Below are 202,643 nucleotides of genomic sequence, written 5' to 3'. Positions count from 1 at the left end.
GTAGTCCCAGCTACTTGGGAGGCTGAGGCAGGAGAATGGCATGAACCTGGGAGGCAGAGCTTGCAGTGAGCTGAGATCATGCCATTGCACTCCATCCTGGGCAACAGAGCGAGACTCTGTCTCAAAAAAAAAAAAAAAAAAAAATATATATATATATACACACACACACACACACACACACACTCGGGCACAGTGGCTCACACCTATACTCCCAGCACTTTGAGAGGCCGAGGCAGGTGGATCACCTGAGGTCAGGAGTTTGAGACCAGCCTGGCTAACATAGTGAAACCCCTTCTCTACTAAAAATACAAAAATTAGCCAGGTGTGGTGGCAGAAGCCTGTAATCCCAGCTACTCGGGAGGCTGAGACAGGAGAATTGTTTGAACCCAGGAGGCGGAGGTTTCAGTGAGCCGAGATCGCGCCATTGCACTCCAGCTGAGGGGCAAGAGTGAAACTCCGTCTCAAAATAATAATTATAATAATAATTATAATAATAATAATAACAATAATAATAATCTTATTGAGTTCTCAGAAAGGATAGACAATAACCTGGGAGTTGTACATGCTATTGCGAAAGGACCAAATTCATTGTCATGCCCGGGCTGTACAGGCTTGAAAGGAGTGGGGAAGGGCTGATGCACATGAGAGCTCTGATGAGAGAGTTCAGGCAAGGACAGAGTACAGGTGGCATTGATCTTACGCAGAGGACATTTTCTCAGGTCACTTTAATTCCTTTATGAGATGACAAAGGACACCTGCCAATCTGAACTGTGGAAATCTGAACTAAAAGATCAGCCTCCCCTCAAAGACTGATAGTTGTGTTTATAATAATGGCAAAGAAGAGTTGAAAGTACCAGAAGCCGGGCAAGCCTGAGGTTGCATTTTTCAAAGGTCAGCTAAGGATTATGCTCCACACCCAAAAGATGGAGCCACGAAAGCCATGAATCCTGTGCTTGGGGGACTATTGAGTGAAGAGTTAGGTGCCTTGGCAACCAGACGTCAGGCCCTTCCCATCATCTAATACCAGCTACTTTTATCTAATACCATTATCTAATACCAGTCACTTTTTCTTCTCTATCAGTCAGTTCTTTGTTAATGTCCTAGCAGCCTTGTGGCTGCACTCATCTAAATTAAAACATCTGGAGTTCTTAAACCTCCTGATCTGATATCCTTCTAGATGACCTACTGGACTTCAAATTGCTCTACCTAATGGCAGCTAGTTCCTGTATAAGTATCAATTCATGACCCAAAGCCCAGATGGGTGGAGATACCTACGGACATTTGACTATCATGTTCCTCAAGATAATCTATGGAGAAAATGATTCAGATATGGTCCTGCTGCCCTTGAAAGGATCACAGTATACATGCACCACTGTTAATTTTAGAAGGTTAGGTACAGTTGTCATGTTTCATTATCAGAAATGCACTATTTTGTTTTTTCAATATACTTCTAGGTCACTGAAGAGGATTAACCCAATAGTTTCTCTATCTAGCTCTCACTGAAAAATTTTCCATCATCCTGTTTCGTAAATTGATAGTCATTAATTTTCCCCCAATAGATGGCTGTTCGTAGAAGTGACCTAGCTAAAATTCTGTTGTAAAAGAGTGAAACGAGGTTGTTTTGTTTATGAGCCCCTACGTGTACATCTCTGGGCTCAATCTGATGACCTTTTTTCTTTAGCCAAATAGAATGTTCTATCCTTTAGCCCCACAGCTAAGAGAGGTGGGGATAGGTGTAATGCCACTGCTGGCAAGTGAGGGGTTTTTAATAGTAAAACCCAATGGAGAATAGAAAAATAGTCAAAACTAGACTTTTAAAAATATATCAACGTGGTTTCCTCAGTTGTGGGGTTTTGTCTGCTAGTTTTTTGCAAAGCAGAAATCTATGAGAATCATAATCAAAATGCAGTTGTATCTTGTGAAGCCATATGAAACTCTTCAGGAGAACAAGAAAAAGCCCATCAGTGGGAGATGCTAGGACCATCAGCTGAGCCAGGCAGAGGATGACTAAGCATGTAATGTTCAGAGGCTACTTGGGGGGAAAGGGAGAAAAAAAACGGTGTAATGCAAGGCCTCAAAGAATTAAAAAGAAAACTACATTAAATCCAACAATCCTACTTGGAAACTACCCAAAGGAAAAGAAGTAATTATATCAAAAAGACACCTATACTCACCTTTTATCACAGCACTATTCATAAGAGTACAGCTATGGAATCAAAGTAGGTGTCCATCAATGAATGATTGCATAAAGGAAATGTGATATATGTACTCAATGGAATATTATTCAGCCATAAAAAGAATGGAATTATGAATTTTGCAGCAAAATGAATGGACCTGGAGGCCATTAAGTGAAACAACTCAGAAACAAAAAGTCAAATACTGCATGTTCTCACTTACAAGTGGGAGCTAAATAATGCATTCACATGGACATAGAATGTGGAATAATCACTGGAGACGCAGAAGGGTGGGAGGGTGGAAGAGGGGTGAGGGATAAGACATTACTTAATGGGTAGAATGTACACTATTTGGGTGATGGATACACTAAAAGCCTGAACATCACCACTATGCAACGTAGCCACATAACGAAACTGCATTTGTCCTTCTTAAATTTATACAAATATAACTGTAAAAAAAAGAACATCAGAGCTAAAGGAGTCAGAAAGAAAGAGTGGCTAGAAATATAATTATGAATCCAAGATAGGAGAGCCCAAGTATGGGGAAGCCAGGACAGCAACTGCCAGACAAATGGGAAAAAACAACAACAACAACAACAACAAAAAATGGGAAGTGAATGTCCAATTGGCTTTAGTCAAGACTCTAGGGTCAGAGAAAAACTATTCCCAAGAAGGGCCCAGATCAGAAGCCAGAAAGCAAATAGATGAGGATGGTCCGTGGGTATATGTCGGGGGCCTGAGAGCCACCAAATATATCTGCCCATGGATGTGCCCTATAGTGTTTTCTCAAAGGCAGAAAAACTTAATGTATTTCTGTTTCCATGGAATGGCCCCAGAAAGATTCAATGAGTATTTACATTTGCTTGTTTGCTGAGTCAATTCTAGGTTATAGCCAGATAGGCAGCATGTCGGGGAGACTAAGGCAGATGGGGTGGAGAGGGCAGTCCCCAGACTTGTCAGAATGGGAAAGTGGGAGTGTGGGATAAGTCCAAATTTAGCATGTTGTCCTAATATACTTAACCACCAACAAATATTGAAAAATACTCAGCTGGGCGCAGTGGCTCACACCTGTAATCCCAGGACTTTGGCAGGCCAAGACGGGCAGATCACCTGAGGTCAGGAGTTCGAGACAAGCCTGGCCTACATGGTGAAACCTCGTCTCTACTAAAAATACAAAAATTAGTTGGGTGTGGTGGTGGGTGCCTGTAGTCCCAGCTACTAGGGAGGCTGAGGCAGGAGGATTGCTTGAACTGGTAGGTGGAGGTTGCTGTGAGCTGAGATCACACCGCTGTACTCCAGCTTGGGCTACAGAGGGAGACTCCCTCTCAAAAAAAAAAAAAAAAAAAAAAAAAAAAAAAAAAAATACTCTCCATCCATAAAGTGTTGTGGTTTTCAAAATGACCCTTTCCCTTGCAGGAAGCTAATGATATGTCTGCGAAAATGCCAATGTAAGCTTCTTAAGTATTTCAAATGTTGTAGAAAGCATTAGGTATTGCTTTCTATTATGTACATGTATATTCCTAAATATGAAACTTTTTTTTGCCTTGAACTCCTGGGCTGAAGCAATTCCTCCGCTTCAGCCTCCTGAGTAGCTGGGACTACAGGTGCACGCGGCTGTGCCTGGCTAATTTTTAAGGTTTGTTTTAGAGATGAGATCTCACACTATTGCCCAGACTGCTGAATGGGAAACTCACTTATAAAGAGACCAAATGGTTTAGTGCTGTCTTCATATGAAAAAAAAAGAGAGACACCAAATGGTCCAGGCTGGGGAAAGGGTATGAGGACTTGGTGCTGGACAAGTCCAGTGGAAATTATTCCTGGGCACAACTGAAAAGAGCAAAGAAGGACTTTCAGGAGCCTTTAGGGACAGATAAGTTGTATCCAGAACATTGCAGGGACTAGGATCAGAGCAGGAGCAAGGACAGGGAGGGTAGATACATGGAGTTGGATCAGACCTTAGAAATTGCCTAGTGAGGTCAGGCCCTGTGGTTCATGCCTGTAATCCCAGCACTTTGGGAGGTTGAGGCGGGCGGATCACGAGGTCAAGAGATCGAAACCATCCTGGCCAAAATGGTGAAACCCCATCTCTACTAAAAATACAAAAATTAGCTGGGTGTGGTGGCACGTGCCTGTAGTCCCAGCTACTCAGGAGGCTGAGGCAGGAGAATCGCTTGAACCCGGGAGGCAGAGGTTGCAGTGAGCTGAGATCATGCCATTGCACTCCAGCCTGGGTGACAGAGCCAGACTCTGTCTCAAAAACAAAAAAGATAGAAAGAAAGAAAAGAAATTGCCTAGTGACTAGATTCTAGTTCACACTGCTTCTTTGTACAGAAGGCAAGACCAGGATTAATTCAGACAAAAGAAAACAAACCACTTAAGAGATGGAGCTTCCTGTGTGCGGTGGCTCACACCTGTAATCCCAGTATTTTGGGAGGCCAAGGTGGGTGGATCACTTGAGGTCAGGAGTTCGAGACCAGACTGGCCAATATGGCAAAACCCCATCTCTACTAAAAATACAAAAATTAGCCAGGCGTGATGGCACATGCCTGTAATCCCAGCTACTCGGGAGGCTGAGGCACGAGAATGGCTTGCACAAGCAAGATGGAAGTTACAGTTAGCTGAGATCGTGCCACTGCACTCCAGTCTGGGCAACAGTGCTAGACTCTGTCTCAAAAAAAAAAAAAACCAAGAGATGAAACTGGCCAGGCGTGGTGGCTCACACCTGTAATCCCAGCACTTTGAGAGACCAAGGCAGGAGGATCCCTTGAGGACAGGAGTTCAGGACCAGCTGGGCAACATAGCGAGACTTTGTCTCTACAAAAAAATACAAAAATTAGCTGGGCATGATGGTGCATGCCTGTGGTCTCAGCTACTCAGGAGGCTGAGGTGAGAGGATCGCTTGAGCCTGGGAGGTTGAGGCTGCAGTGAGCCATGATTGTGCTGGGTGACAGAGTGAGACCCTGTCTCAAAATAAATAAATGAAGTCTTTATCGATTTGAGATCAACGCTGAAGTGTTTACAGATGAAACAACATGATGTCTAGGATTTGCTTTAAAATACTACAGAAAGTGTCAAGACCATACAATGGGGGAAAGAAGCATCTCTTTCCCCACCAAATGGTGCTGGGACAACTGGAAAACCACATGCAAAATAATAAAGTTGGATCCCTATCTCACTCCACATACAAAAATTAATTGAAAATGGATCAATGATCTAAATATAATAGCTGAGGCTGAGTGTGGTGGCCCACGCCTGTAATCCCAGCACTTTGGGAGGCCAAGACAGGTGGATCACTTGAGGTCAGGAGTTTGAGACTAGCCTGTCCAACATGGTGAAATCTCTACCAAAAATACAAAAAATTATTTAGGTGTGGTGGCAGGCACCTGTGTTTCCAGCTACTCAGGAGGCTGAGGGAGGAGAATCAATTGAACCTGGGAGGCAGAGGTTGCAGTGGGCCGAGATCACGCCACTGCACTCCAGCCTGGGTGACAGACCAAGACTCTGTCTCAAAAAATAAATAAATAAAATAAAAATAAATAAACAAACAAATATATGATCTGAAGTGATAAAACTCTTAGAGGAAAACATAGAGATATATCTTTATGACCTCAGATTTGGCAATTAATTATTAAATTTGACTCCAAAAGCATAAGCACCAAAAGAAAAAAAATAGATAAATTGGACTTCATCAAAATTTAAAACTTTTGTACATCAAAGGACATTATAAAGAAAGTGAGACGTCAACCTGCAGAATGGGAAACATAATTCTGATAAGAGTCTAGTATTCAGAATATGTAAAGAACTCTTACAATTCAATAAGAAAAGGGCCAATCATCCAATTTAAAAATGGGTAGAGCAGCTATTCAGGAGGCTGAGGTGGAAGAATCATTTGAGTCTGGTAGGTTGAGGCCGCAGTAAACTATGATCGTGCCCTTGTACTCCAGCCTGGGTGACAGAGTGAGACCCTCTCTCAAAAAAAGAAAAGAAAAGAAAGGCCAGGTGTGGTGGCTCACGCCTGTAATCCCAGCACTTTGGGAGGCTGAGGCGGGTGGATCACGAGTTCAAGAGATGGAGACCATCCTGGCCAACATGGTGAAACCCTGTCTCTACTACAAATACAAAACTTAGCTGGGCGTGGTGGTGCGTGCCTGTAGTCCCAGCTACTCAGTAGGCTGAGGCAGGCGAATCCCTTGAACCTGGGAGGCAGAGATTGCAGTGGGCTGAGATCGCGCCAATGCACTCCAGCCTCGTGACAGACTGGGACTCTGTTTCAAAGAAAACAAAACAAAACAAAAACATAGGTAGAGGAATTGAACAGGCATTTCTCCAGAGGAGATATACAAGTGACGAATAGACACATGAAAAAATGCTAGGCTGGGCGCAGTGGCTCATGCCTGTAATCCCAGCACTTTGGGAAGTTGAGGTGGACAGATCACTTGAGGCAAGGAGCTCGAGGCCAGCCTGGCCAACATGGCAAAATCCCATCTCTGCTAAAAATACAAAAATTAGCCTGGTGTGGTGGCATGCGCCTGTAGTCCCAGCTACTCGGGAGCCTGAGGAAGGAGAATCGCTTGAACCCGGGAGGTGGAGGTTGCAGTGAGCTGAGATGGGGTCACTGCACTCCAGCCTGGGTGACAGAGCTTCACTTTATCTCAAAAAAAAAAAAAAAAAAAACTCAGTATCTTTAGTAATTAGGTAAATGGAAATCAAAACCATGAGATACCACTTCACACCCACTAGGATGGCTATAATACACACACACACACACGCACACACAGAAAGAGAGAGAAACACAGAGAGAAAATAACAAGTGTTGGTCACATGTACAGAAATGGGAACCCTTGTATATTGTTGGTGGGAATGTGAAATGGTGCAGCTGCTGTGGAATAGAGTTTGGCAGTTCCTCAGACAGTTAAGTATAGAATTACCATATGATTTAGCAACTTCACTGCTAGGCATATTTCCAAGAGAAATGAAAACATATGTCTGCACAGAAACTTGTACGCAAATGTTTATAGCAGGATTATTCATAATAGTCAAAAGGTGGAAACAGCCCAAATGTCCATCAATGGATGAGTGGATAAATTGTGGTTCATCTATATTTTGAAATATTATTCAGCCATAAATTGGAATGCATGACTGATACATGCTACAACTTGAATGAACCTCTAAAAAATGCTAAATGAAAAAAGCCAGAGACAAAAAGTCACATACTGTGTGATTCCTTTCTTATAAAATGCCCAGAATAGGCAAATTTATAGAGACAGAAAGCATATCAGTGGTTGCCGGGGGTCAGGGAGAGGGGGAAATAAAGAGGAATTACTTAATAGGTACAGGATATTCTTCTGGGGTGATACAAACACTTGAAACCAGAGAGAGGTAGTGGTTGCACTGCATTTTCAATACACGAAATGCCACTGAACTGTGCACTTTTAAATGGTGAACTGTGTGTTATGCAAATTCCAGCTCAATTTAAAAACTACAATACCAGCCTGGACAACATATGGAGACCCCCTTCTCCACAAAAAATAATTTAAAAAGAATTAGATAGGTAAGGTGGTGAGTGCCTGTAGTCCCAGCTATTTGGGAGGCTGAGGTGGGAGGATCACTTGAGCCCAGGAGGTAGAGGCTGCGGTGAGCTATGATCGCATCACTGTACTTCAGCCTGGGTGACAGAGTGAGATCATGTCTCAAAAAAAGAAAGAATAAAAAGACTGTGCAGGGTGTGGCTCAAGCCTATAATCCTGGCACCTTGGGTGGCCAAGATGGGAAGATCACTCAAGCCCAGGAGTTCGAGACCAGCCTGGGCAACATAGGGAGACCCCTGTCTCTCCAAAAAAAAAAAAAAAAAAAAAAAAAAAAAAAAATTAGATAGGTGTAGGCTGGGTGCGGAGGCTCAATCCTGTAATCCCAGCACTTTGGGAGGCTGAGGCAGGTAGATCACCTGAGGTCAGGAGTTTGAGACCAGCCTGGCCAACATGGTGCAACTCCGTCTCTACTAAAAATACAAAAAATTAGCCAGGCATGGTGGTGGTCACCTGTAATCCCAGCTACTCAGTAGGTAGAGGCAGGAATCGCTTGAACCCTGGAGGCGGAGATTGCAGTGAGCCAAAATCGCGCCATTGCACTCCAGCCTGGGCAACAAAAGTGAAACTCTGTCTCAAAAAAAAAAAAAAATTAGATGGGTGCAGTGGCACGTGCCTATAGTTCCAGCTACCTGGGAGGCTGAGGTGGGAGGATTGCTTGAGCCTGGAAGGTTGAGGGTGCAATGAGCCATGATTATGCCACTGCATTCCAGCCTGGGTGACAGAGCAAGACCCGGTTAAAAAAAAAAAAAAAAAAAAGGTGGGGTGGTGGTAGATGAAACAACGTTAGCAAAAAGCTAATAATTGCGGAAGCTGAATGATGGGTGCATGAGAATTAATTATGCCATTCTTTCTGCTTTTGTGTATGTTGTATGTTAAAATTTCCATAATTAAGAGTAAAGAGAGAAGTTGTGCTTGTAAAACTGTAGCAATATGATATATATTGTCTGTTTCCAGAAATTTCCTTACACTAAAAGTCCAAAGGTTAATCAATGCCCCAATAAATTGCCCATGTGTGCTGCTTTGGAGCGGATAAAGACAGGGGAGGGGAAAGACTGCCAAGAAGCCAGAGTGTGTTGGGAATGATGAAGTCTAAGGGAATACATTTCTATAGTTATTATGTGATTATCTGCCTTTTAAAATGGTGTGCCATGGCCAAAGACTACTGAAAGTCTATAAAAGATCACCAGGAGAATGAAAACATAATAGAAAATCAATGCAACCCTGGTGGTACATGTGTTTAGTACATAATTTGAATAATGTCACGGAAACTGCCATAACTGGGGAGGACAATGTATCTCAGTATGATGTTGTGTTGGTAAGTGTTGCCACATAGAACAATTCTGGAGATGCCAATCACATCATAGACTATGTGAAAGGCACTCCCCTGGAGATGTATAAAGATGTGTAGAGGCCGGGAGCGGTGAGATGTGTAGAGGCCGGGAGCGGTGGCTCATGCCTGTAATCCCAGCGCTTTGGGAGGCTGAGGTGGGTGGGTCGCTTGAGGTCAGGAGTTTGAGACCAGCCTGGCCAACATGGTGAAAACCCATCTCTATTAAAAATACCAAAAATTAGCCAGGCATAGTGGCGGGCGCCTGTAATCCCAGCTACTCCAGAGACTGAGGCAGGAGAATTGCTTGAACCCAGGAGGCGGAGGTTGCGGTGAGCCGAGATAATGCCATTGCACTCCAGCCTGGGCAACAAGAGTGAAACTCTATTTCAAAAAAAAAAAAAAAAAATTGTGTAGAGACAGTCTGTTGAACCCTATACAAGGGGCCCTGTGCTATATAAACTCATTATTTTCATTCCCCAGAGATGTCTGGTTGAAAGAAGAGTTATAAGTCAGGTGTGGTGGTGTGCACCTGTAGCCCCAGCTACTTGTGAGGCTGAGGTGGGAGGAATGCTTGAGCATAGGAGTTGGAGGCTGCAGTGAGCTATGATCACACCACTGCCCTCTAGCCTGGGTGACAGAGTGAGACTCTAGAGACTCTATCTCCAAAAAAATACATTAGAAATTTTTTTTTCTTTTCTTCTTTTTTTTTGGTAGAGACAGAGTCTCGCTCTGTTGCCCAGGCTGGAGTGCAGTGGCAGGATCTCGGCTCACTGCAAGCTCCACCTCCCGGTTCAAGCGATTCTCCTGCCTCAGCCTCCTGAGTGTCTGGGACTACAGGCACCTGCCACCACACCCAGCTAATTTTTTGTATTTTTAGTAGAGACGGGGTTTCACCGTGTTAGCCAGGATGGTCTCGATCTCCTGACCTCATGATTCACCCGCCTTGGCCTCCCAAAGTACTGGGATTATAGGTGTGAGCCAGCGTGCCCAGCCAAAAAAAATTTTCAAGAAAAGTTATAAACAAAAACCACTATTATGGGGCTCAAACTGTGTCTGAAACTAACAAAACAGCGTCAGAATAATTTCAGAAAATGTAAACGATGAGAGCCTTTGATTTCTAAAAACTCAGGAAGTGAGGTATCTAAAATGAAATAATAATGATTTCTGAAACAGCCAAATTAAAGAGTGCCTAAATATTGTAAAACAGGGGATTTGTGTTCCTCTCTTTGCTCCAATGAATGAATCTATTCAAAATGGTTTACTCATTTTAAGCTGCAATTAAAACAAAATATAGTGGGGTAGTGGTAACATGAATATATACATATATATGTGTGAATATACATACACACATATATATATACATATATAAAATGAATGTGTGTTATCTTTTACAATTAAAGCGCAATAAAGTTGAATGTGTATGTGTGTATATATGTGTTTATATATGCGTATGTGGTGTGTATATATATTGTATATTTCTTGTCAATGAGACCTCAATTTTTGGACCTCTTCTCTAGCCACTCTTCTCACTCCCTTGATGATCTCATCCAGTGTTTATGGCTTTATATAACATCTGTACCAGCATGGTCCAATGGAAATACAATGTGAGCCATATATATAATTTTAAATATTTTACTAGCCACATTCAACAAGTAAAAAGGAACACATGAAATCAATTTTAATAATGTATTTTATTTAATCCAGTGTAGCCAAAAATATCATTTCAACATGTGATCAATATTAAAAAATTATTAATAAAATATTTCACTGTTTTTTTCTGTATTGTCTTTGACATCCAGTGAATATTTTACACTCATAGCATGTCTCATTTCAGACTAGCCACATTTCAGGTGCCCAATAGTCACATGTGACTGGTGGCTACTGTATCAGATAGCAAGTATGCACATTTACTTTTCCAACCTAGATCTCTCCCCTGAACTGCAGACTCATTCATCCAACTGTCTGCTCAACATCCCTACCTGCATTTATTATAGGCATCTAAAATTTAGTATGTCCAGGGCCAGGCGTGGTGGCTCACGCCTGTAATCCCAGCACTCTGGGAGGCTGAGGTGGCCAGATCACTTGAGGGCAGGAGTTTGAGACCAGCCTGGGCAACATGGCAAAACCCCATCTCTACTAAAAATACAAAAACAATTAGCCGGGCATGGTGGCCCGTGCCTGTAATCCCAGCTACTCCAGAGGCTGAGGCACGAGAATAGCTTGAACCAGGGAGGCAGAGGTTGCAGTGAGCTGAGATCGCTCCACTGTACTCCAGCCTGGGTGACGAAGTGAGACTCTGTCTCAAACATATATATGTATGTGTGATATTTATAATATATACATATTTTATATATATGTGTGTGTGTGTGTGTGTGTGTGTGTGTGTATAGTATGTCCAAAATGAAGCTACCCATCTTCCCCCAAGAAACCTTTCAGAGGCTTACACATCTCAATTAATGGCAACTCCAATTTTCAGGTTGCTCAGGCCCAAAACCTTGGAGCCATCCGACTCCTCCTTCTCTCACATCCTGCATCCAATCCTTCAGCACATCCTGGTGGCCCTACCTTCAAAATATAAGACCACTTCTCACCACTTCCATTAATACCCTGGTCCAAAGCACTATCATCTCTTACTAAGATGATGGATCCTCTCTTACTAAGAATGTACTGGCCTCCTAAATGGTCTCCTTGCTTACACCCTTGGCCCCTTCAGTGTTTAAAACACAGCAGCCAGAGTGATTCTGTTAAAATGGAAGTCAGATCACAGCAGTCTGCTCTGAACTCTCCTCTGGCTCCTCATTTCACTCCGCAAAAGCCGAAGTCCTTACAATGATTCCACACCCTCACCTCCGGTGACCTCTCCACTCCCATCTCTATTCTCCCCTCGCTCACTCACATCAGGTATACCAGCCTCCTTGCTCCTTCTCAAACATGCCAGGCATGCTTCAGCCCCAAGGCATTTGCACTTGCTGTCCCCTCTGTCTGGAATGCCGTTACCCTAGACAGAAGAGTGGTTATCTTTCTCCCCTCCTTCCAGCCTTTGCTCAAATGTCACCTTTTCAGTGAGGCCTTCCCTTTACATCCTATTTAAAATTGTAGCCCACCCCCCAGACTACCTATTTTTCTTTCTTCCCCGTTTTGTTTTCGCTCCATAGCACTTACTACATATATATATATATATATATTTTTTTTTTTTTTTTTTTTTTTTAATTTTTGAGATGGCGTTCTGCTCTCGTTGCCCAGGCTGGAGTGCATAGGTGCCATCTCGGCTCACTGCAACCTCCGCCTCGCAGGTTCAAGCGATTCTCCTGCCTCAGCCTCCCAAGTAGCTGGGATTATAGGCATAAGCCACCATGCCCCACTAATTTTGTATTTTTAGTAGAGGTGGGGTTTCTCCATGTTGGTCAGGTTGGTCTCGAACTCCCGACCTCAGGAGATCCACCCATCTCGGCCTCCCAAATTGCTGGGATTACAGGTGTGAGCCACAGCGCCCTTATAATTTACGGGGAGAGACAAACACTAGTGTTTATAAGCTCTGTAAATTATAAGCTCTGTATGAGCAAAGCTTTCTGTGTGTTTTGTTCATCACTATATATCCACAACACTTAGAACAGTGTTTGGCATATAGTAGGCACTCAGTAAATATTTGTTGAATGGCTACATTATATAACATTTTCATTCAGGACAATTGTTCATAATATTAAGAAAGTATGTAATGAAAAGACATAAACACTGCTCCCATGTTTCAACATTGCTTCATGTATGCCACATTTTATAACAAAACATAAAAATACAAGGTATCTGAACTTTATATTTGTTCTCGATAAAATAAAAATATTTCGATCGTTGTAATGTTATAGGTATTTTGATATCTTATGAAATTTTTCAAGCATGTGAATCAAATTGTAACAGTTTTTTGTGGCAATTAGTTCACTAGTAAAACATTTTCATTGTTTGTCTACTTTCTATGTATGTATGCATGTATGTATGTATGTATTTTATTTTTTTGAGATGGAGTCTACCTCTGTTGCACAGGCTGGAGTGCAATGGCGCGATCTCAGCTCACTGCAAACTCTGCGTCCCGGGTTCAAGCGATTCTCCTGCCTCAGCCACCCGAGTAGCTGGGACTACAGATGCCTGCCACCACGCCCATCTAAATTTTGTATTTTCAGTAGAGATGGGGTTTCACTATGTTGGCCAGGCTGGTTTCGAGCTCCTGACCTCAGGTGATTCACCCGCCTCAGCATCTCAGAGTGCTGGGATTACAGACATGAGTCACCATGCTGGGCTATTTATTTATTTAAGAGATGTGGTGGCAGGGGGGGGGCCTCCCTATGTTGCCCAGGCTGGTCTTGAACTCCTAGGCTCAAGCAATCCACCACCTTGGCCTCCCAAAGTGGTGGGGATACAGGCATGAGCCATTGCACCCAGCCCTGCCCTGGTTGTCTACTTTCATTCAAATGAGCATTATATCTTGAGTTCCTGGTGGAACTCCAGTCACATACGATAATTTTAAGAGTTCCTTGGTCAAATACATGTGGGAAATGCTCCTTAGTGTATTATTCTGTGGAAACTATTTCATCTTCTCAGTTCTTTACTTCTTTTCTGGACTTCCTCCAGCTCAGTGACCTCACGTCATCATTTGCTCTTTCCCTGACTTGTGCATGCAACAAAAAAGATCTCCACCTCGAGGGCTTTGCCATTGCATTGCTTTTACACTAGTAGTTAGGGAGCAATTTTTAATGTTTCCCTCTTAAAGGTTTGTTTTTTTTGTTTGTTTGTTTTTTTGCATCTTATCCTTAAGGGCTATTAACTTTGGTTCCATCATTCTCTTGAAATGGCTGAAAATGTCTCCAGAGCGGGTATATTTTTGACTTCTTTCCCTCTCACAGTACTCTAGGCGAGAAGCTTTCTGAGATTTTCATTTTCCACACTCATGAATGGTGGTCCATTTAAAAACTCTGTGGTGGAGATCATCCTAAATGCTTAGTTCTTTCCTGGTGCCCTCTTCACACAAGGTAAAACTGTACACAGGCATAATATACATATCTATCATTAAGTATACATCATATTTGTGCATATATATATTTGCTCACTGTGACAGATTTTGAAGTTTATTAATTAGTGTTTGTGAATGAATAAAATATGTTCCATTATGCTTTTTTTTTTTTTTTTTGAGACAGGGTCTCACTCTGTTGTCCAAGCTGGAGTGCAGTGGGGTGATCTCAGCTCACTGCGACCTCAACCTCCCAAGCTCAAGCCATCTTCCCACAACCTCCTGAGTAGCTGGGACTATAGCTGCATGCCACCATGCCCAGCTTTTTTTTTTTTTAATTTCGTAGTGATGGGGTTTCAACATGTTGTTCAGGCTGGTCTTGAACTTCTGGGTTGAAGTGATCTGCCTGCCTCAACCTCCTAAGATGTTGGGATTACAGGTGAAAGCCACGGCACCCAGCCTAAATATACATTTCATACACACATGCATGTGTGCAAATGTGCATGCATGTATGCGTATACACATACATACATGTACATTCACATATGAAGTCAGTGTCTGTACTTCCCATTGCTGGTTTTTATACTCTTACTACCTGTATATTTATTCATAAATACTGTACAGTAGCTCCTTTCCCTTTCATTGTTCATCTTGTAAAATGAATATTCTACCACTGCTTCCCCTCCTTTTGCTACTCACTTGATCCTTTGCTGCCTGCCACTTGGCCTCTCATAACTGCTTGACAAAAATCTTCTCATCTGAAGTCAGAAGCATTGGATCATGCCTGTAATCCTAGCACTTTGGAAGACTGAGGTTGGAGGATTGCTTGAGCCCAAGAATTAGAGACCAGCCCTGGCAACAGAGCAAGACCATGTGTCTACAAAAAATAATTTTAAGAAAATTATAAAAATTGAAAAAAAATTAGCTGGGAGTGTGCACCAGTAATCCCAGCTATTCAGGAGGCTGAGGTGAAAGGATCCTTTGAGCCCAAGAGGTTGAGGCTACAGTGAGCTATAATGGAGGCACTGCACTCCAGCCTTGGTGACAGAGTGAGACCCCGTCTCTAAACAACAGCAAAAAATCTTCTCATCTGAAAGTCATCACCATACTCAGTAACCTTTCCTTGGTCCTCATTACCTGACTTCTTCATTGTTCCTCCTCCTCTCCTTCTTGGATCTCTTTTGAGATGGAGTCTCATCTGGCCTCCCCAGTTCAAGCGATTCTCCTGCCTCAGCCTCCTGATTACAGGTGTGCACTGTCATCCCCAGCTAATTTTATTTTTTGTATGGGGGTTCACCATGTTGGCCAAGCTGGTCTTGAACTCCTGACCTCAAATGATCTGCCCGCCTCAGCCTCCAAAATTGCTGGGATTACAGGCGTGAGCCACTGCGCCCAGCCCTTCTTGGATCTCTTAATGAAATACTCTTTAATGTTGAAGGGGCTGGCCCCTGTGAAGAGGTGAAAGGGTGGGACTCAGGGCTAATGTCCTGCTTCACCACTCCCTCTTGACAGGCCTGTTTTCTCTCCCGACCCCCAGCTTCACACAGCCTCATGTACATTTCCAGAGGGATGTTCTGCCGTTTCCTTCAGCTTCACTTGTCTGAAGTATAACTCATCATCTTCCACAAAGCCAGTTTCCGTAGCTTCTCTTTTTCTGTCACTAATGTCAGCACCAGACATAAAACCTGAGTCATCTTTGACTCCTTTCTTGACTTCACACCTACGTTCTATCCATCACCTAGTTGTGTTGATTTTTTTAATGTTTTGAACTTTTGAAATATTTCAAAAACACAGAAAACTACAGAGAATAAACGATTTCATCACTGCTTAGATTTGACAAATCTTTATATTTTGTCATATGGACTTCAGAGTTTTTCAAGAAATAAAACAATACATTTGAAGTCCCTCTACACCTTTACTCAATCCTGTGAAGGGGTGGCCTGCCCCTCCACACTTGTGGGTGTTTCTCGTTAGGTGGAAACGAAAGACTTGAGAAAAGAAATAAAACACAGAGACAAAGTGTAGAGAAAGAAAAGCGGGGCCCAGAGGACCGGCGCTCAGCTTTCAGAGGACCCACGCCGGCACCGGCCTCTGAGTTCCCTTAGTATTTATTGAGAATTATCTTAGTCATTAAAAGGATAAGGGAGTGGCTGGACAATAGGATCATTGTAGGGAGGAAATCAGCAGTAAGACATATGAACAAAAAATCCTTGTAACATGAATAAGTTTAAAGGAAAATGCTGTGCCTTGAGATGTATATGCGACATCTCCATAAACCTTTTAGCAGTATTGCTCCAGCAAGTCCCACCTTATTCCTAAAGGCGGTTTCTCCTCACTCAGTAAACAAGGCACACAATGGGTATTACCCAGAGATGTTCCATTGCCCAGGGAGGGGCAGGAGACAAATGTTTTTCTCTTTCTTGAGATTTAAGAGAATGGTGATGACCTTTAACCATAAGCAGCCTTTAGGCACTTGTTTAACAAAACACATTCTGCACCGCCCCAAATCCTTTTAACCTTAAGTCACCACAGCACATGTCTCTTGCAAGGACAAGGTTGGGGGTAGGCTCACAGATTAACAGCATCTCAAATACAGAACTAAATGGAGTCTTTTTTGTCTACTTCCTTCTATATAGACATGGTAACAAGCTGATCTCTCGTTCTTTTCCCCACAATCCTGTCCTCTACTCCTTTAGAAGTTATCACTACCTAAAGTCTATGTACCCCAAAAGCAATGTTGTATACTTTTCCTACATATGCATTTATCCATAAATAATATATAGGCCAGGCACAGTGGCTCATGCCTGTAATCACAGCACTCTGGGAGGCCAAGGTGGGAGGTTCACTTGAGCCCGGGAGTTTGAGACCAGCCTAGGCAACATGGTGAGGCCCTATCTCTATAAAACATTAAAAAATCAGTAAGGCATGGTGGCATACACCTGTAGTCCCAGCTACTTGGGAGGCTGAGGTGGCAAGATCACTTGACCCCAGGAATCAAGGCTGCTGTGAGCTACGATCATGCCACTGCACTCCAGCCTGGGTGGCAGAGTGAGACCCTGTCTCAAAAACAAGAATTATCAACAACAACAACAATATTTTATTATAATAAAAGATTTATTTTAGAGAAAATCAAAATTATGGGAGAAATCATTCTTATTTTTTCATCTAGTTGTCTACATCTATGTAGATGTAGGTCATCTTGTTCCCAAAGATGTAATCCCATCATCATTTGAGTCACATGAATGTCAGGTATAGTTCTCAGGAGTAAACAGAGATGTGTGTGTGTGTGTGTGTGTGTGTGTGTGTGTTTAAGAGATGGGGTCATGGCCGGGCGTGGTGGCTCAAGCCTGTAATCCCAGCACTTTGGGAGGCCGAGGCGGGCAGATCACGAGGTCAGGATATCGAGACCATCCTGGCTAACATGGTGAAACCCCGTCTCTACTAAAAATACAAAAACTAGCCGGGCGAGGTGGCGGGCGCCTGTAGTCCCAGCTACTTGGGAGGCTGAGGCAGGAGAATGGCGTAAACCCGGGAGGCAGAGCTTGCAGTGAGCTGAGATCCGGCTACTGCACTCCAGCCTGGGTGACAGAGCGAGACTCCGTCTCAAAAAAAAAAAAAAAAAAAAAAGATGGGGTCTCACTCTGTTTCCCAGGCGGGAGTGCAGTGACAGGATCATAGTGTGTCCAGAGTTGGTTCCTTCTGCTGGGTTCTTGGTCTTGCTGACTTCAAGAATAAAGCCACGGACCTTCATAGTGAGTGTTACAGCTCTTAAAGGTGGCACGGACCCAAAAAGTGAGCAGCAGCAAGATTTAGAGCAAAAGAACAAAGCTTCCACAGCATGGAAGTGAACCTGAGTAGGTTGCTGCTGCTGGCTGGGGTGGCCAGCTTTTATTCCCTTATTTGTCCATTTTACAGAGCGCTGATTGGCCCATTTTACAGAGTGCTGATTGGTGCATTTACTATCCTTTAGCTAGACACAGAGCACTGATTGGTGCATTTTTACAGAGTGCTGATTGGTGCATTTATAATCCTTTAGCTAGACACAGAGAGCTGATTGGTGCACTTACAATCCTTTAGCTAGACGCAGAGTGCTGATTGGTGTGTTTTTACACAGTGCTGATTGGTGCATTTACAATCCTTTAGCTAGACACAGAGTGCTGATTGGTGCATTTACAATCCTCTAGCTAGACACAGAGGGCTGACTGGTGCGTTGTTACAGAGTGCTGATTGGTGCATTTACAATCCTCTAGCTGGACACAGAGAATTGCTGATTGGTGTGTTTTTACAGAGTGCTGATTGGTGCATTTACAATCCTTTAGCTAGACACAGAGTGCTGATTGGTGCATTTACAATCCTCTAGCTAGACAGAGAGTGCTGACTGGTGTGTTGGTACAGAGTGCTGATTGGTGCATTACAATCCTCTAGCTAGACACAGAGCGCTGATTGGTGTGTTTTTACAGAGTGCTGATTGGTGCGTTTACAATCCTTTAGCTAGACACAGAGCACTGATTGGTGCATTTGCAATCCTTTAGCTAGACACAGAGCGCTGATTGGTGCGTTTTTACAGAGTGCTAATTAATGCATTTACAATCCTCTAGCTAGACACAGAGTGCTGATTGGTGCATTTTCACAGGGTGCTGATTGGTGCATTTACAATCCTTTAGCTAGACACAGAGCGCTTATTAGTGCATTTTTGCAGAGTGCCGATTGGTGTGTTTCCAATCCTCTAGCTAGACAGAAAAGTTCTCCAAGTCCCCACTCGACCCAAGAAGTCCAGCTGGCTTCATCTCTCAATAGCTCATACTCCTGAGCTCAAGCTACCCTCCCACCTCAGCCTCTCAAGAAGCTGGGAATACAGGCATGTGCCACTGAGCCTGGCTAAGAGAGAGCTTCTGAATGTCTTCGCTTATGAATCTAAATGTATAAAGTAAGTAAATATTATGGAGTCCAAATGTGATTTATGTTACTATTGGTAAGGTCATAGGAATATGCTAAAAGAAGGAATTGTAAGGGCTCAGTACTATTAGGTAATGAAAGAGAGAAGCTCACTACATTGACAAGTGTTTTGAAAAAGATACCCCTTGGTTTGTTCAATAAACCCTACTAGGATAATTTGTTAGCTAACGATTAGGAAAAGGCCTATTTAATCATTACCCAACCTCCATGCACATTAAAAAGTAAAATAAAGGCCGGGCGTGGTGGCTCATGCTTGCAATCCCAGCACTTTGGGAGGTCGAGGTGGGTGGATCATGAGGTCAGCATTTCAAGACCAGCCTGGCCAACATAATGAAACTCTGTCTCTACTAAAAATACAAAAAATTAGCCGGGCATGGTGGTACATGGCTGTAATCGCAGCTACTTGGGAGGCTGAGGCAGGAGAATTTTTGAACCCAGTAGGTGGAGGTTGCAGTGAGCCAAGATCACTCCACTGCACTCCGGCTTGGGCAACAGAGTAAGACTTCGTCTAAAAAAAAAAAAAGTAAAATAAAAATATCAATCATACATAGAAAACTGAAACAAACATTTATCCGATCTCTAGGTAAAATTGTTCTAAACGTGGGGGGAAAAGCAAGAAACTTGATCATACAAAACCTTTGTGTGGCTGGGCACGGTGACTCATGCCTGTAATTTCAGCACTTTGGGAGGCTGAAGCAGGAGGGCTGATTGAGACCAGGAGTTTGAGACCAGCCTGGGCAACAGAGTGAGATGCTCCATCTTTATTCAAAATATTTTTTAAAAATAGGCCGGGCATGGTGGTTCATGCCTGTAATCCCAGCACTTTGGGAGGCTGAGGCAAACGGATCACCTGAGCTCAGGAACTCAAGACCAGCCTGGCCAGGAGGTCATACACACACACACACACACACACACACACACACATATATATAATGTAAATATATATATTTAAAAGTAAAATAAAACTTCTGTAAAAAAAGGATCATGAATTAAAAGATAGACAATAAACTGTGTAAAAGGATAATATATTTATTGTAAGGGGGCTAATGCTGTCTTTGATAATTAAAACAGAAAGACTCCAATAGACCAATGTATATCACATGAAAGATCTCTTCACCAAAAGGGAGAGAAAAATAATGAAGATTGGAAAAACTGTTCCATCTCCCTAAAAATCAAAGAAAGGTAAATGAAAATAAATATCACTATCAGTTATTGCCTATCAAATTAGCAAATATTTTTTCTTTTTGAGACAGAGTCTCTCTCTGTCACCCAGGCTTGAGTGCAATGGCACAACCTCAACTCACTGCAGCCTTTGCCTCCTAGGTTCAGGTGATTCTCCTGGCTCAGCCTCTCGAGTAGCTGAGACTATACGTGCCTGCCACAACACCCAGCTAATTTTTGTATTGGGATTTCACCACGTTGCCCAGGCTGGTCTCGAACTCCTGGCCTCAAGTGATCTGCCTGTCTCAGCCTTCCAAAATGCTGGGATTACATGCGTGAGCCACCACACCCGGCCAGCAAACGTTTTAAAGACTACTAGTGAATTAGAAACTTCTGTTCATTTTTGGTGCTTCATTTAGCTAAAGCAATACGATAGCGTAGTGGATGTTTGAAATATTCCTGCACAGCTGACCATAATCTTTTGAATAGCATTTCAATTAGGGTTGCCAGATTTAGCAAATAGGAACATGGATGCTTGGTTAAGTCTGAATTTCAAATAAACAAGAAATAATTTTTTACTATACGTCCCATAAATGTTTGGGATACACTTATATTAAAAATTATTACTTATCTGAAATTAAGATTTAACCAGATATCCTGTATTTTATCTGGCAAACTTATTTCCTATATTTGTGGAAATTCCAAGTTTATAATGCTCATATCGAATTCTTAGTGTCCTTTTCAGCTAGCCTGCGAGCATGTGGTCTCGGCTTTGCTTTCAGGAAACTTATATTAGGCAGTGATGATGATGATTAAACCAGGCTCTGCATGGAGCTTCCTTTTGTGCTGACAGAGGTAATGAAAGGAGGGAGTCATCTATTTTGGGTGCTGGCAGCAGTGCCAGTGGGTTTTTTTTAGAGTGGGGTTCAGGGCTACCACATATGTATAAGTCTAGGGAGTGCTATTTACATATCTGCCACCCAGGCCAGAGTGCAGTGGCGCGATCTCGGCTCACTGCAACCTCTGCCTCCTGGGTTAAAGCAATTCTCCTAGGCCGGGCGCGGTGGCTCAAGCCTGTAATCCCAGCACTTTGGGAGGCCGAGACGGGTGGATCACGAGGTCAGGAGATCGAGACCATCCTGGCTAACACGGTGAAACCCCGTCTCTACTAAAAAAAAAATACAAAAAACTAGCCGGGCGAGGTGGCGGGCGTCTGTAGTCCCAGCTACTCGGGAGGCTGAGGCAGGAGAATGGCGTAAACCCGGGAGGCGGAGCTTGCAGTGAGCTGAGATCCGGCCACTGCACTCCAGCCCGGGCAACAGAGCAAGACTCCGTCTCAAAAAAAAAAAAAAAGCAATTCTCCTGCCTCAGTCTCCTGAGTAGCTGGGATTACAGGTGCCTGCCACCATGCCTGGCTAATTTTTTGTGTTTTTAGTAGAGACGGGGTTTCACCACGTTGGCCAGGCTAGTCTCGAACTCTTGACCTCAGGTGATCTGCCAGCCTCAGCCTCACAAAGTGCTGGGATTACAGGCTATAGTATCTTTTCCATCAGCTTATTCTGTGGTCTGATTTGGGGTATTTCTGGCAGCTTAGCCTTGATTATCCAGTCCCTCCAACAATTCTGTGAAAGACTCAATATCCTTTAGTAAACAACTTCTCTGCTCAGTCTCTCAGAGTCAGCTTCTGTTATTTGTGACTAAAAACCCTAATAGACAGTTGTATCAAGAGTCTTAAAAATATGCAAATCGGCTGGGCGCAGTGGCTCCCAACACTTTAGGAGGCCAAGGCCGGTGGATTGCTTGAGCCCAGGAGTTTGAGATTGGCCTGGGCAACATACTGAGACCCTGTCTCTACAAAAAAAAAAAATTTTTAAAGAAAATTAGCTAGGTATGGTGGTGTGAATCTATAGTCCCAGCTACTCTGGAGGCTGAGGAAGGAGGATCACTTGAGCCTGGGAGGCAGAGGTTGTAATGAGCCGAGATCATGCTACTACACTCTAGTCTGGGTGACAGAGCAAGATCCTGTCTCTAAAAAAAATGTGCAAATCCTTTGAGTCTTCAGTCTTAGAGATTTACCTAAGTGTGCACTCTATAGTGCAAAATTTTGTACACAAAGATGTTCATCCAGGTGTTACTTATTTTCTGAGATGGAGTCTTGCTCTGTCACCCAGACTGGAGTGCAGTGGCACAATCTCGGCTCAGTGCAGCCTACGCCTCCCGGGTTCAGACGATTCTCCTGCTTCAGCCTCCCGAGTAGCTGAGATTACAGACACATGCCACCATGCCCAGCTAATTTTTGTATTTTTAGTAGAGACAGGGTTTCACCATGTTGGCCAGGCTGGTCTTGAACTCCTGACCTCAAGTGATCCACCCACCTCGGCCTCCCAAAGTAATAGGATTATAGGTGTGAGCCACGGCACCTGGCCCAGGTGTTATTTATTTATTGATTGATTTTTGAAATGGAGTCTTACCCTGTCACCCAGGCTGGAGTGCAGTTATACAATCTCGGCTCACTGACCTCTACCTCCCGGGTTCAAGCAAGTCTCCTGCCTCAGCCTTCTGTGTAGCTGGGATTATAGTTGCATGTCACCATGCCCAGCTATTTTTTGTGTTTTTAGTAGAGACGGGTTTTTGTCTTGTTGGCCAGGCTGGTTTCAAACTCCTGACCTCAGTTGATCTGCCCACCTTGGCCTCCCAAAGTGCTGGGATTATAGATGTGAGCCACCTCACCTGGCCGGTGTTATTAATAGAAGACTGAAAAACTGGAAATAATTTAAACCTCTAACATTAAGAGAATGGCTGAGTAAATTATGATACAGCTAGATATCAGGAAACTGAATAGTCTTTAAACAGAATCATTAGAGAAGCATTTAAGGATATGGGAAATGCTGTAATATTAAAAGTGGCAATACCAAGATAAAAATTTACTTGTGTCAGCCAGGTGTCGTGGCTCACACCTGTAATCCCAGCACTTTCAGAGGCCGAGGTGGGAGGATTGCTTGAGGCCAAAAGTTTGAGACCAGCCTGGGCAACGTGGAGAAATCCAGTCTTCACCAAATACAAAAATAAGCTGGGTGTGGTGACAAGTGCCTGTGGTTCCAGCTACTCAGGAGACTGAGGTAGGAGGATTGCTTGAGCCCAGGAGGTTGAGGCTGCAGCGAGCCCTGATGATGCTACTGCCCTCCAACCTGGGTGACAGAGTGAGGACTTGCCCCCACCAAAAAAAAAAAATTATATATATGGTACAATCGCTATTATCCTGAAAAAAAAAAAAAAAAAAAAAAAAAGCAGAAAAAAAGCTGGAAGAAAATATACCAAAAAGGGATTTGGGTCACCAGCTTATTTTTTTTCCTGCCTTTTTATACTTTTAAATTTGTTATACAATGAGTAAAAATTACTCTTGTAGTCAGAAAAAGAAGCCTCTTCTCTAATCCTATTGGATGACCTATACTCCACTGGCCAATATTTCTATTGCGCAAACAGGCTAGGTGATTTATGTAGGGGTGGGGATTCCAGAAGCATAAGGTTTTAGAGTGATCACCCAAGTTAGGCTACAGGGGCAGAAGAGCAAAAGAGTTTCTAGAGAAATACTGAAATCCCCTTGGGGCAATCTCATTCTCATTGATTCCATTTTGGTTTTCACTTACAAAAGAGCCCCTTGATTCCCTTCTGACATCACCTTTGGAAATCTTTCCTGTATAAGGTGGCAAAATCTAGCCAGGCTGATTTAAATATTATAATACGGTTAACAGCTTCAGCACAATGATAAAAAGGTCTGTTTCTCAAACAGAGGTAAGTAAACCTGGGGAAGAGAACAGGCTGGGAAAGGGGGTCGTGTGTAAAGCAACAAGGTGCATCTTCCTGGAGTTTCCATTTTACTAGACAATGAGTAATTTTGTTATTATTATTATTATTATTTTTGAGACAGAGTATCGCTCTGTTCCCCAGGCTGGAGTGCAGTGGTGTGATCTTAGCTCACTGCAACCTTCACCTCCTGGGCTTAAGCGATTCACCCACCTTAGCCTCCCGAGTAGCTGGGATTACAGGCGCGTGCCACCACACTCAGCTAATTTTTGTATTTTTAGTAGAGATGGGGTTTCACTATGCTGGCCAGGATGGTCTCGAATTCCTGACCTTAAGTGATACACCCATCTTGGCCTCCCAAAGTGCTAGGGTTACAGGCATGAGCCACCTTGCCCGGCCGACAATGAGTCATTTTAAATAGTATTTTTATATTAAAACGCATTTGGGTATGTTATGGAGCAGGAAGCAAACTTTGCATGGATTTTTGGAATAATACCTGTGAGTTCAACAAAATTGTGTGCTTACCGCATTCATACATTTGTGCTTTGGGACACTTCTGTGGACAGATGTGGGAAGTGCAGAAGGGCATCCCTCTGCTTCTTTGTTAGGTAGGCATTTGATTCCTCCCAGTATCTGGATGATTGGGTTCTTCATAGAATATCTCTTTCCAATTGCTCAGGGGACCCCAGGGGGGTTAACTGAGAATAAGATCCGTTTTATTTAACAACTCAAGATTTATTCACCATGACTAAGTAAATGGGCAGTAATAATTTCTTTTTTCCTCTCAAAGCTCATGTAATCCATTTTTCTCCTTTGCCTACTTGGTTTGTGTCCTGGAGTTTTTGTGCAAGACTGGATGATGTATTTCTATTCAACCTTATCTGATGATACCAGAATCAAGTGTCATTAGGGAGATCTTTCTTATCAAGGCTTTCCAGATACCGTCTATGACTTTAGAGTCACACCTAAATTCTAGCGTGTAGGTTCCTCTTCCCGAATCTCTTAAAAAACTTTTGTCCTTTTGTAATATTTTGTTCCAAACCCTAGTGTGACCTCTGTTCTCCAAAGTGATTGCAGGACATTTCCGTTTCCTTGTTTTTTTTTTTTTTTTTTTTTTTTTTTTCCAGGCTGGAGTGCAGTGGCGCGATCTTGGCTCAGTGCAACCTCTGCCTCCCAGGTTCAAACGATTCTCCTGATTGCAGGACATTTTTGACAAAACTGTGAAATTCTCTGAGATTCTCAAAAGAGAGATGAGTCATGTAATACTCTAACAGAAACAGGGATCCATTTATTCATCCATGATTTCAACAACATTTATTGAGTGCCTGCTACATACTAGGCACCATCCTAGATGCGGGGGATTCAATGATGAGCAAAACCTGACACTATCCCAGCCCTCAGGGAGCTCATATCCAGTACAAGAGATAGGTCTTAAATAAGTTAGCCACAAATGCATGAATAATTGTAATCAGAATAACGGAAACAGGACTTCACAGCCACCTCAACTCTACTCTGGTGTATGGACAAGAGTGTCTAGAATATTGGATTATTATTCTCAGTTCTTCCTTCTCCCTAGGGAATTATCCATCTGCACTCTCTGTTATGCAGCTTCGTAGTACATCCCACCCAGTAGAGTTGGTGGAGTATATTTCCCCATTCCAGGAATTTGGGGCTTGGCCACGTATCCTATTTTGATCAATGGGCCAAAGTGGTAGCGTACCAGTTCTGAGCAGAGGCTTTAAGAAGCATCTTGTATTCCTGCTATCCACTAAAAGACAAGCATGCCACAGGTACCTACTTCCTTTCTGGCATGGGTCCTGAAATGAGAGATGGCATGGGTCCTGAAATGGAGCAGACCTGAACCTGAGCCTAAGAAACCAGGCTGGCCAGGCGCAGTGGCTCATGCCTGTAATCCCAGCGCTTTGGGAGGCCAAGGCAGGCAGATTGCTTGAACCCAGAAGTTTGAGACCAGCCTGGGCAACATGGTGAAATCTTGTCTCTACAAAAAAGCAAAATATTAGCCAGGCGTGCTGGTGTGCGCCTTTAGTCCCGGCTACTCAGGAAGCTGAGGTGGGAGCATCACTTGGGAGGCCGAGGCTGCAGTGAGCTGAGATCGCACCACTGCACTGCAGCCTGGGCCATAGAGTGAGATCCTGTCTCAAAAAATAAAATTGAAGAAAAGAAAAGAAGAGGGCTGGACGCAGTGGCTCACCCCTGTAATCCCAGCACTTTGGGAGACCGAGGCAGGTGGATCACCTGAGGGCAGGAGTTCAAGACCAGCCTGTCCAACTTAGCAAAACCGCATCTCTGGTAAAAATACACAAGATTAGCCCAGTGTGGTGGCAGGCGCCTGTAATCCCAGCTACTCGGGAGGCTGAGGCAGGAGAATCACTTGAACCCTGGAGGCGGAGGTTGCAGTGAGCTGAGTTTGCACCACTGCACTCCAGCCTGAGCAACAGAGGGAGACTCCGTCTCAAAAAACAAACAAAACAAACAAACAAACAAAAACAGTACGAAGAACCCCATATACTCTCTTTACTCAGATTCAGCTATTATTACCATTATGGCTCATTTGAGCATGCTCTCTCTCTCTGTATCCATCTATTTGAGAGTAAGTTTCATGATTTATGACCCCTAAAGACTTAAGTCGCCCAGGCTGGTGTGCAGTGGTGCAAACATGGCTCACTGCAGCTTCGACCTCCTGAACTCAAGCGATCCTCCTGCCTGTATATTTTGAAGACTAGCAATATTATTTTACATAACCACAGTACAGTTAACTTCAATTTTAATATTGATATAATAATTTTTTCTTATCTACTGTCCATATTTCCATTTTATCAGTTGATCCAATAATGTCCTTTATAGCATCATCTCCCCTCTCCAAGATCCAATCTAGGATCTGATATGCATTATTTGTCATGTTGCTTTAATCTCCTTAAATCTGGACACATTTCTACAGTCTTTGTCTTTTTGTTGTTGTTTTTTGAAATGGGGTCTTAGCTGGAGTGCAGTGCTGCAATCATGGCTCACTGCAACTTCGACCACCCAGGTTCAACTGATCCTCCTGCCTCAACATTGTGAGTAGCTGGGACCACGGGTGCGCACCACCATGCCTGGCTAATTTTTAAATTATTTGTAGAAGTCTCGCTATGTTGCCCAGGGTGGTCTCAAACTCCTGGGCTCAAGTAATCCTCCCATCTTGGCCTCCCAAAGTGCTGGGAGTACAGCTATGAGCCATCATGCCCAGGCTTTGTCTTTTTTAAAATTATTTTTAGGCCGGGCGCGGTGGCTCAAGCCTGTAATCCCAGCACTTTGGGAGGCCGAGATGGGTGGATCACGAGGTCAGGAGATCGAGACCATCCTGGCTAACATGGTGAAACCCCGTCTCTACTAAAAAATACAAAAAACTAGCCGGGCGAGGTGGTGGGCGCCTGTAGTCCCAGCTACTCGGGAGGCTGAGGCAGGAGAATGGCGTAAACCCGGGAGGCGGAGCTTGCAGTGAGCTGAGATCTGGCCACTGCACTCCAGCCCGGGCAACAGAGCGAGACTCCGTCTCAAAAAAAAAAAAAAATTATTTTTAATATTATTATTATCATTATTGTAGAGTAGGAATCCTGCTATGTTGTCCAGGCTGCTCCTGAACTCCGGGCCTCAAGTGATCCTCTTGCTTCAGCCTCCCAAAGGGCTAGAATTACAGGCATAAGGCACTCCACCAGGACAGCTTTGTCTTTTATAACATCACTGTTTTTTAAGAATATAGGCCAGGCACAGTGACTCACGCCTGTAATCCCAGCACTTTGGGAGGCCGAGGTGGGCAGATCACCTGAGGTCAGGAGTTCAAGACCAGCCTGGTTAACATGACAAAGCCCCGTCTCTACTAAAAATACAAAAATTAGCTGGGTGCGGTGGCAGGTGCCTGTAATCCCAGCTACTCAGGAGGCTGAGGCAGGAGAATCACTTGAACCCAGGAGGCAGAGGTTGCAAGATGGCACCATTGCACTTCAGCCTAGGTGACAGAGTGAGACTCCATCTAAAAAAAAGAGAGAGAGAAAGAGAGATAGAATATAGTCCTCTTTTTTTTTTTTTTTTTTTTTTTTTTAATAGTGTTTCTTATTTGGAGTTTCTTTGGTGTTTCCTCCTGATTAGATTCAGGTGATGCATTCTCAGCTAGACTACTACACAAATGTTTCTGGGTCTTTCTCAGGGTGTCAAACCAAAGGCACATGTTATCCATCTGTCCCACTGGTGATACTAATTTTGATCACTTGGTCAAGGTGATGTCCAGTTTCTTGACTGTATAGTTATTCCTTTTGCTATGCAATTAACAAGAAGTCAGTGGGGTAATACCTTTTTTTTTTGAGACAGAGTTTCACTCTTGTTGCCCAGGCTGGAGCGCAATGGCGTGATCTCAGCTCATTGCAACCCCTGCCTCCCCGGTTGAAGTGATACTCCTGCCTCAGCCTCCTGAGTAGCTGGGATTACAGGCACCCGCCACCACGCCTGGCTAATTTTTGTATTTAGTAGAGACAGGGTTTCGCCATGTTGACCAGGCTGGTCTTGAACTCCTGACCTCAGTTGATCCACCCGCCTCGGCCTCCTAAAGTGCTGGGATTACAGGCGTGAGCCACCATGCCTGGCCAGTGGGGTAATACTTTAAGAACATGCAAATAGCCTACTTCTCATCTAAATCCATTGATGACTCTTGTCTGAACCAATATTTACTATGATGGTTGCAAAATATTGATTTTCCAACTCTAGCACTTCTTCCACATTCACAATTGAATTCTACTGTAAAGTTCTCTCCCTTCTTCATTTTATTTATTTAGCTATTTTTTAATCTATTATTGGTATGAACTTATATCTTTACTATTTTTTAACTTGTCCTAATTCATTACTGTATTTAATTATTTTGAATCTCAATTTTCCCAGATTTGGCCCATGGTCCCTTCAAGGTGGTACCTGTCCTTGTGACATACCACCATCGTTTATTTTGAGCACTTCCTTAACTTCTGGCATAAAAGTATGCTCCAGGCTCACCTTGTGCTTACCTTGCCCAGCCCTGGAATCAGCCATTCTCTAACAAGCTCTAGTACACTAAGATCTTTCGACTCCAGCTTACAGCTTTATCACAACACAGTAGGTCAGTCCTGAAAACACCAAGGCTACGTTTGTGGGATCTTAATGAAAAGCTGTCTTTCAGGTATAGGATATTTTCTGGGAAGTAATGGGAAACAAAATTGGTCAGAAAGTTGGCCAGAGAGCTAGAATTTTCTGTGGCAAGCAAATCGGAATCAGTGAAGGTTCCTGATCAGAATTCTTGACTGGAAATTCCAGTACAAAGAATGAGAAAGGGGTGTGCTCGAAGATTGATTTAGTAGAGACTGGATTTATTAGTTGGGGACATACAGTCTGGAGGAGGCAAGTATATACAGTTGTCCCTCAGTATCCAAAGGGAATTGTTTCTCGGACCCTCATGGGCACCAAAATTCGTGGATGCTCATGTCTCGTTTATAAAATGGGGTAGTATTTGTATAACCTACGTACATCTTCCTGTATATGTATTTTTTTCCGAGGCACAGTCTCATTCTATTACCCAAGCTGGAGTGCAGTGGAATGATCTCAGCTCACTGCAACCTCTACCTTCCAGGTTCAAGCACTTCTCCTCCCTCAGCCTTTTGAGTAGCTGGGATCACAGGCGCGTACCACCACGCCCGACTAATTTTTGTATTTTTAGTGGAGACAGGGTTTCAACAAGTTGGCCAGGCTGGTCTCAAAGTCCTGGCTTCAAGTGATCTGCCCACCTTGGCCTCCCAGAGTGCTGGGATTACAGGCATGAGCCACCGGGCCCGGCCTTCCTGTATACTTTAAATCATCACTAGATTACTTATAATACCTAATACAATGTAAATGCTATGTAGATATACTCTATTGTTAAATATTTGTATTACTTTTTATTATTTATTGTCATTTTTTCATTTTATTTTAGAATATTTTTGATCTGAAGTTGGTTTAATCCATGGATGCAGAACCTGAGGATATGGATAGTCAACCGTGCTTGATTTCCTTATATTAATTAAAAAGAAAATTTTGTAAAACACCTCTCTCATAATTCCTTTGTATAACATAGGAGCATAACAGCTAAGACAAATGAAACCAACTGAAATCCCAGTTTTATTCTTGTCCATGTAATATCAATTTCTTCTGCCAACATTATTTTTTGTTTTTTGCCGGCAAAGAATACAAATAGCTGGTTTGAGCTTCATCTCCTTTCCCTGGCCACCCTCTAGTGGAGGTGAAATGAAATTATACAATGGCCTACACACAACAAGCCTAGAGGGAAAAAGAAACAGCTACAGGTAAATTAGGTGGTGAAATCACCACAGTTAGAGTTGGAGGGATTGAAATATCTTTGTGTCCAATCCCTTATTTTGCAGATAGGGAAACTGAGGCCCAGGGAGGGGGATGCTATTTGCCCAAAGTCATAAAGCTAATGGCAGAGCCAGAACACACTCTACTCCCTGATATGCAGCATCATTTTAAAGAAAATTTTAAAAAACTTTTCTATTAAAAAGTCCATTTTAATTCATAAGAATTGACTTAATTTTTGTAATATTTTTTCACCTTATATATATTTTATATATAAACATATTTACATATATAATATATATATTTTTCAGAACTTTACTTTCAGGAATGGGATGGACAGTTAGTAGTTATTTCAAAATATCATACATCTCACTTCATTCCCAATTATTTTCAAAATTTTTGAAAGAAAAAGTGATCAACAAAAAACTGTCATCCAAAGAAATGGAAGTTGAAGGGGATAGACTTGATCCAAGTGATGGTTCTGTGACTTCAAATGAATTTTTATGCAGTTCTGAATGTGGGACAGGGTTATAAGAAATAATTGCTTAACGCAGTGGTCCCTAACCTTTTTGGCACCAGGCACCAGTTTTGTGGAAGACAATTCTTCCATGGATGGTAGGGTGGGGTGGGGAATGATTTTGGGATGAAATTGTTCCACCTCAGATCATCAGGCATTAGATTCTCATAAGGAGTGTGCAACCTAGGTCCCTCAAATGCACAGTTCGCAATAGGGTTAATGCCCCTATGAGAACCTAATTCCACTGTTGATCTGACAGGAGGTAGCGCTCAGGCGGTAAAATGCTCACCAGCCTGCTGCTCACCTCCTGCTGTGCGGTCGGTTCCTAATGGGCCATGGACATTACCAGTCCGTGGCCCAGCAGTTGGGGAGCCCCAGCTTAAGGTCTACAATACACAGGCCCCCTAGGTGTAAATTCAGAAGTTACTATCCTAAGTAGTGTACACCAGTTTAAATAAAAGACCTGAAATGTCTTTTTACCTGCTGATGGAGCGGGGAGGATTTTGGTACCTTTTTTTTTTTTTTTTTATTGTGAGACAGAGTCTCACTCTGTCGCCCAGGCTTGAGTGCAGTGGCACAATCTCGGCTCACTGCAAGCTCCGCCTCCCAGGTTTACGCCATTCTCTTGCCTCAGCCTCCCAAGTAGCTGGGACTACAGGCACCCGCCACCACGCCCAGCTAATTTTTTTTGTATATTTTTAGTGGAGACGGGGTTTCACCATGTTAGCCAGGATAGTCTCGATCTCCTGACCTCGTGATCCTCCCGCCTTGGCCTCCCAAACTGCTGGGATTACAGGCGTGAGTCACCATGCCGGGCTGGCCGGTACCTTTTTAATGAATAATGATGACCTTCCAAATGATGTACTGCATTGTTGTTAGTGTATCTGACAGCTGTCTTTTCTTGTTGATTTGCAATTTGGTTTAGCAATATAAGCTGTCATATTGCTTTATGAGGTTTGTATTTAATAACAGCACTAGCAATTTCCAGTTGTGCCCCACTCAATCCTTTTCATACTCAAGATTTTATCCTCAAACTAATCCTGGGAAGGAATTGTCCTCCAACTTCTACCACTCTGGTCCAGGACACTATCATTTCTTGCCTGGATTACTGCCCATTTTCCTAGCTGCTTGCTCAGCCTCTGGTCTTACCCATTCTTGACACCCTCTGCCCACCCCACTCTTCACATGAGAGCAGCCCATTGCTCTCAGAACAACGCGTGAAGGCTGAGTGTGGTGGCTCACACCTGTAATAATCCCTGCACTTTGGGAGGCCAAGGCGGGCAGATCGCCGGAGGTCAGGAGTTCGAGACCAGCCTGGCCAACATGGTGAAATTCCGTCTCTACTAAAAATACAAAAATTAGCCGGGTGTGGTGGCGGGAGTCTGTAATCCCAGCTACACAGGAGGCTGAGGCAGGAGAATCGCTTGAACCTGGGAGGCGGAGGTTGCAGTGAGCCGAGATTGTGCCACTGCATTCCAGCCTAGGTGACAGAATGAGACTCCTTCTCAAAAAAAAAAAAAAAAAAAAAAAAAAAGGAGAACAATGCGTGAAAGCTCAAAGGACCCAGACCCAGCTTACCTTATGCCAGTCCTCCTCGTCCTTCATATTCTACCCCAGTGGTCTTCAACGTTTGTTGCTCAACATAATTCCTGACATGTTTTAAAACTGACATCTAAACTTTTACATCATAAATTAAAATACTGGAGAGAATGCAATTGTGGCATTTTGTAAATATTTTAGAAGAAATCTTACATTACTTTTGGAATCTTACTGCCCTAGGAGTTTTCTTTTTAAAAATAACAACTTCATTAAGATATATCTATCATACCATAGGGCTCATATCATATCAATTTGACAGCATAATTCCTCTAAAAAACATGAAGACAAGCTCCTTAACATAAAAAACATGAAGACAAGCTCCTTAACAGTTGAAGGCTATACATCATTCCCTTTTCTTTTTGAACATATAAGTCCATTCCTCTTCCTCCACAGATTTTTATTCTAATATTTTGTATTCTGAAAGTGTTTATATAGATCATCTTGTCATACTTCCTTGCAGCAAATAATCAGATACACGTTAAACTTGAAATAATTTTTTTTTTTTTTTTTTTGAGACGGAGTCTCCCTCTGTCGCCCGGGCTGGAGTGCAGTGGCCGGATCTCAGCTCACTGCAAGCTCCGCCTCCCGGGTTTACGCCATTCTCCTGCCTCAGCCTCCCGAGTAGCTGGGACTACAGGCGCCCGCCACCTCACCCGGCTAGTTTTTTGTATTTTTTAGTAGAGACGGGGTTTCACCATGTTAGCCAGGATGGTCTCGATCTTCTGACCTCGTGATCCGCCCGTCTCGGCCTCCCAAAGCGCTGGGATTACAGGCTTGAGCCACCGCGCCCGGCCTGAAATAATTTTTAATTTTGTCACCACAATGCTCTAAAATGTTAACACTTTTCTTCTGAATTAAAATAGCTTTACAGATTATTTATTTATAAGTTATATTACTAGACAATCAACATAAATGTAACCTTTTTTTTTTTTTTTTTTTTTGAGACGGAGTCTTGCTCTGCCTCCCAGGCTGGAGTGCAGTGGCCGGCTCTCAGGTCACTGCAAGCTCCGCCTCCCGGGTTCACGCCATTCTCCTGTCTCAGCCTCCCGAGTAGCTGGGACTACAGGTGCCCGCCTCGTCGCCCGGCTAGTTTTTGTATTTTTTAGTAGAGACGGGGTTTCACCGTATTAGCCAGGATGGTCTCGATCTCCTGACCTCGTGATCCGCCCGTCTCGGCCTCCCAAAGTGCTGGGATTACAGGCTTGAGCCACCGCGCCCGGCCGTAACTTTTTTTTTGAGATGGAGTCACGCTCTGTTGCCCAGGCTGGAGTGCAGTGACGTGATCTCAGCTCACCGCAACCTCTGCCTCGCAGGTTCAAGTGATCTCCTGCTTTAGCCTCCCAAGTAGCTGGGATTACAGGTGCATATCACCACACCTGGCTAATTTTTGTATTCTTAGTAGAGACAGGGTTTCACCATGTTGGCCAGGCTGGTCTCAAACTGCTGACCTTAAGTGGTCTGCCTGCCTTAGCCTCCCAAAGTGCTGGGATTACAGGCATGAGCCACTGTACCTGGCCACAACAATTTTAATCAGTAATTATTAAGCATGAGAAGTATATTTTTATTGGAAACACAGCTCTAAAGTGTATGGGGCCATTTTTAGTTCATGTTTCTGTGGATTACTCTTACTGCTGGAAGACAGGGTTCAACATCAACTTTGTTCCTATTTTTGTTTTCTTTTATAGATATAAGCATTGAGGAACCTCATTCACAAATTTAAATAGATGAGAATGGAATATTTTTATAGCAATGCCACCCATTTCTTTGAACCCTTTCCAAGTTACATATAAAAAAGTATTCTATGATCAAAGTTATTTTTAATGATTAGCTGGCAATTAGGTCCTCCTTCAATGTTACTGAAAGCAATGAATTAGAAACCACTTGACTGGGAAAAAGACATGCGATCCCATTATCAGAGTATCACTAATTTTCTCAGCACCAACACCAATATGTTGGATTGTCCTTCTATTTATATCTCTGGAGGTTCTCACACCCCGTGGCCATGCTCCATACTAACTTTTGGGATGTGCGAGAAGTATGGTTTTCTTTTTTGAAGGTAGAGATTGGCAATCATGAAAGGGGAGGTGGGAAAGATTCTGCAGGTTGCCACTTCCTCAGGCAGATGGATTTTGGGAATCTGAGTACATATGAAAGTGAATGATCTGGAAATTGATTCCTTTAAAACTATCTGTGCCTACATATGCCTTGGAAAATCTTCATACACCCTCAGGGGTAGGTATACTTACTTATCTTTAACTACAGCTGCTTCAACCCAGGAGTTCTTGAATTTTAGTGCTCATCAGACTTGCTTGGTGTGTTTCTAAATATGCAAATTCCAGATCAGGCTCCCAGACATTCTGATTCCGGAGGTCTGGGGTGGGGCCCGAGACTTTTTTTTTTTGAGACGTAGCCGTGCTCTGTCGCCCACGCTGGAGTGCAGTGGTGTGGTCTTGGCTTACTGCAACCTCCACCCCACGGATTCAAGTGATTCTCCTGCCTCAGTCTCCTGAGTAGCAGGGACTACAGGCACGTGCCACCACGTCCAGCTAATTTTTTGTATTTTTAGTAAAGACGGGATTTTTTTTTTTTTTTTTTTTTTTTGAGACGGAGTCTCACTCTGTCACCCAGGCTGGAGTGCAGTGGCGCAATCTCCGCTCACTGCAACCTCCGCCTCCCGGGTTCACATCATTCTCCTGCCTCAGCCTCCTGAGTAGCTGGGACTACAGGTGCCCACCACCACGCCCGGCTAATTTTTTGTATTTTTAGTAGAGACAGGGTTTCACCGTGTTACTCAGGATGGTCTCAATCTCCTGACCTCATGATCCGCCCACCTCAGCCTCTCAAAGTGCTGGGATTACAGGCGTGACTCTAGGGCAAGCCTCTGAATGAGGAGGCTAAACTGCCTACTTGGTTCTGTGTGGCCACACAGGCCCCAGGGGAATGAACACAATAATAGCTCTTCCTGATTGTTGATTACTGGCCAAATCCATTCCTAAACAATGCCTCCCCTAACACTTCTCCTTCCTCACCTGATACATGGCAGGTTCTCTAAGCTTGCTCACGTGGGTGCTATGATGAGTCCACAGGCCAAAGGAGGGATGTGTCTTTTTCAATAATGTTTTCAGGTAATGGTGAGAGGTGATCAACAAAATTTGCAAGCCATTTGTTAAACACAGCCATAATTAAAATCAGTATTACAATGAAGTTATAATAAAGATACAGGTAAAAATCACTAAAAAGTCATCACTTCCTGATTATCATACTATGTTGTACTACCATTTATGATCTTGAGATTTATTGTTATCTTTATGGTGCAAATACTATGTAACAGTGCTACAGTGCACCATGTTAGGTGATGTCACATTGTTAGCTTAAAAATTGGCCACTGTGGGAGTATTTATACCATGGAAATTAGCAAATATTACAAATTTGTTTTTTTTTTTTTTTTTGGAGGGTGGACTGTGAAACATTTACTAGTACACCACTGGCTGTAGGCCTTGGGCAATTCATGTCCCTACTGTCTGTCTCTTGGCCTTTACCTGAATGAGTTAGCTGCTTAAACTTCTATTCCTAGCTCAGGGATTCTTAGTTGTTGAAAACAGATTCCTGCATCCCTTCTCCAACAGACTGTGATTCAGTGCACGTTAAACTAATTCCCAGGTGCTTCTGAGGAAGACATGGCAGACCACAATTTTAGAAGTCCCCATGGGGTTGAAAGGAGACGACCCGGAAAGAGGAAAAACGAAATATCCTGCTCTTGACATTAGTGCACAAGAGTGAAAGCTTTCATAGAATTGCTTATAAGCTTAAAATAACTCCTTTCCCTAATGAAGATGCACGGAAGTTTGGCTGACTCAATGATTTATCTAACCGTTTATTCCAGTGAATGACTATGTTAAGGCAAAAACTGACCCAAGGAAGTCAGTTTCCAACATCTCTTCAATTATTCTTTTACATATTGTTGTATGCACTGCAGTAGACTCAATTCAGATCAAATATTTGTTGAACATTACTTACAAGGACCTGTGATTGACTTTCATACATATTCTATAGGTGAAATCAACCATAATAATCAATAAAGTGGAATGATTCTCTTCTGTATCTGCTTCAACTTCATCCCCTGTGGGTTTTGAGGCTTCCCACCACCTTCCACTCTCATTGCCACCTGTGTCTGTCCCAGCTGCTGCTGCCTCTCCAGTTGCCTCGCCACCATACCACTTCACCATTCCTGCTCTTGCCACACACACAGCTTCATTATGACCAAGTGTGCCTTTCTTTTTTGCCTCATGCAAAACTCACTCTAGAGAAGACTGTCCTAATTAAGGACTCTGACTTAACAAGGGTAGGTTCAATTTAAGTTCACTTTGGCCATACTTAAAATAGTTGAGTTCCCCCCCCCACCAGAGACAGAGTCTCACTCTGTCGCTCAGGCTGGAGTGCAGTGGCACCATCTCGGCGCGCTGCAACCTCCAGAGGACTCCTGGGTTCAAGCAATTCTCCTGCCTCAGCCTCCTGAGCAGCTGGGATTGCAGGCGCATGCCACCATGCCCAGCTGATTTTTGTATTTTTAGTAGAGACAGGTTTCACCATGTTGGACCATGGCCAACAGCCAGACTGGTCTCGAACTCATGACTTCAGGTGATCCACCTGCCTCAGCCTCCCAAAGTGCTGGGATTACAGGTGTAAGCCACAGTGTCCAGCCAATAGTTGAGTTTTACTAATGTTCAACAGGCTTAGAAAACAGATTCAGTTCTAGTTTGCACTGCTTCACTTTGTTTTGTAAACAACTTAGGTTAGTTTAATGGTTCACTAAAAACTTAATATTTGAAATCTGCTCAGAGGTTCAATAGAATAGTATAATTCTTTGTTGCTTCTTGGTCCCTTTTCTGTTTGGTTCTGGTCCTAAGAGAAGCAAAGCACTGACATCTGTTGCAATGTTCTTCCCTCTCTCCAAGTAGGGATGGTGAAAATCTAAGGCATTTCTCCTAGCAATTTTAAATTATGCTTTTGGTCCTCTTATCCAAATAATACACACTGCAATATTTTAAATGTTGGGTACCATCTAGAGGAGACGGTGTATACTGATCCAGTTGATGAACATATTTTGAGAAAAAAAAAAATCAGGAAAAATGCTTCTCAATATACCGATCTTGTAATTAGATACTGTAGTAGAACTCAAGTCACTGATTGTGCCATTCTGATGCCACAGAAGATCACAAGTTATAATGTCAGCAGGGATTTGGATAAATGAATGAGAAAGTGAGGAAATCCTCAGCTGCACTGTTTCTGAAGGACTGCCGGCAAGCACATGGACCATCAGTTAGAAATCTTAGTCCAAAGACTTCATTTTAATAGACTTGCAGAGAACTACTTATATTTCCTGAAGTCACAAGGCCACCACAACCAGGATTACAAATTGGGGTTCCCAATTTCTATGCAGGAACTTCTTGTAATTCATACATTGTTTATTCTTTTTTTCTTTTATTTTTTTTTTGAGACAGGGTCTCTGTTGCTCAGGCTAGAGCACAGTGGCGTGAACATGGCTCACTGCAGCCTTGACCCCCTGGGCTCAAGTCATTCTCCTGCTTCAGCCTCCCAATTCGCTGGGACCACAGGCATGCATCACCATGTCTGGTTATTATTATTATTTTTTTTTGTAGAGACGGAGTCTCACCATGTTGCCCAGGCTGGTGCTTACTGTTAAGAGTTCATGCTTTGTACTTTCATTTTAAGGACCTACCACCTTCGATCAATAATTGGAAATTCTGACAAGATATATATTTCTCTATCTCCTATTGTTATTCACAGTAATAAATAACAGGTACAACCTGAATGTTTGATGGATTGCTTAAATTGTGCCCATATGATGGACACTACCTCAGCCAGGTATAAGAACGTATCCTCGATGTGATGTAATGAAAAGAGCAATTCACTTCCTGAAAGTCCACAACCCCAGCTGAATCATAAGAAAAACATTAGACAAACCCAACGTGAGGTACATTCAACAAAATACTTGACCAGTACTCTTCAAAACTATCAGGGTCATCAAAAGCATGGAAAGTCTGAGAAGTTGTCATAGCTAAGAGGGGTCTGAGGACACATGATGACCAAATATGGGTAAAAACTAGTGAAATCTTTTTTGGTTCCATATGAACTTTAAAGCAGTTTTTTCCAATTCTGTGAAGAAACTCATTGGTAGCTTGATGGGGATGGCATTGAATCTATAAATAACCTTGGGCACTATGGCCATTTTCACGATATTGATTCTTCCTATCCATGAGCATGGTATGTTCTTCCATTTGTTTGTGTCCTCTTTTATTTCACTGAGCAGTGGTTTGTAGTTCTCCTTGAAGAGGTCCTTTTCATCCCTTGTAAGTTGGATTCCTAGGTATTTTATTCTCTTTGAAGCAATTGTGAATGGAAGTTCATTCATGATTTGGCTGTCTGTTACTGGTGTATAAGAATGCTTGTGATTTTTGCACATTAATTTTGTATCCTGAGACTTTGCTGAAGTTGCTTATCAGCTTAAGGAGATTTTGGGCTGAGACGATGGGGTTTTCTAAATATACAATCATGTCATCTGCAAACAGGGACAATTTGACTTCTTCTTTTCCTAACTGAACACCCTTGATTTCTTTCTCTTGCCTGATTGCCCTAGCCAGAACTTCCAACACTATGTTGAATAGGAGTGGTGAGAGAGGGCATCCCTGTCTTGTGCCAGTTTTCAAAGGGAATTTTTCCAGTTTTTGCCCATTCAGTATGATATTAGCTGTGGGTTTGTCATAAATAGCTCTTATTATTTTGAGGTACGTTCCATCAGTACCGAATTTATTGAGTGTTTTTAGCATGAAGGGCTGTTGAATTTTGTCAAAAGCCTTTTCTGCATCTATTGAGATAATCATGTGGTTCTTGTCTTTGGTTCTGTTTATATGCTGGATTACGTTTATTGATTTGCGTTTTTTTTTTTTTGAGGCGGAGTCTCGCTCTGTTGCCCGGGCTGGAGTGCAGTGGCCGGATCTCAGCTCACTGCAAGCTCCACCTCCCGGGTTTACGCCATTCTCCTGCCTCAGCCTCCCGAGTAGCTGGGACTACAGGCGCCCGCCACCTCGCCCGGCTAGTTTTTGTATTTTTAGTAGAGACGGGGTTTCACCATGTTAGCCAGGATGGTCTCGATCTCCTGACCTCGTGATCCGCCCGTCTTGGCCTCCCAAAGTGCTGGGATTACAGGCTTGAGCCACCGCGCCCGGCCGATTTGCGAATGTTGAACCAGCCTTGCATCCCAGGGATGAAGCCCACTTGATCATGGTGGATAAGCTTTTTGATGTGCTGCTGAATCCGGTTTGCCAGTATTTTATTGAGGATTTTTGCATCGATGTTCATCAGGGATATTGGTCTAAAATTCTCTTTTTTTTGTTGTTTCTCTGCCAGGCTTTGGTATCAGGATGATGTTGGCCTCATAAAATGAGTTCGGGAGGATTCCCTCTTTTTCTATTGATTGGAATAGTTTCAGAAGGAATCGTACCAGCTCCTCCTTGTACCTCTGGTAGAATTCAGCTGTGAATCCATCTGGTCCTGGACTTTTTTTGGTGGGTAGGCTATTGATTATTGCCTCAATTTCAGAGCCTGCTATTGGTCTATTCAGGGATTCAACTTCTTCCTGGTTTAGTGTTGGGAGAGTGTAAGTGTCCAGGAAATTATCCATTTCTTCTAGATTTTCTAGTTGATTTGCATAGAGGTGTTTATAGTATTCTCTGATGGTAGTTTGTATTTCTGTGGGGTCGGTGGTGATACCCCCTTTATCATTTTTTATTGAGAAAATTTTTGCAATCTACTCATCTGACAAAGGGCTAATATCCAGAATCTACAAAGAACTCAAACAAACATACAAGAAAAAAACAAACAACCCCATCAAAAAGTGGGCAAAGAATATGAACAGACATTTCTCAAAAGAAGACATCCATACAGCCAACAGACACATGAAAAAATGCTCATCATCACTCACCATCAGAGAAATGCAAATCAAAACCACAATGAGATACCATCTCACACCAGTTAGAATGGCAATCATTAAAAAGTCAGGAAACAACAGGTGTTGGAGAGGATGTGGAGAAATAGGAACACTTTTACACTGTTGGTGGGACTGTAAACTAGTTCATCCATTATGGAAAACAGTATGGCAATTCCTCAAGGATCTAGAACTAGATGTAGCATATGACCCAGCCATCCCATTACTGGGTATATACCCAAAGGATTATAAATTTTTCTACTACAAAGACACATGCACACGTATGTTTATTGCGGCACTATTCACAATAGCAAAGACTTGGAATCAACCCAAATGTCCATCTGTGACAGACTGGATTAAGAAAATGTGGCACATATACACCATGGAATACTATGCAGCCATAAAAAAGGATGAGTTTGCGTCCTTTGTAGGGACATGGATGCAGCTGGAAACCATCATTCTTAGCAAACTATCACAAGAAGAGAAAACCAAACACCGCATGTTCTCACTCATAGGTGGGAACTGAACAATGAGATCACTTGGACTCGGGAAGGGGAACATCACAAACTGGGGCCTATCATGGGGAAGGGGGAGGGGGGAGGGATTGCATTGGGAGTTATACTTGATATAAATGATGAATTGATGGGTGCTGACGAGTTGATGGGTGCAGCACACCAACATGGCACAAGTATACATATGTAACAAACCTGCACGTTATGCACATGTACCCTAGAACTTAAAGTATAAAAAAAAAAAAAAAAAAAAAAAAAAAAAAACTAGTGAAATCTGATTCAAAGTGTGGAGTTAATAATAATATACCAATATTGGTTCTTTGATTGAAAAATATAACATGATATCATAAGAAAAATAAGGGAATATAACTACTTGTTTCAAAAGTTAAGTTTATTCACTTTAATAGACTACTGGTTGCTCTAAGATTATATGATAGTGCTCGGCCTATGTTTTTAGCATTAAAATGTTTTCTCTTTTATTGGGGATAGTAGATGATGTCTGTTAAAAATGTTAAAAAATGTCGGTGCCCTATGTCAATCCCTAAAATTCTGTGTGTCCATGAAATCCCTATGTCTAGAAAGTGTTTCTTGCTGGGTGCAGTGGCTAACGCCTGTAATCAATCCCAGCACTTTGGGAGACTGAGGCAGGTGGATCACCTGGGGTCGGGAGTTCCAGACTAGCCTGACCAACATGGAGAAACCCCACCTCTACTAAAAATACAAAATTAGCCGGGCGTGGTGGCGCATACCTGTAATCCCAGCTACTCGGGAGGCTGAGGCAGGAGAATCACTTGAACCCGGGAGGCAGAGGTTGTGGTGAGCCAAGATCACGCCATTACATCCTAGCCTGGGCAACAAGAGCGAAACTCCATCTCAAAAAGAAAACGTTTCCATATATCGTATTATCTTTTTTTTTGGTCTGGGAGAGTACATATTGTATTTTTTTTTTTTTTTTTTTGGTCTGGGAGAGTACTCAGGGATTTGTGAGAGGCAGTAAGAAATGTACATCTGTTGAGTTTACCTACTGGTTAGGCACCAAGCTTTACACATACATGATTTCTTAGCAAATCTTTGCACTTTAAGTTAGGTATTCCCATATTACAGATAAGGAAGTAGTAGTAATGTAGGATAAATAACTTGCCCAAGGAATGTGCTAACGGGAAGGAAGCAAATCCAAGTTTACCTGACTCTAGAACCTGTGCTTTTTTTTTTTTATAATATCATATCATTTATTATAGAGAATATCTAATGCTCATTTTAAAGAGAAATAGTGTTCAACTTTTTTGTATATATTTTGATGCTACCTTTTCAAATTCAGTGTATTCATATAGCAATAACAAGTGTCAGTATTATGCTTTTTTTTTTTTTGAGACAGAGTTTCGCTCTTGTTGCCCAGGCTGGAGCGCAATAGCGCGATCTTGATTCACCGCAACCTCCGCCTCCTGGGTCCAAGCGATTGTCCTGCCTCAGCCTCCCGAGTAGCTGGGATTACAGCTGCTCGCCACCACGCCCAGCTAATTTTTTGTATTCTTAGTAGAGACGGGGTTTCACCATGCTGCAGCTAGGCTGGTCCTGAACTCCTGACCTCAGGTGATCTACCTGCCTCGGCCTCCCAAAGTGCTAGGATTATAGGCATGAGCCACCATGTCCAGCTAGCATTATGCTTTTAAGCTTGCAACCCAACTCATTTTATCTTTTTGGTCAAGTAACCATATAAAACCTATCAGGAGATAGTCATATAATAATACCCTGATTATATGCAGTTAAAACAATCAACACCACAGCCGACTACAAGTTCTCAGGCAGAAGTTAGTGAAAGCCAAGCTGCCTCAAAGAGCTGAAGACATCAAGTTTAAAAAAGAAACACTGGATCAATCACAATGCCACCCAGACCTTGAGACTAAAGAAACTGTGCCTGGTTTTTAGAAAGCCAATAGCGTAACAATTCAGTAAGGGAGAGTACAAGAGAGTGAGGGGGCCAAAGTAACCAAAGAGAGATGAGGAGAGGGGAGGGGGAAAGGGAGAGAGAGAGAGCACAGTACTGGCAAGAAGAAAGCAACAAACAATATGTAATTGACTAGAAAGCCTAGAACACTCTAAGACCATGCTAATCAACGAGGATATGTCCGTGGCTCCCCAACTTCTCACTTACATGCTGAAAACAAATGCAGTAAAGAACATATAAGCATACAGATGAATTATTAGCAGTGTTCAATTTAAAGCTAGAATTAAAACAATTTTAAAGGTATGTAACTAATGCATTATAATTTAGGGATCTAAAAGCTGGTCTTCTGTTGCTAAAATTTAAATGATTAAAACAAGAGTTTATTATTCTTGCATTCCTTGATTTACTGAAGTCAATTAAAAATAAAGCCATGTTTAAACAAGTGTTGGAGACCAACTTTTAATAATACATATTTAATTTCAGAAACATATGCTAACCATCAACAACATGATCAGGGTTTCATTGCCCCAGATGTTATTTCATTGGTACATTATATTGATATTTACAAAGGCTTTCAAATTCAACAACACAAAACAAAACAGCTTAATTTTTAAAAACTACAATGCTTTAAAAAAATGTAAACAGTTTCATTTTTACATTATTGTAAAAAAGAAGACTCACTCCTTAATGTGGCTTAATTTTTTTTTAAGTGAGCAAAGCCTGGTGCTCATGGATAAAGAATGAAAATAATTTTTTACATAGAAACATTGTGCTCCAGTGTGGCAAAGAAAAAAAAATTATATGTACATATATAAAGAAAAGAATCTTAAGCCCACAATTTAGACCACAAAAAAATCTTGTCCCCAAATTGAGAAATTTATAAAAACCATTTACACATGGTTATTGACCTATTGGAAACCTATATAACATTTTCAAAACAATAACTCAGTCAAAAGATACCACTTTTCTTAAAAATGAAATCTTGTGCAAAAAAAATTGTTTAAGCTAGAAACAAGACTATCCCCCCTAGTAAGAGGCCAAAAGAGCCACTGAAATAATTTAACTCTGTTAGATTTAATGCATGTAACCAAAAGGCACATACATGTGATTAATATATTAATATATTTTCATGCAGAAACTTGTGCATGTTCATAATTATACAACGAAAACACAAACATAACAAAACAATAAAGCCTAATGTTTGGCAATGTTATTCTAGTCATATTCCTTTCTACTCTATCGGCCTGGGGTTTCCTAGATCATTAACACTGCCTCTCAAAAAATATATTATATTTGAACAACTTTCAATAAAAATTTAAAAAGTATGTTAGCTTGGAACACTATATTTTTTCAGTTCTGATACATATAGAAACTTATTGATATGTTTATTTTAAATGCCATTTCAAATTAAGATACATTTTTTCTTTTATTAACGAACACTTTGATTGCTCCAGTGAAGTCAGCAGAGAGAAGAACTTCTGTGTTATCTGTCTTCATAATACCTTAAAAGCATAAAAAATAGTTTTAAGTTGATTTTTAAAGGAATATGAAGCCTGCTGCCACAATTATCACATGCCCATGACCCTCCACCTTCGGGGGAGAATATCATCTTCCAACCTTTTCAGTCTCCTTTTCTGGCTGGCTCCTGTCATTTTTTCATTCTGCTGAATCTCTCCTCTGCTCTGAGACTCACTTCCACTTACCTTGTCTTGGTTGGTCTTTCCCTGGCTTGAGGATATTACAGTCTCCTGGGGCCTGGATGCTTGGACTTATTCCTAGGCAGCCCAGGCATCTAAGTCATCTAATGCTTCATTGCATGGCAAGAAGCTAGTGTGTCATTCAGCCCCAGGACTGCAGTGCTGGCAGAATGGGATCAGCTGGGCAAGTCTGTTGCTAACAGGGGTGTCTAGCGAGGTTGCCAGTAAGGTTTATTGTATAGCAGACACACTGAAAGTGCCATGAAATGAAGTACACACGTTTGCTGTGTGAATGCTGACAGCACCTTTTGCCATATGGTCCTTACTGAAAAGCTATGTAACTATGCTGAATGGCATAAATGCTTACCTCTTACATTTGCCAGTTGCATACAAGCATTTAAGAAAAAAATTCAGTGTTAACTAACTCTATTATACATAGGTGAAAATTGAGATTTTGAGATTTAAAAAAGAAGAAAATAATCCAAGCTTTAATTGGAAAGTTGTGGACAGGATGAGTCACACAAAATGGTTTCACTTAGATGTGCTAAAAAACATATCCTAAGTCTTTGAACATTCCTTTACCACCCTTTTGACATATCTCATAGCAGTACTGTGCAGTGGTAGTAGCAGCAGCAGCAAAGGACTTAGGAATATGAGAAAGGATAGAGAAGAATTCACCATACATATAAAATGCTTTGTAAGACACAGTAATAATGAAAATAATAGTAATGAAAATGATAACAATAATGCCTACTACATGCGAGGCATTTTGCTAACCACTTTTACACATACAAGTATATATATATATTTAGATAGAGCCTCACTCTGTTGTGCAGGCAGGAATGCAGTGGCACCATTGTAGCTCACTTGTAACCTTACACTCCTGGGCTCAAGGGATCCTTCCACCTCAGCCTCCCTACAGGCATGTGCCACTGTGCCTGGCTAATTATTTAATTTTTTGTGGAAACAGGGTCTTGCTATGTTGTCCAGGCTGGTTTCAAACTCCTGGCCTCAAGTGATCCTCCCGCCCTGGCCTCCCAAAATGTTGGGGTTACAGTCATGAGCCACCATGCCCAGCCTATACATGTCATATCTAATTCTTATTGAAACCCTATAAACTAGGTTATCATGATTATTTTACGCATAAGGAAAATTGAGGCTCAAATTGCCAAACACGTCAGGAACAAAGAGAGAGGGCAATTGGATATATTTTGTGATCCTCCATTTCGGGTTTAAGAGAGTTTATTCTTAGACTACACCTACATGGGTACAAAATGACAAACACAAATCTGAGTACAACCCACTAAAATTTGTGCCTCTTAAAAAAGGACCCAGTTAAGTGAACCTTGTTAATGTGGTACATTTTTGAGAAGTTAAAAAAAAACAACCTGTACCTTTTGCTTTTCCTCAAATTGTTTTAAAAGCTAGAATTTCCTGTGGAATATGCAGGGGAAGTATATAGAATGTAAAAAGGTAGTACTGGGGAAAAAAGAAAAGGAAAAAAAAAAAAAGGCCAGGTGTGATGTCTCATGCCTGTAATCCCAGCACTTGGGCCAAAGTAGAAGGACTAACCTTTTTGAGGCTAGAAGTTTGAGACCAGCCTGCGAAACATAAGGAAAACTCATTTCTACCAAAAAGCAAAAAAAAAAAAAAATTAGCCAGGTATGTATGGTAGTACGTGCAGTACTAGCTACTCGGGACGCTGAGGCAGGAAGATTGCTTGAGCACAGAATTCAAGGTTGCAGTGAGCTATGACTGTACCAGCACACTCCAGCCAGGGAAACAGAGTGATACCATGTCATTCATAAGTAAAAAAAAAAAAAAAAAAAAAAGAAAAAACGTAAATGACTTAAGTTAGAAGAGAGAAGCTGGATTTGATTCTGAGAAGGAAAGAAAAAGAAAACAGAAAACAGTTAAACAGGCATTTAGTAAAGGTTTAATCATTCTAACTTGGTTTATTTTTGTATCTTGTACTGAAAGAAATGCTAGACTCAAGTTCATCTTTGTTATCAAAATTTTTCTTCACAGACAGAAGGAACAGTGTGTAGTGAGTGGAGTAGATAGTGCAAATAATAGTACAAAAATTACTTGAGATTAAACTATTGATAACTTTTTAGCATTCAAATACTTTAGAAGCACTCTTTGTACATTGTATCTATTCCTGTGGCTTTATGACCCATTTGTAATCTGTAGCATGAGACAATACAGTCAAACTATTATGCAATCAATTTAAAAATTAAAAAAAATTATATATATATATTTTTTGAGTTGGGTGTCCTTCTATGTTGTCTGGGCTGGTCTCGAGCTCCTGAGTTCAAACAATCCTCCTGCCTCAGCCTCCCAAGTACCCGGGATTACAGGTACACACCACAACGCCTGGCACAATTATTTTTTTTTTAGACAGAGTCTTGCTGTGTCACCCGGACTGGAGTGCAGTGGTGCGATCTCCACCCACTGAAACCTCCACCTTCCCGAGTTCAAGCACTTCTCCTGCCTCAGCCTCCCGGGATTACAGGCATGCACCACCATACCTGGCTACGTTTTGTATTTTTAGTGGAGACAGGGTTTCAACATGTTGGCCAGGCTGGTCTTGAACTCCTGACCTCAAGCAATCTGCTCACCTTGGTCTTCCAAAGTGCTAGGATTACAGGTGTGAGCCACCACACTCAGCCACAACTGGTTTTAATAATACAAACTTGTTTTCACTAATAATTGATCCAAATCTGCATGGTCTTACCATACTCTTAAGGACGAGCAGGACTAGTTACAGATTTTTTTTTTTTTTTTTGAGATGGAATCTCACTCTGTTGCTAGGCAGGAGTGCAGTGGTGCGATCTCAGCTCACTGCAACCTCCGCCTCCCTGGTTCAAGCGATTCTCCTGCCTCAGCCTCCTGAGTAGCTGGGACTACAGGTGCGCACCACCATGCCCAGCTAATTTTTGCAGTTTAGTAGAGATGGGGTTTCACTATGTTGGCTAGGATGATCTCGAACTCTTGACCTCATGATCTGCCCGCCTTGGTCTCCCAAAGTGCTGGGATTACAGGCGTGAGCCACCACACCTGGCCCAGATTTTTATATAACTGATTGGCACTCGATATTACTTGTTGACAGTTTGTTCTCCCTTCCTAATATGAGCACTTTATATAACTGGAATTAATACTCATTCTCAAAGCATATATGCTACAAATGGCAAGAAATTACAAACTTGTAAATAGCTATCTATCTCAAGAAGCTGTTAACTTGTGGCAACTAGAAAAATTAGCTCTGCTTCATTTGGGTTTAATTCATTCAGTCGGCAAATGTTCATTAAGCGCCTACTATATGAAGGTAAGCACTGTGTGAGACACTGGCAATACAGCAATAAATAAGACATGAAAAGTCTCTGTCTTCTAGAGATTACAGACTAGTAGGAGAGAGACAGATAATAAAGAAGTTTTATATTTGTATATATTGTTTGCACTTCTCTAAAGAGAATGGTTTACCTATAGTTATGAACATCTAAATTTCTCTTTTTTTTTGAGATGGAGTCTCGCTCTGTCACCCAGGCTGGAGTGCAGTGGCGCAATCTCAGCTCACTGCAACCTCCGCCTCCCGGGTTCATGCCATTCTCCTGCCTCAGCCTCCCGAGTAGCTGGGATTACAGGCGACTGCCACCACATCCGGCTAATTTTTGTATTTTTAGTAGAGATGGGGTTTCACCGTGTTAGCCAGGATGGTCTCGATCTCCTGACCTCGTGATCTGCCCGCCTTGGCCTTCCAAAGTGCTGGGATTACAGGCGTGAGCCACTGCACCTGGCCCAAATTTCTCATTTTTAATTCTCAGGTGAATTTAAAACAGGTAAAACTTTGAGGAAATATATTACTGAAAAGTTCAGAAATGAGTATCTGACAACCATTAAGTTGCAAACAAGAAATATTCTTTGGTGGCTCACGCCTGTAATCCCAGTGCTTTGGGAGGCTGAGGTGGGTGGATTGCTTGAGCCTAGAAGTTTGAGACCAGCCTGGGCAACATGGTGAAATTCCATTTCTATAAAAGTTCAAAACATTAGCCTGGCGTGGTGGCGGGCGCCTGTAGTCCCAGCTACTCAGGAGGCTGAGGCAGGAGAATGGCGTGAACCCAGGAGGCGGAGCTTGCAGTGAGACAAGATCGCACTACTGCACTCCAGCCTGGCCGACAGAGTGAGACTCCGTCTCAAAAAAAAAAAAGAAAAAATTAGCTGGGCATGGTGGTGTAGGCCTGTAGTCCCAGCTACTCAGGAGGCTGAGGTGGAAGGATCACCTGAGTCCAGGGTGGTTGAGGCTGCAGTGAGCTGTGACTGCATCATTGCACTCCAGCTTGGGTGACAGAGCAAGACTCTGTCTTAAGAAAAAAGAAAAAAGAAATATTCTTTATACTAGTGAAAACCTCATTATACTCATATGAGACAAATGAGGTTACTAAATGCTGACTAGAAAAAAATATAGGACAAATAAAGATTTACCAGAATGTGTGAGATCCAAAAAGTCAGCATCTTCACTTTTCTCGTTCCCTTCTGAGTTTTCAGATTGCACATCCAAAGATAACATCAAACTTGGGTTTGGTGCAAAGATGGCTGATGTAACAACTGCATTGTGGGCTGCAGAAAAAATTTACTTCAGGATAACTGACAAATTGGATACCAAGACAAACACGATAGTGTATGTTATATGCCAAATATCCTTAAAAACTAACACAGAAGTAACTAAGAGTGATTTAAAACCCAAAAATTTTTCTAAGAAAAATTACATATAAGTTCTGAAATTCCCTGACTTCTCAAATTTTAGACCAAAGTTCTTCCTTAGTATAGATAAAACAAGTAAAGTCAAATGCAAAGCAGTTTATCATTGTCAAACTGCCTCTCTTAAAATAATGCCTACATGAATTTACTTCTTCTTTTTTTTTTAGACGGAGTCTCAGTCTATCACCCAGGCTGGAGTGCAGTGGCGCGATCTCGGATCACTGCAATCTTCGCCTCCTGGGTTCCAGCGATTCTACTGCCTCAGCCTCCCGAGTAGCTGGGACTACAGGTGTGTGCCACCACGCCCAGCTACTTTTTTTTTGTATTTTTAGTAGAGACAGGGTTTCACCGTGTTAGCCAGGATGGTCTCGATCTCCTGACCTCGTGATACGCCAGTCTCGGCCTCCCAAAGTGCTCACAGGCGGGAGCCACTGTGCCCGGCCATGAATTTACTTCTAGCACATATCCACTTTAACTTGATTCTCTTATAAGACACACAAAAGTAAGTATTTACTTACCTTTAATACCTTCCCAGAAGTCATTACGATCTCTCCTGACTGAAGTAAACTTGCTTAGGTCATGGTAAGTACTCCAGATATAAACATACTTATCTTCTGAACCACTAACGAGGTAAGTAAAATCATGGCTGAATTTGGGGAAGAAAGGAAAAGCAAATAAAATGTGTGTGTGTATATGTTTAACGGTTTCCTTTATCAGTGCTTCCTACTTTGTGATACCTAAAATAACACCTGAAGGAGCTTGTTGAATATGTAGACTCACAGTCTCACTCTAGATGTTCTAAATGTGTAGGTGTGATGTAGTGGCCTGGCACTTGTATTTGCATCAAAGCTCTAAGTAACTGTGACGTTAATCCACGTTGGGAGGAATGATGATTTAAGGTGTGAAAGACAGGAGCAGAATACTTTACCAATTGAGTTAATTACTGTATAATTCAAGAAAAAAGAACTGGTAAGAAAAGGACTGAAAGAAGTGGGCTAGAAGGAAGAAAAGGTAGCTAACCTTCAGGAGAGTGTCCAGAACCCAAATTAGAAATTTAAATAATAACGATACGTAAAGTTTTGAATACAAGACACTGTGCTGTGGGGTGTTAAAATGCTTTCTTAAGAGTCCTAAAAGGTTCCTTCCTTTCCTAAAAGGTTCAAGGCAATGGGGTGAGGATGGGGGTGGTGGGATGAGCCATAAGCCCCTTCTTAAAAGCGTAAACAAAGGTACAAAAGCAAAAACTCTAGAGATGAGAGTCTTCTAATCCCAGCTCTACAACTATGACTTTAGGCCAATCACTTAACTTTCTGAGTCTTGGTTTCTTCATCTGCAGAATAGGGGCAATTCGAATTCTATATACTAGATAGGTGGACAAGGTAAGTATCGCATGATAAAATACTAGTTGCAAAAGTGAAAAGAACCCCATTAAACATAAGGCATAGACCAATGGAAAAATGGAAGTAGGGGAGAAATGTTCTGATCTCTTTTGGGAATATCTCATCGCCAATTTACCTGAAACTTGCTTTGATCTGGCTGCTGCTATTGACGTAACCCTTATACTTCATGGACAGTGACAAATCTCTCAAATCATATAGTCTGATTCTGGAGTCATTTGAGGTTACCAATATCTAAAAGCAGATCAAATGAAAAGTTAAAAATATCATGTTTTAGTACAAGCTAAGTTACAACCCAAAAAGGGTGTTACACACATACAAACAAATATACCTCAAAACCAGAAGAAAAGTGGTATTCCACAAGAAAGAGAATACATTTTTTTGCCAAGATATTAAGAACTTTCAAGAATCTACATATAGTATGGAGAAAGATGGTTTTGAATACTGTAGTACCTTATTTTCTCCAGGTAAAGGCTCAATGCCAGTAATTTTTCTTCCGACCTTGTTGCGCCCTCTAGTAGATCGTACATGTATTTGCGTATGGTATTTCAAATGCTAAAAATAAATCATACATTTAACATATTAGGATTAGGAGCATGTGTGGTGGCTTGTATCTGTAATTCTAGCTACTCCGGAGGCTGAGGCAGGAGGATTGCTTGAGCCCAAGAGTTCGAGGCTGTAGTGAGCAATAATAATTGTACCACTATGCTCTAACTTGGGTGACAGAGTGAGACTTTGTCTCTATAAAAAAATTCTTTTTGCTTAGGCATGGTGGCTCATGCCTGTAATCCCAGCACATTGGGAGGCTGAGGCAGGTGAATCACTTGAAGTCAGGAGTTAGAGACCAGCCTGGCCAACATGGTAAAATCCCATCTCTACCAAAAAATACAAAAATTAGCCGAGTGTGGTGGCACGTGCCTGTAGTCCCAGCTACTCAGGAGGCTGAGGCACAAGAATCACTTGAATTCAGGAGGCGGAGGTTGTAGTGAGCCGAGATCACTCCACTGCACTCCATCCTGGGCAACAGAGTGAGACTCCATCTCAAAAATTTTTTTTTTAAAAATTAGAATGAGAAGACATCTTAAAAGTCATCTGCATCTGTTCCAACTCTTAAGACAGACATGGTATTATTTGTCCCTATTTAGAGAAAATGCAGTTAAAGCCCAGAGGGGATAAACAACTTGTCCAAAACCATGAAAGTGTTTACTAAGTATACAATTATATAATTTACAAAAAAACAATCATTTACCTCTGTATCATAGAAAATACATCTGCCATCATATGTCCCAATCACTGCATATTTGCCATTCTGACAGAAGTTTGCAGCTGTGATCAATTTCGTCTGACCATCTACTTCATTCCACAAAGCCACTTTTTTGTCAGGTATGTTCCAAAGGCGGAGCTTTCCATCCAAAGACCCACTTAGAAAATACCTGTCATCCTAAAAAGGTGGCAAAAGAGAAAGCTTTCATTTTACCACATCAAGAAAAAACTCATTAGCAAATCAAATCAGTAAGTCTATTAGAACAGTTTAAAAATGTAGATTTCAGGGCCGGGCGCAGTGGCTCACACCTGTAGTCCTAGCACTTTGGGAGGCCAAGGCAGTGGATCACAAGGTCAAGAGATCGACACTATTCTGGCCAACATGGTAAAACCCTGTCTCTAGTAAAAATATAAAAATTAGCTGGGCATGGTGGCGTGCGGCTGTAGTCCCAGCTACTCGGAAGGCTGAAGCGGGAGAATCGCTTGAACCCGGTAGGCGGAGGTTGCAGTGAGCCAAGATCGCACCACTGTACTCCAGCCTGGCGACAGAGTAAGACTCCGTCTCAAAAAAAAAAAAAAAAGATTTCATTAAAAAATTTTTATTCTTTAAGCAAGCATTATTTTATACACTGAAAGCAGTAACAACAATTAGAAACCTCACTATTCACTTTGAGAAATAAAATTCTAATTATCATATCCTTAAACTGCCCTTTTGCAAGATATAGATGTTAATAGATAACGTGTTTGAGTGTGTATTGAATGGAAGAAGGTTCTGTGGTCAAGTAAGTTTGAGAAATTCTGGGTTACAGAAAGTTAAATTCGATTCTCAGTTAACCTGCATTTTGAATTTCCAAAGAGAGGATAAAACAGGTAGCATTTTTCAACATATTTAACCACAGACTTTTTTTGGGGGGGCGTGTTTAGGGGAGATGCTAGACCTTTCAGGAACATGCTATGAGAAACACTATCCTATATCATACCTTCCTCTGGGACACATGTAACACTTGGATAAAAGTAACATCAGTTAGTGGCCCCCCAAACCAGTCAATTTTGGAACCCTAGCACCATGTCAACAGAGAATTACTTCATTATTCAAATTCTGCTCTCAGATCAGGGATTCTCAACCTGCAGCAATTTGACCCCAAAGGGGACATCTAGCATTATCTGGAGACATTTTGGTTGTCGAAACTGGTGGGAGGATCAGGATGCTACCAGTATCTAGTGGGGAGAGGCCAGGGATGCTGCTAATATCCTATAATGCACAGCCTTCTCTCCCCCGTGTAACAAAGAATATCAACAGTACTAGGCTTGAGAAACCTGCTTTAAACTAAATCAGTCCTACCACTAAGCTGGTTTTGTTTTTGGCAACGTAAGAATTTTTCTTTCTTTCTTTATTTTTATTTTTTGGTGATGGGGTCTCAGTTTGTTGCCCAGGCTGGAGTACAGACGTTCGATCACGGCTTACTGCAACCTCGATCTCCTGGGCTCAAGTGATCCTCTCACCTCAGCCTCCCAAGTAGTTGGGATCACAGAAGCACACCACCGTACCTGGCTAACTTTAAAATTTTTTATAAAAATGGGGTCTCCCTATGTTGCCCAGGCTGGTCTCGAACTCCTGGCCTCAAGTGATCCTCCTGCCTCAAACTCCCAAAGTGCTGGGATTATAGGAGGGAGCCACCATACCCAGCCAAGATGATTCTTCTTCTTTTTTTCTTTTTCTTCCCCACCCCCCCGCCCCCGCCCTAAGGGGTTCTGTTCCTTGCCAAAAATTATTATTCTTATCCATCTCTGAAACCTGTCAAAGACAATCTACAAATGATGGACATCTTCATGGCTATGGTATAGTAGGCTCACTCAATGTGTACCAGTAGAAGAGCTGAATAAGTAAAAACTTAGTAATTGTCACATACGTACATCTATGTGTGTGTATCTCCATTTTGTTATTCTTTTTTTTTTTTTTCTGAGATGGAATCTCACTCTGTCACCCAGGCTAGGGTACAGTGGCACAATCTTGGTTCACTGCAACCTCCACCTCCCGGGCTCAAGCAATTCTCCTGCCTCAGCTTCCTGAGTAGCTGGGATTATAGGCATGCACCACGACGGCCGGCTAATTTTTGCATTTTTATTAGAGATGGGTTTTCACCATGTTGGCCAGGCTGGTCTTGAACTCCTGACCTCAGGTGATCCACCCACCTTGGCCTCCCAAAGTGCTGGGATTACAGACATGAGCCACCAAGCCCGGCCCATTTTGCTATTTCTTTTCTAACTCTGCTACCTTTCTCCCTTTAACATTATAATAAAAGTCATATTTCCTAAAAAAAAAAAAACAAAAAAACAAAAAAACCCAAGTCATCACTACCCTATTCTTTCCTAGCCCCTTAAAAACACTCCAGGTCAGTACGATTTTTAGAAATAGGGCTTTATAGTTTCCAAAATAAAACCAAATAAAAGCACTATAAAAAAATCATTGGCTGGGCCAGGCACAGTAGCTCACGTCTGTAATTCCAGCACTTTGTGAGGCCAAGGCAGGCAGATCACTTGAGGTCAGGAGTTAGAGACCAGCCTGGCCAACATGGTGAAACTCCATCTCTACTAAAAATACGAAAATTAGCTGGATGTGGTGGTACATGTCTGTAATCCCAGCTACTTGGGAGGCTGAGGCAGAATTGCTTGAACCTGGGAGGTGGAGGTTGCAGTGAGCCGAGATTGTGCCACTGCACTCCAGCCTGGAGACTGTCTCAAAAAAAAAAAAAATTCATGGCTGAACAGAAAGTTTAATAAATAATAAAATACCACATGGAAAACAATCGGATGGGTGCAGTGGGTCATGCTTTTAATCCCAGCACTTTGGGAGGCTGAGATGGGCAGATCACTTTGAGCCCAGGAGTCTGAGACCAGCCTGGGCAACATGGCAATACCCTGTCTCTACTAAAAATACAAAAATTAGCCAGGAATAGTGCAGGCACAGTGGTGCATGCCTGTAGTCCCAGCTACCTGGGGAGCTGAGGCAGGAGAATCACCTGAGCCAGGGAAGTTGAGGCTGCAGTAAGCCGAGACTGCACTACTGCACTACAGCCTGGGTGACAAAGTGAGATCCTGTCTCAAAAACAAAAACCAAAAAACAAAAAACAAAAAAAAAAAAAAAAAAAGAAAGAAAAGAAAAGAAAAAGAATGAGAAAGAAAACAATCACAACTAAGTATCTCTTTCCAATCTGATACTTTATAGCTAAAATAGAGTTGTGGAAAGATTCATGCATGGAAAGATTTTGCTCACAGTTGCTGATGGGGTAAATCTATCCTTTTGTTGTGTGTATAGGGGACAGGGGTGGGGGTGTTATTCAGAAAGAAGACTCTAATGACTTGATCATCAAAACTGGTAAGAATTAACATAGTTTTTCTGTTTGTGATAGAGGTGGAGTCTCACTGTGTTGCCCAGGCTGGTCTTGAACTCCTAGCCTCAAGCCATCCTCCCACTTAGCCTCCCAAAGTGCTGGGATTATAGGCGTGAGCCACCAAAATTCTTAATCAGGTCTTTTTTTTTTTTTTTTTTTTTTTGAGACAGTCTCGCTCTATTGCCCAGGCTGGTGCAATCTCGGCTCACTGCAGCCTCTGCCTCCTGGGTTCAAGTGATTCTCCTGCCTCAGCCTCCCGAGTAGCTGGGACTACAGGCACCTGCCACCACACCTGTTTAATGTTTGTATTTTTAGTAGAAACAATGTTTCACCATGTTGGCCAGGTTGGTCTCGATCTGTTGACCTCATGATCTGCCTGCCCTGGCATCCCAAAGTGCTGGGATTATAGGCATGAGCCACTGTGCCTGGCCCTTAACCAAGTCTTCAAGGGTTTGGAATTATCACTGCTTATGTTATAAGCCTGCTCAGGAAAGGAAAGTATATTGAAAACAAGTCAGTCTTCTCCTTAATTTGGGGGAGATGAAGAAATGTGAATATGATTAAAATGTTACATTAAAAAGATAATGGGTGTTAAACATATAAAGATGAGGATACCACTGGAAATGTAATTATAACACCAACGTAGGTAAGGGAAACTTGTTGCTAGGGTCAGATCGAGTCCTCTGCTTAACTGAGCTAGTGCAGTCAGCACCGACATGTGATTTCCCTTTTGCTTACAGTTGTAAAAATCTGTAACTAATTTAGCCTTAAGCATTTGGTGGCCCTATCCTCTAGGGGCATACAATAGGTCTGCAATTCCATGATAGCAGATTTTTCTCATTTGGCTGAAATCATATGAAATACTTTCTTTCTGGGGGAGAGATATAAAAGGATTTTCTATACTGAAAAGGAATAACGAAGGGACATCAAGACTAACAATACAAATTCAGTATATCTTATAATGAATTTTCATCTTTGCCTCTTTCAGTCTTTTTCTCTGTCTCTTCCCTCCCCAATCTCACTATTTCTGCCTAGGTACTTCCCTTTCTCATTTATCCATCTGCTGTCTCTTCTTCCTCCATCTCCAATATCTCTCATCTTTAATAGGATAGTTTATTTCATTTATTTATACCTTGCATGTCTTAATAAAGATTTGAGATATAACATCCCCAGTTTTTCTAATGCAGATCAGCAGAATATTTCCTTTCTCATTTCTAAAGCAAAATGAAACACAAAATTAAATTGCTCATAACTATGTAGCTGTTAATAACTTTTTTCCTGTAGTCCAATTGCCCTCCAGAGAAACCAGGTTCTCTCACCTTCCTTAGAGGTTAACAAAAACATGTATAAATAGTTACTTACTCTTGGATGAAAAGCTATGGCAGTGACAAAATCTATATGTTGAAAACAGCAAAGGCATTCTCTTCGAGAAATGTGCCATAATCTGACTGTTTTATCCATTGAAGAAGAAAGAAGAAAGTAGTTCTACGGAGAAAATGACATTGACTATGTTATCACTATAAGAAAAAGAACTCTATTTATACAATAAAAGTGAACTTTTGGTTTTTGTATTCCAACAGTTTTGTTATTGTTAAATGCAGCATTGGAAAGAACAAAAGATTATCAAATTCACTTGGAAGATCCTATTTTCCCCTAAACAGTTAAATACCATATTTCATTGATTCTAAAACTTTTTGACATTACCTGTTCTGAAATTCGGATGAATCTTATCAATGTCTAAAGAAATCTGCCAGGCACCAGCAGAGAACTAACGTGTGCCTTGGTTGTTATCACCTGCACATATGGGAACTTAGCTATCCGTATAAGGTATTTATTCATTTTATTGTCACTTCAGTTATTTTCACACTGATAACACTGGTGAATTTTAACTCACATAGATCTCTGTCATTTAAAATGTCTTCAAAAAGATTACCCTATAATGCAGCATGGAAATGAAAAGTTATTGTGCACCTGTCATACTCTAGGCAAGAAAATTAGAGAACAAAAATTGTCAAATCTTTCAGAATAGACCACAAAATGTTCAAGGCTAGAAGATGGTAGTGTAACTGACTTAGGCACTGTGATGGCCCCATCGCCCAGGAACCAAACATGTGTGTCAAAAGCTTTCAGCTGGCAGAAGCTCATTAATTCCTAAACATAATCTATTTAAGGAGGAGAACTATGAGTTATACTGAATGAGAAAACTCAAATGACACCTTTGTATTTTTTGGTGTGCCTAAAGGTGCTAAACAAATCAAGGCAATGATGACATTTATCGCATACTTCTATGTGTTAAGCATTGTTCTTTGCATAATATAGCAACACTATGAGGTAGGTACATTGTGGTATACCTGTTTTCAAATAGATGGTATACTTTATGATTAAAAGTAAAGAATTAAAAAACAGAATTTGGAAGATTTACAATAATCTTTGAAATATCTAACAATAATCATTTTTATTTTCAAGATCCACTCAGTTCCAGAAAAGTTTTGAAGAGTACATGTAGTTTGCATTATAATTTCCTGTTGATTAATAACAACTGTATAAAAACTTAACCTATGGCACACCATGAACCTATGTTCATTAAAACTGACTTTATTTGGCTGGGCACAGTGGCCCATGTCTGTAATCCCAGCACTTTGGGAGGCTGAGGCAGGTGGATCATTTGAGGTCAGGAGTTTGAGATCAGCCTGGCCACCATGGTGAAACCCCGTCTCTACTAAAAACACAAAAAAATTAGCTGGGCGTGGTGGCCCATGCCTGTAATCCCAGCTACTCGGGGAGGCTGAGGCCAGAGAATCACTTGAACCTGGGAGATGGATGTTGCAGTGAGCTGAGATCATGTCACTGCACTCCAGCCTTGGGACAGAGCAATATTCCGTCTCAAAAAATCACAAAGCAAAACAAAACAAAAAAACCCCAAAAAACAGAAACTGACTGTATTCAATTCCTGCAATAGTTCTTTGCTTTGAGCATATGAAAGAGGTATGAAGACATCCCTAAAATATTAAGTGAAGGTGCTGAAGACATGTTAAGATTTCTTCCAAATAAGTATTCTTTGAGAAAGCCTTGTTCTTTTATAAGTATTTAATAAGTACTTCTTATTAAATAAATGAAATTAAATAACTTTCTTAAACTAAGCACTGATCTTGGAAGTCAGATAAATTAGATTAAAATCTAAGTTCTACCCATAACTAATTTTGTGATTTTAGATAGGTCACAGGGGCTCAATCTCTTCATCGAGACAAAATCAGATTGTCCACCTCACGGGGTTGTTATTGTAAGAATTAACAGGGTAATTCTTGTTACCGGCACAAAATACATCTTCAACAAATAGAAAACTCACTATAAGCACTGTGATAGACATTAAAGAGAAACAATATCTGGTTTGAGTTGGTGTTAATATCTGGTTCCTACCCTGGAGAGGCTTAGAATCTTGTTGCAGAAATTTTGTTGCTTTCCTCTGGATGGAGGTGGGGTGGAGGGATTGGGGTATGAGGATAGACCTTTAGGAACCATTCCTGTATGGGGCAGCACCTCACTGAAATAATTCATCTAGACTAGTGCTTCTCAGACTATTTCTGGTGAAGAACTGTTTTTGTTTTTTAAATTTCCAGTGAGTTGTGGACTGAAACTATTTTAAAACACAGAAAACATTTACTAGAAAAATGAAATAAAAATAAAAGGCATATAAAATATAAGCCCCATTTTGTATTATTATACAAAATAGAAGCCCAGGTTTTAAAAGACTAAACAGGTACAAACTTAATGTGAAAACTGCCATAAACACTTCTAAATAGTTTACTCTTGGTTCCTGCACTTAGCTCTTCACAGACTGATATTCCATATTCATATCGTCAGGGTCCAGGAAGACCAGGTGGTTTATAGGCTAGCACCAGTCCTTAAAAATGCACATTACTCACTTGAGACAATTAGGTAGCTGGATAGATACTAAATCATATTACTGCTGCCTCCTAAGAGATAGAATGGAAATAAAGTATAAAACGGAAAGAAAGTATAAAAAATTTATGATTTTTTAAATCTTTCAATGTGTCCAACATTTGTTATTTTTGTCATCCTGTTTCCTTGTAGGGATTAGCTATTGTGACACTGGAATGGGCAAGAGAGTAATGATCCACAGTCATGGGGTTTGAACCTAAACTCCCGTAACTCCCTAGCTATACGCCTTTAGGCATGTTCTTTAACACGTATGACCCTTGTTTTTTTAAATCCTTGATAAGGAAACGTCAACAATCTCATAAGGTTGTTTTGAGGGTATGAACAGAGCACATGTAAAGTACTTAACTTTTGTCTGTGTCCCCAGTGGCTAAAATGCTACTTGGCAGATAGTGATGATGATGATGATGATGACTGCTAATATTAATTGGGCATTATTATGTTCTAGGCAAGCGTTTTATATTTACTAACTCAGTTAATCATCACTGCTAATATTAATTGAGCATTTATTATGTTCTAGGCAAGTGTTTTATATTTACTAGCTCAGTTAATCTTTCCCTATTATAACCCTATGAGGGTTTTTCAAAAATATATTTTATATTTTTTATATTATATATTTTTATATTTTTATTATGTCTATTTTGCAGATGAGGCATGGTGAGGTTAAATAACTTGCCCAAGGTCACACAACATAAAGGGCAGACTAGGAAGAATATATACCTTGGGGGTCTGGCTCCAGAGGTCATTTCTTAACCAGGTGGTAAAATGATCAACGGATGTGTTTTGAGTGAATGAAAAGTACTTGGTACATAGCAGGTATAGTTGCATAGGTTCTCAATTTTTTTTAAACTATTAAATATTTCCTCCATGAAGCAAACAAGGGAACAGTCAGTGAGATAGGAAGTGAATCTAGAACATACAGTGCTCCAAAATCAAGTAGTTCAAGAAAGATCAATAGCATCAAATCATCAAATGCCAGAGAAAGGTTAAGGAGAATGAGTTCAAAGAAAAGGTAATAATTCTGGTAAGAAGGTGGTTATAACAGTTAATTTTATGTATCAACTTAGCTAGTACTAAATTATTTAATTATTAAGCTAGTACTCAATTATTTAATCAAACACCAATCTAGTTGTTGCTGTGAAGGTATTCTGTACATGTAATTAATCCATACTCAGTTGATTTTAAGTAAAGGAGATCACCTTTGACTATGTGGGTGGGCCTCATCCAATCAGTTGAGGTTTCCCAGAGAAGAAATTCTGCTTTAAGACTATAGTATCAGCTCCTTATACACAGAATTAATATATGATTCAAATAAGAATTTCTTACTTTAGACCATGAAAGATCAAGGAGATCAGCAGTATGCCCTTTATATTTGCAAAATGGCCGTTGCCGAAAGGGTGCGTTTTTATCATCAGGGTCTTCATCAGTTCCACTGCATACCTATTCGGATATAAAGATAAACTCTGAAACTGCAATGTAAAATTAGTTTCACATTCTTCCCACCCCATCTGGTGAGGGCCATTCTACTGCCTCAGCTTCCCAAGTAGCTGAGATAACAGGTACATGCCACCACGCCTGGCTAATTTTTTATATTTTTGGTAGACACAGGGTTTCACCATGTTGGCCAGGCTGGTCTTGAACTCCTGACCTCAGGTGATCCACCCGCCTCGGCCTCCCAAAGTGCTGGGATTACAGGAGTGAGCCACCGCACCCGGCCTAAACTTTTTAAATTATAAAGTAATACATGATCAGCGTAGACAATTCGGAAAACAAAAAACAGAAAAATTAAAATCACCCCAAACCTGCTAACATTTTGTCTCTCTCTTCAACTTTTCATTTTTAAAAAATGTATTTGAAATCATATTAAACATGAAATTTACCAACCTTCCCATTATATCATGAGCATTTTCTGTATTTCATGCTTTGAAAACATTTAGTAGTTGCATAATATGGATGCATCACGATTAATCATTCTTCCTTTGTTGGTCACTTAGACATTTCCAACTTTTCTGCTAGTAAAAACAGTAATTTGGCCAGGCGTGGTGGCTCATGCCTGGGATAATCCCACCACTTTGGGAGGCTGAGGCAGCCAGATCACCTGAGGTCAGGAGTTGGAGACCAGCCTGGCCAACATGGCGAAACTCCATCTCCACTAAAAATACAAAAATTAGCCGGGCGTGGTGTGCACCTGTAATCCCAGCTACTAGGGAGGCTGAGGCAGGAGAATCACTAGAACCCGAGCCAGACTCCATCTCAAAAACAAAAAACAAACAAACAAATAAAACCCAGCAATTCAATGAATGCCCTGGAACATGAATCTTTATCCATATTTGACTATTTCCTTATTATTATTATTATTATCATTATTATTATTATTTTGAGACTGAGTCTTGCTCTGTTGCCCAGGCTGGAGTGCAGTGGCACGATCTTGGCTCATTGCAACCTCCGCCTCCTGGGTTCAAGCAATCCTCCTGCCTCAGCCTCCCAAGAATCTGGGATTATAGGCACACAGCACCTCGTCTGTCTAATTTTTGTATTTTTAGTAGAGACAGGGTTTCACTGTGTTGGCCAGGCTGGTCTTGAACTCCTGATCTCAAGTGATCCACCTGCCTCAGCCTCCCAAAGTGCTGGGATTACAGGCGTGAGCCAGTGCTCCTGGCCTATTTCTTTATCCTTATATTAGGGTTATTACTGGGTCAAAAAGTTCAAACCTGAAACTTACAGTCTCTGTTTATTTTTTTAATGTTTTGAATTAAAAAATAATACTTCTTATTTCAAGTTCCAGGATACATGTGCGAATGTGCAGGTTTGTTACATAGGTAAACATGTGCCAGGGTCGTTTGCTGCACCTATCAACCCATCATCTAGGTATTAAGCCTCACATGCATTGGCTATTTTTCCTGATGCTCTCCCTCCCCCCATCCCCCTGACAGGCCCCAGTGTGTGTTGTTCCCCTCCCTGTGTCCATGTGTCCTCACTGTTCAGCTCCTACTTATAAGTGATAATGTGTGGCGTTTGGTTTTCTGTTCCTGCATTAGTTCGTTGAGGATAATGGCTTCCATTTACATCCATGTCCCTGCAAAGGACATGCTCTCATTCCTCTGTAAGGCTGCATAGTATTCCATGGTGTATATATACCACATTTTCTTTATCCGGTCTATCATTGATAGGCATTTTTGTTGATTCAATATCTTTGCTATATGGAATACTGCTGCAATGAACATATGCCTGCATGTATCTTTATAACAGAATGATTTCTATTCCTTTGAGTATATACCCAGTAATGGGATTGCTGGGTCAAATGGTATTTCTGGTTCTAGGTCTTTAAGGAATTGCCACCCTGTCCTCCACAATGGTTGAACTAATTTACATTCCCCTCTTTCGTTTGCTTTAATAAAAGTAGGTAAGCATAAAATAAAACTTTAGTAAAACAGAGTATAAAGAATCAAAAGATGTAAAACCCTATCACTCAGAGATAAAGAATATTATTAATAATTTATCGTATTTCCTTAAAGTCTTTTATCTATGAATATTTATAGGGCCAGGCACGGTAGTTTGTCCCTGTAATCCCAGTGCTTTGGGAGGCTGAGGCAGGAGCATTGCTTGAGGCCAGGAGTTTGAGACCAGCCTGGACAACATAGTGAGACTGTCTCTACAAAAATAATAATTTTTTTTTTTGAGATGGAGTCTTGCTCTGTCACTCAGGCTGGAGTGCAGTGGTACAATCTTGGCTCTCTGCAACCTCTGCCTCCTGGGTTCAAGCAATTCTCATGCCTCAGTCTCCTAAGCAGCTGAGATTACAGGTGGCTGTCACCACACCTGGCTACTTTTTATATTTTTAGTAGAGACGGGGTTTCACGATGTTGGCCAGGCTGGTCTTGAACTCCTGATCTCAAGTGATCCACCCACCTCGACTTCCGAAGTGCTAGGATTACAAGTGTAAGCCACCGTGCCTAGCCCAAAAATTATTTTTTAATAAAAAAAATAGGCCAGGCACGGTGGCTTACGCCTGTAATCCTGGCACTTTGGGAGGCCGAGGTGGGTGGATCACGAAGTCAGGAGAGGGAGACCATCCTGGCTAACATGGTGAAACCCCGTCTCTACTAAAAATACAAAAAAATTAGCTGGGCGTGGTGGTGGGCGTCTCTACTCAGGAGGCTGAGGCGGGAGAATGACCTGAACCCGTGAGGCGGAGCTTGCAGTGAGCCGAGATCGCGCCACTGCATGTCAGCCTGGGTGACAAAGGAAGACTCCATCTCAAGAAAAGAAAAAAAAAAAAGGGCCGGGCGCGGTGGCTCAAGCCTGTAATCCCAGCACTTTGGGAGGCCGAGACGGGCGGATCACGAAGTCGGGAGATCAAGACCATCCTGGCTAACACGGTGAAACCCCGTCTCTACTAAAAAAATACAAAAATCTAGCCGGGCGAGGTGGCGGGCGCCTGTAGTCCCAGCTACTCAGGAGGCTAAGGCAGGAGAATGGCGTAAACCCGGGAGGCAGAGCTTGCAGTGAGCTGAGATCCGGCCACTGCACTCCAGCCTGGGCGATAGGGCCAGACTCCGTCTCAAAAAAAAAAAAAAAAAAAAAAAAAGCTTCCTGCCCTCCTGGAGCTTACTTCATGGTGGAGAGGATGTACTGAGATGGCTCGAGCAGTTTCTGTCAATAATATGAACTAATGAGTTAGTTACAGATGTCTGCCCATTTTGCCAGGCGTGGTGGCTTATGCCTATAATTCCAGCACTTGGGAGGCCGAGGCGGGCGGATCATGAGGCCAGGAGATCGAGAGCATCCTGGCTAACAAGGTGAAATCCTGTCTCTACTAAAAAATACAAAAAATTAGCCGAGCATGGTGGTAGGTGCCTGTAGTCCCAGCTACTCAGGAGGCTGAAGCAGGAGAATGGCGTGAACCCGGGAGGTGGAGCTTGTAGCGCCACTGCACTCCAGCCTGGGGGACAGAGAGAGACCCCGTCTCAAAAAAAAAAAAAAAAAAAAAAAAGCCAGGCATGGTGGTGCTTGCCTATATATAGCACAAGCTACCCAGGAGACTGAGGTGGGAGGTGGGAGGTGGGAGGATTGCTTGCACCTAGAAGTTTGAGGTCACAATGTGCTATGACGGTACCACAGCACTCCAGCATGGGTGACAGGGAGATTCTTATCCCTTAAAAAATATATGTATATTTATAGGAGCTTTTTAGCCAAAATTGTGATAATATTGTACCCAATTTTACATTCTGCTTTTTTCACTTTATGTTTTATTGTGACCATTTTTTTTTTTTTTTTGAGACGGAGTCTCGCTCTGTCGCCCAGGCTGGAGTGCAGTGGCCGGATCTCAGCTCACTGCAAGCTCCGCCTCCCGGGTTCACGCCATTCTCCTGCCTCAGCCTCCCGAGTAGCTGGGACTACAGGCGCCCGCCAGGTCGCCCGGCTAGTTTTTTGTATTTTTAGTAGAGACGGGGTTTCACCATGTTAGCCAGGATGGTCTTGATCTCCTGACCTCGTGATCCGCCCGTCTCGGCCTCCCAAAGTGCTGGGATTACAGGCTTGAGCCACCGCGCCCGTCCTGTGACCATTTTTAACATCATTAAATAGTCTTTGAAAACAATTTAAGGACTGCATGTATTTTACTGCATGGGTTATACCAGTTTTTACTGTTAGAAATTTACAGTTAGTTTCAACTGTTAGAAATTAAAGTTGTTGCCGGGTGTGGTGGCTCACGCCTGTAATCCCAGCACTTTGGGAGGCCGAGGCAGGTGGACCACCTGAGGTTGGGAGTTCAAGATCAGCCTGACCAACATGGAAAAACCCCGTCTCTACTAAAAATACAAAATTAGCTGGGGTGGTGGCGCATGCCTGTAATCCCAGCTACTCAGGAGGCTGAGGCAGGAGAATCGCTTGAACCCGGGAGGCGGAGGTTGCGGTGAGCTGAGATTGTGCCATTGCACTCCAGCCTGGGCAAAAAGAGCAAAACTCTGTCTCAAGAAAGAAAGAAATTAAACTTGTTCAAATTTTAGCTATTATGAGATGAGAATCTTTTTATTTATCTTTCAGAATATCTAATAATTTTTTGGTTTCTTTTTGTTTTTTGTTCCATTTTTTGGTATTTATTTTTTCTTGATTATTCCTTTATGATAAATTATTAAAGGTAGAATTACCAAGTAAAATGTTATATACATATATTTTTCTAGTTTTCTTTCTTTCTTTTTTTTTTGAGATAGGGTCTTGTTCTGTCGCCCAGGCTAGTGTGCAGTGGCATGGCTTCGGCTCACTGTAACCTCCGCCTCCTGGACTCCAGCGATCCTTTCACCCCAGCCTCCTGAGTAGCTGGGACCACAGGCATGTGCCACCACACTCAGCTAATTTTTTGTGTTTGTTTGTAGAGACAGGGTCTCTCTTTGTTGCATGGGCTAGTCTTGAACTCCTGGGCTCAAGTGATCCTCCTGCCTTGGCCTCTCAAAGTGCTGGGATTACAGGCATGAGCCACCATGCCCGGCCACTGTCTATTTTTTATTATGGGCATTTTAAATACATACAAAAGTAGACGGAAGAGTATAATGAACTCCATATAATATAATGAACCCCATGCATCCATCACCTGCTTTGATAATTATCAAAATTTTACCTACTTTATCAATCTTCCCATTTTTGTTTAGTTTTGCGGCAGCATTGAAAGCAAGATCTAGACACTAATAATTTTATCAGTAGACACTTCTATACATACCTCCAACTGATAACCCTTCTTTTAAATATGATTACCATGCCATTCTCAGGCCTAAAAAATACCATTTATATCATCTAGTATCTAATCCATACTCAAATTTTCTAATTATCTAAAGATTTTCTTTTTGAGACAGTCTCGCTCTGTTGCCCAGGCTGGAGTGCAGTGGCGCCATCTCAGCTCACTGCAACCTCCGCCTCCCGGGTTCAAGTGATTCTCCTGCCTCAGCCTCTGGAGTAGCTGGGTCTACAGGCACACGCCACCACTCCCAGCTAATTTTTTTGTATTTTTAGTAGAGACGGGGTTTCACCATGTTGGCCAGGCTGGTCTCTAACTCCTGACCTGAGGTGATCCATCTGCCTCGGCCTCCCAAAGTGCTGGGATTACAGGCGTGGGCCACCACGCCTGGCCTATCTAAAGATATTATAAAGTTGGGTTGCTATGGAAAATTATAAGGCTTTTGACACTCATTAGCATATACAGTATGTAGCAGATATATTGTATTGCTTATTTGGAATACCAGAATGAACAAGACATTTCTTTTTTTTTTTTTTTTTTTTGAGACGGAGTCTTGCTCTGCCACCCAGGCTGGAGTGCAGTGGCCGGATCTCAGCTCACTGCAAGCTCCGCCTCCCGGGTTTACACCATTCTCCTGCCTCAGCCTCCCGAGTAGCTGGGACTACAGGCGCCCGCCTCGTCGCCCGGCTAGTTTTTTGTATTTTTAAGTAGAGACAGGGTTTCACCATATTAGCCAGGATGGTCTTGATCTCCTGACCTCGTGATCCGCCCGTCTCGGCCTCCCAAAGTGCTGGGATTACAGGCTTGAGCCACCGCGCCCGGCCCCTGAACAAGACATTTCTTAACTTTTTTTTTTTTTTGAGATGGAATCTTGCTCCGTTGTCTAGGTTGGAGTGCAGTGGCACGATCTTGGCTCACTGCAACCTCCACCTCCCAGGTTCAAGTGGTTCTCCTGTCTCAGCCTCCCGAGGAGCTGGGAATACAGGTGCCTGCCACCACATCCGGCTAATTTTTGTATTTTTAGTAGAGACGGGGTTTCACCTTGTTGGTCAGGCTGGTCTCGAACTCCTGACCTCAGGTGATCTGCCCACCTTGGCCTCCCAAAGTGCTGGAATTACAGCCATAAGCCACCATGCCTGGCCCTCATCTTCTTATAGTTTTTTCTCAGTATAGAAGTCAGAATGATCCTTTTAAAATACATCAGATTATGTCAGTCTCTGTTTGAAAACCCACTAATTCCCATCTTACTCAGAGCAAAAGCCAAAGTCCTTGCAATGGCCTGTATGTTCTGATCCCCACATCCACACCCCTATGTTTTCCTTTTCTATTTTCCTCTCCTTCTCACTCACTGGCTCCAGCTGCCCAGGCCTTGCTGCTGTTTCTTGAGCACACCAGAACTCCTGCCTTATAGCAGCTTCACTTGCTGCTCTCTGTACTTGGAATGATCTTATCATATGATCATTTTCTTACCTCCTTCGTATTTAGCTTGAACAACAACTTTTCAGTGAAGCTTTGCTCACCGACCTTATTTACTCCCTGACATCCCACTTTGTCTGTTTTACTTTTCTTCACAATACTGATTACCTTTGGAGATACACATGTAAAAAAACCCCATGAAATTGGACTCTTATATTACACCATATACAAAAATAAACTCAAAATGTATTAAATACTTAAATGTAAGGCCTGAAGCTGTAAAACTCCTGAAGAAAACAGGAAAAAAGCTTCTTGACATTGGCCTTGGCAATGATTTCTTGGATATGACACCACAAGCACCAGCAACAAAAAAGTAAAAATAGACAAAGGGGACTGTATCAAACTAAAAAGCTTCTGCACAATAAAAGAAACAACCAACAACATGAAAAGGCAACTTACAGAATGGGAAAAAATATTTGCAAACCATATCTAATGAATGGTTAATATCTAAAATATATAAAAAACTCCTACAACTGAATGTCAAAAACCCCAAAATTCAAACAACCCAATTTTTAAAATAGGCAAAGGACCTAAATAGACATTTCTCCAAAGAAGACATACAAATGGCCAATGAGTATATGAAAAAGTGTTCAACATCACCAATTAATCAGGTGATTTGACTTCCAAATCAAAACCACAATGATATATCACCTCACACCTATTAGGATGACCATTATATATATATAAAAAAAGATAACAAGTACTAGTGAAGATGTGGATAAAATGGAACCCTGCACACTGTTGATGGGAATGTAAACTGGTGCACCTACTATGAAAACCAGTATGAAAGTTCCTGAAAAAATTTAAAATAGAACTACCATATGATCCTGCAATTCCACTTCTGGGTATATATTTAAAGTAAATAAAATCAGTATGTCAGAGAGGTATCTGAACTCCCATGTTCACTGCAGCATTATTCACAATAGCCTAGACATGGAAACAACCTAAATGTTCATTGACAGATGAATGGATAAAGAAAATGTGGCACATACACACAACAGAATACTATTCAGTCATAAAAAGAAAATCCTGGCATTTGTGATAACATGAATGAAACTGGAAGACATTATGCTAAGTGAAATTAAGCCAGATACTTTTTGGACAAATACTACATAATGCCACTTATATGATGAACCTAGAAACGAAACATCAAACTCATAGAAGCAGAGTAGAACAGTGATTGCGAGGCCCTGGGGCTGGGGAAACAGGTGGTATTAGTCAAAGGGTACAAAGTTTCACTTTCAGAATGATAAGTTCGAGAGATCTATTATATAGCACAGTGCCTACAGTTCACAATACTGTATCGTATACTTAATAAATAAGAGGATGAGAATAAACTTTTATAGGTGATGCTTGGGTTATGGCACAGATTGTGGTGATGGTTTCATGCTTATATACTTATCTCCAAACTCATTAAGTTCTATATAATAAATATATACACCTTTTCGTATACCAATAATACCTGAATAAAGTGGTTTAAAAAATTAACTTATAGCCTGGTGCAGTGGCTCACGCCTGTAATCCCAACCCTTTAGGAGGCCAAGGCGGATGGATCACCTGAGGTCAGGAGTTTGAGACCAGCCTGACCAACATGGTGAAACCCCGTCTCTACTAAATACAAAAAATTAGCTGGGAGTGGTGGTGTGTGCCTGTAATCCCAGCTACTTGGGAGGCTGAGGCAGGAGAATCGCTTGAACCCAGGAGGCAGAGGTTGCAGTGAGCCAAGATTGTGCCACTGCACTCCAGTCCAGGCAACAAGAGTGTAACTGTGCTCAAAAAAACAAACAAACAAAAAACCTTATAAAATTTACTTATTTTAATTTTCTGTCTTCTTTCACTAGAATGCATGCTCCATTCTATTTTTGTCTCTTGTTCACAGATATTTTTGTCTCTTTTGTTCACTTACTATATCTCTAGCTCCTAGAACAGTGATTAATAAAAATAGTAGGCACTTAATAAACATCTGTAGACTGAGTGAAGACATAGTCCCAGACCTCAAGATGTCAACTACTGGAGCATAATGGTTAAAAACATAAGCTCTAGAGACAGAGCAGGGTTCTAATTCTGATGCTATGACTGTGTGAAATTGTTGAGTTACTTAACAGCTCTAAATCTTCATTTATAAAGTGAGGTTATGAATAGTACCAAGACAAATCTGTATCAAATGCTGCATACCTACATTTCACAAAAATTCTCTCTCACTCCCTTATAGTTAACTTTCTTTACCCAAGTTCTAGATTCTAACGATATACTCTCAGAATTTTTTTTTTTTTTTTGAGACAGAGTTTTGCTCTTGTCACCCACGCTGGAGTGCAATGGCATGATCTTGGCTCGCTGCAACTTTCGCCTCCCGGGTTCAAGCGATTCTCCTGCCCCAGTCTCCTGAGTAGCTGGGATTATAGGCACATACCACCATGCCCAGCTAATTTTTGCATTTTTAGTAGAGACGGGGTTTCACCATGTTGGCCAAGCTGGTCTTGAACACTTGACCCCAGGTGATCCGCCTACCTCAGCCTCTCAAAGTGCTAGGATTACAGGCATGAGCCACTGTGCCTGGCCCAAAAAAATTTATTTGAGACAGGGTCTTGCTCTGTTGCCCAGGCTGGACTGCAGTGGTGATCACAGCTCACTGTAACCTCAAACTCCTGAGCTCAGGTGATCCTCCTGCCTCAGCCTCTCAAGTAGCTGGGACTACAGGTACATGCCACCACGCTTGGCCTTTTTTTTTTTTTTTTTTTTTTTTAATGGAGACATAGTCTTGTTACGTTACCCAGGCTAGTCTCAAACTCCTGGACTCAAGCGATCCTCCTGCCTGGGCCTCCCAAAGTGCTGGGATTATAAGCATGAGCCACTGCACCTGGCCTATTCTCAAAAATTTTAAGCAGCAGTTAAATACTGTAACACCTATGCTAATGTTCCCCTAATCATGCACATTAAACATAAATTTGCAAGAAAAACATTAGTTTCTAGGTAAATAGCATACTTGCAGCTTCTAGTATCAAAAAGAAATTTTATACTTATTAAAATGGATACAGTATATTCATATTTGCAGTCTGATGCAATTATCAATTCTTAGAAACCATGAGGTCTAACAGTCTCTGCAAAAGCCAACTGTTAAAAAAATCCCTACTTTATAAATCTCTAAGATAATGGAGTATATTAAACATGTACCTCTTCCTGACTTTCTTACATTTGTTGAGCTAATTTTGAAAATCAACAGAAACAGAAAATAGCCAGAATTCTAGGCTTGGCATTACCAATGCATAGGTGAGCGATCTTGGGTATATCCCTCTGTATGTTCAACAGTACAATACTTTTATATATTATATTTCACACAGATGCTAAGACAAAAGACCGAAAAAGTACTTCAAAAGAGATGAAAAAGATATCACCATCATAAGAAAAAAAAGAATACACACATCAGGAACATAAACTCCACTGTGTTTACTGTGCCTCACTGCGGCTAGCACTAGGTTAAAAGATAATTCCTGGTGTCAAACTCTAATGGCATGTGAAATAGAAGCCTCTTTTAAATGTCCCCAAATAAAATGACAGAAGGGAAACAAACCTCAAATGATCTCTTTCCAAAAACAATGGATATAAATGTTATTTCTCATGTAAAAAGGCTTTGTATTCAATAAAATTTGAGTTACTAAGGTTTGTTTGGGGTTAGATGGATGTACTTAAGGATCTATAAGTAGGATTGCTGAAATAAGCACAAAAAAGATACTACAGATAGTCTCTATTTTTAATAGTAATCAATGCCTGGAAACTGTATGGTAAATTAAACTAATAAAAGCAAGTCTTTTTCCCTAAAGCAAAGCAGTTAAAATTATCACTGCCACATTAGTCAGTGAGGCTTTATGGAGGAAGTGGGCCATGAAGAATGGGCATGCTTTGAATAGAAAGGCGATCAAGGCATCCAAATAAGGGGAACAATAGGAATAAAGGTCCACAGGCAGGAATTCAACATGATTACAGGCCTACTACAGTCAGGAACAGAATTAGATTCCAAGGATATTAAAATCTGTGAAGTACAGTTCTTTGCCTTCAATCAGCCCAGAGCCTACCCAGGGAGACTAATAAGAAAGATGTGGTAATATCGGTATAAAAGTACCTATGATGTACTATTAGAATACAAATGAAGAACAATTTTACCTGCTGGATTCAGGGAAAATAATAAGATATTTGAGCTGAATCTTGAAGGATAAGTAGGGCTTTGCCCTGTGAAGGAAAGAGAGGGCATCTGTGGCAAAGCAAACAGCAGGGACAGAGACATGAAGGTGAAAGTGTTTAGTGTACAGACCTGTATCAGGCATGGCTGGTAGGATGCACAGGCACTAGGGAATTGGAACTGAGTCAAAAGTTAAGATTAGGCAATATAGGGAAGAATCTTATTGTGAAGGTGATAAAGGGCCGTCCAAAGATTTTAAACCACAAAGCCGGGCGTGGTGTCTCACGCCTGTAATCCCAGCACTTTGGGGGGCCGAGGTAGGAGGATCACTTGAGGTCAGGAGTTTAAGACCAGCCTGGCCAACATGGTGAAACCCTATCTCTACTAAAAACACAAAAATTAGCTGGGTGTGGTGGTGAGTGCCTGTAATCCCAGTTACTTGGGAGGCTGAGGCAGGAGAACCCCTTGAACCCGGGAGGCGGAGGTTGCAAGTGAGCCGAGATCATGCCACTGCACTCCAGCCTTGGCAACAGAGCGAGACTCTGTCTCAAAAAAAAGAAAAAAAGAAAAAAAAAAAATTAAAACCACAAAATGGCACAGTTAATCTGTTTCAAAAAACCTGGCTGGCTGGTGGCAGTGTAGAAAATGAATTGGGTAGAGACCAGAGGCAGAAAAAACAATTAGGAGACTATGGCAAGCATTTAAACGAGTGTTAAAGACCTAGATGATATGTGTGACAATTAGGGATGAGGGGGTAAGTTCCACAGGTATTTGTGAGTGGGGGTAGAGTGGCTAGGAATTTGTTACTAATTTGATATGTGGGTAAGGAAGAAAAAGTAATGGAGTATTTTTTATTGAGTTGAAAAGGTAACTTGTAGATGTTGATGCCACTAAATAAGGTTCAGAAGTGAGGAGAAGCAGGTTTGTGGGTGAATGATGAAAATATTTCAATGAATGATCATAAAGATGACAGATTTGTTTAAAGTAGCAATAATTATATTAAGTTTAAATGGTATAAATGTACCAATTAAAAAACAGAAACTGGCAAAGTGGGTAAAAAAACATGATCTAACTATATGCTATCTATAAGAAACATTTTAAACATAATGGGATGCCATCATGGCAGACAGGAGGCAGGACTAGATTGCAGCTCCTACTCAGATGGACAGAGCAGCATGCAGAGGCTCACACCATGAATTTTAGCTGCAGATCAACTGCAAGAAAGAACCAGGAATCCCAAGAGAACCCACAGACCCTCTGAAGGAAGCAGAATGCTCCTGCAGGACCCAGGAGACACCCTGAATACTGTGAGTGCCCAAACTGCATAACTGGGAAAGGGAGATCCTCCTCTCCCGAACACACACCCCCACTGGGGAAACTGAAGGGCTGTTTGCAGAAGTTTCTGACCTTACCTGGAGCTGAGTCAATTTAGAGAGCCCAGCGAAATACAGAAATAGAGGAAGCAGCAGGAAAGCCCTGGGAGCTCGCCGGGTCTTCAAGCAGGCCATTCCTGCCTGGCACCACAGGGTTCCTTCGGGAGGGCACCAGAGGAGCAGGGAGGGGAAACACTATAGGGAGAAGGAAGTCTCCAGCTGAACTCTGTAACAATTTGAACTGGCAAGAAGCCTCCTGACCAGAAGGGGGAGGGCACAAATCTGGTGTGCAGACTCCATAGGTGGGGGAAGAACCAAGCCCTTTTCTTTCACAGCTGGGAGGAGGGTAGCCTGGGGCAAGTTCTCAGGCCGGATCCCATACTGCCTGGAAACAGACTTGGGGCTGTTGAGGAAGCATGCTGGGAGTAAGACTTGCCCTTCGGTTTGCGTGGGGGCTGGGTGAGGCCTGTGACTGCCAGCTTTCCCCCACTTCCCTGACAACCTGCATGACTCAGCAGAGGCAGCCATAATCCTCCTAGGTACGCAACTTCATTGACCTGGGAACATCACATCCATCCCCCACAGCAGCCTCAGCAAAACCCAACCAAGGAGATTCTGAGCTCAGATACACCTAGCCCTGTCCCCACCTGATGGGCCTTCCTTATCCACCCTGGTAGCTGAAGACAAAGGGCATATACTCTTGAGAGTTCTAGGACCCCACCCACCGCCATTTCCACTCCATACTACCATAGCTTGATGCTCTTTGGAAAGCGCCACCTCCCAGCAGGAGGCCAACCAGCACAAAAATAGAACATCAAACCACCAAAGCTAAGAACCCTCACAGAGTCCATTTCACCCCCCTGCCACTTTCACCAGTACAGGTGCTGGTGTCCATGGCTGAGAGACCCATAGACAGTAAACATCACAGGACTCTCTGCAGACAACCTCCAGTACCAGCTCAGAGCTGTGTAGACTTGCTGGGTGGCTAGACCCAGAAGAGACATAACAATAACTGCAGCTCGGCTCACAGGAAGCCACATCCATAGGAAAAGGGGGAGAGTACTACATCAAGGGAACACCTTGTGGGACAAAAGAATGTGAACAACAGCCTTCAGCCCTAGACTCTGACAGAGCCTACCCAAATGAGAAGGAACCAGAAAACCAACTCTGGTAATATGACAAAACAAGGCTCTTTAACACCCCCCAAAAAATGACACTAGTTCATCAGCAATGGATCCAAACCAATAAGAAATCCCTGATTTACCTGAAAAAGAATTCAGGAGGTTAGTTATTAAGTTAATCAGAGAGGCACCAGAGAAAGGCATAGCCCAATGCAGGGAAATCCAAAAAACGATACAAGAAGTGAAGGGAGAAATATTCAAGGAAATGGATAGCATAAAGAAAAAAACAGTAAGAACTTCAGGAAACACTGTATACACTTATAGAAATGCAAAATGCTCTGGAAAGTTTCAGCAATAGAATTGAACAAGTAGAAGAAAGGAATTCAGAGCTCGAAGACAAGGTCTTCAAATTAACACAATACAACAAAGACAGAAAAAAGAGTAAGAGAATATGAACAAAGCCTCTATGAGGTCTGGGATTATGTTAAACAACCAAACCTAAGAATAATTGATGTTTCTGAGGAAGAAGAGATGTCTGAAAGTTTGAAAAACATATTTGGGGGAATAATCAAGGAAAATTTCCCCGGCCTTGCTTGAGACGTAGACATTCAAATACAAGAAGCACAAAGAACACCTGGGAAATTCATCACAAAATGATCATCGCCTAGGCACATTGTCATCAGGTTATCTAAAGTTAAGACAAAGGAAAGAATCTTAAGAGCTGTGAGACAAAAGCACCAGGTAATGTATAAAGGAAAACCTATCAGATTAACAGCAGATTTCTCAGCAGAAACCCTACAATCTAGAAGGGATTGGGGCCCTGTCTTCAGCCTCCTCAGACAAAACAATTATCACCTAAGAATTCTGTATCCAGTAAAACTAAGTATCATATGTGAAGGAAAGATACAGTCGTTTTCAGACAAACAAATGCTGAGAGAATTTGCCACTACCAAACCACCACTAAAAGAACTGCTAAAAGGAGCTCTAAATCTTGAAACAAATCCTGGAAACACATCAAAACAGAACCTCTTTAAAACGTAAATCACACAGAACCTATAAAACAAAAATGTAAGTTAAAAAGCGAAAACAAAACAAAACAAAAAAACAAGGTGCACAGGAAACAAATAATACTATGGGGTATCTCACATCTCAATACTAACATTGAATGTAAGTGGCCTAAATGCTCCACTTAAAAGATACAGAGACGCAGAATGGATAAGAACTCACCAACCATCTGCTGTCTTCAGGAGACATAAGGACTCAAATAAACTTAAAGTAAAGGGGTGGTAAAAGGCGTTTCATGCAAATGGACACCAAAAATGAGCAAGGGTAGCTATTCTTATATCAGACAAAACAAACTTTAAAGCAACAGCATTTAAAAGAGACAAAGAGGGACATGATATAACAGTAAAAGGCCTTGTCCAACAGGAAAATATCACAATCCTAAACATTTATGCACCTAAGACTGGAGCTCCCAAATTTATAAACCAATTACTAACAGACCTAAGAAATGAGATAGACAGCAACACAATAATAGTGGGGGAATTCAGTACTCCACTGACAGCACTAGACAGGTCATCAAGGCAGAAAGTCAACAAAGAAACAGTGAATTTCAACTATACCTTGGAACAAATGGACTTAACAGATATATATACAGAACGTTCCATCCAACTGCAGAATACACATTCTATTCAACAGCACCTGGAACTTTCTCCAAGACAGACCATATGACAGGCCATAAAACGAGCCTCAATAAATTTAAGAAAACTGAAATTATATCAAGCACTCAGACTACAGTGGAATACAACTGGAAATCAACTCTGAAAGGAACCTTCGAAACCATGCAAATACACGGAAATAAAATAACCTGCTCCTGAATGACCACTGGGTCAAAAATGAAATCAAGATGGAAATTTAAAAATTCTTTGAACTGAATGACAATAATGAAACAACCTATCAAAACCTTTGGGATACAGCAAAGGTGGTGCTAAGAGGAAAGTTCATTGCCCTATAAATGCTTACATCAAAAAGACTCAAAGAGCACAAACTGACATTCTAAGGTCACACCTCAAGGAACTAGAGAAACAAGAACAAACCAAACCCAAAGCCAGCAGAAGAAAGGAAATTACCAAGATCAGAGCAGAATTAAATGAAATTGAAACAAACAAACAAAAAATACAAAAGATAAATGAAACACAAAGCGTGTTCTTTGAAAAAATAAATAAAATTGACAGACTGTTAGCAAGATTAACCAAGAAAATAAGAGAGAAAATACAAATAACCTCATTAAGAAGAGAAACAGGAGATATTACAAGTGACATCACTGAAATACAAAAGATCATTCAAGGCTACTATGAACACCTTTATGCACATAAACTAGAAAACCTAGAAGAGATGGATAAATTCCTGAAAAAACACAACCCTCCCAGCTTAAATTAGGAAGAATTAGATACCCTGAACAGACCAATAACAAGCAGCGAGATTGAAATGGTAATTTAAAAATTATCAACAAAAAAAAAGTCCAGGACTGGCCGGGCGCAGTGGCTCACGCCTGTAATCCCAGCACTTTGGGAGGCCAAGGCAGGCAGATCACCTGAGGCCAGGAATTCAAGACTAGCATGGCCAACATGTTGAAACTGCATCTCTACTAAAAATACAAAAATTAGCCGGACATGGGGGTGTGTGCCTGTAATCCCAGCTACCAGGAAGGCTGAGGCAGGAGAACAGCTGGAACCCAGGAGGCAGAGGCTGCAGTGAGCCGAGATCGCGCCACTGCACTCCAGCCTGAGCGACAGAATGAGACTCCATCTCAAAAAAAGTCCAGGACCAGATGGATTCACAGCAGAATTCTACCAGACATTCAAAGAATTGGTAACAATTATTTTGACACTATTCCACAAGATAGAAAAAGAGGGAATCCTCCCTAATTCATTCTATGAAGCCAGCATCACCCACTAATACCAAAACCAGGAAAGGACACAACCAAAAAAGAAAACTACAGACCAATATGCCTGATGAACAAAGATGCTAAAATCCTTAACAACACACTAGCTAACCAAAACCAACAACATACTGAAAAGATAATCCACCAAGATCAAGTGGGTTTCACAGCAGGGATGCAGGGATGGTTTAACATATGCAAGTCAATAAATGTGATACACCACATAAACAGAATTAAAAACAAAAATCACATGATCATCTCAATAGACGCAGAAAAAGCATTCAACAAAATCCAGCATCCTTTATGATTAAAACTCTCAGCAAAATCAGCATACAGGGAGGGGACACACCTCAGTGTAATAAAAGCCATCTATGACAAACCCACAGCCAACATAATACTGAATGGGGAAAAATTGAAAGCATTCCCTCTGAGAACTGGAACAAGACAAGGATGCCCACTCTTACCACTCCTCCTTAACATAGTGTTGGAAGTCCTAGCCAGAGCAATCAGACAAGAGAAAGAAATACAGGGCATCCAAATCGGTAAAGAGAAAGTCAAACTGTCACTGTTTGCTGACAATGATAGTTTACCTCGAAAACCCTAAAGACTCCTCCAGAAAGCTCCTAGAACTGATAAAAGAATTCAGCAAAGTTTCCAGATACAAGATTAATGTACACAATTCAGTAGTACACACCAACAGCAACCAAACGAAAAATCAAATCAAGAACTCAATCACTTTTACAATAGCCGCAAAAACAAACAAACAAACAAACAAACAAACAAACAAACAAAAAACAACAAAAAACGAATATACCTGACCAAGGAGGTGAAAGACATCTACAAGGAAAACTACAAAATGCTGCTAAAAGAAATCATAGATGACACAAACAAATGGAAGCACATCCCATGCTCATGGATGGGTAGAGTCAATATTGTGAAAATGACCCTACTTCAGAAAGCAATCTACAAATTCAATGCAATCCCCATCAAAATACCACCATCATTCTTCACAGAATTAGAAAAAACAATTCTAAAATTCATATGGAACCAAAAAAGAGCCCACATAGCCAAAGCAAGACTAAGCAAAATAACAAATATGGAGGTGTCACACTTCCTGATTTCAAACTATAATATAAGGCCATAGTCACCAAGACAGCATGGTACTGGTATAAACATAGGCACATAGACCAATGGAAAACAATAGAGAACCCAGAAATAAACCCAAATACTTACAGCCAACTGATCTTTGACAAAGGAAACAAAAAAATAAAAAGTGGGGAAAGGACACCCTTTTCAATAAATGGTGCTGGGATAATTGGCTAGCCACTAGCCACATGTATGATAATGAAACTGGATCCTCATCTCTCACCTTATACAAAAATCAACTCAAGAGGGATTAAGGACTCAAATCTAAGACCTGAAAGCATAAAAATTCTAGAAGATAACATTGGAAAAACCCTTCTAGACATTGGCTTAGGCAAGGATTTCATGACCAAGAACCCAAAAGGAAATGCAATAAAAATAAATAGTTGGGACTTAATTAAACTAAAGAGCTTTTGGATAGCAAAAGGAACAGTCAACAGAGTAAACAGACAACCCACAGAGTGGGAGAAAATCTTCATAATCTATACATCCAACTAAGGACTAACTAATAACTAGAATCAACAACAAACTCAAACAAATCAGTAAGAAAAAAACAGTCCATCAAAAAGTGGGCTACAGACATAAATAGACAATTCTCAAAAAAATATATACAAATGGCCAACAAACATATGAAAAAATGCTCAATATCACTAATAATCAGGGAAATGCAAATCAAAACCACAAAAACCACAATGTGATACCACCTTACTCCTGCAAGAATGACCATAATAAAAAATCAAAAACAGATGTTGGTGCGGATGCAGTGGTCAGGGAACACTTCTACACTGCTTGTGGGAATGTAAACTAGTACAGCCACTATGGAAAACAGTGTGGAGATTCCTTAAAGAATTAAAAGTAGAACTACCATTTGATCCATCAATCCCACTATTGGGTATCTACCCAGAAGAAAAGAAGTCATTATTAGAAAAAAGATACTTGCACACACACCTTTATAGCAGCACAATTCGCAACTGCAAAAACATCGAACCAACCCAAATGCCCATCAATCAACAAGCGGATAAAGAAACTGGTATATATACACGATGGAATACTACTCAGGCAAAAAAAAAGGAATGAATTAACAGAATTTGCAGCAACCTGGATTAGACTGGAGACTATTATTCTAAGAGAAGTAACTCAGGAATGGAAAACCAAACATCGTATGTTCTCACTGATATGTGGGAGCTAAACTATTAGGACGCAAAGAGGTAAGAATGATACAACGGACTTTGGGGACTTGGGAGGAAGAGTGGGAGGGGGTGAGGAATAAAAGACTACAAATAGGTGCAGCGTATACTGCTTGGGTGATGGGTGCACCAAAATCACTAAAGAACTTATGTAACCAAATACCACCTGTATCCCAATAACTTATGGAAAAATTAAAATTAAAAAAATATTTCTATGAATGACCATTACCATCTAGCTAACTACTCAAGCCAGATACCTGTGATTTATCCTAGGCTACTCACTTTTACTACCCCAGCTAGTCAGTCACCAAGTCCTACAAATTAGACTTATTTTACGTCTCTCAATTCAGCTTATCTTTACAGTTTCTAGATCTACTGCTATCATAATCATCATAATTGGAAGTAACCATTTCTCTGGGTTAACAGCCTCTTACATGGTCTCCCTGTCTCTAACCTGAAGCCCCCACCTAGTCTATCCTTCACATTACTACCAGAATACTCTTTCTAAAACAAAAATCTGAACATGGTAATTATGCCTGAGTGAAATCCTTCAAAGCCCCACCCTGCTCCCAGTAGTTTGCAGGATAAAATTCCAATGTCTTCGTTTAACATAGAAAGTCATTAAAAATCCCACTCCTGCCTACCTCTCCCACCAATCTCACACATGCACCTTTCCCAGCCATGTGTAATTCCTTGTAGTACCTTTAACATACTAGCCTCCATGCCTTTGCACTTGCTATTCCCTGTGTCTGATATGCTCCTTCCTTTCTTCTCTCATACAGCTAAATCCTAGCTCAAATAACAAGCTTCCAGGAAACTATTCCTAACACTGTGATTTATAAGGCTAACCTATTCTTGTGTAGTACCTTCTGTAGAATATCATCATCTAATACTGTAATTGTGAGTTTACCTATTTCACTAGTCCACAAGATCCCTGAGGACAGAGAGTAAGTCTCATTTGATTTTATAGCATGTAGCAGTGTCTGCCACATATGGCAGGCACTCAGAAGACATTTGTCGAAGGAGCTTAGTTTTGGACCTATTAGTTGATGTGGTTGAATTACATGTAGGTGGAGAGATCCTATATATTGCTATGTGAAAAGACAGCAAGCACAATAATGTTCTTGTTTAAAAATCATAAAGTTACTGAAAGTAAACAAAGAATTACAGATCTAAAGCCAGTTCAGAACTAGAAGAAGTGCATAAATATGTCTATTGAAAATGGCCAAGAACAGACCCTGATAAACAGTAAATGTAAGGAGGTGGAAGAAGAAACAGTGGTAGTATAAAAGAATAAGGGAAAACAGAACTATGGAAAGCCAGGAGAAGGGGAAAAGGTAGTGTCAAATATTGGAGCCAATGAAATCTCAGGAAAATACTGTTGAGCAGGTAGACATTTTAGGTTCTCTTGTTTATATCACCCTTACCTAATGCAATACACAAAAAGCACAGGTGACAACTTAGTACAATATTGTATATTCTGCTTTTTTAGGTTTAAAATTGGTTATATTTAACCTTCCAGCTCTAAAACCAAATGAAAATCATTAAGATGCCTTATCTGAAACTGTTATAAAGTGTTTATTAAACCAAGAAGATTAGAAAATTAAAATACTTAAATATCTTTTTTCTTTCCTTAATTATCTCTTATTTGGGTATCTATTATCATTATTTAAAAAATATCTAACATGGATTTGAGGGGAGGGGCTTTTGTATTATTTAAGTTTACATTAGTGGTATAGTACCCTGAGGAATAGTATTCACTGTCTGGCAACCTTTAAACATCAAAAATTTTCATTTGCTAATTGCTTCTAATTGAAGAAACTCCTGTTTCTAATGATACATCTTAATTTTAATTAAATGTCTTCATGCAACTGTAATTTCTGATACATAAAAATACTTTATGGTAAACAAATTAAATCATACCATTTCACATAGTAACCATAAAACAATAAGCATACCCCTGTATCTGTATCCGATTTTGATGAACTTAGACTTTCCTGGGAGGGTGATGGAGACACACGTCCTAAAAACAGCATAATAATTATAAAAAAGGGATGTATGTATACACACAGACCCACCAAAATACAACATTCAGAAGTAATGACACAGCAATGTCTAATAGTTAGAGAATATAGTATTCTAGAAAAACACTAACAATTGAGGCATAACCCCATAAGAGCCAAAATATTTCTTTTAATCATTTTTACATAAAAACTTCATAAAATGGCTTAACCATTTCCCTACTTTAGTAAACAAAATACCATTAAATCCTCAGTATTCAAATAGAACACATTCTTATTAATCATGATAAGCAGCAAGAGAAACAATAAAGGAGCAGAAAGGGTCAGGGCTGCAGTTAGTCTCAAGGGCCACTGAAAATAGTCTTTTTGCTTACGGCAGGGCAGTAAAAGAAATGACAAACAGCGAGGACTAGAAAAACTCACCATATAGTAAACACAGTTTAATTTCTTGTCAAATTATTGTCATCTTCAACTAAGTATTGAAACATAATGCAAGCAATACTCACAGGATGTACTCAAGTATATGAGGCCTAGCTTGCCAGTTTAGTGAATCTCCCTAGACTTCTATGTTCCTCAAATTGGTGCTTTGACTATTCACTCTCACCCACGGCCACCTTTTTTCTCCTTCCTCCTATGCTTTACTTCTTGTTTGCAGCCTTACTTGATGGCAGGGAGGGTGTGGAAAAAACTTATTACACAGTTAAATAGTTATTAGAGAAGAATCCCATAAACTTAAAGCCCAAATTTACATCAACTCTACATACTTTCCTGATAACATCATGATACATAAATATCTGTACATAGTTGAAATCAGTGTGTACATAATGTTCTGAGGCTTCTCTTTTCAACTTTTTTTTCATATATCCCTTGATGTATTGACAATTCACATTCATTTTCCATGACTCTTTCCTTAATCTTTTTTACTTACTGGATATATATATATATATATATATATATATATATATGATTTTCATTCTTTTTCTAGTTAATTAGCAATTCTATTTTAACCTAGGATAGAACTGAAGGTTGCCAGAGGAAACCAAATAACATGTTCTCAATAACTACACCTGGAAAGGGATAAATCAAAAGCTTTGTGGCAGCTCTTTTCATTGGGTTTAGAGACTTTTTACCACTGATGTCTGTCTTACTTTCAAGTTTTTGGCTATTATCATAAATAGTGGTTGCTGCAAATGACTGCCAGAAAAGTAGGGCATCAGTATACCTAAAATGTAAAGACTTCAGGTTTCTGTAGATTTTTAAATACATGAAAAATACCTTCAGTATTGTATTTCATTCGCATATTGTTGAAATAGTCAAAAGCATTTTTTAAAGCCCATATTCTCACTACATTGTCTTGTCCAGCTGAGGCAAGTAATCGGCCACAGTGAGAAAATTTCATGGTCCAAACAGCTCCCTATGAAAACAAAAGAAGGTTCAAAATTAATACTTTACAACTTTAGAGACTTTACTTTTGGCCGGGCACGGTGGCTCACATCTGTAATCTCAGCACTTTGGGAGGCTGAGGCAGGTGGATCACCTAAGGTCAGGAGTTCGAGACCATTCTGGCCAACATGGTAAAACCCCATCTCTACTAAAAATACAAAAATTAGCTAGGCATGGTGGTGGGCGCCTATAATCCCAGACACTTGGGAGGCTGAGGCAGGAGGATCACTTGAACCTGGGAGGTGAAGGGTGCAGTGAGCCGAGACCGTGCCATTGCACTCCAGCCTGGGCAACAAAAACGCAACTCTATCTAAAAATGATAATAAATAAAATAAAATTTAGAGACGAGACTTTAAAGCCAAAGTTTAAAATTATGCCAAATAATGTATACTAAGATAATCCTCACATTGCTAACACTATTTAAGTCCAAAAGTTCAATGGTGCTTTAATACCACAAAAGTAGACTTTCAGAAGAAAGATAGGGTAAGATAGTTGTGGTGTTCCATAATCTAAACTAATAACTTCAAGAACTCAAACCCTGTTCACATATTAACAGAAATGGGAGTTCTAAAGTGGTCAGAAATCTTCATTGGAAAAGCACAAATCCTAGTTGGGGATCTCAGTCCCCTAGCTGAACGTAAAGACGGGTGGCAGAGCCCTCAGCATAGCACTAACAACTAAGCAGGACTAAGGAAGACTAAAGCCCACCTTGGCAGTGACCCTCATGGCACCAGGCACTTAGAAGTATTACAGTTTTGGAATGGGCTGGGCATGGTGGCACGTGCTTGCAATCCCAGCACTTTGGGAGGTCCAGGTGGGTGGATCACTTGAGTTCAGGAGTTCGAGACTAGCCTGGGCAACATGGTGAAACCCCATCTCTACAAAAACCACAAAAAATTAGCCAGGCATGGTGGTGCGCACCTGTGGTCCCAGCTACTCAGGAGGCTGAGGAGGGAGGACTGCTTGAGCTCAGGAGGCAGAGGCTGCAGTGAGCAGAGATCCCGCCCCGGCACTCCAGCCGGGTGACAGAGCAAGACTGCCACAAAAAGGAAAAAAAAAAAGGTAGTAGTATTAGAATGGTGCATCCTACTTTTCTCTCTAGAAGCAAGGTTTCAAAGTATATGGCCAAAATCTCTAGACACTAAAAACAGTAGGAAAGTATGTGTGTGTGGTGGGGGTAGAGGAGAAGCGAGAAAGAACACGAACCTCTTAAGTTGGAAACACCAAGAAATACTTATTACAAGAAATACTATTACTTATTACAAGAAATACTATTATATACACATTCAGATGTATCAAAAAGATTATGCCACAGCCCATTTATTGAAATAACCATTCACTTCTACAAAATTCAAGTGTATTAAAAATGAGTCATTTGGAGCCTACTACAATGAGATTTTATTTAAAACAGGAAATAGCGAGTCAATACAGTACTAGGAAATTTATCAATTTCCTTAAGGAAAATACTAAAATCAACTCAAACATTTTATCTGTAGATTGTAAGCATCAAAATTTAAATTCGAATTTGGTTGCCATCCAATATATTTATGATTGCTTCCTTCCAGTTAAGCCAACTTTTAGACTTAAAATGTAAACAGATTCCCTAATCAAGGGATCAAGGGCACAACATTATTTATTCAGTTCTAAATTTTGTCACTGCCTTCCCTGTGTTCCTAGCATTTTCAGGGGTTAACTGCAATATAGTTTGTGCAATTGCATCTACACTGGTACTTTTGAACTCTAAAGGAGCACTTGAACTTTTACCTCTCTCCTTGTTTTAGCTGAGTATCTCACTTCACAACATATATTGAGCTTCTGATATATTTTGTAAATTATTTAAAATATGGTTGGGAACATTTTAAACATTTTTCAAAGTTACAGACCACCCTCTAATTTAACTGCTTTGAAGTTTGGTGCCTTTGCATAGGTTTCTTAGTGATACAGGCTGAGAGTTTACTTATTCAATAACTCATTTTTTTTCTTTTTCTTTTCTTTTTTTTTTTCGAGACGGAGTCTTTTACTCTATAGCCCAGGCTGCAGTGCAGTGGCATGATCTCGACTCACGACAACCTCTGCCTCCCGGATTCAAGCAATTCTCCTGCCTCAGCCTCCCAAGTAGCTGGGATTACAGGCACCCACCACCATGCTCGGCTAATTTTTATATTTTTCATAGAGACAGGGTTTCGTCATATTGGTCAGGCTGTCTCAAACTCCTGAACTCAAGTGATCCAACTGTCTTGGCCTCCCAAAGTGCTGGGATTACAGGCGTGAGCCACCACACCTGGCCGATAAGTCACTTCTAGAATACTTCAGAGATAGACTCTGCATTACCTATTCATTACATCATGTTAACATTACTTCACCGTTCTTGAGTCAGGCTAGCAAAGTTACATACATAGAGATAGTTTTGTAGAAGCCAAAGTATTTCTCTTAACAAAAACAGTATCAATCCTAAAAAATGAAAAAGTTGCTTACCATATGTTCACCACTAAGATCTTGCACCACTTTGATCTGATCAAAATCATAAGGTCCTTTGAAACCGTGTGCTGCTTTGAATTTAACTGGTCTTGTGTAGGGCATTCCTTCATCATCACTTGATGAAGGATCATCTTGATCAGTATGAAACACTGAACAGAAAAGCAATAGAAATCACTACTAGCTAATATAGATATTGCTACTATCATAGTTTCATATTTCCTGCATACCAAGAAAATTCATTAAATGGAAGAGCAAAATTTATTTATTATGTAACATACTGGTTAAAAACATGGAGTCTAACGCCAGACTGCCAGGTTCAAATCCAGCTCTGTCATTTATTATCTGTGTGACCACAGGCAAGTTACTCAACTTTGGATGCCTCTTAGTTTTCTCATCTATCAAATGGGGATATGACGGTACTTACCTCATAGGGTTTCTATGGGATTAAATGAATTAATACAGGTAAAAGTGCTTAGTACAGTCCCAGGCACTGAATAAGTACTATGTAAGTTTCATTAAATAAAACAAATGAGTACAATAATGACAAAGGCATAGGAGGTCAAGATATTTGCAAATTTAGAAAATTTACCTAATTAAAAAAAATTTATTTATTTATTTTTATACAGACGGGGGTCTCACTATGTTGCCCAAGCTGGTCTCCAACTCCTGAGCTTAAGTGATCCTCCTGCCTTAGCCTTCCAAAGTGTTGGGATTACAGATATGAGCCACCATACCCAGACCTACCTAATTTTGAAAATACAGTTATTCCCCAGTATCCATGGCAAGACCTGCTATGGGTATCAAAATCTGCGAATGCTCAAATCCCTTAACATAAAATGGCACGGTATTTGCATATAACCTATGCACATCCTTTCATGTACTTTCTTTCTTTTTTAAAGACAGGGCTTCAGGCTGGAGTGCAGTGGTGCGATCATAGGTCACTGCAGCCCTGAACTCTTGGGCTCAAGCAATCCTATTCCTCAGCCTTCTGAGTAGCTGGGACTGTAGGCACACTTCACTACACCAAGCTAATTTTTATTTTTTAGTAGAGACAGGGTCTCACTATGTTTGACCAGGCTAGTCTCAAACTCCTGGCCTCAAGCAGTTCTCCTGTCTTGGCCTCTCAAAGTACTGGGATTATAGGCATGAGCCACCAGGCCTCGCCCTACTGTATACTTTAATCTCTAGATTACTTATAATATTTACTGTAACATAAATGCTATATAAACAGTTGTTATATTATTTTTTCTATTGTTTTATTTTTTATGTTTTATTGTATATTTTTTATTTTAAAAATAAAAAATATTTAAAATTTTTTTATATTTTATTTTAATAAATTTTTATTTATTTATTATTTATTTATTTATTTATTTCGTATTGTTATTTTTTGTTTTTTAATATTTTTCTATCTGTGTTTGCTTGAATCCCTCCATGTGGAACCCATGGATACGGAGAACTGACAGTATTTGTAAAAACCAAATAGTTGGCCAACCGCAGTGGCTCACACTTGTAATCCCAGAGCTTTGAGAGGCTGAGGTGAGCAGATCACCTGAGGTCATGAGTTCAAGACCAGCTTGGGCAATATGGTAAAACTCTGTCCCTACTAAAAATACAAAAATTAGCCAGGTGTGGTGGCAGGTGCCAGTAATCCCAGCTACTCAAGAGGCTGAGGCAGGAGAATTGCTTGAACCCAGGAGGCAGAGGTTGAAGTGAGCCAAGATTGTGCCACTGTACTCCAGCCTGGGTGACACAGCGAGACTACATCTCCAAAAAAAAAAAAAAAAAAAGAAAAGAAAAAAATAGCATTGGCCGGGCGTGGTGGCTCATGCCTGTAATTCCAGCACGTTGGGAGGTAGAAGTGGGCGGATCACCTGAGGTCAGGAGTTTGAAACCAGCCTGGTCAACATGGCGAAACCCCGTCTCTGCTAAAAATACAAAAATCAGCCAGGTGTGGTGGTGTGTGCCTATAATCCCAGCTACTTGGTAAGCTGAGGCAGGAAAATGGCTTAAACCCAGGAGACAGAGGTTGCAGTGAGCCAAGATCATGCCATTCCACTCCAATCTGGGTGACAGAGCAAGACTGTTTCAAAAAAAAAAAAACTCAAAACCAAATAGCCTTAAAAAACTAACTTATGACTGGGCGCAGTGGCTCACGCCTGTAATCCCAACATTTTGGGAAGCCAAGGTGGGCAGATCATGAGGTCATGAGATGGAGACCATCCTGGCTAACACGGTGAAACCCCGTCTCTACTAAAAACACAAAAAATTAGCCGGGCATGGTGGCGGGCACCTGTAGTCCCAGCTACTCGGGAGGCTGAGGCAGGAGAATGGTGTGAACCTGGGAGGTAGAGCTTGCAGTGAGCTGAGATCACGCCACTGCGCTCCAGCCTGGGCAAAAGAGTGAGACTCCATCTCAAAAAAAAAACAAAAAACAAAAAACAAAACTAATTTATAACTGATTATTTAACACTCAACCCTTTCAGATTGTCAAAGTCACAAAATATGTATAAATTCATTTTTCTTCAAACTCATAAAATTAAGTGAGAGAGTACCTTATTTATTGAAATACTAAGATGTCAGCTATAAAGGTTTACTATTTTAAATAGAATGCTTCTTATAACTACAGGCTAAATTTAGACGATTACAAATTAATTGAATGTTCAGTTGAAATGTTCTGTTTTAACTCACCTTCATCTCTAACACTTTTAACTTTATTTATAGCACGTTCACCATATTCCTCAGCAAGGTGCTTTGCTCTCTTTACTGATTTTCCAAGAAACTTCTTTAGTTGAGTCCTTAACAAAAATGAAAAAAGTATCAACTCAGTTAACTGTAAAAGTTCAACAATTTGCAGACAAATGTATTAGCTGTGACTGATAAAGTACACTACTTTGAAATAACCTTTTTTTAAACATAAATAATAGGTGTTTGAGTTCCAAATGCCTTATTCTATGGAATAAACATATTCAAGTCAATATGGCAAAGGAAACATACACTCTTTCCCCCAATTTACCATATTCATATATTCTAGAGCTTTGGTTTTCAGTGGTGAATAAAATTGATTGGCAGAGGTAGTGTGGAGAGGGGAGTGTTTAAAGTGTAGGTACCTGGGCTCCATCCCCAGATAATCCAATTTACAGAGTCTGGGGGTGAGGCCATGAATCAGAGGTGAGAACTGCTTTGAGAAGACTGTTGTAGCGAGCTATTCTTAAAAACACATTTTACCAATAAAGAGTAAAGAGATATTTCCTTACAAAATAGAATGCTTTGGTAGCTGAAGATGGTCTCTTTCAGTTTGGGTAACTGTATGTAATAAAATTAGGCTGAGCTTTCCTGGTAGGTATTCCCAAACATGAGGTAATGTAAGTATGCATCTCAAGCTTCCATAAATAGAACTTATTTATTGCATTTTCAATTAGCTAAGTCTCAGGTTTCATATATTAAGATTATAAAAAGCAGAGCACAGTACATGATGATATTTAAAACCAAAAGAAATATGAATCAGGAGTAAATTTTTACTGATTCATGGGAGCTCATGAGGGACAGTATTTTTAAAAGTTGTTAAGTTATATACACAGAGAAGTTCAATGTAACACTGTTTAGAATAGTCAAAAAGTGGAAATAAACTAAATTTTCTGTCAATCGAGGAATAGATAAATAAGTGCTGGTAGGAAATACAATAAAATGAATGAGCAAACCTCAGCTTTTTAAATGTGCCAAGCTCTTATAGTAACCTTAGGGGCTTTGCATGTGTGGTTATTTCTGCCTGGAACACCTCTCCCTTGGCTAATTCCCACTCACTTTTTAGGTCTCAGATCAAACAGCTCTCTCAAAATGGTCTTTTTAACTTTAGACGGAGTTTTTGTTATATAGTCTCTGCTTATCCAAAGTTTCACTTTACATGGTTTCGGTTACCCCAGTCAACCATGGTCCAAAAATATTAAATGGAAAATCCCAGAAATAAAACAATTTGTAAGTTTTAAATTGTGTGCCATTCTGAGTAGTAGCATGATGAAATCTCACACCATCCTGCTCCATCCTACCTGGGATGTGAATCATCCCTGTGTCCAGTGTTTCCACGCTGTAGACGATACCCACTTATTACTTAGCAGCCTTCCTGGTTATCAGATCGAAAAAACATAGTAGCAAAGTCTGGTACTATCTGTGATTTCAGGTATCCACTGGGGATCTTGGAACATATACCCCATGGATAAGAGGGAACTACTGCAATACTTCCATAGGACCTGGAGCTTTACTTTTATAGCAATCACTACAAATGTATCTAGATTTATCTGTGCAATTATATGTTTAATGCCTATTTCTCCCATTTAACAGAAGTTCTATGAAGGCAGAGACCACGAATGTCTTTTTCTTTCAAATTTTTTAAATTGAGACAGAGTCTTGCTCTGCTGCCCAGGCTACAGTGCAGTGGTACGATTTCGGCTCACTACAGCCTTGACCTCCCAGGTTCAATGGACCCATCTGCCTCTGCCTCCTGGGTTGCTGGGACTACAGGTGCATACCACCATGCCTGGCTAATTTTTGTATTTTTTATAGAGACGGGGTCTTACCGTGTTGCCCAGGCTGGTCTTGAACTCCTGGACTCAAATGATCGACCCGCCTCGGCCTCCCTAAGTGCTAGGATAACAAGCATGAGCCATTGCACCCATCCTGAATGTCTTTTTTTTTTTTTTTTTTTTGAGACAGAATTTCACTCTTGTTGCCCAGGCTGGAGTGCAATGGTATGATCTCAGCTCACTGCAATCTCTGCCTCCTGGGTTTAAGCAATTCTCCTGCCACGGCCTCCTGAGTAGCTAGGCTTACAGGTGCCCACCACCACACCCAGCTATTTTTTTGTATTTTTAGTAGAGACTGGCTTTCACCACGTTGGCCAGGCTAGTCTCGAACTTCTGACCTCAAGTGATCCACCCACCTCGGCCTCCCAAAGTTCTGGATTACAGGCGTGAGCCACCATGCCCGGCCTCTTAATGTCTTAACTGTTATATCCCAAGCACTTAACTCTCATATCTGGCTCTCAGAAAGACTGCAATATATATATTATTAGTGCTGATATAAAGAGATGTCTATGATATATCTGATTTTCTTAATAAAACAAAACAAAACAGCAAGTTGACAAATTATAGACATAGAGTAGTAGCCCTGGTTTTATGAGAAACAAAAAATTCTATGGAGAATACACTATGCTATTAAAACTGATTTCTGGGTCTGAGATTATCAGAAACTTTCATTTTCTATTTTACATATTTCTGTATTTCTTTTGATAACCAGAAAACACAGATGATAAACCATTTTTAAAACCATTATAAGGCCTCTGCTACCTATAACTCTGAAGCTGTATTTTCTGGATAAGTTTACTACCACTTTAAAAGCCAAGAAAACAGACATTTTAATTTTTTCAGATGAGAATAGTTCTAAAATATCTACTTTTATGCCTTCTTAAATGGCACTTTATGTTCCCTAAATTTCATTCCTTGATGGATAAGATCATTGCTACCATCATTTTGGTTCTTTAATACATTCAGAGCCTTTCTAATGCATTGCAGGTGGGCCATACTATTGGTTCCCCACTCAGCCTTCAAGGCAACAGGGCAGGGCCGAGGGAAGCCTGGGCCAATCTTCTCTGGCCATCAGCTACCTTATCAGCTTACCCCAGCATTCAGTGCAAATACTATTATGTTCTTTGTGTGTCATGGCATGAGAAAAGGTTGAAAAGCACTGTGATATGATGATTGTGCTATATTATGAGTTCTTTTTTTGTTGGGGGGGGGCGGCAAGGTCTTGCTCTGTCACCCAGGCTAAAGTGCAGTGGTGTGATCATGGCTCACTGCAGCCTCCACCCCTCAGGCTCAAGCAATTCTCCCATCTCAGCCTCCTGAGTAGCTGAGACCACATGTGTGTGCCACCATGTCCGGCTAATTTTAAAAATTTTTTTGTAAAGAGTGAGCCCACCTATGTTGCTCAGGCTGCTCTCAAACTCCTGGGCTCAAGTGATCCTCCTACTGTGGTGTCCCACAATGCTGGGATTATAGGCATGAGCCACGGTACCCACCTATATTATGAGTTATTTTATCATTTTTCTGATTATCTGATGTTCTTATGTGTCAACTTACCTGTTGTCACAGTTCGATGCTTCTATTTTGCAGTAAGCTCAGACACTTGACCAGAGTTTTTAAAAAATGATGTAAGAAATAAGCATAATGGCTTTGAATAAACTTGAGGAACTTTTCTCTTAGAAAAATAATGAGCTTTAGTGCATGGACTATGTGACATCTCTTCTGGATGTTTATCTGTCTCTGAATAATTGTAGTAATTCCTTATTCTCAGGTTCCTGATAACTGCAACTACTAGATGGCCAAGTTCCAAATATCTAAGGTGCTACCATATGCCTGCATTTTAGGTACATGTTTCCTAAAAATTCTTTATTTGATACACACTAGGAAAATGCTTTATTTGATACACACTAGGAAAAGGACTCAAGTGAATTCCCTTTGGACCTTAGAGTTAATTATTATCAATTTAGAGACTTGTGTATAATCTTTTTTTTTTTTTTATTTTTTTATTTTTTTGAGACGGAGTCTTGCTCTGTCGCCCAGGCTGGAGTGCAGTGGCCAGATCTCGGCTCACTGCAAGCTCCGCCTCCCGGGTTTACGCCATTCTCCTGCCTCAGCCTCCCGAATAGCTGGGACTACAGGCGCCTGCCACCTCACCCGGCTAGTTTTTTGTATTTTTTAGTAGAGACGGGGTTTCACCGGGTTAGCCAGGATGGTCTCGATCTCCTGACCTCATGATCCGCCCGTCTCGGCCTCCCTAAAGTGCTGGGATTACAGGCTTGAGCCACCGCGCCCGGCCGAGACTTGTGTATAATCAAACAAAATGTATAGGCCCACCATTGATCTAGAAGTTTGTAGGGGAAACAGAAGGATGGCATAATCAGAATCCTTTTGCAACATACGCTTTGATTGTTTAATGTGTATTTGTCTGAAAACAGTTTAACTGAAAACAGTTTAAGACAATATATTGTAAAGGGAAAAAGTAAGTTATAGACTACAGGTATTCCCAAAATTGAGAAAAGAAAGAAAATTGCTATAGACTGTAGTAGTCAGGAAGAATCTCATTACAGTTGGGTTTTGAAAGACAAATAGGACTGCAGAGATGAAGAGAGAGGGAAAAGACAACTTCAAGGACAACCATGTTCTTCTACAAACACTTCTGGTACCTACCTACCAGTAGAAAAACACAGGTATGGTGCAACACTTACTGGTCATTTTCTGTATGTCAGATGCTTTATTATTATTACCAGCAAGGGACAGGGAGGAGTGGTGGTGGGTAGACATAAAAACAATATGGAGTACAATTTAAAATAGTATGGTAGTTCTCATTTTTTTTTAAATAAAAACTTGAAATGAAGAAAAGGGATGTACTGTAACTCACGTTTTCTGTTTTAACCTTCCACCATCAGTATCTGTTGGCTGAGACTGTAACTTCTCTTCATCATCTGACTGTGCCGCGTCATTACTGTAAGAAGGGGAAGTTGTTTTAAAATAAACCATTTCTTCTATTCTTCTTAAAAATCCCTGTTTATACTTACTATATAACCAGTTAGTCAGAATAAGAAAAACTATGCTAATAAGCTTTACATATATTTATTTATTTATTTAATTAGGAGATGGAGTCTCGCTTTGTCGCTCAGGCTGGGGTGCAGTGGCACAATCTTGGCTCACTGCAATCTCTGCCTCCCCGGTTCAAGTAATTCTCCTGCCTCAACCTCCTGAGTACTTGGGACTATATGTGCACACTGCCATGTCTGGCTAATTTTTTTTATTTTGGTAGAGACGGTTTCACCATGTTGCCCAGGCTGGTGTCAAACTCCTGAGCTCAGGCAATCCGCCTGCCTTGGTCTCTTAAAGTGCTAGAATTACAGGTGTGAGCCACCGTGCTCAGCCCATATAATTTAATTTAAATGATGGACCTGACAACTTACAGGCTTCAGAAACTGAAGAAAAGAATCTTTAAGCAAGGTGCAATGTATAACATATAAATGAATACAATTTAGCAATTTATGAAAAACCTATTACAAACAAGGCTTTTTGCTTGGCAAAATGTGCTGTAGTGAAATAATAAAGTAACTTGTAGGTATCTTCCTCCCTACTCATTAAGTACATCCTGCATTACATTTAATAAAATAGCTCCTGCTTTTACAGAAATGATTCCTTAGATCTACATACATCTCATAGTAAAGTCACTCATCTCACTTTAAAGCCATTTTCTGATCCTACAAAAACAGTACAAATATTTAAACCATTTTATGATCCTTAAAGCAAAGTTTCAGAAGACTAAGTGTTCATTCTACATAGTTTTTTAGCCTCAACTTTTTTTTTTTTTTTTTTTTTTTGAGACGGAGTCTCGCTCTGTCGCCCAGGCTGGAGTGCAGTGGCCGGATCTCAGCTCACTGCAAGCTCCGCCTCCCGGGTTCACGCCATTCTCCTGCCTCAGCCTCCCGAGTAGCTGGGACTACAGGCACCCGCCAGGTCGCCCGGCTAGTTTTTTGTATTTTTAGTAGAGACGGGGTTTCACCATGTTAGCCAGGATGGTCTTGATCTCCTGACCTCGTGATCCGCCCGTCTCGGCCTCCCAAAGTGCTGGGATTACAGGCTTGAGCCACCGCGCCCGGCCTAGCCTCAACTTTTTTTGGTTATTTTTATTTATTTATTTTTGTGGAGATGAGGTCTCACTATGTTGCCCAGGCCTCTCTAACTCCTGAATTCAAGTGCTGCCTCAGCCTCCCAAAGTGCTGGGATTACAGGCATGTAATCCCTCACTGTTTTTATATTGTCCCAAGTATAATTTAAATCATTAAAAAAGAGAAACTAAGTGCTATGGGATTTAATATTTATACTATTCCCCCAAGTAACTGTACAGTCATAATGAAGAGCAAAGTTAAAGAATACCTACCTTATCTAACTCTATTTTAATTCCAGAATAAAGAAAAACACTGAATGAAACCAAATTAGGGATTGTCATAGTTTATTAACAGAGAAATCTTAACAACTCTGAAATACTATTAATGACAAATAACAACGTTAGGCCACACCTTACATATTCTTTTGTCCTTCTCATGATGTGTAGAGTGAGAGGATTAATGCCTGTTGGTAGTTTCTCTTCTGCAAGACTCAAAGGTATTTCTTCTCCAGTATCCAGGTTCTTAATCATTACACTGGCTAAAATTTCCTGAGGTTAAAAAAAACAATCACACCAAGATGTCCTGCAATTTAATTATCTTTTTGAGCCTACAAAATCCCCAAAATTTAAGCTAAAGGCTTTTTAGATACATTCAATACTGCACACAATAATTTCTAACATTTTTATTGAGATACAATTCATATGCCACAAAATGCACTCATTTAAAGCATATAATTCAATGTTTTTTAGTATATTCACAGAGTTGTACAACTATCGCCACTAAGTCAGAATATTTTCTGCACCCCAAAAGGAAATTCCCTACCCATTAGCAGTCACACCTCATTTCCCTTTCTTCCTAGCCCCTGGCAAATACTAATCTACTTTCTGTTTCTATAGATTTGCCTATTCTGGACATTTCATATAAATCAAATCCTGTAATATATGGCCTTTTACATCTGGTTTCTTTAACTTAACATGATGTTTTCAAGGTTTATCCATGTTGTAGCATGTATCAGTACTTTATTGCTTCATTCCTTTTAATTGCTAAAAAATACAACATGGTATAAATATACCACATTTTATTTATCCATCCAATCAGTGATGAACATTTGGGTTGTTTCCAGTTTTTGGCTGTTATGAATAAGGATGCTGTGAATATTTGTGTATATTTTTTGTGTGAACATATGTTTTCTTTTTTTTTTTTTTTTTTTTTTTTTTTGGAGACGGAGTCTCGCTCTGCCCCCAGGCTGCAGTGCAGTGACGCGATCTCGGCTCACTGCAAGCTCCGCCTCCCGGGTTCACGCTATTCTCCTGCCTCAGCCTCCCGAGTAGCTGGGACTACAGGCGCGCGCCGCTACGCCCGGCTAATTTTTTTGTATTTTTAGTAGAGATGGGGTTTCACTGTGTTAGCCAGGATGGTCTCGATCTCCTGACCTCGTGATCCGCCCGTCTCGGCCTCCCAAAGTGCTGGGATTACAGGCGTGAGCCACCGCGCCCGGCGAACATATGTTTTCGTTTCTCATTGGTATATACAAAGGAATGGAACTGCTAGGTCATGGTAACACTATGTTTAACATTTTGAGGAACTGCCAAACTGTCTTCCAAAGTGCAATATTTTAAAAAATGTATTGTTTTAAAGAAACATAAACTAAGATTTCGCTGTAAAATTTAATTCTGAATAAGTTGGCTAATAGGTGCATACTAAGTTTTAATGGTAAGAAACCATTAAAATAATAAAATTTATGTTGGTATAACATGTATTTATAATATCAAGTTCTTTTATTATTATTATTATTTAAATTTCTTTTTCTTGCGATCGAGTCTTGCTCTGTCGCCCAGGCTGGAGTGCAGTGGTGCGATCTCGGCTCACTGCAACCTCTGCCTCCTGGGTTCAAGTGATTCTCCTGCCTCAGCCTCTGGGTAACTGGGATTACAGATGCGCACCACCATGCCTGTCTAATTTTTGTATTTTTAGTAGAGACGGGGTTTTGCCATGTTGGCCAGGCTGGGTCTCGAACTCCTGACCTCAAGTGACCCACCCGCCTTGGCCTCCCAAAGTGCTGCAATTACAGGAGTGAGCCACCACACCTGGCCTCAATATCAAGTTCTTTTAAAGCCCACTTTCTATAAAATATAAACCTTGCTTTCAATATATTTATTCCACTATGCAATTGAGTGAAAGGGCAAGTTTAAATCAGAGATGCAACATCCAGCATATCAACAAAACAAAGACAATCTTCAATTTTCAGTTTTTCCTCTGTATTTTTTTTTTTTTTTTTTTTTTTGCGTAACAGCAATAAACTTAAAAAAAATTAAATTGTGGTAACTACACATAACATAAAATTTACAATTTTAACCATTTTTAAATGTACAGTTCTGGATCATTAAGTACATTCACATTGTTATGCACCCATCATTACCATCCATCTTCAGAAGGTTTTCATCTTCCCATTATGTTTTTTGTACTTTATGTTTTAAGAACAAGAACAAAAAAATCTATTTCTACCTCATCAGTAAGCTCTCTCCCAGAGTTGGATCTAGGTCTCTGAGGGCCCATCACTTCACCTGCTACAGTCTGCTCATCAGGTGCTTTTCCATTTTCCTGGAAATATAATTTTATAAACAGAAATTAGACTGAATCAATTTCTATAAATTTTCAATTATTACCACAATAATTCTAAAGAATTTCATAATTCAAGTAATGGAGTCTGCTGAAAATCTAAATGGAACATTACATTTCAGTCCTTCGTTTTTCCCAGCATGCTGAAAAACATTAGGAACCAAAACTATTGCTGCTCATGAAATAATGTCTTAGTATTCTTGAAAAAAATTAAATGTTCTATTTGAACCTAGCCAAAAAGCATTTCTCTACTAAGACTGCTATTAATCTGGACTGTATGTGGCTACCTCAAAGGTAGGGGTCAGAAAACTTCTCTCTATAAAGAGCCATATTATAAATATTTAAGGGATTTTTGTTCATATAGAGTCTCTGTTGCATATTCTTCTTCTTAAACAACCTTTAAAAATGTAAAGAACATTCTTAGCTTGGGGATCCTACCAAAGCAGGCCACTGCTGACCCCTGCTCTAAGGCTATAACAAGACTATAGTGTCATATGTTGTAGTCTGGTAGCCTGGCCCACCATAGCTACCATGTAAGTAACTCTGAGTCCCAGAATCTGGCTGTGGTAAAATTAACATTATCAAGTCTTTTGTGTAGCCCAGTTCCTAGCATATAAAGTTTTTTTATGATTAGGAAAAGGAAATTACAAAAAAAAGTCTTCAATTCTGACCAATACAGGACAAATATAGACTATAGTTGGTGTTTATTAGCACCAACAATATTACAAATAGTAGCATCGTCGTTTTTCAAATACCTATTACCTGCTAGCATCTGTCGTTTTTTGAATACTTATTACCTGCTAGATACTTGGCATATTTTAGCTCATTTCAAACCCTCAAGGAAGGATTTTTCCTCCATTTTATTGATGGGGCATCTGAGATCCAGATGCTAAACAGCTTGGTAGGCTCACCCAGTTAGTGTGTAGCAGAGCTGATCAAGGGAAGTAAGGGGGTCAGGTTTGGAGGACAAAGAAATATTTGGCCTGCAGAATATAGAAGGCTCCATAATCAGCAAACCAGCCAGTTGTAGGGAGCTGATAAAGTCTATATGAAATAGAACACTAATTCACCAACCTGGGCAGTAACTATTTTATCTCCACTGGTAGCACTTGCCAAATCAAGAGAAGGCTGAGAATCCTTGACTGTACTCTGTGAAGCCATGCTTGTAGTTAGGAGAGAATCAGACGTAATATTCTCTTTGGGAACTGCAATGATAATAATAACAATAACAACCCTTTTTGTTTGATTCTTATAACAACCCTGTGAGGAAAGTGGTTTGATTACTCTCTCATTTCCTATACAGGGAAACCATGGTTCAAACAAGTTATTTAATTTCCTCAAGACTATACAGCTCATACAAAAAAAAAAGATGCAGGACTTGAATTCAGACTTTAGGTCTCCAAATCCCATGTTTTTTTCACATGCCACTCTCTCTCAGATGGCAACAGATTCGAAAGTTTGAAGTCTGCTGAAGTGTTCAATTATAGTAAAGTAACTTTCACCAATGTAAACATTTTTACATTTTGTCTATTACTAAAGAAATAATTTTAATAACTTGGTTGCCAGTGAGTTTTTTTATAAAGTGAAATAAAAGCAGAAAGGTAAACAGTTTCAACTCCAAAATTTCACCACAAAGGGTTATTGCGCTCTCTCTTTTTTTGAGACAAGATTTCACTCTGATCACCCAGGCTGGAGTGCAATGGCATGACCCTGGCTCACTGCAGTCTCTGCCTCCCAGGCCCAAGCAATTCTCCTGCCTCAGCCTCCCAAGTAGCTGGGATTACAGGTGCATGCCACCATGGCCAGCTAATTTTTGTATTATTTTTGTTGTTGTTCAGATGGGGTTTCGCCATATTGCCCAGGCTGGTCTTGAACTGAGCTCAAGCGATCTGCCCGCCTCGGCCTCCCAAAGTGCTGGTATTACAGGTGTGAGCCACTGTGCCCAACCAACAGAGTGATTTCTCAATTAATACTTGCCATCTAGATCAGGAGTTTTCAAAGTCTCAAATTCCAATTCGCTTTTCCTTTTTCTTGGTGGTGGAGCAGGTCGAGATGGAGGTGGGGGTCTAGGAGGTGGGAAATTAGTTGGAGGAGGTGGGCGTGCTGGAACAGGCTTCTTTGTACTAGCCACTATATCAGGCTCTGGAGTAAGGTGTCTCGGGGGTTTGGCAGGGGCCACTTCTTCCACAGCAGCAAAATCTTTAGTAGATAAGGAGTCTGAGGACACAGGCCCTAGAACATCACTTCCTTTGACTTCCACTGCTTCCTTGTTCAATACTTCTGCTTCAGTTTCAAGCACATTAAGCTGCTCAGTTGAACTTGTTTGAGTTAACTTTGTGGTTTCATCTACTGGTTTCTCACAGGTTTCATCAGAAGGAAAGCATTTTTTAAATTCTAATTCAGTCTCTTCAAATGTATTCTGACTCTCTGCCTTTTGGGATTCTTCCTGCAGTACTTGATCTATGGCTAACAGTCCGGGTATATTGCTCAGATCTGTTCTAGCCACAACAGGACTGGCAGTAGCTTGATCAGAGAGTTCTTTTCCTTTGGAATCCAAAGAGTCATCTTCAAGCTGTAGTACTTTCTGACTCTCCTCAATAATACTTTCAATAATCTGATGAAAGGGTTAAAAGTAGTTTTTTAAAATGAAGCTATTTATAAGAACATAATAACAGCTAATCATTTACACAGTACTTAGTAAGTGCCAGGCAATGTTCTTAATACTTTACATATTTTAATCTTTACGACAACCTTAAGAGATTCTACTTCTACTGTCACCCTTTTATAAATGAGGGAACAAATCAAATGATTTGTCCAAGGTCACAAAGCTAGTAAGTGATGAAGCAGGTATAAACCCAGGGAGTTTGATTCCAGCATCTATACTCTTAACCCTCATAATAGGGAATTTGTGTTAACACTTAGGTACAAAAGGTCAAATAACCCTATAAAATCAAGTTCAATCCTAAACTTACACTAAGACTCAATATCCTGATTCATTTACATATTTATGCCAAACTTGTTGTAATATCAGCCTACTGGTTTGAGCCCACTTAACAAAACCATGATAATCCAAATCCCCAGGAGAAGAATTCAAGTTGTTTAGCTCTGAACTCAAGCTTATGACCCCAAAACCAGCAGATGCAGGGAGATTAACATTCTTAAACAGACTACACCTAAACTCTACTATTTGGACTGATGGCAGAACCATGGAAAGAGTTCACCTTGTCTTTTCCTTTCCTTTCTTTCTTTTTCTTTTTTGAAATGGAGTCTCACTCTGTCACCCAGGCTGGAGTGCAGTGGCATGATCTCGGCTCACTGCAACCTCCGCTTCCCAGGTTCAAGCAATTCTCCTGCCTCAGCCTCCCTAGAAGCTGAGATTACAGGTGTGTGCCCCACGCTGGGCTAATTGTTGTATTTTTAGTAGAGACAGGGTTTCACCATGTTGGCCAGGCTGGTCTTGAACTCCTGACCTCATGAGACCCACCTGCCTCGGCCTCCCGATTACAGGCATGAGTCACTGCACCCGGGCCCCTTTGTTTCTTATATGTAGCTTAAAATGTAAACAGGCTTTCTATTATCTTCTACCAACATTTAGAAGAAAAGAAAATATATTTTCTCCCCAGTCCTGTCATTACTAACATTAAATCTCCCAGATCAGTTATCCCACCACCATGCCCAACCATGAACAACTTCTGCTTTCTCAATTCCTTGGCTTCAAAAGTTAATGGAATGTATCACAGAACCATCCTAATCTGGTTTACTACAATTTCATGCTAACTTGAACTGGATATTACTGCTGCTCAGTAATATTCATCCCAGATTTCTTAGCATGTTCTATATGTTAGTTTTTCTCAATCTTCAAATTGTTAACCTTAGAAATTACCTTGCTTTCACCAGAACTAACCAGAGTCCAACCAATTTGTCAATTAGGTGGTTACTGAGTGCGGAGAACCTCAATGATAACAGTGATAACAGAAGTCATATTCCAGTGGATTTGAGAATGAATAAGAGGTGAAGACATAGAGACATTAGCATGGTCTGAGTTTTCAAAAAGCTTAGCTATAAATGCAAAAAGATTTCAATAAAGTGTTCCAGCACTTTTATAACCTGAAGGGAAGGAACCACTGGAAAAGAAGATAACAGAGCAATGTTCTGGAAAAGAAAGGAATGAAGGCCTACTGTGTATTAGACCTAGTATATAAATTCCCATTTAATTGCCATATAGACCTTTGGGTTAGGTAGCTGGATTACCTCCCTCCTAGAAAAGCAGGACTCTGAGGTAAAGGCTTTAAGAAATTTGCCAGTCCCACAATTAGTAAGCTACAAAGCCAAAACTGAAATCCAGATCTTTCTTAAACATCCAGTGATCTTTGCATTATACCACACTACTTTGGACAGAAAACAAGATACTAAATTCATCAGTGATGGATGACATGAAAAAGAGGTAAGAAATGACAATAAATATGTAGGTAAAAGAAGTGAAAGATGATACAAAGGAATGGATTCAGGCTTTTTAGCCTCTAATATTTACGTGGAGTAGGAAACAAGGTTACCTCCTGAAAATGAGGGGGATGTGAGTGGGTACAGTGAGCATGAGGTGAGTATAAAGGTTTGAAATAATCACTACGCATAATGGAAATGTCTGTGTCACAAGAGGGGTCAAAATGAGGTTGAAAACCTTGTCTTCCCCAATCCCTTATCTGAGAATAATCTCTCCCTCCTCTGCACTTCTATTACTATTCTTACTGTTCAGTAATAGTATGAACTATAATACAAATACAGAGCTGTATATGGGCTAGCTCTATTTATTTTCTCTATACCAGATAATTAGTACCTGGAGAGCAAGGTCCGTGTTTTCTGCCTCTTGATATGCCTCATGACACCTTCTTACGGTGCCTAGCCCTGGCATTTCTTTTTATTTTTTGAGATGGAGTCTCGCTCTGTCGCCTGGGCTGGAGTGCAGTGGCCGGATCTCGGCTCACTGCAAGCTCTGCCTCCCAGGTTCCCGCCATTCTCCTGCCTCAGCCTCCCGAGTAGCTGGGACTACAGGCGCCCGCATCTCGCCCGGCTAGTTTTTTGTATTTTTTAGTAGAGACGGGGTTTCACCGTGTTCGCCAGGATGGTCTCGATCTCCTGACCTCGTGATCCACCCGTCTCGGCCTCCCAAAGTGCTGGGATTACAGGCTTGAGCCACCGCACCCGGCCGCCCTGGCATTTCTTTTCTGGATTTTAGGAAATAGTGAAAAGAGAAAGACTAAGAGAACAGTGAGAACCAAGACATACACAGAGATGATTACGCTAAAGCATTGTTTGCTTCAAAAAGCTCACTGTGGCCAGGCACGGTGGTTTAAGCTTGTAAACCCAGCACTTTGGGAGGCTGAGGTGGGCGGATCACCTGAGGTCAGGAGTTTGAAACCAGCCTGGCCAATATGGTGAAACCCCGTCACTACTAAAAATACAAAATAAATAAATAAATAAATAAATATTAAAAATTAGCCTGGCATGGTGGTGTGTGGCTGTAATCCCAGCTACTCGGGAGGCTGAGGCAGAAGAATTGCTTGAACCCAGGAGGTGGAGGTTGCAGTGAGCTGAGATCACACCACTGCACTCCAACCTGGGCAACAGAGCGAGACTCAAGTCTCAAAAAAAAAATAAAAAGCAGTTTAGTATGACATAAGGCATTTCTATAACCTGGCCCTAACTTTGCTCTCTAGGCTCATCCTCAAAAGTTCTGCACATTCCCCACCTCCATGCCTTCAGTAATGCCTTTTCTCTCCTATCTTAGCCTGTCCAAATGTTTTTTTTTTGAGATGGAGCAGGATAACTGATCTGGGAGCAGGATAACATTTAATGTTAGTAATGACAGGACTGGGGAGAAAATATATTTTATTTTCTTCTAAATGTTGGTAGAAGATAATAGAAAGCCTATTTATATTTTAAGCTACATATAAGAAACAAAGGGGCCCGGGTGCAGTGACTCATGCCTGTAATCGGGAGGCCGAGGCGGGTGGATCTCATGAGGTCAGGAGTTCAAGACCAGCCTGGCCAACATGGTGAAACCCTGTCTCTACTAAAAATACAACAATTAGCCCAGCGTGGGGCACACACCTGTAATCTCAGCTTCTAGGGAGGCTGAGGCAGGAGAATTACTTGAACTTGGGAGGCGGAGGTTGCAGTGAGCCGAGATCATGCCACTGCACTCCAGCCTGGGTGACAGAGTGAGACTCCATTTCAAAAAAGAAAAAGAAAGAAAGGAAGGGAAAAGACAAGGTGAACTCTTCCCATGGTTCTGCCATCAGTCCAAATAGTAGAGTTTAGGTGTAGTCTGTTTAAGAATGTTAATCTCCCTGCATCTGCTGGTTTTTGGGTCATAAGCTTGAGTTCAGAGCTAAACAACTTGAATTAATCTTCTAAACTCTCCTTAAAATCATCTTTTTCCCCATTAACTATAGATAGTTATGCATTTGTAATTTATCCTAAGAAAAACATTCTTTAAAAAGATAAGAAAAGCAATAGTGGAAAAAACAGGAATATTTTAAGTTTCAACAATAAAAATGGCTGGATACATTGTAATCCATTTACTTGATGGAAACTGATGCATCTGAGTACAGAAATAATATAGAAGTATGAGGAAAATCTAAAAATGGTAAGAGTAAAAGACAGAATATAAAATTCTACCTATACTACAATTAGGCAGAAAAAATGTATGCTAATGGGTGAGAACCAGAAGGATATGCTGAAAAATCAAGACACCTGCGTGTTATAGTATAGAATTGTAGGCAATTTCCTTTTTTAAAAAAAATGGTTCAATTCCTGTCATGTACACTGCTATGCAATCCACCATTTGTCCCAAAAGGGAACATTTTTCCTTTAAAGAAAAAAGTATGGCCGGGCGCGGTGGCTCAAGCCTGTAATCCCAGCACTTTGGGAGGCCGAGACGGGCGGATCATGAGGTCAGGAGATCGAGACCATCCTGGCTAATACGATGAAACCCCGTCTCTACTAAAAAATACAAAAAACTAGCCGGGCGACGAGGCGGGCGCCTGTAGTCCCAGCTACTCGGGAGGCTGAGACAGGAGAATGGCGTGAACCCGGGAGGCGGAGCTTGCAGTGAGCTGAGAGCCGGCCACTGCACTCCAGCCTGGGCGGCAGAGCAAGACTCCGTCTCAAAAAAAAAAAAAAAAAAAAAAAAAAAAAAAAAAAAAAAAAAAAGTATGATCAATATTAAAATATGTGGTCCAGCTGGGCACAGTGTTGCACACCTATAATCCCAGCACTTTGGGAGGCTGAGGTGGGTGGATTGCGTGAGCTCAGAATTTCGAGACCAGCCTGGGTAACATGGCAAAACCTTGTCTCTACAAAATATACAAAAATTATCCAGGCGTGGTGACACACACCTGTGGTCCCAGCTACTCGAAAGGCTGAGATGGGAGGATCACTTGAGCCCAGGAGGTGGAGGCTACAGTGAGCCATGATCGTGCCACTGCACTCTAGCTTGGGCGACAGAACAAAAAAAGAAACAAACAAATAAACAAAACAAAAAACAAACAAAAAAACCCCAAAAAATGTAGTCCATTAAATTTCTAAATTCCATAAGGATAGAAGAGTGGTTTTCCCTTAGGGGTTATTTTGTTCCATACCCCTTTCCAGACATCCGAAGATATATTTGGTTGTCATAATTGGGAATTGGGGATGCTACTGGCATCTAGGAAATAGAAGTTAGGGATACTGCTAAAACATCTTACAATGCACACAACAGGCCCTCCCCTACCCTCTATTAGCCCAAAATGTCGAGTGCCACTACTGGAGAAACTCTGGGGTGAAGAATGTGTCATTTTGTTAGCCTCTGGAAACCCACTGGCTAGAAGATTGCCTAGGGCACAGAAAACACTTAAAACTTGTATAAATGAATAAAAACACACCATCCTGCCTTTCTCTTTGAGTTTTATGCTGATACTGTGAACTGCACATTTTCAAAAGATTGATCTTGTGCCCAGTCTCTTCTAGTAAACCAACCTTTGAAGCTTCACAGCATCAGTTTTTTAAAAGGTTATCAAAGGTACTATCAGAGTAAGGACTTCTCATAACTTCTGATTACTAAAGACATCAGAACGTTGCTGCACTGAGCTTTTCAATACCTGTAACTCCTGGTAGTAACCTCAAGAATAGTTAGGACTTATTCTGATAAAAATACAAGAATAAAAAATAAAAGCATTTTATAAAATACTGTTTCAAGGATAAATTACCAATTAGAATATGAAAAGGACTTCTAAAAAGACTGAAATGTCTTCAACCACAAATGTGACAGATTCATGAAACATTTACTGAACATCAATCATGTACACAGCACTGTCCTAAAAGAATATAAAAACTGTTTGAAATATACCACATAAATATGATGTCTGTTATAAACTAATATTGACATTGTATCTTTCCAACCTTTTTAGACACATCTTGTTTCAATTCTTGTACAGGGGACTCATTTCCAACTTTGCATGCAGTGTTCTCTGTTTCCTGTTTGAAAAAGAAAAGAAATAGAGACCAAATGATGATATATTTTTTAAAAAATTTGCTTTAAAGGGATACAAATGAGAAAATGTAGCATTAATAAATCAAAGGTCCTTAAAGGGCTTCAAAGGTCCTTAAAGGGCTTAGATTTCTTCTTCTTCTTCTTCTTCTTTTTTTTTTTTTGAGACAGAGCTTCACTCTGTCGCCCAGGCTGGAGTGCAGTGGCACAATCTTGGCTCACTGCAACCTCTGCTTCCCAGGTTCAAATGATTCTCCTGCCTTAGCCTCCCAAGTAGCTGGGATTATAGGCGCGTGCCACCACACTTGGCTAATTCTTGTATTTTTAGTAGAGACAGAGTTTCACCTTGTTGGCCAGGCTGGTCTCGAACTCCTAACCTCATGTGATCTACCCGCCTCAGTCTCCCAAAGTGCTGGGATTACAGGTGTGCGCCACTGTGCCCGGCCTAAAGGGCTTAGATTTCCCAATACTGATAGATGCCCAGAAATTTTATGCCATGGGACAATGTAATTTGCATAAGAAAGTTACCCATCAGCAATATTCTATCATTCTGCAATAGGATTTACCTTTAAATGTGAAAACTTGCTCAACTTTTTAACATTAAAAAACTGTAATGGAAGATAAGAACTTCTAAGTACTTTTATAGCTAAAAAGGATTAAGGATTTAAGCAAGGGGTTGAATAAAAATTGTTATTTTTCCCAAAGCATTGCTCCATAAATATGCACAAATACAAAAGTATATAACACAGAAAACCACATTCAGGGAATAGTTTTCTTAAAATTCTACATGCTTTAGATAAAAGAAATAAAGACTTAACCAGAAGTTAAACGAAGCCCCTAAGTATGAAAAAAGATGAAAAACATTAAACCCACCAAAAATACATATATATCTACGTATACATTTATATACACATACGTACATATATATATATATTTGGGAGGTTAGAAATGGATACTGCATTTCTGCTGGAAAAAATTAGGGTAAAATAAGACAATCATATATTTGCAAATCTCAATACAATACTCCTCTCAATCTTAAGTTGTCTATTTACAGAAGTACAGCAATTTGAATGCTACTCTTGATACTGAGGAAAAAAATCATAATTATTTGTGTACATCACAGAGTTTGTTAGAGGAAGGTCACTATAACCATTTTAGATAAGGGACTCAAGGCACACTAATTATTTAGGTGGCACTTATACACGTATCAGGATATGATCACAATAGGCTCAATAATAAAATTACTCCAGAGATTATTAAAATGTTAAAGATTAAACGTGCCAGTGAAATTTCTGTAGGACCTGCAATATCTTCGAGCATTGAATTCCTCCCCCAGAATTTGGGGAATACTACCAATGTTACACAGATTCTTCTAGAAAAAAATTGTTTCATGGACTCTTAAGTGTTAGATAAAATCCAAACAGTACGAAGGCCCATGAAGGCCTAAACATGACATAGCCTCTGCCTACATTTTTGATATCCTCTACAGTCCTCATCTCCTTCTCATACCACTCCCTCACAATTACACTCTGGCCAATAGGATGGTTCCTTGCCATTAGGGTCACAGCTCAAGTGCTATTTTATCAGAAAATACTTCCCTGACCATCTCAAAATAGCCTTATCTGACCCCTTAACTTTCTATCACATTATCCTATTTTTCCTTTTTTTTAAAAAAAAAAAAAAATCTTTACTTTCAGGGGTACATGTGCAGATTTGTTACACAGGTAAACTTGTGTCACACGGTTTTGTTGTACAGATTATTTCATCACCCAGGTATTAAGCCTAATACCCATTGGTCATTTTTCCTGATCCCCTCCCACCTCCCACCCTTCACCCTCTGATAGGCCCCAACATGTGTTGTTCCCCTCTATGTGTTCATGTGTCCACATCATTTAGCTCCCACTTATAAGTGAGAACAGGCAGTATTTGGTTTTCTGTTCCTGCGTTAGTTTGCTAAGGATGATGGCCTCCAGCTTCATCCATGTCCCTGCAAAGGACATGATCTCATTCTTTTTTATGGCTGCATAGTATTCCATGGTGTATATGTACCACATTTTCTTTACCCAGTCCATCATTGATGGGCATTTAGGTTGATTCCATGTCTTTGCTATTGTGAATAGTGCTGCAATGAACATTTGTGTGCATGTGTCTTTATAATAGAATGATGTATATTCCTTTGGGTATATACCCAGTAATTGGATTGAAGAGAGGATATCAAACTATCCCTTTTGGCAGACAACATGATCTTGTATCTAGATAACCCATAGTCTCAGCCCAAAAGATTCTTAAGCTGATAAACAACTTCAACAAAGTCTCAGGATACAAAATCAATGTGCAAAAATCACTAGCATTACTATACACTAATAACAGTCAAGCCGAGAGCCAAATCAGGAATAAACTCCCACCATTCACAATAGCCACAAAAAGAATAAAATACCTAGGAATACAGCTAACTAGGGAGGTGAAAGAACTACAAACCACTGCTCAAAGAAACCAGAGATGACACAAACAAATGGAAAAACATTCCACGCTCATGGACAGGTAGAATCGATATCGTTAAAATGGCTACACTGCCCGAGGCAATTTATAGATTTAATGCCATTACTATTAAACCACCATTGAGATTCTTCACAGAACTAGAAAATTTTATTTTAAAATTCATAGGGAACCAAAAAAGAGCCTGAATAGCCAAGGCAAATCCTAAGCAAAAAGAACAAAGCTCGAGGCATCACGCTACCCGACTTCAAACTATGCTACAGGGCTACAGTTACCAAACAGCATCGTACTGGTACAAAAACAGATACAAAGACCAGTAGAACAGAATAGAGAATACAGAAATAAGACTGCAAATCTACAACTATCTGATCTTTGACAAACCTGATGAAAACAAAGAATGGGGAAAGGCTTCCCTATTCAATAAATGGTGCTGGGAAAACATCATCCTATTTTCCTTCACTGCACTTCTCATTCAAAATGACCTTATTTACTTGCTTAGTTTTTGTCTCTTCCCCGTCCCACTAAAATGTAAGTTCCATGAGAGCATGGACCTTGTTTGTTCTATCTACAGTTTGTTCAGTACCTAAAACTGTGTCCGACACTAAATAATCATTTGCTGAATAAATGTTGAATGATGCATGCTCTGTTTTTTCTTCAGTTAATACATACATCTTAAGTTTACATAGGCTTTAATTGGATCCTGGTTTTATGCGAAAGAAGGCCAGGCACGGGCTGAGACCTGGAGTTTGAGACCAGCCTGGGCAACATAGTGAGACTTCGCCTTTAAAAAAAAATAATAATTAGCCAAGCATGGTGGTATGTGCCTGCAGTCCCAGCTACTCTGGAGGTTGTTGTGGGAGGATTACTTGAGCCTAGGAACCTGAGGCTGCAGTGAGCTATGATAATGCCACTGCATTCCAGCCTGGGCAAGAGAGTGAGACCCTGTCTCTAAAAAAAAAAAAAAAAAAAAAAAGAAAAGAAAAAGAAAAAGAGAAAGAAAAAAAAATCTACTAACCAAGACCAACTGGTAAGATAACCTTGACAAGGTGGAGAGAGAATACTTGGATGCTGATCACTATTAAGAGAATACTTGGTCCAGCCTGGGACAGAGCAAGACTCTGTCTCAAAAAAAAAAAAAAAAAAAAAAAAAAAGAAAGAAAGAAATACTTGGAAGCTGATCACCATTAAGAATAGTTGATGCTCTCAGCAGAACAGGGTCCACAGGAAAAAATAAAAAATAAATAACAGTTGATGCAAAATAACCTTCAACTGTCCCACTATTTTTATCCAATTATTTTCTAATAACTGTTTATCAGTAGGAAAATCAGAAGCATTGTACAACATAATTCTGTGGATATTTTCCCTAAATTAAGCTACATAAAATTACACATTAATAATCTTTGGACCTCAATTTGATTAACTGATTGATTTTTAGAGGCAGGGTCTCGCAGTTGCCCAGGCTAGAATGCAGTGATCCTCCCACCTTAGCATCCCAAAGTGTTGGGATTACAGGCGTGAGTCACTGCACTCGGCCTATGTGTCACTGCACTCGGCCTAATTTGTTTCAATTATTTACTTAAAAAGATTAACATTCCTACACTAGCCAAAACTGCCAAGCAGTGATTAGACCTCTATTTTATTTGGCTTTAACAAAACTCTCTTGGAGTCTGAACTTTTAAAAGATAGTAACTCCTAAGGTACTCTGCTGTTTTAAGTCACAAGTTTCAAGGAGCGACATGGCACCTACCAGAGGGCCTGATCTCCAGAGAAGACTTCTTAATAAAATCAGACTTAGGATATATAGTCAACTATGATTCTCTCTCAGTGATGTATAAGGTCCAGGTCCTTCTAACACCTTGATCAGGCTTTTGGGACAAAGGAATGCAAGCCAAGCATGTGTCCATAGACAACCAACGCCAACTTAGCTATACTTGAGACAGTACATTACCTACTTCTGGTGATGTTCTGACTCATTATTAAATGCAGTACTTACTAAATCCCAGCTTCCTTACTATTAGGCAATTTCTCTAACTCCTATCTATCACAGTATCAAAAATTTGCTTCCTTAAAAGGTATGGTAGCTTATTCAATTTTCAGCAATTCACATCACAGTTACCTCCATCTATGTTGGATATTATAGAGCTGTCTATAACCCCCCTGCAGTATTTGGTTATAAGATTTCAGCTTTTTAATTTTAATAAGCACACCCAACAAACTATTCGTATGAAAGTGATCTACACTCACAGAAATCTTATTACCTACTAAAGAACATTAAGCTAAAAACATTAATTATAGAAAAATTCAGGTAACTTGCAATTTTTAGTAGTAAGGGAAGGGAAGCTACTAAAGTGAAATTTGTTTTAAAAAGAAAAACTTAGAAATGTGACTTTCACTCTTTTTTTGCTGAGAAAATTGTTTTAAAAAGTAATCCTTAAATCACTGTCATAGCCATACATCCATTCCTTTCAATGCTGTTCCCTTTATCAGAGTCTCATGTCTTGACATTTTCACTGCCTGACAGCTTTCTTTGCACCTAAGTCTTTTTCCTCCAAACTTTCTTCTACCCTTCCACCAGTTTTCTTAATTCCCCAGCCAAACAAAACAAACAAAACAACAACAACAAAAAACCTTGGGCAGCACAGATGTAAGACATATAAAAATTGACTTTTTAAATATCCCACTTTAGGCCTGGCACAGTGACCCATTCATGTAATCCCAATGCTTTGGGAGGCCAAGGAGGCCAGTCTGGACAACCTAGCAGGACCCTGTCTCTAAAAAATAAAAATAAAATAAAATAGCTGGGTGTGGGGTTTGAGTCTGTAGTCCTAACTACTTGGGAATCTCAGGTGGGAGGAGTCACTGAGACCAGGAGTTCAAGGTTATAGTGAGCTGTGATTGTGCCACTGCATTCTAGCCTGGGTGACAGAGTGAGACCTTCAAAAACCAAAAATATCCTGGTCGGGTCCAGTGGCTCACGCCTATAATCCCAGCACTTTGGGATGTCGAGATGGGCAGATCACTTGAGGTCATTTGAGACCAGTGTGGCCAACATGGCGAAATCCCGTCTCTACCAAAAATACAAAAATTGGCTGGGCGTGGTGGCTGGCACCTATAATCCCAGCTACTCGGGAGGCTGAGGCAGGAGAACTGCTTGAACCCAGGAGGCAGAGGTTGCAGTGAGCCAAGACTCCATCACTGTACTCCAGCCTGGGTGACAGAGTGAGACTCCATCAAAAAAAAAAAAAAGAAAGAAAAAAGAAAGAAAAGAAAGAAATCCAAAAATATCCTGCTTCAAAACTTTAAAGACCAGAGTTCTTTTCTAAATTTTTTTTTTAACTTGAGACAGAGTCTCACTCTATCACCCAGGGTGGAGTACAGTGGTGCAATCTTGACTCACTGCAACCTCAGCCTCTCAGGTCCAAGTGATTCTCCTGCCTCAGTCTCCCAAGTAGCTGGGATTACAGGCGTGTGGCACCATGCGTGGCTAATTTTTGTATTTTTAGTAAAGATGGAGTTTCACTATGTTGGCCAGGTGGTCTCTAACTCCTGACCTCAGGTGATCTGCCCGTCTCAGCCTCCCAAAGTGCTGGGATTACAAGCGTGAGCCTCTGCGCCCGGCCTCTTTTCTAAATTACAATTTAATTTTTCATTGACACATTATATGATACATATTTACAGGGTACAATGTGATGTTTTAATGCATGTATACATAGTATTATGATCAAATCAGGTAAACTGACATTCAAGGCTCATCACAATCTGGCCTCAATTTACTTTTCCAATACTCTACTGCTAAAACTTTTACACTGGTCACACTAGTCTTTCAATGCTCCCAGTAAATCCCATGCTTTTGCATATTAATTAGTCCCTACTATTTCCTAACTACAATGCTTTCCCAATTTTTCTCTATCTACCTATGCAAACCTCTCCCAATTTTCAAAGCTCAGCGAAAGTTCTATTTCCTCCCTGAAACTTTTCTCTGCTATTCCAGGTAACAGTGCTCTCACCGTCAACTCTATCTACCTCTCGTTCCTCCAAACCCCTTGTGGCAGTTAACACATCTATTCTATTTTACAAACATCAAGACCTCATAAATTGCCCTTTTGTATAAATGTCTCTTCCATCAGACTGTAAAATCACCAACAATCAGAACTATATCAAGCCTTCTTTTATATTATGGTATTAATAAATGTATTGTTATTCATAATATGCACTCAATAGCCTCAGTACATGTTTATCATAGAATACTACTTGGCAATAAAAAGAAACCATTGATATAGACAACAACTTGGATGGATTGTGACCCTTTCAACCAATCCCATAAGGTTACATAGTATACAATTCCATTTATGGAACATTCCTCAAGTGACAAAATTATAGAGATGGAAACAGATTTAGGGACGATATGGGGAAGGTGGTGGATGTGGTTACAAAGGGGTAGTACAAGGGAGATTTTTGTGATGATGAAATAGTTCTGCATCTTCATTGTGCTGGTTATACAAACATACACATATCATAAATTGGCGCAGAACTATACACTCACATTGCACTAATGTTAAATTCCTCATTTTAAAATTGTACTATAATTAAGCTATAACCACTGGCGAAATGGTGAAGAATATACAGGACCTTTCTGCATTATCTTTAAAGCTTCCTGTGAATCTATAATTATTTCAAAATAAAAAGTTAAAAAAGTGAATATCCAACTTCATATTTATTTACTAAATATGTATACTTGTTATCTAATTTCATTCAAGTTAAGGACAATCTATAATTACTGGGTTAAAGTAAATTCTCCAAATCTATTTGTTATAATATAAAAATATCTTAGAGCTAAATGGCTTTTAAGACCTACAAGCAAAAACAGTAATTGCCTCTGGATATGAAGTTTGAGAGGTGGGGAAAGCTACATTTTCAACCATATACCTTTTGTCCTGAGTAAATTTCAACCCTACACGTTATTACTTTTAAAGACTGTTTTTATTAAATATTAAGTAAATACAAAATAATTTTAACATAAGAAAAGAGTTATGATATAACCTTTCTTAAGCACTCAATTTAAGAAAAAGAACATTATTATTAGTTTTCAAGTCTCTTGTGTATCCTTCTCCATTTCCATTACAATGTCTCCCCCTCAGAGAATGACCAATACCCTAAATATTGTATTTCTCATTCCCTGGTAATTTTTCACAGTTTTACCATGTTTTTATATCTAAACAATCTATTCTCTAAACAATATATTCTTTAGTTTGGCACGCTTTTGAACTTAATATAAATGGAATGTTACTATATATGCTTTTCTATAAGTAGCTACCCCCCACTCAACACTCTAGTGCTGAAATTCATCCATGTCATTGTATATAACTAATTCATTCATTTCTACTACTGTAGAATATTTCATATAAATATATAATAACTTATCAAAGAGACTGGTATCCAATGTGTATAAATAGAAGGTCAGTATACTGGAACTGAAAAAAATACAGCATGTTTGAGATTACACATACATATAAATACACATACACAAATATACATAAAAAATATATACTCTATCTGATATAAATAATTCTGTTTCATGATATCTTATACTTAAAATGGCTCTGAGTGGCATAATATCTCAATACCAAACTCCTCTGCCTGAATATAAGCTGGGATTGATTTTTATGTATAGTGATGGTACATGGGACCACAAGAAGTATACATGTATTTCAGTTACTGTACATTTTTTGTCACACAGTATTAATTTTTTGCTTTTTTGTGAGGTGGAGTCTCGCTCTGTTGCCCAGACTGGAGTGCAGTGGCATGATCTCAGCTCACTGCAGCCTCCATCTCCTGGGTTCAAGCAATTCTCCTGCCTCAGTCTCCCAAGTAGCTGGGACTACAGGTCTGCGCCACCACACCTGGATAATTTTTGCATTTGTTTTTTTAGTAGAGACCCAGTTTCACCATGTTGGCCAGGCTAGTGTCAAACTCCTGACCTCAACTGATCTGCCCACCTCAGCCTCCCAATGTGTTGAGATTACAGGTGTGAACCACCATGCCTGGCTGAGTATTACTTTTTCAACACACACACACACACACACACACACACACACACACACACACACACACACTCTCTCTCTCTCTCTCTCTCTCTCTCACACGTTCTTTTATTCTAGACATCATAAAACAAGTAAAAATTAGTAGAAATCTAAAAAATACTTACAGTTCCTTCCTTACAGCATAATATTTAGTTAGGTATTTCTTTTTTTTTTTTTTTTTTTTTTTTTTTTGAGACGGAGTCTTGCTCTGCCGCCCAGGCTGGAGTGCAGTGGCCGGCTCTCAGCTCACTGCAAGCTCCGCCTCCCGGGTTCACGCCATTCTCCTGTCTCAGCCTCCCGAGTAGCTGGGACTACAGGCGCCCGCCTCGTCGCCCGGCTAGTTTTTTGTATTTTTTAGTAGAGACGGGGTTTCACCGTATTAGACAGGATGGTCTCGATCTCCTGACCTCATGATCCGCCCGTCTCGGCCTCCCAAAGTGCTGGGATTACAGGCTTGAGCCACCGTGCCCGGCCTAGTTAGGTATTTCTAGAGTACCTATTTATACCAAGTAGGACATAATGACAATATTACTGAACAAAAAATAAGTAAAAAAAAAGCAAAAGCAAGAAAATGAAGAATTACATAAAAACACAAATAAAAAGTATACAATTTCTAAAAACATAACTTTCAGAAAGCACAACTTACCTTGAATGTTGAAAGCCCAACTTTTCCTGGAGACCTGTTCAGAAATAAAAGTAAGGAGGTGTTGAATAGAGGAGATGAGAAGAGAAATACTTCTATACACTTATTACAGACAAGTCCACATTTAAAAAGTGTATATATATTTTGTGACTGAAAAGTCTTATGTGCATACAGAAAATGTGGAAAACAAAAAGTGGAGAAGAGGCTGGGCGCGGTGGCTCATGCTTGTAATCCCAGCACTTTGGGAGGCTGAGCCGGGCGGATCACCTGAGGTCAGGAGTTCAAGATCAGCCTGAATATGGCAAAACCCCACCTCCACAAAAAATACAAAAATTAGCCGGGCGTGGTACGTGCCTATAATTCCAGCTACTTGGGAGGCTGAGGCAGGAGAATCACTTGAACCGGGAGGTGGAGGTTTCAGTGAGCCGAGATCATGCCACTGCACCCCAGTCCTGGTGACAGAGCGAGACTCCATCTCAAAAAGAAAAAGAAAAAAAAAGTGGAGAAGACCAGTCTGGTCAACAGAATGAGACCCTTTCTCTACAAATAATTTAAAAATTATCCAGGTGTGGTGGCTACTGCCTGTAGACCCAGCTACCTGGGAGGCTGAGGCACAAGGACTGCTGTAGCCCAGGAGTTCAAGAATGCAGTGAGCCATGATTGTGCCACTGCACTCCAGCTTGGGGGAAAGAGCAAGATCCCATCTCTTAAAAAAAAAAAAAAAAAGAGAAGAAAATTACCGTGATTCATACATAATCTTATCACCTAGAGATTTGAGTATCTTTTGTCTTCATATGTATATACAGTTGTATATGACATAACACTACAACAAATACCTTTATAGATGAAAATTTGTGCACCTCCATAATACATTTCCTTAAAATAAGTTTATCTAGCAGTGGGATTAGAGGTCAGAAGTATACAAACTTTCCAGAAATTTGAGAAACTTTCAAACTGCCAACCGTAACAGTTGTACCTGTTTACACTCCTACTGCTCTATGAATGCCTATTTCTTAATACCCTCGCCAAAAATGAATGTTATTTTAAACTTTTTTTTACCAAGTTGACAGGGAAAAGTATATCTCATTGGTGTTTTAATGTGTACTTTGATTTCTAGTGTGGATGAAAATTTTCATATGTATTAGACATTCATATCGCTTTTGAAGAGAGATACCCATTTTTGTTCTCAGTTTTTACTTTTTCTTTTTTTTTAAAGACGGAGTCTTGCTGTTGCCCAGACTAGAGTGCAGTGGTGTGATCTTGGCTCATTGCAGCCTCGACTTCCAGGTCTCAAGCGATCCTCCAGGCTCAGTTTCCTGAGTAGCTGGGACTACAGGCATGTGCCACCACACCCAGCTAATATTTTGTATTTTTTTTTGTAGAGACATGTCTCACTATGTTGCCCAGGCTGGTCTTGAACTCTTGGGCTCAAGCAATCTTCTCATTTCAGTCTCTCAAAGTACTGAGATTACAGGAACGAACCACTGTGTACCGCTCTCTGCTCATTTTTCTACTGGAGCAAGACTGTTCTTAAACAGACTTCTCTGGATGTAATATATATTTTTTTGAGACAGGGTCACTCTGTTACTCAGGCTTGAGTGCAGTGACACCATCACGGCTCACTGCAGCCTCAACCTCCTGGGCTCAAGCAATCCTCCCACCTCAGCCTCCCAAGTACTGGGACTACAGGCATGTGCCACCATGCCCAGCTGATTTCTCCACTTTTGTATAGAGACGGGGTTTGCCATATTGCTCAGGGTGGTCTCCAACTCCTGGGCTCAAGCAATCCACCCGCCTCCGCCTCCCAAATTGCTGAGATTACAGGAGGGAGCCACCATGCCCAGCCTGGATGTAATAATTTTTAAAAGTAACTTTTCACCATTTCACCCCTTCCCCCACATTATCTTTTTGAATAGGAACAGTCTGATATCTGCTTCAAAGCATAAGGCTACTTAGTTATACCTTGGGGTTATGCAATAAGAAAGTTTTAAATAATTAATATGCCATTCCTAATTTTTTTTGGTAAAATCTAATGATTACATGATGCAAATTTGAATTGAAAGGCACCTTCAAGATGATCTAATCACACAGCCTCTTTTTACAGATCAAGAAACTGAGATTCCAAGAGATTAAGTGACTTTTCCTGAAAGTCATATTTTGTAGCACAAGCAAGAGAAGCAATGAGTCCTACTAACATGTTTTATATGCCAAATTGGGTAATGACATTTGGTAGAGGAATCCTTGACCTCTAATAAAAACTTAGTTTGTTAAAAAAATTACTTTTGAGTAACAAAAATTTAATCCCTTTATTCAACAAACATTTACGGGCTAGGTGCAGTGGCTCATACCTGTAATCCCAGCACTTTGGGAGGCCAAGGCGGGAGAATCGCTTGATCTCAGGAGTTTGAGACCAGCCTAGACAATATAGTGACACCCCATCTCTACAAAATAAAAATAAACCAGTCAGGCATGGGGTTGCACACCTGTAGTCTTAGCTACTTGGGAGGCTGATATAGGAGGATCACTTGAGCCTAGGAGCCATGAGCCATGATTGTGCTACTGCACTCTAGCCTGGGTGAGAGAGAGACCTTGTCTCAAAACAAAAAACAAAACCAGACACCCAAAGCTGACATTTATGAATTACCTACTATGTACCAAGACTAGCGATACAAAGATAAATGAGATACAATTCTAGTTTGGGGGAGGGGGTTAAATTTGTTTAGAAAACAAAAAAAGTAGTTGTCATAAAATAGCACCCATTTAATTACAATGTCTGGTCAATATAAATATGTGTTAACAAAGAACAATTTTCAGAAATGAAAACATATATTGCTAATTATTTGGGTCCCCTGACAAACTTACACTGTGATGTATCAAAATCCTGTTTATCTAGAGTTGATTAGTTAGGACTGAAGCTAATCCATACTCAAAAAAAGAAAGAAGATTCCACACAAATCGATGTCTTAAATAACACAAGTGCAATCAAAACAACAACAATTAAAAAGCAAAAATGAAAAACCGGTTTTTTGTTTTTTTTTTTAAGATGGGGTCTCACTTTGTTGCCCAGGCTGGTCTTGAATTCCTAGCTTCAAGCGATCCTCCCACCTCAGCCTCCCAAAGTGCTGGGATAACAGGGGTGAGCTACTGCACCTAGCCTGAAAAACCTTTAAGGGGCACAGATTTCCATGTGGTACAAATTCAGAATGCCAATCACCTGCAACAAAGGCATAAAGGCAAGAAGGGTAAGATATTTTAAAATTAAGCCCCACATGAGGTAGAGAAGGGAAGAAACTTGGCCTTTCCAGCAACCCTCACACCTTGAGATATCTGAACAGGTTTTTTAGCTGTCTGTCAAAAAAACAAAACAAAACAAAACAGGAAGCCACATTTATTTCTTGTGTGTCACTGGTTTCAAAAACAGTACTCTCTGGCTGTTGATTCAAAGGATCAAAGTTACTGGTTAATTACTGACACACATGGAAATACTCTAGATTGGTTCTGGTAGGGCTTTACATATAACTGTGTACAAACTATACAGAGTTATTTATTATTTCCTTTTGAGAGACAAGGAGACAGTAAAATATAGACTTTTGAGCAGATGAACCTTGCTTCAATATTGTTTCTACTATTTATCCTATGTGTGATCAAATCATTTCTCCAAGCCTTGATCTCATCCTCTGCAAAAGGGGGTAAAACCATCTATTTCATAGAACTGCTATGAGGATGAAGTGAGTGAGTACATGGGGCACACATGATAGTGTAGTCTCTTCAGCAGCTCTGAAATGCTCCAAGTTTCTCAAAGGCACTTTGGCAGTCTGTCAGTAGTGGGGAGCCTGAGACCAATTTCTGGAATACAGCAAAGGTCCCTCACAGCCTGTCAAGTTCTAGCACATTTAACAACAGGGAACATGAAAAAGCCATATCATATTGAGCTGGTGATTAAAATGGGATCCTGCTTGCAACTGGGTGACATCACTAAATAAAAAACTAGTAACAAAAGACACTCATGTTTGAGGTATATTTTAAATGTTACAAAGTTGTTAAGACCTTGGTAGGTAGGAACATTTCAAACTACTACAATTTCAAGTCTATTAAGCCTAAAACTGTCTTTAACAGGGTAGTCTGTAAGTGTAGAATTCTTTTGTGACAAATTTCTAAATCCATTTATAAAACATTAATGCCTAGTAAAAAGTGAAGGCATATTTATAACTTGTAAAGTTGGCTAAAATGATTTGTATCATGTGCCAGGGTGAAAAAAAACCAATTCATTTCACCCTAAGAAGCAATAAAAAACATTAGTATTACCACACAAAACTTCCCTAATAGGGGCCTTGTAAAAATAATAAAGCACTGCATATTCTCACTCATAAGTGGGAGTTGAACAATGAGAACATATGGGCATAGGGAGGGGAACATCACACACTGGGGCCTGTCGGGGGGTGGGGGGCAAGGGGAGGGATAGCATTAGGAGAAATACCTAATGTAGGTGATGGAGTGATGGATGCAGCAAACCACCATGGCACATGTATATCTACGTAACAAACCTGCACGTTCTGCACATGTATCCCAGAACTTAAAGTATAATGAAAAAATAATAATAATAAAACAATGGCCATCATTTATTAAGCATTTGCCAAAAACTGTAACACTTGATGTGTTTTAGCTTCTTTGGTCCTCACAGTCCTCCTATTAGGTGGTTATATTACTTTCTCTATTTTACAGAACAAAAAACTGGCTTAAGTCAGATTAGGTCATTTACATTGTACAGCTAGTAAACAGTAGGGCCAGAATTTGACCCTAGGTAGCCTGACTCCACAGCCCATTCTCTCAACCACTTCACAATATTGCCTCCTCTCTGGGTAAGGACTTAGAAGAAGATAATTACGAAAACACTGTAACTGGAGCTGTGTATGAGCACCAAAGTAAAGGCAATTAGTGCTGCTTCTTGAATTGAACTAAACTGATTAAGTCAAAGGCTCTGAATCCTGACCTGCCTTTAACAACTACAATTAACACCTAGTTGCCTTGGCACTGTTAGGGAATGAAATAATGAAATGTTCCACATGTAAAATTTCCAGAGAGATGAAGCTTTTGAGTGCCAAATTTTTGATAATATAACTATTTTTGAATTTAAAATCTCAAAAGCAGCTTGTAAATAAGTACATGAGTAGGTTAAACCTTATAGTTTCAGTACTCTTTCCCTGAAAATATCTTCTTAAACAAAGGATATACAATTTTCCTTCTTAATTATCACACTCAAATACTACACTATATATTTTGATACACTTTAGGGATGCTAAAGTGCAGATTTATTTGCCTTCAAGGACTCTAGGTTACCATGCCTGGAATGTCTGTGTTTTATAGTTTTATATTTCCTTCCTCACTTTAAGTGGTAACTTCTTTTGTTGTTGTTGTTGTTTTGTTTTTTGAGACGGAGTTTTGCTCTTGTTGCCCAGGCTGGAGTGCAGCAGCATGATCTGGGCTCATTGCAACCCCCGGCCTCCCAGGTTCAAGCTATTCTTCTGCCTCAGACTCCCAGGTAGCTGGGATTACGGGTACCCACCTCCACGCCCCGGTCAGTTTTGTATTTTTAGTAGAGACAGGGTTTCACCACATTGGCCAGGATAGTCTCAAACTCCTGACCTCAGACGATCCGCCTTCCTCAGCCTCTCCACCCACCACCGCACCCAGCCGATAAACAGTTGCTTATTACAGTCAGCCATGCGCCTGCATTTAAAAGCTTTCTTCCCAACATCCTTCTCACTTATGCTTCTAATCTGCATTGAGCTGGGAAATCAGATTTCCTTAATATGAAATTGTATGGTGAAGGGAGAATCTAGGGATCCTAAGGGTCTCCCCATGAGACTTTATGTACATAACCTTATTTTGTGTGGCACTTTTTTTTTAATTGAACTGTTCAGAGGCTTTTAAAATGGTTACTTGTTTTCAGCTGTATCTTGAGAACTGTCATTACCACAGAAGTGGCCACCAGATAAGTGAGGTGTTATTAATCTTCAGTATCCTTAGACAACTCAATAATTCTCTGTAAATAAGTCTCTAATGTCAAAGTAGAGACAATAACAGTAGACTATTTCAGTGTTTATGTGACTAAAGAAAACAACTATTCATGTTCAAGTTTGGGGATGGGAGGGAGAAATGGGGAACTAGATGTCAAGAAAATTAAGTTCTACTCTTAGCTCTCCCATTAACTAGCAGAAATATCTTAAGCAAGGGATTTTAGAGTTCCTATAATTTCAGGGAATTTTGTCTTAAGACCCTTCATTAGTTTGAGAGTGAAGATATAATTTGTACCATGATTAATGATCTAAATATTATATCCTCTAATTTCCCTTAAAGTTGAAATATATTATATCAAACATGGATATAATCTGACATGCATGTACATACCCAGAAATGCTACATCTAGTTAACTAGAAAAATATTTTTTTCTCCAGTGATAGTAGGGAGCTAAAAAAAAGAAATAAAAAAAGGAAAATCGAAAAATATTTCTTCAAAATATTCTGTAGATACTAAATGGGGTAAATTAGATTTATCCTTTTTACATATTAAGGTAATTTTTCCCAGAGAAAGTTCAAATATCTACATAAAATAACATTATTAAACCACACATACATGGAAAATTTTTCAGAAAACTCTGAAGTTACATGCAGACATATTTGAGTACTGGTGGTATGTACCACTTTAAAGAAAACCTGACAAACCAAAATGAGAGCTTCAAAAGTTCACTTTTCCGGGCCGGGCGCGGTGGCTCAAGCCTGTAATCCCAGCACTTTGGGAGGCCGAGACGGGCGGATCACGAGGTCAGGAGATCGAGACCATCCTGGCTAACACAGTGAAACCCCGTCTCTACTAAAAAATACAAAAAACTAGCCGGGCGAGGTGGTGGGCGCCTGTAGTCCCAGCTACTCGGAAGGCTGAGGCAGGAGAATGGCGTAAACCCGGGAGGCGGACCTTGCAGTGAGCTGAGATCCGGCCACTGCACTCCAGCCTGGGCGACAGAGTGAGACTCCGTCTCAAAAAAAAAAAAAAAAAAAAAGTTCACTTTTCCTTTCCAAAGCTTTCATCATAGGGCACCTTTAAATCAAATATTTCTGATGCATTTACTATCTGATCAATAAATATTTAAAAAATAAATATGCTTCTTACAAAGTTGAACAAAAATATAACTTTCAAGGGCTAGGCTTCCTTGCTCACCTAACAGCAGACACAAAACAAAACTCAAACTTCCAACATATTAATACTAATTACAAATATGGTAAATCTTTAAATCAACCAAATTAATAAATTCTTCACTTTACATACTGATCTTTTTTTGTGGTGAGAACATTCAAATTTTACTCTCTCAGCAATTTTGAAACATAATTATTATAGTCATCATGCTGTGCAATAGTTCTCCAGAACTTATTCCTCCTAACTAAAACTTTGTACCCTTTGACCAATATTTTCCCATTCCCCAGCTGCTCCCTACTCCCCCAACCCCTGGGAACCACCATTCTACTCTCTGCTTCTATGAGTTCATCATTTCTACATTCCACATATAAGTGAGATTATACAGTAGCAGTCTTCCTATGCCTGGTTTATTTCACTTAACATAATGTCTTCTAGGTTTATCCATATTGCCACATATGACACGATTCCGTTCTTATGCTGGCCATTTGTCTGTATGTCTTCCTTTGAGAAATGTCTGTCCAGGTCCTCTGCCCATTTTTAAATTGGGTTGTTTTCTGGCTACTGAGTCGTCTGAATTCCTTACATTCTGTGGGTATTAATCCCTTAACAGATGTATGGTGTGTTAGTCCATTTGCATTGCTATAAATAAATACCTAAGGCTGAGTAACTTTAAAAAAAAAAAAAAAAGAGGTTTAGGCCGGGCACAGTGGCTCATGCCTGTAATTCCAGCACTTTGGGAGGCTGGGGCAGGTGGATCACGAGGTCAGGAGATCTAGACCATCCTGGCCAATATGGTGAAAACTCGTCTCTACTAAAAATACAAAAATTAGCTGGGTATGGTGCTGCATGCCTGTAATCCCAGCTACTCGGGGAGGCTGAGGCAGGAGAATCCCTTGAACCAGGAAGTTGGAGGTTTTAGTGAGCCGAGATTGCGCCCCCGCACTCCAGCCTGGCGACAGAGCGAGACTCCGTCTAAAAAAAAAAAAAAGGTTTATTATTTTAACTCATGGTTTTGCAGGCTGTACAAGAAGAGTGGTACCAGCATCTGCTCCTGGTGAGGGCCTCAGGAAGCTTCCAATCACGGTATGCAAAGGGGTGCATCACATAGCAAGACAGGAAGAAAGTGGGGGAGGAGATGCTACACACTTTTAAACAACCAGATCTTGCGTGAACTCAGGCCAAGAAGTCATTCATTGTGAGGACAGCACCAAGACATTCATGAGGGATCTGCCCCATGACTGAAACACCTCCCACCAGGCCCACCTCCAATACTGAAGGTCACATTTCAACATGAGAATTGGAGGGGACAAAACATCTAAACCATATCATATGCTTTGCAAATATTTTCTCCCAATCTGTAGGTTGTCTTTTCACTGTTGTTTCCTTTGCTGTGCAATTTTACCAGACCAATTTTATAGTCTGACACAATCTCATTTGTGTATTTTTGCTTTTGTTGCCTATGCTTTTGGGGTTAAATCCAAAAAATCATTGCCTAATGTCAAAAACAGCAAATTTTTGATTTTGCAACATAGTTTCTGAAATTGAAGACAGTGTCTATCAATGCAGGAATTGAATTTAAACATAAAAAGCAACATCTGAAACAGCTTCAAAAGAAATTCTGATTCAAATAAGTACTGATATTCTACTAAAAAACCTACATGGCTTACAGATCAAATACTAAAATTATTTAGTGTATCTTCCACTTAGGTTTTGAATATAAAGATAATTTTAAGATTAGTACTTCAGCAACTTTCAATATAAATAGAACATTTTAATGTGTTATATCCTGTTTTCTATTAGAAAGTTATTTTCGGCTGGGCGCAGTGGCTCACGCCTGTAATCCCAGCACTTTGGGAGGCCGAGGTGGGCATATCATGAGGTCAGATCGAGACCATCCTGGCTAACACAGTGAAACACCGTCTCCACTAAAAATACAAAAAATTAGCCACGCGTGGTGGTGGGTGCCCATGGTCCCAGCTACTCGGGAGGCTGAGGCAGGAGAATGGCGTGAACCTGGGAGGCAGAGCTTGCAGTGAGCCGAGATCGCACCACTGCACTCCAGCCTGGGCGACAGAACAAGACTCTGCCTCAAAAAAAAAAAAAAAAAAAAAGAAAGAAAATTATTTTCATACACTAGGTAACATTTAGTTTATATTAACAAAGCTCATGTCTGAATACGAAATAGTTTATTACATGCTTTCTCCAGTCCCTCTTCATTTAGCATTTTAATTATAGAAATTTTTTTGGCCAGGCATGGTGGCTCATGCCTGTAATCCCAGCACTTCGGGAGGCCGAGGCGGGCGGATCGTCTGAGGTCAGGAGTTTGAGACCAGCCTGGCCAATGTGGCAAAATCCCATCTCTACCAAAAATATCAAAAAAATTAGCCAGGTGTGGTGGTGCACACCTGTAGTCCCAGCATACTCAGGGGGTTGAGGCAGGAGAATCACTTGAACCGGGAGGCAGAGGTTGCAATGAGCTGAGATCACGCCACTGCATTAAAGCCTGGGCAACAGAGCAAGACTCCATCTCAAAAAAAAAAAAAAAATAGATATATTATATATATATAAAGTCACTATTTCAAAAAATGTACATGACTTCAAAACACTGTTCTGGTGATTTTATAAAACGGTATAGGAATTAGTTTTCTTTAATAAACTCTGACCTGATTGAGTGATAACCTTCAGATACCTGAAGCAAAATTTCATAATAAGGTCATTATTCCCAATGACAGGAGCCTAGTCATTGATAAGATGACAATAACTACAACTTAACCAAGAGTTGCCCACTGATTTTTCCATGGGAAGCAAAATGTCAAATTCTTTATAAACTCTGACATAATAGTACTGCATTCAATACAACTGAAGCAAAAAGTACAAGTATGCAAACAAAGGGAACATTTTAGTAACCCTCTTAGATGGCTACACTTTGGAACTTGCTAAACCTGACTCCCTAATTTAGTATGTTGAGAATGGTATCCATGTACTTTATAGAAATAAATACCAATTTGACAGAAAATATATAACAGTAGTCTATTTTTAAAAAGATTTCGATACAATATAACAACTGTGGTTTTTCTATCACAGTTATTCAAAGTGAGCATATTACCTACTGATGTTACCTAGTGTTAAAGACATTCACAGTAATCCTTTTTAAAATCCTAAAAGGATTTAAAAAAAATCAGTCAGAAGGCAAGAGTACTTTTTTTTTTAGTATCTGAAGGAAACTTAAGTATCATTTAGACCAACTGTCTCATTTTACATGTGAGGGAAATGATGCCATGGGTTAAATTAATCCATTAATTCAACATTTACTGATTGTTTCCATGTACCAGGCATGGTCCCAGGTATTGGGTATAAAGTAGTGAACAAAACAGACATGGTCCCTGCCATCTTAGAACTTATGCTAAGACCTAGTGAAGACTAGGACCCAAGTTTCTTTGCTGGTTCTAATAACCCATGCAGCCTCTCTACACTAGTAAGTCTAATGTCCCTTATGGTTTCACATAGGTAGGTAGCCAGTCAAGTGAAACTGTGGCCCTTTAGTAAGGCCTTAATTTATCTAGAAGTACCACCACAAATTTCTCAGGGAAAGTCTGGGGGTCCCAGAGACTGAAAGGACAACATGACATCAATCTGAAAGTACAAGAGCTATAATTTTACACAATAAAACAAAAGAGCGGAAACAGGAGACCTGAGTTTTAGTCCCAAATCTGCCAGTAAAAATCTATGTGACAATAAATATTTAGGGGGAGTTTTTCCAACATTTATGTATGGCTATTTCAAATATATACAAAATTGAGAGAATAATATTATAAACCCAAATGTACAACACGTTGATCATGTTCAACAATGATCAATATCAGTACTCCTCTTCCACCCCTCAGCCAGATTATTTTGAAGCAAATCCCAGAAACCATTTCATTTTTAACCATAAATATTTCAGTATGCATCTAAAAAGGACAAAGATTTCTTTTTAAAACATAACCACAACACTATTATAAAATTTAACAATTCCTTATTATATACAATATATTATATTAAGAGATTACATATTATATATAACACACTGTTATATAACATTCAGACTTCCCAGATTGCCCAAATTTTTTTACATTTGGTTTATGTCAATCAAATAAGATCTGTATATTACAATCAGTTGATATGTCTCTTTCAATAAATCAGCAGGTTCCCCTTCAATCTCTCTTATTTCTTGCAATTCATGTGTTAAAGAAAGTAGGTTGCTCATCCTGTAGAATTCCCATGTCTGAATTTTGCTGATTACATCTCCATGGTGACATGTCAGAAGAAATATATTTTTTTAAAACATGCAGGAGAGATTGGAAGGATGGAATGGGCACATATCCAAGAAAAATTGCAAAAACCTGTAAGAACATTATCAGAAAGGCTGGCACTCAGAATGTGCTAAGATTTAAAAAAATACTGGAGACAAAGATTTTCTTTAATTTATACTCAGAACAAGCACAACAAATATAAAGTGCAGGTCTACTTATATATGGATAAGTATACATTATTATAATGTAAAAGGCTATCTCAACTTTTTTATTCTATTAAGATTACTGATAGTCAAACCAGAAAGGGAAAAACAAATTGTAGAATGAGGAAACTGAATCCCAAAGCATTCAAGGAAATAAAAGTACCTAACTATTAATATTATAGGTGACTTCCATTCTACTCTCCCAAATTATGTCCGAGTGTATCTGAGAATTTACAGAGCTCAATTTCCATCTAAAATCTTTGAAGAATCAGGGGAATGGAAGGGGATGATATAAAGAAAACACTAATAGTCAACTCTGTAAAGCAGGTAGATGCCTAGATGCCACCAACTACAGACAGATTGATTTGATGTCAATTCCAAACAAATTTCTTAAGCACTGTTTAATTGTTTAAGGGCCCTATGCAAGGGGAAAAGATACTCATTAAGAGTCAGCAAGCATTCACGGAAGCCAATCATGCAAGATTAACCTAATTTCCTTTTCCGATAGGGTTACCAGCCTAGAATAAAAGGGAATATTGTATATACACAAAAATCTGGTTTTAAGCACTAAATTTTCTACCCTACCTGATGTTCTTACTAATGTCTTGGATGAGGACACTGACGGCATATCTACTAAATTTACAGATAACACAAAGTTGGGAGAGACAGGTAATATACTGGCTGACAGGACCCCAAAATACTTCCTTTTTTTTTTTTTTTTTGGAGACAGGGTCTTGCTCTGCTGCCCAGGCTGGAGTGCAGTGGCACGATCATGGTTCACTGCAGCCTCGACCTCCCAGGCTCAAGCAGTCCTTCTGCCTCAGCCTCCCAAAGTGCTGGGATTACAGGTATGAGCCACTGCAACCGGCAACCAAAATATTTCAATGGGCTAGAACAATGGGTCAAATCTTAACAGTATGAAATGTAGTAGGGATAAATGTAAAATGCATGATGGGAGACACATGGCTTAACAGCAAATCATGTGAAAACACTTAGGTATTTTGGTTGATTGCTCAGACAAAGACTGTGATATGGCTGCCAAAACTACTATGTTTTTAGGCTGAATTATCAAAACTATCATGTCCAGAGCAAGGGGAATGGTAAATTCTATTCTACTTCTTACTGATAAAAGCACACTTAGGAACATCATATACTTTTTGAGAGTCATTTTAAAAGGACCACTGATGAAATAGAACATATTCAAAAGAGAAATCAATTTGGTGAATGTTCTAGAAACTGAGTGGAATGATATAAAGAACTAAGGATGGCTAACCAGAAGAAGATAAGGAAGAAAAGTAGTTGTTTTCAAATGTTTGAAGCATCATGCAGCAGAACTAGGACTAAGGGTAGAAATTACAAAGAGATAGGCTTTTGTTCAACCTAACAATCTCAGTACCAACTTGAGTTTACAAAAAGCAAAGAGCTGCCTCCTTGATAAAGTATTAAAACAGAAACTCAATGATGTCTCAATAGGGATATTGCAGAAGGCTGGAACAGACAATCTCTGTGGTCTTGTTTCTATTTCTAAAGTCACAATCTCTTTAAACCTCAGTTTCCACACCTGTAAAATGAAGGAGTTGTATTAGTTGAGCCTTTAGGTCCCTTCATTCAGTCAACAAATCCTTATTGGTTATCTACCATGTGCCAGGCACTTTCGGGCACTGAAACATAAAGGGTGAGAAAGATCCAGCCCTTGCCCACAGAAAGGTCATAATCTGATAAGCTGAGGAAAATATAACAGATAATTTCAATATAAGGTAACAATTGCAATGAGAGACACAAGCACATGATAACCTTGAAATACAGAGGAGGGGCACCTAAGTGTGTATGTAAGTGGGGGAAGAGGACATATTTGGATAGGCTTTCTGGAATAGACCCTCCAGCTATTTCTACAAGACAAAATTATGTAAGACTATAGAAGTTCTTTAAAACACTAAATAAATTTACACTAAACACTAACCAGCTTATTGCTCTCAACTGGCACTTGCTAAAGATGAATTTTTCTGCTTACTGATGGATATTGTAGACTGCTGTAATAATTTTTACAAAGGAGGAGTTAGAAATCTAACTTTTAAAAATTAATAAAAAAAAAACCAGATTTCTGATTTTTTGTTCTAGGAATCCTAAAGTTTATGCCTAGCTCATTTGAATTAATCACTTAATGCATGCTCTAGCTGGTGTTTTTCTTTCCTTTAATTTGGTGTATAATATATCTGAACAATCAGTAATCTTTCCAAGTAAAGACAAAAACTGAAGATTCACCACTGTAGATATCAAATAATAAAAAATGAAATTTTCACAAACCAAAGAGTTTAATTATGTTAGATGTATTACAGCAGACAAGTAATCATTCTAGAATCTATTAATTGCTCGATATGATCTTTAGCCAACTGGTAAAATTTCAGAATGCCTTTTGACCTTACTTTTTGGATTTTGGATTTATCTCAGAAAGTATATACAGTTAAATGTTGCACATAGGCTAATTTTCTTATTGAAGTCTCTGTTTTAACTTATCTTTTAAAATGTTATTCTGTATTTGATATGTGCAATGTGTACATGTAATTATGAAGCATAAAAAAATACATCTTGTCACTCACCACATTAACTGAGAATTAGCATTAATACCAGTGCAGCTACTATGTGCTTTATTCCATCTGACTGCTGCTCCCTTAGAGGTAACCACCACCCCAGATTTCACTTATTGTTCCCTTAATTTTTTGTTTTCAAAAATAGTTTCATCATACATGCATGCATCCCTAAACAATATATTGTTACATTTTTCTATTTTTTTCTTTTTTCCCTTTTTTTTTGAGATGGAGTTTCACTCTTATTGCCTAGGCTGGAGTACAATGGCGTGATCTTGGCTCACTGCAACCTCCACCTCCCGGGTTCAAGCGATTCTCACGCCTCAGCCTCCCAAACAGCTGGGATTGCAGGTGCCTGCCACCACGCCCGGCTAACTTTTGTATTTTTTAGTGGAGATGGGGTTTCGCCATGTTGACCAGACTGGTCTTGAACTCCTGACTTCAGGTGATCTGCCTGCCTCTCTGCCTCCGAAAGTGCTGGGATTATAGGTGTGAGCCACATTTTATTATTTTTGAGCTTTGAGCACTGATGCATTTTCAAAAAAAAAAAAAAAAGTGTTGGACACTAAAATAAACACCATTGCACCAAAAAAAAAAAACCTTAGTATTCCCATGACAGTAAAGGTTACTCTTGTCATCGCATGGTGTATTTAAATCTCACAACTGTGCCTATATCTACTAGTCTCCTCCCTCTTCCCCACCTAGGGTTGCCAGATTTAGCAATTAAAAATATAGGATGCCCAGTTCAATTCCAATTTCAGATAAACAATGAACACATTTTTCGTATGTTTATCTGAAACTGGAATTGAACTGAGTGTCTTGTACTTTATCCAGCAACTCTACCCCACCCCCAAGTGAATTAGGTGGATAATTAATCCTACATTCTGTTAGTGTGTGATAAAGGGACAAAGCAGGAAGAATTGCATGGCTAATGCCATTGTATAAATATTCATCTGATTTTTTAATAGTGTTCACTGAATGGGGAAAAAATTTGCACGTGTCTATTCAGTCAGAGCTCTTCCAGACTGTGCATGCACTGAATAGGCTTAAATGCAAATACTGTATGTATGGTATTATGTACATTTATCAAAAATGCTCAGCAAAAAGCAGGAAGGTGTATAAACAGCTTCATTATGTTTGGCTTAGATTGCCCCCCAAAACCAAGATGGCTACTGTAACACATTGACAAAATCTCTAGATACGTGAATTGACTTATAATCACTGAAACTGTTCTCAGTCAACATGTTCAAAATGAGGTCAATCTGTATATGTCAAATAACCATCAACAGCCAACTTTCTAGATAAATATCAATTAAAATTATTTTGTCATTAAAAAGGGATTGTTATTACATATACAAAGTCACTTTAGAACAGTCTCCTCACTTTACAAAAAGGGTAGTAGAAATATTTCAGTTATATTATTTCTATATCAATCTAAAATCTGATGAGTCTTCTGTAACATGAAGTAGAATTTGCTTCTCAATTCTGTCAATGCATAATCTCACAATTTTCCCACAACCGAAGCACTAATAGCTCCTAGATTTGAATGGCAATCAATACAAGTATGTATTAAGAACCCATATAGATTAGATTCCCCAAACAAAGCTACTTGCACTGTCTTGCCTGGCTTACTGCAAAACTCATATTTTGAAAACAGCTACTGACATGGCCGACTATAGTAGGAATCTAACTTGGTTTTTCATAGCTTCTGCAAGTGGTTTTTCTCCGGGCAATTACTGGTTTTTCTCCAGGCAATTATAGGAACACCTTTTCCAATTCTAAACTCAGATCTTCAGCCCTCATGTGGTATGGCCTTAAAGTAACCCGGACTCAAAATAATGGTGTAAGTGCTTAGGCGTAGTTTTTTTTTTTTTTTTTTTTTTTTTTTTGAGACAAGGTCTCTGTTGCCCAGACTGTAGTGCAGTGTGGCATGATCTCAGGTCATTGCAACCTTCACCTCTCAGGCTCAAGTGATCCTCCCACCTCAGCCTCCAGAGTAGCTGGGACTACAGGTGTGCACCACCACATATGGCTTATTTTTATTATTATTTCTTTTTTTGAAGAGACAGGGTTTCGCCACATTGCCCAGGCTGTTCTTGAACTCTTGGGCTCAAGAAATCTGTTTGCCTTGGCCTCCCTGCCTGACTCGGGATTACATGCATGAGCCATTGTGCCCAGCCAAGTTGGCTTTTTAAAAATAACTTTAAATTTCTGTGGTTTCAAAGAGCCAGAGACCATAAACCATCCTACAGTTAGTTTCTCACTCATCAGCTATAGACAGATTCTTCTGCCTCTTGGGCTTGGTGTTTTTCTATTCCCTACCTGAAGATTATCTAAAAACAAACACACAAACCATTCTGCGAATAGGAAGGAATCAGTGTGTAGACTAAACCTACATTTGCCACCTGCTTCATATTCAACTAAACAACCAGGAACTCAAAGAACGACCTCCTAAAGTACAAAAAGGAAATATGAGAGCAATCTCACACTTAACCATTATTTTCAGACTTTTCATTATACTCAATGAAAAGAATATACCAGAACAACTGAACATACAGAAAAAAATTGACTAACAAGGTCTCTTTTTCTTTTCCTGTCAGTAAGGAGACTCACTTTTTTTTTCAGGCCCTGAGGAAAAAAAGGTGGTTGGCTCTGCAGAAGCCTTTTTGTCAGGTTGCAAAATTCCTAACAGACTCCTAAAGAGGTAAAAAGGAGCAATGACATGGAAGGAGGGAGTATAAAGTGAGTCAGCTAGAATAAAGCTGGTTGCTTGGGAAACACTTTTCTTACATGAAAGTGACTACAAAAGGTTCACCAGGAAATTACCCTAGAGCTTGATTTTGTTTTTACCCCCCTCTATCCTTTGTTATAAGGGAAACACAAAAGTAAGATGAGCTTAAGCAGTGCACCAAGGAACTGAATCAAGCAGAGCAAAGAATAGCTTGCCTGTACAAAGAAGGTGCTAGGATTCTAAGGTCCTTGAGGTGAACAGGGTATGAGCATAGATAAGGACTTAGCCAGTCATTAAAGTAAGCAACTAATTAAAGAGTTTTGATTTCTAAAGCCCAGCAAGTTGAAACAGTAAGATTTGACAGCAAACTAAGATCAACACTGAAGTGCTAAGTCTAAACAGGGAATCGGGTATCTGGTGCTCAGAAAACATTTAACAAGAACTCTTTCTTGGGCCCACTGAGGCCAGGCAGAAAAATAATGACAACAAAAAATGAAGCAAAAAACAAAAATAAAAACAAAACTAACCCTAGGTTGAACGAAAAATTAAAAACACTTCAAGTTTAGAGAACAAGAGACTGTTCTGCTTTGTTCTTAAATCTTGCTCTAAGTGCACAGCTTTTAAATTTTGGTATTTAATACTGTACGCTGGAGTTGAAATGTATATAAGCACCTTCAACCTAAAGACAGTACTACTCAAACTGAAGAAATGGCATCTAAGAGAAAAATCATCTGCTGGCTTTTCAAACCCAAATCATTTGTAACAGTACCACTCTCATTCTCACAGTCCTATTTTAAGTTGACTACTAATATTTTAAGTTGACTATTACCAAAAGTGATAATCCCAACTAAACCTGAAAAGTCTAAAAACAGCAGTAAAAAAATAAGTGCTAGGCAATCATAAATTAGTCTGATTTTCCTAGTACATCCCAAAATGTCATGTAACTAGGCAGTAGAAAATAGAAATCACTCGAATTTCCTTGGATACAAAGCAATACTGGTTTATTGACAACATTCACAAAAAGCTGAGAATATAGTTATGACAATTATCTAATAGAAAATTAACTGAATCTTCAAGATGTGAATTGTTACTTTTATTACCTTTTGAAAGGACATTTAAATTTTAAATACTATGAAAGCGTAGAATATATCTAAAATTAACTAATAATTATTTTATCAATGATATTAATAGAAATAGATAGAAAATTTGGCACAATGGCCCTATGTTTTTTGAAAGGTTTTGTGGCAATATTTGTAAATGATCTTTAATGAAATCAAAGGAAACTCTGTTGTGAAATATACATCTGTTCACATACAAGGTAATTACAAAACTTCAAGTGGACCTTTTCACAACTATATCTTATCTAAAATGACAACCTGATTTTTCAAAAATGATATATGTAGGGCAGATTTATGCCATATTCCTAAAGGAACAGCTTGATAATGTATTTACTGACATAAAGAGAAAACCATTTTCCTGGGCCTACTCAAGAATTCCAAACTAAAAACATTCTATTCTGCACATTCACAACCATTCAATAAATACCTACATTAAAACAATAACACCAAGGTAAGGCAGTTATATCACAATGTCCCAATTTGTTAAAGTAGGTTAGAATAAATCTATTAATGACTTAAAGTAATTTCCAGTAAAATCGAGACAGAAACAGATAACTAAATTTATGCCTGCCTAGAAAAATCAATATCTAATTCAATCATGCTAGATCACTGTTACTTTTGAAAAAGTAAACAAGATGTTGGGCTACAGGCTGTATTATAGAAGCTTTATCAAGTTAAAGTGCTAAGATTTTTTTTGTTTTGTTTTGAGACGGAGTCTCACTCTGTCTCACAGGCTGGAGTGCAGTGGTGTGATCTTGGCTCACTGCAACCTCTGTCTCCCGGGTTCAAGGGATTCTCCTGCATCAGTCTACCGAATAGCTGGAGGAGCTCCTCTGTGCCACCATCCCCAGCTTTTTGTATTTTTAGTAGAGACAGAATTTCACCATGTTGGCCAGGCTGATCTGGAATTCCTGACCTCAAGTGATCCACCTGCCTCGGTCTCCCAAAGTGCTGGGATTACAGGCATGATACACCATGAATGGCCATATTAATATGATTTTGTAAGTTACTAAAACATTAAATGGAGTACTAATCTGTGTGGTGTGGTGGTTTTTTCTTTTTTGCTTGTTTGTTTTAGATGGAGTCTTGCTCTGCAGCCAGGCTGGAGTGCAGTGGCGTGATCGCGGCTCACTGCAATCTCCACCTCCCGGGTTCAAGCGATTCCCCTGCCTCAGCCTCCCAAATAGCTAGGACTACAGGCATGCACCATTATGCCCAGCTAATTTTTAAAAACTTTTTGTAGAGATGAGGTCTTGCTACATTGCCCAGGCTGGTCTCAAACTCCTGGCTTCAAGTGATCCCTCCACCTCAGCCTCTCATGGCACTGGGATTACAGCCATGAGCTTCTGTACCTGGCCAATCCTTATTTTGAGCAAAACAGGTAAACATATTTATAATTTAAAACTATTTTAGTTATACGAATTCTGAGGTTTTTAAGAGTTAAAAAAGTACGTCAAATAAATATAAAAAAAGAAAGACATATGGCTTTTAAAAAATAAAGACCCATACAACTACTCAGTCTTTACTGTTCTCTTCCTGTTTATTCAAAGGCTACAAAAGCAAGATAACACTTCCTATTAGTTTTCTGAACAGCTTTCTCAAATTAAAATGAATTAATCTAAAGTCCATTCTTTCTATAACCTATAGACATCATTGTTGTTAAAAGCTTGCTTATTTGGTAGCTGCTGATGATTAAGATACTTTTAAGTCATTTTAGCTAGTTTCTGACTACAGGTGTTCACCCCCATGCCCAGCTAATTTTTTGTATTTTTAGGTTTCACCATGTTGGCTACAATGGTCTTGATCTCCTGACCTCATGATCTGCCCGCCTTGGCCTCCCAAAGTGCTGGGATTACAGGCATGAGCCACCGTGCCTGGCTGTGTGTGTTTTAAGAGTCAGGGTCTCACTCTGTTGCCCAGGCTGGAATGCAGTGGCACGATTATGGCTCACTATAGCCTTGAATTCTTGGGCTCAAGTAACCCCCCTCTACGCCCACCTAGCTGGGACTACAGGCAAATACCACCATGCCTGGTTAAGTTAAAAAAAAAAAAATGTTAGAGACAGGGTCTCACTATGTTGGCCAGTGTGGTCTCAAGTATCTGGCCTCAAGGAGTCTTCCTGCCTCAGCCTCCTGGGTAGCTGGGATTACACGCATGAGCCACCACACCTGGTGGGGTACTTATTTTAAAAAGTAAATGCCAGTAACCTCTAAATAAAAATTAGCATTCTAAAGCACCTGTCATGAGCCCCCCTTTTTAAAAATTTAAATTGATAAATTCTGTTAGTGAACTGATTACACAGACTTCAAGATTTCTTGTTTTTCTTCTTCTGAGTTCACTGCTCATCACCAAAAATGAGCAGAGGAACAAAACTCAAACCAAACTATTTATTTTTTAAAATTAAAGAAAATCTACTGTTATTATCTTTGATAAAAGTTTTGATGGGAAAGAAAGTTGTAAACTAATGACAGAACTGAGACTGTCGTGTAACTGGTAGCTTTTAATTATTCATGTTTTCCTGCAATACCATGAATAACAGAAACTCAAATATATTTCAGTAAAATTTGCTATTAAGTACTTTATTTTCTAAATTTAATTTCTATGCTTTATATACTTGAATTTCTACTTCTATATTCTTTTTCTAATGAAATATATATCAGGCCAGGTGCAGTGGCTCATGCCTGTAATCCCAGCACTTTGGGAGGCCGAGGAGGGAGGATCACGAGGTCATCCCGGCCAACATGGTGAAACACCGTCTCTACTAAAAATACAAAAATTAGCTGGGCATGGTGGCACACCAGCTACTCGGGAGGCTGAGGCAGGAGAATCACTTGAATCCGGGAGGCGGAGTGCCACTGCACTCCTCCAGCCTGGCAACAGAGCGAGACTCTGTCTCAAAAAAAAAAAAAAAAAAAAAAAAAAAAAGAAATATATATCAATTACTTGATATATATATTCTACAAAAATCTTCAATTATCTAGAATGCTTACCTACAGAACACACTATGTAGGTCAAGTTTAAGACCTTTACTATTTATTATTAAAAATTATTCAATCTTATTTATATCTTAAATAGTAATTACTAATCATTTAATTTTTTTGTAATTACCCAGCTATTAGGAATACATTTTTCCCATTAGTTTGAAAGCCAATAGAGGCTTGATTAGGTAGAAAATGTTAATAACTACACTCTTTGTGACTACTACAAAACACATTTGAGGGGAAAGGGAAAAAGAAACATTTGTGTTTCTAGTTAGAGGCTTGTGGCCAAAAAATGAATCAGTTATACTAAAATAAAAACAAAACACAATACAGTACTGTGGCCTAACTAAGCAACTGACAACAATCTATAAAACAATTATAGTTTAAAAAAAAAAATCTGGGATTAGGACTTTTTGACATGGCACAGAAACCCAAATCAGCAATGGCTCACATCCTGAGGGGGTTTCCCTTAGGAACAAAGAACATAACCCTTTGAAATGCAGTGAACAGTGCCTGGGATTCCAGCTCTTTCAGAAGCAAAGTCATTTTCTGACCTGGCTACCATACCGTAATCAATTATGTCAAAGCTTAAAATGAAGGGCATAAAAATACTGCTTTTTATTGTTTGAAACAGTAACTTTTTAAAAGAACTTTGAAAACAAATGCCCACCGTTAGTTAGCATTATGGCGTTATCGTTCTTTGGATGTAACATGCAGCACTATAATATTTCTTTCTTACTGTGAACACATTCATTCCTGAAAAAAAGTTGGTAACAAGGAACTGATAGGAATGCAGGATAACTGGCAACACTTCCCAAGGTTTCACTTGTTTACATTTAATATTTACTGGGTATAGGATGTCCCCAAGTTATGAAGATCCTATACATCCAAAGCACTCTCCTTGCCTCAGCTCCCTTACCTACCTCCTCTTATAGGAACTGGTACCTGTGTGTGGTTAGGGGTGACTGTAGATTGGAGAGAACCAGGAAGTTCAAAAGCAGAAGAAGTTGTGAAGAGCAGTAGATACTGCAGAGCATGCTTACTCACCACCCCAACTAAACCTTGTGTGCGCTAGTACACATAACTGTGGACTATGCTGGGAAATAAGGCAAAGGTTAAAAGTCAACAGCTAAGGGCTATGATCTGGGACATAATAGGCACAGTAACGTGCACTTAAAGGAAAAAGAACTGATCTCAATCATTAACCTTAACCCTTAAGCCAAGCTAATAAAGATAAAATACCGATTGCAAAATACAGACAAACCTACTTGCTTTCACTCACAAAGCTACTAGTTTTATCAAGCTACCTGTTCATTTTGCTCACCTATCTTTCACTAATCCAAAGACTAAGCCCCACCTGTAACACTAAACAATCTTTATCAACTTGTCCACCCATATCCAATGTAACCAGTTTTCCCTTACTCCTTCCAAAAGTTTCCCACCCTTTATATTTCTTCCATCACTGCCCTTCTCAGTTTTAAGGGACAAGAAGTAGTTATACTAGGAAATTTCTGTACTAATGACAATGAGTAAGCCAGGAAAGAAAAAGCTGGCAGTGAAAGGGGTAGAGTTGGGGCTGAGTGAAATGTTCAATCCACCTGCCATTTTAGTTTGGCATGGATAGGTAATATATTTTAAAAGACAGATTTTAAAAAAAATTCAATTGTTAACAGCACTGCTAATAACCAGAAAGATGATTCCCTCAGTCTTCCAATTTCGATGAATACTTTCAGGCACAGAATTAAGAGGACTGTGGATATTAAGTTCATCCACAGCTATTCTTACCAGTTCAAGAACAATGTCAGAAAGAATACTCCCACCTCTTCTCTTGAGCTTGCTTAGTAATCAGGATGCTTGCTTCTGAGACAGTGAGTTTGCATATAGCGCTACATACTATTTATAGGTTCTCTAGAAAGTTTGATTTGTGGTTCATAAGAATGCCCACGATTCAATGAGTTTTGTACTGGAATAGTCTATTACAATTAGTAGCGGCCAAGTAGGTTTTATACAGATATAGATAGCTTGTTACAGCTTTGGCTTGTTCTATATAGGATACCTATTAGAAAATACCATTCAATGTATACCTATGTAACAAAACTGCACGTTCTGCACATGTACCCCAGAACTTAAAGTATAATAATTAAAAAAAAAAACCATTCAAGTTTTCCCTTAGAAGTTTCAAAAAATCTTATATTTCATCCTCAGAGTTTTTGAAAAACTGACTCCTCCTTTGAAAAAGTTTAAAGATCAGGACTCTGGAGAAAGTGAAACCGCTCTAAAGTCTATTTGTACAATTAAAGATTTCCTTGAAGCATTATCATAATTTATAGTTTTATTGTTTTTGCTTTTATTTTAAAGAGACAGTCTGGCTCTGTTGCCCAGGCCAGAGTACAGTAGCGTGATCGTAGCTCACTGCAACCTTGACCTCTCGGGCTCAAGCAATCCTCCTGCCTCAATCTCCCAAACAGCTAGGACTACAGCCATGCACCATCATGCCCTACTACAACTTTTAAAAACTTTGTAGAGATGAGGTCTTGCTACATTGCCCAGGCTGGTCTCAAACTCCTGGCTTCAAGTGATCCCTCCACCTCAGCCTTTCATGGCACTGGGATTACAGCCATGAGCTTCTGTACCTGGCCAATCCTTATTTTGAGCAGAACAGGTAAACATATTTATAATTTAAAACTATTTTAGTTACATCAATTCTGAGGCTTTTAAGAGTTAAAAAAGTATGTCAAATAAACATTTAAAAAATGAAAGACATATGGCTTTTAAAAAATAAAGACCCATACAACTATTCAGTCTTTACTGTTCTCTTCCTGTTTATTCAAGGGCTACAAAAGCAAGATAACACTTCCTATTAGTTTTCTAAACAGCTTTCTCAAATTAAAATGAATTAATCTAAAGGCTAAACATTCTTTCTACAACCTACAGAAATCATTTTTGTTAAAAGCTGGGTTATTTGGTAGCTGCTAATGATCAAGATGCTTTTAAGTCATTTTAGCTAGTTTGTGATGATACTGAGTCTAAAATCACATTTGCAAATATATTTCGTAAATGGTCACCCTCGATCTGGAAATCAATTCTACCTGTTATTATAAAGGGATGGCTACTGGATGCAGTGATACAATGCATTCAATCTTCAGGGCAATGACTAACACTGGATTGAGAAAATTAGTATGAGGAAATTGCTGCCTAAACATGTTTTTGTTAAACTGTATATGTTGAAAATGTTTAAAAAGGTTTGGAGACAAAAAGGTTTTGTGGACTTAAAAAACAACTGACTCTGATGGAATGCCAAATTGTGAACTGCCAGACAGTTGCCGCTGGTAATAGAACTCTAAGACCTGAAGTGCTCTGGCAGAACCTGATTATATGGTAATCCTAGTATCTGAGAGAAGGCAAAAGAGCTAGAAGAATAACTGATAGACTGGTTGCTATAGTAACCAAGATAAATTTGTATACTGACTGAGGAAAAACACTGGGGTTGCCATCAGGTATGAGGCCCACATTATGTTGTAGGTGCTTTTTCCTCGGTTTTGAATCATGAGATGACAGACTAACACAAAGACTGCTGAGTTTGAAATAAGAGAATAGAAAGAGTTTCACTCTGAAGAGTAGCTGGTTAGCTGAATAATATCCAACAGTGAGAGGGGAACAGACCTTGTGAAAGTTTGTAGATACTAGCCTATGGATAGAAATGAGAAACATAGGTTATTTATCAATTCAAGCTAAGTATCAGTAGGACATCATAAAGTACCTACAATTTTTGTTACTTTAACTTTGATTTGAGGTATTTCTTATAGGTTATTAATCTCTTAGAGAAGGGGTTATTTAATTCATGCTGTGAACATGTTTATCAAAATGATGGGATTTGTCGTATCTCAGTTATCCATGCCCCAGGAAGCAGCACTGTAACTTGGTCTCTATACCTACTGCTGGGGCTACCTTTACCTCCTCCACCTCCATCACCACAACCTGCATGATCTCTTTATACTCCCTTCCTTCACCTCTAATACTACCCCAGGAAGTAACTACCAAAATTGCAGAGTATGAGGAAGAAACAAACAGCCTCTTAAAGGTGCTTCCCTGGCAAATTCACCTGATTTTGTCAAAGTCTTAACAATGAACTGAAGAGTACAAACACATGTGTTTGGTAATGTAAAGGTTATACAGTAAGTCTAAAATACCAGTAATTAGAAATTATTTTCTGTTTAAGACCACCACTGTACTTCACATCCTAAAACTATTTAGGTTTTTAATATTTTTTAAAATCAAAGGCCAGGTGCAGTGGTGCATACCTGTAATCTCAGCACTTTGGGAGGTCGAGGCTGGGTCAATCAGTTGAGCCCAGGAGTTCGAGACTAGCCTGGGCAACATGGTGAAACCCCATCTCTTAAAAAAAAAAAAAAAAAAAAAAATATATATATATATATATATATATATAAATTAGCCAGGCGTGGTGGTGCACATCTGTGGTCCCAGCTACTTGGGAGGTTGAGGTGGGAGGATCACCTGAGCCTGGGGAGGTTGAGGCTGCAGTAAGCTGAGATTGCACCATTGCACTCTAGCCTGGGTGACAGAGTGAGACCCTGTCTCAAAAAGCAAAAAAAGAAAACAAATTTTATCTGTCCTGTCTTATGAAGTAGATTATCACAAGAAGAGAATAAAGTTTTCAATTTACAGGAGTTCATACGTGAGCCCCCAAATTGCCATGCCACTATGACTTGAGCCCCCAAATTGCCATGCCACTATGGACTATCCTACCCCCATGAGCTATCAATTGACAGTTGGAAGTCACTAAATATAACTTGTTTATTTATTTATTTATTTATTTATTTTTTTGAGACGGAGTCTTGCTCTGTTGCCCAGGCTGGAGTGCAGCGGCACAACCACGGCTCACTGCAACCTCCGCCTCCCGGGTTCAAGCGATTCTCCTGAATCAGCCTCCCAAGTAGCTGGGTGTGTGCTACCATGCTCAGCTAATTTTTGTCTTTTTAGTAGAGATGGGGTTTGACCACGTTGGCCAGGCTGGTCTCGAACTCCTAACCTAAGGTGATCCATCTACTTCAGCCTCCCAAAGTGCTGAGATTACAGGCGTGAAAAATGGTGCCTGGCCGTATGTCACTAAACTTAGAACTTGAATTTACTAATTAATATGTAGAGGGTTTATTTTTTTCTCACTTCAATATGATGTTACATGAGTGTGATAAAACAGCATTGGTAAATATATTTCTATCACTTCACAAAACCTTCAGTAATCAAATTTGTGATCAAATGTCAACTCCTCAACAAACAGCCATTTTTAAGGAAATTTTCCTAAAATAATAAATATTGCACAGATATTTTTTAAATTAAAATTTGTATCAATTTTCAATTCAGAGAGAAATGTTTCTGACACCTAAGTAAAGTGAGAAGCTGAGTTTTCAACAAAGGCAGCTACACACCTTTTTGCTTTTCAGACCTAACAATTATTCTGGACAGTTTGGTCTCAGTTCCCATGACTTAACATTTTATCATTATTCCAACCTGAATGTGATAGACTGCAGTTAATACTAACTAAACGCCTAAGAATAAAATAATACAAATAATCACTGTTCTTAGACAAGCTATTTTGCCATTGTTTTTCACCCTGGCTTGGAGAAAACTAGTGGGCAAAACTTAGGATTCTACAACAGTTCAAGGCCTCTGATAGGCAAGGTATGAAGAAACAGTCAAGTAAATCATCTTAAGAGCCCAGTTAATAGGGTAAGTGCCAGAAACCTCTGGCAGGAATACCCAGCAATACTTCCCCTCCATCCACAGACATGGTAGCATGGTATAAGTGAGGTATCAAGAGACCTGGGCGCTAGTTCCAAGTCTGCCCTTATTAGCAATGTGTCACTTCCCCTCTCAGATCTAAATTTCACTTTCAGTTAAAAGGGAAGGCTGGGCTAAAATGATCTCCAGTCCCTTCCTACTCTAAAAATGTTATGATTCTATCCTTCTTCCAAGGCCTCAAAAATATTTTGGCTGCCACTAAAAAAAAAAAGAGTGCTGAAAATGTTACATTTATTTTTACAACATGTTCTCAGTGCCAGCCTCTAGTATGTGTAAGTATAAACCACATGAGCTAGCAGGGGCATTCATCTCATATATAATTTACCCAGTGAATACTTAATTTCAAATTTATGGGTCTCGAACTATGTACCAAACACCATTAAGTTAAACTAAAAGGTTAAAAAAAATCACGGAAAGATTTACCAAGAATAAAAGCTTATCAATACAAGCACACTATTAAACCTCAATATAAAGACATTTAGAGTTGGAAGGGTTCTCAAGAGTGTAATCCCCTCAGTTTAAAGACGAGGAAATAAATGACTCACAGTCCAGGGCTCTTTTCTAGTATACCACACAGTTCCTCCTCTCTTTCCTGCTCTATCAAAAGACAGCCTGGTAGCAGAAAGAACGCCAGACAGTCAAACTGATCAGGTTCTAGACCTAGCTCCACCATTAATTTGCTGTGGCAGCTTTTACAAGTTCCTTTCTCTCTCTAGGTTTCAGTTTTCACAACATTTTACACGAAGGAGTTTAACTAGATAGATGTCCCTTCTAGCTGCAATAGAGTATGATCTTGCAAAATTCCTATGACAAAACGAAAACACACTTTGCTGAAAGAAAGTGGAATTTCTTGCCAAGAGAACAAAAAAGTTTGGGCTGCTGGTTTTAAAGATGTATCAGTTAAATTCAGCAACTTGGTCCTAAAGCATTTTACTCCAGAATCTACCAGGGGAGGATCTCTCTCCACCTCTCTGTCCCTGCTCTCACTGCCCTCCACAGAAAAAAAAAAAAAAAAAGAAGAGCTGGTTTCAAATCCCAGTTCTGCCACTTAAAAGCTCTCTCCTAGGACAATTCACTTAACCGTCTCTGAGTCTAAGGTTCCTAGGCCAGGCGCAGCTCACGTCTGTAATCCCAGTACTGTGGGAGGCTGAGGTGGGCAGATCATGAAGTCAGGAGTTTAAGACCAGCCTGAACAACATGGTGAAACCCTGTCTCTACTAAAAATTAGCTGGGCGTGGTGGCACACACCTGTAATCCCAGCTACTCAGGAGGCTGAGGCAGGAGAATCTCTTGAACCCAGGAAGTGAAGGTTGCAGTGAGCAGAGATCACGCCACTGCACTCCAGCCTGGGTGACAGAGTGAGACTCGGTCTCAGAAAAAAAAAAAAAAGTTCCTCATACATAAAAATGAAGGTAAAAATGAAGATAAAAATGAGAAAACCTGCCCCTGGTGAGATGGCTCATGCCTGATAGTAATCCCAGCACCGTGGAAGGCTGAGGTGGGAGGACTGCTTGAAGCCAGGAGTTTGAGACCAGCCTGGGCAACATAGCAAGACCCCATCTCTAAAAAAGCCTTTAGCTGAGCAGGGTGGTATGCACCTGTGGGAAGATAACTTGAGCTTAGGAGTTTGAGGCAGCAGTGAGCCATGATCTTGCCACCTCTCCATCCTGGGCAACAGAGTGAGACCCTGTCTTGAAAAAGAAAAAAAAAAAAAAAAAAAGAAAGAGAAAGAAAAAAGAAAATAATAAAGAAACCCTGACCTAAAATATCAATAAAAAAGCATTATAAATATGGTATATATTGCAAAGCTGGGCAAGTGAAGATGATCTGCCACTGTGGAAAAGTAGGCTATATTGGAATTAAAAGTCTCTAAAAAAACTGGGCTGATTCTTATTAAATTTGCTTTCAAAGAGTAGATTAATAAAGCCGAAGACATCATTGGAAGGAAAATGCAAGACATAAATTAATTTTAGGAAACAGCCTGTGTATTAGGAATGTGCTAATTAACAAAACACGAGATAAGTCTCCACTGCCTATTCAGTTTACTACAATTTGTTGACATAGTCTGTGTACTCCCAAACACACAACAGCAAGGAACATTTCTGAAGTGCCCAAATTCCGTCTATTAACCTTAGAAATTGTATAGTTTGCCACTCCAGATCATATCAAGGAACAGAACATATTTCTGATGACCAGTATCTAGTAACGCAATCTGTCTCCACAAATCAAGATTTCTCACTACATTTCCAGGTTATAAATTGCCCACCCATATCTCCTCATAGTGTCTTATGCAAATGATACAACCATTAACAAAGGATAGAGGAAAATGTAAATGATGCTAACCTTTTTCTACCCTCTCAGTGCTGCCAGTTCTTTTCAGATGCAATTCTCCAGATTAGTCTATTCTCTTTCCAATCCTCTAATACAGAAAGGAGCCCTGAAATCCACAAACTGACCCTGTAGTTTTATCCATAGAGCTCAACACACTTAGTAATTGGGCAGGTTAAAGTTAAAATTAGAAAGCTGAGTTCCAAGAAACTTTTTTAGTCTTCACCTAATATCAGAGGATCAAAGTGCTTGAGAAGCTATATTATCTCATGAGGGAAGAAGTGACTCTATCAATTCTGTCAAAATGACTCATCCGGTTTAGATAAGTAAAATAGCTCCAAGTTCTATATATCTCCCAAAGTAAGCTCTGTGTAAAGTTAACAAATATGCCAATGCCAAGAAAGGAAGGAGACGAGCACGAACACTTTGAATGCTTTCTCTGTGCCCAGGTACTGGACTAGACAGTTTACACAGGTCCTGATATAACTTGCGTCCTTTGAAATTAAACTTACTCAATGGAAAGAAACAATATCCACAGAGTAGTTCTAAACTGATCATCTCATAAACTGATGATTTCCCTCCCCCACCCCAATACACACACACAAAAGTACCAAAGGACTTGGTCTCTCATTTAATCTGAATTGTCAGTTCATTACTGTGAAGGGAAAACCACACACAAAAAAAATTAAATTTCACGGAAATCCAATACATTTCAAAACCCAAATGTATTTCCTATCATCTACACTTAGCTCTAAACTTGTCTCAGATATTGAACTTGAAGGAGATTCGGTGCCATCTCAAGATTGGCCATTGCCACCCCAAAATCCCACAACAGTGACATGAAGGTTGTTGGAAAGACACATATCTGAAATCTACCAAAGTACATTGCTTTCTGATTTTATTACTGTAACTTTTTGGTGTATATTGTGTATAAACACACATTAGTTTTTAGAATGACTTCTAGCATGCATGGCTAACTATACTTGCATCACAGTGGGTATTTCTCCCACGGAGTAAGTATGAGAATTGAAGGCAGTGAACTTCTGGAACCATATTAGTCCTTTATACTAACATACAAATTTTACCAATCCTCAAGCTCTTACAGCATGAAAATATATTTCACTGCCTCTACTTCCACGTACATTCATAGGGGAGTTCGGCGAAATCGCTTTAAAGCACTACTCCAACTTTGAAAAGTGGAGAAGTGGGTAAGTAAATACAAGTCCTAGTCAAGAGAGCATTCCAACTACTGTACTTCCTATTCAGAATCACCCATATTAATCACCACTAAAACATAGTGCAGAATTAGATAAAGAACACAAAGCTGGGGCTCTCCTTCCAATCACCAGATTACTCAGCACTTGTTTGTCCCTCTGCAGTCAGTTGTGCACATTTCTTCTGTCTGGCCATCCTTTTAGACCGCATTCTTCCTAATAGGGACCGTGTATTCGATTTCCTTTAACTCATGACAAGGTGTTATTTTAATAAAACACTGTTGATCTAGAGTACATTCGCTAGAGGACTTTCTTAAGCAAATACCCAACCTTCCCCCCGGCTCATTTTCGCTGTGTGCAAGAAAAAGAGGACGGCAAATAGGGGAGAGTTACAGCCACCTCTGAAGTGAATAGGTAAGTTAGCGGTAAACGGGAGAATAAAAACCTACAAGTTACATTTCTCCTGTTACTGCTCCTTTAATCTACGGTCCCCGAGGCCAAAACCGATGTTTGAAAGGTAAGCTCAGAACCCCACAGATACAAATCTCCGACTCTCAGGCACGTAAGCTGTTGCCCCTCACAGCAAGCTGGATCAGAAGAGAAACGGGCTCCGAGAGAGACCCTGGGACCGTTCAGTAGGGAAACGGCCGGGAGGCTGCCCGAGGTGGGTGACTCCCCCTTCTCCGCGTCACCCCACCATAAGAAGCCCCAGGTCTGGGTTCTGAAGCGCTCCAGTGAGACGGAGAGGAACAGCGGTGGCGGACACAGCGGGACCTGGGAGGGGTGTAGGGGGAAGGCACAGGAGATGCGGGGGCCTGGGATGCCCGGCTTCCTGGCCACAGCTGCAGTTACTTACCCCACGGGGTAGCCGCCCCCTAGGTGCACATCTTCAGGGGCATCATAGAATTCCTCGGTGTCGCTTTCCGACGCCATTTATAGGACACACCCGCGGGTGAGGGGGCCGGCGCCGCCTGGAGGAAGGGTGACTCTTGTCTCCTCCTCGTCGACCTCCACCCGGGCGAGACTGGGGAAGTGGGTCCCGGGCGAGGCTGAGGGAGCAGACGATCTGAAGAGAGGAGACTGTTAAGGAAAGGTGGCTGCCCTCAGTTGCCGGGCTTCGGGAATGACCGGCAAAGCGGCCGCCTGAAGAGGCGGCGGTGGGTCCACGGACTGTTGCTGCCACCGCTCCCAGTGATAGGTGTATAAGGAGCGCAAAAGAGGCGGTGGCTCTTCGCAGTGGGGGAGGAAGGGCGCGCCGGCGACAGCGGCTCCAGTTTCTCCCGCAGCAGCAATTTACAGCAGCTGGAAGAGCTAGTTGCCCGCAAAATACCGACGCGCACCTACCCTCGCGAGATTTCGGGAGGGGCGGTAACACGTGGGCGGGGCGAAGAGGTGGCGGGGGCGGTTCCAGAGAGGCAGCGCTCTGATTACTTCTGCCCGGGAAGCCTATCAAAACGGCGCAAGCGCGTTGAGGGCGTTCGGTGAGGACCGGAAGTAGCCGAGAAGGGAGGGGTTGAGCCTCCCGAAGGGAGGAGTCTAGCAGCTTGGTGCCCGGGCTTTGAGAGCGCGCGCCCGACGTAGGTGGGGTCAGTCAGAACGCCTTACTCCCTAATTCAGTTCCAAAGAGACGAATTTTGAAAGGAATGATTTTGGGTCGGTCTTCTTCTTGTAAAGAAATGCTCTCGGGAAACGTTGGTGTGGACATTTTGGCGTATATTTACGATGTCTTACTATCCAAGCCCGGAATGTCCCACCCTAGGGCGTCGGCAGGTCCACCACCTCTGGCGTTACTAGAATAACTCGCCCTTATTGACTACGAGATCTTTAATTGAGATCCCTAGATACGATCCTGCCTGCCAGAGGGTGGGGTCCTTGAGATATACCCGGGGAGTGTGCCAATTCCATGGAGTAATGATGGATTTATTGCTGGAGCTGAGCCAGTATAAGGCCTCCGGTTACTTTTTCTCCGCACATGTCTGTCGCTGCCGACACAATGTGAGAGAAGTTCTTACTGCCTAAGATGTGCGTCAGCTAAATGGTAAATATTTATTGAGCAGATATCATTGCAAGCCTACGAGCTAATGGCTTAATTCTGATCCTCAACTGCCCAGCGTCCGGTGATAAAAATAGAAAGGTACTTTTTAAAAAACCGAAATGTTCTTAAACCACGGGTCATTGACCATCAAGGTGATAACATTGACTTTCAATATGATCACACAGCATATTTGTTTCTCCAGCTGACGTCATGATAGGCATTTTGAGCTGTTCGAGCAGCCTCAATTACTACTCAAGAAAAGGCTGGATTGGAGCCAAGGGTATGGCCTCAGAGAGGCTGGAAAGGGGCTCTAGACTTTGTCAAGCAATCAGGGCAAGGTCTGCTGTGGTCTGGTGGACTTCGGTAAAAACCAAATGTCATATACTGTATATTCTATAATACCCCAGGGAGTTTAGGGAAAACACTGCATGATCAAATATATTAATATTTTTGCAGCAAGATACATGATTGTTCGTACGGGATAAATAAATACAAGTAAATAACCTCATTCAGTTTGAGTCAGACGCTTCTGCCAAATAAGTTTAGGATAGACTTATTTGACTGTCAAATAAATTACTTATAAAACCCCAGAAACTTGGTTTCCAGAGCTTTTGGGGCTTCAGAATTGGAGACAAGGGATTTGTGGATCCTTGTGAGGGTATGACTTGTCAAACCTAAAAATTATTAGGTTTTATGTGTCTTAAACATGTTATTTAACTTCCTAGATATAAAAATGTAACTCAAAGTACTAACTTTTAAAAACGTTTTGCTAAGATAGGTTTTTTTGTTTTCTTTTTGGATTATGGAAATATGCAAGATATAAGGTAGGGAAAGATATATTTATGGAAAGATGTAACTACCTGAATGTATTCCCTTCCTAGTTATCTGATAGTGAATTTATTTATGGCTTCCAAAAAAAAAGTTAGTTTTCTCTATATGATAGAGGTGTTAGTTCCAGGCGCCGTGGCTCACGCTCGTAATCCCTGCACTTTGGGAGGCCAAGGCAGGCAGATTTCTTGAGCTCAAGAGTTTCAGACCAGCCTGGGCAACATGGTGAAACCCCGTCTCTACAAAAACTTCAAAATTTAGCTGGGTGTGCTGGCATGTGCCTGTGGTCCCAACTACTGTGGAGGCTGAGGTGGGAGAATCGCTTGAGCCCAGGAGGTTGAGGCTGCAGTGAGCTGAGAACACCACTGCACTCCAGACTGGGCAGCAGAGCCACACCCTGTCTCACACACACACAAAAAATTCCGTGTATGAAAACCAGTCACTCAGTTCAGTAAACATACACAATTTGGTGTCATGCGGTGTTCTAGATGCTAAGGACAATTCATAGATTAAAAAGACAGCTAGATCCGGCACGGTGGCTCACACCTGTAATCCCAGCACTTTGGGAGGCCGAGATTCGTGGACATGCGCGGATCACTTGAGGTCAGGAGTTTGAGACCAGCCTGGCCAACCTGGCAAAATCCTGTCTCTACTAAAAATACAAAAGTTAGCCAGACATGGTGGCACTTGCCTGTTGTCCCAGCTACTCAGGAGGCTGAGGTAGGAGAATCGCTTGAACCCGGGAGGCGGAGGTTGCAGTGAGCTGAGCTTGCGCCACTGCATTCCAGCCTGGGCGACAGAGCGAGACCCTGTCTCAAAAACAACAGCAATAGTAACAAAGACAAAACAGAAAAAGACAACTTAAGTTTCTACCTACAAGGAGCTAATAATCTAGCAGTGGAGACAAATATGGAGTCCTAGTTTGGTGCTTTTTTTTTTTTTTTTCAATATACCGTATCTTGGACCTTTTAAGCTGCCTTAAACATTATACTTAGAAAAAGGTAAAATGAATAGGAATGATAAACTGGTAACATTTTTAGAGCTTTTAAAGTTGTCTGTTTAAATGCTTTTATCAATTGCATGAGAAAGCCAATTGCTAGAATGAATTGCTGGAAACGTTAAAACACATATAAATACTGCCCATCATCACTTTTAAAAATGTAAGAGATGTGTTTATTTCGCCTGAAATATCAGTTCTTGAGTTTTAAAGCAGCAGATTTTAAGTATCATCCAAGGCAGTGGTTTTGAAGCTTTTCTCTGTATTAGAAAGGGAACCTTAATCAAACTTAATTTTATGCAAAAGTCCATATAGTAAACAAAATAAAAACTGCTGTATTTGAAACAGGGTTTCAAAGTTGAGGTCCCTGTCTGTTTGACCTTCCTTGAATCTCCGGAGACTGTCCTAAGGCCCAATAAAAAAAAAAAGAACAAATGAAAAACTATTGGTCCAAAGCAGAGGTTGGCAAATTATAGTCCACTGGACAAATCTGTCCCACTCTCTGTTTTTGTAAATAGCATATTGTTGGAACATAGCCAGGACTATTTGTTTGTGTATTACATATGGCCGCTATCATGGCAGAGTTGAGTAGCTGGGACAGAGACTGTGTGACCCACAAAGCCTAAAATATTTACTATCAGGCCTTTTTTACAGAAAAATTTGCAGATCCTTGGTCCGTAAGATACTATTTTCTAGGATACCTCAGAACTAAAAATACCCTCAAATTAAATGGTTTCAGCAGATCATATGATGCTGCAAAATCATATGTGTAGATAAGAATAAAACCTTTCCTCCCTAGCTCATTCCCAATGACTATTAAAATTTCATAGATCTAAGGGTAAGGTGGGTTTAAGGAAAATTTTAATGCTTAACTAAATTGCTTATCTGCATAGCAAGTACTCTACTCTCCAAAGACTAGATGCCACAGCCACTGTATGGAACAACTTATCTGTGAGATGTTCATTCTCTCCACTTGGCAAGAATAATACAAACTGGCAATATCCTTGAGGCCAATTTTGCCTCAACCCCAAGGGTAACGGGTCACTCAGAACATCAGTGTTCCAAGTACATCCTAATGCATGTAGCCTTTTGTTACAAACAAGAGCTAAAGTGATAACTCAGGAAAAAATATTTTTTTATTTACAGTGTTAGGTGATATGAGAAATAATGTTGACAGGAAAGGATTTAATATTACTCACTATGTTGCCCAGGCTGGTCTTGAACTCCTAGCCTCAAGTGATCCTCTTGCCTTGGCCTCCCGAAGTGTTGGGATTACAGGCATGAGCCACTGTACCTGGTCTACAACCTGCAACCCTTCTGATACCTACTTCCACAAGCAAATTTCAGGTCTTTTTCAAAATAAAGTGCCATCTTTATTGTAGCATTTATGTATTTCCTAATCATTTTACATGTGTAAAACTGTACTGCCATTTTTATTAGGTTCATATCTTTTTGTGTATATATCACTGATGAAATTTTTGAATGTTGTGCCCCTACCCCATTTTCCCCATAAGCCTTGTGGTTTTTATTGAGCAATTTTGCATAGCAGAGTGATTTTTAGGAATGCCCATGCCCCTTTATAGCAGAACTGACTGTAGTCCAGATGTGGTAGCTTCAGGCATGGCTGGATCCAGGGCCCAAGATATATCAATATGCTCTCTCTTTCTGTCCATCTGCTTCTTCTTGTGCTTTGGCTTCAATTTTCCTACTGCAAACAACTTCCTTCTTGTAGTTAGTGAAGATGGCTACAAGGAACTTTAGCTTATAATGTCTAAATAACTCTCAGTCCCAAAGGAAGTGAGACTTTCTCTGTCAGTGTTTATATATTACATCTCAGAGAGGATGTTAATTGGTCTTAGAAGGCCCATCTAGCTAGGAGCATACAGAACTCTCATTTGTTCAGGCCTGGGTCAGCTGATTCCTTGCCACTCACCAAATCAGGAGAGACTACTGTGGTTATCTTCCTTGCTAGGACTGCATAGAATATTCAGTGGATGTGCTTTCAAGGAAAGGATACTAGCAAAACACACAAGCAAAAGGATACTAGCAGACAGTAGCAGCATGTTTATATAAGTTATTAAGGGGTAAGTCTCTATATACATTGACATGAAAAGAGCTCATAAAGTGTTAAATGAAAACAGATGTTACAGAATACTGTGTATAGAATAATCCCATTCATGTCAGTCATTTATGCACATGTGTATACCTCTGTGTATGGAGAATTCTGGAAAAATATTCACAAAGGATTTACAGCGAGCATCTTTTGTTGCTGACTAAAATAATAATAATAATAAGAGGTTTGTGCCTTATTTGTGCCTTTGTGTAATGATTTTCTACAACGAATATGTATTACTTTTTTTAAATAAGAGGGAATTATTAAAAGAAAACATATAACCTATCATATACAAGGTAGATTTACATACAAAATTAAGATCTAAAATTCATTTCCAACATAGTGCATAACTATGAGTCCTGGGCCTAATGTAGGTAAAACAGTTTCTGGAACACTTCAATAAATACCACCAAGAAGCTGAACTTTGAAAAATACCCACAAAGCAAATCTTGAAATGCAATTAGTCTACCAGTAGAAAGTCGTATTTTCTGCACTGCAAGCCTGACACATAAAGAGAATAAGTAATGGCAATTTCTAAAGCAACTAGAAATGGTGAATCTGTGAAACAGATGTGGAGCTTTTTGGAGCAAGGTTGGAGGTATACTTCTAACAATATGGACTAAGCATAATTTTGTTTTTCAAAACATTAAGTATATATGGCGTGATCTAAAGAGAAATGAATAAGGACATAATGAACTTTATCCTTCAAAAAATTATTCTGGGTCACAAACTTGAGAAGATGTCTTTTGTCCACCACCCATGGCATCTTTATTTTTTTTAAATGCTTGAAACTCAATCTAACAGCAAATATTTATATAGAAATATCAATCACCAGGCTAATATACACATACACACACACTCAACAGTAACAACTAGAATTTTCTGATGCTATGGACAGTTTGTGTTCTCTCAAAATTCATTCATATGTTGAAATCTAATCCCCAATGTGATGGTATCTGGAAGTGGGAAGGAACTTTAAAGGTCATTAGTTCAAGCCTCATATCTCATAGATGAATTCCTTCTACAAACTTCACCAATAAATGGTCATTCAAGGACATGGAATTTAGTATTTATCCAATCAATTTTTTGGTAACCTCTAATGTTAGCAGATTTCTTCATTTCGTTTGGCCCAAATCTACATTTCTGTAATTTTCATCCACTGGTTATGATTCCGGTTACTAAGTCCATACAAAAACCTTTCATCTTTTCAAACATGGTTATCAATTCTCTGTAGTATGTTTATCTTGGGAATATATACTGATACGTTTACCTGAATGTGTTCAGAGACAGATAAATGGGAATTTTGACTACACAATTAAGGTGGTGCATTAAATAAATATGCAATAATATGTGTAGATACTGTACATGTCCACTATATGTGTACAGTTTCTGTTTAATGGTATCTTCTCTATGTGTAGCTAGTAATAATTTTTTTTGTTGTTTCTTTTGTTATTGTTTTTTTTTGAGACGGAGTTTCGCTCTTGTTGCCCAGGCTGGAGTGCAATGGTGCGATCTTGGCTCACCACAACCTCCACTGCCCGGGTTCAAGCAATTCTCCTGCCTCAGCCTCCAGAGTAGCTGGGATTACAGGCATGCGCCACCACGCCTGGCTAATTTTTGTATTATTAGTAGAGACGGGGTTTCACCATGTTGGCCAGGCTGGTCTCAAACTCCTGACCTCGTGATCTGCCCACCTCAGCCTCCCAAAGTGCTGGGATTACAGGCGTGAGCCACCATGCCCGGCCAATTATATGTTACATAACAATAGTTCTTCATACTTTCTAAGACACTTTCATCTATTATTTAGTGATAATATAATCACTATCATTAAATTAGTGCTTACTAGGTAACAGGCACCACATTAAGTACTCTGCATATATTATTTCACTTAATTCATACACTATATGAAGAAGATGCTACTATTATCCTCATTTTACAGGTAGGGAAATTCAGGTTTGGAAGAGTTAAGTAATTTGCCCTGTGTTTCACAGCTAGTTTTTAGTGGTCAGGATTTGAGCCCAAGGCCTGCTGAATTCAGAGCCTGAACTCTTAAGTACTTTAAGGGTAGGAAAGATCATATTATCACCTTTACTTTACAAATGTGAAAACTGAGATGTTGAAAGTGGTGACACGCCTCAGGTTACACTTTGATTTGATTTGATTGTTTTATTTTTTCATTACCTTTTCAGAGTTTGGAGTTTTATTAGCCTGCAACAAATGAAGCATGTTAATGAGTGAAGTATCTAAAATAATAATATTGCAACAAGTAAAAAAGCAATTGTTTGATTTTTTTTTCATTTTTTATGGTATGCTTTATCTAACTGGGTACATCTCAACATTGGGGGGTTGTGGTAGGCACTATTCTAGGATGGCCCCCAGGATTCTCAGCCCCTGGTGTACACACATCTTCCAGTTATTCAGTCCCAAACTAATCTAGACGCTGTTGTGAAGAGATTTGTCAGATGTGATTCAAGTTCCAAATCAGTTGACTTTAAGATTAGGTAGATTAGGCTGGGCATGGTGGCTCACGCCTGTAATCCCAGCACTTTGGGAGGCTGAGGCAGGTGGATCATGAGGTCAGGAGTTCGAGACCAGCCTGACCAACATGGTGAAACCCTGTCTCTACTAAAAATACAAAAATTAGCCGGGCATCGTGGCGCATGCCTGTAATCCCAGCTACTGAGGAGGCGGAGGCAGGAGAATTGCTTGAACATGGGAGGCAGAGGTTGCAGTGAGCCGAGATCGCACTCCAACCTGGGTGACAGAGTGAGACTCTGTCTCAAAAAAAGAAAGAAAAAAAAAAGATTAGGCAGATTATATAGGTGGATGTGGCCTAATTACATGAGTTCTTTAGAAGCAGAGAGATTTTTTTTCTGGCTGATGGGGAAGAGGAAGTCAGAAAAATGCACTCTGGCTGGCCTAGATGAAAACAAACATCTATACTGTGCACTGCCTATGAGGGCCATGCGGTGTGGATTGTGGGTGACCTCTAAGAGCTGAGAGTGAACCTCCAGCTAATAGTCAGCAAGGAAATGGGAACCTCAGTCCTGTGGCTGCAGGGAACTGAAGTCTGCCAACAGCCAGCAGGAGCTTGGGAGAGGACCCCAAGATCCAGATGTGAATGCAGCCTGGCTGACACCTTGGTTTCAGCCTTGTGAGACCCTGAGCAGAAAGCCCAGTCACACTGTCCTCAGATGTCTGGCTTGCAGAACTGTGAGCTAATAAACTGGCATTGTTTTAAGCCACTAACCTTGTGGTAATTTGTTATGAAGCAATAGAAAACTACTACAGGGATAAATATCCTTATCCTCTCTCCTGGTTAAGAACCACAGATCTAGGTAGGTCATGATAAAAGCTCGTGTAAATACATCAACATGGACTGTTTGCTTTCTGAAGTCCTTGAGTGCCCTTAGGAATAAATGTAACACTGGAGTGAACATTATGGTGTGTTTCTCTTAAGAGAAAAACACCAAATTCCAAAAAAATAATCTAACATGCATTTAAGATATGAAAGAAATGTTTAGCATCATATACACTACACATACACTGTACCCCAAATCCAACCCCATTTACAAAATGTTCCCAGAACCCCAGCAATCCTCCTACACATGTGATGTTAGGGACTACCTGATCCCTGCTTCTGTGGTCTTTCCCATTGGGTGAATCTGCTTGACTTTAGAACTTGCGCTCAGTTCCAATGTCAATCTTTATTTTTTTCATTCCAAATACTTTTAGATTTTAAGGTATAATTGACAAATAAAAATTGTATATATTTATGGTATACAATCTGATGTTTTAAATATATATACACACATTGTGAAATGATTAAATCAAGGTAATTAACACATCTATTACCTCACGTATGTATCACTATTTTGTGGTGAGAACATTAAAATCTACTTTTAGCAATTTTCTTTTTTCATACCTTAGACTTTCAAATGATGTACTTGTGTGTGTGTGTGTGTGTGTGTGTGTGATTATGCCGAACACTTGCTGAACTCTTTCAGACTGAAAACTCACACCCTTCAAATCAGGCAAATTCTCCATTATTTGTTTGCTAATTTTCTGCTACTTATTTTTTCTCTGTTCTCTTTTCTGTAACTTATATTAGGCATGGGTCTCATTTTCCATGTTTATTTTCACTTTTTCTTTTTTTAACTTTAAGCTCAGGGGTACAAGTGTGGGTTTGTTACATAGGTAAACTTGTGTCATAGGGGTTTGTTGTACAGATTTTTTCATCATCCAGGTATTAAGCCTAGTACCCACTAGTTGTTTTTCCTGATCCTCTCCTTCCTCCAAACCTTCTCCCTCCAATAGGTCCCAGTGTGTGTTGTTCACCTTTGTGTCCATGTGTCCTCATCATTTAGCTCCCACTTATAAGTGAGAACATGCGGTATTTGGTTTTCTGTTCCTTAGTTTGCTAAGGATAATGGCCTCCAACTCCATCTGTGTCCTTGCAAAGGACATGATCTCATTAATTTTTTATGGCTGCAAGCAATTTTCAAGTATATAATACATTATTATTAACCATAATCTCCATGCTGTGCAATAGATCTCCAGAACTTATTTCTCTTGTCTAACTAAAACTTTTTATCTTTTGACCAGTATCTTCCCATTTCCTGGCTGTGGCCCCTTACTCCCCCTAGGCCCTGGCAACCGCCACTCTACTCTTTGTCTCTATGAGTTTGACATTTTTAGATTTCACATGTAAGTGATATCATGCAGTAGTCGCTTTCTGTGCCTGACTTATTTAACTTAGCATAATGTACTCCAGGTTCATCTGTGTTGTCACAAATGACTCTATTTCCTTCTTTTTAAAGGCTGAATAGTATTCCTCAGCTTTAATCTTACTAGTGATCTTCCAGTGTCATTGTCTGGTGTCACTATGGTTGCATGATCATTAATCACTTCTTCAACAGAATTAACAACAGATTAAGGGCTCACTATATGCCAGGTATTGTACTACATATTGGGTTAACAGTGGTATGGCCCAGTCCTTGACTGAGCTTTTCATCTCCATTGTCTAAGCCTGGAACCTGACACATGATCCATATCATCTGGGGATGGGGCTCCCATTAGTCGTTGGCCAGTCCCTGAAAAACGAAATCCCTAACTTTTCACTTACGGTTTTTTGCCTATGTTCCTCACCTTTGAAGCCAAATCTTCAGCATATCAGCCTGCTGTGACTATAGTCTTCCTCTGTTTCCTGGCCAGTACTAAGTCTGGACTTGAAACCTAGCTTGCCCTGCTGAATTTTTTGCCTCCTTCTGTCATCCTGTCCACCTTTACACACTGCCCACCTAAGTCACAGTGGCTGGCTGGTATGGTTGGGAATATCTATTCCTTTTGACCTGCCATATACCTCTTCAAGTTGGGAAATAGTAGACATAATTTTAGTTTTTCAAATTTTCTGACAAGGTTTTATACCCAAAATGGTCATTTTTTGAAGAGTAAACAACTTGTTGTGGCCAGGTGTGGTGATTCATGCCTGTAATCCCAGTACTTTGGGAGGCCAAGGCAGGCAGATCACTTGAGTTCGAGACCAGCCTGGCCAATATGCTGAAACTCTGTCTCTACTAAAAATACAAAAATTAGCCAGGCATGGTGGCATACACCTCTAGTTCCAGCTTCTAGCTACTTGGGAGGCTGAGGCAGGAGAATCACTTGAACTCGGGAGGTAATGGTTGCAGTGAGCCGAGATCACACCACTGTACTCCAGCCTGGGCAACAGAGCGAGACTCCATCTGAAAACACAACACAACAAAACAAAACAAAAGAGCAGACAAGTTGTTTAAAAATGAACCATGGATCTGGCCTCAGTCTTGGGCAAAAGTCTGAAAGTCATGACCTAAGAAGAGGGATGGGGGTAAAAGGAGAATAATAATTTAGTCTGTACCTATGATCTAGCTTGTATTTTACAAGTTATCTCATTTTGTGTCCAGAATTGGTGGGTTCTTGGTCTCACTGACTTCAAGAATGAAGCCACGGACCCTCGCGGTGAGTGTTACAGTTCTTAAAGATGGTGTGTCCGGAGTTTGTTCCTTCTGACGTTCGGACGTGTTCGGAGTTTCTTCCTTCTGGTGGGTTCGTAGTCTCACTGGCTTCAGAAGTGAAGCTGCAGACCTTTGCGGTGAGTGTTACAACTCTTAAGGCGGGGCGTCTGGAGTTGTTCATTCCTCCCGGTGGGTTTGTGGTCTCGCTGGCCTCAGGAGTGAAGCTGCAGACCTTCGCGGTGAGTGTTACAGCTCTTAAAGGCAGTGCGTGTGGAGGTTGTTCCTTCTTCCTAGTAGGTTCGTGGTCTTGCTGGCTTCAGGAGTGAAGCTGCAGACCTTTGCAGTGAATGTTACAGCTCATAAAGGCGGCATGGACCCAAAGAGTGAGCAGCAGCAAGATTTATTACAAAGAGCAAAAGAACAAAGCTTCCGCCGTGCAGACGGGGACCCAAGCCAGTTGCCACTGGCTGGCTCTGGCAGCCTACTTTTGTTCCCTTATCTGAGCCCACCCACATCCTGCTGATTGGTTCATTTTGCGGAGAGCTGATTGGTCCGTTTTGACAGAGTGCTGATTGGTGCATTTATAATCCCTGAGCTAGACACAGAGTGCTGATTGGTGTATTTACAAACCCAGAGCTAGACACAGAGTACTGATTGGTGCATTTGCAATCCATAGTTAGCTAGACATAAACGTTATCCAAGTCCCCACTAGACTCAGGAGCTCAGCTGGCTTCACCTAGTGGATCCCTTGCCAGGGCCCTGGGTGGAACTGCCTGCCAGTCCCATGCCATGCACCTGCACCCCTCAGCCTCTGGGCAGTTGATGGGACCGGGCGTCGCGGAGCAGAGAGCAGCACTCATCAGGAAGGCTCAGGCCGCCTGGGAGCCTACCTCGGCGTGCGTGGGGGCGGGGTTGGGGGGGTTGGGGCATGGCAGACTGCAGGTCCCCAGCCCTGCTCCATGGGGAGGCGGCTGAGGCCTGGCAAGAACTCGAGCGCAGTGCTGACCAGCCGGCACTGCTGGGGAACCCAGGGCACTCACCCTCTGCAGCTGCTGGCCCAGGTGCTAAGCCTGGCACTGCCCAGGGCCAGCAGTCCCGGCCTGCTGCTCTGAGTGAGGGGCCCACTGAGCCCACACCTCCGCCCGCACCTGCACCGGCTGGAACTCGCGCTGGCCTGTGAGCGCCGTGCCAAGCTCCGGTTCCCACCCACGCCTCTCCCTCCACATCTCCCCGCAAGCAGAGGGAGCCAGCTCCAGCCTTGGCCAGCCCAGAGAGGGGCTCCCACAGTGCAGCGGTGAGCCGAAGCGCTCCCAGTGTGGACCCCAAGGCCGAGGAGGCGCGGAGAATGAGGGCTGCTAGCACATTGTCACCTCTCAATTTAATTCTCAAACCTTTCTCCACTGTATTTTTATTTTCATTGTGTAGGTAGGAATCTAAAGCACAGTGGCAGGGTCAGAATTTGACTTGCATGAGTCCTGAGCCTTAAGTGCATGCTTTTCATGGTATTCCACACCAAATGCACACCTTTATCTCTATTTTTCCTTTTGGAAATTGCAGAATGGCTGAGCTAGGAGTTAGAATTAACAGAGCTCACCTACTGGATGCTGCTTCTGATTCTGAAAAAAAGTCTACATTGACCATACATAATTTCAGTCCTAGTATTTTGAAACAACCCATGAGGCTTATTCAAGCAACTAAACTCATTATCCCTTGCTCTTTTAAAGGCTGACATCATGACTGGGTACCTTGACTGTGGTCAGTCCAGGATTCTCATGTGAGCTAATGAAGGGTTGGCATTAGCCTAATTAATTCAGTAGACAGAGTGAAGATGCTGATTAAATGTGGCCTAAATCTGAAGATTTGTATATTTCACTAATTTTGGAGAACTGTCAGCCATTAACTGTTCGATATTGCCTTTCTCCTATTCTGCTTAATATTTTCTTCTAGAGCTCACATTAGATGCACAGTGCTCCTTCTTATTATATCCCCTATATGCTTTAACCTGTCTTTTGTATTTTTATATTTATTTATTTATTTATTTTGAGACGGAGTCTTGCTCTGTCTCCCAGGCTGGAGTGTAGTGATGTGAACTCGGCTCACTGCAAGCTCGGCCTCCCAGCTTCACGCCATTCTCCTGCCTCAGCCTCCCCAGCAGCTGGGACTACAGGCGCCTGCCACCACGCCTGGCTATTTTTTTTTTTTTGTATTTTTAGTAGAGACGGGGTTTCAACGTGTTAGCCAGGATGGTCTCGATCTCCTGACCTCGTGATCCACCCGCCTTGGCCTCCCAAAGTGCTGGGATTACAGGCGTGAGCCACCGCGCCTGGCCATTTTGTATTTTTAAAATGTGTGCTATGATCTTCATTTGTGAACATACATTCACTGGAACTTTCTCTTTGGAAATTCTTTGAGGCCTAGGTTTAAAGTGTATTCGTCCAGAGAAGAGTTGCACTTAACCCTGCTAGTAACGGGAATACTATCAATCCAAAGTGATTTTAGGCCTGATTTCCAGTGTGAAATGTCTTGATCATACAGATAATGTGGAATTTGAACCTAGACCTACCTGAGTACAAGTATGGGGTTATGAAGCTTTCAAGGACTTTCTTTTTTCCCCTCATTTTTTTTCCTGTACTTCACAGAGCTAAAACTGAGGCAGGCCCATACCTCTACCATCTGCCTCTGAGTGGTCGTTTTACCCCCTGTTCATACATTACCATTTGGGGGTCTGACTTTAACCAGAGAAGAAAGGGGATGGTGTGTGTCTGATCCAATTTATAATCTTGCTTGGGCCCTGGGAGTTGTCTCCTTTGCCCCATGCACTTGCGTGATCCATTAAAACTACTTTCTAGGGGCTAGGCATGGTGGCTCACGCCCGTAATCCCAGCACTTTGGGAGGCCGAGGCAGGTGGATCACCTGAGGTCAGGAGTTCGAGACCAGCCTGGCCAACATCGTGAAACCTCGTCTCTACTAAAAATACAAAAATTAGCCAGGCATGGTGGGGCATGCCTATAATTCCAGCTACTCGGGAGGCAGAGACAAGAGAATTGCTTGAACCTGGGAGGCGGAGGTTGCAGTGAGCCAAGATCACACCACTGCACTCCAGCCTGGGTGACAGAGTGAGTGAGACTCCATCTCAAAAAAATAAAAAACCAAAAAAAAAAAAAAAAAAAAAAAAAAACCAAAGAACAAACATACAAAAAAACCCTGCTCTCTAGGGTTGCTAGGAACCAGTAGCTATCCAAAGGGAAATGCAGATTCATAGCTTCCTTTTCCTTCTGGATTAATCGTAGCATATCTTTACTGGCTCTTATTCTCGCTATCTCAACTATCAGTCATGCATTTAAAAGGATATATTCTGTCTATCCATCTATCTACCATCTATAATTTATCATCATTTTAAGATGTGCTATACTGGGTGGTATTTCTTTGGCTATCTCTTCTGCCATATAACCTCAGTTAAATTCTATTCTACAGAAAGATGGGGATTTGGATAGGTTGGATTAAGTTCTGATGGAGTTGTTGTGGAGGCAGTCTTTTAGGCAGAAAGTAAAACTGTATACAAGTTCTGCTTTTGGGGCTGTATTGATTAGGCTATTACACAGTTGTTGCAGTGGATATGTTGTTATAGTGTTGTATTAGTCCGTTCTTACACTGCTACAAAGAAATATCCGAGACTGGGTAATTTATAAAGAAAAGAAGTTTAATTGGCTCACAATTCCACAGGCTGTACAGGAAACATGCTGGCCAGCAGCTTCTGGGGAGGCTTCAGGAAACTTATCATGATGGTGGAAGGTGAAGGGACAGCCAGCACTTCACATGGTTGGAGCAAGAGGAAGAGCGAGAGTGGGGGGAGATGCTACACACTTTTAAATAACCAGATCTCTTGAGCACTCTATCATGAGAATAGCACTAGGAGGGCAGTGCTAAACCGTTCATGAGAAACCACCCCCGTGATCCTATCACCTCCCACCAGGCGACACTTCCAGGACTGAGGATAACATTTCAACATGAGATTTGAGTGGGGACACAGATCCAAACTGTATCAAGTATCTTTGAAAATAATGGTATTTGAAGTCCTGGATCAGATGGTGTGCCATAGCTACTTCTACTAGCAGCAAGTCCTTGAAGAGGCCAGTTACTTTCTGGGCTGGATAACTGCAGAAAGTGGATCAAACGCTGTTTGGGTAAAAGGTGAGAGTTCATTTTTTCCCAAGAGAGTGTGAGGCTATCTAGTCTGCCCAGGAAGGATAGAGTTTCAATCCATTTGAAACTGAGCTACTTTATGATTGAGGATCCATAACTTTTGTCTAAAAAGGAGTCTGAATCTATGAATTGTGTTGTCTTAAATAAATAAATACATACATACATTTTTAAAAGGGGTCATTGATTTCCGGTGCTCCCCCAGGAGTAAGGGTTGGGATGGTAGTGGAGGAATGTTCATGGTTTTATTCAGGAAGTGTTGTGTTATGGACCTGTGTAGTGAAGGAAATGGGAGAATTTGTTTTCAGCTTAGACTCCAAACCAGGAGTGGCTTTTCAAAAAAAAAAAAAAAAAAAAAAAGCAGAAGGGATTTAAAATGCACCTCCCATTGTCTCACCTTGAAGAATGCTGATTTTAAAAATGATAGAATACAACAGCTTCAGAGAACGCAGATTGCTGGCTAGACCAGGGATTCTCGACCCCCATCCCCCATCCACAAACTTGGGTCTTGACAAAATCTCATGTATCCTGAGCAGAAAGCACATGTCACTTGAAAAATTTCCTCAGATGATTTTCATATATCCCCTTCCCTTCCAGCCAACCCCCACTTTTGGGACTGTTGGGTTAGACATTGCCTGAAAGTATTGCAAATTCCTATTAACTAGTACAACAGGTAGCCAGCCATTTGCAGAGCACATCAGAAGAAAATAAAGGTTAGCATAGGAATAAATTAATTTTTGATACTTAGAGCAAGTGCATGGGATTCCTAGTAAGCACCCTGAAGCAAGAATTGGTTCTCCCACATCAGTCAGCATTGGGATGACTACTTGGGAGACATAGGGAATGATTCCCAGAATCTGAAAGGAAAATGTATGCGGAGTCTGCTTCTGAGAAAAGAGGATCTGGAGATTGATATCAAAACCCACCACAGACCCTTATAGTTTGCTTTATTAAAATATATGTAGTAAGTAAACAAATAATGTGTATCTGTGTGTGTGCATGAACAAGTATATAGTTCTTGTTGTTAGAGTTCACTTTCCGTTACTCTCTCTCTTTCTCTCTCTCTCTCTCTCTGAGACGAAGTCTTGCTCTGTCGCCCAGCCTGGAGCACAGTGGCGCAATCTCGGCTCACTGCAACCTCTGCATCCTGGATTGAAGCAATTATCCTGCCTCAGCCTCCCCGGTAGCTGGGACTACAGTCGCGTGCCACCATGCCCAGCCAGTTTCAGCTACTCTTAACAGATATCTCTGCTGTCTTCATAAAGTCTCAAGTTAAAGAACTTTCCATACATCACACACTGTTATGGGTGCATTGCCTGCTGACCACAGTCAAGATCGTGATGCCTAAAGTGAACAAAGCTACATAAGCAGCATCTCTTATTGCAGTGGTTTTCAAACTATACACTCAACTGGAGAGCCTGTTAGAATACAGATTCTGGGACTTCACTCCCGATCTATTGAATTCTGATCTCTGGGAGATCCCCAAAATCAGCATTTATTTATTTATTTATTTAGAGACGGAGTCTTGCTCTGTTGCCCAGGATGGAGTGCAGTGGCACGATCTCGGCTCACTGCAAGCTCTGCCTCCCGGGTTCATGCCATTCTCCTGCCTCGGCCTCCCGAGTAGCTGGGACTACAGGCGCCCGCCACCACGCCCGGATAATTTTTTGTATTTTTAGTGGAGATGGGGTTTCACCATGTTAGCCAGGATGGTCTCGATCTCCTGACCTTGTGATCCACCTGCCTGGGCATCCCAAAGTGCTGGGATTACAGGTGTGAGCCACTGCGCCCGGCCAAAATCAGCATTTTAAGAAGCTTCCCCAAAATGACTGTGATGCAGGTGGTCCTTAGGTAACCCTTTAAACAATGTTTATTTGAGGGAGCAATGCATTATATTTTCGTGTTGTGAAGACTTGTCATTTCATTGTCAGGTTGAGGATTCCAGCCATAAATACTCGGAGACATCTATGGACAAATGCCTTCCTTCCTCCAAGTGACTGTGAAATTTGGAGAGGAGAGTTCAGAAAATGGGAGTGTTAAACTATGAACGTAAGAATCTTAAGTATCTGTAAATGCTTGTGGCAATTAGTGGTGGTGGGCATGCTTTTGAAGATGTGTATTGTTAATTTTTGAATGGGAGGAAAGTATAAACTGGAAGAAGGTAAGCACATGCAGCCCAACGTGGTAGGTGAGTGATTTGTAGGTGTAGACTTGTAAAAAACAAATCCAAGGCCGGGCGCTGCGGCTCATGCCTGTAATCCCAGCACTTTGGGAGACTGTGGCAGGTGGATCACCTGAGGTTAGGAGTTCGAGACCAACCTGGCCAACATGGGGAAACTTCATCTCTACTAAAAATAGGTGGTCGTGGTGGCACAAGCCTGTAATCCCAGCTACTCGGGAGGCTGAGGCAAGAGAATTGCTTGAACCTGGGAGGCAGATGTTGCAGTGAGCTGAGATCACGCCACTGCACTCCAGCCTGGGTGACAGACTGAGACTCTGTCAAAAAAAAAAAAAAAAAATCAAACCCCAAATTCAAGAGTGTTTTTGGGAAAAAGAGACAAAAAACATGTGAGATGATCAGTGTCAGTGTCAGGAAGAAACTTATGAGAGCTGGGTACAGAATATATGATGGTGGCTGCAAAGTGCAGGATCCAGGGACAGTTGCAGACTATTCAGTATGTTATAACCCTGTGGACAGCGATCAGGAATAGTGTGGAAGCAGAGCCTCTGTCACAAGCAGGGAGGAGGAGATAGGGAGAAACAGGACATCCTAGGAGCAGCCAGAGGGAAACTAGTCAAGTGGGTGATGAGAGGTAGTCAGGAAGTTAGTGCTCTTTCAATCAGAAGCCAAAAATACTGTGTCTGTTGAAGACCAGATAACAAAAGACTTTGCCTCTTGAGAGACCAAAAAGGAAGTAAAAGCCTGTATTGTAATCTGGAACTGAAAATTGGAAGTAGGGAAGATTAATTTGAAAAACTAAGACTTCAAATTCAGGGTCTAGTGACTATATAGAGGGAGTGTTAACAGTGAATATTGGAAGGACTTTGTTAGTAGTCTCACCTGTGCAAAGTTAAGCACTCATTTGCCATCACTACAAGTACAAGTAGCTCTTCCCCAAATTCTCCTTTCATGGCTTTCAGTTTAGTTGCGTTCTGGAATAGACTGAGGGAGCGAGTCGGAGTCAGCTATAGGGTGTCCAGGTCCATTTCACTGCATCTGCAACCCTAATCAAGCTTTCAGTTTAGGAACAAAGATGTTCACACCTTAAGTACTGAAAATAGGAAGAATGTTTGTCATTTTTATCCCAAGGAGTCCTCCTCAGACTATGGTTGAGGCAACATCTAGCTACCTTGTGTCTGTACCTTAAGACTATGTTGCTACATAAAAGTTTGTTGATATGTATTTCAACTACATTTTTTTTTTTTTTTTGAGACGGAGTCTCACTCTGTTGCCCAGGCTGGAACGCAGTGGCGCGATTTCGGCTCACTGCAACCTCTGCTTCCCAGGCTCAAGCAATTCTCCTGCCTCAGCCTCCCGAGTAGCTGGGACTACAGGCGTGTGCCAGCACGCCTGGCTACTTTTTTTGTATTTTTAGTAGAGACGGGGTTCACCATGTTGGCTAGGCTGGTCTTGAACTCCTGACCTCAGGTGGTCCACTCGCCTCGGCCACCCAAAATGCTGGGATTACAAGCATGAGCCACCACACCTGGCTTACTTTTGAACCCTGGCTTTCTTGAACTGAATACAGGTGAACAAAGCACTTTCTTGCTGCCAGCTCATGGCCCTAGAAAATATTCAGGTCCCTGTTCTTTTGGAAAGAGGTAATGGTCCTGGCCCACATATACACTATATGCGTCTAGGTAAATGAGTTGAAAGGAGTTGAGAGGGCCCTTTAACAGGACACCCCTGCCAAAGCAGGGTACAGGTTTGAAGAATACATGTCCTAGACCCAACTCAGGTTAGGTCTTCACATTTCCCCATTGTCAAAGACCTCCAAACTATGGTTAGGCACTCCTACCTAGAATAAAGGCTCGAGTTTTCTAGTGTCTTTTTTTTGTTGTGAAATGACAACAACAGGTGTCCTCTATTTCCATGGCCTCCTAACTATCTGTCTTGTAATTCCAGAAATATCTTCAAGTTTTTTGAGCTGGGCTGGCTGAACTGTCCCCAGGACTTTTTAGCTAAGCAGCTGTTGATAAGAATGTGATGGTGTAATGAAGCCATCTAGGGAAACTGCTCTTGGGATAAATTGTCCTTGGTGCCAGGATTGAGTTCTATCTAAAAAAGAAAATTTTAGGCGGCTTCATTGCACTCTGAGTCTGTTACTAGGCCCTGGAAGGTTGCTGCATGCCAATAGTAAATTTATCCCCAGGAAGTAGGACTAACTGAAATTATAAATAGCTTCTGAATAGATTTATTAATTCACTTATAATGGTTTTATAATAAATTATTACAGGAAGTTAGAATTATTATGGGTATATTTCTGAGCAGGTTGAGGTTGACGTCAGTGAGAAAAACCATGTTCTTTTACTCTATTGATAACAATATTTAGTCTAAATCAGCAAGACAGTTCTTATACTCTTATAAGGTAATGCTACATTATATTTTACAAAAGCGAATTATATATGTTTATGATACAACAAGAATATTAGTGGAAATTTGTGCTTTTATATTACTGGTAGAATTTATGCACTCATTCATGTATTCTCAACAGGAACTGGGATTGCAAAATTGAATATGACATGGTTTCCCTCAAACACCTTATAGTCTGGAAGGGAGCACAGATATGCTAAAAACTAGCTGAAATGCAGTATAGTGTTAAAGATATATGGTGACTGTGGTTCTCAACTTGGGATGCACATCAGAATCACCCAGAGGGCTTTTAAAAATACTGATGCCCAGGCAGCACCAAAGTGACTTTCTTTTTTGACACAGAGTCTCGCTCTGTCACCCAGGCTAGAGTGCAGTGGCGCCATCTCGGCTCACTGCAAGCTCTGCCTCCCAGGTTCACACCATTCTCCTGCCTCAGCCTCCCGAGTAGCTGGGACTACAGGCTCCCGCCACCACGCCCGGCTAATTTTTTTTTTTTTTTTTTTTTGCATTTTTAATAGAGACAGGGTTTCACTGTGTTAGCCAGGATGGTCTTGATCTCCTGACCTTGTGATCTGCCTGCCTCGGCCTCCCGAAGTGCTGGGATTACAGGCGTGAGCCACGGTGCCCGGCCTTCAACGTGACTATTTTTGCCTGGAAAGAGAAGGAAACCTCTTAGCTGAATCTTGAATGCTGAGTAGCTCACCAGACTAAAAAGAGGAGGAAGGGCATTATAGGCAGAGGAAATAGCACTTGCGAATGCGTAGATGGAGGAACTGGAAGTTCAGAAGTGTCAGATTTTGGCATGCGAGAGAAGGGGCTGTGAAAGATGTGTTTGGAGAAGTAGGCAGGAGCCAGATCTTAAAAGGCCCTGAAGAGACATTTGTACTTTTTGTATTTTTTATGGAGCCAGTGAAGGGTTTTAAGCAGTGAACTGCCATAATCGTGATCAAATTTTAAATTTAGTTTAATTTAATTTTATCTTTAGTTTCATGGCATGATCAACTTTTTGGTTTTATTTGTTTATTTGTTTATCTGAGACACAGTCTCATTCTGTCGCCAAGGCTGGAGTGCAGTGTCACTATGTCGGCTCACTGCAACCTCCGCCTCCCGGGTTCAAGTGATTCTCCTGCCTCAGCCTCTGGAATAGCTTGGATTACAGGCACACACCACCATTCCTGGCTAATTTTTGTATTTTAGTAGAGATGGGGTTTCACCATGTTGGCAAGGCTGGTCTCGAACTCCTGAGCTCGGGTGATCCACCTGCCTCAGCCTCCCAAAGTGCTGGGATTACAGGTGTGAGCCATTATACACGGCCAACTTTTTGGTTTTAAAATCTCACTCTGGTGACAGTATTAAGGAAGGAGTAGATGACCCCATACTGAGTCAGACAGACTCAGGAGGTTATTACAATAATCCAGGTGAAAAGTGCTGGGGGTCTGGACTTAGGCCATGGCAATAGGGATAAAGTGGAAGAAATGGATGTGAGAAATACTTGGGAAGTAAAATCAGCTTGAAGCACGGAGGGAGGAAGCACATGGGGAAAAGAGGCACGGGAATGTGGAGTTTGTCATTTAAGTGACTGGAAGAATAAAAACATGGACAGAAATAGAACTCAGAAAGGGAAGTCAGTTTTGGGAGGCTTGTGTTTGATTTTTGTGTTTGGTTAAATGCGAGTGATGGACAATCAGGAAGACATCACTAGGATGCACTTGAATATACAGCACTGTAGATTTAAATGAGGGACAGAGCTGGATATGGGAAATTTAGATTTATACTCATCAAAGTGATAGGAACTGAGGGGGGGGAAATGAATTCTTAGCAAATTTGAAAACTTTCTTTTCTTGCACTTTTGCTTACCTTACCTGACAGCCCTCTAGTGATAACAAGTACACACTACATTTCTTAAAAGTGCCCTGTCTCAGTTAATGTCATCATGAAATGGATATTCAAGACCCTGGATTTGGTAAAAATATTAATGTATTAATAATTTCAGTATTAGCGAGTGGTGGTACATCTATGCACCAAGGGTTCCAGCTTGAGCCTAGAGTTATTATTCGTTGTAATTCAAGAAGAGTCAAGAGGACTTAACATTGCTCTACCAGGAATCTATCTATATGAGGAATCAGAGTCCCCTGTGACAGATTTTATTCTTAACCAGTGGTTGTCAACCTTGGCTACACATCAGAATCACCTGGAGAGCTTTAAAGAATCCTGACGCCCAGGATGCATCCCATAGCAATTAATGAGAATCTCTTAGGGTGGGACCAGGTAAGGCATTAATATTTATTAAATTTCCTCGGGTAATTCTATGTGCAGCCAAGCTTGACATTGACAAAACACTGGCAGTATTGGTGATTGTATTAGTCAGGGTTCTCTAGAGGGACAGGACTAATAGGATAGATGTTTATATGAAAGGGAGTTTATTAAGGAGTATTGACTCACACGATCACAAGGTGAAGTCCCACAATAGGCTGTCTGCAAGCTGAAGAGCAAGGAAGCCAGTCCAACTCCCAAAATCTCACAAGTTTTCGACAGTGTGGCAGCCCTCGGTCTGTGGTCGAAGGCCCGAGAGCCTCTGGAAATCACTGGTGTAAGTCTAAGAGTCCAAAAGCTGAAGAACTTGGAGTCTGATGTTCTAGGGTAGGAATCATCTAGCACAGGAGAAAGATGAAGACTGGAAGACTCAGCCAGTCTGGTCCTTCCATGTTCTTCTGCCTGCTTTTATTCTAGCTGCACTGGAAGCTGATTAGATTGTGGCCATCCAGATTGAGGGTGGGTCTGCCTTTCCTAGTCCACCGACTCAAATGTTAATCTCCTTTGGCAACACCGTCACAGACACACCCAGGAACAACACTTTGCGTCCTTCAATCCACTTAAGTTGACACTCAGTATTAACCATCACAGTGATGATGACCCCTTCATTAACAAAATTTTATTGAGAACCTATGCTATCCACCAGGCACATAGGTGCTGAGGATAGAGGGAAAACAGGATAAACAAGATTCTTGCTTTCTTGGATCATAGATTCTAGTGGGTCTGTTGATAGACATGGACAAATAAACAAAAACAAGGTCAGCCAGTGTTAAGTGCTGTGCAGAACTTGAAATAGAATGATGTAGTAGAATGAGTGGGTGCCTCTGTGGATTGGTAAGTCAGGGAAAGTTACTCTCTGCAGAGGTAACATTTGAGTTAAGATATGAATGACAAGAAGGAGTCAACCATATGAAGAACAGGGTGAGGAAATTTCTAGGCAAAGAAACATCAAATACAACAACCCCAAGACAGAAGAAAGCTTGGCATGTCTGAGGAATAGAAAGGAGGCCAGTGTGGCTGGACCAAATTGATTGAGGAGAGAATGGCACAAGATGAGATTCTAGATGTAGTCAGGGCAGATCATATACAACCAAGGAAATCATGATAAGGAGTCTAAATTTTAATATAAGTATGATGGAGAGTCACTGAATTGTTTTGAGCAGGGAAATGTTAAGACCATGTATATATATATATATATATAAATATAACATATATATTTAACATATATACATAATCTATATATATATAAAATGAGACCTAGACATATCCATACACACATACACACACACACACACATCCATGTGTCTAGGTAACACATATATATGTATAAAACCTATATATGACATATATATGTGTGTGTTACCTAGACACGGGTGTGTGTGTATATGTATGTGTGTGTGTTTGTGTATATATATATATATATATATGTCTAGGTCTTACAATTTCCCTGCTCAATATATATATATATATATATATATGTATGTGTATATATATAGAGAGATAGGGTCTCACTCTGTCACCTGGTCTGAAGTGCAGTGGTGCAACCATGGCTCACTGCAGCCTTGACCTCCCAGGCTCAAGCAATCCTCCCACCTCAGCCTCCCAATTAGCTGAGACTACAGACATGTACCACCATGCTCAGCTAATTTTTGTATTTTTTGTAGAGACAGGGTTTCACCATGTTGCCCAGACTGGTCTTGAACTTCCGAGCTTGAGAAACCTGCCCACCTCGGTCTCCCAAAGTGATGGGACTACAGGTGTGAGGCACCGCGCCAGGCCCTAATTTATATTTTAAAGGATCATTCATACTACTATTGTGGAAAATGTATTGGATTACTGCAATAGTAAAAACAAGGAGATCAATTAATAGAATAATTGCAGTAGCTCAAATAAGATATGGTGGTGGCTTGAGCCAAGGAGGTAATAGTGGACTTGGAAAGAAGTTGGCATATTTGAGATATATTTTGGAGGTCGAATCCATAGGACTTTTAGATAAATTGGATGTGGGGGTGAGGGAAAAGAGGTACCAAGATGATGGTGATGGTGGCAGCAGTATTGTAGTGGCATTGTTGAGGGGAGTAGCTCTGATGGCAATAGTATCCTCGGTAACTTTGACAAACAGCATTGGTGCCTTTAGCTCAGACATCAGCCCATGAAACCTTTGTGGGCATTGTTGACATACTAGCTGCTTTTGGTGATGACAAGAACAGGAGACATCATTATTGGAAGAAAATGGCAGGCACCACATGGCAGCCAAACTGACTCATTTATAGAACACATGTAAGATAGCCTCTAATAACTTATTTATATAAATAGTTGGGAAAAACATAAGAATGGTTATTTATAACTTCTGCAGAGCAGATCAGAGAAGAGTCAGAGATACATAATTTTGTCATTATGATTGTGATCCCATATTACCCATAGGCTACTTTGACAAAAGTAATCTAGGTTACTCATAAAAGAGGTCCCAATCAAATGTATATACTAAATTGTACATTGTCAAATACATGTTTTGGTAAAAATTCCTCCCCAACTATGCAAATATGAACATTTTTATATTAAAATTACACAAGAAATCTTCAGATACATGCTGATAAAGATTCAAACAATATAGAAGTTAATTATAATGTTCATTAATTTTTTGAGACAAGATCTTACTCTGTCACCCAGGCTGGAGTGCAGTGGTGTGATCTCTGCTCCCTACAGCCTCGACCTCCTGGGCTGAAGTGATCCTCCCACCTCAGCCTCCCGAGTAGCTGAGACTACAGGCACACACCCTACGTCCAGCTGATTTGTCATATTTTCTGCAGAGTCAGGGTATCACCATGTTGCCCAGGCTGGTCTCAAACTCCTGAGCTCAAGAGATCCATCCGTCTCAGCCTCACAAAGTGTTGGGATTACAGGCATGAGCCACTGTGTCGAGTGTCAGAAGAAAATTGATGGTCTTCCTCCAGTCACATTCCCCAACAAGAGATAACCATAATGAGTAGCAAAGTGAGTTTCCTTCAAAATATTTTTCTTTTATATACATATATATGTATACATACAAATGCACATATATTTATATAGATATTTTTTCATAAAAGCATACTATAAGTATTAATCTGCATGTTGCTTTTTAAAAATGTAACAATAAACCAGAGGCATCTTTCCATGTCTGTGCATCTTCTTTTCTTCTCTTCCATCTTCCCTCTTCCCTTCCCTTCCCTTCCCTTCCCTTCCCTTCCCTTCCCTTCCCTTCCCTTCCCTTCCCTTCCCTCCCCTCCCCTCCACTCCCCTCCCCTCCCTTCCCCTCCCTTCCCCTTCCCTTTTTTCTTTTCTTTTTGAGATGGGGACCATGTTGCCCAGGCTGGAGTGCAGTGGTGCTATCATGGCTCACTGCTGCCTGGACTTCCCACACTCAAATGATCCTCCCACCTCAGCCTCTGGAGTAGCTTGGATTACAGGCATGCATGCCTGGCTAATTTAAGAATTTTTTTTTTTGGTAGAGATTGGGTCTCGCTATGTTGCCTAGGCTGGTCTCAACCTCCTGGACTCAAGTGATCCTCCGGTCTTGGCTTCCCAAAGTGATGGGATTACAGGCATGAGCCACTACACCCATCCCATCTTCTTTTTTAAACAAATGCATAAATTCCATTGTGTGAATATCTTGCAATACATTTAACCAGTTGATGGGCATTCAGTTTTATTTTTCACCTATACTTTGTGCACCTGTCTGAGTGCGTCTGAAGGCTATCATTCTAGCAGGGAAAATTTCAACCTGAATTCCAGCAGGTTGAAAATGCTAGATTTTGTTAGATATAAAACCAGATTGTCCTTCAAGAAGAAGGTACCCAATTACACTCCTGCCAGTAGTGTGTGAGAGACCCTGTTTCTTTACACCCTCACCAACCCTAGATTTTATTGATCCTTTTTATGTTTGCCAACAAGATGGGTGAAAATTGGCATTTCATTATTGTTTAATTTATTTTCTCTAATTATTATTAGTAAATATTAGTAAATATTGATAGTGAGATTGAACATTTTAAAATATATTTACTGTTTGCATATTTTTTCTGTGAATTGTCTGTTGATATTCTTTACTTATTTTTCTCATGGTTTTTTTGTCTTTTTCTCATTGCTTTATAGGGTCTTGTCAGATATTTAAAGTATTAATCCTTTTCTCACACAATATAAAATCTTCCTTCCTGCTCTGTTACTTGTCTTTTAACTTTGTTTAGGCTGGGTGTGGTGGCTTATGCCTGTAATCCCAGCACTTTGGGAGGCCAAGGTAAAAGGATTGCTTGAAGCCAGGATTTCAAGACTAGCCTGGGCAACATAGTGAGACCCTGTCTCTACAAAAGTTTAAAAAATTAGCTGGGCATGGTGGCACATACTACTTGGGAAACTGAGGTGCAGGTATGGATCATTTGAGCCCAGGAATTCGAGGCTTCAGTGAGCTATGATAGAGCCACTGCACTCCAGCCTGGGTGACAAAGTGAGACCCTGTATCTAAAAACCCCCAAACTTTGTTTTGATTATCTTTTGTTGTACAGATGTTTTTAATTTTTATGTTATCAAATCTGTCAATTTTTGGATTGTGAATTTGGAGTCTTGCTAAGGAAGTTCCTCCCAAATGAAGATTATATAAAAATATTCTACTGTGTTTTAATACATAATTTTTCATTTTTTAATTTTTTAAATTTTATTATTTTTAGCTATTAACTTTATCTCACATAAAAATAACATAAGCTTAATAATAAAGTAAACACCTACGTATCCACCATCCAGCTTAAGAAATAGGACATTTTCAATGTCTTAGAAGGCCCCTCTGAGCTCCTCCTCAATTACTTCTCCCTCCCTCACCAACAGAGGCAGTGTCTTGCCTTTTGTTTTAAACATTTCTTTGTGTTTTTTCTTTATATATTAACCATATACATATATTATATTGTTTCATTTTGAAAAAAATGAGTCTCAAGCACTAAACTTGCTGTGTTAGGAAAGGGCAGTATTGTCACTATTAAATAAAAAATCCCAGAGGAAGAGTCTCTGGGGCACAGCTTGTCTTCTGCTTCCCTGAGAGTTTATGATAATTCCTTCTAAGGAAATTAGTGGGCAACGTCGTGAGAGCTGCCGCGTCACACAGTGGAGTGCTGGAGCTGACTGATGGTTTCAGAAAACCGATATTATATTAGCAGCTTGAAATTGCCCGTATATATAGCAGGGGGTGGGGTGAGGTTGGGATTGGAGATGGGGAAATGTTGGTCAAAGGACACAAAATTTCAGTTAGACAGGAGGAATAAATTTGAGAGATCTGTTATACAACATGGTGACTATAGTTAATAACAATGTATTATATATTTGAAAATTGCTGAGAGTACATTGTAAGTATTCTCACCACAAAAATGATAAGCGTGTGAGATAATGCACGTGTTAATTAGCTAAATTTAGTCACTCCACAATGTGTACATATTTCAAAACATCATGTACGTCATAAATATATACTACCTTTGTCAATTAAAAAATAAATTTAACAAATTGCCCACAATGGAAATGTTTATGTCATTAAAATTGACAAACTGTAAAATAAGGGCTTTTCTTTTCTTTCTATTGATTGACTGATTGATTGAAACAGAATCCCATTCTGTCATCCAGGCTGGAGTGCAGTGGCGTGATCTTGGCTCACTGCAACTTCCACCTCCTGAGTTCAAGTGATTCTCGTGCCTCAGCCTCCCAAGTAGTTGGGATTGCAGATGTGCGCCACCAGGCCTGACTAAGTTTTGTATTTTTAGTAGACACAGGGTTTCACCATATTGCCCAGGCTGGTCTCAAACTCCTGAGCTCAAGCAATCCTCCTGCCTCAGGCTCCCAAAATTCTGAGATTACAGGTGTGAGCCACTGCACCCTGTCAGAGCTTTTTCTTTTAATTAAAAAATACTTTTGGATAGCCAGCTAACCAGATACCACTTGGCTTGAGAAACATATGGTTCACAATGGTCAGGATGTTTGGCAAGGCTACAGTGTAGACCAGATTTTGAACATCCTGCAGAAATATGACTGGAGGGAATGGGCTACTCCATGTATTTTAAACTCACCATAGTCAACCTCCAGCTCTTAAGAATAGTTCAAAGCCTAACACTTGAGTGAGGTGAAATTAGAATCCTCAGCTGATCCAGGCATCAGGGGTTATATGAGATCTTGCCTGTTTGAAATATCTTTAATCTATCCTGTCACTTGATTAGTAGTTAGACTAGGTATTTTAATTCTGAAATAATTTTTCTTCAGAATTTTGAAGGCTTTACTCTAGAATCTTTGAGATTTCAGGGTTACATTGAGAAGTGGTTAAGTTATGGTGATTGCATGGTTTAGGTTATGGCAATGGAAGTGAGCAGCTGAGGTAGCTTGGAGGAAAACATCATTGGATGGGAGGAGGTCAAGGAACTAATTGACTAGTGGGTTTTATCGATCATCCATGTGAATGTCAAAGTCACCAAAAATAATGACAGCAGTAGTGGTAGAGAACAAGATAGCAGGACTGTTGGCAAAGCCATAGATGACTGAGGGCTAGATGACAACAGCCAACAGTGTGGAGCTGGTGAGTTTTAAGAAATAATGAATTAGATATGGCTGTGAGGACAATGGGCACTTTTCCTCCAACTCTAGTTTGTGTGACTTATGTGGAAGAGAACAGCCTCCACTCGAGAAGGCTTCAGGGAAAACAGTGTCCTCAGGGACATGTGAAGTTTTGGTTATAACAAAAAGGTGAAGGGAAGATTTAAGGAAGAGGCTAAGGATAGAGCAAAGTTTAATTTGGTACAAACTGAGTTCCAGAAGACATAAAATAATTTGGGAGGGTAAAGAAAGGGAGATATTGGTTTATCATAGAAGATGAAGAATGTGGTATGAGAATTAAGATTTAAATTATGATAGATGAGAGGTTTGGATGTCTGGTGTGACTGAAGAAAATATGATATGTGTCTTAGTCTGTTCAGGTGGCTATAAGAAAATGCCATTGACTGGATGGCTTAAACATTAGATATCTATTTCTCACAGTCCTGGAGGCTGGGAAGTCCAAGATCACAGTGCTAGCAGATTCAGCTCTTAGTGAGGGCTCTCTTCCTGACTTGCAGATCACATCCTTCTTGATGTATCCTTACATGATGGGGGGAGAGAGAGAGAGAGAGCGAGCGAGCAAGCTCTCTGATGTAGCTCCTTATAAGGACACGAATCCTATCATGAGGGTCCCACCCTCATGGTCTCATCTAAACCCAGTTACGTGCCAAAGGCCCCACTTTCAAATACCATCACATTGGAGATTAGGGTTTCAATGTATGAATTTGGCAGGAAACACATTCAGTCCATAGCAATATGAATGGCACACTATGGAACTGGGGGATGATTGGGTCTATACATTTAAAATTGTTATAGATACTTGGCCTGGCATGGTGGCTCATGCCTGTAATCTCAGCACGCTGGGAAGCCAAGGTGGGCGGATCACCTGAGGTCAAGAGTTTGAGACCAGCCTGGCCAACACAGTAAAACCCTGTCTCTACTGAAAATAAAAAAAATTAGCCAGGTGTGGCAGTGCGTGTGTGTAGTCCCAGCTACTCAGGAGACTGAGGCAGGAAAATTGCCAGAACCTGGGAGGCTGAGGTTGCAATGAGCTGAGATGGGGCCACTGCACTGCAGCCTGGGTGACAGAGCAAGACTCTGTTCCCCCAACCAAAAAAAAAAAAAAAAAAAAAAAAAGGCTAGTTATGGTTAAATAAATGATTAACATTTTAATAGACCTTAATAGTAGAGCTTTAATGTAGCGCTTTAATAGTCAATAATAATTTGCCTTTGTAAAGTTTGAAGCAATTTACAATCACTCTCACCGACAGAGTTTAAAGCAGTCCATTTCTCTATAACCTCATCAAGAGCACTGGTTATTAATTAATGTTTAATCATTCTTATTTTTGCCAACCTGATAGTAAAAAGAAATGATCTCATTGTTTCTACTTGTATTTTTTACTACTAGCAAGGCTGAGTATTTTTAAATGTTTTATTAAAAATTTGTACTTATCTTTGAATTGCCTGTTTGCCTATTTTTTCCTTTGGATTCTCTTTTCCTATTGATTTGAAAGAACTCTATTTTTTATGTATATTAAATCCTTTAATTTGCTAAAATATTTTCTCTCCGATTTTTTTTTTTTTTTTTTAGTTTTAAAAAACTCTTGATTTTTGTCTATGCTGTCATTTGTTGTACAACTTTAGATTTCTATGCAGTGAGAGCTATTGCTTTTTTCACTTTGTAGCCTGGAGGTGTTGTGAGTTGCTTAGAAAGCTTTTCCTACCTCAATATTGTCACATGAGTCTTCTGTATTCTATGCTCCTGTATTTTTTTTTACACGTAGATCTTCAATCCATCTGGAATTCATTTTTGTATATGGTATATCTTAATTTTTCCAAATGAATAAAAAACTGTTCTAACCCCATTTACTGAATAATATTTTTTTCTCTCAGATATAAAACTTCACTATTATCACATATAAACCCCCCAGATAAACATAGATATGTTCTGGATTGTTTTCATTGTTGTTGCTTTATGTAAGTTTTGCTTTCTGGCAGAGCAAGTCCAATCTCATTATTTTTTTTTTTCAAAAAAGGTTTTGGAATATACTCTTATGGATGAATTTTAGAATTAATTTTTCATATTTCCAAAAATGTTCTTTAGGTTTTTGATTAAAATTATGTTAGATTTACACGTTAATTTTGGAAGAATTGTTTTATTTAGGCTATTGCATCATCCCATCCAGGAACTTGGTATGCTCTTCCATTTTTAAAAATACTCTTTTATGTGCTTTAGTGAAGTTCTATGGCTTTCCTGATGTAGATTTTACACATTTCTCTAAGTGTTTTGTAGTTTTATTATCACAAATAGATTTTTTTTTTTTTTTTTTTTTGAGACGGAGTCTTGCTCTGTCGCCCAGGCTGGAGTGCGGTGGCGCCATCTCGACTCACTGCAAGCTCTGCCTCCCCGGTTTACGCCATTCTCCTGCCTCAGCCGCCTGAGTAGCTGGGACCACCTCGCCCGGCTAGTTTTTTTTTTTTTTTTTTTTTGTATTTTTAGTAGAGACGGGGTTTCCCCGTGTTAGTCAGGATGGTCTCGATCTCCTGACCTCGTGATCCGCCCGCCTGGGCCTCCCAAAGTGCTGAGATTACAGGCATGAGCCACCGCACCCAGCCCACAAATAGTTTTTTATTGCATTTTCTGATTAGTTATCATTATAGTGAAAGAAATATATTTTTGCGTATTCATCTTGACTCCTGTGATTTTAATAGTTTTTATTTTATACTTTTCACTTTTCCAGTTAGATAGACTATGATATTATCAGCAAATACATATTCTCTTCCTTTCCAATATTTAGCACTCAGTCTTTTTTTCTTTTTATTATTTTTATTTAGACCAATGTGGTGAAAGTGGGTATTTTTTTTTTTCTTGTCTCTTAGTCTTGATAGCTCCAACCATAGATGACTTCTAAGTCATAGATGACTTAAATGTAGGCTGGATGTTTCCTGGAACCTTGAACTCAGCAGTAAACTCCTGATTGCCCACACCTGCCCAAACTTGCGCCTAGTACTCATTTCTTTATTTCTGCTATTCAGACTCAAATGACTCAATTATTCTGGTTATTCAAGTTCAAAACCTTAAGTCATCCTTGATTTTCTGTCTTCTTTCCTTGCTCATACTACCTTCATTCAGAAATTCTTCTTGATTTGGTCTCTGTCCCAGTGTTATGACACATATCTCCTCCATTCTATTCTTACTGTCATCCCTTTCAATCTAATTTGACAAACTATTATTTAGGGCCTTTTATATGTCAGGTACAGTATAGAGAGATACAAATGTAAATAATCAAAGTGCCTACTCTTGAGGAGTTCACAAGTAGTAGGGTGATGGTTCTTAAATTTAACTATACTCCAATGTAATGGGTGCTACAATAATTATATGTATAATGAACTATGGTAGCACAGAGGAGGAAGTAATTGGTTCTGTTTCTGTTGAGTTAGAAAGGTTGACATTTGAGCTGAAGCTTTAAAGTCAAGTATTTTTTTCAGGTAGAAATGGAGTGGGAGAAGAGGCATTTCTGGTAGAGCAAACAGTGTAAATATATGTCTTACACATTCATTCAGCAAGCATTTACTGAATGCCTACTGTGTGTCAAGCATTGTACTGGATGTGGGGCTTTAAGAAGTTCCTAATCTTGTGGGCATTGCCTATAGTAATCCGAAAGACACAGTCCCTAAAATCTAAATTCCTAAAATGTCAAATCTCTGACATCTGATGGAATCCCCAAACCACAACCACAGATTTGGAATTAGGTGCAATCAAGGCTTCTAAAAGTGAATTTTAAGGTGTTACCAATAAAGTTTATTTTTTCTATTCTGCCCAATGCATTTGGCAGAAAATTAAGATGAGTGGATTGGCCATGCAGTACAGCAACAACAAAAACTCCAGTTTAAAAATGTACAATTTGTCAGTTGGGCCTCATGGCTCACACCTGTAATCCCAGCACTTTGGGAGGCTGAGGTGGGTGGATCACGAGGTCAGGAGTTCAAGACCAGCTTGGCCAACATGGTGAAACCCTGTCTCTACTAAAAATACAAAAATTAGCCGGGCATGGTGGTGCATGCCTGTAGTCCCAGCTACTCGGGAGGCTGAGGCAGGAGAATTGCTTGAACCTGGGAGGCAGAGGTTGCAGTGAGCCGAGATTGTGCCACTGCACACCAGCTTGGGCAACAGGGTGAGACTCTGTCTCAAATATATATATATGTCTCATTTGTCTGCATTGGCATTCCTGCCAGCTGATGAAATTCTGGAGCCTTCAATGAAGGCCACATTTGCCTGAAGAAGCAGCGAAGTTACCGACTGATTCAAAAATAATTATGTACATAGTAGATAAGAAGACATGCAACAGTGTTGTTTCCACCAATAAATGCATGTGGAGTGGATTTCTCCATACCCAGAACAACATATGAGCAGGACACAGAATTTAATAGGGAATGCTCATGTTGGTGTATGTTGAGTTATAGAAGAATTTCAAAAAGAACAGTGCCGTGTAGAAAATGAATGTTAATATGTTCTCTGAAGATAGCCATGCCCTAAAAGAAAAAAAAAAAAAGGCAGCTATTTATTGCCATGCAAGATTTCAAAATATAGTTAATGATTGTGAAAGTTGATCAGGTCTTATGGAGTACCTCTATGCGATTGTCCATAATCTGTCCCTGTAATACACTTTTTCATATGTCAAATTTTCTTTTTAGTTTAGTTCCCCCCCCACTGTTTTAAATTGTCAGCATTATTTTTTACAGTTCCCTATGCAATGTATTTTTTCTTCACATCATTTCCAATACTGGAAGTATAACTTGTGTAAAGACTTTTAGAGAGTTCTAATTCGTTTTATGCATTTTTTTTTTTTTGCAAATTTGACTCCATGAAAGTACATTATCACAACATAGACTTTGTGTGTACACATCATGCATGTATCTAAAACACTGAAGCTTCCTCAATAAATAAAGAGATACGCTTTTTGTATTAAATACATCTGCATTTGTGAAAGATAGTTTGTTTAGATCTCAGCTCTTTGGGTGACTAAATATGTAGTGGTGACTTCTTGCAGTTTTTGATAGATCTCGTCAAAAGACAGGTTGTCCGTCATGGTATTTCAGTTGAATGAAGTTATACAAGCGATTTCTTTATGAATAGTTTGTCTGCTTAAAATTTATACCCACGTAACTGTTGTTAGTATCCCTGGGTGTTTATGCTTGCTAAATTTTGTATTATTATTATTGCCTATTTTATGGTGTAAACTGGCCTATGAAGTGTTTTGTTATGTTTTTATGTTTTTCAGATAAATCCCCTTTTAGGCCAGGCGTGATGGCTCATGCCTGTAATCTCAGCACTTTGGGAGGCCAAGGTGGGCAGATTGCTTGAGCTCAGGAGTTTGAGACCAGCCTGGGCAACATGGTGAAACCTGTCCCTACAGAAAATACAAAAATTAGCGGGGCATGGTGGTACAAGTCTGTAGTCTCAGCTACTTGGGAGGCTCAGGTGGGAGGATTATTTGAGCCCAGGAAGTGGAGGCTGCAGTGAGCAGAGATCGCTCCACTGCACTCCAGCCTGGGCAACAGAGTGAGACCCTGTCTCAAAAAAAAAATCCCTTTAAAAATGTAAATAAATGTCTTTTAAATATTTTTTTAAATTATTTTTTTCTAGAATTAGATTTTCAGGATTTTGGTCTTTTGGGATTTTAGACTTTAGGGATTTTGTTATTTTTATTTTTTACTTTTTGTTTATTTTGGACTTTGGAGATTTTGATCTTTCAGGATTTCAACATTCAAGATTATGGCATTCAGGATTGTGTCTTTTGGGATTGTGGTCCAAACCTCCTGAGGGAGACGCAAACACATAAACAGATAATCACAATAAGAAATTATGTAGAATACAAATTATTCTTCATTACGTAAGTAAGTTCAAGCGATGGCCTTATGGCCAAGTATTTGTGTTGGAAGCTATATATGCACAATACTAAACAGTCTTAGCCAAATCTGACAAGTTTTTCAAAACATGTTTATGACTGGGTTTGTAGCAGACTTTTTTCTTCCCTCAAGGCAGGCACTTTATTGTTGAATTGGGGGAGGGGGATTGGTTTACCTATCCAATGACAGGATACAGTTCATTTATTTGTAAATTTAATCAGCAAGCATCTGACAGCCTATTGCGTGCCAGATATTGTCAGACCTTGGGAATACACCAAGATATAAGACAAAATCTCTCCCTTTGGGGAGCTACTTATCAAATGGGTTCACTGGCACACAAAAATATAGTCATAATACAATGAGCTAAAAACTGTGATGGAACTTTGCATTTTATATTATTGAAGGATGTATGAGAGATACTGAAGCCAGCCTTTGCAGAGAAGGTACCAGGGAATATTTCCTGAAGGTGATCTCTGAGTTGAGTATTAAAGAATATGTAGGAATTAGGCCGATGAAGGGGATGGGTGTGACTGAAGCATTCTTAGAGAGAACACCAGCAAAGGCAGGGAGATAAGAGTAGTATGGTGCAAGTGGAGGACTACAAGCAGTTTGAATTGCCAGATCATGAAATGCAAGGCAGATAATGGTGAGGAATTAGATTAGAGAAGTAAGAGATTAGATTACGGACAGCTTTGCATACCATGTTATAAAGTTTGAACTTCATCCTTCAATGAAGGGGAACCATGGAGAGGCTTTAAGGAGGGAAACTACATGATCAGATGTGCATTTTGCAACCATTATGTTAGCTACGTTGAGGGTAGATTTGAATGGGCAAATTTAAAATATGGAGTAGGGTTGGCACGGAACCTAAAAATTCATGGTGTCTTTGGGGAGTAGCATAGGCTAGTGTGGTGCCCATTTGGGGAGACCTGGAGAAGAATGACAGAACCTTGCAACAAAACAGCTTATGGCCAGATTGTGAAGGATGTTGATTGCCAAGCTAACCAAGGAGCTTGAATTTGGCTTATGTGACAGGGCATTTGCTTAGTGATTCCACCTATATTAGATGTGAAACAAACATCTCTACAAATACTACTCTGTTTGTCAAAAACTGAGTTTTTGGATTTACCTAGTTGCTTAGTCAATGGTGTCTGACCTTAGAATCACAGGTACTTGAGGACTTTAAAGTAGTATATCTCTACCTGGAAGACAGTATGTACTTAACTTCAACCAAAGCCAGATTCCTTAAGAAAGTAGGTGAAAGAGTAAGGTAATATACTTTGGAGGAAATGGGGGATTAAATGGCGGTCTCCATAGAATTGGAGTTTGGTTTTGATAACTTGGGAGCATGTTGGGGGAGGCTAGGCAAGGATAAAGGGAAAGATAAACAGAGGTTTCAGTTGTGGCATGCTGTGGCTGCAGCCAGGGACCTCGTAAAAACCCCTCCTTCCTTTTTAAAAGGTCTATTAGAAGAGTTATCAGGGTGGAAAATAGGGGGAACTCCAGTAATTGGTTGATGTTCTTTTTTTTTTTTTTTTTTTTTTTTTTTTTTTTTTTTTGAGGCGGAGTCTCGCTCTGTCCCCGGACTGGAGTGCAGTGGCCAGATCTCAGCTCACTGCAAGCTCCGCCTCCCGGGTTTACGCCATTCTCCTGCCTCAGCCTCCCGAGTAGCTGGGACTACAGGCGCCCGCCACCTCGCCCGGCTAGTTTTTGTATTTTTAGTAGAGACGGGGTTTCACCGTGTTAGCCAGGATGGTCTCGATCTCCTGACCTCGTGATCCGCCCGTCTCGGCCTCCCAAAGTGCTGGGATTACAGGCTTGAGCCACCGCGCCCGGCCGGTTGATGTTCTTAATAGTTCAGGGAGGTTTCCACTTCAATATAATTGATACATTGTCCAGTATATTGAATGTCCTTTGCAATTCTATGCTTTCTAAAAGAAACATTTTTTTTTTTCTTTTTTTGAGACAAGGTCTTACTCTATCGCCCAGGCTGGAGTGCAGTGGCACCTGACTTCCCAGGCTTGAGTGACCCTCCCACCTCAGCCTCCTGGGTAGCTGGTAACACAGGTGCACACCACCATGCCCGGCTAATTTTTTTTTTTTTTTTTTTTTTTTTAGAGACAGGGTTTTGCCATGTTGCCCAGGCTGGTCCTGAATTCCTGGGCTCGAGATTTGCCCTCGTCGGCCTTCCAAAGTGTTGGGATGACAGGTGTGAGACACTGCACCTGGCCAAAAGAAACATCTTTGGCTTGGCTCAGGGATGGTATCGTGACAGCTAAGGCTCAAGATATTCTTCGCGACTAGTAAAACTCTGGCTAGGAGGTTGTGAGAAATCCCATTGATCGGTTAGGATGTGTTACACAGGGCAGAGGGCATTATGAGATATTCTGCCTCTCTAAGATTAATCTGGAAGAGCCCTTTCTATTTACCACTTACCTAAATCCAGATGGGTGTGTGCCTGCCTAAAAGGTTAGATTAGTTTGATTAGATCTAGGTTCCTCAGAGTTGGTGTAATGTCAGAAACTAAGGGAAGTTTATGCTAGTCACTTAGAATTGCTGTATTGAGGTCACAGTGTTCTGGAAAATTAAGAACATAATATTTTTCTTCCTTAACAAGGGCACCACGACATTAGGACAACCTGTTAATCATTTGGGAAAAAAGAACCTTACTTCATATCTTTCACCAAAATAAATTTCAAATATATTAAATACTTAAATGAAAACATTAAAATATTAAAGTACAGAATAATATGTGGATACATATTTATTCATATTTATATGTTGAAGACCCTTCTAAGCATGAAAGCAAAACCAGAAAACATAAAAGGAAAAAAAAGTCCGATAGACTTGACTTCATAAAAATAAAAAATTGAAAAGCCAAAAATGTCACAAGTAAAATGTAAAGGCAAAGGCAAACTTGGGTTAATAGTCTTACTATATAGAGAGCTCTCATAAATTAATAAGAAAAACATAAAAAGACCAATAGAATAATGAGCAAAGATCATGAACAGAAAATTTACAAAAGAAATAAGTGTATCAAAAATGTAAACTTCACTGTACTCATAGAAATGCAAATTAAGAGATTGAGATTACAAGATTTTGCCCAACAGGTTGGCCAAGTTTAGTGCTCACTGTTGAAGGACAATGGGAAGGAAACATTTCATATACTGCTACTGAGAGTTTAAATTGGTATCATATTTTGCAGGGTAATTTGGTAATATATATTAAGGCTTTAAAATGTATGTGATGTGCATAATAATAATTTTTCAAATACCTTTCAATGTATTTGTTTTTGTAATCTGATAATTTTCCATTATTAAGTGGCCAGGGAATGGATAAGGTGAATGCCACCTTGAGAAGGAGGGCGCATTTCATCTTATCCATATAGGAAGAGGAAGTAATATATAGCCCTTTCTGGTTCCTAGAGGAGGGTGCCTAGGAAGAAGAAGGGGGTGGTTCCAAGTAAGTTTGGTAGATTCTTAGAGCACTAGAACCAGTTTCTTGCATCCCCAAGTGCAGGCTGGGAAAATGATAAGTTCCTCTGGACAAGTACCACATCCAACATGATGCCACTCAGATAAGAGATTAAAAATGGTGCAATGGACAGGTACAGTGGCTTATGCCTGTAATCCCAGTACTTTGGGAGGCCAAGGCAGGCAGATCTTTTGAGCCCAGGAGTTTGAGAACTACCTGAGCAACATAGTAAGACCTCATCTGTACAAAAATACAAAACTAGCCAGGCATGGTGACATGCGCCTGTAGTCCCAGGAACTTGGGAGGCTGAGGTGGGAGGATGACCTGAGCCTGGGGGTGGGGTTTGAGGCTGTAGTGAGCCATGATCACATCATTGCACTCCAGCCTGGGCAACAGAGTGAGACCCTCTCTCAGAAAATAAAATAAAATAAATAAAATGAAAATGGTACGATGGCATAACAAGTTGGAAGAAGGCAAAAATTATCCCCTAGTTTTCCATTGCACTACCATCCGCAAAACTGAGACCTGGAGAAGGCTTTGGAAAGTTACTGGGACCTGGGACAGTCTTACTTCTCAAATGACAGTGAGATGAGAGCACAGCAAGCAGAGGCTGTGAGTGACTAATCTCTAGAGTTGTCTTAGGGATAGTTGTCATGTATGTGTAGGCACTCCTATACAAATAGGCTGTGATTGGGGTGCCATATGATATAACCAATAAGGTAGACATCACCAGCCTCAAAGACCAGACTAGGTGAAGACACCAGCACTAGCTCCCATAGTCTTCAGGAGCTGCCCAGAGACAGCATAGAATGAATGACCAGCAGAAACTCAAAGGACAGCCAGCTGTCAGGATTCCATCCTCAATTGCCATGAGGACATCTTGGGAAGAAGAAGGGCGATAAAACTTGAATGTCTGAGCATTTACACAAAGGAGATGATTTGAAATAGAAGATGTTGTTTTTTTAAACTTGTAAAGTCAGATATCTTTAATTGGGGGACCTTGTGTGACTGCACAGGTTCACTACCTTGAAGCTGGGTCTGTGGTCACACACAGAGGGGAAGCCTGGCTCTGAATACTGTTATCCAGAGACACAAATAAAGCTACTAGCTACAGAACAATGTAGAGTAAAATGCTTCATGGGGACTCATATTGGGCCTCTCTCTTCCAGGGACTGCTATACATAACTGATAGTTTATCTAAGTGTGTGTCTGAAATCAGTGTCTATCTGTCCTGACTTCCACTAATTATTAGGACTTCCACTAATTATATTATAATTATTGTTGTTTGGTAGGGGTACAGCATGAATTCAATTAATTGTCCCTTTATTCGTGGGCTATGTAGTTTCCTATTAGTGACTGTAGTTGTGTTTTAGTTAAATAAAGGAATCTGTCCTATCAATGTTTAGTAAGAGCTTTAGCCAACTCTGTTAACTTTTTCCTCCTCACTTTGGAGGGAGTTCGTAAGCTTTGACTTCAGCCTCATGCAGAAGTCAGTTCTGAAAGCCTTCCTCCTCCTCCTCCTCCTTCTTCCTCTTTTTCCTCTCCTTCTTCTTCTTCTTTTTGACAGGGTCTTGCTCTGTCATCCAGGCTGGAGTGCAGCTCACTGCAGCCTCAACCTCGCAGGCTCAAATGATGCTCCAACCTCAATCTCCTGAGCAGCTGGGACTACAGGTGTGTGCCATCTCATCTGGCTATTTAATTTTTTTTTTTTTTTGTAAAGACAGTGTCTCCTTATGTTGCCAAGGCTCGTCTTGAACCCTTGGGCTTGAGAGATCCTCCCTCCTTGGCCTCCCAAAGTGCTGGAGTTACAGGTGTGAGCCATCATGACTGGCCTGAAAGCCTTGTTACCTTCTAATATAGCACTCCTTACTCTAATTCTAGAACATGACATGCCACTTCCCAATGAGCAGGACTGGAAATTCCCCAAATTCAAGCAGCCAGTGACAGCCTCCCTGGTTTGCATTTCTAGCTCAGTAAGATGAACGCAGGCTCAATTAGGGATGAGAGGCAGAAATTACAGGAACTCTTGGGTTGAGGACTTCCAGGGTGAGAAATCTGGGGAAAGAAGTAGTATGGGAGCAATAGAAGGGTGAAGAATCAGAACAAAGTTTGCGGAAAGGGAATGATGGTTGAAATGGGGTGTGTGGAGAGGAGTAAGAACTCTCAGAGGTCTAGAGAAAAGTGGCCAATTTTATTCTTATCGATATATTACAAAATAAATACCAAACAAGGGTTAAATCTTGTGGTATATTTTATATGTACACATTTAATAAATTTAATGTTTTTTGTTAACATGGATAATATTGTGCAATGTTAATATTTAGAATAACCTCTAGGTTTGTACAACATAGAAATTTATAGTGCTCTATTTGCAGCTATTGGAAATAACACACAAGGTTAAAGTTATACGGTAAATGTAGTTTTAAAACTTTTTAATTGTGGTAAGACACACATAACATTAATTTACCATCTTAACTATATTTGTCCTTTTTTTTGTTTTTTTTCAGAGATGGAATCTCACTCTGTCGCCCAGGCCAGAGTGCAGTGGCAAGATCTTGGCTCACTGTAACCTCTGCCTCTCGAGCTGAAGTGATCCTCCTGCATCAGCCACCCAAGTAGCTGGGATTACAGGTGTGCACCACCACACCTGGCTAATTTTTGTATTTTTAGTAGAGATGGGGTTTCACCATGTTGGCCAGGCTGGTCTCAAACTCCTGACCCCAAGTGATCTGCCCACCTTAGCCTCTCAAATTGCTGGGGTTACAGGCATGAGCCACTGCACCCGGCCTGTTTTTCCTTTTAGCTCAACCAGTTTTTGCTTTACATATTTTGCAGCTCTGTTGTTTGGTGCATATACTTTGGGAATGTCATGTCATGATGAACTGAGACTTTTATCATTATGTAATATCCTTCTTTGTCTTGGGTAAATCTTTGGGGTCTGAAATGAATTTTATTTCATACTATATGTTTACTATTATTTATATGTTAATATGTATTTAACATAAAATATATACTGATTATATGTAATGACGTATTACATATATAGCTAATATATTTGAGTGTATGTAGTGTCTCTCTATATACTATAATACTAATTATTTATTTATATGTTAATATGTATTTAATTTAACCTAAAATATATACTGATTATATGTAATGACATATTACATACATATTGCTAATATATTTGTGTGTATGTGGTGTCTCTGTATATACTCGGATACTAATGTAGCCACTACTGGTTTCTTTTGCTTAATGTTTGCATGATATTACTTTTCTATCCTACTTTCAACTTGACTCTACCATTATATTTAAAGTGAGTTATAGATATCATATAGTTAGATCATGTTTTTTAACCAACTCTGCCAGTTTCTGTTTTTTAATTGGTACATTTATACCATTTAAATTTAATATAATTATTGCTACTTTAAACTCAAATCTGCCAACTTATTCTTCCCCTCTTTTATTTCTGTTTTCCTTTTCCTCTCCTGTTTTCCTATAGATTATTTCCACATTTTTTAGAATTTCATTTTGATTTATACACAGTGTTTGTGAGTGTATCCCTTTGGGTAGCTGTTTTAGTTATTGCTCTAGGTATTACATTACATATATGCATCTACCTATCTATCATATTATCGCAGGCTACTGGTGTCTCTACTTTATCAGTTTGAGTGGAGTATAGAAACCTTACCTTTCTTTATGTTCTTTTACACTTCTTCATTACAATATATTTATCTTAAATATTTCCTCTACATATATTTAGAACTAATTCAGACAGCATTGTAATTATTGCTTCAATTGTTCAGCATAATTTGGAAGACTCAAGAGCAGAAGAAAATTCCGTTTATCCATATTTTTGCTTACTATATTTTTTCTTCCTTTATTATGTTCCAAGATTCCTTTTTCTAAAAAAATTATTCCCTTTTCATTTAGAGAACTTCCTTATAGCATTCTTTTTGGGTATGGCAACTACTAATAAATTCTCTTAGTTTTTCTTCATGTAAGAAAGTCTTGATTTCTCCTTTATTCCTAAAGGATAATTTTGCTGGATATAGAATTGTGGGTTAACAATTGTTTTCTTTCAGCATGCTGCTTCCTTCTGACCTGCATGGTTTCAGATGAGAAACCATTGTCATTCTGTTGGGAGAAAAGCTGAGTGTTGGGAGAGAAGCTGAGGCAGGGCTTGCATGTCTGCTGGACTTGCTGCCTCCTTGCTTCTAGCACTCCCATTATCTCAAGCAGTCACATGTTTCTCATTCACTTGATACACTGTTTCCTTTCAATCCCCACATCCTCACCACCTGTTTCTTTGAGCACCAATAAATAGCATGGGCTCCCAGCGCTCAGGGCCTTTGCAGCCTCCACACTCGCGGTGGTGCACTGGTCCCACTTTCTCTCTCAAACTGTCTTTTTTTCATTCCTCTGACTGCACTGGACTTCATCGCCCCTACAACCTGATGTTGGTTCTGATCACCCCAACATTCCTGGCTGCCCAACGTGGGGTGATAAAGACTCCAGTGAAGGAATGCTAGAGCATGTGAAAGCAGAGGACGCATTGTCAAAGGACACCGGAGGCCCTCTAAAAGAAGCTCGGCGGGAAAGCTGAGCTCTCAGAAGAACCAGGGTAACAATGGGACAAAGTGAAAGCAGACATTCTGCTTATTTAAATTTCTTAAGGCATTTATTGTAAAGAGGGGGAGTGAAAGTTAGTACTCAGAATTTATCACTCTTTAGTACAGTAAAGCAGTTTTGCCCATGGTTTCGTGAACAAGGGACTAGGGAGTTGGATGAATGGGAGAGAATTCAAAGAGATTTTAAAAAGGCGTATAAAGAGGGAGCAGAAATTCCAGTTTCCGTTTGGTCAATGTGGGCACTAATAAAGGCAGCTCTTAAGCCATTTCAAACAGATGATGAGGCAGATTCAGATGACGAAGAGGAGGACGAGTGTAAAAAACTAGCTTTAGATTCTGAGTGTGAGGAACAGCTACCGGAGGAGATTAAAGAAAATAAAGGAAAACTAAAAAGAAGTATATCTTACTAGCCCGTCGGCTCCACCTGCTGAATTAAGTGAATGGCCACCTCCTCTTTCTCCCATTAATGGGTGACAAAATAAATTAGCTGAAAAACTTGCTGCTCCTGTAGTTGCAACATTAAAACCTGGAGCAATTGGTGGTGCTATACAAAGTTCTATTCAAAAAGCTAGAGCAGAGGGAGACCTTGAAGCATGGCAATTTCCCATTATTATAATCCAGCAGGGAGGACAGAATATAGCTAATTGGGTCGCTTTTCCTTTTAAGTTACTAAAGGAATTTAAGCAAGCCATTAGTCAGTACAGACCAAACTCTCCTTTTGTGCAAACTTTATTTAAAAATATGGCTCTTGATAATACATTAATACCATATGATTGGGATACTTTGACAAAATCTGTTCTCACTCCATCTCAGTACTTGCAGTTTAAAATCTGGAGGGCTGAGGAAGCACAAACTCAGGCAAGGGAAAACACACAAACACAGCCACCTGTGCCTGTTTCCTTTGAACAGTTAATGGGAGTTGGCCCTAATTGGGGTCGATTAGAGAATCAAGCAGCAATGGAGGATGTTGCCATTGTTCAGCTGCGCTTTGTGTGCTTACAGGCATGGGAAAGGATAAATGTTATAGGAGAAAAATATCCTTCTTTCAGTTCTGTCCGACAAGGACCTAAAGAACCATATATTGATTTTATTGCCCAGCTCCAAGAGGCTGTGTATAAAGCCATAACTGATAAAACGGCTCAGGATGTTGTAATACAGCTTCTTGCATACGATAATGCTAATGCAGAGTGTGAAACTGCTATTAGACTCCTGAGAGGGAGGGCTCATTTAGCTGAATATATTAAGGCTTGCGATGGCATTGGAGGTAACTTACATAAGGCTACTCTTCTAGCTCAGGCTGTGGCTGGATAATGAGTAGGAAAGAATATGCCCCATTTCTCAGGCTCTTGCTTTAATTGTGGGCAATTTGGACACACAAGAAAGGAATGTAGAAAAGGAAATCAAAAGACAGAAAGTATTAACATCAATCAACAGAAAAGTCCCAGTGTATGTCCCCGGTGTAAGAAAGGCAATCACTGGGCAAGTCAGTGTCATTCTAAATTTAGCAAAGATGGGCAACCTCTTTCGGGAAATGGGAAGAGGGGCCCTGTCTTGAGCCCCTCAACAAACTGAGGCATACTCGGCACAGCCAGTGCCCTTACAAATGTACAACAATTGTCCCCTGCCTCAGCAGACAGTCCTGCTGTAGACCTCTACAGCACAATTCCTGTCTCCTTACTTCCTGGGGAGCCACCAGAGAAGGTCCCCATGGGAGTTAGGGGACCCTTACCCTCAGGAACAGTTGGTCTATTACTTGGAAGGTCTAGTCTAAATTTAAAAGGTGTTGCTATACATATGGGAATAACTGACTCTGATTATACTGGAGAAATTCAATTAGTTATTAGTTCCTCGACTCCGTGGTCTATCTCCCAAGGAGAAAGAATTGCTCAGTTGTTGCTGTTACCTTACATAAAACTAGGAAGGAACACAGTGAAAAGAACAGGAGGTTTTGGTAATACTAATCCAGCAGGAAAGGCTGTGTATTGGGTTAATCAAGTGTCTGATAAAAGATCTGTTGGCACAGTAACTATTCAGGGAAAAGATTTTGAAGGACTAGTAGATACTGGAGCTGATGTCTCTATTATTACTATAAATCAATGGCCTCGGCACTGGCCTAAGCAAAAGGCATCCATTGCTATTGTTGGAGTAGGAACTGCCTTGGAAGTTTTTCAAAGTTCTTTGATTTTACCATGTCAAAGGCCAGATGGTCAGGAAGGGACAATTCAGCCTGTCATTACACCTATTCCTGTCACTTTATGGGGTAGAGACTTATTGCAACAATGGGATGCTGAAATATCTATTCCTACTGTTCAATATAGTAATAATAGTAGACAAATGATGAAAAATATGGGATATCGCCTGGGAGAAGGACTAGGAAAAGATAAAAATGGCCAATCAGAAACTTTAGAATTAAAAGGGCAAACAGATTGGACCGGATTGAGGTGTCAATTTTAGGAGTGGCATTGTTGATCCTCCAGCTCCCATTCCTCTTGTTTGGCTAACTGCCAAACTGGTTTGGGTGGAGCAATGGCCACTGAAACAGGGAAAACTGGAGGCTTTAAAAGAACTGGTGCAGGAACCATTGCAAAAGGGACATATAGAGCCTACTTTCTCCCTTTGGAATTCTCCTGTATTTGTCATTAAGAAAACATCAGGGAAATGGAGAATGTTAACAGATTAAAGGGCTGTTAATGTTGTGACTCAACCCATGGGCATCCTACAACTGGGGCTGCCCTCCCCAACAATGATCCCAAAATACTGTCCTCTCATATTGATAGATCTAAAGGATTGATTTTTTTTTTTTTTTTTTACCATTCCTTTAGCTGCCCAAGAGTATGAAAAATTTGCTTTTACTGTTCCCACCATAAATAATTATCAACGGACAGATACCATTGGAAAGTACTACCACAAGGCATGCTAAATAGCCTATTTGTCAAACTTACATTGGGAAAGCTATTAAGCCAGTTAGAGAACAGTTCAAAAAATGTTACATTATCCATTACATGGATGATATTCTGTGTGCAGCTGAAACTAGGGAAGAATTGATGTTGTGCTACAAACAGTTAGAAAAGGCTGTAAATGCAGCAGGGTTAATTATAGCCCCTGATAAAATCCAAACTTTGACTCCCTTTCAATATCTAGGAATGAAGGTAGAGCAAAGTGCTATTAAACCTCAAAAGGTTCAAATTCGAAGAGATAATTTAGAAATCTTAAATGATTTCCAAAAATTATTAGGGTACATTAATTGGATTCATCCAACTTTAGGCAGTCCTACCTATGCTATGTCTCACCTCTTTTCTACTTTACAAGGTTATTCTAACCTTAATAGTAAACACTCCCTGTCCAAAGAAGCATTGGAGGAACTTCAATCAATTGAGGAAAAAATTCAGCAAGCACAAGTAGAACGGATTAACCTGATAACAGCCACTACAGTTTTTAGTTTTTCCTAATAAGTATTTGCTTACAGAAGTTATAGTTCAACAGGATGATCTGGTTGAGTGGCTTTTTCTACCTCACAATACAACCAAAATGCTCACTCTATACTTAGATCAAATTGCTGTGTTAGTAGGACAAGCGAGGCTGCGCACAACAAAGCTAATGGGATATGATCCAAATCAGATTATAGTTCCATTAACTAAACAAATTCAACAAGCCTATATTAATTCCAAGAATGGCAAGTTAATTTGGCCGGTTTTGTTGCCATTCTTGATAATAATTATCCTAAGTATAAAATTTTCTGGTTTCTAAAATTAACATCCTGGATATTGCCTTCTATTACTCAAAAAGCCCCTATTGAAGGGGCCATTACTGTTTTTACTGATGGATCTGGTAATGGAAAAGCCTCATTTGCAGGACCTCAACAGCAAGTTTTTCAAACTGACTTTGCTTCTGCTCAAAGGGCTGAACTTATGGCTGTGATAACAGTGTTAAAAACTTTTAAACAGCCAGTAAACATTGCTTCTGATTCAGCCTATGTAGTACAAGCCATGCAAAATATTGAATGTGCCTTAATTTGAAATGTGACTGATGAACAACTTAATCTTTTATTTCATTCTTTACAGCAAGCACTACAACAAAGGCATTCATCTTTCTATATCACTCATATGAGAGCACATACTAACCTCCCTGGCCCTTTAAACTTAATAAAAGGGTGGAAGCATTCATGTCTACAGCCTTTGCTGAGGCAGAAACATTTCATTCTTTAATCTCTCTTAATGCTGCAAGCCTTAGAAAAAGATATGGTCTGTCATGGAAACAAGCTAAAGAAATCGTGTAACACTGTTCTGCCTGCCAAGCCCTGCATCTGCCACATCAAGGAACAGGAGTTAACCCTAGAAGTTTATCTCCAAATTCCATCTGGCAGATGGATGTAACACATATTCCTGCTTTTGGAAAATTGTCCTTTGTTCATGTTTCAGTATATACCTATTTACATTTTATCTGGGCCACATGTCAAACAGGGGAAGCCACAGCTCATGTTAAAAGACATCTTTTATCTTGCTTTTCGGTTATGGGAATCCCAGGAAAAATCAAAACTGTTAACAGCCCAGGATACTGTAGTAAAGCCATGGATACATTTTTTTCAACAATGGAATATTACCCATACTATGGGTATTCCATATAACTCACAAGGACAAGCAATAGTGGAAAGAGCTAATCGTACTTTAAAAACTCAAATACAAAACAAAGGGGAGGGGACCAAGAATATAAGACACCACATATGCAACTGCATTTAGCTTTATTAACATTAAATTTTTTAAATTTACAAAAAGATCAACCCATGACTGCAGCTGAACAACACCTGACAGGACAAAAGGAAAATAAAAAGTCTGGACAAGATATATGGTGGAGGGATGTACATACATAGAGCTGGGAAAAAGGAAAGATAATTTTATGGGGAAGAGGATTTGCTTGTCTCTCTCCAGGTGACAATCAGGTGCCTGTGTGGGTGCCCACCAAACATCTGAAGATCTATCATGAACCACAGCATCTAGGGGACCCACCTGTACAGTGCAAATTGAAGGTTTAAGTATTGCTTTTAGGCCTTGATTTGCTTTCTCTGTGCCTTCTGTTAGAAGGGGCCTGCTTCTCATTATCAATGGTAAGTTTTACCCCACGGTAATTAACCAAAGAGGCAGAAGGTGAGTTACAAATGCTTCAGCAATGGCATGCCTCCTGGCTACAGCCACAAAAGATTTTGCTTCTGTTTCAGTAGATTTACTAACATAGGGGTGAGGGCATGCTTGTGGTTTTGCAGGAGATGAACAAACTGTGCAGGTGCTCTCAAGATGTGTACGACCACAGAACAGGAGAGTGAAAGGACCCATGGATCCCAATCATGGACCGGGTTCCCCCAGTATGAGCCATGCTGTGAGAAACTGAGAGGTGACAATGTGCTAGCAGCCCTCGCTTGCTCTCAGTGCCTCCTCGGCCTTGGCGTCCACTCTGGCCCCGCTCGAGTAGCCCTTCAGCCCCCCACTGCACGATGAGGGCCCCTCTCTGGGGCTGGCTGAGGCCAGAGCTGGCTCCCTCTGCTTGCTGGGAGGTGTGAAGAGAGAGGCATGGGCGGGAGCTGGGGCTGTCGGCAGCACTCGCGGCCAGAGCTGCTTCCAGGTGAGCAGGGGCTTGGCAAGACCTGCACTCCGCACCGCCGGTCAGTGCCTGCTGGGCTTGATTGGAGGCTGAATCCCCTGTGTGGACCACCATTCCCTCTTTGTGAGATCATTGGCCATGTTAGCAGGTCTGTCTCTTTCTCACTTCCCCTCTTTTCCTCTTGATTGTCTGGGAGGAGCTCCCTCTGGGCTGCTGGAGTGCCCGGGCTAGGTGCTGCAAAGTCCTGCGGCCAGTGTCAGTGAGAGGTGAAGCTGGCTGGGCTTCTGGGACGGGTGGGGACTTGGAGAACTTTTCTACCTAGCTAAAGGATTGTAAATGTACCAATCAGCACTCTGGTGCCTTTACAAACCTTTAGCTAGACACAGAGTGCTGCTGATTGGTGCCTTTACAAACCTTTAGCTAGACACAATCAGCACTCTGTAAAATGGACCAATCAGCAGGATGTGGGTGGGGCCAGATAAGGGAATAAAAGCAGGCCACCCGAGCCAGCAGTGGCAACCAGTTTGGCTTCCCTTCCATGCTGTGGAAGCTTTGTTCTTTTGCTCTTTGCAATAAATCTTGCTGCTGCTCACTCTTTGGGTCCACACCACCTTTATGAGCTGTAACACTCACTGTGAAGGTCTGCTGCTTCACTCCTGAAGTCAGCGAGACCACGAACCCACCAGTAGGAAGAAACTCTGGACACGTCTGAACATTAGAAGGAACAAACTCTGGACACATCATCTTTAAGAGCTGCAACACTCACTGTGAGTGTCCGCGGCTTCATTCTTGAAGTCGGCAAGACCAAGAACCCACAAATTCCGGACACAAAACTGTTGGAGTGCCAGGATTTTATCTATAGATGCTTAACAGACCAATACTTTCTGACTGAACTCCTCTCTACCCTGAAAACAAAGAGACCCTAATAGGTAGGCAGGAGTATCATCGCCCCTATTCAGCATGAAGAAGTTACGGAAGACGGACCGTCATCCTTCTGCAACCCTCAGGATTAAGGGTTCTCTTGTAAAAGGGAAAAGGGAGATATGTAGGAAGCATTCAAACCAGAGCAACTCCATTTTGAATAGGGCTAAGAAAAATGAAGCTGGATCACCAACCAGCAATTAAGGGCTGCACAGCCTGCAATTGCCTTGCTCAATTAATTTAAGAAAGAGGCCACCTTATGCTAATAATAATGATAGCTGCGACAGTTTTTACAAAAAAGAGAAGGGGGCATGTTGGGAGGAAAGCTGAGTGTTGGGAGAGAAGCTGAGGCAGGGCTTGCATGTCTGCTAGGCTTGCTGGCTCCTTGCTTTTGGCACTGCCATTATCAAGCAGCCATATGGTTCTCATTCACTTGATACACTGTTTCCTTTCAACCCCCACATCCTCACCACTTGTTTCTTTGAGCGCCAATAAATAGCGTAGGCTCCCAAAGCTCTGGGCCTTTGCAGCCTCCACACTTGTGATGGCCCCCTGGTCCCACTTTCTCTCTCAAACTTTTTCTCATTCCTTTGACTCCACTGGACTTCATCGCCCCCATGACCTGGTGTTGGGGTCAAATTATATTTCCCCTATGTATAAGATAGGGGAAATTATCTAATCCAACTCAACACATTCAAATTATACATTCAAATTATATTTCCCCTATGTATAAGATGTCTTTTCTGCCTTGCTGCTTTCAATATTTTTTTTCTGTGCTATCAGTTTTCAGAAATTTAACTATGATGTGTCTCAGTGTGAAATTCTTTGAATGTATCCTGTTTGAGGCTCACTGACTTATTGAATCTGTAGGCTTGCATGTTTTGCCAAATTTGGGAAGTTTTCAACCTGCCCTCTTTCTCCTTTCCTTCTTGAACCCTGACATGAATGTTATATTTTTTGTTACAGTCCCGTAAACTTCTGTTCATTTGTTCCCCATCTATGTTCTCTTGTTCAAATTAGGTAATTTTCATTGTTCTAGGTTGCTGATATTTTCTCTTCTATCTTCTCTATTCTGCCGTTGAGCTTATCCATTGAATTTTAAAATTTCAACTGTTGTATTTTTCAGTTCCAAGTTTTCTATTTGGTTCTTCTTTATATTTTCTGTTTCTTTGCTAAAATTTCCTGCTTTTTAATTTGTTTCAAGTGTGTTCATAATTGCTTGCAGAAGCCATTTATTTATTTATTTATTTATTTATTTATTTTATTTGTGAGATGGAGTATCAGCCTGTTGCCCAGGCTGGTGGGCAGTGGCATGATCTCAGCTCACTGCAATCTCTGCCTCCTGGGTTCAAGCAGTTCTGCCTCAGCCACCAGGATACAGGGCTTCTCCATGTTGGCCAGGCTGGTCTTGAACTCCTGGCCTCAAGTGATTGGTCCTCCTTGGCCTCCCAAAGTGCTGGGATTACAGGCATGGCCACTGTACATGGCCTTGTCAGATAATTCTAATATTTCTATCATCTTGGTGTTGGCATCTATTGATTTTATTTTTAATTCAGCTTGAAATATTCCTGGTTCTTGGTATAAGGGGTAACTTTTTATTGAAATTGAACATTTTTGGTATTATGCTATGAGACTCTGGATCTTATTTAAACTCTGTTTTAGGTGGCTTCCTCTGACACCACTCTGGCAAGGGAAGAGGGGCACTGCCTTATTACTGCCAGGTGGATTGTAAGAGTCCTGGCTCCCCACTTGGTCTCTCTTGACACTCATGAGGATTTCCTCCTTGCTAATGCTGGGTGGAGGTGGGAGTTCCAGTTCCCACCTAGGCCTCCACTCATACCTAACTGTCTGCCCTCCACATGGTCTCCGATGTCATAATGGTGGGGGATAACCTGATTACCAATGGGCAGTGTTAAAGGTCCTGACTCTCCTCTAAGCCTCCTCTGACACCATCCTAGCCAGGAAGAGGAGGGTCACCTTGTTATTGACAGGCTCCCATTGCAGTCTCTACTTCTACCTTTGGTGGGTAAGCTGTCCTTATCATCCACCAGAAATGAAAGTCTTGGTTCCCTACTCTGTCTCCTTTGATGTCACCCTGGAGAGCTATTGGGATACCTTGTTACAGCCTGGAGAGAGGATAGAGTCTGGACTTTCCACTTGGCCTTTGGTATCAGGAGAAGGGATAGGGCCACAGTCTTTTCTATGGTGTTTGCCTGCAGTAGAGTAGTTATTTAAAAGTTTTCTGTCTTACTACGCTGCCCCTTTCCTAGGTCTTTAGATGGAGAGAGCAGTGTTTCTTTAGGGCTTTTTATGTCTGTACCCATTGTTGTTTCTTAGTTGTCAGCTTCTTCAGCTTGAAGTCTGACATATATAAGGCAAAAAGAATACCCAAAGACCTTAGCATCATGTCATTTCTTGGACCCCAAGGTCCCTAACCCCCTTATTTTCTCCTCCTTTCATAGCCTTATATATATTTTAATGTAGTATATATAAAACAAGTATATCTACCTATCTTCCTGGAAGCTGACTGAATTTATTTTTAATCTGCCCTGAAAATCTCCATTTTGAAGTTATTTTATATTTATTATATTTACTGACATATTTGGATATATTTTCACTATGTTATTGTATGTTATTTGTTCTACTTTTTCCCCATTTCCTTTTTTTCTTCCTTTGGGTCTACATTTGGCTTGATGAAGGCTGTTTTGTTTTAATTTTTAAACATTTTTTCTTTTACTATTACTCTTAAGTTTTTAACATGCATATTTGACTGAATACAGTCTCTTTGCTAATGAAATAAATATCTCTACTCTTCTAAAACAAAATGAGAACCTTAGAATGCATTAACTCCACTCAATCTCCTCACATTTTATTTGTTGTTGCTGTTCAATATTGCACCTCCTCCTTATCCAAATTATACATCGTTATTACTGTTTCATACAGTCAATAATTGTTTGGCTTTAACCGCATTTTCTAATTTCTTTATAAGCAATTTCTTCTTGAATCTTAGTCCTGCCTTTGGAGTTCATTTTTCTTAAGTATATTCATTAGAATTTCTTTTGGTGAGGGTCTATTGATGAAACTTTCAGTTTTCATTTGTCTGAAAATGTCTATTTTGCCCTTGTTTTTGATAGATCGTTTTGCTATGCTTCACAATTCCAAGTTGACAATTACTTTCAGCACTTTGAAGATACTATTTTATTGTCTTGTGCATTTTATTGTTGCTGTGGAGATGCCTGCTGTCAGTTTAATTGTTTTTCCTTTTTAGATAATCTATTCTCTGTGGTTGCTTTAAATTATTTTGTTTTTTTTTTTTTTTTTTATTTAACAGTGATGTGTTTAGATGTGGAATTTCTTTCTTTTTAAAATTCTATTAGAGGATTTATGTTTTCTGAATTTGGAGATTTATAGCTTTTATAATTCTGAAAATTCTCTGCTAATAGCTCTTTGAATATTGATTACTAGCAAGTGCAAAAACACCCAGAGCTGTTGAAGCATTAGCATCCATTACAGTTATGCTCTCCGCTTCTTCTTTTTCATTTTTTGATCTCTGGAGATCTCCTCTTCTCTCTTGCTGGCTGTTATGTTATACATCAAAAAGATTAAAAGTAAACCTACAGAATTTGTAGGTATTTTCTCAACAGAAGATTTTTCAGGAGATCTAGTGCTCCATATTACCTGAAATGGAAGTCCAAAGGTATTCTCATCCTTTCATTTGTCTCTGAGACTGTATGTATGACATTATTGTACATAACATTTGAGCATTAAGTCTAAGATAACGTTAAGAGTTACAGTTTAAGTCTCATTGAGGTTATTAAGCTGGTAGCAACTGGCACCTGTTCCCATGAAGATAAACCCAGGGTGAGGGCTGGAGAGAGGTAGTAAGGAGTCAAGTGAGCAGAGTTTGCTTACTCTTTAGTTTTTCAATCTCTTATTCATTTCCTGACATTTGCTAGCTGTGTGTTGGACACATTTCTTGAAGTCTTTCAACCTTAGTTTCATCATCTGTCTAATGAAGACAATAGCACAATTTTGTAGGGCTGCTATAGAATTAAATGAGATGGCATGTGTAAAATGCTTGGTTCAGTGGCCAGCTCAAAAAAGATGTTGAAGGAATGTTAGTTCCTCCCTTTCCCTTAGTAGCATTCGCGCCCCTCCCCACTTTTTTTTTTTTTGCCTGTTTTCATTTGCTAGCCAGCATTTAGACCAAATTGAACTAGGATTAGGTAGAAGAGATACTAGGTAGTGGAAGGAAATGTAGCAGTTGATGAAAAGAGCTAGACGAGGAGATCCCCTGTAATATAGGAAAGAAAAGAGGAACGTTGATTTCCATCCCCATGAGGCAACTATTCAGTGGCAATTTGGGGACATGTAATCAAAGACCACCTTCCTTTGTGTCACCTGAAATAGGCTGGCCATTCTTCTGTTTTTCAGTAATATCTCAATCTCATACAATTTTAGTTTATATGCAATTCTTTAAAAGCAGGACTCAAAGGGAAAAAGGAGAGGATGGGAATGAAGAGTCCAGACCTAATTCATAACTAAGAGAAAATAGGATATCATTCCCACTGCTTAGAATTAATGGCATATAGATTTGATGACATAAAAAATGTTTCTGGAATTTCTTTAACTGGAAAAATATGTTTTCAGAGGAATAACTTGTTATCTGCACACTATTGGCTTTTGTTTTAGATCAAAAGGCCTAAATCTATGTTAACAGGCAGTTTAAATGAAAACAAGATATACGTCTATTTAGTGTAGTATATGCTACAGTATTAAGATTAATACAAAGGATTAAAAGTAGAATTTCCATCTCAATTCTTAATTTACGAGTTTCAGAGTGATAGAGTTAGATTTTATAGTAATTTATATATACTTGCTTCATGGTTTAATTTTACCCATATATTACTGATCCTAATTCAAATGCCAGAGTCTTAGATTAAGAACCCAGAGAGGACTTAAATTATGGGCTTTTGCTGTTTTTCACTTGTCTGATTTACCAATTGCAGTAAAGCATGAATTATAGCCTTGCTAGTCTCTGGAAGACCATGACTAATACTGGAAATAATAATTGTTGCCGCCCTTAAATCAGAAGAAACAGCATAAAAGCAGTAACTGATTTGGGATATGGAAGCTAGATTTGTTTCTGTTGGAGTGAGCGTGAAAAATAGGTACTTTGCATATAGTTTAGGGGAAAAGATGTAGAGTTGGTTTTGTGATAATCAGTCTACTGTTGTTCAAGAGGGACTCTGAGAGACCATATAGAGAGGAGAGATCATTTTGAAAACTAGGGAGAATGGGGAAAAAAAGGACAGGATCTGTGTGTAATTCACAGGATGTCAGGATCCAGCTCAATTTGTTAGTATATTTTTATTAGTACATCACTCAAAAAAATCAGGATTACTGTTTTAGAATCTTTATTTCTAATATGGCTTCTCAACTATGAAACAATCTTAAATATCAGTATTAGGTGTATTAACATATTTAGTTAGAATTGTGTTCTGGTGAATATAGTATAGAATGAGGATTATTACAAGCTGTGTGAAAATTTTAAGTAATTTATGTGCAAAAGAGTTGAGTCTTAAGAGCATTGGTCTAATGTGTTCCTAGTAAGTGGGCCTCCAGGCCTTTCCTACCATGTCCCTCAGTCAAGCCTCAGGAAAATAACCTTTCTCATTTCTCTTCCTAGCCCCTCTCTATAGCAATGCACTCTTTGGTCACTTACCATAAAGGCATCAAAGCTACTATATTGAGGGGAGGGTTCAATTATAATCTAATTAAAAGCCATTTACAGATGCAGAGAATCTTGACAGAGTCCAGCCTGAGTAGTTAGATGTCTCTCATTCTATGGTGATTGATCTAGAGAAACTTTGAAATCAAGAAATTTATGTATTTAGTAAGATACAAAGAACAAACCCTTTTTTTTTTTTAAACAAAGTTATTGCTATAGTTATCTACTTCCCCATTCATCATCAGCAGAAATGCCAAATTCCTTTCTCAGCATAGTGGTTGAGTTCAGGCTCTGAAATTCGTGATTTCATATCATGTGCTACCAGTTATTAGCTATGTGATGTTGGTCAAATTACTTAGCTTCTCTGTGCCTGTTTTTTCTATTGTATAGAGATGATAATGTTTTCTGCTTCATAGGGTTGTCATCAGGTTTAAATGTGATTAATATATGTAAACACTTCACACAGTGTCTAGTATTTAGTGAATGCTCAGTAAAAGTTAGCTATTATTATAACTAACCCTATCCTGGAATGACAAATGACAGCAAGCAGTTAATATCTAACTATAATCAGCACTTTGTCATCTCAACAAACACTATTCTGATGCAATAACATACCTTGATGAAAGCAGCACCTCCATTTAACCATTACGTTAGGAATAGCAGAGGCACAATTTAATTTTAGTAATCATTTTTTGGACATTAATCAACAGCCAATCAACTGCATATCTAAACAGACCTACTTTATGTATTATTTTCTCATATTAAAACAAATCCTTTAACAAACCATACAGACTTCAGCTGTTAAAGATATCTGTTCTGCCTTTTTTTTCTTTTTTTGAGATGGGGGTCTCACTCTGTCTGCCAGGACGGAGTGCAGTGGCACGACAGAGACCCAGGGTCTCTCTGTGGTGCCCAGGCTGGTCTTGAACTCCTGGCCTCAAGTGATCCTCCTCCCTCAGCCTCCCAAGTTACTGGGATTACAGATGTGAGCCACCATGCCCAGATTGTTAAAGGGGTCTGAAAAAAAGATGGTAACTCTAAAACAGGAAGAAATACTAGAAATGGTGTAAAACTGAGTTTTCCTAATGAAATTATATGTGAGGCAATATTAGCTAAGTAATCCTATTGCCAGAATAGCTGACATTCTAGTTTTTTTTCACTTTTAATCATTCTTTTCTGTGACATTTTGAGTAAAACATGTCATTTATTAGTGTTAATCGTGATTCTTTCCTCTAATATTGAAAATTCTGCTATGTCTGTAAGTGTATATATATTTTAATACCAAGGAGCAAAATTCTTTCCAGGGCAATGTGGGGTGGTAGGACAAGTCAATGAAAATGAATTCCTTGTTCAGTAAATTCTATTTTATAGTAAACTTTTTAGAAACATAGCAATTGTGTTAAGTTAGGGTTACCACTGTAAATATTAAATGACAGTGTGTGTGATTACAGGGGAAATCAGAAAATATGTTCTCCTCCCAACACTTTGACTGCAGCTTGCGTGTTGCAGCTAGAAATAGAGCAAGGGGTTGTTACAGAGAATGCTTCTTCAGTAATTCCTTGTGGCATGCATTTAGCTCTCTGCCCTCATGGTTAGAGACCTCCATCCTTTTGCCAGCTGCTGTGTTCAGTTGTCTGGGTTATTTTGGGTGGCAGTGGGTTGATCCTAGGGGGAAATGATTGCATT

General features: G+C 40.3%; 1 protein-coding gene across 1 annotated transcript; it reads right to left on the bottom strand.

Moving 5' to 3' along the window:
* Window positions 1–43,386: 43,386 nt before the first annotated feature.
* WDR44 (WD repeat domain 44) lies at window positions 43,387–146,466 on the bottom strand. The gene is made up of 20 exons (XM_010365538.2): window positions 145,890–146,466; window positions 114,574–114,607; window positions 105,264–105,338; window positions 98,802–99,438; window positions 97,899–98,029; window positions 96,711–96,806; window positions 94,617–94,753; window positions 92,957–93,040; window positions 88,193–88,299; window positions 85,502–85,653; window positions 82,859–82,997; window positions 81,521–81,585; window positions 60,744–60,857; window positions 56,823–56,945; window positions 52,055–52,246; window positions 51,259–51,360; window positions 50,924–51,039; window positions 49,927–50,054; window positions 49,133–49,267; window positions 43,387–44,455 (listed from the first exon to the last, which is right to left on the bottom strand). The coding sequence occupies exons 1-20, from the start codon at window positions 145,964–145,966 to the stop codon at window positions 44,361–44,363; spliced, it is 2,739 nt and encodes a 912-aa protein (XP_010363840.1). The 5' UTR covers window positions 145,967–146,466; the 3' UTR covers window positions 43,387–44,360.
* Window positions 146,467–202,643: the final 56,177 nt, after the last annotated feature.

Source organism: Rhinopithecus roxellana, chromosome 7 (assembly GCF_007565055.1).
Source record: "Rhinopithecus roxellana isolate Shanxi Qingling chromosome 7, ASM756505v1, whole genome shotgun sequence".
NCBI lineage: Eukaryota > Metazoa > Chordata > Mammalia > Primates > Cercopithecidae > Rhinopithecus > Rhinopithecus roxellana.
This window is presented reverse-complemented; position numbering and strand designations above follow the sequence as displayed.

Coding starts and splice junctions, on each gene's coding strand:
- WDR44 (XM_010365538.2), bottom strand. CDS start 145,966: ATGGCGTCGGAAAGCGACACCGAGGAATTCTATGATGCCCCTGAAGAT. Junction 96,807..97,898: donor ATAAAATAGTTACTGCCCAG/GTTGGTGAATTA, acceptor TTATATTTCCAG/GAAAATGGAAAAGCACCTGA. Junction 81,586..82,858: donor AATGAAATACAATACTGAAG/GTATTTTTCATG, acceptor TGCTGTTTTTAG/GACGTGTGTCTCCATCACCC.